We start from the raw sequence: 243,793 nt of genomic DNA on the forward strand, positions 1-243,793 counted from the left end.
CTCCACTCCTTAGTGTTCCCATTAGTACAGTGAAGCCAGCACAGATGGGAGGCAAAAGTAACACAGTTGACACTGCTGGTTGCAAATGATCATCATGCAGGAACAAGTGGAAAGCAGGGAAGGGATCTTAGCATCTGTAAAACACAGGCCCTCTCTGATTGATTTATGCACCATGCTTAGAAGTCTGAACCCACAATCTAACCCACAGGGTCTTCCCTACACAGCCAAGCACCTTTCTATACCTTGCCCTGCTCCTTCTCCAAACTGTTGTGGTGAAGAAGGCAACACCTCTTGTCTGTGCACGCTCTCAATATAATACGAGCGCTCAATATAATACGAGTTCCACCATCCTTGCTCATAGGGAGGGTACTTTACTCTGTGAGTAGTGCCATTGCAATCAGTGGATGTTCGCCTGGGTAAGGTAAGTCTCCAGATGTGTTAAGCATGTAAAACCAGGCCTGAATCAGTACTGGGATTTTAGCTAGTGCCTTTCAAATTTTACAGAAGAGGAGACAAAGGAGTGAGGGACAGGGACCCTGGGCCACAGAAAAAGCAGGCATCAGCGCTGTTGGCTCTGGGGAGCTCAAGCTCCCCTTTAAAACAGGAAGTGACCAACTTAGCATCTGTCTACACCACTTCCCCAGCACTCCAAGAAGGGATGGTGCCAAGCATGTCCTACCCACTTATTCCTGCTCCCCACCACTCCCTGCCCATTCCCTGCCCAGAAATGCAGCAACCTCCAGATGCTGCTTTCAAGACTTCTGTCTCCTTTGAAAGCAGCCATCAGGGATGCACCCTGGGAGGTTTCACTGCTGTATTTCACAGTTGGCCACATGCAAGGCAAAGCAAGAGAACTAGGTATATGATGCAGACACATTCCTGATGTCAGATCTCCTCTCTATTGCTCTAATTTTGACTTTTGGTTTCACTCAGCTGCAAAGTCAGCAGCTCAGCTCTTCCTTCCCCGCTCATTCCAATCAGTAGCATCTTCCGTTCTGGCCCCCATGTCTTTTCAGACTTCATCCTTCCTTTTTGATCTTGGCCTTCCTCTGTCCCTCTCCCTTTGGCTTTCACCTCCATCATTCACTCATCAAATTTTCTCCTTCACTCTGCAAGACATGCCCTACCCATACCAGCCTGGACTGTGGCTCTTTTGGCAGCACTCCTCGCAACCAGTGTCACTCTCTCCAGGGCTCACTCTCAGTGGAATATTCTTAGCATCTTCATCCCTGCATGCTCAGATACTTCTCACTGCCTGTGATTCAAGTCCATCTAGCAGAGACTTTTGACGACCGGGGCGTGTCTACACATGTAGTTGCATGCGCCTAAACTTAATGCATCTTTGTTCAAGGTGAATTAAGGCAATTTAGGTGCATGCCTACATGTAGACACATTAATGCACACTAAATTTAGGCTCACATAGCTAAGTCTTGTTAGCCCATGCATAGCCACAGTAATCTAAATTAACGCAGTGTGCAGCCATTGATGCACCCCACATTAAGGCACATTCAGCATCTACGCGTGGACTAATGTGACTCAGCTAATCGCATCTAAATTTGGTACAAGTATCAAATTTAGGTAGGATTAACCTGAAATGGCAATTTTTAAGGCACATTAAGGGTGCATACTTGTGGACATGTGCCCTTGATGGACCTTAAAAATGGCCATTTTAGGCTAAACCCACATAAAAGAGCCAAGTGCAGACAAGCCCACTCGCCCACAACAAAAAGATGAAAGAGTGCTTCTGACAATGACTGCCCAAAAAGGTCCTTGGTTATCATTTACCAAAGATCCAAAAACATAACATGGCCCATTTTAAGTTTGTTCCTGCCTCAGTTATTCTGATCTCATAGTGCTTGCCAGCCCACAGTCCACACCATGAAGAGCTAAAGGAATATTGTAGCTAGGATTTTGGGGTATGCCTGCAAAGAAAGATCAAGAAAGATGCTCACAGGGTGCTGATTGTCATCAGCTATTGAAATCTTTCACATTGATTGGTCCCAAATATCACCGATTTCAAGACGACAAGAAACCACGCAACCATCTATTCCCATAGAATTTCATGCAGTTTTCCTACATTGAACCCAGTAACTCGGGTTGGCTAGCATAAAAGCCTGGTCTTGACAAGAAGACATGAAGAATCCAAACTCTTCAAGGCCCTCCAAGGTGTGGCAGAAGGCCACCTCTGTTTCTCCCCAAAAACTCTGCTCTGTGACAATTTGGTTAAGATGGGCCCTGCAGAGGGTACACACCTTACCCTATCTCTTTAGGTAACCTGAGCTGAATACATTCCTGAGGGAGGGGGGAAACCTGCTCCCTCTGCCTACGTGACTGGCATCACCTACCTGGGTGAGGGGCTTGGGCTCCCTGGGGAGCTAGGAACTGCCAGTCTGCCCAGCAACTAGTGATGCATTTCAAATTGGTTGGCTCACAGCCAACAGGTGCTGGCCTCCATTGGGCCAAGTAAATGAGGTCTATATAAGTTAAGGACTGCCCAGGAGGAGGGGGCAGCAGCCATGAGGAAGACTCAGAGAGAGAGAAGAGCTGGACCATCTGAAACTTGTTCTCTGTCTCAAAACTCATGATCGAGGAATGGTCTGCCTCCAGAGGGAATCTCCACCTGCCTCTGGATGATACTTGTGAGTAAGCTACCCGAGATCTAACTAGATATATAGCTTGCAGTAACTCAGACGCGTGATCAAAGGCTACCCAGCCATGCCAGTTTGCTCTATGGGATTTCTCTGATATTGCTCTACACTGTACCCTATTCCAACCCTAACCCTGGTAACCAATAAAGTTCTTCTTTGTACGTGGGAGACTTACTGGGAATGGGTCTAGATTATGCCTTTGGATCCCCTTGGATCGGCTGACTAAGGGAGACTACTACTTGTGCTTCCAAATGAGGGAAGCATTCCAAGTTCTTGAAGTGAATCAAATACCTTCAAGGGCTACTAGGCCCGTGTTTCCCAGGGGGTGTAGAATCAAGCCCATCCCTGGGTGGCGGCAGTTTTACCCCCAGGCTAGTGGGTGTGCTCCAGGAAGGGGGTTGGCCAGACATGAGGCGCCCCCAGAGAGGTACTTGGAGCCTGGAAGGTGGTCAGGTGCAGTGAGGTGGGTGGCTTAACACAGGAGCACCCCCTACTGGCCTGCCACACAAGGTATACAGATAACTAACCCCAATTAGTTTCAGTGAGAGAGAGTCACCTAAGTAAAAGTTAGGCATTTCTAGGTACCTGGACTTGAGTAACTAAGTAATACTGCACATCTTCTCATGATACAATCCAGATAAGCCTGAAGAGAATGGTCCGCTCAACATTGGATCCAATATGCCCTGTCTTCTGAAAATTAAGGCATAAAGTTCATTCAAGGGGCTGAGGCTGTGTGTGGCCACCTCTAATATTTGGAGCAAAACCATCATCCGGAAGAGAGATTCCTTTGTAAAGGATCCCCCTGATTAAATGTTAACAGCAGCAGCACTAGATGGGGTTGTTGTGTGACAGGTCAGAGCACAGCAGCGAACAGAATTTTTTTTTAAGTAGATGCATTTTTCTAAAACTCTTTGGAGAAACATAACCTCCCCCCCCAAAAAAAACTCCCACAAAACAAAACACTTAGAAGCAATTTTAGTTAGAGCTAGCAGGGGATTTTTTCACTGAAAAATGCTAACCTCATTGTCACGGAGTCACAGAGGTGCTCCGTGATGGAGAGGGTGATTGGCAGAGCTGTCAATCACCCAGGCAGCTCAGGTGCCTGGTTGCCAGGACAACCAGGTGGTCACATGGCCGGAAGAGGGCAGGGCCTGGCCTTTATAACTAGCTGAGGCCAGAGCTGGAAACACAGTTCCCTTCTGGCTGCCGCAGGAGCAGGAGCTCTGCGGCTGAGCTGAGTGGCCTGAGTTAGTGCTTGCAGCTTTACCACACTAACCGGCTACAATGATGCAGGGAACAAGATCACCCTGACTGGAGGTAGGATTGAAAGCCCTGGTGGGGCTTGGAGTTGTTAGGCGTGTGGAGCCTCTGTATTTATGTTATAGCCAGATGGCTGCAGTATTACGTTACAGTTTACACCGGAGGACCGGGTAAGGCTGTAGGGGAGCGAGGAGGCCTCAGGGGAGCTCCCCAACAGCTTGGGGGTTCCCAGTGCCCAGTTGAGGCACAGTGCCAGGGGCACTAGTGTCGGTGCTGCTGGGCATTATAGTGCGCCAGGGAGGCGCGGTGTGCGGGGTTACAGACCCCGGCCCATAAGGGCAGTGTTTAGCCCCAGAGCGGGGCAGGGACAGAGCACAAGAGGCGCGGAGTCAGCCCTAGAGAGGGCAAGGCCCCGGAGCGGGGCAAAGGCAGGGCGCGTGGCGTGTTGGCCCCAGAGTGGGAAGCCCACAGGGGCGATGCGCAGGGAGCGCGGTAGAGGCCCCTGGGGGGGGGCGAGGCCCCAGAGAGGGGCCGAATAGCCAGGCCTAGCTAGCCACCCAAGGGCGCCGAGACTAGGGCGGTGATAGCGCCGGCCCAAGGACGCCGAGACTAGGGTGGCGATAGAGCTAAGGCTGGCGCAGTGAGAGCAGCCGAGCTAGCCACCCGAGGGCGCCGAGACTAGGACGGCGATAGAGCCGGCCCGAGGGCGCCGAGACTAAGGTGGTGATAGAGCTCAGGCTAGAACCCGGCCCGAGGGCGCCGAGACTAGGGCGGCGGGAGTGAGCCGGCCCGAGGGCGCCGAGACTAGGGCGGCGGGAGAGCCGAGATCCGGGCAGAGGGAGCGTGCCGGCCCAAGGGCGCCAAGGCTAGGGCGGCGAGAGCGCTCCAGACTTAAGACAGAGCCGGCGATTAGCCAGGCGCTGGCTAGGACCCGGCCCAGGGGGCGCCGGTAGTGAGCGGCGCTGGCGAGCCGACCCAGGAGGCGCCAGCAAGTAGCTGGGCGCCAGCGTGACAGGCCCAGGGCGCGGGGAACGGGCGAGAGATTGGGGCCCGACCCAAGGAGGCGCCAGGTGGGCGAAGAGCCCCGGTGCCCGGGAGTGAGAACAAGGGCACCCGAGGGGCGAGGGACCATACAAGCGTCCCCCGGAACAGCTGCGAGGCTTGGGGCGTGCTGAGGGGGAGGCTTGGAGGCACACGTTGCCCTTAAGGCAGGAAGCGCATAGATACCCCGTCTGGAATAGGGATGACTAACAAGACCGTCCATTAGGGAAACTGGCAGCCTCCACATTTATATATGTTACCATCAAAGTCGTGGCGGGCGAGGTTCTGAGGGTGCTATGTCACCCTAACGTGACGGTAGGCGGCGCTAGGGAGCTCACGGCCGCCCCTAGTCGCCACTCCCTCACAAGTGGTGCATTGGCCGGGAAACACCGGCCGTGCACGGGGTAGAACCCGTCAATCCAGGCGGGGAGAAGCGAACCCAGCCGATTAGGGCAATAGACATTGTTGGGGCATGGAAGCCCAGTACTCAGCGTATGGTGCCGAGATAGTTGGGCACATGCGCAAGACAGGGGAAGTAACGGCCCTAGAGGGGCTTGGACACTGTTGGGACATGGAGGCCCATTACTCCGCGTATGGTGCCGAGAAAGCAGGGCACATACGTGGGACAGGTGAAGGCCAGTCCCTAGCGGGGCTGGAAGAGCAAATGGAAGACCTCAGGAGCAGACTGAGGTGTGAGGAGCTGGAGGAACAAGTGCTCCAGCTCAGACAGGAACTAGAGGCAGCCAACATCTGGCGGGAAAGTGCAGAGGCTAGAGCAGCCGCCCTGGAGCGACAATGGTCGCCGGGCAAAAAGAGCGGGGCTGCTAAGGAGATCCGACGCTTCCTAACGGAGGAGGCGGCGAAGGCACGGAAGGTAGACCAGCGAATGGTGCTCGAAAGGGAGAGGAGCCAAGAGCAGGAACACCAGCTCGGCATTATGCAGGCAGAAGTGGGGCGCTGGAGGGATCAGGCCCTTGAGGCCAGCGAAACCCCGGCAAAGGTAAAGCAGAGGTTAGAAGTGTCTAAGGACCTGATTAAGACCTTACGGGGAGAGATCCAGGCTCGTGAGGAGCAGATCCAAGTCCTTCAGGAGGACTTGGAGACTTGGCGGGAGAGGGGCCTGAAAGCCGAAAGGGCGATGGATCAGTACCAAGAGGAGCTCACTCAGAACCGTGGTCAACTCGAGGAGTCTAGGAAGCTGTGGGAGGCGCAGTATGACAAAGTGAAGGCTCTTGTGGAAAAGAGTGAGAAAAAGAGCCTGGTAGAACAGGGAGTGCAAACCGGGGAGAGCTCAGGCAGCCTGCAAAAAGAGCTGGAGGCTGTAGAGGAGCGGCTACAGGGCTACCTAAGGGGTGTCCGGGAGGAACTCCAAGAGAGGGAGGCCCTTATCAAGGCCTTGAGGCAAACCGGACCTCAAGTAGAGAACTTTCAGCGCCAACGAGCGCAGTGGCTGAGGGAAGTTAAAGACCAGCGGGCTCTAGAAGCCCAGAGGATCCAGCAGGCTGAGGAGCTAGGAGAACAAGTGCAGGGTCTGCTGATAGAAAGAGACCAGCTCAAGGAGCAGACAACAGCACTCGAAACGCTCCTAAGGGAGAGCCAGGTCAAGGAAACATCTCTGATGGCCGAGAGAGGGCAGCTGCTACAAGAAGTGCGAACCCTGAAGGAGAGGCTGCAAGGATTACAGCCAGACCCGGGGGACCAACGGCAGTCATCTGTGGTAGGCAGCCAAACGAACGGGGAACTTGTACAGGTCCAGCAAAGGGAGGAGATAAAAGGAAAAGACCTGATGGATCGGGGGGTGCAGACCCCCAGGAGATCGGGTAGCCGCGAGGAAGAGCTTGAGGCGATGAAAGGGCAGTTGCAGGAAAAGGAAGCCCTCAGTGAGGTCTTGAAACGAAGTAGAGCACAAGGTGAGGAGCTCCAGTCAGCACAGACCCAGGGGTCAGTGAAGGGGAAGTCTCCCAGAAAGAAAAATCAGGACTACTCTGGGGACGACAGTAAACCCGGACCGTCCGGAGGGCTGGTCCAGGAGGGAGACCCCTTAGACAGGGGAATAGCCGCTGCGCACAAGAAGTTCCAGATGGACCTCATTGAATGTTGGGTTTCAAAGTGGGCCAAGTGGCAAGAACTCCATCTGCAGGGCCTAGCCCAGTTAAAGCGGCAATTAGGAAAACTGGTCAGAGGGCCAGACACGCCCTGTGCCTGAGGGGACCCTCTTAAACAACAAGGTGAGCGTAAGACCAGAGTTAGAGCCAAAGGAGCCAGGTTGCCCCAAAAGGAAAAAGGAGCACAAGTACAGGAAGGGAAGAGTAATAGACACCCCGCAGGGTGTAGACCAGGGCTGGAGAAGAGGCCCTACTTGTATATGGCCGGGATACCCCGACAGGTTACATGGCAGACGCTCAGGCACCTCATAGAAAGTAAAGTGGGGAAAGTGGCCTGGGTCCAAATTTATAAGGGCCCAGGAGGAAGATCCACCGGCCGAGGTAAGGTCGAATTCTGGAGAAAGGAGGAAGCCCAGAGGGCACAAAGGTGCCAATGGGAGATTTGGGGAGCACTCCAGGATACCCAGGCACAGCAGGAGAGCCGACCGTCCCGACAAAACATCAGGCCGGAGGAAAACCGAAAGGGGACCACCGAGTGGAAATCCCGGAAGGCGATCCAAAGAGCAGCGAACGAGGTAGGGAATATACCGAGGGCTGCTAGTGTGGGGGGGCTACCTGTGGCGGGTAAACCCCAGGAAATCCCACATGGTGCACCCCCGGGTAAAAGGCGAGTTGGGGGCGCCTTAAAACCTCTGCCACCCAAATTAGACACTGCCGGTGACCCCGTGAGAACATTCCCAACGATGGGATAGATCGTGGAGAGGCTGAAGAACCCCTCCCCGATGAGTTGGGAACTTAAGGGGGGGGGTATGTCACGGAGTCACAGAGGTGCTCCGTGATGGAGAGGGTGATTGGCAGAGCTGTCAATCACCCAGGCAGCTCAGGTGCCTGGTTGCCAGGACAACCAGGTGGTCACATGGCCGGAAGAGGGCAGGGCCTGGCCTTTATAACTAGCTGAGGCCAGAGCTGGAAACACAGTTCCCTTCTGGCTGCCGCAGGAGCAGGAGCTCTGCGGCTGAGCTGAGTGGCCTGAGTTAGTGCTTGCAGCTTTACCACACTAACCGGCTACAATGATGCAGGGAACAAGATCACCCTGACTGGAGGTAGGATTGAAAGCCCTGGTGGGGCTTGGAGTTGTTAGGCGTGTGGAGCCTCTGTATTTATGTTATAGCCAGATGGCTGCAGTATTACGTTACAGTTTACACCGGAGGACCGGGTAAGGCTGTAGGGGAGCGAGGAGGCCTCAGGGGAGCTCCCCAACAGCTTGGGGGTTCCCAGTGCCCAGTTGAGGCACAGTGCCAGGGGCACTAGTGTCGGTGCTGCTGGGCATTATAGTGCGCCAGGGAGGCGCGGTGTGCGGGATTACAGACCCTGGCCCATAAGGGCAGTGTTTAGCCCCGGAGCGGGGCAGCGACAGAGCGCAAGAGGCGCGGAGTCAGCCCTAGAGAGGGCAAGGCCCCGGAGCGGGGCAAAGGCAGGGCGCGTGGCGTGTTGGCCCCAGAGTGGGAAGCCCACAGGGGCGAAGCGCAGGGAGCGCGGTAGAGGCCCCTGGGGGGGGGCGAGGCCCCAGAGAGGGGCCGAATAGCCAGGCCTAGCTAGCCACCCAAGGGCGCCAAGACTAGGGCGGTGATAGCGCCGGCCCAAGGGCGCCGAGACTAGGGTGGCGATAGAGCTAAGGCTGGCGCAGTGAGAGCAGCCGAGCTAGCCACCCGAGGGCGCCGAGACTAGGACGGCGATAGAGCCGGCCCGAGGGCGCCGAGACTAAGGCGGTGATAAAGCTCAGGCTAGAACCCGGCCCGAGGGCGCCGAGACTAGGGCGGCGGGAGTGAGCCGGCCCGAGGGCGCCGAGACTAGGGCGGCGGGAGTGAGCCGGCCCGAGGGCGCCGAGACTAGGGCGGCGGGAGTGAGCCGGCCCGAGGGCGCCGAGACTAGGGCGGTGATAGAGCCGAGATCCGGGCAGAGGGAGCGTGCCGGCCCAAGGGCGCCGAGGCTAGGGCGGCGAGAGTGCTCCAGACTTAAGACAGAGCCGGCGATTAGCCAGGCGCCGGCTAGGACCCGGCCCAGGGGGCGCCGGTAGTGAGCGGCGCTGGCGAGCCGACCCAGGAGGCGCCAGCAAGTAGCTGGGCGCCAGCGTGACAGGCCCAGGGCGCGGGGAACGGGCGAGAGATTGGGGCCCGACCCAAGGAGGCGCCAGGTGGGCGAAGAGCCCCGGTGCCTGGGAGTGAGAACAAGGGCACCCGAGGGGCGAGGGACCATACAAGCGTCCCCCGGAACAGCTGCGAGGCTTGGGGCGTGCTGAGGGGGAGGCTTGGAGGCACACGTTGCCCTTAAGGCAGGAAGCGCATAGATACCCAGTCTGGAATAGGGACGACTAACAAGACCGTCCATTAGGGAAACTGGCAGCCTCCACATTTATATATAAGTTACCATCAAAGTCGTGGCGGGCGAGGTTCTGAGGGTGCTATGTCACCCTAACGTGACGGTAGGCGGCGCTAGGGAGCTCACGGCCGCCCCTAGTCGCCACTCCCTCACACTCATGTAGCAGCCTTACCTTTTCAGAGCTTGGGTTGAATCCCAGGATCAAGGGTCTGCTGTTTGATTGGTGGAGTTCACCCAACAATCTGGAGGCAGCACAAGAGAAGCAATGCCCCGCCCTTTTCCAAAGGGCAGGGGCAAGGAGCAGCTGGTCCTGAATCGGAACTGCGCCAGCCAGGTCCAGGGAACTTTGATGGCGGAGCCCCTGAAGAGTATAGAAAGGGAGCATGCTCAGCAGCTGGAGAGATGACAAGGGACGGCGAAGAGAGAGGAGCTCCAGAGACGGCCGTCCTCAGGGCCCTGCCTGAGCTTCAGTGGTGAACAAATTGGTGCATGGGGATCATGCTGTAGGAGCCGCTCGAGGCAGCTTGAGCCTGTGAATCCAGCAAGCGGCTGGACAGTCAGAGAGCTGGCCCTGGGAGCAGCTTGCGGCTGCTTGGGCCTCATCCGGCACGCAGGTCGGCACACAGAGAACTGCCTTGGAAGCAGCTCACGGCTGCTCACCTTAGCCCTGGCCCTAGGCCAAGTGACTGCAGCCCCACAGCATGACTCAACTTTTAGCTAAAAGAGCCCCGGTGCCCAGAGCAGGGCCCAGGAAAGGGGAGAACCCCCGGTGTGAGACCAGGGAGTCGGAGCCTGCAAGGGCTTGGCTCCCGAGAGAGAGAGAGAGCCCTGGATGCCCAGTGCAGGGCACTGGACTGTCAAGGAAAGCCGAAGGCACCACTGGGGAGAGGCTCTTGCAGGACTGGCCACCGGGGACAAGCTTTGACTTCTCCAGAGAGGAAGCATTGCTGGGGAAATGGGACCCCACAGGGGAGGCTGACATGGGTGAGGAGGGTCTGCCGCCCCCACCATCCACTGAGGGAGGGGCATGTCCAAGTCCCAGGGCCCTAAAGGGGAGGGGCTTCAGGGAAACCCCTTGGGGAGGTGCTGAGTGCACTCCCTATTTTGAGTTAGTCATGTTAAGGACTATACAGCTAGGGGTAGTCTTTAAGGGGGTTTATATTGTTTATGTGTTTTAATGTCTCAATATGTATATTGGTATTGTTATTCATGAAGGCTTAAAGAAATATTATTGTTAATTTACTTAGGTTTTATAGGTTAATATCCCTATATGTAAATTGTGTTGTATAGGTTGTAAGTTATTTGGTATTATATGTGAATTGTGGAATATTATATATGGTTATATGTTAAGCCTTGTAAATAGTCTGTTTTATATTAAGTGTCTGTATTTATTCTTGTAATAAATTGTACATAGTTAAGTTCTTGGCCTAGCTCTATAGAGAGGGGAGGAAGCCGCTCTAGTAGCTGACCCCTTCCTCAGCACCCTGCCTGACCACCACCACTGTCATCAGAGGACAGGGCACACCCCCTGGGTTTACCCAGGCTACACTCATGAAATAGGAGGGTTTCCCCAAATCTTCCCCTTTAAAAAAAAAAAAAATTAAAGTTTTTGAAAATGTCAAAATGGCCTATTTTTACATTTTTGAACCAGAAATGTTTGGCTTTGCAAGTCAAAATGACTTCATTTGGAAACATTAGTCAGTTTAAACTACCAAAAAAAAGCGGGGGGGGTTGAAAGCAGAGATAGGTTGAGATCAGAAGGAAATCTTTGGAAGTGATAGAATCAAAACAGTTGAGGGGGACTCAAAATAAAGGTTTTTTTAAGAGTTTTGATGAGTGACAATTGGTTGATGAGAGGAAAAATGGTTCAATAGCTGAAAATTTACTTCATCACATGAGCAAAAAAGAAATCATTCACCTCAAATTAGAATCTCAAAGCAAAGTTTTGGTTCTCTCTTCCTTCATAACAGGAACTTGATTGCAGTACAAGGAGCAGCCAGCCTGGGGACTACCTTTTTGTGAGGGCAGGATTTCCTTTCCCCAGTTGTACTTCGCCCAATGGTGCACTGATGCACAATAGTCGCACACCCTCTCACAACACCATCATGCATTCTGACATCCCCATGCCCAGATACTTGAAATAAATCCAGGGCTCCCAACTGGCCCCTCTTGCAGGACAAACTACGCAATCTGCAAGTGGCAAATGTAAGGATGGGTGGTCATTCCTATTATGCCTGCACTGAAAGAGGAGTTCCTTAATTCTTTACTTTTGTTGCAGGTGCATTAGCCACCTCTGACAATGTTTTCAGCATTCATTCCTTCATTGCATTGGGACATGTGATGCAAACCTAGCAGCAAACTTCCAGAGGTCCCAGCATGCTTGTTAATGGACTAGAGGGTGAGTTAATGGCCTAAGGCCTGAGGGTGGCTTAATGACCTGAGCTCTCAGAAACCCCAGCACTTTGAAACTGCATCTCAGTGCTCAGGATGGGAGACCATGCAGGGTTTTGAATCAGCACGCTAAACAGCCAAACTCTGAATTCTGCCATCGAGGGTCCTGTTTTGGTTCCCCTGGAAGTTGACGGCAAAACTTCCCATCAAACCTCGGTGCTGGCAATCTCATAAGGTGCAGCTGTCATGTGATTTCTGACATCTCCTGTTTCTAAACAGGACTCGGCAGAATATTCAATGGTCTCTAGTGATGATTTTGCATTCATTGCTTCTTTTGGAAGGCTCCTCTAAAGCCTCCCTGCTCTGCTGGATAGAAACACACGTTTCCTTTCCAGACTGAAGTTCATTAAACACCAGGCTATTTCAGAAATCTGACTGATAGTGTCACATGGGGAGCTGTCGAGTGAAAATCTGCCTTATCTGTGGGTGCTGAGAGCTTGAAAAGCACAACCTGATTTTTGAAAATCTTCCTCCAAATCTCACCAAAACCATTGGCTCTAGCATCCCACAGATAATGGGTAGACTTGGTACCAGGTTCACACTTTGCAAGCAGCGTTTTTTAGTCTATAAGGAACATCTCCAGCCTCCTGCCTTTCTTTACCGGGTGGTTACGTCTCTCCCACAAGGAGCACACTGTTGAAGAACAGATCCAGGAGGTGGCACTCTCCACACTGTGTCAAAACGAGAGCCATGAAACTTTTACTACTGGAGAAAAATAGGCTGACCTCAGAGCCCTAAATCACCTGAATTCCCATCCTCACATGCGGCCTTTGACGGCCCAGCCAAGCAGCAAATGACAAGCAAAAGCAACACGAAACTGCAAAAATGACACTGAGGACATAGTGAAAATGTGCACTAAACTTCAGCGGGAAAACAATTAGCAAATCATCGTACAGCTACAAGAAAGCACATCTAGCTCTAGTTTGTGGCCATGTTGATCTAAGGACATAGGCAGACAAGGTTCTTTGAGTAAAGGCAATATCTTTTATCAGATATTAGCTATAGATATATTTATTAAAAAAATATATTTTATTTGAGTTGGTCTAATAAAAGATATTGGCTTTACCCAAAGAATCTCATCTGCATCTAGCTGTATACACTTGCCCTATCTTATCTCAGGTCCATCCTTTGCTGCGCTGCCGCAGAAAGCACCTGTGTCACCCGCAGATCTGCGATGACATCCAATTCCTCCTCAAATTCTCACCTCGGCTTCCCTGCATCTGTGTCCTTCATGAACCTGCCCAGTCTCCCGTCAGCTGCCAGGTACCTCTCTGCTGCCAAAACTCCCTCTGCCTGGGCCATGTCACTATTATTACTTCTTATGACACCACACAGATGCCCTGACATACTAGGGGGGGCTCAAATGCATAGTGACAGGCCCGTTCCACCCCGAATAGCTCCCAGGAAAAGGCACTGAAGTTGTGGCAGGGAGAAAGGACTCCTCCAAAGTGACACAACAAATCAGCAGCAAAGCAAAGAATGAGATCCAGATCCAAAATTCCCCTGCCCACAAAATCACACTGCCTCTTGGCTACTTGTTCTCTTTCATTTCTTCCTTTCCACCCTTCCCAAACCCAGCCGATTTCCTTCGTACTCTCTTCTCCCGTGCCTGACTCTCCCCAGTAGTTGCTTCCTTTTTAAAGAAGAAAGTGGACAAGCACCTGGCTGGGGTCGTCTGACTCCAGCACTCTTGCTTGCCCAGGGCAGGGGTTCAGACTCGATAACCTATTGAGGTCTCTTCCGACCCTAACATCTATGAATTTATAAAGCACTCCCTTATCCCCAGCAGCCTATAAACTAAAATCAGTAAGTGAAGTAAAATTCCAGCAATTCACGGGCTAAATCACATTGCTTTTAGCTGGTTATATCCACAAGACTGACGTTTAACTGCTGTCTGTTTAGCTCAAAGTCTGCAAAGGCTGCAGTATAGTTTTGGCAGGGGTCTGACCATAATGCCCAGATCCATTTTCATCCTGGGATGCCCAAAGGGCTTTCCAGAGAGGGTCAGAGTCATTGTCCTAGTGTGCACAGGGGAGATTAAGTCACGGAGGGGAGAAGTGACCTTCCCGAGGATCTCTCAGCGGGTCGGGGCAGGGCCAGGAGGACAACCCAAGTATCCCGAGTCACTGTGCAGTGCGCTGCCTCTTAGATTACCCGACATCCTCTCCCCGTAGCAGTGCCCAGGCCTCGCTCCATAACCCTGCAGACCAGGAGCCTGGCCTTCATAGACGTTCCCAGCTAGATGTAGGAGCAATTCCTGCTAGTAACCAAAACCAGCCCGATTATGTGTATCCCGGTGGTGTTTAAACACTGCAGACAGAGAGCAAGACCTCATCACACAGGAAATGAGAAGACAGTTTCTGTCCTGGAGAGCACAGAAATCAGACTGTCACGTGAGAGGCAAATGAGAGGTGGAGACAAGACGACAGGAGGGGGCAGGGAGAGTGATGGCAGTGGTCACAGCACCCAAGCTGCCCCACGTGATGCATAATCCCCACACTGGTCCCATTTTCGGAGGTAAATTTCTACCCCACTGAGATCTCAGGTTTGCCTTCCTTGGGAAAAGCTGCTACTAAAGCCAATGGGCTAAATCTAGCCATTCCTTCTAGATTTCCCATTGTTTTTACTCAAGCACGTTCCCACTGTTTGAGGAAGAAGATCATAACTTGGCTCATTATAAACACAACTGAGCAACTCAGTCCAAGCTACAAAATGCAGAGAGCATCTTGCTTCTGAATGGGAGCGTCTCCTTGTAGCTGAGGGGGCCAGGCATCCAAGCAGGTGTCCTATTGCCATTGGTTTCACGAAGGATGTGTTTGGTATCAAGGTGAGGACATTCCTCCGGCTTTCAGTTCCTGCCCTCCTGCACCCATCCATTGCCCCCACTGCTTCTCATCTGTTTGTTTGCTTCCCCATCTCCCAGAGAAGCAGAGAGGCCAGAAGTCAGCCTGTGCTCTCAGACCAGGCGAGCTTTGTTCCAGCTTGAAGTTAAGCAATAGTACCAGGGAGCTGCAATGTAACGCATCTGCACACACCAGCTTGCCCTGCTTCTCTCCACCCTGCAGGACTGCTGCTGGAGCTCAGCATGGCAAGCCTCCTAGCAGGGCTGCTCCACCCATTAGGCCAACTAGGCAGTCACTGAGGGCACCAAAATTTGGTGGGGTGGGGTGCCAAAATGACATGCAGAACAAAATAACAGGAGCATCATTCTAAATAACAGCCCTACCCAGCTGTTATAATTGGGTTAGGGTTAGTGTGAAACAATCGATACAAAAAAAAGTTTTTATTGTTTTATTGTGCATTTCAAAGATCAAAGAAGTACACGTAAAAGTTCATTCTAGACTTCTTATTTTCCTCTATATTGGAAGTAGTGGGGGCGCCGAGGTACGCAGTTTGCCTAGGGTGGCAATTACCCTTGGACCGGATCTGCCTCCTAGTCCCAACCAGCTCCCCAGGCCATAAATTTAGACAAAACTTCTCCGGTCACTGACACTCAGCGGTCCCCTTCCAGGACCCTCCCTCCATCTGGGGCAGAAGAGGTGTTTTGGTAGCTGCACATGCAAAATGTCAGGCCCACCACCAAGAGCTGGGATCCCAAGCACCTGCTGGAGCCCAGGAGACGGCGGCAGCGGGGAGCGGTTGTAGCAGAAATCTGCTCTTTGGCTTGTCACCATCCTAGTCCCAGAGCTTGCCAGTGTGATGAGAAAGCACCCAAGCGTGTCTAATCAGGAAGCAGCTTTTACCCTGCGTATAGTTAGCCACCGGCATGGTGGACCTTTGTGTCCATATTACAGGCATGAAGGGAACAGGGAAACTGCAGGAGCTGTGGAAGTGACACAGGGAAAGCAGATCTGCAGGAGAGATGAGGCCAAGACTCCCATTTCATGTTCAGATTTCAAAGTCCTGCTGATCAGAGAGGAGGGATGATAGGTGTCTCCGGTGGGTCTGAGTTTATGCCTAGCTCTGGGCTGGTGTCAATGACTGCCCCAGTGGTAAGCAGGCACCTGCTCATTCAGTACAGGGACATTCAAGGCAGCTGGATGTGATGCTAGCCACACCAATCTGACGTGGTGTGTGTTAATCACATGAGTTTACTGGGCCAGTAGGTTTATACAAATGGTGACCCCTCTGCTCATGACCTTCAGGCCTGAATACAGAATCCAGCTGCGATCCCATCCTGGGATTTGTCTCAGAGACAAGGAGAAGGCTCTGAGCTCTCCGTATTCAGGTCCTTTGCTGAATGTCTAGAGTTCAAAGAGGAAAAACCCCCTCTCCAGGGCCCACCCTCCACCCCTTAATTCATAGATTCATAGATAATAGAGTCAGAAGGGACCCAACGGATCATCGTGTCCGACCCCCTGCCCCTGGCAGGAAAGAGGACCGAGGGCACATGACCCCAGCCAAGGGACTGTCGAGCCTCCTCTTGAAGACCTCCAAGTTAGGTGACAGTACCACCTCTCTGGCCACCCGTATTGTAAAAAATTTCTTCCTAATGTCTAACCTAAATCTACTCTCGACTAGTTTGTGCCTATTATTCCTAGTTACGCCCTGGGGCGCTCTGGTAAACAGCTTATCCCCAATTCCCTGCTGTCCTCCCCTGATAAATTTATAGGCAGCCACAAGGTCACCCCTCAGCCATCTTTTGTATAGGCTAAAGAGATCCAGATCTCAACCTCTCCTCGTAGGGTCTTTCATGGAGACCACTCATCATGCGGGTGGCCCTCCTCTGAACCCTTTCCAGATCCTCTGTGTCCCTCTTGAAGTGCAGCACCCAAAACTGGATGCGGTACTCCAACTGAGGCCTGACTAATGCTGCACAGAGGGGGAGCATCACCTCCTTCGATCTGATGGTTAGGCATCTGCTAACACACGACAAGGTGCAATTGGCCTTGTTGATGGCCTCGTTGCACTGCTGGGTCACGTTCATCCTGTTATGTTCTGTCCAACCCTAAATAACTCTATTTACAACATCACAATACAACATTTCAAAGTATAAGGCGCAACATCGCAAAGTGTAAGGCGCAAACCTGAACAATCTTAATAACGTCTTAATAACAACCAGTTGGATGCATATGCACTGACACTACCAACTAGTATCTGCTGCCTAGATAAAGAGAGGTTACTCTTTCGGGATGGGATTGCAGCCCTCTCCAGAGAACTCAGTTCTCTTCCAGGGAACTGAATCAGCCCCAGAGCCATGACCGCGCCAGTGTAACTGAAAACACTTTTATTTCTGCCTCCACTAGATTTTGCCTCTGGGTGTTCCTGTGACTATGCTGACTCTTCAGACGTTGACCCTCTGGCGCATGCTCCTAACAGTGACCGAATGCTATTCAATAGAAATCATGCTATAGATCAGGAACTCTCCCAGAGTGGAGGTGAAGCATTCTGTTTGCAGGTCCACCATATACAGGCCCTATTTGCCAGTCTGCTGCTTTTACAGTCACAAAATGGGTGCAAGTGTAACTTGCTGTTTTCACAAGGTTATCACGTATCTAGTGCAAGGAAGAACAACCTGATGGCAAAGACTTAAGACTGAGAATGAGGGAATCTGGGGTCTTATCTTCAGCTCTGGCACAGGAGTGCTCTGTGACTTGGGGTACATCTCAGAACCTCAGTTTGCACATCTGTAAAGTAGGGACTGTAATGTGGCAGTAGAGGAGAGCTAAACCAGATTCATCCCTCGCCTGAGCACCCAGAAAGCCAAAGTAACTCCAGGAAAACTCCCGTTCATACACTCTAGGAAGAGTAGGCTGCCATATGGTCTTAGGAGAAAATTACAGAGAGGAGCCGAGCAAAGAATTGATTCAGGAGGGGGAACTGCAGAAGACACCAAAGCAGAGACCTTCAGCCTCTCAGAGACCTTTGCACAGCGTTGACTGGACCTTCTCCAACAAACTGATCTCACGGTCCCTTCACCTCTGTTTTCCCCCAGATGTTCCCCTTTTACCACCACCTCTGCTGTGGCCCCCTCCATCCTTTGCCTCAGTGTCTCGTCTCTCTTTCTATCCAGCTGGTCCCCCTAACTAAACACATAAAATCCTGTTTGGTCTCTAGCCCGTACTGTAATAAACATGATTAATAATATAAAATGGGTCCGGTTCTATTTACTCATCTCAAGCACTCTGCAGGGACTAGGTTCATTAATATTTACAAAGAGTTTTTTGATCCATCAGCTTCTAGGATGATTTGCCTTCAGCAGGCGCCAAATTATTATTCGATAGTAAAATGCACAGCAACTAAATTCTCAGTTTTGGATGCTGGTCAGTCTACATCTCCATGTCTCTGGCTTGCGTTCCCCCCTCAGCCCCGGTGTCAAAGGTTTATTTTAGCTTAGACATTCCTGGGTAATGATTTCTGGCTAGAAGACTCTTTTCATGACAAATGCAGCAATTCTGGTTCATTATAAACTGCCCTTGGCACACACAATATTAACTGCTCTTATTCAAGCGCTGACTTTGTTGCCTATATAGCTCTCCAGCATGAGCAGAATAAACCCACGGAAAGGATTTCAAGGAAGATAAATTGCATTTTGGGCCCATGTCCCATGTTGTATGTGGACATACAACCCCCATATTGCCTTCTGTAAGAGCAGGGATATTACCGTGGCCAATTCTATCGCCATATTTTGCTTAAAAATTCCCACATCAGATGCAGTTGAAAAAAAACCAACTGCTTTTTTCAGCAGTAAAAGAAGAAAAACTAAAAAACAAAACTCTACTCTTTTTCCTAAAGGTCCCTGCCCACAACAATGGAGTGCTAGCATATATTTAGCCTGATCCCAACCTATCCCTAAAGCCTCCTCCTTCTTTTGCATTACTACACAGAGCAATATATTCCCAAGAGCGGTTTTCATCAACAACTGTTTCACTAAATCTTTCCAGCAAAAAACTGCTTTTTGCTGTTGCATTAAATCTTTCCAGCAATGCTCCTGGCATGGATGCCTATGAGCGACCCTGGGAAAGCTGGTGGGTTTTAGAAATGAGCACCCTTGTCCAGCCTCCACTTTTGTGGGGTCCCAAAGTAGCTTGAGCATGGGCTTTCCCAAGGCATTTGCTTCTGAAGTCCTGCACAGGGAGGGGGGCACAGAACAGACCTAGGACAGGGAGATTGCTGTGAGGTTTGGCCAGCTCAGGGATCTAGCTACTGAGGAACCAAAGTGAACATGAAAAGCCTCTCGCTCTAAGTGGTAGTTTGTCACAACTTAGTGATCTATTAAAAGTGGACCAGCCGGTGAACCCAGCAAGTGAATTTTGCCCCCGGTACACTTGGACAGTTTACCCGCTCGGCTCTCTCCCCCTCCCCTGCTAGCTTTTCTCCTCTCTTGTTTCTCATACGCTCACTCAGCGTCACCCCCATTTATTCCCCTTGTGGGACTGCTGGAGACTGACTGGGTTCCCCACTGAATGCTATACTTCATCCCTGGTAGATCATTTCCCGGTAAGTCCTGAGGAGTGGGCTGAGGAGGAGGATGGACTTGTGTTTGTGGCATTGAATGGGGACTCAGGAGACCTGTTTTATTTACCTGGTTAGGCACAGATATTTGGTGTGATGTTGCACAAGTCCCTTCAGTTTGCACTTCCCCCTGCCTGTTAAATGGAGATGACACTGCTTTTTTGTACCACCCTTGCTTCTTCAGACAGAGAGCTTGCGGGGGCAGGAACAGTCTCTTCCTATGTGCAACCCCAGGCACCACCAGGCTCTGACTTCGGTGGGATGCTTCACTGCAGATAGTCGCCAGGAAGTTGTTTCCTCCTTGGCATTGTTGCAGATTCCCCTTTTCGTTACACGGGAGAGCAAACTTCCAGCCCCTCTGGGATCAGCCTGGTGTCAGGGGCTGCATTGCTCTAATAAGTAGCATCTCTCCAATACATACTTCATTACATGGCATGTCAGGTGAGCAGACCACATATCCTCCCAGCAAATCGACTTACTATTCCCTGAGCAGAAAATGCATTCATTTAGTAGATGGTCCGTCTCTCAGGAGGGGCACACTTCAAAAATGGTAGAATAAGACATATGATGTATTTAATCTGCTATCCTGATGCTAAGGACAACTACCATCTATTACAACAGTAAGCTATGCCTGGTAGCTCTCCTCTTCAACCATTGACCCAGTCTTGATGTCATTGATAGTTTGAGACCTGCTCGTACCACAACACAGCAGGATGGACCAGGTTGTCAAACTGTCTCAATCATAGAAAAATAAGGCTGAAAGGGACCTTGAGAGATCCATTAGTTCAACCCCCTGTTCAGAGCAGGATCAGCCGCATCTAAATCATCTTAGCCAAGTGTAGGTTTGACCTGCTTTTAATGCCCAAAGATGAACACAACCTCTCCAAGTAATTTGCTCCAATGCTCAGCTACCCTCATAATAAGAAACTTCTTCCTAACATCCAATTTATATTTCCCTCATTATTTCTTGTCCTGACCACAGCAGCCAAAGAGACTAGACTAACTTGCCATGGCATTGTGCTACTAACACACAAGATGTCATCATTTCAGACCTCACGGTACACACAGAAAAGGAGAAGGTATGGTTGCTCCCTCTCCCCCGTCCTCTTCAGCTAAACCTCACACCTCACAAAGTAGGGATGGAGTTTACTACATACTAAACTGGAATCCTAGATTAGGAGCCAGAACTGAACTTCTAGGAGTGGCCAATTCCCAGTCTCTGGTCAGTCAGAGAGAAAGCTACTGCCCACCAGGCTTTTGTGTACAGGGGTGGGGACAGGAAAGGAAGAAATAGTGAGGACTACCCCATATGTGTGATTTCTCATAACCTAGAGAGACAGCATATCCATGGTATAGATTCTGATACTGATGCAAATCTGGAGAAAGACCAGCTAAGTAAGCCTGGGATTGAGATCTGAATTTGCATCTGTAGGGGTTTTCTAAGTAAGAAGGAGACCTTATGAGATAGGAACAGATGCACAAGGCTAGGCGTGGGCATGCTCTCCTGTTCTTTACTGCTGACTCCCTCAGTCACCCTGACCCTTTCCTCACCACTGACTTTTAATATTTAATTGCAGGTTTGCTGGGGGACTTTGCCCACCTGATTCCTGTAACCAAAGGGAAAGGGAAGGAATAAGGACTCTGATATGTGGTATGGGAGAGCCGTGAGAAGCGAATGAGATGCCACACAGGCTCAGAAAAGTGCACAAGCAAGTAAGTGACTTAATGCTGAATCCTCCCCAAAACTATTGCCTTGTGACAGGGTGGGTCAGAGCTAGCTGCATGCATCCATCCTAATAAATTCCACTCACCCCAGGCAGCTGGAAGCTGCATTGCAGATTATGGGAAAGCGTTCAGGCTGTCCAAAGAGACAGAGATTAGAGCAGCACCATTCAATGGGCCTGACTGCAAGCATGTGTTTATATCATGCTGCTTTGCTGGCTGAACCAAGGACTAAATCCAAACTCATCACCACAACATGGGAGTGCACATGACCGCTCCTACATACTGTCCTGTAGAATAGCACAGTATATATGTACCCTTCCCTCCTACCCCCTGCTGACTTTGCTTAAATCAGGTGTACAGAGGTGTCATGGAAGGTAGAGTTTGTTCTTTACAGCATAAATGGTTGCATGGAGTAAGCAAATGAAGAAGATCCAATTTGCTTTGTGAACACTTCCCCCACCCAGGCATGTAGGTAATGGTTTTGTTTCTCTGTTTTGAAGGCAGCAGCCAGAGAACATGGCAAGGGCTGACAAGCTGAGGCAGCCTCCATCCTTTCATACAGCACTTGGTTCAGCACAAAGCAGGCCAGACCACAGAGCTTCACTGTCTCTAAGAAACTCTGTTTCTGTCTCCAAGCTAGTAGCCAGGTGAGCAACTAGGTTCCACAGGCCATTAACTATTTCACAGTATCCACGTATTGAGATCCGCATTGACTGCATGAAAAATCACCCATCCCACCCTCTGGGCAGTGTTGACCAACTCTTAAAAACACAATGGATGCCAAACAAACTCTCAGCAGAGATTATGACCTACACTGTCCTAAATGGCCTAAAGCCAGCCTACTTAAGGGATGTGCTCTCTCCCTGGGCCACTCTACAAGAGCTGTGGTCAGCATAAGCACCCAAGATGTGCTTCAGCTTCAAAGAAAGGGGATAGCTGGGAAGACGATGAGAATCTCTGTGAGAACTCGGAAATATCGGGAATTTGGTGACCTAAGGGCATACTGCAAAAGTCATCTGTTTGAGAGGGTATTGGTGCTTCCCACAAAGGTAGAGAGTTGCTGCAGAGAAGTGATTGCTTTAGTGCTGCTGCGATTTCATTGACCAGTAATGGTGCCTTAGGGCAGCCCGAACTTTAAGGATGCATCTTTGCATTAGGCTCAATCTATACAAATACACCGGCAAGTGAAGGCCTGGAGAACTTATCCCTCACAGCAGTCCAGGTCCAACTAAAATGGGATAACAACCCACAGAAACACCAGCAGAGCCCTGTCCATGCTTAGCATGGAGCATGGGTGCCTATTCATCACAGACAAAAATCTTATCCAGTATTAGGTAGAACTAAATCTACAAGGTTTATACAGCAGATCAGGGCCTTCTCTCTGGAGGGTCTTTCTAATCATATAGACTGAAGATTTATAGTATCAGACTCTTCCCTCGGACACTCACTTGAAACTGCCCTGAAAGGCAATGCGAGTTATAAGAACATCCCTGAGGCCAGCCTGTACCACAAAAGGTCCTCGACCTTCCTTCTCTGTAAGGCCGTGCCCACACATTTTCCTGTAAGATTTCTACATTACTCCAGAACAAAGATTTAAGATCATCTCATGCATGCATCCCTAAACTATTGCTTGCAAACTCCTTCAGAAGAAGGTGCTCATTATCCTGGTGCTAGTTCCCACGTACCCTCTTCTCGTTCCCCATTTCCAACATGGGGAGACAGTACTCGCCTGGCATGTTCAGTGGCACAACATATCAATCCTAGGCATGAGATAAAACCTGAGGAGCAGCCAAAGGAAGGATGGGATGAGGCTTTCAAGCCTAAAAAGTGTGGGGAGACGGACCACAAATGAGACAGACAACGCAGACAGGGATGCAGTGAAGAACATCTATGAGCCGTGGTAGTCGCTTCAGCTCTATTATTCTACTACATACGTAAAATAACAGTCAGCTGCTAATACTTGCAGGACAATTATTCAAACAAAACAACCATTCAATTTATCTTGCTAAAAAAAAAAAGAGACCAGGAATAGATGTGGAGTATTCGAATATGTCATTTAAATATGTCAAGTGGGGATAACCAGGACCCTGAAGGCACAAAAGCTACCTAGCATACCAAAAACACAGTTAAAAAGGGACTCAATCCATCTGTAAGCCCCTCTCTGTAGAGAAGATATCTGAGGAATTTAATCTATCAGACAAAGGCATTGCGCAAACCGGGGCAGGAGAAGTGTGGAAAAGCCCAACTCGTAATTAAGCATTATTTTGAATGGCCAGAGTAACCACCCATCAGAGGAGAGTACCAAGAGCTGCAGTGAAACCTCTGTCTCTTGATGTTGTTAAATCAAAATGAAATTGTCTTTACAACTGGATCAACTGCAAGCTGCTTGGTTCAGGGGAGGATCAACAAGCTAAGGAGGATAGTTGGGGAAGCGCTGAGGACCCAGAGGGGAAGGGAATCAGATGTCGAAGGTGAGTGGTTGCTCCTTAAGGAGACGATCCTCCATGCCCAAAGGGAGGTAATCCCAACAAGGGTCAAAGGGAGCAGGAGGGCACATAAACCCCCATGGCTCACTAAGAGCATCCGGGAATGTCTCCTTGCTAAAAGGGAGGCATATACCCAATGGAGAGATGGGGTCATCGCCAAGAAGGACTATGTTATAGTCGCCCGAGGATGTAGGGGGGCAGTCAGGAGGGCCAAGGCAGAGTTGGAGATAGGACTAGCTTCCCGGATTAAGGACAATAAGAAGTCCTTCTTCAAATACATAGGGGGTAAAAAGAGGGTCCCGGGTAATGTGGGGCCCCTGCAGGACACGATGGGCAACTTAGTCATCACGCCAGATGACAAAGCTAACATATTTAACGATTTCTTTGCCTCTGTCTTCCTAAGTAGGGACCAGTTCAGCCACCTCCCTGCTGGGCCCCCTCGGGCCCCGAGAGAGACACGCCTGGGCCAAGGGTTAGCGAGGAGTTAGTTAGGGTAATTCTGGAGAGGCTGGACGTGTTCAAGTCCGCTGGTCCGGACGATCTTCACCCTAGGGTTCTACAGGAACTGGCTGAGGTCATTGCGGGACCCCTGGCGCGGCTCTATGAGCATTCGTGGTGCTCTGGCGAGGTGCCGGAGGACTGGAAGAGGGCCAATGTGGTCCCTATCTTCAAAAAGGGAAAAAAAGAGGACCCGGGAAATTACAGGCCAGTTAGTCTGACCTCAATCCCGGGTAAGCTCTTTGAAAAAATTATCCTGGCACACATCCAGGAGGGCCTTGCGGGGGAATGCATGCTCAGGGGCAACCAACATGGGTTTATCAGTGGCAGGTCTTGTCAGACCAACCTGGTGGCCTTTTACGATCAGGTCACCAAATCATTAGACGCAGGGGTTGCTGTGGATGTAGTCTTTTTGGACTTCCGGAAGGCTTTCGACACTGTCTCTCACCCTGTCCTCATCAAAAAGCTGGGAGACTGTGGTGTCGATGCCCACACGGTCAAATGGGTCGCCAACTGGTTGGAGGGCCGCACCCAGAGGGTGGTAGTGGATGGGTTCTTCTCGGCCTGGAAGGACGTGGGCAGTGGGGTTCCCCAGGGCTCGGTCCTCGGGCCCGCACTGTTCAACATCTTCATCAGTGACTTGGATGAGGGGGTAGAAAGCACCCTGTTCAAGTTTGCTGATGATACTAAGATGTGGGGGGATGTGGGTGCACTAGAAGGGTGCAATAGGCTACAAGCTGACCTTGACAGGTTGCAACGGTGGGCGGATGAGAATAGGATGGGGTTTAACACTGATAAGTGCAAGGTGTTGCACATGGGGAGGAAGAACCGGCACCACACTTACAGGTTGGGGAACTCCCCTCTTGCCAGCACGGAGACGGAAAAGGATCTTGGAGTCGTCATTGACTCCACGATGAAACTATGAAACTATCCCCGGGGAAAATCTACAGCCTTACTTTAGGCAGGAAGTCAGACCGAACGACCATCCCTTGTGGGCTTTAAATCAAGAGACTGGCATTTCCGACACACTTCAAGAATAAAAATCTCTGTTTGGCCAAATTCAGATCTATCCCCACGTCCAAAATTTAGATCCAAATCAGAATTCGAGTTTTACTGAAACCAAAGGATTCAAAAGGCCCCCAAGAGCTTTGCGAAACATCTGGGCTGCTTCTTTAGGTAAAAAAATATTGTAATTCTTGAATGCACTGTCTGGAAAGGGGGGTAAAGCATCATCTTCTGTCTCTCGTGTAGATATCAAAACATCCTGGATCGTGAAAGTGGCACATCAACGCAAGAGGATCACAAGGTGAGTCCAAATTGACTTATGCAAGATGGACGGACACATGACAGAGAAGCTGACACCCTTTGTCATCTTCATCCCTGGTGAGGAAACCAAGCCATGTGTAGCAATCAGCAAGTGGTCTGAAGAGGACTCAGGGCAGGGCAGGTATCATTGTCCAGCGCATCAAGTGTGAACCGAACTGAGAATCAGAGCAAAGACACGAAGCACGCCCCAGAGCATTCGGCTCGTGTATGCTGAGCCACTCGGGGCTGTTTTCAAGCCCTTTATTCTGCTTAATTGCCGGACTCTGGTAATCCAGAGCAGGAGCCAGGAGAGCAATCATTTTGGAGAGAGCAGTCCTAGAGTCAAGAGCATAGCTGCCAAGTATGTGAGGGCCTGTGAGCTCTGCCCTCCCCCCCCCCCGCCCCGAACCACCTGTCTCTAAGTGGGCAGGACAGGCCTGAAATGGGAACATCAGATCCCGGTCCCAGGCTGCATGACTCCAGGCCAGCATTTGTCCCAGTATTGTGCAGGAATCCAGGTTTTCTGTTCACTGCGGAAAAAAGTGGGAAATGGCAGGTTTCCCCTTGCAGGCTGGCAGCGCTGCAGACTACAAGGGGCTGCGGCAGCGGGACACCGGGGACACCGCGTGTATGTGTGCGTGCGCACACATGCATGTGGCCAGGAAAGCAGCCCCAGGCAGCGGTGGAGAGCAGCTCCCCCAGCTGCCTGCAGGTACGTCAATGCGGGGGGCAGGGTAGATTGAGACCGCCACGGTGAGGAAGGGAGTGGGGCAGGGATGCTGCCCAGGCAGGGCAGTGCATGAGGACCAGGGCCAAGGCGGGGAGCAAGACAGAGCCCAGAGGGTGGGACAGAGGGGCTGGCTCCCTACTGAGGAGCGGTGCATGGGACCCATGTGCCCCCCAGATTTGCGCGCAGGGCAGGGGTGGATGCAGGCTGCCTGCTGCCTGATGCTCCCTCTGGGAGCTGTGCACTGGTTGCTGGCAGCCCACATCCACCCCCGCCTCCCCTCCACCGCAGGCTCTGCTCAGCTGTGCTCCAGCCTTGTCATGGAGAGAAGGCGGGGGTATCATCTTAGGACCCCCCACCCCAGCAAAAAAAAGGTCGGCTCCTGTGGTCAGGAGGAAGGCTGCGCAGACAAGCCCTTCCAAGTCTAGGAGGCAACATGAGTACTGTCATGAAACAGAGAGGGAGAAAGGGGGTGAGCTTGGGGGCCGTGTTTCACAGTTGCAGTGGGTTCCCTGCAGACAGTAGAGAATAAACGTCTTGATGGATCTCTTTTAGAGGATGGCGAGAAACCGTCTATGGCCCAACGAACAGGAGCCTTTGGGGGCAAAAGCTGCCGTACCTCGAGGCCCCACCAGCAATGTCTCCGGGAGCAGGTCCAGCGCCACCCACCACGCCAGTCCCACTCCAGGGAACACCAGCTCTGATGCCAGCAGAGTCACTGCTGGTCCCCAACTTCTGCCTGTCTCTTCTGACCCCCTCCTCACAACCTCTTCCGGTGGCAGGTTTAGGAAAAGCAAATCCGAGCCCGACACACAGACAACCCTCCAGCCTTTGGCCAAGGGGGCTAAACGCTGGGCAGAGCTGCCCTTCTCTTCGCCCCACAGCAGCAGGAGGAGACAGCAGAGGAGTCCTGCCACGTCCGCAGCAGGGGCTTCAGCCACCAAGGTTGGTGAGCTCTCTTCTCGCATGCCCCAAAACCTGTTTGCTTTTGGAATTAGGGCCACAGCTTGGTGCTGGTGAACTCAGCAGTGGAAAGCCCAGTGATTTCAATGGGGTGAGGGTGGGAATGGCCAGGAGAGTGGAGAAGAGGGCACCACTTCTGGTGGATGTGTATTGCTGGCAGACCGGAGGCTCCCTGGGTTTGGCTTAGAGGCAAACAGTTGATCTTGAAGCAGGCTGCGGTGGGCTCCCGAAAACCTGGTTCTCACCACTCACCTGCTAATGACACAGACGCAGCACCGGCTTCCCAGCATGCACTGGGCTTCCATTGGGCCAAAGTCTGCCACCTGCACACACCAGCTCCATCAGTGCACTCAGTGAAGCTACCCCAGCACAGCATACTAATTAATGTGAGTAATTATTAATATGGCAGCATCTGGCCCTCTATTAGTAACCGATGGGTCACGAAGCGGGCAAATTGTCTGGATGTTAGTGCCAATACATACAACCAGTTCACACCACGGACTGGAATCAGGGAACATCCACTTGTGAGAAGTCTCACCGAACTGGTGGCCTAAGCTAGACTTAAGCCCGTCTCTCCAGAGTGTACAAAACCAGCCTGTGCAAGAGACTCCTCCTTCCTAATCTAGGCCCCTGCCTTTCCTTGCTCTCAAACGCACTTCTGCTTGAAGCCAATAGTGATTTAAAACCAGGAATGATCAAGAGCAAGGGTGTGAGCCCCAGCTTCTATGAATTGTATTGCTAATTGTCCAGGAAACACAACGAAGGGAATGTCCTCAGTGGGCCCCCATGACAGGCAGTGAATTGAAGTTGCAAAGGGTTTGTTTGTGCACAGCACCATGCAAAAATGGCCCCGTGTGAGCTGGTCTCAGCTCCGCAGTGCTTATCAGAGCACAGGATACACGAAAGAAATGTAAATTGAAGGGGCTGATAGGAATAGACGTCTCTAGAGGAGAAGAGGTAGGACTGCTCCACCCTGTGAGCTATACAGAGCAGACAAACACAGTGCGGTGCCTAGGTCATTACCATTGGGGGTAGACTATTGACCAGGGGACTGCTGGAAAAAGCCCTTTTTTGACTGCACTTAGACAAGTAGGCAACCCAAGGGCAGGGTATAATTCTCCTGATTGCTGTCCCACAGGGAGGATATGATTACCTGGCTAAGGAAGCAGCCAAGGGCCACACAGTTTGTATCAGAAATATGAGCTCTGAAAGTTATGGGGACAGACTGAAGAAAAATGAACAGGTTAGCCTAAGTCAGAAAGAAGACACTTAAGGCAACCCTAAAATTTAGCAAAATTATGAGAAGGGTGGAAGGCAGATAGGAAAATCCAACTACTCATTGCAAATGGCCTAAACAAGAAGAGATGCAATCTCAGGACTTGTCAACACTGCTGCAGCTGTGGGTCCTGATACCATGAGGACTAGACCTCATCCTGCATACGTCCCTACCTGAGCCTACAGGCATGGCTCCAAACCCCAAAATACATGAGTGAGGCTGCTGCAGGCTCATCCTTCCACGCCTGCTCCAGTTCAGAGCATGCTCTGGGTAAGGCACAGCCAGGTTCCCCCACCACAGAGCTAGACCCCACTACTGCACTGCTGCAGACAAGCCCTCAAAGGACTGGTTTTGGAGAGCTTTACTCCCATGGAATTGTACCTTGGTCTCAAACCCTCTAGGGCTGAGGTGGCAAACCCATATATGGCAGAGGCAGCCCGTGTGTGTGGCATATGGCACATCAGGGAAGGGGCAGGGAATACAGCAGCACTTAGGGTAGGGAGCAGAAAGCAGAACAACAGATCAGACAGGGAGCAGAAAACTGGGAACAGGAAGCAGAGCAGTAGAACAGGAAGTAGAAGGGGATCAGAGTAGCCCTCAAGAAGTGCTACTCCTGCCAAAAAGGGATCTAGCAGGCACCTTACTCACTAAATGAATTAAACGTCTCCTAGAGCAAGGCACTGCTCATAAGAGTAAGAGGGACATAGTCAAAACCAGGATCAGAGGTAAATAGCGGACTTGTGAGACAGCTGAAATTTAGAGGGCTCCGGGGTTTTCTTTAGCGAAGCCTCAGTGGGTGCCTGTACACACCACAGGTTTTAATCCTCATTAAATTAAATAGGTTTATAAAATTTAAAGTTGTTTGTTTTGGAGCATTGCATCTGTGTTTCTGCGCACTAGGTTTTCGGACAAATTAAGCCTTGGAACGTTGCATTTGTATTTGCACGCACTAGGTTTTCGAATTAAGCTGGGTCCTTGGCCAGCAGGAGAGCAGGATGGTCCAGCGCTGCCCCCCTGGCCCGGGGTCCTCCACCCACCCCATGTCTATGCCCTACCACGCAGCTCTGGAAGCAGGGAAACTGCAAACCACACAAGGAAAAAAAAATGAAGGAATTAGAAAGCAATTCAAAGGGGTGAAGTACAAAAAGTCACAGCACCATCTGGTGGACAAAGAGGCCCATTACATGTCTTTGCGTGCCTTTGTGTTTGCACGCAACAAGTCCATGGATGGGACACTTTAATTCCCGGCAAGCCAAACTAAACTACACCCAAAGGCTTTTAGTTCAATGCACCAGAAAGACTTTTAAAGAGGCTGGAAAACCCACTCGTGCAAATAGTCATGTAGTTGCATCGTAAGAAAGGGCAAAAAACGTGGCACGTACAAAGGCCCAATAATGGCAATAGTTTAGCGTCCAGCCCATAGCACTGGAGCATTGCCTGAAGTCAGGGGGTTGTCACAGCTTTCTGGAAGACATGCAGTCTCCATAGTATAAAGCAACGCAGACAGGAATAAGACAGACCAAACCTAATAGATAGAGGGACTATCAGGGCCACAGCCACATGGAGGGGGGATGAGACGCTCCTTGGTCCTATTGCCTTCTGTCCAACAGCATTCCCTTCATCTCTTTATGGATATACAACTGTTTGACCAGCAGCTCACAGACTTTCTCATTCCCACACAGGAAGGGAAGCTTTCCCAGAAGACAGAGTCGATGACCCTCACCGTGCCAGACCCGGCTTCTGACTCAGCCCCGCTCAGGAGCTGTGAGTCTCTGATTTATTCTGGTGACTGAGTGATTACTCCTCCTCTGCCTCAAATTGCAGCTAACACAAAAGCAGGGCCATCTCCAGGGACTGGGCAAACCTGATGATGCCATTGAAAGCAATAGGATCGCTTGAGGGTACCCAAAAGCAGAGTTCAATCAGGGTCACTTTTGCCAGCACTGCTGGCAGCTTGCATAGTGAGAGGATGTAGTGAGATGGTACTGTCTTTCCCTACAGGGAGAGGGACCAGGCAGATACCTCTACTGAAAAAGACAAAAGAAAAGGAAAAATGTATTTAGCAAATGAGATTTGGTGCGGATTATCCCCACGCCCATAAATCAGCTATAAATCTGTTGTTTAAGTGACCTGTCATAGACCCAGGCAAGTTTTTAGCCTCTTACAACTACACAACTACCCCCTCAGTTTAGAATAGAGGACATTGAGGTACGGTTACTCTTACGGGCATAGCTCGTGATCAGCAGGGATGGGAAGTCAAAGGAGCTGGCTCCTGTGTCGGTCCCAAGGCTGGTAGAGTGCACTGACCTTCCCAGTCCTGCTGGCCTAATGCTTAAAAATAACTGGTCTCAAATGTGATGGCAGCATGTCCATGTTTAGCTTGGCTAGATTTGCACTGCATTGGAGATGAGTAATTTCTTCATGCTACACAGCTCGCTGGGAGGTTTATTTTGCACATAAATAATGCTTGGGTTACAGCACTCTTGGCTCAAATCTTGCATGGAGGATGAATCAGACTCGGTCATGACTGGCTTTAGATAATCTGCGTGTGCGTTCTTAGCGAGATGATATCGGTAGAACGAGAGCTGCTTGGGAATTTTTCAGTGAACCAGGTATTCAGCAGAAAAGGCCACTGCATCAAAACCAAACTTTTCTCAGCAAATAGTGGATTTCAACAAAATGATTGTTGAAAAGGTTTCCTGGGTCCAGGAGAGAGTATAAGGGAGAAGAAGAGACTCTCCCAGCACTGGAGAGCCAATAGTGTGCTAATTATGGTACTTTCTTAGGGAGACCTTAGCTTGAGTCTCTGCTCTGCCAGTTTTGGAAGGCAACGTGCACCTGAGATCTCTCACATTTAGGCAAATGCCCTCAGCAGCCAATGACTGGGTACTTGAGGTTGGTGCCTATTCCCTCCTCTCCCCACCTCAGAAAAAATGAAAGGGTAATTGTCTAAGAGCGCTATTTTGAAAGCTGGAAGAAATCATTATCACATCTTGCAAAGGAAAGGCCAAAGTCTTGGGACACAGTACTAGCTTACCCTTAATTTTTCAATGGCAGATAGAGGAGCAAAGCTCATCATCATCTGGCTGACGAATGGTGATATACTACCAGTCTTAATGTTAAATAGCCAAGTACCTTCCATGCAGAAGTCACAGCAAAAGTAAAATCCCTGTTGGATCCAATGAATGCCATTAGGTCTCTGGCACTTCTTCCTTTAGGGGCTCAGACCTTTGTTTGGGAAAAGGGGTTTTTGGGGGTGCTCTGTTGGGCAGGGTTTGGACTGCAAGCATCACACATGGTAGAAAGTATATCTAGAACATGTCCGATGTCTCCTCAGGATGGTCAGACTCCAGGTTCCCTTGATCGCTCTGTGGGGAGATAGCACCATAACTGGATGCCCTCATCCAAGACTGTTTTGCCCCAGGTCCTGCACCTTAAGCTGTGTGTCCTGCACTGTCCCAGAAAAGCACACCGATATCACTGCCTCACTCTACAGTAGTAGCACCATTGCACACCGTGAGTGACAAATCCCATATCAGCTTTCCACACTCACATATGTCGCACTAGGTTGGAGATGCCCACGTGTGGCCGGGCCGGTAGGTAGGCCCCAACAAGGACGCGGCTTGAGTTATACCAAACTTTTATTTTCTACTTAACAAAATGCACAAAATACTTTGCTACTACTACTTCCCACGCTAATCTCAACAACTTACATATATAAACAATGAAAACAATGACAAACAGTTAACAACGGGGAATTGTGTCTGTTGGGTCACGAGGTGGTTCAGGCCGAGGCCCCTTGCGTTCAAAACCACGCGTGCTCTTGGTGCGGCTGGCCAGGGCCCTAGTCTCAGACCTGGTCAGCGGCTCATAGCTTTCAAGAGGCTATTTAACAGTTAGGCTTGCAAGCTTACCACAAAGGCAAACAGGAGCAGCTTCATGGCTGGGCAATGCTAGTCACTTCACGGAGGCCTCAAAAAATGACCCGAGACGGACTAGGGGAGGGGCGGCCCTGGCGGGTGATCAGGCCGCAGGCCCTTTGAAGTTTCGTTCCAAACTTCCCCCGTCAGGGCTTTTCCTGCGACTGCGTTTGTACTGTTAGGCTGTAGCGTTTTATTTCCAGCGACCAATCAGTCGTCTTTTCCCTCAGCAATTTGTTCCCGGTGACCAATTGTGCGCCATATCAAAACTTTTGGCTGCAGCATTTTGTTTCGACTCACGCCAGCTACTACCTTGCTTTTGTCAGGCAGTTTCGAGGCGGGGCATCTTCTGCTACGTGAGGGTAGCAGACGCCACTCGTCCAGAGACCTTTGCATCGAGGCCTAGCACACTGCCGACTTATAACCCGGCCTGGCCACTCATTTGAGTGTGCCCGCAACAACATAGACCACTTCAAATATTACCAGCAGGCTGTATTGAAGGAACACAGAAACTGGTGATGCAACAGTTATCACTGTTAGTAATGGAAAAATGGGGAAGTGGAGTATGCCGGATGGTTTGGAGTAGCGTGGAGTGAGGCCAGGCCAGATCTTTAGTACAGTTTTTACTCATTCAGGAGAACTACTCTACATACCTCCATTAGGGGCACACCAACACTGGAGGTTTCTGCTGATAGGCATTTCACTTTCAGATACACTCACACCAGTGTGCCCATCCATCGGATGCACATGTGGCATCATAGTACCTGTTGTTTCAGTACTCTACAAACCTACAACACATCTACACTGCCCCAGGACTAGCATGGCAGTGCCTGCAAGAAGGGCACCCTGCCCACACACTCCCACTCTGTCCACACCAAAGTCTAGATATGAGGAAGTGTAGCCAGTTTAGCACAGCCCTGAGCATATGCCCAGAGTCACACTCAGGCTCTCTGCCTAAAGAAAGCTTACAGTCCTAGTATGGCTGGAGGGGACCTCAGGAGGTCATCTGTAGTCCAACCCTCTGCTCAAGGCAGGATCATCTCAGCTTCTTGGTGTCTGCCTAGGGCCAGGCTATACCATCTACACTGCTTTGTTTCCAAGGTTTGGCAGGAACGAGTGACTAAGCTAGCAGTGTGGCTATATCCTTAGGTTCCAGCCCATTTCTTGGCCTCACTCAGAAAGAGAAATCTGGATAGAAAATAGCAAGCCTCAGTTTTACAAGATGACTAGACCATCACTAGTCAGTTGATGCAAGGTCTCTTTGGACCAAAGACTTACTGTAGTTGGCAGGGGCATTTTCAAGCAGGCTGTTCTGCTCCACACGTACTACCCCCAATTGACAGCATATAGCCACGTCCGTGTGGCACCAGGGGTGGGTGAATTAGAAGCGCTGAGGAAAGGAAGCAAATGCAGAGGGGCAGAGGTGTCATTTGGGTTGGTCCAAGGGAGTGCAAATTAAACAAAGGTCTTGGTTGCACCACATATCCACACCAATCCACAACATTAGTGTGAAAAAGTGCACACGTGACATATAGCTCTACTCTAATGTAACTGATTTGAATCTGGTGTAAAAATCAACACAGGAAAAAGCAAAAATACAACTACAGCAGTCTAAGTTACCCCAGTGTAAGTGACGTGTATCCAGGGGTACCATCCTGGGGTAGATGTTTGCTCATGGCAATCAGGATGTCTATTCCCCCAATGTCCAGTGTCAAGGTACTCTAATAGTACCTACTGCATGCTGCCATCCTGAGAGAGCTGGTCATTTGTCCACTCCAGACTTGGGGATAATTTACATTGGTGTCAGTGGCAGCAGCAGTCCCTTGGTCCGAGGTTGACAGTCTTCCAGTAGACAGGGAAGTCATCAGTGAGTCCAGAGATGGCTGAAGACGCCAATCTGAGATCTATATATTTGACTGCAAATACTGTAAACAGTTTCAGCAGGAGGGAGTGGATCCTGGTGATATCAGGTCACAGCCTTTTTCCCTTTTTTCTCTCTCTCACTTGTCTGCCTCCGTAGTGAGCAAGTTTGCTCAAAATGGTCTATGCCTTGTCATATTTGATTTTGGAGATGTCCAAAGGCTGCACTGGCAGATTTATCCAGTGCTGACTTTCATCATTCATCTATGTTTACTTTTTGGGAAAGGCGACTACGCAGGTGGGAAAATCCTTAACGCTCTCCGAAGGCTGCGTCTCATTGCAATGTGTGGGGGAGCAGCTGGCTGGTTCGGGGTAGGCTGGTAAAGTGTCATGAGGCTGACAGTGAGTCCAAGTATTTCATACACTTCACAGAAGCAGGTGAGAGAAACCTGGAGCTCTTCAGTTGAGTGGGAGCACACAACACAATTCTCAGGATACTAAAGCTCTATAACGGAGGTGCTGGTTATCTTGGGTATGGGTATCTTGGAACGTAACTGGCTGATGTTAAAGAGATTCCTGTCCTTGACTTGAGATGGAAGTCTATCAGAAATTAGATGTGGAATAGCCGTGATATAAGTGGAAAAAGTGTTGGTGCAATGATGCATCCTTGCTGGACTCCAGCTTGAATGGAGAAGGGGTCTGTTTCCAAGTCATTGCTTAGGATGATTGCTGTCATGTCATCACAAAAAAGTCTGATGAGAGTAGCAAATTTTGGCAGGCATACAAATGTCATCAGGATTTTTCACAGGGGCTCTTCAAAGGCCGTAGTCAGGTCAGTGAAGGCCATGTAAAGATTTCTGTGTTTCTCATGGGGCATCTTCTGTAAAGAGCATGCCTAGTGTACCTCTGAATGATCTGAAACCACATTGGGGATCAAGTAAAACATAGTGAGAAGAATGAGTCTTTTGAAGAGAACGCAGGCAAAAATCTTACCAGCTATACTCAAATGATGTAAATTATAGCAGCATAAACCTGTTGTGTGTGTAGGAGTAAAGGAAGATTTAGACTAACCATAGCCAGAGAGTTGGTCAGCCACTTTAGGCTAAAGTCAGGCAGAAGGCAGGACAGAGTGGCACCTTAAAGGCTGACTGGGTCAGAGCAGCATGGACTTTTGCAAACAACAACCTCCTTTGTCGGATGCTGTGAATGGTACGAATGTTTGTGCATTAGTAACATTGACAACAGAGGTTGCTGCCTACAAAAGCTCATGCCTCTCTGAGCCAATTAGTCCCTAAGGTGCCACTCTGCACTGCCTTCTGCCTGACTAATGATAAGGAACACTTTCAAAACAGTGAAGCCTGTGAGATCCTGAAATACTTTCCCAAAGGAAATGGTGGGAAGCCACTTGTTCAAGTCATTTAAAATTAGACTGGAAAATACACTGGGGAATAGTCTGCAGGTGCAGACACTTGGTTTAAGGAGATATAGAAACCTTGCATTTACTCCTGCCTGAAACCTTGACAACGTGAGAGAAGATGGATAGCAGACAGGAAAGCAAAGAGGCTAGCAAGGCACTGGCATGTGTGTGCAAGAGAGAGAGACCCCTAACAGACCACAAAAGTACACAAAGGCACACAGAAACACACAATTATTTCCACTGTTCACCATTGTAGCTGAAGAGAAAATACCCCCGTGTAGTACGAAGATTAAACTGGTGTGTGACACGACTACACATTACAGCTCATTCAGCTAAACTCTCAAATACTTTTCACGTCTTTCTTCCTCATTTGGCTTCAATTTACAAATGTGCCTATGGGAAATTTTCAAAACTCAGAGAACAGAGAGAGTCCATGCAGATAATAGAGATAAATTAGATATTTCTTTCCCTATCATAAGGTTCACAAATCCTTAGCCCAGTAATACGGGGGAGGGATGTATCATATTAAAAACCCAGCAATCGTCTTTTTTTTACATATATATTTGCCACTTTAAAGCATGATTATTCAAGCAGCCAGATTGTGTCTTCTCCCAAGGTAGTAGTTACGATGTGACCGGAAGATAGTAGGTTTGGTGTGACCCACAGAATGGCACTCTGTGCCCATAAATTTGTCCAACTATACAGTTGGCCCAACAAGAGATATCACCAAAAAAAAAAAGCTCTTGCTTCTTCTGCAGAGCTGGCAGTTTACTCTGTGAGGTGTGCCAGTGCCATCTAGCGGTAACTTGGCTTTTCCCTTCAATCCAACCCCTGGGGTTGCAGGTTTTAAACTTGTACAAAACAACTGTTGCATGGAGAATTAGCTCGGTCTCAAGGGGAGGGAGCCCCGTGTCCCTCTCCAGCAGGTGAAGGTGCAGCACGGCTGGGCTGGGAGGATGTATCTCAGTCATCTTTAGCATGGTGGGAGGGAAAGGGGACTGGGACTGAGACTCCAAAATGTGGAGAGATGAAAAATGAGAAACCTTTCCAAACCGCCACCAGGGACACAGTCCGCACTTAACTCCAGCCCCACTGAGAAACATTCGGGGAGGGTTCAGTGTAGTGATGAGAAAAATTATGTGCGTGAACTCCTCAGCTGGCATAAAGCAGCACAGAGCCAATGAAGATGGTGGAACAACATTGTTTCATACCAGCAATAGGTCTGGCCCATGTACATTTAAAAATGTTTTTAAAAAACCCTGTACTTGTATTATAAGCAGCTCTTTACACTGAATATAGCTCTGACACTGGCAATAATGCAGACTATTACAATGGAAATGATCCAGAAAAATTCACTGCAGTTTCTTCAGCTCCTTTGTATAAATGTGACAAGAGAAAATTGAATGTGAAAGCTCCTCTAACGAGTCCGTATGTCTAACTTTCAGGGCTCTACAGTCAGGCAGGTCTATTTTTAAGTCTGGGATCCAGGTGCCCATTGAGGACATACCGCTCTGTCCTGTGAAAAGTTTAATAGAGGCTCCCAAACCCCAGCATGAGACCCAGCCTGACCTTCAGGTTCCTGGTCCTCATCCATAAGCCAGAAGAAGCTCCCAGTAAGCATGTCACTGAGGGTACTGGCAGATGAACTAGGTACCGCAAGGTCAAAGGTTGTGGGGGGAAGATTGCTCTTACTCATGGAAGATGTAAGCTAGGCCATGGTAGCCCAGCCTGTAATAAAAAAAGGTGTAAGCTATTGCAGGTTAGCTTTCACCTACCATAAGGTAACAGCAGGCACATAGGCAGTCTCCACAGGAGGTACTGTCATGGTGGAAATCCTCATCCCCTGCCATCATAATGTAACTAGTTTGAGTGCCCCCGTCCTGAAGCTCCCACTAGGGTAAGTATGTCATCCAGTGCTCTTAAATATGAATCAACCTTGATCTAGAGAGGTAAAGCAGGCCCTGTTGCCTGACCCGCTCTGGCAGGTACCCCAGCCTGGCCCTCTCCCACCCCAGGCTCTCTTGGATGCAGGTTTCCCCAAGGAATCTTCCTTGAAAAAGCAGCTTGCTGGTCTTGCTGGGAGGCACCTAACTAGTCACATGCACTGCCCTATTCAGAAAGATGAATATCCTCAGTCCTGCAGGGCCAGATTCTGCTTCACCTATTACTGGTGTTATCCCTCGGCCCCTTTAGCTCCTCCTCTCTTAGCTGGGGAATTGAAGTAATCAGAAATAGGTGGGACAGGAGGTGGTGAAGAATCTGGCCTTCCCTTGCAGGGATGCTAGTTGCAATCAGAGTAACTCTGATCAGAGTTACGCTCAGAGTACCCGGCTGCTGCCTACTGCTGCCATGAGAAGCCCATTGCCCTCTATGCATCTGTACACACACATGCATGTGAACACACACCTCACACACAGTTACTGACTGCCAGTGATGGGCTCCATCCTTGATCTCCTATCCTTCCTGTGTTGACTGGCTTTCCATCAGCTCCGCATACCCGCTAAATGAATAAGAGACTGCTCCGTGCCCTTGATGCTCCCAAGTCAGCCTGTCGCTCCATTTACTGACTCTTGCTTTTTACAAAGTCTGTGAATAATCCAGTTAGCTGAGCCGCTAAACATATGACAACCCCTGCTGTCTCCACTTCCATGACTCAGACCCTGGCTGGTAATCAATGAAGTGCACATTCCATGCTTAATCACATCCCTTTGCCCTTATCTTCTGGATATTTGAGTTACTCGGTGTGCAAGTATTTGATAAGTCCCTGGTCCTGCTTAATGCTGTCTTGCTCAGGGACCACCTCTGGCCTAGCACAATGTCCTCTTGACACGGCAGACGAATGGCTGTGGTCTTTGTACTATACTTTGTCTGGGGCTCTCTATGCAGGTAGCTGGATCTCAGCCCAATCTGAGCTAACTTTCTTCCCCAATTCTAATTGTTTGAAGGAATCATTAAACAGCTCATCGGGAGGGGCTGTGCTGTTTTGAAGCACAGGTTTGAACCAAAGTCCTGGCTCTCAGCAAGTGCTGGTAGTGTGATGCTTACGTACGTATTTAAAGCACTGCCCCAAATTGTTGAAGGAGAGTATCCGAGGAATTTCACAAAGCATAGCATGGGAGGAGAAACACACAGGAGTCTTAGCACAGTAGCAGATTGTGAGCAGCTCAGGGAGAAAAAGCAAGTTCTGCAAGTGATTTGGCCCTTGGAACAGAAAAGACAGAGTGTCAATCAATCAGAGACACAAATCTGCCATCACACACTCAATACAATGAACCTACAAGCTCTGCTTCCCATCTATGATATTATAGTGCCAACAGGCTCCAGCAGAGATGTAGGCCTGTACAAATACAGAACAAAGAGATAGCCATTGCTCCAAAATGTTTATGCTCCAAGTAGTTAATAGCAAAGTGCTATTGTGTCCATTTTATGGGCGAGGAACTGAGACCCAAAGAGATGACAAGACTTGTCCAGCATCAAAGAGGAAATCCATAGCACATCTGGGCACTGAGCAGAGAGTACTTAAATTGTAACCAAAGCTTTCATCACAAGAGCTTGGGACGTCCACCTCCTCCAAGCTGCTTCCTCCTGCTCATCCTTTAGCTCTCACTGATGCTGGGTTTCTTCCCTGCACTTCTAGTAGCACCAGGCAATGAGTAGGCCTACCTCTTCTTACATTTCCTCAGCCACGAAGTTCTTCCAACTGAGACTTCCTTCAGACGCCCGCAGAACGGACGTGGAGCAAAGGGAGTCTAGGCAAGTGCAAAGAGTCTCACAATACAAGATCTATGGGTCCCAAAGTTAAACTAGTAGGTAGTAAGTTCAAAACTAACAAAGAAAGCCCTTTTTCACACGGCGTGTCATTAAAGTGTGCAACTCATTGCTACCAGATGTTGTGGATGCTGATAGCTCAGCTAGATTGAAAAAGGGATTGGACACGTTTTTGGAGGAAAGGAGCATCAGTAGCTATTGAGCATGAGAATGAGGGATTCAGCCTCTGAATCAGAACTTCCTAGACCCTAAATGCTGGAGGCTGCAAGTGAGAGAGGAACTGCGGGGAAAAAACCCTGGTCATACCCAGGTCACTCTCCCTTTCAGCATCCACCCTCCTCCGCCTATGTGTGACACAGGAGACTGGGCAAGATGGACCTATGGTCTAACGCCCTTTAGCTCCTACTCTCTTAGCTGGGAAATTCAGAGTAATCAGGACTGCATAGGATTAGAGTCATCATCATTACCATCTCTGGCCAAGGCATCAAAAGCACTCACACAGAGCACCTCCCTGGGGTGTACCATGGCAGTGGAAGGGTAGGAATTTCTTCCTGGCCTCAGCTAGGGATCATCCTGCTCTAGGCACATAGTTTGTCGGCTCTCTTGTTTCTATCCCAGCCAGGGTAACAACACAGTTATCACTATTGCTATTTACACAAATAGCCCTTTCCTGCAGCCTCTGAAGAACAGAGCAAAATTATAGGGCAAAAAATCTACAGTCATTAAAAGCAATGTTGTTTTTTTCTTAATCCGTGGAACTCACTATCACATGATATTACTCAATGGAGAAGACAGCCCAGTTACTCTTCTCTGGATCATTCCTTAGCCTGTTTTCTTCTCTCTCATCTCCTCGTGCTTTTCTCTCTTCCAAACCTAAGATGGTCTAGAAAAAAAAAAATGTGCATTGCGATCAGAGCTCTGATTATTTTAGTGAATATCCGTCACCTTTCCTTACTTCCAACATAGCAAAAACCTCATGGCTGCAGAATAAGACGCGGGTGGTCAGAGCCTAAGGATGAGAGGATGACTCAGGAAAATGCCCTTTCCCCGCTGCACGGTGTTTGGAAGGCATACAGCTCCCCGTACTGAATTACCACGGGGATGTCCCGAATGAATAAACCCATCAGCATTGCAAAGTCCGATACCCAGCTAAGGCCTGAGACCTCCCCCCGACCCATCCCCCAGCCCATAGTTGCAGGAACTCATGATTGACTCAGCCTGATGGAATAGCTACTAACATGGACCCTAAATATAGACCATTTGGTTCATCCTCTTAACATAGCTCGGCGTGCTGTGATAAAATCAGCTGTCAGAGCCTGGGTTGAGGCAGAGCAAGGATCAAGGGAGACACAGTGGAGCAGGCCTCCTTCCCGGGATACTGTAAGGGCTACTGGGTTGTGAAGTCCAACGCCGACACATTTCCTCTGGGACTTTCTGCAGGAAAGACACAAGTCAGGAACACCTGGTAAGTCCTCTTTGGCTGGATAGCTTGGTTAGATTTGAATGATGATTTGCATGTCTCTGAATGATATACTACCAGGAAGGGCCTGAACTCAAAACCCATCAGCCGATGGGTACTCAGCCTCTCCTGGGCTGATGCTCAAGGAGTTTGCTGCCATCCAAGAAATGAAACTTGCCAGCCTGAGCCCCTTTCCCTAGGGCAGGCTGAGTCTTGCTGCACCATCCCATTGTCTTTTCTGTCTAGTTCAGCAGAATTTGGGCTTAAGCATCTGGGGAGGCTACTGGAAATGAAGAGAGGGCTTTATACGTGGGTGACAAAAAGCATCCTTGCACCCCCTATGATCAAACCACCAAGGCTGTCAGGCTGTACCTTTGAGAAAGCCATTTTAAATTCACTGAGACACACCCTTGGCTATAGTTACTTCCCCAGAGCTGGGCCGATTTCCAGAAGGTGAAAGTTTGGCCCGTTGTAGCAGTTGAAGCAGGTATAGCATTCACATACAGTACCAGCTGGCCAGATGTGTGGTGGAGAGGGCCATGGGGATAGCACCTTAGCACCTAGAAGAGATGGGGGAGCCGGAGTGGTCGCAACACGAGTCAGTGACTTCTTTTTTTCATGTTCACGTGGCATTTGCAGACTGGGAAGGATGAGGTGGGTCTTGCAGCAACTGATGTCCTTCAGGAAGAAGAGTCAGACTAGGGCTTGCTAAACATGGAAACTGCCCCCCCACCCCCACCACCTTGTTACCTCTAGACTTACGCAAATAATGAAGGAAGTGTTTGTGTGCCCATGCATCATTCATGGGGCTTCCTCTGGGGAGGTGCACAGCACCTATCTGAAACCATGGGGAACAGTGGTTGCCCAGCACCCTTCAGGATCAAGCCAATAGTTTAGGACTTTGAGAAATCCTTTTAGCAGTGCTGTTTAGTTTTCCAGCCCAGGAAGGGCCTATAGAAAGGCCCAGAGACCTTTCCAGCCCTTAGCAGTAATAGTCTACATCCTGGCTCTGCTGACTCTATTGCATTTTATGTACTCTGACTCATTTGCACCAGAGATATGGACATTTTATCTAATAGATGGGGCAGGGCACTGAGTTGGGAGTTTTAGGGTCCACTTTCAATTGTGTTACTGAACAAGTGGGTGACCTTGAGCAAATCACTTAAAGGTTTTTGCTCTCAGCCAGCATAAACCAGCATAACTCCATGGATTTCCATCAGCTGAAGAGTTTGTCTCTTTGTCGCCCTAAGGGAGGTTAAAATGCTGCTAAAACTGCAGGCAAGTAGTCTGAAACCCAGAGGTGGAAAGCACTGGTGAAATGCAAAGCATGTGCTCATTCATTTATTCTTGGGTTGTTCCTATTGTTTCCTTCTGGATACAGCCAGTGAGCTCCAGCGATCACCTTGGAGGACAGCAGAGCTGTCTTTTCCTTTCCAGCCATTGCCCTAAAAACTCTTATTAAACAGCTTCAGGCTCCTTTTCAATAGAAAAAGCAAAACTAGGGAGAGTCCATGTGTTGGAAATGCCAGTTAAAAAAGGGAAAAACAAAGTTAGAGAACTTTCTCTCTCTAAAGCATCTACTACTCACCGCTGTCAGACATCAGACACGGAGCTGCATGGCCCTATGTCTGACCCAGTAAGGCACTTCTTATGCCCTTCAGAGAAAAGGCTACCAGGGCCAGCACAAAGTAGTGGGCAATCCTTTACCCTAACTAAATAAGATCAAAAGAAATGATAGGGCCTGTGTGTACATGCCTATTCATGCCTGTAAATGACTTGGACTATTAATTATATCCAAGAAAATGAAACAAAATAATCTTGAGGTGATAATACAGTAGTAAAAAGGTTTGTCTACACATAAAAGCCGCACCGATGTAAGTGTACTGCTTTAGTTAACCCCTGGTTAGAGGATTATATTCCTTACTCAACTTGCTTGTTCCTGTATGAGAGGAGGAATAAGATGAAGTAGTACTACCTACCTTCAGACCACTACAAATGCAACCATACAGAAGGTGCATAGGCATAATTACATTGGCAAATAGCTGGGCATAATTAATTATACCAGTACAAAATGTGTGTGGGTCAAGCCACAGGGGATGCAGGTATCTGGCAGGGGGGTTGGCAATGCCGTTTTCACTCCACCGGCATTGTCCTCTTTAGCTCACCCTCTCTCAGTGAAGGAAGGGAATGCCCTTCAAGTCCAAGGAAATGCTCCAAGCAGATACCCCATAGCTCCAGCTACTAACTGGGACCTCAGTCGCTGATGATTCCCTCCGTACCATTGCCTCATTCTTGGTCTCAATTGCTTTTTACCTGGCATGAAACAGGGTCTCTTTCTTTCTTCACTCGGAGCTGGGTCTCACAGATGTTTCTTAGTGTTTTTCCAGCCAGGTGCTCTCAAAACTACATTGAGAGCAGCTGGCTTTTAAAAAGGGCAAATCCATTCTGGATAGGTAGCAGCTGAGCAGTGTGTATGCACCTTTAGTCTCAACCACTTTCTGCAACTGATGTAAGGCATCAGCCTTCTCATAATGCAGAATACCCTTGATACTGATTCTTGTTGAGCTGGAAATCATGTCTTCCATGTACAGCACCTAGTGAAATGAATAATGTTGGGTGCAGGAATCATCCTCATCAGGTTTCAGCATGTGCGCTGGAAATGTTGCAATAAAAATAACTGTTGTCCAAAGCTGCATGCTAACACTTCCTCTGAATGGCAGAACAGCTCAGGGTCTGGACCCTGAAATGACAGCTTGTGTCTTGGGCTTTTACACTCTTGACAGAAAAACATAGTATTTTTCCTTCTTCTCTTTAAAAGTCAACCCTTCTTTTCCCCACCTCTGTGATCCATTCACTCTGTTTGAAGGTGCTAACACTTCTTCAAATTGAATGGGAAATGCTAGTGGTTGTGGTTGCTTTTTTAGGAGGTCACTGGGCTTTTTCTTCCAACAGGGGTTTCCAAAGAAGAAGTAAGATCTCTTAGCCTTGATTCATTAAGAGCTTTACATAATCTATGTTAGAATTTACCACCACCCTGTTAATAGGAAGCAAGAGGAAGCCATGAAACAATTGGTTGTGAATTCCCTGGTTGGTGATGGTCACCCATAGCATGGCAGAACTCCCCCCTCAGCTAAATTATATGGTCAACAGCATCAAAGCAAACATATGTATGGAGAGGTGTTGACTGGATGACTTTATGTCCTCTATTGTTCTCTTCAAGAAAAAAATAGAGGACCTAAAGGCATCCACTTTTGTATCAACAGAGGACAGAGGACAACTGAACTGTCCTCTATGCTGGCCACCCTAAAGGAGACACGGGCAGCATTCACCCTTCTAGAGACATTCCCAGGGGGCTGCATCCCGGGGATGAGACTGGACCCCATCAAGGGGTGACGCTGGTGGCTGGATCAGTGCTGCCATTACTTGTGGTGTTGTCAGAAGCAAAGCTGTTGCTCCAGCCCTGTCAGCAGTAGTTTGATGGATGCATGGAGGAAATCAGGTCTTTGCTCAGCTTGAGTTCACCAAGGCACCAAAAAGGCACCATCCAAGGGAAAGCTATGAATGCAGTAGGATGAAAGTCCCTTCTAAACAAAGCTCATTCCCCACAGCCAGACTGATCCCGTGGGTGAGGACCTGAATTGAGCATGAACTGGTTTCAGCTGCCTGCCCTGTCACAGACTGCCTGTTTGACCTTGGGGTAATCACTTAATCAATCTGCCCCTCAGTTCCCCTTCTTGACCATGGGGATAATATCCCTTTCCCTCGCCATCTGCCTCATCTACTGAGATGGTGAGTCCTATGGGCAGGGATTGAATCTCTTCATATGTGTGTACAGCCCCTGGCGCAACAAAGCTTTGATTTTTCCTAAGGAGGGAAGCGCGAGACTAACAGTTAGTGAGTTAGGCATTGCAGTGACAAATAAGGCAGGAAAACACAGAGCAAAAGGGACCCTTTGAATGACTTCCATATGGCTCACTCGCAATCACGCTGTAGATTACAATTCCATTTATAAAGCCTGAATGAAGAGCCATTGCACAAGTGCTACAAACTGAGCCATACAAGTGAGGAAGGGTTATAAAGCGATCGGAAGAAAGTGGTAGAGGTAAGACCAGGCCACGGTTATAAGCAGCCTGTCAAACTCTCTAATAACTTCTTAGCCCTCTGGGAGAATATCGGTGAACCATTATTAAGCCTTTCTATAAGGAGAAGCTGAGTATAAAGTGGGACCTGACTGTGAGTCTGCAGCTAAATCAGCATCCTGCTTAGCCCAGCCCAGTAATACGGTGAAATGCTTGGGAGGTTTCCCTGGGGGTGTTCACAGTCTCTTCTACCACCCTTTACAGGAAGGCTTCTCCTCTACCCGGCAGTGCCACCAACAGCTGTTGCTTGGGGAACCTTCCTTGCATTTTTGCACCAAAATAGAGTCTGCACATTCCACCCAGCCTGTCTTTTTGCAAAGACTAAAAATAACAGCCCAGTGCCTCGGAGTGGCCCTGGTATCTGTTCAAGCACTGTCTGCAGTGGTATTAAATTGTGAGGTGTCACCTGCAGAGGACTATCGGATTAAAGGTAAACAGCCAAGATATTTCACAACTGGCTCGTGATGCCTGGTGATTCAATGCAGGGGCACCCAACCTGAGACATCTTACGGGGTCCTAATCATCTTACGGGGTCCTAATTTTCACAAGTCGAACCTTCATCATGTCCCTTTGAAAATCTTGGCCCTAGACATATACTTGTTTCACAAGTAAGTAACTAAAAATTAGGAGTATTTTAAAACTGAATTTCCTTTTAACATTGCTGCTCTTTATTGGCTGGGTGGGCATTTCACTCCGTTCTTGCACTTTAAAGTCAGAGTCACGTTCCACATTTCAGGTGTTAGCCCTGTGCTTCAATGTGGTTCTCACGGCTGCCACATCTGCTGGGCAAACACCTCCAGACAAGACGAGCAGATTTAAGCCTGGCATTCAGTTGTTTGTATGTATGATTGAGCTTAGTTAGCCCAAACTGAGATTGGGCACATGCCGTACAAACACATCAAGGCGACTGTCCTAAACTGTATGCATTTGCAAGCTGAAAACAGTGTTACCAATCCACACTAAATGATTACTAAAGATTTCCTTTAAAGTCCCATTTATAGCAGTCATGCAAGTTTCTGGCTGGTCCTGCTTTGAGCAGGGGGGTGGACTAGATGTGACCTCCTGAGGTCCCTCCCAACCCTCATTTTCTATGACTCTATGATAAAGGCACATTTCTAAATGGGTGCATTTCTAGCCTGTTTTGTTGTAAAACAAAAGCATGAAACTATGACTTGACTGCATTCCAAAGGGCCGAAAACCCAGAAAGCAAATTAGAAAACACGGCATGGGTTTTTTTGTCTTTAAATCCCATGATTTTAAGCCACTGTTACGATTTTCTGAAACTGGGGTCATCATTTTTTAATGTCTGGGGCTGACAGCACTGAACTATCCCATGAGGCTGGCTGATCCTTAGAAAGAAGGGAGCTTGAAAAGCAGATCCCAACCACACTTCGTAGCACTGAATGCTAGGAAAAATGATGGCTTTAGTAAGTGAAGCAAAAATATGATCCAGGAACAAGATAAACTAGTTGAAAAGCCTCCCAGCATCACTGTTCTGGATCTTTTTTTGGCCACAGCTTCACTAGAAGCAGACCTTTCTTCCCCACCAACACATCCACCCTTTTTTCCTCATGCTGGAAAACTCAGCCCCGAGCCCTGTAATGTTTTTCACCCTGTGCCCTGGTTGCAAGCAGGCAGGCAAAGCCGAAATAGCTGAAAGTGCACTTTTTTAGCCACGGAGAGGGATGAACAAAAGCTGCCTGTACTCGTCCCAGCTATGGGCAGTCTGCCTTTCGCAACACTGGAAGCTGGACCGCGTTCCCCACTCATCCCAAAGGGACAAACTTTCAACCCAGCCTGCTCAGGAAAGGAGAACGATTCAGTCTGTCTAGCTGGCCTCTGACCTTCTTCCTAACCCACCCGTCTGCCTTCCACATATTTCCTAGCCACCGCAGGGACAAAAGGTCTCCAAGGAGCAGCTGTGAAGGTGCTGGACCTGGACAGACTGCCAAGAATGCCGCCCGGGCTTGGGGCTGGACGTAGCCCTGTTGACCTCTGCTAGAACAGATGGGATCAAGGCAGTGACGGCAGCACAATGGCCCATCGGAGCACAGGACAGGGGAAGAGATTTGAACATGTCACCATTGAGTTAGCAAGGCCAATGAGTGCCTGGGCCCCGGATTAAGCTGCCACCCCGGTTTCCTCTCCGGCTATTATTAGTGCTTACCCAGCTATGCGCATTCCACACGAGCAGCCACACGAGTGGCGCCAGCCGTTCACGGGCCTTTTGTCAGGGGGCTGATGAGCTCTCCATGAAGCAGGGAGGAGGGGAGGAGGCCAGCGCGATTCAGTACAAGGGACTTTAATTTCTAGTGGCAGACGCATGATCCATGATAGCGAGGAGGGGTTGAGGGAGGGAGCAGAGCAAGCTGTGACACCAAGGCACCCATAGGAGTGCTTGTGTTGCAGCTCGGAAGTGACTCTATCCGCCGTAGGTTGAGGGTGAGTTTCCACCATTCACTCACTCCCAGGGCCAATGTATAGCAGGGGATAAGGCAAGACGCCTAGACGTGCAGGTGAGAGAGGGAAAGGATGTGGCAGGATGCCCGTCTGTGCTACAAACATAGACACACTGATGGGGATCTGAGCCAGCAATTAAACTTACTGCAGCCTGCAGAGAATCCCATAGTTTATAGAGAAGGGATACGAGGGATTCCTGGTAGCAAATCCAGCCAGCCTAGGACACCGAGACACTATCCTGCCTCTTCCGTGACATTTCGATTACCCGGTCACTCCAGCCGTTTAAAGACAAAGTGCTAGGAAATACAGCAGGGACAGCGGTCCTCCCTCAGCAGGCAGATAAAAGCCAGCTCTTTTCCCTCTGACAGAGGAAATACCATGATCACCACGGTGGTTTTCCCAGGGACAGGGAATAACTGCTTTTCTGGCACGGGGTAGTATCTGTGGAGGTAATACATAGTTAACCTCCCACTTTCATTTCCAATGGGAAGATCTTGGCTTGACGCCCACTTTAGGGAAATGGGAGACTCCTCCCTAGCTGGCTCCTGAGGCCGTACGGCTGAGGGCAAGTGAAACCCGGGGGCATCCAAACCCCAAGCTCCGGGCTTGGGCCTGCATATAGGATGCCGCCAAATGATTTGGAAACAGCTGAAGCCCCATGTGGGGGTGGATGATGTTTGCCGGTAGTAGGGCCATGTATGGGTCTTAAATGACTCACGGATTTGGAATTGATTTGGCTAATTTGATTTTCCTTAGAAAAAAAACAACAACTCTGGTTTCCATGCTCCTGTGAAAGGGCAAGACAGATCCCTTTGCTTTGAGTAATCCCTCTCCTATCCAGCTGAGAAAGGTACAATTTGTGTCCACACCTGACGCACGGTGCTGGGGCAGCTGGCACAACCAGGGGACAGAATAGCCCACCTGTGAGAGTAGCCATCTGCTGCAACAAATCTACATAAGGGAGCTGCTTGGCATCAGTGGGATCTGCCTTCCTTCCCAAGTGTCTCACAGTTCAAAATAGTGGATTTATTCTTGTTAGAAACAGATTGAGAGTGAGCTATCTAATGGCACCCTCACTTCGCAGCGCACATCAGATCCTATAGCCAGCCTACATACAGCCACTGCTATCAGCATGGCTAGCAGGGGCTTCACAGGATGACACAAAGGGCTTTTTGCTTAGCAGCTGTGTTTGTTCAGTGCAGATGATTTCAGGAGCAAAGTGATGACATGCTGCTGGCCAGCCACCCCAGAGAGACAGGGTGCTGAGCCTGCAGCTTCTTTTTTAAATAGATGATTCAGTCATTCGGTAGCTCACTGGGGATGGCGGTCTAGCAAAAGTACCAGCAAGAGAGGTGATGGACTCCAACAGGTGGGTGGCATTGTTTCCTACTGGACATAATGGTTTAAATAGAATGCAAAGCGAATCCACGGGGCTGCCGTCTTTATAAGACGAGCTTTTTTTTTCTCAGAGGCTAAAAGAAGGTTATGCTTTCTCTTCGCTTGGGTTTTGGCTGCTGGATCTAACCCAGCTATTCTCACTCAGACTGTTCTTAGGACAAAGAGGGAGGACGGGCAGAGCCCTTCTCATTCAGAGTTATGCTGTGCTTACCTTTTCCCTCTGCACCTCTGATGAGTCTAGGGTCACGCGCTAGTGGGATCTTCCTGAGAAAACGGTGTAGTCTCCTCCAGGAGGCTAGTTGTAGGTCAGAGGCATGGTGCAAAGTGGTTGGATTCTGGAATGAGGTTTCAAGATGTTGGTAAGGTTTCAGTAAGGCTGGCCAAAACTTGGACTGGGCTCCCAAGGGAGGTGGTGCTCTCCCCTACCTCGGGGGTCTGTAAGAGGAGGCTGGATAGGCATCTGGCTGGGGTCATCTGACCCCAGAGCTCCTTCCTGCCCAGGCAGGGGGTCGGATTCGATGATCTGTTGAGGTCCCTTCTGACCCGAACATCTGTGAATCTATGAGATATCGTTTCTGTGCCTTCTGCACCTGAATGGCATTGAAAACTTTACCAGGGAATACAAAGGATTGTAAGTTTTTACCCAGCAGGTAAAAACACAGCTTTCTCAAGTTTGGTGTTTGGCGGACGTCTGGGTTCCTGCTAATAAGGTGAGATTTTTGCAGAGCAAGAACTACACTCAGCTTGACCTTAACTACAGAGTTGACCATTCAAGTACAGCATGAGCCAACGCCACCACCAGTGTCCTTTACCTGACTGCAGGGGAGTGAGGCAAGGGACAAATTTTGGTTCTTTCTTCTGAACCTTTCCAGCTTGCTGCTTCTGGTAATCAAGACAAGCTTCACAAACTGGAACCTGTCTGTGTTAACTGCCACCGGATGAGGTCCTGGCACCCTAGGAGAGGCTTTGGTTTTGGTTTCAATGTGCAGATCAGGTTTGCATTTGTGAAGATGATCGGGTAAATTACTGGCTGCTGGGCAGAGTGGGCGCTGCGCAGGTCCCTGCAAATCCGCTTCACGGGCACCGCTCAGCCCTGCCGTACAGTCCACTGCCAGGGCATCAGGGACCTTTCCTCAGGACTGCGCCAGCCTGCGGCCCCTGTGCTATTTCAATGCCAGACCTCTATTGAACTGAGGCTACCAGCCATGCTGGAGATGCTATCAAGGCAGGGAATAGCCAAGGGACTATTCACGTGTCCGTGCTAGATCTTAAAATTTCAGCTTCGTGGATTCAGTCTTAAAATACTTAACCAAATCCAGGCACCCCTGGGAGTCCAGATGGCTGGCTTGACTCTCCTCCTGCATTTTTTTTCTTAAGCAAAATTCCCAGTGGCAGTTCTCCTAGTTGGGGCCGTAGGATGCAGCCTTTTTCTAAATTAGCCCGTGAAGATGCCTTCATGATCAGGGTATCGGGTTTAAAATCCCTAGACTGTCTGGGGCCAGGAACAATTGTATGGTCACGTTTGTGTTGGTGGGAATCAGATAATACCAGGCGGGATGAGCATCAAGGCCATTGTAATAAATAAAATACATTCCAGCAGGGTCTGTCAGGTTTTTCATCTCTCAAAGGGAGAAAAATTGCACAAACTTTGCCGAGCCTTTTCAGATCAGACATTAACAGTCAGTCTCATGTGCTTTGGGGCATACAGTGTGTAATATCTATAAGTTTTGGCCCAGCAGCCTCAGCTAAAATATTCCCTGATGCCAAAGAGGTGGCCACATTTCAATATTACGATGTGTGTACTGTTTGCAAAGGGCTCTGGAGCTGTCTAAATGTCAAATATTACATGCCCTATCCAGTGCTGTTTAAGAATTGCAAAATCACCGCAGCCCATCTTTCTAGTCACTGGAATGAACTCTTGTTCCTTAAGTATATGGGTTCTTATCTATAATTAGCAATTTACGGGGTAACTGCTAAGCATTTTGTCACGCAAAGCTCTGCGTAATTGCATACTTTCCGTGCTTTCAGAGCACACAGTTCACGCTGCTGTTTTTAACTCCCTCTATTGAAGGCCTGCTATTTTGTGAAAAGTGATAAGCAAACATCAGCCTTGCAAATACCATGTGCTGTAACATTAAAAAAAGAGAGACAGTAAATGAGTAAATGATAGGGCGGGACTTCACTGAAAGGCCATATCTAATTATACCTATTAAACGAGCAGCCCACCAGGCTTCCCTTTTAGCGGATAGAAATGCTTTGAGACACGTTTGGGTTCAGAAAGTTTGCCGTGTGCTATCGATGGGAATAAATCATTTGTGCTGTGCAAACTATGTAATCTATTGTAAATCGCAACCAAGCTGTAGCAATAATGTTATCTATGTAAACCCTCTCCCTTTGGGGTCTCCTTTTTGTGCTGGTTTGCTCGGCCTCTAAGACAATGGGGTTCAGATCCAGGACTGGAGCGCTGAGATGCTCCCACAAAACAAACAGCACATTATGTCAGGGCACCTAGCACAAACCCAGGGTAACTAATGGGCGTGCAGTGCAGACAGACCATCTGTTGCCTGGCTTCAAGTTTCCATCCACACCTTTTCCCAGCCTGCTTGAATTTAGCATTTGTATCCATAATCCTGATTCAGTCCGTGCCTCCTAGGACAACTGGCTGCCTTAAACGATTGGCAGTGAAACAGTTCGCAGTCTTGCCGTTCCTGTTGTTGTCGGGAGCCCCATTGTCCATGCCCCAAGGAGATGCCTGTGGAGCGTTTACATCCTTGAGAGCAACTTTTCTAAGCCATGCACTAAGCAACACACAGATAGCATTGCAGTAAACTGAGGCATAGTGGAGAGGTTACCTTTGCAACCAGAAGGGCTAGAAGCTTGCTGGAAAAAAATGTTTCCCTAATCAAGAAGTTGCGAGAGCCATCAGGGTATTGCTGGCTTGTTATATCAACCAGCTGCTGCTCAATCAGCCTCCTGTTCCTACCACTTGATCCATTTATTCTGGGACTCTCAAAGCCACTTTGAAATTTAGTGGGATTTGATCACCTCATTCCATACAACTGAGGCACCCTTCTTGGTATTCAGGTCCAGCTCCCCGCAATCACAACCCGATCATATAACCCCGCTCACAATGCTCCTGTTGAAAGGTTGTTCCAGAAGCTCACGCTGTGACGGTTACAAACCTCCTTCTAATTCACAGTCTAAGTGTATCCCCTGGGGCTCTGAAAGAGATTCCAGCCTTCCTAGGTATCGCAATGACAAGCAGAACAAGTCGGATGAAACTGGGATTTCCTATTGGCCAATAAGTGTTTTTTATGAGATAACTTCCTGCAGTTAATCCAGTGCTTGTCGATGCTCCTTTCTTATATGATATGACTATAACAAAGAAGTGCTCAGCATACCAGGGCACCCATTGTATTTCATTTGACAAGTGCCAGAAGCCAAATCCTTTGTCCCAAGGGTAGTCCGTGGCCATCACTTGTAAGTCAATACCGGACAACTGAAAATATATGCCATAGCTCAAGCCATGGGAAGTCACAGGGGGTGTTAACAGCCATCCTAGTGCTCTCTTCTGCCCTTAAAAATCTATGAAACTCAGTGCCTTCTTCACACTGCCTTACCCATCTCACCGTGCCCACATGCTGCATGTGCTTACATGGAAAAGCAGTACCGAGAAAGCACTTTAAGTGTGCTCTTAAATCCTCTCTTCCTCCCATATCCCTGTGACTCCTGGCAAACCCAGGTAGGCTGAGTCCTCATTTCTGGCTGCTTTCCCAGGCATCCCAATTCCTTTTTTGCACTGACAATCCAGGGCATCTGTAGAAGCAGCTGGCACCAAGGACAATAAAGCACCTGACGTGGCATCTCTCAGTAGAGCATCCACAAGCATCTGGAATGATCATGGTCTGAGACCCACGCTGCTTTTGTGTGGTGGTGGGGGGTGTTGTCACCATTTTATAGCCCCACACAGCACATGCTGTTGGGTGTTTTCCGGAAAGCTGCAGTGGCCGGAGCTGCATCAGGACATGAAGATCTCAGTTTTTACAGTTTTCAAAAAACTCTCACAAAATGTTATAGCTCTCACAGTGTTAAAGACAAGCTTGAAATGAACACTTAAAGGTTCAAAACTCAGGCAAACTAAAAAAACCAAACCACCCCAATATTTATCATCTGCAAAAAAACGCATGATTTTAAGCCAAGCTCATGTTTTTTCAAGGCCTGTCTCAGTGCTTCTGGTTGGCCCCTCTACCTAATGAATAAAGAGTATTCATATCTGTGCAGCCCTTAAATATGGCATTTGCCTCTACAAACCAAATCAACATTTACTGCACTGCAGTAGTTGGATTTATGGGGATATTTCCTTTATGCCAGTTCAAGCAGAAACCATTGCAACTACTGCAGTAAATTCATTAAATACATGTAAATACTACTGCAGATATGGTGGGGTATGAGCAGAGAAGCCAATAAATAAAACAAGAACTTGGGCACTTTGCTGTGGATCTGTCCTGCTTTTTCAGCATTGACAGAAGAAATAAAATCCGTATGTGAACATTTATCAGTATGTATATGTAGACAGGCAATGTAAAGGGTGGGAAGTAATGGATTTCAATGTCCTGATTGGCCATCTGGAGTATTATTATAAGTACTACTGCTAGTACCCATATTATATACTACAACAACTACTACTAGTAGTCCTGCTACTAATAATGATGTCCCATCCTACCCAGAAAGGCACTGGCCACATTAAAGACAGGCACTTCAAGGTCCACGCTTGTTGGCATACAGAGGGGGTATCTCAAACAGCACCTGGTTGGCTTTGCCATTGCCAGCTGGGATCTCCCCTTTCTCTTCGGTGACAGGCTCAGCATCAATCTGCAATAGGCCAGACCTTGCTTCACGGCCCAGTTCCCTCGGCCACCATGCACCTGGGGGCCCAGCCACAGAGGGACTTGGTCCTGGTCCAGGAACTGGGGGGAGCATTGGCCCATCCTTTGCCTTGCTTGTGCTTCAGGCCGGTTGCCTGCTGTCCCGTGGCACACTGGCATGGATCTCAACACACGCGTCTGTCTCTGTTTCAGATGAGAGGACCTGGACATTTCTAGACAGGTCAGACAACTCCAGCCACATACCTCCCCAAGGGCAAGGGAGAGTGAAGGAGCTGACGGCTCGCTATCTGTCTCGGACAGCTGCCCCCGCTGCTCACAGAGGCCTCGCGCAGCCTGTAAGTAGCTCATGCTTTGCATTCCTCGCCTGCCTATGAGTCACCAAAAACATCCAAGCAATGTCCTCTCAGCAAAGGGCTGCAGCAGGGGCAGAGGGAATGTGTGAGTTTGATGGGAATATGGAGGAAGATGGGATCAACCCTTCTACAAATCACCCGGTTTCTCCTGCCGAAGAGCAGCCAAGCCAATTAATTCCTCATATACATGTGTGTAAATCCACTTATATATTATATATGCATGCACCCCAAGATTATATAGGTATGTATAGCATACATCTACACAATCACGTGCTTGTGCACACACACACAAGCTGTATATTCATATATATTACATATACACATGCACTTCATTCTAGATGGGGGGGGTTCTTTTTTTAAGTCCAGCATCTGCATTTCCCTTGCATTTTCACCTGCACATCATATATCTGGTTCTGGTCCATGAACAGTTGTGCCCTCTTGCTGCATACAATGAAGTTACTGCCATGCTCCACCCCAGATGTGATGACCGCCTTTCAGTGTCAAACAAGGTGCCACCCTGCCCTGCTTTTTGCCTAGCCCAGAGTGATCCTTGGACCCTGCTGTCCGATGCTGCTCAGTTTAATCCATAGCAAAACTCCAGCAGACCTCAAAGGAGGCAGGAGCTCAAGGCAGTGTCATATAAATATGGTTGATTGTGCTGGGCACTGAGGCTTGTAAAAGGTGGCAACCAAAGGTCAGATCCTAAGGGATCTGTTCCCATTGACTTCCGTGGGAGTTGTGCCCTAAACTGGGAATAAATCAGTTCCAGGATAGAAGGGAAAGAGAGTCTGTGACATTTAATGGGACTCTTTTTCCATCAAAACTTTATCAAGACGTGATCAAGCGATACAGCGAGGCCTGTACAGTGAGCACAGCAGCGCGCACAAACCCTTGCCGTCCGTAAGAGCAGGGCGAGGGGAACCTACACATGCAGACAAGCAGGGTTTGGTCTCAGATGGAGGCCTCTGAAGCCCTCAGCTTGTCCAGTCCCTTTCTCATGAGCATTCAAGGCAACAAATAGGGTCACGCTGTGGGTAAAAAGATGAGTGTGTCAAAGACAATAATGGCTGGAGTGCTGGTCTCTTAATACTAACAAGGCATTTAACTCCCTGTTCTGCTCCTGGGCCTCACTCTTGCTACTACCCCGGCATGTCGTGGTGACTTCACCCGGTCACCTCAATAAAGCATGTTCAGGCTCCCCTGAAGCTCTGTGCTTGTATATGGGATATCACACCTATCCAGCAAATAAGCTGGGAAACTTCCAAAAATGTTTCACATATTAGACACTCCTTTTCGTTTGTAGTGCCAGCATTTGGACTTTTCAATCACACAGCACCATTTTAAAATGTATTCTTAGTTTGTGTTTTTAACAATAAAGCTCTGCTAAAAACCCTCAAAACATCCTATTGCCGGGGGGTGGTATTTAATTCAAGCTGAAACACCTTTTATTTTTTTCCCAACACTTGTGAAACATTTCCATTTTAGGTCAACCTGAAAATGAATCATTTTTCCATTTTAGAGGCATCCCAATGAACCAGAAGGATAAGCTATTTTCAGTGATCAACTTGTCCTCAGCAAAATCTTTGGGTTTTAATTTTAATGGCTTCTTTCAGGTTTTCTGTCTGAAAAAGTAACTCTAAAATAAGACACCCAAAATAAGACCACACAGGACATATGTTAGTATATATTATTATGTTTAATTGCCGTTTGTGCCTTTTTTCAGCATACCACAAAGGCTAGCATCATTCGTTCTCCTGACAGCCAGAAAGCAAGCAAGGTATGAAATGCTAAAAACTTGTGTGGTCACCTAACCAAATATTTGTGTACTTGCACACAGTGTGATTTAACACCTAGCACATGGCAATGAGTAATGGTGTCATGCTGAATATGGAGGTCTGACTCCCCAGTGATCTAATTTCCAAGTTGTTTGCTGTGTTTGAAATAACCTTGCATTAAAATGGTCCGGTTACTTAAAAATACGTTGCTTCACATGAAGCTGCACCCTTTCTGCAATTTGCTGTGAAATGTAATGGCCGCGGGGTTTCTTTTGTTGCTTTATTACTAATGTTCAGCCCAGGTTTGGTTTTAAACTGCAACTATTTATGTTTAACAGAATGGAGTTATATTGCGCATAACTGACCTCAAACCAAAAAAAATAAAAAGTCTTCCAAACATAACACTAGATGCTTGCAAAGAGTCAGCAGCTCTGATTGTACTGGTTAGGACATTGCTGGGATCATCACTAGCTAGTAGGCCCCCAGTGGTTTCCACACGGCTATATACATATGTGGTCTTCATTATCACAGTGGCTGAGTGTTGCCCGGTCAGTGGGTCCTCTCCCTTTGGATTACCAGGGGACTCCACGGGCTTTCTTCTGAATTCCTGACACGGCCTTCATTCCCCAGATGCCATGCAGACGCCACCCTGCACATCTGGGAGATAACTCAGTGGGGTGTTAACTCCCTGCTTGCTGCTATTTGACATGGCCCTGTTTATATTATTCCAATGGCTGTCCTTCCTTGCTAACATTGCCCAAACTGAGTACCTCTGTTGCACTTTAGCTGAATTTAACCATGGGAATTTTAGTGTCTAAGAGCCTGGATCAAGAGACTTTGCTTGACACACGTATTGCTTTGCGAACCGATTTAACCATGTAAGCGTTTGCAGCGGTGTGATGCTTTTGAGTGTTGTGTGCTGTTGAAGCCAAGATATGGCATTAATATTCAGCAGGTGCATGGGTTTTCCCAGCTTTTTTATTTTGGTTTTTTTTTGCTGTTGTCACTACTAATGGCCACCTGGTCTGAATGGGGAGAGACGATGCTGACATTTAAACTGTTTCCCTAAAGATGGCAGAGGCTCAGAGCCAGAAGTCAGCTAAGGTGAATGGCAAGAAAACAGAAGAGGGCTTCCCTCCTCCCGCCACCCAAGACACCCTTCAGGTCTCTGCTTCCCCCATGGGGAGCCAAGATCCAAGCCCCCTACCTCCACCTCCTACGAAGGAGTCCTTATCCAAGTTTTACCAGCAGCGCCAAGTGAATGAGCTGAAGAGGTTGTACAGGCACATGCACCCTGAGCTGAGGAAGAACCTGGAGGAAGCTGTGACAGAAGACCTGGCAGAGATGCTCCACGCTGAAGATCCCAACACCCAGGCCTCGGTGAATCAGGACACAGTACCCCCTGGTGACGTCCAGTCCATGCGCTGGATCTTTGAGAACTGGACCCTGGACTCTATAGGCGATCACGAGGGCACCAAGAAGCTAGCCGACGAGGAGACAAGGAGCGGGGACGTGAAAAGTACATCCATGAGGTTTGAGAGTCAGGCACTCAATGGGGACAAGGCATGTGCATCCATCAAAGTAGCAGAGACAGGCCAGGCTAAAGGGGACGTGCGGACCGCCCGATGGCTGTTTGAAACCCAGCCACTGGACTCGTTAAACAAACTGTATACCGAAGAGGCAGACGTGCAGGAAGCAGTCCTCAAGGAGCCTGTTCAGAAAGGAGACGTGAAAGGTGCTGCGCAGCTCTTTGAAACACACTCCTTGGATGCCCTGGGACGTTGCTACTCCATGGAGGAGCAGAGTATCCTGCAGCTTAAGTCAGAAATGCAGGAGCAGAAAGGTGACGTCAAAAAAACCATCAAGCTCTTCCAAACTGAACCACTCTGCGCGATCAGGGACAAAACTGGGAACATTCACGAGATCAAGTCTGTTTGCAGAGAAGAAATCCAGAGTAATGCCGTCAGGACAGCTCGCTGGCTGTTTGAGACTCAGCCACTGGATACCATCAATAAGGACACCTCTAAAGTGCAAATTATCCGGGGGATTTCATTAGAGGAGGCAGGAAAGCCAGATGTCAGTGGAGCAAGGTGGATATTTGAAACTCAGCCTCTACATGCCATCCGCGAGCTGACGGTGGAAGAAGAGGATTTCAAAGCATCCACGGATTTTGTCCCAGGGGCGGATGTCAGTAAGCAGAGACTGCTCTTTGAGACTCAGGCCCTTGCTTCTCTCAAAGGAGAAGTCTCCGACAGTGGTCCGGCCAAAGAAGAAGTTGTTGGCGGTGACGTGAAATCAACACTCTGGCTATTTGAAACCCAGCCCATGGAAACCCTGAAAGATAATTTTGAAGTGGGGCATTTAAAGAAAGTGAACCTTTCAGAAGAGGAGAGGGGAGATGTGAAGCAGAGGAAGCACATCTTTGAGACCTGTCCCCTGGGTAGCATCTCCAAGGCATCCTCAGAAGAGGTCTCCGCCACCAATGTACAAGAGGTGGTGAAAGGAGACGTGAAATCATTCAAAACCTTGTTTGAGACTCTCCCTTTAGACAGCATTAAGCAGGCTGACGCTGAACCTGTCACCAAAGAGAAAGAGGAGATCCTGGCTGGGAATGTCAAAGCCACCCAGGTGCTGTTTGAGACAACCCCTCTGTATGCTATCAAGGACAGCTTGGGCAATTTCCACCAGATCACCTCCGTCAGCAGAGAGCAAATCATAAGCGGTGATGTCAAGAACTACAAATGGATGTTTGAAACCAGACCTCTGGACCAGTTTGATGAAAGCACCCAGAAGGTGGACATCATCAGAGGGATCACCAAGCAGGAGGTGATGGCTGGGGATGTCAAAACAGCCAAGTGGCTCTTTGAAACCCAGCCCATGGATGTCATCCACACCCAGGTGAACCAAGGAGAAGAGCACTCATCAGTGAAAAGGGAGGTGTCCCAGAAGGGCGACGTGAAGACCTGCAGGTGGCTATTTGAGACGCAGCCGATAGACACGCTGTACGAGAAAACAGAGAAGAAGCAGGAAGAAGACGGCTCTGTACCACAGGCCAATGTCAAGTCGTACACGTGGATGTTTGAGACCCAATCCCTGGACTCCCTGAAAGGCCAGGAGGAACAGTATCTGCAGGTCAGCAAAGCATACTGCCAGGATGACTTACAAGGGGTTGATGTCAAAACTGTTAGCCACCTATTTGAGACTGAGCCCCTGGTCAGCGATGCCTCCAGCGAGCATGACTCAAAGAAGCCTGTCAGGTACTCCAGCCGTGTGGAGATACAGTCTGGGGAAGTGTCCAGGGTGAAGGAGTTCTTTGAAACCAAGCCCTTGGACACAGCGGATGCACCGACTGCCGCCGTGAAAAAGAGTGATGTGCCCACAGCTGAGAACATCGAGGCTGGATCGGTGCACAAGTTCACCTGGCTCTTTGAGAACTGCCCAATGGATGCTATAAAGGACAACACCGAGGGCATCCAGGAAATCCCTCCAGAGAAGGGTATCAAGGGCGGAGATGTGGGAGGCAAGAGGTTCGTTTTTGAGACCTACTCCCTCAACCAGATCCATGACGAGGTGGACGAAACAGAGATCAAGAGGATCCAGCAGGAGACTATGAGCAAAGCGAGTGTGAAGTCCTGCACCATGCTGTTTGAGAGCCAGCCACTGTATGCCATTCAGGACAAGGATGGAGACTACCATGAAGTCACATCAGTGAAGAAGGAGGAGATCATGAAAGGTGATGTGAAAGGTGCCCGGTGGCTCTTTGAAACCAAGCCATTGAACCAGATCAAGAAGGAAGAGGAAGTGTTTGTTATCCGGGCTGTCACCCAGGAGGACATCAAGAAAGGGGACATCCAGGCTGCCCGATGGAGGTTTGAGACGGAGCCCCTTGATTCCTTCTCCCGCGGGAAGCGACCCGTGGTCAGGACAGTCGATGACGTGCAGAAAGGAGATGTCCAGTCCAACAAGCAGCTCTTTGAGTCTCAGCAAGCGAGCCAAAAGAAGTACGTGCGGATGGTCAGCGTCAGTGATGTCCAGCAAGGTGACGTGAGGACCTCCACCTGGCTCTTTGAGAACCAGCCCATCGATTCTCTGAAGGGAGAGTCTGACGGCAGCACCATCAGCACTGTGCAGAGAGAAGACAGTCAGAAAGGGGACGTCAAGCGCTGCACCTGGCTCTTCGAAACTCAGCCCATGGATAGCCTCAAAGACTCAGAAGTCTCTGCCCGCCCAGATGCCCCAGAAGCTATCCCATGTGCTGACGTGAAGAGCACAACGTGGCTATTTGAGACGACCCCCTTAGACAAAGTCAGCGCTACTATTCACGGAGCAGAAACGGAGGTGAGAGAGCGAACTGTGAGGGAAACTTTGCAAACCCTCTGCACCTGCCAAGCCATCCAGCATGGTGGGATCCTCATAGAAGCCAATGATGCAGAGAGCGTGAGGATGGCAAAGTACCAGCTCAGCAGCCCAGGCACTCCAGAGATCCAAAAAGAAGAGACTGTGAAAGGCAATTTGCAAAGGATCATCTTGCAGCTGCTGTACCAGACCAAAGTAGAGGCCCAGGGGGTGCTGGTGGAGGAGGATAAGGAGGGCAAGATCAAAGTCAGCCCACTGCAGCTACTGGATCCAAGCAAAGCCCATAAAAGCACAGAGGACTTGAGTGACGATGTGACAAAGGTTCTCCATGACCTCCCTAGCCAAGACATCTCCATCAAAAAGGGAATGGTCATCCAAGAGATGAAGACGGGGTCAAGGAAGATGACCATCTACTCCCTCCTGCACCACTCTGTTCAGCAGGAGGTTGTCAAAGGGGATGTGAAGTCAACCATCGGAAACCTGCTGGCTTCCTCACAAGAGCAGAAGACAGCAGCGACCATCAGACGGGAAGATAATGAGAAGGGAAACGTCCAGCTGTACACCAGTTGCATTGAGAAGGGAAACCTGGACTATCTAAAGACCCTGCAGCAGGAGTCAGAGTTTGAGTCTCTTGTCCCAACCCAAGCTGAACAGGAGCCAGCTGCAAGTATCCCAAGAGACACGCAGGGGGCTAAGACACACGTCTTGCAAGAAGAAGAACGAGTAGAGAAAGCGATTGCAGATGTTGTCACAGGGGATGTGAAGGGGGCTACGAAAGTGCTCATGTGTGAAGGAGTAAGTAAAGACGGCACGTTAGAGAGAGAAGCGACGGATGCAGGTGCTGCAAGCTCCACTGTGCAGTGTCTTGGGAAGCCCCTAAGCCTGCCCGCAGTGGTGGAAAAGAAAGATACTAAGCGTGGGGAACTTAAGGTGACCATCAAGTCACTTCAAAAGAGTAAGAACGGTAGCAAGAAGGTGGAGAAGGAAGAGTCAGTCATGGAGGGAGCCAAGATTGCACTGCAGGAAGAAGCCTCTGCTGAAGCGCTGGCTCAGAGAGATGAGGCGGCCAAGGCAAGCCAGTGTCTGGTGGTGGGGCAGCCCAGCCCAGCGACAGCAGACGGGCAAGAGCACGCTCTTGGAAGCGATCTTCAGGCCGCCATGCAGAGTCTGAGGCTGGCCACAGCCGAGGCAAAAAGCATTCAGCACCAGGTCCAGAGTAAGCTACACAAGAGCAGCGAGGAAGTCCACGTGGCCTCCAAGCAGCAGGCCGTCAACACGCAGAAGAAAGTGACCCTCCAGGCAACGGTACGCAAGCAGGACTGTACCGCCACCCAGCAATGCCAAGCTCGCAGTGCCACCACCACCACCACCACCAGAGTCCACAAGGCCTCCAAGTCCCAGTCAAGCGTGTCACAGAAGAGCGTGACATCCCACAAAAAGGTCAGTGCTTCGGAGGAAGTACGGGGAGGACAGCAGTTGAGCCAGGAAAGTCAAGTTATGCCTAGTGCAGATGTTAGCATTAAGGATGGCCTTTATACTGCCAAGCCAGTGAAAACCTATGTAAATCCTTTCCTTGAGTCTGATTACAAAGAGCAAGCAGTGCAAGAAGAAAGAGAGCAAGATGTTATGATCAGAGGTGATGTACAGACAGCTATCAGAGCACTGCAAAGTGCTGCGGCAGAACAGAGACCGGTAGAGAAGGAGGATGTTGTTCGAGGTAACTTAAAGGCCACGCTTCAGTCACTGGAAAAGTCTAATGTTAATGTCTCCAAAGGGGATTTTAAAGCTGCTATGATATACAGAAATGCAGGGCAGTCGTATACCACATGTAAAAAGAAAAATGAGGCTCCTGCGGTTAGTAACCAGGCAGCAGGAGTGGCTTCAGGGTCACAGCCAGATACTGACTTTCCTCCTCCTCCTCCTCCTCCAGCTGCTGTGATGAAAGCAGAGCGTTGCCCACCCTCAACCAAAGCACCAGAAGCAGCCCCTCTACCACCAGCCAACAAGGACGACGGCCTGGAAGGTCCTGCACCCACACACAGCTCTCTGCCACAGCCCCTTGCTCCCATCTCCACCAAAGCCAGTGATCAGAGCCCCCCAAGCAAGCCAGAGACTCCCCCCAAACCACAAATTACTGCCCCACCGCGGAAGAAACCAGTCCCACCTCCAAAACCCGAGCGTCTCTTGGAAGAGGCACGTTCACACCATGATAGAAACAGCAAAGGGAGGTTGGCCAAGCCAGTTCCACCCCTGCGGCCTCCTAAACCCCCAGGCCTAGGCAAGCCAAGCAGACCACCCATGGATGAGGCGAAGGGCTCATGCGATGCAGCGGTATCAGAGCAATCAGGTTGTGGGGAACATCCGACAAAACGCTGTACTCCGCAGTCACCAGTAGTCAGCACTGCCGAGGCAAAGGACCGGAGCTGTGAGACAGCAACACCTAAAGACATTGCTCAAACACCTCTTCAGATAGCAGAGGAAAGGTATAAGGCAAGCAAGGAAGAACAGGGCAAGGTGGAGTCCACACATTCGAAGACATCAGAGCCACTCAACAACGAAGCGCCCGTTTCTGAGGCAGAGCAGACAAACGAGAAAGCAGCAATCCTGAAGGGCGCTCAGGGCTGCATGGCCACTTGTAGCCCGGAGACCAGGTGCATATTCCCATCCAAACCAGGCTGTCTGGGTGGATCTCCGGCAGCTCTTGCTCGCCCCGAAGGTCAGAGTAAGCCAAATACATCTCCTAACGGTCAAGCCACCCTTCCAAGGAAAGGAGCTGCCTCACCCAAGGCAGAAAGTGCAAGCGTGCCTAATACCTACGAGTCGTGGGACGATCAGAGCCGGATCTGGAAAACCAGTCAGAAGAGCACAGAAGGGAAATCCGCCTTCGCCCATCAGCAGGTGACCGAGCAACAGCAGGCGAACAGCAGATGGCCGAGACCACGCGAAGCGGAGACGGAGCCGCGTGCAGAGGAGAAGCCGGTGGTGGTCATGCGAGGGAAGCCCGGCCGGGAAACGGAGGCCGAACGGCGCAAGCGGCTGTCCGTGCACAAGGAGGAGATCATGAAGGGCAATGTGAAGGAGGCCATGGAGATCTTTGAGAACCTGCGGCGGCAGGAGGAGCTGCAGGAGATCCTGACGCGGGTGAGGGAGTTCGAGGAGGAGACGTGCAAGGTGGACGTGAAGGCCCTGAGGAGTTTCTTTGAGGACGTCCCCGAATGGGTGGTTCGGCACAAGTCTCGCCCGCCGAAGCAGCCGCCGCAGCACAAGGCCGAGAAGGTCGAGCCGGCAGCGAAGGAGGACTCTGACAGCGTCTCCTCGGTGGAGCTGGCTTTCGAAGACCTGGAGAGAGCGAGCGCTGAGATCATCCACCTGAAGGAGCAGACGCTCGCCAGGCTGCTGGACATCGAGGAGGCCATCAGGAAAGCGCTCTACTCCGTCTCCAGTCTGAAGTCCGAATCAGACATAGCCGGGCTCTCCGGCCTCTTCAAGGAGTCCCTGGGGAACGCCCAGGGCCCCGCTACTAGCAACAACATCCGCAAGATCAGCATCGTGTCCAGCAAATCCAGGCAAGAAAAAGCAGCACAGGAGACGCAGAACGCAGCCTCGGCAGGAAGTGCAAAGGTGACAGAAAAGACCGAGGTGTCCAAGGCCGAGTTAGCGGTCCCCAGCTTGGTTCAGCCCCGTGTGAGTTCTCCCTCCTCTCCTTCCTATATCTCCATCGCATCGGCTGCCAGAAAGCCTGCAGAGTCTCTCAAGGCAGCGCACGCTGCCTGGGATGTGCCCTCTCCGGACGTCCCTGACACCCAAGACAAAAGGGACCCCTTTTCTAGCTCGTTAGTCCACAAATCAGGGGGGGCAGGCGGATGTGACCTAGCTCCAGCGGAGAACGAACAGGAGCCCATCCACATGAAGGCAGGAATGAGCTCAATAAAGCAGCACTGTCTTGGCAACCCAGAGCACCAGAGCAGTAGCACCAGTGACAGAGAAAAGTGCCCACTGGACACATCCAAAGGCAGCTGCCAGGGTGCACTCAAGGGAGGCCTTTCTGATTTCAGTCCTCAAGCTCCCCTGATTGTCTCCAGCCCACAAAACCCCAAGAGGCAGAAGAGCATCTTGGAACTGCAGACCGGGCCGAATGGATCCAAGCTCTACGGAGCCACCAGAACCGTGACGGAGCAGTACGAGGAGGTGGATCAGTTTGGAAACAAAATCATCACTTCGTCCACCACCGTCACCAAGCAAGCGGAGACCCAAACTTCCACCATGTGCGACGTGGGCTCTCCCCCCCACTACGAGGTCACTGCCTCGCCTCTGCTACGGAGGTATCTGCGCAGCCCGGGGGAAGAATTTCACTCCAACGGCAGCCTTCAGGACCCCGGAGTGGTCTTCGTCACTTTTGGTAACTCCAAACCAAAAAAATAGGCATCCTGGAATAGCGGGAGGAGCCAACTGTGTCCAACACACCCAACAAATACATCACACAGGCAGGAACTTTCCAAGTCTTATGAGCCATGCAAGGACGTTATCTTAGTGTTTGTGTATGGGAGGGGCATCTGGATTTAGCTTTTGGGACAAATGGCATCCGTCTGAGCACCCCTACAGACGCAGCATCAACCTGCAACCGAAGATCTGACACTCGGATAGAAACACGAGTGTGAAAATTAGCTAATTGTTAATGGTGGTGTGTTCCCTTCTGAACAGTATTTTCAGGAGCATCCGTGGCCTCCCTGAACACAGGTAGAAGATAGGACAATTAGAGCCAGCTAAAGGAGCCACTCATTGGAAGCAGACTAGTTTATCCCGCCGTGCCCTTGTCTTCCCGATATCAGTGATGATCTCCCAATAAGCATATGTTATTCCACATACTACACACGCATACAGGTTGAGGGTGGGTTGGATTAGTTTTCTCTTATTTGCTAAAAAAAAAAGAACATTCTCAAAGTGTTTGTGTGCTAAGCAGAAACGTATACAGGGAAAGGATTTAATGCTACCTAAAACTGTTTAAATCAGGATTTCCAGATTAATCAGTATCATTCCCCTTAAAAGGACATAAAGAACAATGCTGTGGTTAAGACTGGATTAAATATGCCAAAAGAAATAGAAGGTTTTTTGCTTTCCTTTCTTTCTTTTTTAGACTTGTAATTTATTATTCATTATATACAAAACTGTATCTTAGACTCCAAACTTTCTTAAGTGTTTAACATTTAAAAACATTTTCAAACTTTGTAAAGCATTTTTTTTTCTTTTTACAATTACTTTTGTTTTGTACAGTGTCAACTCAAGATTTTAGATATTTTGTGGCTTTTTTTTAATTTTTATTGCTGCATTCTGAAGGTAAACATTGCCTCCAAAAATACTTTGGTCTGCGTGATTTTGTTTTGCCGAGCGTTGGATTCATTTCAGAGAATTCAGAAATCGTACTTTCATGAGCCAGTTTAGCCTGTCATATTTGAGTGTCGACATTTGGATCATCTCTGGAATTGCTTCCTCTTTTGTAATGATCATTTTTGACAATTCAAAGGAAAAAAAATACTTTTCCTCTACATTTTGACCAGTTCTAAAAATATCCTTAAAAAGACAGTAAAATTAGCAAAAAGGGTGTCTAAGATTTGATGAATTAAAGAGTTTAATTAGATCTCATTTGAGATTTGTTCATATGGTACTGGAGCAATTCCTCGCAGGGCATTTCAGAGTTCTCTTGGATGGTCAGTACCCAGGTCTGAGCACCTGCCTGGGCTCAGTTGTGCCCACACTAGCGTGGCACTTACCTATGACACTTTGTGACTTTCTTACTCATTGCACTGTGAGCCACACAAATATTGATCACCTTAGTGCTAGTTTGCAATCACACCTTCAATTTAAGCAGCACATTGGTGGGGAGTGGCTACACCTTTATGGGGCAGAAGCGGGGTTATGTGGATCAAGAGATAATCCTGCCTTGGAGTGGCGTAACTTTGAGCCGCTTAATAAGTGCTTTAAGCCACTTGAAAGGTGTTAACATATGGACAGTCCAAGGATTAAGAGCTCCAGGAGCCACCCAAAATTAATGTGTAACAAGGACTTCTGGGGTATATCCCATCATTTTCTATGTTTCAATAAAATGAGCTTCTTTTCTAGTAGACTGTGGGAAGAATTGTTTGTCTTTCTGGATATATGGTGCGTGATGGCATTGGAAGATTATCAATCTGTGAACAGTTCAGGATGCATCTCAAGGCAAATTATTTGGGCTGACACCCAGGGTGTAAACAGCATTTATACTTTAGCCAGTATTCCTGGCCAAGGCAGCTAGTCGGCATGTGAAGTACCCCACATTCAGGCCAGATTGCTCTGTATGGGGACAGGAGCAGGGTCAAGGAGGTCATCCTGGCGACAGCCTGAGTTCACTTTAACAGTGAACAGAAGCCCTTAGAGATCTGGACAGGCTTTTCAGACCTTGAGTCCAGTCCAGTCATGTAGGAATAAGCAGGCTCCATATATGTGCCACTACTTATTAGACAACACAGAGCTAACTGCTGAAGGCCAGCAGCAAATTACCATATTTCCATGCACACCACTGACAGCCTGTTCCAAGTTTAGAGTGCATGTCTTCAGCAGGTAAACTGATATTTCTAACGAGAAGAACAGCCATGGCATTTTTATTCAGGCACAGGTAAAGGAATCGCTTAATTTCATGGGTCGTTAGAATCTACTTGATTTCTACTAATCGCTCTTCACTCAAAATGTGTTAACAACACCTCTCCTTTATAATGGTCATGACGTTCCTTCAATCAAAGTGGTCTTTCTTTGGCAATCTCGCTGAAGAATTTGCAATTTAGCTGCCCCTGGTCTCCCTTCTCCTATTTCACAGCCCTGCAGACTGCTTTTGGTTCTATTTTCCTCTGCCCATGGGATCCAGTCTTCAGCAGCAGCTATAGTTTCAGCTTGTGGCAGAGTAGCCAAGAGCTGCGGGCAGTTCAGCTGCAAAAGGGTTAAAACTGTGGCTTTTGCTTGAGCAGGCAAGGGAGGGTGAATGTGACGAAGATGAGGCTCCGTCTCTGCTGTATTTCTTCATTTTGGCTTCCCCAAAATAAGGTGCAGGTCTTACTTGGGGTGCTGCTATGTGAGAAAATACAGTACTTCCTCTCTCACAAAGCATGGAGGAAGCAAAAGTACTGCACCCTGAGAGGAGTATCTATGTCTCGTGGGATTATACCTGGGAAAGGGGCAGCTGATGAAGCCACCTTTAATTTAGGGTTGAGTTTAAAGTCACACTTGAGCCTCTAATCTGGAAAGGAGAAGAACAAATGAGAGTTTTTCTCCAGGTGTATGAGATCATGAAGGATCTGTTAAAAAATTAACTACTCTGTAAAACAGAAGCACCTTGATTCTGTTCCTGGCTCTGCCCCTTAGTCTTTCGGGTGACCTCGGACAAGTCACTTTACCACTCGGTGCCTCGGTTTCCCCTTCTGTAAAGTGGAAATGAGCATTCTGACCTCATTTGTAAAACACTTGGGGAGTTATTGATGAAAAGTGCTGTCTAACAGGTATGTGTTACTGCTCTCCTTTCTGCTTCGTTACCTCTGGCAGGGAGGGGTTCACCTCCACTCAGGATTAAAACCCAGCAACCTTGTGATAAATAAAAGAAAATATTTATTTCTGCAGCATGTACTTAAGCCTGTGGTACCTACTGGCTCAGGAAATCCCACTGAGTTCAAGTAGGTGTGCTTTAAAAAGTCGGGGTAGTTTTTGCTATGTGGCAACTAAGGTAAAGAGAGAAGGCTAAAATCAGCACTTATGCTGGTCAGCTGTGGGGAAGCCAGGAAAAAACTCTTGGAGCACTAAAGCCCTGGAAAGAGGCCTAACACTTTGTACATCACTCTCAAGTGACCTGCCAGAGGTCAGATGTAGAAATTAGAGGCCGTTTGTAGACGACACTTTAAAGAGAGTTTAAAGCGGGTTAAATGCCTTTTGCACCGATTTAACAGCATTGCTGTTTGCACATTCGGTGGGATAGTGCACATTAATTCCAGCTGCTGTAGCACTTTCAGCAGCGTAATGCACCTTAAATGACTTTAGGATGCAGCAAATGACTTAGGGGTGCTGCAAAGTAAAACACATCCGAGGAGTTTTAGTTTCCTACCTACAGCCGCAGAGGGAAGCACCAGCCTGTGCGTGGCTCAGGGGCTGCACTGGCAGACCATGCAGGCAGCCCGGCAACAGCCTGGGAAGGCAGGCTCCGTGGAAGGGGGGAAAAAAGCAGCAAGCCTGATCTTTCTTTTTTTCTCCCCCTGGAGCCTGCCTGCATGCCTTCCTGGGCTGCGCAGGGGCCCAGTGCTTCCCTCCATGGCTGCGGTGACCCCTGGGACTGCCCAAGCCACTGAGGGGGGGAAGGTGTTTTTAAAAAACCACTGCTTCAGTTTCATGAGAATTAAACCCTCGTGTCATCTACAAGCAGCCAGAGACAGCCTCTGACACATAAGGCAGGCCCTTTCAGAAGAAGCATGGAGTATGAACCAAGTGGAACATGTCCATCCCTCGGAAAAGATGCACACAGCAAAGAGTGACTCCACAAACTTGCAAGATACAGAATTGGGCCCTGGACCATGTTACATTTAAGCTGATGGTGAGATAGCTAGGAGACATCAGCAGCAATGTAGTCAGCACAGTGGTATCAGTTCTGGCCAGAGCCCAGAAGAGTAGGGATACACTAAAAGATAAAGCGATAGGCAAAACCACCTGACACCATGAGAGCCACTATGCACGGAGTATATCTGGCGGGGGATTAAAATAAGAGTCAAGCACGGCAGAACTTTGTTTGGTTTAGGATCAATTCCACAAGCAAGGCAATGGGGTTTGCTTCCAGTTCTGCTTTTGGGTTGGTTTGGGGTTTTTTTTTAGAATTGCCATCAAAAATATTTCCACCACTACTTTTCTAATCCCTGATTGATGCAGGTGTTCATTTGTTTCAGGTTACCCAGAATTCTTCTTTCTTTTACTTAATGTAAAAGATAAGTGCGCCGATTCTTTAGGAAACTCTATATTGGTGGTTTGAGTGGTGCATTCTGGTCCTACAGGGCTGCAAATAAGCCCAAATATCTAGCCCCGCCGGCACTTAAAATAATGATCTTCTTATTTGTATTTCTCTTTTCCAGGATGTTTAAACGCCTCAAAGATCCATTTATGAGGCTGAAATAATTTGAGATCTAATTCTTCCATGGTATTTCCATTATCCAGGAACTAAAATACCATGAGGAGACAGATGTTGTATTATTTCAGCTCCATACATGGCCTCTTAAAGCACTGAAACAAATATAAATCGAGGTATCAGTATGTGCCTTTTGCTTGTACCCCTGCAAAAACACTGGTGTTTTTTTTCTTTTTTCTCTCAAATCCCAAGTGAGCTTGTGAATTATTTGGGGACTCTGGATACAACACATTATTTGTTTATATGCCCCAGCATCCCTGCTCTCCCTTCATAGCATTTGCAACCTGAAAAGAGGTAATCATGATAAATGTCACTTTATGGCCTGCTTGCAAGTACAAAAATCAATGGGAGAATTAAAGAAGGAGATAATGTGTCAAACTTGGTATTCAGGGACCCAGAACGGGTCACTTGACTGTGTCTCTTCATATAATATTATAGCCGTGAAACAACCAAAGCCTGGTGGAAGAAAGAGGCAGGCTGAATTGCCGGGTTTTATTCCCAGAGTGGCTGTAATATATTCAGAGAACGCCATGTCACCCACTGATAAGCTATTCCTATCATCCCCAGAAACATTGGCGGACCTTCTTCTACCTGAGCTTTGAACTTCTCAAGCATTATGTCCCATTACCATCTCACTACGTCTTAGCTGGAGTTTTGTGGTCTCTGAAGTAGGTTTGGGCCAAGAAAAGAGGTTTTGAATCAAAACCTCAGATCTTTTTGCTCTGCTCTGGGTTCTGTAAGCCTTTGGAAAGCCATATGTTCACATCCGATAAGAACCAACATGCCCCAGATCATTAAGATGCTGGACCAGCTCAATGATAGAAGCCGTCTGAATGCCTCAGAAACCATGCTGAGCATCGCTTCCCACTGAATGCATTTGCTTTGGTCAAAGGGCCCGATTTGAACGTACACAGCCTATCAGCTTAACACCAGCTCTTGCTAACAGGCCGCTGGCATTTCCCATATGGTGACTGGAAGGGACCACAGTAGCAGGAAGTTAAAACAACCGCCTATGCACTGGATCCCCCCATTCAAAGGCAAGATGGTCCTTTAATAATAGAAAATACTGGCAAGCAAAATGATACCACACTTGATCTTAACCAACAGGCCAGCGCACTTGCACCCTAGCAAGCTATAAAAGCCTTGCGTAATTATATTACATGTCATTAGTTTTCTCTGTTCATTTTTCCCAGTAAATGTAATGGTGAAGAGCAGTATCTTGGCTCTGTGACTCCATGTTTTGCTCAGGCCAGTCCTTCAAACCAAAATCTCTATTATGTGTACTTTTCCTGATGTCCCGCAACCTCTTTGATCAACAATTTACTGAAAAATGACAGCTACTTGCTTTCCTTTAATCATATTTAGTCTCATTGCTCAAAAAATGGTTGAAGAGCATGAATCGTGATTATAGTACCTGAACTGCTTAGTAATGCTTTTTATCTTCCCTCCGTTTCAGTTGTATGCACAGCACACACACTTTACTAAACCTGTGCAGGGGAGGATTCACACAAGGTATAACTGGCAGGGCTCACACCCTGGGACAGCAGAGAATAGCTGCTGCTATGAACGGCAGGTGCCAGTACAGCTAGCGACTATGGGGTGACTGAGACAAATCCCAGATGTATGGACCCTCTCGTGCCCCCCTCCTGCACCTGCCACTGATTGCCATCCTAAGCAACTTAAAATGCTTCATTTGGAACTGAAGAAAAGTAACTTTAGGGAAATGAGACGGTCTCTATGCAGGGTAACCCTAATCTGTTGTGTGCTGGCTGTGCTAATACTTCTCCCACTGTGGCAGTGGTATCTCTAATTGGGAGGGGTGGGGGGAGAGGCAGTTAACAAGGGATTCCTGCCCCTGCTTCGCCAGAGCCTTGAGCCCTATTGTTTCCATTCTGGTGTCCCTATGCCACTGGATTCACAGGACACACCCAGGGTCATTAGCTACTGCATGTCACCTCAAGCCACCCATTTCCTTTGATACCTGGCTGTCTGCAACAGAAGCCGAAAAACACATGCACATGGCCGCTCCATTCTTTGGAATATCCCTTTGGCCTGAAGCAGCTGCAAACTTTTCTTCAAATAATTTATTTTTAATGCTCCTTCCCCAAAAGGACAATGTGTATTGGGCATGAGCTGAAACCAGCCGCGAATGGATGCTCTGAGTTTGGGAAGTGTCATTGTTGGAGCCCAGATGCTATAATTTTTTTTAAAAGAGCCATTGTAATTAAAGAGCATCTCGTGTATTAGCGTCCCCATGGTTAAAAATGGTGGCTGGGTCATTTTAACTAAAGCTCATTGAATGAGCTTTAGTTAAAGCACCCCCACTGCCATTTTTAAGCCCAGGGACACTGATACACAAGACGCTGGAGTCTGCTGGGGCGCAGTAATTATCACTCTCTGCCAGACTTAATTAATCAAGTCTGCTTCAACGCACTGGAATTACAGCACATCAGAGCAGCCTCACTGCTCATGTATAGGCACTCACAGAGATTAAATAGATCCCGTATTTAGCTGCATATTATATGCACCTTTCCACCATAAATAAGCACTTCAAAATTGGAGCGTACGTCTTTAGTAGGGAAGCTGATTTTTTTTTTCTTGGCTGGAAGAGAAGGATGCCACATTTCCTGGACAGTCTATGGTTCCAGTAGGACATACTCTAGGTCACACAATTAGCCTTGACTCTGAAAAAAATCTTTTTTTTCTCTACATTTTGCTTTCCAAAAGCAAAGTGTGCATCTTATTTGGGGATATTGGTAAATGTAGTACATTGGCTAACGCTCTGTGTTTCCTAGTCATAACTGATGGCTAATTTTAAACAGCTGTCCTTCACCTCTTATGGTTCTCCACTAATTATTCTTATAGCATCCCTAACGTGACAACTTTTCTGTGCTTTGTGTCTGTAGTGCACAAGCTGTGAGTTGTGGCTGAGATTCCCCTCTCTAAAAGTTGTTTTTTTCCCCATCTGACCTCTGCTAGTATTTTCAGCTATAGGTACCCGCCTCTCATCCATGCTTTTCTGAAGCCCAGGGTCCTTACTTTTCTGCTCTCCATCCTTCCTTTCCTCAGGATCCTGAACCCAATCATCTCATGGTTGCTGCTGTCCAAATTGCCATCCACTGCTACATTCCCCACCAATTCTTCCCTGTTTTTAAGCAGCAGGTCAAGAAGAGCATGGTCCCTAGTTGGCCGCTCCAGCACTTGCACTAGGAAGTTGTCCCCAACACTGTCCAAAAACTTCCTGGATTGCCTATGCATTGCTGTCTTGTCCTCCCAGAAGGTGTCAGGGTGTCTCCAGGTTCATACTGGAGCTCTGAGCAATCATATGGCTCTTTTACATAAAGTGCAACTCCTCCTCCTCCTCTTCTCCCCTGCCTATCCTTCCTGAACAGTTTGTAGCCATCCGTGACAGTGCTCCAGTCCTGTGAGCTATCCCTTTGTGTTTCATCGAGAGGCAAGGATTTCTTTGGCCCAACTGTATAGTCGGGATAGAGTTAGACAAGCTTTTGAATGCAAAACATTTTTCTTCTGGTCCCTTCAGGTGGTCTGATAAAAGATGTCACCCAAAGGAATCCTTGCCTCTCACAGTTCCCGACTATCACAGCTCAGCATCCTTCAAACACCACCACTGTATTTCATCAGCATTATCTATGTGATGGCAAGATCATCATGCTCCAGTAACTTGCTCCTAGTCATTTTTATCACACCCCTTTCTACTTGCTAAGGTCATCTTTGGAAATTGTTTAGCTCGTTGATATGGTACTGATGACAATTCTGTCCTAGCAATGTATAACAGAAAGGAATTCACTCTTGCACTGTACTGTTAGATCTTTGCCTGAAGGTGGATGCCACCCTGTGTCCCCAGACCACCACATGAACAACCAAATCTAAGGGGAACTTTCTGGGTCCTCAACTGAATCTCCTTATCTAGTGCTAAGTTAGTAAGGATCCTGAGCAGATATTATGGGTCAGTGTTGCTCTGTTTAATCCCAGTGTTAATCTGATGTTTAACTTAAGTTACCTTGCACACTATCTCCTTACAGTGCTGCCCTATCAATATCTAGCCATGGGCAATGCAAATGGGAAACATCTAATAAACACGAGGATAGTCACAAACTCACTTTTGGCTTTTAATTGAAACCATATACATATAGTGATATACCTGAGTTGATGTACCAGTTTACAAAAATTGCTATAATCTATTTCTACTCTCTGGGTGCATGTACATGTGCATTTAAGCACAACTAAATTTAATGCGCATTAAGCAATTTTTGGTAGGTGTCTACATGTGCAGCGACTTGGCACTAAAGTTAGTGCCACGTCCCTGCAGCCCTGCCACGTGCCCCTAGTGACTGGGCAGACCCAGCACTAAAGTTAGTGCCAGGTCATGTCTACATGAGCATTAATGCGTTTTAACTAATCGTGCCTAAATTCAAGACCTGCAAATGCATTTGCAGGGCATTTGCAGTTATCGAATTTAGGTGCAATTAGCCTAATTCTGCCATTCTTAATGTGCATTAAGGCCACATACATGTAGCTGTGCACCCATAATGCACAGTAAATTAGGCTAATGCACATTAATGCATCTCATGTAGACACTCCCTCTGTGAAGAACTACAGAACTAATGGGAATGTGATATCAGTGGGCATAGGCAATAGAGAATTGGCTAGGATTTTTTGTTAAATTATTCACAAATTTGTCTATTAACATCTCTGTCCCTCTGAAAGTTTCCAAATTGTAATGACAGGCTGAAGAACCTCTCAGTCCAGCTGTCCTGTGCCTGCAAGTCATCCAGCAATAAGCAAGTTTGACATTCCCTGATATTTTCAAAGTAAAATAGGGGATTTTAAAAAGTCTGGGTACCTTTAGACATCAGTTACAAATGAAAAGCACAATATTTTCCCCCTTAGCATGTCATCTCTAAAGGCATGTTGTGAGTGTAATAATGGAACAGTTCTTTAAAATGCCTGGAGCAATGGCAACATAAAAATGTGGCTGTTGACCTGTTCCAAGTAAGGGCAGAAAGTCTCTTGCAGACTCCCTAGGAAATTGTGTCCAAAGCTAAATGCAGTGGATATAGAGACTGAGTAATCAGCGGGCAACAGCAAAACACGTGGCTAAAGAAATGGAATGGCTTTCAGGAAGAAAAATCAGATTCACATTTATTTGACCAAAGTCGGTGGAGCAAACAAGCTGAATTGGTTTCCAGTGTGGTCAGGGGATGATCTCATCTCCATCACTTTGTGGGCTGTGCCCCTGGAAAATTAAACTGGCCAAGCTTACAAAAGGATTCATCAAGGTTAGATATGTAGAACTGGGTCATGATGAAAACTGGACCCAGTGATCTACCCACATTGCTGTGAGCTTTAAAGACATCCCACTTGCTTAACCATGCAAACAACTCATGGTTATTTCTGCAGCTGAGCTACAGCCTGTGCTTCTTTGCTCTCACACTCTCTCTGTCGCGCTCTCTCACTCTCACACTCTCCAGAATCAAATTGGCTAGGGCATTCATACCACAGTGATTCGCTGCAATTATTCCCATGACTCGGTATTAGCTGAATCCCATCACATTGCAAAATGTAGTCTACAAGAAAACACGCTGGATGATCAGACCAGGCAGATCACTGTAGCTAGTAGAACTTTAACATTTACAATTTTCTGCCTTTTTCTGGTGAGCTGCCCAGTTTCTGTGAGCATCTCTAGGGACATTGCTTCCAAAGACCTCCATAGCTTTGTTCATCCAATGAAGAGTTTACAGGATAGTTTTTCTGGTCTCAATTCGCCTTATTTCATGAAAGGGATAAAGGCCCAGGGCAAGTCTTCTGTTCTGCAAACCCATTCATCCATTCCTGTTTGGACCCCAGACTCTGATCCTATACATGATGGCAGATGCCTTGGATCAATCCTGAGTTTAAAGCTTTTAGAAAAGTGACATTAATATTAATTTTAAAATGACAAGGAAGTGAAACTCCTGGAGCAAGTTCAGCAAAGCTATGCTACCTATTACATTTTGGTGTGATTGACTTTGGTTTCTTCTTTGCCATTTCAGTCCATGACGAAGGAAGTATGTTCCTCCTGCCTTCGGCCTGTCTATTCTATGGAGCTGGTGGTTGTTGATCAGGCCCTTCTGCACAGCTCATGTTTCAGCTGCAAGGTCTGCGGGAAAAAGCTCAGGTAAGTAGTAGGACCTGGTGCCACTTTCTCTTCAGACAACTCAGAGTGGCTTACAGCATGAAGACCCAATGGTCCTCCTGTAGCAGTGCCAACAAGGAACATCTCTGCAGTGGGTATAAATAGGAGAACAATGTCTCGGACATGATTGCTCGCCCCATCACTAGGGCTTGAAGCCTGGCAGTTGTGAATATGTGGTGCTAGGACTCTGTGAACCAAGACTCATGGACTGGGGCTGAAGAAGCTGAGGCAGGAAGAAGCTGCATCCCTCCCAGACCCCACTCCGTATCCTAAAGGAAACCTGCATTGGACTTAGCACATTGCTGATTAATTCGAGACACTGTTCAGTATAGCCCTATAGTGAAGCAACCACAGTAAGCTTCTTGTTCCTCAAGTGGAGCCCTTCTATGAGTCAGTCTACCCACTGTTAGCATCTTCTTCTGTACTTGGCTCTAATTAGATGCAGTATAGACAGGAAACGGGGCACAGAAAGGCTGGAAGCCAGGAATGAGTTCATAGCCTGCAGCACCTGGGTAAACCCTGAGCAGGGTCCTGCAGAGGGAGGTGGAGTAAGAGACAGCTTCACCTCAGCTCCTGATGCTCAACAGAGCTTCTGGGGTCAGGCTAAAGATGCACTGGGGTTGAGCTAAAGACATATCAACATGGATGATTGGTCTGGAGCGGTTGGAAGGAGGCCCAGAGGGACAACCCTAAGTAGCAGTGTAGACATACACAGACTTTCCTCGAGACTGTCTCCCCTTAGGATGGTCCAAAAATTCATTGTAAAGGAGCTGTTTTATTATGGACTTGAATAAACTTCTGAGATGGAAACTGGCAACCAACCAGCACACAACGTACCATAAAGTGAGAGGACACGTTGACCTGGAACATCAAGGAAAAAGTCCTGGGACCCTTGACAAAAGTAACAGGACATCCATTTCTAAATGTTTCTCACACACATCCTGCAGGTTGCACCACGTTCAGTTTATTGATTTAGAGACCTCATTATTAAGAACAAGGGAGACCATTGTGATGGTGTGGCCTGACCTCATGAATGACAGTGGTCATAAGATTTTACCCAGCAATATCTTCATCAAGCCCATGACCTGTAGTTGAGCTAGAAGTTATCTTTTAGAAAGGCTCAGCTGAGTGACTTCAAGTGAGGAAGGCTCCACTTATGGGCCTTATTAAACAGCATGCAGTTTACTGTGCATAAGAGAGGCTTTAGAAATGAATGCTTTGTGGAATCGCTAAGGGTTAGAACCAGGGTGCCTAGATATTTTGTTAGCCACAAAGGTAGCCCCATCAGCTCAGAGCAAGACTCACTGAGAGTTTGCTCTGCGATTGTCCTCATTCCCAAAGGAAAATGTGTGTCAATCAGATGCAACTCCCTAACAACACAGTCAAGATGCCCAGGGCAAATTGTCCTTTGCTGCCGGGGATCACATATGTTTTTCCAGATTCTCTTTCATCCCTTGCTGTTCTTCCTACTCAGTGTTACTCAGAAGTGTTGATATGCCTTGTTCTGATGTTAGGCCACGTTCAACCCAACCCAAGATGTCTGAAGAAGATGGTACTAAGAGCAGTTTTTTCCTGCCTGCAACCTTTGCAGATGCCAAACACAGTCTTGGCAAAGACAGGAGACATCTAACCACCCCGGGGCCCTTTGACTCCCTGAAGGAGAGTCCAAATGGTGTCTTACTCTTGACCACATCTTCATCTTAGCTGGTGCTGGTGCAAGATACTTTGCAGACTCCTGATTAATTTGCACCAGGGGGAATGAGCAGTTTGTTGGAAGTCTCTTCCCTCTGTAAATCCATGCTCGCCACTTAATGACATGGTGCGTGCCAAAGGCAACCTGCATGTATTGAAATTGGGAGGTATTTTGAAGATCAAGGGGAAAGCATCTTCCTTAGCAGGGATGATCCTGTAATATCCAAATATGAGAAGAGAAAGAGAACCTAAATGTATGCGCCCCAAGAAAGCAACAGAATTGCTCCTATGCTTGAGTCAAGTCACTCGGTATAGCTCGCAATTGCAGTTTGGTCGTCCCCTATGTGAAATGAAATTCTGGACCGGGCGTCCTGTGTTCCCCTTCTCCCCTAAAGGCCAGACTCCATGATCAGATGACATCTCCCCATGCTCTCTCTTCATTGTGAAGGGACTTGGTCACAACGTGGGAGTCTCTGGAAGTAATGCATAGATCAGTGGTTCTCAACCTTTTTAGACTCAAGGCACCCCCTTGGAAAATCCCAGCTCTCAGTTTTCACTTGTTTTTTGACTATGGAGAAATAACAGAACAATTCTTCTGTTGCAAAGAACTCAGAAAGACCACAGCGGGTCAGAATGGTTTCGATATTATGGAGTCCTATTGGAAATCTTTGCAGTTATCACGTGAATCGCGTATAAATGTTTGCACGTCTTACAGCACTATTATTGTACGGCACCCTATGGTATCTTTAAAACAGGGGTGGGAAAAATTTGGCCTGTGGGCCAAGTGCAGCCCGCCAGGCCATTCTATCTGGCCCATGGGGCCCCTAAAAAAATTAGAAAATTAATATTTATCTGCCCCTGGCTGCCTGTCACGTGTCCCTCGATGCTTGCCCAAAGTCAGTAAGTGGCCCTCAACCCGAAATAATGGTCTGCCCACAGCATCCTGGGGTACTGCAGCACGTTGGTTGAAAATCACTGGCATAAAGGAAGATGGTGTCCGAGAGCAGAGCCTGGCCCAGGCGGGGAATGGGGCCATGAGAAAACTAAACTACAGCTCTCATGAGACACTTCTGTGGGTAATGGGACTGCTTTATTTTATTTTTTTAGATGTTTACTGCTTTTTAAAAAAGAAATCAAACCTTTCTAAAGTCAGCAGATGCTTTTCTGAAAGTTTTGTTTAATTGAAAATCAAAATTTTCCATCCAAAACAATGTTGATGGGGATTTTTCCATCCATGCTAATAATAGGCCTTTTCATGCCACAAAGTATTTAACTGCCCTGCTTGATGTGTGTTTTGCAGCCTGCATAATTACACTGCCCTCCACGGTGCGTTCTGCTGCAAAGGCCTTTGCAAGCTGCTTGCCAAAGCTAGAAGAGGAAATGAGAAGGAAAGATTCGTTTACAGACATAAACACCAGCCCCGGCAGGCAATGGCAATAGCCGGTCTAAGGTCAGAGCCCCAGGGCAGATATAGTAGAGCTGGAGAAGAGGCTGTGGAGAGATCATCTGAGTCACATTCAGAGCTCAGCTTGGAGCCAGCTTGCCAAATGAAAGGACCCAAGGGTGAATTTGCCTCCTTGAGAAACCAGCTCGAAACTAGCTGGCCACCCTTGGGAAAAGCAGACAGAAGCGCCCACAAACCTAGGAAGAGCGAATGGCTCTGGGAAAAGACTGCATTGAACTGGCGAAGGCTTGAGGCGCCAGAGGGAAAACCCATTGCAGATACCGCAGTGAGAAAGAAACCAAAACAGCTACCGAGCATCGCCGTTTCGGAGAAGGAAGAGCGTGGGCCCCCCTGGAGCAAAGCAGGAAAGGTGAGGGGCGGAAACAAGAAGCTGGGGTGTGTGGATGGAAACATGCCCAGACATCCCGGAGGGAAGCAAGGGAGCAGAGTATCGGAGAAGGTGGCTGTCTTCCAGCAGGGCCAAGCCAACCCAAAGGAGAGGAGTGCTCCCGCCGTTTCACCTTCAACACTGCAACCTGTGAAACCACCAGTTTACGGCTCAGCCGGCTCCCGGTCCAGGGTGCTGGGAGCCACTTCGGGCACCAGCTGGGCCTCTGCAATACCTCTCCAGGCTGGTGCTCTCTCTGCAGCAGAGCTTGCTCCTACAGGTAACAAGCTTCACGTCTCAGGGTCCAGCGAGGGGGTCTTTAATGCAGGACCTATAACTCTGAGCTGTCGGGGCACCAGACCGCTTCCCCGAGTGACAGGGAACCTGCCAGAGCAGCCACCACCCACTGTACCTACCCCACAGGACAGGCAGCACCCCCAAGAAGGGAGCAGCGGTAAGTTGGCCGCTCACGTAGCAGGAGAGGCTGAAGTAGGCAGAGTCAAAACCATGCCACCGTGCAGAGGTACCCACCACCCAAGCAGAGCTGAGGGCTCTCTTTCCTCCCATTTTGGAGCCCAGACACACGTAGCTGAGCATGATGCTGTCCAAAGTGATGAAGCTCCATGCCGCTCCGAGGAACCAGCAACACCTCACACAGAGGTCAGTTCACTCGAGCCTGAAGTTTTGGCTCAGTTGTACCAGGCAGCTGAGCAGGTCCATGAGGATTCGGAGACGGCCAACCAAGAGCTCCCTGGAGTGCTTATGCCAAGACCTTCCCAGACAAACTTGCAAGGATCTAGGAAAAATGTGTCGGCTGGAATTAAAAGCAGTGAGCCAGAGGTTGAGACCAAAACGCAGCCGGAGAACACATCAGAGTCCTACAAGATCCTGAAATATAGTCCTGGGCATAGGTCTCAGGAAAGTAAACCAGAAGAAAGAGCCATTTCTCCATGTGGACAGGCCCAGATTACAGGGGATGAGACTGCACCCTGCCTACAAGCGGCAGAATCTCAATACACGTGCGGCCCACCAGCAGACAGCCTGCAAGGGGATGCTTTGCTGGGTAATATTGCATTGTCTGCTAAGGACATTTCAGAACCACGGGACACACGTCCAAAAGCAGTCAGTGCAACAGGGGACTCGCATGACAAGACGACTGGAAAAGGAGGAACCAAGCTCAAGTTACAGGGTCCAGATGACATGCGAGGGAGCATCCTTCTTGTCTCTGAGCCACCCAGCAAGATGCTTGAACCTTTGAAATCGAAGGAATCATCAGAGAAACCTGAATATCACTTAGCTGGAAATGGTATTGTGGGTGTGAAACCTCAGTATGAAGGTGAGTCACACTTTCCTGCTAGTGCTCCCCAAACCAAAGACACCGGAAACAGAGAGCATGGGAAAGAGACACCAGCAAAAGCTTCCAGTCTGGGGAAAAATCACTTTGCTGGGCCTTTTGCTTCTGAAAATAAGAGCAGCACCCCAAGGAAAGAGCTAAAAGGGAGAAAGAAACCCACAAAGCCCCAGTCTGCCTTGGCCACATTATTTGGCTATTGCTCAGATAAAGAACAGAATCAAAAGGGAATTCTCGCCCCAAAATCCTCGCCAAATCTTTCAGAGGAAAAAAATGATCGAGAATCATGGTCACAGATCACCGACTCAACCTCATCAAGGCAAAAGGCCTCCGAGGATGAGGCTGTAGCTCCCATTGGAAGAGCAGTGGCAACTTCCAAAAATACAAAGCAAAATTCAGGGGCCCATGTGGGATCTGGGCAAAGAGAGAGTCCTCCACATTTACGCAGCACTGAGGTCTTAGAGTCCCAGGTGCTTGTGCTGATGCCTGGTGAAAGCAGTCCAGCCCGTCCTGGAAATGTTGATGAGGTCCCTGGTCTTGGAGTTGAAAGCCAACCTGATTTCAAGGCGCAGGCTCTACAACAGCATGGCGATAGCTGTCTGCCTCCAGTTCTGTCGACGGCATCTCTGAAAGGAGCTCCAGAAACCTTCAAAGGCAGAACTAGCCTTTTACAGTCTCCTCTGGCACCAATTGCCCCAGACGATGCTAGCCTAAGTCTCACCAGCGAAGAAAGTCTCCACGACACATGTCTACATGAAAAACAAAACCTAACGGGCTTGAGTGATCACAACTTGACACCGAAGGATGAAACCTTTTCTTCGTCGAACCACTTAAAGGAATCACGTGAGGAATCTGAGCTTTGCTTAGGAGGCAGGGATCTTTTAGAGCCCAATAACCTCTTGTTGCCTGTAGCAGACAGCAATTCAACAAGCATCGGCAAAAGAGTCCCTGGCATCGATGACCCAGATGCCCAGTTCCCACCTGAAAGAGCCCTGCAAAATTCACAAGGTAAGAAACAACCGTCTTTCAGTGTAAGCACCTCAGAACCGCACAAGGAAAATCCAGGGCAAAAACATGACCTAGCAGAGGAGGGTCAAATTATTCAACTTACTGGTGACATTCAGAGCTCCCAACTGCTGCAACAGCTCGATCTGCAGCCCCAACTCCAGAAGGATGCATGGGATCCCTTTGGACTGGGTGTCAATGCTGGAGAACCCATTGCTGACCCTTTCCTTTCTTGGGGAGCCAACTTCCAACCACCGTCCGCATCAACTCCCGAGCCCTTTAACGACCACACCGTGGAGATGCGGGACGCCGAGACAGCAGCAGCAGCACCCCTGCAAGCTTCAGTGACAGCAGGAAAAAGCAACCCAGCATCAGATCTCCCTTAGGACTGCGTGACGGCCTGCGCTATGGTGAATGATAGTTTCAAAAACAGAGACTTTCATATGGATGTGGACCGCTGATGAAAAACACTAGCGCGTCCAACGCAGTTTAGCTGACATAGGAAACATTCTGTTTCTTGAAATGAGATCAAAAAAATCTACCCACAAGATGCCATTAACATCAAATTAGAATTCAGTTGCACACCTGATGATTTTTGGAGGCATGGGGAGATTTCACCGTAGGACCTAAGGGTAGGTTTTTATACAACTCCTCTTCCACCACCCACCGATCACAGCCGGTACCCTTGCCAGCAGTCTCCAAAGAGACCGGCCACAGAAACCAGCCAAATTTTCTCTCACTGCACATGTGTGTGTGCGCATGCGTGTGTACACATGCATGTGTGTGTGTGTAGAAGCAGGGGAGAGGGTCTCCACACTCGAGCATACTGCCGCGTTTCCCCAGAGGAAGTCGGCTAGGTTGCTGCCTCTGCAGTTGCGGGGAAAGGTTTCCCAGGCCCAAGGAGAGCCATCCAGCAAGCTTTCATGATCAGCTAGTTCAAGCAGACACTAGAAATCGGAAGCAGAAAGGAATATCATTGTCGCTACAAAACCTTATCAAAATAGCGCCTAAGGAAATGCACAGCTGAAGGATGAAGCAAGATTTCAGATAGCTTTGCACCGTGCTTTTGTTTCGCCTGTAATAATCCAGCTCAGCTGATATCCTGCACTCCTAGCTTGCAAAGCACTTTACCCAGCAGGCCAGTGCCGTCAACCCCGTACTACAAACGGGGAAACTCGGCTGGAAAGAGGTGAAGGGACTCACCGGTGGCCACTCAGCAGGCCAGTGTCAGAGCTGTGGCCAGAGCCCAGGCTTCCCTGAGCCTACACCGATTCCCTCTGCACAATATTGCCCCATCTGCCACCTCTTATGGCTGCCACAATAGAAATGCTGAAGTAATTACCTTAAGAAGTTATATTGGCAGTGGAAATTTTGTGAAGCATAATGCCCGGCACAAAAACACACACACTCCTGTCACCAAACACCACTCGGTGCAGATCCTCGCACCTTCCTAATCAACCTCCAGAGAAAATGGCATGAAGATGTTCAAGCAAGAACAAACCAGACCACACTGAGATGAATATTGGCGCTCTCAGACCTGCTTCCTTTCCTTCCTCGTGACAAGGTATTCGGCAGCATTCACAGATGCGGTGCGATCAGGCAGGCCATACCGCGAGGCCTGCTGCTGTGGCCTCACTTGCAACCTCTGAGCTGTCAACCATGGCCCTTAGCACCCGCACCACCCCAGCCCCATCAGACCTGCCGAAGATATAAAGCTGTTTAATGAGCGTATCTGCCGTGAGCCAGCATGTCCAAGCTCTGTGCAGAGGGAATCTTAAACCAATATAGGTCAGAGGAAAAGGCAGAAGCACTGTAAAGTGATGCGACTCCACTAGGCTTAGGATGCTCCTCTGTCCTCTGGAAGTACTTTTACAGACACCATCACCCAGGTCATGATCTGCACAAGGCCTATGTGAGCACATGGGCATGCACTGGTGTGACTGGCCTCAATTTTGTATGCCAAAGTACCTTTGCACCACCCTGGCTGCACTTCCCCAGGGGCTGAAGCAGATCCCAGCGTGGTATAACCAGCCCCCACAAGCCTGGTACAGCAGCTTCCCCGAATCTCAATAGTGACAGTGCTGCAATATGCAGCTTCATCCCCAGTGAGCCCCCCGCAACAGCAGCCCCATCTCCAGCCCAACCCACCCACCCACCGGGGACACTTGGAAGACACCCTGACATCACTGAGCCTGGGAAATTCTCCCTCCACCAAATCAGGGGATTTTAGTGCACGTCTACACCCTTACTCAGGGCCACCACCGAGCCCCTCCATGCCAACCCTCTACACCAGAAATCCCTAACCTCAGCCCCCCAGGAGCAGTCCAGCCAGACCCAGCTATCCTTACATGGCAATGTGAGGATACTTATCGAGCCCCGTGCCCTGCTCCACTCAATTCACCAGCAGGACAAACCAGAACAGGGATGTGGATCAGATGCCTGCACGGGTCTGATCTTAAAGGCCTACTTCTAACCCACACCCGATATTATACAACCAGACCCAAACCTGCAACTTGCATTAGCAACAACTTCTTACCTGCAGACCGACCCAACCTGCTTTAGGCAAACCCATGACCTGACCCAAATTCTGTTCAAATACTGACAGACCCGGGGGGGAAAAAACACATGCTTTCCTGGAAGATGCAGCACGTTAGTTCGTCCCGGCTCTGCAGCGTCTGTACAGATCGGGCACTCCAATGGAGCTTTTTTGCGCTGCAAAGGTGGCACACCCTGATCTTTCTTTTGTTTGGTCTCCTTGGCAAACATGCTTCCTTCTATGTTTGATCTCATTCGTGCTGCTCCTTCCACTAAAGCACATTTTTTTTTCATAGATTTCATAGATATTAGGGCTGGAAGGGACCTCGGGAGATCATCGAGTCCAGCCCCTCCCCGCCCAAAGGGCTGGAAGTCAACTGGGGTCAAAGGATCCCAGCAAGATAAGCATCCAAGCACTTCTGAAAGGGGTCCGGAGTAGTTGCTTGCACCACCTGTCACCTTTTCACACCGGTCAGCAGCCAGTGGTGAGGTTTCCATTCCAACCTGATTGTAACCCGAAAATAAAATGTCAGATCCGCACCCAAACTGCAAAATGTGTAGTTCACATTCCCACCCAAACCCTACTCACTTTGCAGGTCACCCGTGGGTACCTGACCCAATGCAGGACTCGAGTGTGGATCTCCTCCTCCGTGACTTGCTCAAGGTAACGCAGGAAGCCAGCGCTGGAGTCAGCAGACAGCTCTGACCATAAAATGAGCTTTCCTCTCACAGAAACAGCTGCTCTAACAAACGTGGCACTAGCCCTTCAGTTTGCTTCTTTCTCCTTTCCACTTATGTTTTCCTGTTACACCAGCGTGACTCACGATTCGCCCAACTCTACCCAACCTTGATCTGCACTGAAAATCAACACACATCACTAGTTTAACAGTGACAGTGACTTTTCATCCTCAACTTCAAGATTCATGGCAAAGATCAACTAATCCAGGTTTGCAAAAGCACCAGGAATAGTTACTATCCTAAGCAACTGCGCACCTAGCGCCAGAATGATGATAGCAGTGAAGTTAAGGAAATAAATAACATACCCCTGGCAAGCAAAGATTTGCAACCTAGAGAGAGCATGGCGTCTCTGTCGCTGGAGGTTTATGCACGTCTGGGATGGTTTAGACGGGTGTGATCCTGCCTTGAGCAAGGGGGTGAGCTAGATGATCTCCTGAGGTCCTTTTCATCTCTCTTTTTCTCTGGATCTGTAATCGTTGTAATAGGCAAAGCCCAACATTAGACTCCCTGGGACAAGCAAAGACATTTGTGCCACCGCTACTTGGCCCATGCCACGTGCGCTCTGGTGTCCACGCTTGCTGGCCCTAGCAGCCTTCCCCGGGGCCCTGGGGACCTCCGGGAGCTACAGCCAGGCTCCACTTTTGGGCAGCACATCCTGCTGCCCCATGCACCACCCCAGTTTTTTTTTGCTGTGGGTCTTTTTTTACGCCAGGAGATCCCAGGGTCAAAAAACACACCCGTGCTGCAAAATAGCGGTGTAGGGAGCGCCTGCCAGTGCGGTGTGCGGCATGGCAGGCGGGTCTGCGGCGCCACATACCACACGTCTGCACTCGTCTGGATGCACCCCCTTAATCCACAGGGCATAGAAACTTTGCAAGTACCCATTAAAGGATGAAAGAGAGAAGGCAGTCACAAGAGCTACCATAAATAGAAAGCAAGCAACCGAGATGGTGAGCAATAGCTTTACTCAGCAGTAAAGGAGAGTCAGAAACAGGGCTGTGTCTGAATAAAGCATCCTCCTCATAGTTCATATCTATTACAATCAAAGCCGTTCTCTACCGTGAGAAATACTACCCTGTTCCTGGGCAGGGGAAGGAGAGGAAGATGTGGAAAGTAACAGCTTTTGGCCAACAGGGACCCCTAGAAAAGATGAAGGCACTTTTCGTGGGGCACCAGCCTATCCCTTGAGAGATGTTGGGTTAGTCCCCACCTCCACAACAGACATACTTGGTCCTGTGACAAGCTCCCATTCATTACAATGGGGCAAATAGCTCCCCTCTTGAGAAGGGAAGCTCTAAGAAATTAAATTAATCTAAGGCTGCTAGCTGCTCCGATATTCTGCGATAATAGATGTGCGCCCTTGTCTGTATAGGTGATGTTGTATTATGCTCATTCAACAAGCATGTGTCCCACCTTTTTCACCCCTTTACTAATCTTAACAAAAGTCCAGGTGTACATAGGAGATTAGGAGCCAAGCGTAGGCACTGTTTGCAGGCTTTGCACACATGCCTCTGACAGGAGACAACAGGTAAAGAAATTAATAGTTGAAACATCCTTCCTGCCCCAGTGAGATCAGCCAAGAGAGTCTTGTCAAACCGTGCAGGAAATACGAATAACAGAGGGAAAATCTGCCTTTCTAGTTTAAAAGACCAAAGCCATAAAAAAAAAAAAAAATACTTGGAAAAGCTACCCAGGGGCCAGTCCAGCCCTGTAGAAATCTATTTACTGATCCTCACTGAATGATTACACCAGCTCAGGTTAACCTAGCCTAATCGTTTCTTATCCTTCTGAAGTCTTTTACCATGCATGTGTCTTTTTTTTAGTAAGGGGTTGGCACTTAAGAGACCTAAATTCAATTGCAGTTGATCTTTCTCTCCAAAACTCTGTTGGTGTTCAGGTCGGGAATACGTGCATCAATGCTTTTACCAAGGCAGAAACCCTGAGCACCCCCAGATGTCGGGCTCATTTCTAGTCACTTTATAACAGACTGTATATAATGCTTCTCCAAGGTAGTACCAGGCACTGTTTGCTGCTCCCCTTACCACACCGAACAGTAAATCTGTAAACGCATCAGGGAGAAAGGAAAACTCAACACGTGCCAATTGCCTCTCCTGCTTTGGAAAATTCCCAGTGAACATTACTCCATAGGAAAAATTAAAAAAGACTTTGCTGTACACCCCAGGGTGGCCACAAACCTTATTTCCTTCCTCTAGACAAAGTAATCACAAACTGGAAGGGATCCAAAAGGTGTGAATGACCAACTAGAGGCCTAGAGGCACCTCAAGAGATGCTTCTCATTCAGCCCCCTGCTCAAGGGACATCCTGGCTGGGAGCCCCTGGACAGCTTCCCAGCATCAGTGCAGTGATTTCCTCCAGCTCTGAAAGAGTGAATCGCGTGCTGCCCAACTCAGCCCGCTCTCTTCCCAGTCACCCCGAGGCGCTCCAGGGCACGGAAGAGAGGGGAGCGCTCGAGTCCGCAGCGATGAGGGTAGTTTCTCCCATGGTCCTTCTGAGTCTCGGGTCGGGTCATATGATGGGGCAGTGCAGGCGAGGAATAGGGGAGGCCCCTGGACCCCCGAAGATGGATGGTGGGAGAGGTACGAACAGGCGTCTCTAGCACTTGGGAGCATCCTTCAAGGTTCAAGTGACCCTTCAGAAGGAGTCTAGCTTGGCTGTGGAAAGGCTTTGATGGTGAACCTCATGGTTGCCCCAATTTGCCAGTTTTTCCCAATCTTCATAAGCCTCCATCCTCAGAAGAAGGGGCTATGAGGACCTCAGCTCATAACCCAGCCCAGGAGTGAAAACCCGGTGGCCTGGCTAAATCAGTGCTCCCTGTAGCCTTCCTCGGTGCTGGCCAGGGCCTTTGTGGCCTGCACCTTGGCGCGGGTCCCTCAGGGAGCGTGCCCTTCTGGACTGCCAGGGTTTATCATCTCCCAGATGGCCCTACCTGAAGAGTTGCACTTTAACTGCTCAGGCTAACTGAATGGGCTCAAGTTCACATGCACACATGTGTTAGCCCTCACATGAATACCTAGGCACCAGCTGAGCTTAAGGGTCACGCAGCAACTTGGCATCACATGTAATAATTCAGCAAGGCTCCGCAGCAGAAGGCCCTTCCTCCCGGAGTACTTGCCGTGCTTCCTCCTGGAGGTGAGCTGCCCATCCCCGACACACCTCAGGCACCGCACAACCCAAACCCCCATCAGCCCTTCTAGCTAAACCTCAGCGTTTCCACCCTGTCCCCATCCTTGACTTTCTTCTTCAGCCCTGCTAAGCTCTCCCCCACAGTATGCACCCCGTGGACCTGCACACACTTGACTTCCCCCTCAGATGAGAGAGTCAGCCCCGATCGCACCCTGTGCTTCTGGAGAGAAGGATCCCAGGACAGTCCCCCACTGCCCCAGCAAACGTCTCCAGGGCCCCTGGGTGCAGCCTCGTAAGAAATGCCATCGACTCCTTTGTACCCTTGCTTACACATCCAGCCCTTTTCTACCCTCGAGCACCTAGGTGTGGTGTGTAAAACCGCAAAAGAACATCATTCCCTGGTCTTCCTGGTCCAGTCAAATCCCCAGCAAGCTGTAAAGCTCCTGGGATCCCCATCCAGATCAAACCAATAGAGACATGTGAGAGTGAGCGACTGCAGCAACCTCTGGTCCCCCTGAGGTAGTAGGATGCTGAACTGAGACTCCAACAGCAGTGTCTGCCACAGGCTTTCTGTGCGACTTTGGGCAAGTCCCTTCACCTCTCTCTCTACGTCCTTTTTTCCTATGTCTGTCTGCTCTATCCTACCTGTTTGTACAGCACCTAGCACCGGGAGGGCCTGATAACCTATAACTACTGCAGAAAAGCTCAGAAGGCTCCAAATCCTAACACGGTGCTCATGAAACATGCTCCCAATACACAACTGCTAACCCCACCCCCTGCTCCCAAATTCACAAACCCCACTAAACACGGCCCACGTGTGCAAATCTCCCCCCGAGCATGCATGTGCCAGACGTGTGCACGTATTTCTGCCATTTGCAATCCTCAGCTTGACAGTGGTAAATACTATTGATACGATGTAGAGACTGTCAGTAAGATGGAAGAACAATTGATTTTCCAACATACTCGGATAATTTTTATTTATAAAACAAGCTTAATCCAAGAAGCTGGTAGTGGGTGTCCAAAATTGTCCATAATTACTCCATGATTTCCCCTCTTCCAGGGCCCGCACACGTTCCAGTCCTTTCCCTCATTCTCTTACACAAAGGCTTGAGGGAAAAGGGGGCCCTTGAGGTCAGACAACACCTGGTATGAGAGCACTCACCCATATGTCTCCTGACCGATGGCAACACGGCATCACCCTCCACCAGTGGACCCCCTACGCTAGAGTTCACTGGCCACAAGGGATGCCTTGCAGGCCACAGTCCCAGGAAGCAGGTGAGGTTGAATCTGCACCCCCATGTTGATGTTTTTCCATCACATCTGATTCAGTTTAACCACAAAATAAGCAGAAAACTCATCACAAGGGAAAACCGCCAACAGGGGTCTCACGGGGGGTCCTGGTGAAGCCAAATTGAGGCTTCTTTGAGTTTAGGCAATGGCAGTGCGACTGGCACCGAGCTCCAGGCGGTCAAGCAAAGCGCAGGAGGGCTGCCTCTGCTCCAAGCTTCGCCCAGAGCAAGCGACTGGTCTGACCAGGCGGTCTGGGAAGGTGCAGCGTAGGGAGGGGAGCGGCTTTTCTTCACTGTGAAGATAAATCACAAGTCCATCCATAACAGTGAGGGGCATTGTACGAACAAGCAAACAGAACACAATATCCAAGCGGATCATCCCTCGGGTGGGATACGGTCTCCCCCGAGACCTCAAGTTCCAAACAGCTCATTGATTTCCTTGGAGATTCAAATTAAACTGGTCCTGATGCTGGCAGAGCTTCTTGAGCAGGAAAAAAAAATTGCAGTGTGAAGGGAAACGCTTCTTTCCAGCACCGTCCTGCATACAAGGTGTCTCCAAAAGTTTTCAGCTTAACAGCCAGATCCAGTGACATGTAAAGGAAATTCTGCTTTCCGCTAGGCCCGTCACTTGCTGCTCCTGCAACAAACCACTGGCTTGATTCTTCTTACTTGGGTGGCTCGGAGAGAGACAAAAGGGGCAGGGTTTTGATGCGCCAGTGGAGAAGAGAAGGAACGAGAGATGAAAAGACTTACTAGATGATCTAGCAACATGCATCCACCTGGTTGTTTCCTTCTACTCCATCCAGTTCAGCTAGTCATATTGCAAGCAAGGCATTGGCTTTGCAAGGCTATTCCACAACTGAATAGGTCTCATGCTTGGGAAAGGTTTCCAGAGACGGTGTAGGTGCTGATGGACGAGAGGGAAGGGAAGGGGAGACTCAAGTATTCGGCTCTAACATCTGATTTTTTTCCTGTAGGTGATTAACTTCTAATTTCTCCAGATTGGACTGTTCTGTACTCGCTGAACAAAAGGGACAAGGTGTAGTGTGTATTAGGGAACACTAGAGGGGGCTTGGAGGAGACAAATGGGGAAAAAAAGAGGTCAAGACCCAGTGAAGGAAGAAGGAAGATCCACAAGGAGTCAGGGGATTTCACACCCCGACAGCACTGGTTGGTCTTCGATTCCTCTGGATCGGACAATGGCTCGGGGCTTCCTCTAGAAGCGCGTGGTCTTTGTACCTTCCACCTCTTGGCTGTCCTCTTTTTGTTTGAGGGGTCCATTAAGACTAGCATTGTCGCTGGACCTAATGAAAAGAAATAGGGTTAGATACAGCAGACAGCCCCTTGTCTTAGAGCATATTCGAAGTACCAGCTGCCTCGCCCAGGGCTACCAAGGGCTTGTACACTTTCTCACAGTTGCTGTGCTGCTCTCCCAACCCCTTGCAACCGTGGAAGGAGACGAGGTGTGGATCAGGGGGTACACTGGTGCACTTGCACCCACCTTTGAGTCTTGCTTCCCCCAAAGTTTAACATGAACTTCCTGGCAGTGTTTCTCATCGGGCAGCAGTGAGGGAGTCACTTGACTTTGTGGCTTATGAGAATCACCCGATTTCTTCTCAACTCTTTGTTCACAGATGTTAATGACCCTGTCCCCGTGTTAATGGTCTTGATGTGGCACCAGCCAAGCTACTCTTTCTTCTGCAATTCTGCTGTCTGCTAGCTGCTCCTGGTAATGAACCTCCTACTTCCCAGCCCTGCAGTTTGCTTGCAATTCATTTCAATGAATTTATATTTGCTTTTGCTTCAATCTTAAACTGAATAATACAGCCGTAGGCCCCTCGCATATTAGTAAAACTTCTAGCTCATTTTTAACTGGAGAAAAACCCGTGTTGTTTTATACGGGACAACGAACGTGCCCCTTTTCACAATTTTAGACCCACCCATAAAGCAGCCTCGTTTTTCATCCCCAAATGTTATTACAGCCCCTTCTGCTTTCTTCCCCCTACCTGGCAAGGACTCCCCCCCTCAGCCCTACAGCCAGACAGCTCAGCTCTTCCAGCATCGATATCTTTTGAGCTGCCCCCTAGGATGCAACAGCCCCTGGCATTGTCCTCAACCTCCGCGCACTTTGTGCATCATACACTACACGTCGGGCCTTGGCGTGGCTTGAATTACACTGAAGAGGGAAGCAAGAAAGCGGTCACCATTTATCAGAAGGGCAAAGCAGGAGGGGGACAGGAGCGACTGCGGACGCACAGCAAGGACCCACCATTGGGTCTCCACGGGCTCCTCGGTGCCGTCCTGAAGCTCTTTCCCACGCGTCTCTGGAAGCAGGCAGCAGAGGATCCCCCCAATCACCGGCGTGCCTCCAAATATTGCCATGGGGATCACAGAGTTGTAGGTGCCCAAGAGACCGATCAGAGGGGAGATGATGCCACCAAGTCTGGCTGACATTGAGCACAGCCCTACCCCGGTCTGCCTGGTAAGGGAACAAGGCATGAAGGGAATGAGGAGGATGCACTAGACAGGCTGCTGATGGCTTTGTCTCCCAAGCCTTGCTCTGCTCTACAGCTTGTGGGATATTAGTGGCCAAAGGCAGGTGTTTCCCAAAATCATTAACTTTAAGAAACAGAATTAGGGAGCAGGGGGCGGGGGGGAGGACAATTTACTAACGACAAAATCCTTTGGAGCTAAATAGCCAGCTGAGTGCCCAGGCTAGCCGGAAGTGCTGCCTCTCGGACAGGAGAGGACAGAAATCATCACTCAGTCTGAGACTGCTTCAATCCAAAACCATTAATCCACCACATTAACACAGATGATCTCTCTCCATCTGGGTACATCCAAAGCCCCCATCTCCAAAGCACTTGACTACGGGGTTCAAATTCATCCACCAGATTCTAGGTTAGCATTGGATCAGTGCTCACATCGCACCAGCCGTCAATACCTGGTCCACACCAGGGAAACTAATGAGCCTCCAAGCAAACCAAATTCTGCGAGTTTTTCAAGGAACTCGGTGTCATTGCTGTTGACCACCCAGACATCATGCAATCCTACGGCTTTCGTGCCATTTGGCCTCTACTCCAAATCTTACAACTTAAGATTGAGGATTTGTTGGCTGCCAAGCAAAGCCTAATCATTGTTCTTGCTACTTGAGGACCTGCACTGAGCAGGCTATCGCATGGCTCGGCAATTACAGACACACTGACTGACCGGATCCTAGAATAAAAGTGGAGGCTGACACCTGTGCATCCTAGCAGTGGGGGAAAGATGAGACTACTGCACAGGGTCTGTGCCTGCTGAGAAGTTTTCTGATGGGGCAATGCTTTTTTCCAGAAGGGCTTCATCCAAACCTTCTGCAATCATGTCAGAATGACCTTATTTTTTGTACTTTTTGAGCCAACACGAAGTTTCCTAAAAATTGCCCTTAACAGACAAACGAAGAACATCCACCCACTGACGACAAGGACGTGAGTCTCATCCTCGCATTCAGCCCGGTCACCTGAGGGAGGGCACCAGAGCAAAGTCAAAAGATCCTCTTTTGTCTCACCTGACCACAGTGGGAAACAGCTCTGCAGAATACACATAAGAGACAGAAAAAGAGGCTGCAATGGAAAACTTCCCAATGACAGCCAGCGTCGTGGTCACCACCGGCAAATCTGGGGACAGAAAGAGATGGTGTTCAAAGAAGTGTATGGAAATAGGAGTCTCATTACCCAAACAGCAAAGTTATTTATCACAGCCCAATAAGTGTGCACCGGGAGCGCCACAAAAGCCTCACCTCCCATGGGCATCACCTTGACCCCTTTCAGAGGGCAGTCAGTTCTTCCCTGGAAAGCCACCCTCAAGACTTCATGGTCTTCCTGCTTCATTAATTTTGAGATCAAACACATTCCCAGCACAAAGGCCTTTCCTCCTAATAGCCAGTGCTACACTGTCCCTTTGGTTTGTCTGCCAAGCTGGATGCTGTCGTGTTAACCATTATAACCAGTGATTGAAGATGCCCTTGGTGACCCCCTGTGCAATGAAGGGCTTAATCTGATAGAAAGCCTGCAAGTCTGCTGGTGATGCATGAGCCGCATTAAAGTCCTGCTTCTGGCCCTCCAGCTGCCATGGGTCAAGGGAACTACCAGGAGAGAAATCTTATTGCTGACAACGAAGGCAGCAGACGCAACTTGGAAAGCAGGCAGGGAGCACATCCCTTGAGTAAGAAAGCATCTATTTTACACAGTGACCTGTCAGAGTAAAACCAGACTTGGGGAATCTCCACAGTTTCCAGCACAGTTCTACCCTGCTTCCAATTAAAGGCCAGCCTTTATTAGCTGATCAATCAGTGCTGTCCCCTGCGGGTTTTGCTCAAGATCAGTTATGATATACCCGAAGAGTGACTTGCCCAGAGGAAGCCCAGAGAGTTACATCAGCAGATGACTTCGGTGGTGTTGCAATGGAGCTGGAATTAGCTCATAAGGCTTATGACAGCGTTTTGCAAGAGGTAAAGGCAACCTGCCACCTGCTCCAATGGACTTGCAAAATAAGCTGGGTACAACACTGCCAGAGGTGACTCTGACAGTCCTGTTCACAATGCCACCTTTGCCTAATTAATGCAGGGCTTTTCAGATGTTTGAATCCACTAGTCGAAAATGTTTTCAGGTGGCAGGCTGGAACAACCCTGTTCGAGTCTGGCGTGGGCTAGCAGTGGGACTCAATGCTATTGCTGCCACACTTCTCCCCGCCACCTGACCATATCATAGATGAAGCTCCTGGCTGCCAAACACAGCCAAAGCCCCCCAGCTTCATGGGATGGATCCAATGGCTCTTCAGGCTGACCCCCTGTTCTCATCTCATCTACCTAGCCAGGGTCCAACAGGCAAGGGTCCAACAGGCAAGTCTTTATGACTGCTCCTATAGACTAGGAACAGAAGTTATACAAAGTGGTTTAAGTCATAAGAAACTGGCGTAAACCTGCAACAGAACAGAAGCTCAGTGCAGGTAAACCAGTTTCAAATGGCTGAAACTGGTTTAAGATAAACTTGGTTAAATGTAGTATCAGACTTAATTCATTTGGGTCAAACCAGTTTGGGAAGCTTCTGTCCCAGACCACTTCCTGGTTCAAATTAAAGCAGAGTCCCCCGGCATCCCAGTATGCTTTCCAGCCTTGGGCTGTTCCAGCAGAAAAGTGCTGGGGGTGGGGCAGGGACTGCCCCCCAGGAAAACCCCAGCTGGGGTCTGGGGTGAGGGAGTGGGGGTTAAACCCACCTTCCCCCAAGTACAAAGCTGCCCTGTTGCTAAACTTACTAAAAAACTTACTGTTGGCTGCAGCTGTGGACTACAAATCCCAGAGGTACCTGGAAGCAGGTTGAGGAAATGATGAGCAACCCTGGAGAGTCCTGCTGCTGTGATTCTGGACTGCAAATCCCACAGACCTTGGGGGCAGCAGGAAGAGGAAGCAAACACACAGCCCATGCTGGCTGTGTCAGAGAGGTGTGCTATAGTGCCCCCCGGCTTCTGGCCTGAGCCACTGAAGGCATGTGGCTGCATTCCCCTAATCAACAGTAAATATGCGCCCAGTTTTTTCTCAGTTTAATCTCTGTAGCTTAGATTAACCTGCAAAGACTGAATCAATTAAGCCTCAGTGTTTTGACCATCTGTACTTAGCCCTTAAGGTGCAAGTCTTGATGAAACAAACACAAGTCACTCCTACGTGCCTCCGTCTTTGGAAAAATGCTGGTCTAGAAATATATTTAAAAAGCATTTATTTTTTAATCTCTTCACCCAGACTTTCTACAGGATACTGAGCCCCCTGCCAGCACTTCAGAAAGGAGGCGGCAGACACAGCGAGGAGGGAGATGAAAAACAAAAGGGAAAGGCACAACAAAGAAGAGGATGCTGTTCAGGGGAGCCCTTCGGAAGGCCAGATGGGTTTTAAAGAGCCAGGAATGTAATTAAGAAGAAAGCAGCACTAAGGAAATTCAGTCCATCTGGAATAAAACCACTTGTCCATTTGTCCCCAGAACAGGCTGCTGACATCTGGATTAAGGGGCTGAGGGAAGTCCCCGTTCAGCTCAGCTATGGGTGGAAATGGGCTGGAACGTAAAGCCAAGCGCCCGGGGCTTGAGCATGGCACATACGAGGCAGGCAGGGTGGGAGGTCATGTGGAAGGCCCTGTACCTTTTGGGATGCCGGTGATGATCAAGCACATGATCCCACCCAGCAGCAGGCAGCCGCTCTGGGATTTCTTCCTCCCAAACCACTGCAGCAGGTAGATGCAGCTGAAGCGAGCTGGTATCTCGACAGCCCCAAACACGAGCTGCGTCAGGTAGATGTCCAGGCCAAAATTCCCTACATTGAGGCTCACGCCATAGTACACAAGGCTGTTCACAAACCTGCAAGCCAAGCAGAGCAGAGCAGGTTTATCTCCAGGAGGGCTGTTAGCTTGTTCCATGGCAATCCCTAACCACATCTGTAGCAGCAATTAATTAGCCACTGTTAATTGGCCAGCAGGCTGGGATCAGAGAGATGAGGAGGGTTAAAAACAGTCAGGAAAGGGCGCGAGGGAGGCTGCTAAGGGAAATCAGGCAGTGCCGGAGATGGTGCTGTTGGTTCACAGGCAACCGCCTGAATCGCCACCAGATCAGCCTCAAGGCACCTGTAAGAGACAGCTACTCTCCCACTTCACAGATGGGAAACTAAGGCAGAGAGAGACGAAGGCTATTTCCACAGCACAACGTAGCGCCCCGCAGGCATCATTAAGCTGCCTCTAACCAGGCTGGAGCGTGGCTCAGGTAATCCACCTCACTCAGGAGCAGGTGGAGTCCTGACAGTGATACTGCGTCCAGTCCCAACCCAGCTCAGATACCTCTGAAGAGCATATGGACATACCCGAAGTGACTTGGGTAAATGCAACATGGGGAGTTTTTGGCAGAGTTGGAAACCGAACCCGAGTTGTTTTAGCCCCCATCCAGTGCAAAAACCGTACCGCCAGCCTTCCTGGCTATTCCTTTTAAAAGACACGTGCTTTAATCATCATGTGTAGTACATTTGCTCACCAATGTCTTAGGAAGAAAGGAGAACCCAGATATTAACCACGGGAAAGGAGGGCTGGAAGACACCTCATAAAGTCATCTAATCCAGCCCCCTGCTCAAGGCAGGATCATCCCTGATTAAACCGTGCCAGCCACTACAGGAGCATAAGCACAGATGCACAATCCCCGCTTTTTTATTTTTAAGTAGTTGATATAAAATGTAGTAAGATCTGGACAACTTACCAAGCAGCTGACATAATTAAAGTGACTTTTCTCAGATGCCGCTTCCTGAAGACATCCAGAATATTTCCAGACTTGCACTCCTTTTCAGGGGTCAGCTTCAAAATTCCCAAAACAAGAAGGTCAGCGTACAGAACAGACCCCACTAGCCCAACCTCGCTCTTTAGGAAGTCAGTGGAAAAACTTCCGCTGCCCGAAGGGGCAGAATAAACTGAGCTGTTCACTGTTATGAAGTAGGAGGGTTTGGCGACTACCAGGGCTTTGAGAGCAGCTTCTGGAGCACATCACGGGAGCATTAGGTACTCTTTCACCGCTTTCTACCACGGAAAATGTTTTGTGATGTCCATCGCAATGAATAATCAGATGATCCATGCTGCAGCACAGCTTGTGTGCAGCACAAAGCATGTTTTAAACATTATTCAAGGCTGATACCTCATAGCTGAAGAGTGGGATTTAAAGGTTTGCTTTTGGGGAATTGGCTTATAGGTATAGGTGTATGTATATGCACCAGAATGGTTCAGGATGAGCAGCAGGGGTTAAGTGATGTTTAAAAGCCTGGGTCACACGCATGCAGTTTCACACAGCCTTTGAAACAGGCTAAGGCAGCAAGGCCAGCGGATATACACACCGCCTGGGAAACAGGGGCAGGAACCGCACTGTCCCCTAACATGAGATGAGGTGGCACGAGCTCGCCAGGCCAAAAAGTGGGGCCTAGGATTCCTGTTTTGGGAAGGGTGTGCCCATGATGGGCTTGGACTGTGTTGGCAACACAGGATGTGGGCAGCGTGAGGACAACACAGAGAGACCAGCCAGTGGGGAGTCATCGGGAGGGAAGGAGAACACAAAAGCAGACTTGAGAGTGACAAAGGGTCCTGCCTGGGTCCCTCCCCCAGGAGCGGTCCACAAGTGCACCGTGGACAGAGCGCACGCCACCGGCCCATCTCATCCAACCCACTGGGAGGGAGCGGGGCGGCCTCAGCAACCATTACCGCTGTGTATCAATAAATTTGCCTATTATCGAATGGAAAGGCTGTGGTCAGTCTAAGAGCGGGTCCTCGCCTGGAACAAGGCATCTGGGTCCTAAATCCAGAGCCAAAAAATGGTGCACAACATGGGGCTCAGGACTCTGACCCAGGAATGGTTAACCCCCGAGTGCCCGTTACCTCATCAAGCAGTTCTGGTGGGATGGTACGTTTATTCATAACTGCTGCCTTTTGAAACAGTTTTTTCGCGTCCTTTATCTTCCCTTTTGCCATGAGCCATCGAGCAGATTCAGGGAAGACCCTAGGAGGCATATGAGATCTTGATTCTTGGTTATTAGCCTTCTTATTACACACTCGACTTCATCTATTTGATATCTTCCATGCTAGTGCAGGACCTCTGATGGCATATATGTGTGAATGGAGACCACGAGAGGTCAGGGGAGTTGTGGTCCAACCAGGAAGCCTGGTCTCAACCCGCACGGGCTCGTGGTCATCAACCCTCTTGTAACACACTTGACTTCATCAATTTGATGTCGTCCATGCTACTATCGGAGCTCTGATGTTGAGCGTGTGAGACTGGAGATATGCATAGCTTGGTGGGTATTTGTGGGTTGCTCTGGTTCAAGAGAAGTGTTAATACAGTAACAAGGGACAAAATTTAGGCTCCAACATCCACATTTAAGTACCCAAATAAAAGTCTTTCCAGATACTGAGGACCTTGAGCACCCAGAAGCTTCCCTCAACTATGCAGAAGCTTTAACACTGCCAGGTTGGGAAACTCAATTCTTTCACAAGGGGATGAACCTACTCTGGAGCACGCATATAGCCCCTTCCCACGCATGGCACTGCTGTGCCCAGAAGGAGCACCATCACATACACACTTACCATATGTAGAAGAAAAGAGCAAACACGGGAGCAGACCCAGCAATCTGCAGCATCCTCCAGTTGCGAATGCCATAAGCCAAGCCAGCCAAAGTCATCTGTCCAAAGGCAAACCAGCAGTGGGAAATGATCACCGCATGTGGCCGATAGGAGATGCCAACCCATTCAGTGGCTAGAAATGTTAATACAGATTCAGTCAGGACTGCTGAAAAGACTTCTCTGCTATTCTGAGTGAGGTCGGCGGTCTTGCGGGAGAAACACGGAATTAGCAGTCAGGAATCTGGGGTTCGAGCTGTCAGGTCACAGGAAAGCAGGGCTGCAAGAGACATCACAAGGCCCCTTGCTCAAGGCAGGATCATCCCTGACTAAACCATCCCAGCCAAGTGTCGGTTCAACCTGCTTAAAAATTTCCAGGAATGGAGATTTCGCAACTTCTCCATGTAGTCTGTTGCAGTGCCTGACCACCCTCACACTCAGCAAGTCCTTCCTAATCGCCAGCCTCAATTTCCCCTGCTGCAGTTTGGGGCCTTCGTTCCTAGTCCTGTCCCTTATGGACCTTCTCCATCCTCTCTACAATCTTTATATCACCTATATAAAGTATTTGAGGACTGTTAACAAATCCACCCTCAGTCTCCTCTTTTCCAGACTGAATACCCCTAGGGCTTTTGGCCTTTCCTCAAAAGTGATGCTTCCCAGTCCTCTAATCAATTTTGTTGCATCAACTGGCCAAGCCAAGTCACACGGTCTGAGGCTTTCAAAATGAGCCTGCGGTCTGGGGCATTCAGATGCTCAGCTGGAGGCACCTTGAAAGGCTCTGATTTTCATCGGATGAGTGCCCAGCGCTTCCTAGAAAATCCAGTCCCATTGTACAGCACCAAAGATCCCTCGTTGTCTTTGAAGATCTCAGCCTCAACTCACTCATCTGTAAAGTGGGTGTAATAATCCCCTACTTTTCCCTCTCACCACAAGGCTTGGTTAAATAGCCTTTGTGGGCCACCAGTAAGGGACACCACACAGATGAAAAATCACAGGGCTTTTCCAGGGAAAAGGAACATAAAGACCATTTTACTCTGAGACATTCAGTCAATAGGAAATAATGGCATTGAATTTTTCTCCAATGAGCCTCTTCCATTGCTTTCCATAAGGCCATGTATTGCGGGGAGCTAAACCTCCTAAGAGCGAAGGGATCTTACCTAAGGCGAGAGTGCCGATGGCAACTCCTGACACAGCAGCGCCGATAGCCCATCTCAAGGCCACATAGACATAGAAATTTGGCACGAAGGCTGTTCCGATGCCAAACACTCCTTGTATGAGCAAGCAAACCAGTGTTGTGGGACGACGACCAATGCTGGGGGTAGAAAGAAAGAGGTCAAACTCTGGGGCCACGGCAGTTTGCTCCAGGGGCTAATTTTTATCGTGTGAAGTGATCCACAAGCAATAAATAATAACAACATCATTAAGCTTCACAGCTTCGTATTAATACACAACAAAGGGCCAAAGCAGCATGGGCCATTACCCAGGGCTTTCCCTACTATTGTTGTAGCCTACAGGAGCTCCTGCCATGATCTAGGGACCCTGGGTCAGCACAACACAGAGACAGCCCCTTCTCCAAAGATTATACACTCTAAATACAAGACAAGACAGCAGGCAGATGCCTAAGCACCAACACATTTTGGCCCAAACCAGAAATTCTGGATATACTTCATTATTGCCTTCCAGAGGTTATAATCCGCTGTTGTTTTCTGCCCAAGCTGCCCAGCCACAGGGCGTTTCACCTCCTCAACGGTGGGTCAAGGGAGATGTGGTCCAACCAGGGAGCCTGGCCTCAAAAAGCAAAGAGGCAGCACGGGGCCCTCCAGCTGCAGCTGCCATGAGGGATCATGGCAGCATTATTAAATCCAGGCGCTTACATTTCCATCTGAAATCTTTCCAGATTGCCATCCCATCACCCTTCTCCCCACCATATAAAACATTTCCTTGGAAATTTTCTTTTCACCGTCAACGCTCTCCACAGACATATCTCCACCGCCACATCTGACCTGGTTTCATTATGAGCAGCCACGCAGAGGTCCGAGTCAGATGCCCAAGTTTACACCGCACTTCACCTGGGGCTCCGGCGTCCCGAGGATGCTGCCCGCTGCCTCCGTCCTGCGACCATCCCAGCCCCCGTACAGCGCTCCCCAAGCAGGCTTATGCCGTTGGCCTTGCACAAGTCCATCGTCCCATGTTCCTTACCTGTCACTTAATGAACCAAAGATGAAAGCCCCAATGAGAAGTCCCAGCATGAAAATGGATTGGGAGATGTCCGTTTGCTCTTTTCTGTCGCACACCAGGTCAAACTGAAGGAAAGAAACACATTTCAAAGAGCGTTTTATCGATGGCTGAATTCACAACCTGCCGGCAGCACAAATATTCCTGGAGAGAAAGGGCAAGCTAGGTCAACTGGCCTCCACATCCAAACCACCTGGCGTTGGTGGCTGCCAGTAGACAAGGGTTACTCCAATCTCAAAAGTGTTTGTAGACAGTACTGGTCAGAGGTCTTCCTCCCAGGGCAGGGAGGAAGCCTGTCTTCCTCCAAGGGCAGACCCCATATATCCCATGAAACCACCCCGCTGTCTAAAGGAGTTCACTGTCAGGAGGCTTTTCCTGATACTGAGGCTCCAAAAATTTATCCCGATACCCTGACGCTGCGTGTCCTTATTGACTGGTCCTCTCCCTTCTCAAAATTAGACCTCTTCAGGCCAATGTGGAATGAGTCACTCTTTGTAGCTTGTCATATTTTGCTTTTTTATTCTTTCCTTCATACATCACATACCCAAGTACATCTATGACATCTAAGTAGCCTCACTGTGACCCATAACCCATGGCCACTCTCACTCTCAAATGACTTTCAACTCTTTTTCCCAGTAGTCTAGGAGTAATGAACATGTATCCATATTTCTTACTAGCTGGGGCTAAGAGGGCTTAATTATATCATTATTTATAGAATCATGAGCCCATCAATTGAGCCGGTGGGTGCACTTGCATCTGTAACAACATCCTTAAACATAAGAGATATCATAGCATACGGTCTACATTGACAACAAGCGACAAGACTTTTCAGACAGAAATCTCAATAAAAGGATGCAGAAGGAGACAAAACCTAACACACTCCATGGCTAATGAAAGCCTTTGTATACAAAGACCTCTAAGAAAAGGAATGGCCCCACTCATAATAGACTACAGGCAACCCCCACTTGGCGCTCTTAATGGGCTCCCGAAAAACAGAGCGTTAAGTGGAAATAATGGCAAGCAAAACCAAAAGTTTTTGAAAAACCAAGAGGGCGACCGCGAGTGTTATAACGAAACTTGCCGCGCGCCACGAGGAATTGGGTATCGAGGTAAAACAAGCAAAACAGCGCTAAGTGGGAGTTGCCTGTACTTCAAGCCAGAGATGTGTGATCCCAATCCTGTGACTTCCTAACGGAGGTGGGTGAATCTTCATTCTTTGAAAACCTCTTATAATGAAAAGCTGAATTAGAGCAGGAATGGGGGTTCCTAGAGATCTGGATTCGTGTAGGTGGCCATTTAGAGGTACCTAGAAGAGTATGTCGGTAGCAATTCACACGGGGCTCCGGAGGGCTTTGCGGAGTCCAGTTCAGAATCCATAATCCTGAGTTGCAATTCACAGAGAACAAAACCGGTGGCACTCTCTACAGAGGACCACGATGGGCCCAACAACTGCACTTTATCAAAAAGTCTGAAGTCAGGAAAAAGGCAGGGACTAATGGAGAGGCATGAGCTTTTATAGGCACCAGTCTACTTCATCAGATGCCATAAATGGACCGGAAGAAAAAGAAGATTTTACACAGAAGGAATCAAGGACAACGTTTCAGATTGGTCCCTGCCCTGAGGAGCATCACAAAGGGGAAGGCAAGCTGGACTTTGCTGTCATCAGTCAGTGCTAGAAGGCATAACAGCATGGAGAAGGTCATCGTTAGACACAAGGGGCACATCAACTTGTGCTATTAAATGTGCCTGAATAAACTCCAGCACAGTTCATGGCAGGGAGGCTGGGGGCCAGCCTGCCAACCCGGAGCTGCTCTACCCCAGCTCAGTGTGCTGCAGAGGGGCTGGTTAGGGCACAAGGGGTATTTCTACACATGCAAGCACTGCAGCGCTGGGCACTTCAAAAGCACCCAGTGCTGCGACGCATGCAGTTGTATAAGCTCTGAAACGCATGTCAGCGCTGAGAAAATGGTGGTGGCGCACTTTTGAACTAAAACATCTCAGAGGTACTTCAGTTCAAAATCACGCTGTGGCTATTACCTGCACGCTGATACAACTGCGCGCGGCACAGCACCGTTCCCCTCAGCTCACGTGTGGAGCAGACTCGATTAATCAAGGCTGCTCCGAAGCGGCAGATCTCCGGCGCGTCACGGGGGGAAAAAAAAGCGTATAAATGCCCAAAGGTCTACAAATGCAGGGGTTGCCTGCCAGCTAGCCCAGCATTGTAGCGCCTCATGCCGCACTCAGCCCCGGTCGCTGTCTACACGTGCGTTTGAGCGCATGTAAGTACTCTGCTGTAGGATAGTACTTGCGTCAGGCAGTGCTATCCTAGGGTAGCGTTAATTAGTTTACTGAGGTCTAATAGCACCTTATGCGTAGACATACCTTATACATAGACCTTATGCGTAGAGTGATGCTCTACCGTGGAGCTAATTAATCAACTCTGCAGTAAAGCACACATGTAGATGCACCCAAGTAGGCTCATCCACATCCCCAGACTTAGTCAAAACCTTCCTCGTCATCGACTTCAATGGGTGTGCAGTCAGAACCAGAATTCCTTGTGCTGGGCACTTCCTCGACCAGTCACCGGTGGAGACCTTTGTTAATGAGACATGTCTTCCATGGCAAACCCTCACCAGTTAGTCCAGAAAATTTGCAGTTGTGATAAGAAGCATGAGTGAAAAAGAGAAGCTTGTTTGCAGACGGGCTAATGAATCAACAGGGTTTTAATTCTTTTGCACATGCCTCTTTCCAACAAAATATGGCCTCCCCCCACCTCCTGAAATTGGACTTCCTGCCAAATTATCAAGTGTTTTGCACAAAGCAGCTGTTTCTTATGCAACACAACACTTTGAATAAACTGACATTTGCAAAGCCAATGGACTTAGAATGGTATTGGAGAAAATACTAAAGAGACTGGGAACCATTTCCAGCTCTGCAAAATGGAAATACTTCAACACTGTTCACAAAACCATTTTCTAGCCTGCTTTATTAGTTGGTAATAAGTGTGAGGATGGGAAGCTTTCCATTAATTTCAGTCACACTGGAATGAGGGAGCTTTCAGTATTTAACCCTGTATGTAATTGTAGTTTCTGGTTTAGGTCAAAAATAGGTACCAAAACATCCCAAGACAAGCAGTTCTCAGGGTATTTTTGCCTGCTTTCTACATCCAAGAGTCTCAGATAAGCATGAGAGATACAATAAGAGTCAGAACAAGACTCCCCCCAACTGGATGCTTCTCCCAAATGATATTTTCATTCTTCAACCATCTTTAAAGGCTGCTTGTTTGCCAACAAGGCAAATTCCAGATTTTAATTAGAAAAGGGTGTGGGGGGGAACCACAATAAACAGTTTTCTAACTATTATTACATGCATTTCCTGTTAGAAAAGTGCTGTAGATCTACTATGGGCATCACGAGCGTACAAGAAAGCATATAAATGATGACAAAAGCCATAAAAAAAATATTGGGACAATTTTCAGAAAGGCTGTGGCTCATGTCTCTTGTTTTGTTAAAGCCCATTGTACCTCCCTCACTGATGTGGTTTGAGAAATCTCCTTTCATTTCTAAACACATCCCTGCACGGAGACAAGGAGCAACAAAACCCTTGACTGTTTATGAAAAGCCTTAGAAGACACAGGCTTTGTCACAGAAATCATGGGCATGTGAACACACAACCTTATTCCTCACTGTGCTTGGACAAGGTCAGGAGGCAGGCTGGAAAACTGGAACTGGCTCCTTTCCACCTCTCCGAGGTATTTATAAAGCCTCTCTTACCAGAAGCAGCTGAGCGCTTCACAGGCAGTAATGTAGTTATCTTCACACCACAGCTATAGGGTAGGACAGAGCTGTTTTACCTATTTTACAGGTGGGAAAATGAAGAACAGAGAAGATAAATGCCTCACCCAAGGGCAAGAGAAGAGCTGTGATATAGAAGAATATAGACTCATCTCTCCCCCAACCTAAGACTGAGCTCAAACTCTTGGTACAACCTTGCATGTCTCTACCTGGCTGCTCTTACTCTGCAAGCAGAGGGCTGGCCCAGACATAATGTGCGAAGGAGACACCCGAGGCTGTCCTCTCTCACCCCTCCCTTCTCCTGCCCCAACCCCAAACCGCCTGGGCTCAGCACAAGGCCATGTGCAAGAGCAGCAGCAAGCAGCAGCCAGGCAATGGATGTCACAAAGTGCAAGTTGTTCTGGGAACTGTAGTTTTCTAGGGCAGCAGTGGTGTTTGGTAGCCAAAAAAAAAACATGGGGTGAAAGTCTCCCCCTGCAGCAGTAAAGTCCGTGCTGGGAGGGCAAAAGAAAAGTGTTGATGTTGGCAGGAAAAAATGGGGTTGAGTCTGCCCCCAGCAGCAGCAAACTCCACTGCCACTCTACAAAAGTGCGATTCGCGGACTGCCTTGTACTCTGTGACACATTGTCTGCTCCCTGCAGCCGGAAAGTGCAAGTGGAGAGAGGGACAGGAGGGCAAGGCACCTCTTTTCCTGTCCTTCTAGTGCTCCCCCACAACCCTTAAGAGGTTGTGCCTGGGGCACGTGCTCCACTTAACATTACACTACTGGCCTGGTCTATCCCCAGCTACTTGCATCAGGTCAACTAAAATTGGAAATAAACCACTGAATGAAGCTAAATCAAAGGCAAGAAGTTAGCATTGCTGTAAAATGATTTACAAGGCAGTAGAACTTGCCCAGGTAGACAACCCCCAGCGCACACCCTCTTCATATCAGAGAGCGATCCTTCTCAGCGGTAAAGGTAGACTCCAAATTCGGTTCCACACCTCCGTCTGCAGGGCTGGATTTTGTTCTGCAGGATAAATCCAGCCACCTCAGCACTTCTCCGTAGCATTCAGCCCATATTCTAGGATGGAGTCAACATCTCAGTCCATGGGCATGACCATCCCTAGGGAGAGTCTGCTCTGCTTGTATCAGGGTTGGGTTGGATCTAGCTCATGTTACAGTGATGAGGCACATTTATCACCGTGGACACTTGGCAAAAGACGGGGAATGTCATTAAAAAAGTTAGGAGGCAGAAGAGCAGCACCAGCCATTTTTTTAAATCACCCTAAATCTCTGATAGCTTTTAAAAACTCTGAATAGTCTGCCATGGTGGTTTTCCCTTGAGCCTGGCTGCACTATGGCATATGGCTGTGTTGGTCACATGGTGTAAAATTAATATTAAAGTGCAAGGATTGCTCAGAAAAATAATCAGCTAAGGGAAGAAGAAAAATTTCAGGGGGTGTTCTCCTGTCAACCTCATCAGCAGCACATTTTAGTCTGCAAGGAAGTACTTTGTAACCTGCCTAAGTACTTTCCAAAGTCCCTACCTGCATTCATCCATAAAGGTTCTGCAATGTCCCCACAGACAATAATGCCAGGCAACGAGTGTTTACCTTATCCTGATTTCAGAAGTCTTTTAAGGGCAAAACAGATGCCTGTCAGGGAGCACTGGTTGATAATGATGAAGTAAGAGCGACTTAACCACTCATCTAGGGGACTTGGGAGACACAGGTTTAAGCCCAGACCCTCATATTTGAGTCCCTATCATTAATTGCTTTAGAAGTTAGGTCTAAATACTTTTAAACATCAGACCCTTCAACTCTTAGGGTCTCAGTTCCCATCTTCAGAACAGAGAGAACTATCCTACTTCTCAGGTGTTGGGAGGCCAAACCATGAAAGGTCATGAAGTGATCAGATGCTGTGGTCATGAGTCCACCCTGTCTGGTAGATAACCTGAGCTCTGAGAGACAGGTAAGAGATGAGTCTTGGGTAGATCTGAATAGAAAACAGTGCTAAAGCCCCAGAGCAGCTATGAAAATCTCTTTCTGAAGAAGGAGGGGAAGGGTATAAAGGATTTTATTTGCACAAATTAAAACACTTTCCGATCATTATCCAGCCAGGGGAGGTCTTTATTTCTGGGTCTTCTGCTGGGGACGAGCCTAAGAGGGCAAGTGAGGGCATGCGCTGAAAAATGACTAAGGGCATGTCTACATGAGATGCGTTAATACTCATTAACCTAAGCTAATGCTCATTACAGATGCACATCCACATGTGTGTGCCCTTAATGCACATTAACTTAGGCTAATTGCCCCTAAATTTGATAGCTGCAAATACAGGTAGTTAAAGTGCATTAGCACACATGTAGATGTGGCCCAACACTAACTTTAGTGCTTGGTCTGTTCAGCCTGAGCCCAACCCCAGAGCTTCTGCCTGGCTGTCGCACATGGCTTCAATTTAGGACTAAAGTTAGCCCCAAGTGCTGGCAGCCATGTGGCTGGAGGCTGGAGCTCCCCCCCCCGATGGCCACAAGGGCATGTGGCAGGACTGGAAGGACTTGGAACTAACTTTATTTCCAAGTCCTTGCACGTGTAGACACCTGCCAAAAATCGCTTAATGCACATTAAATTTAGTCACACTTCTTTGCACATGTAAATGTGCCCTAAGTGTGGCACTGAGCTCTATAAAGCCTCTTTGCAAGTAAAAATGATTCAGTTTCTTTCCCCCACCCCTCCGTCTCAGCCCTGCATCACACACCAGCTGAGTTTCTTCAGCCACGTGCAATACCTCCAGCTAGAGGGACTCTACTCTCCCACTCCTACTGCATTAACTGCCTTTTAGCAATACATTGCTGGTGGGGGTTTAGGATCTTGTCTGCTCACTTCAGTGTCCACAAAGGGGAGGGAAACCACAGGCCAAGTGATTTTACCGCAAACAGCTCACCACTGCTTCCCAAGAAATTAAGCCTAAGAGTTACTGGTAAGGGTAAGAGATACCTCAGCTGTCCTGAAGCACAGGAAAAGAACACGAAAGAATGACAAACTCCAGATGACAGTGTACAGGGGACCTCAGAGGTATTACATACCACCTCTCCCATTGAAGCTGCAGCAAGTGGTTTACTTGCAAGGTTAAACATGGACCCTGCCCCTTGGAAAATGAGTGTCAAAGCCTGGATGTAGTGAATGTTTTACAGCCTTGCACTTTTCCTCCTTCTATAAGCCCTCCTCAGTAACCCCCATCCTTCTTTCTACCCTCCTCCATGCTAGGGAGAAGAAAGGAGAAGGAAAAACCTACCAAGTTGTGAAGAAAAAGATTAAAAAAATGGACCTTTACATTTCATAAGCCCTAGCACACCCTCTCTCTACTGCTGGGTGACCCTGAACAGCTGAGCTCAACATTAGCTGCCAGAGAAAATACTACAGGTTGCAGCCAACATGAGAATGATGAACGTGGCTCGGCACCAAGTTGCTTGTTGAAAAGTTCAAGGTTCAGCTGATTGGGTTGAAATGATGCAAGCAAGAGAAGCACATTACAAGCAAAACCTCCCATGTAGCTTAGCTTACGACCACAGGGTGCACTGAGAACACGCTCAGGCCCTGGTTGGACTATGACCCACCACCAAAGCGCTGTCCTCTTTGGCTGCCAGGACTCATGGCAAGAGGTGACAAGTCACTGTCACAGTGCATGCCCTGCCAACAGCCACTGAGTCTCTTCACAGTAGCACGGGAGACTGACTGCTGCTGGATGCTGCCACTGCCCCATGCCTGTGGGCCAGATCAAATAGGTCCATGGGCTGGATCTAGCCTGCAGGCTGGAGGTTGGCAATCCCCAAGCTATACCATCATCCATCAGCTACAAGTATATACTTGATCCTGTCTCCAAGGATGCTAGACTAGATGACTATATTATGCTTGTTATGCAAGGCCCCATGCATTGCATAAAGATATAGTTCTTAGGAGCACTACGTTACACCGCATCCACCTTAGCTCCAGTCCCATTTAACAACTCCTAACTTGCTCTATCCACAGAAGCTGGTGGACTTCAGTCAACATTAGTGCTACTGTACTGAAGCAGTCAGGTTTTAGGAGTGACAAAAGAAGGTTGCAAACCTTAGTTATGAGCGTTTCTTCAGAGGAAACATACACCCAGCCATCTCGGCACTTCTCCGTGGAATTCAGCCCGTAGCGCCGGATGGAGTCGAGATCCCAGTCCACTGGAGTATACATGTAACATTCCTCATACGAGCCTTGCGTGTTGCGAGGAATAGTTAAATTCAACTGCTCCTCCTTGGTCAGGTTTGGATTAATTTCCAGGATCCAACTTGTATCACAGTGATGAGGCACACGCTGAACCATGAAAATCTGGCTAAACAGGTGGAAAGAAAGGCTAGGGCATGCAAGAGAAATCAGCACCACTAACCATATCTGAAACCGCCCACAGTCACCAGCAGCTTTCAAAACTTCTGCAGTGTCTGTCATCTTGAGCTTGGTCTGCGGCTAGACTGTCCTGCAATCCCCTTTCCTACGGGTGGGAATTAATGTTTAAACACAAAGCACACTCCACAGAAGTACATGGGAGTGGCAAGAAGATAATTTTTCATCGGGACCTGTGCTGTTCAACCCTTCTGCATGATTGTTTTATGCTTCAGACACAGTGTGTAATGTATTAATTACCTTTTACCTGAAAAAAAATTGGCAGAGGACATTGCCTTTGCACGGCAGCATCAGAGATTGCATGCACTCTTGCTCAGAAGAGAAGACCTGGTGACGACACTGCTACATGACCCGGGCTTGCATCCATAGATGCTTCTCGAGCAAATCCCAGGACGTCATTCTCCCCTTGTACTCGGCCTTGGTGAGGCCGCAGCTGGAGTACTGCGTCCAGTTTTGGGCTCCACAATTCAAAAAGGATGTGGAGAAGCTTGAGAGAGTCCAGAGGAGAGCCACGCGCATGATCAGAGGTCAGGAAAACAGATCTTACGATGACAGGCTGAGAGCCACGGGACTCTTTAGCCTGGAAAAGCGCAGGCTCAGGGGTGACCTCATGGCCACCTATAAGTTTATCAGGGGTGACCACCAGGATCTGGGGGAACGTCTGTTCACCAGAGCGCCCCAAGGGATGACGAGGTCGAACGGTCACAAACTCCCGCAAGACCACTTTAGGCTGGACATAAGGAAGAATTTCTTTACTGTCCGAGCCCCCAAGGTCTGGAACAGCCTGCCATCGGAGGTGGTTCAAGCACCTACATTGAACACCTTCAAGAGCAAATTGGATGCTTATCTTGCTGGGATCCTATGACCCCAGCTGACTTCCTGCCCTTTGGGCAGGGGGCTGGACTCGATGATCTCCCGAGGTCCCTTCTAGCCCTAATGTCTATGAAATCTATAAGATGCTGAGGACAATTTTCAAAACAACCTCCAGTTTGGGGTACCCAAGTGCTGATGCCCAAGTTTCTAAGGTGAGGACTCAGACACCCCACGACACATTATCAAGAATGTTGAATCAACCTGGTTTCGGTGAAGTCAGGCCCAGACCGAGTAGGGTGGGCAAAGAGAAAAGAAGCTAGTGACCATGCTTCTAAAACCCTAGTTCAAAACCCTGCTCTGCAAGATCTTGACCAAGTCTGATGCCAGCAGTGCCCTGCCTCATGGGATACTACAAGTTCCAGATACTGGAAGATTGCGGCCTACGTAGATTCATAGACGTTAGGGTGGGAAGGGACCTCAATAGATCATCGAGTCCAACCCCCTGCATAGGCAGGAAAGTGTGCTGGGTTCAGATGACCCCAGCCATGAAAAAGACTAAATACCAGAGTGGTGGATCCAGACCCTGTGAGTCTCAAATATGAGCATCCACAATGTAGAACCAGTTTAGTAAATGTGGGGCTTCAGCTATTGGTGTCCACCTCAGTAAAGCATGTATCCAGCCTGGCAAGCTGCAACCAAACGGGGCAGGATAAAATTGTCAAGACTAAGGAACTCCTGTGATACAAGGAGCGCCATTTTCCTCAAGGACTTGGGCATCTTTTGAGGATTTTACTAGCTAGTAAATGCAAAGCGTATTATTAGGCCTAGGAAATACCTTGTTTCCTTCCTCTATGGCCTCTAAAAACAGTGAATCTTCCAACAGTTTGAAACTTGGCTGGAATGGATGCATCTCTGGTGCATTGCTTTATACAGGAGAAAGTTATTTTTAAATTAACAATGGGGGAATATAGTTTGGCATGGACTCAGATGGCAACTAGATTTGGAGAAGCAAAATGGAAATGATTATTTTGAAACTAAGTCTTCCTCGACTTTTTAGTTTCAACAGTAGAGTAGTGGCTTGTTCTAACTGGCTTAAAGCTGTTCACTGAAGTAACATTTGTAATCTTCCAGGTGGAGTACATTATCATGGAGGCTCTCCAAGCATGAAGAGGTACCCGCAGTGTCCCAATAAGAAAAGAGGTGCAGTCTTCTGCAGAAATCCTTCCCCCTACCCAACACAGTGCAGCCTGTCAAGCGGAGCGGTTCTCATAACCTGACCAGTCAGACCAGTCCAAATGACCAGGGCAAGGCAATGGGAGAACAGACACATGTCCTAGGACCCGCCAAACAGGCCATATGTTGTAACGCTGGTCTTTGGATGCGAATAAATGCAATTTTACATGCATGTCTGGGCTAGGGACAGACATTACACATAAACCGGTTTAAGTGATCAGAAACTGGTTTAAACCTGTAGCAGAACTTAAGTTCAGTGCACATAAAGCAGTTTCAAAAGGGCCCAAACCGGTTTGAGATAAACTAGCTTGAATGTAGTATCAGACTTAACTGATTGAGCTCAAACCAGTTTATGCAATTTATCCTAGACCCCTTCCTGGTTTCAGTTAAACCAAAGTCCCCCAGCATCCCAGCATGCTCTCTGGGCTGGGCTCTCAGCTTCACCAAAGCAGGGCTGGCCCCACCCCTCCACTCCCCAGCCACAGCAGGGACACACGGGGCAGGCAGGGGTGGGGGTCTGGCCAGACGCTGGCTTTGGAAGGGAGCAGGGAAGAAGTTTATTCCCTGCCTCCCTCCCCTGTCCCACCAGCACAGACCTGCACTTCTCTGCTGGCTGCCCCAGTAGTGGGGGCATGGCCAGCCCCAGCAGTAGCCTGGGCTGAACTGGCCAGGAAGAGGTTTAATTCCCTTCTCCCTGTCCCACCGACAGCGACCCAAGGTAGGGTCCACCAGGAACTCCCCCGTCGCTGCTGCAGCGACAGAGCCAGGCATGGCCAGACACCAGTTGGCATGGCTCCTAAGGCAGAGGGGGCAGGGAGGGGGATTCCCCTCCTACCCCGGGGGACCACAGCCAGGATCTGCCTGCCCTGACTGCTGTCACTACTTGCTCCCTGCTTGGGGCTTGAAATAAGTCGAAACAGCTTTGAAATGAAACACCCAGTGAAATTTTGCACAGCCCTAGCGCCAGCCTGGCTACATTGCACCCTGCTTCCAGCAAGCACCACTCAAGGCAATCCTTCCCATTACAACTCTGTGGCTGTAATTCAAGCTCAGTACCTGCACCCTCATGGGATGCACGTGCATACCTTAAGCCACCCTACAATCGCCTTAAGGTTTCAAAGTATACCTTGGCCTCATAACTAGTTAAGAAAACTTACCTGTACTAGGCAATTAGTTTTTGCTGGCCTTGCACGTGACAGCAGAGAGAACCCTGCAGAAGGGGCTCCGGTTATTCAATGCCAGTCTAAGTTGTCACACCCTGACACTTGAAGTTAATGGCTACCAGAGCTGGAAGGCTCAACAGCAGACTAAGATGTGCTGCCTTATGCACTTTATGATACAGCAAGCTTGGTCCAAACCTGGGTGCGGTGCAAGTGGAAGTCATGTTTCAACACACAGTAGCAGTTTAAGGTACATTTATGCCCTGGGTGTACCACGGCTGGTGTCATCCAGCTATATGCAACAGCAGACAGAGACGAGGGGGAGAGCAGTTTGCCCTGGAAGCACGTGCAGGCTGGAGATTTGAGGACACAATAACTACGGCTCAGATGCCTCCTCCAGGTGGGAACGCTGACACGAGAGCCGCTCCAAGTTTGGGCTTAGGGCACCAAGTGGAAGGAGCGTAGTTACAGCTCCCCACAAGCGCTGGCATGACCAGCTCTGCCTGGGCCTAGACCCCATGGAGGAACAGAAGTGGCTGATGCACACTAGCCATACTGTTGTGCAGAGAGAGAAGACCCATGGGACCCGGTACAAATCCAGGCTGAAGAGCTCATGAGGAAGCTACAGCCAACAGCCCTACCCCCTGGCTGAGATGATCTGCTTTGCACGGCGGGGCTGGACTAGATGAGGTCTCGTCCAACCCTAATTTTCTGATCCCATTCACCTAGGTTAGCACTTTCTTAACCAAGTGAGAGATTGTAAGTGCACCTGTTACCCACCTGGTGGGGTGAGAGGGGGGTTTCCTGACCTGGTACATTTTCATGCCACCTCAAGCTCTGGTGTTGCGAGAATTGCAAGGTGGCAGCGTCCCCGTCACCAGAGCAGCTTGAGGAACCAGACCCAGGCATGGACCAGCCCGCTTGCCTGGAGTTGAGCAGTCACCTCTTTGTCGCTTCCCTTCCCTCTTGGTCTATTTAGCCAGCACGCTGCTTGAAGCACCGATATTATTTCTTCCCATGGATCTGTACAGTGCCCGACGCCATGGGGCGAGGGTGAGAAACGGTACAAGGCAGATGTAGAGATGAGAGCATCCAAATGAAAAATGACCCCAGCGGACAAGACAGCGCAGCTGGAAGGTTGCTCAAGCCAATGTCACAGGGAGCTCGGTATACTGGAGCAAAGCCTCAGGGTCTGATAAAACAAATGTGAATGAGCTCCTCACAGATAAGGAAAGCTAAAAGGAACACCCTCTTTTCCCCAAGGGCTTCATACCTCCATTTTATAACACCACTTTCAAACAGAGCTAGTTAATTTAACCCTCTTCCTTCCCAACCTGCTAGAACCAACTCCCCACCGGATTTTAGCACAGCCCAATAGCATATACTGCACCTTCATCAAAACCAAGCATAAGATGTTCCTCAGAAATGCTAAGAGCCAAATTCTGCAGTGCACGGCTCAAGGCCCCTTGGACCTGGGAGTCAAGCCATTTGAAAAGGCCATGGAGGGGATTCTCTTTTGTTTTCGTTGTAATCATACTTGGAAAAATTTCTGATGATTTTCCAAACTTCCTCAAGGAACAAAAACAAACAAGCAAGCCACCCCCCGCCTCCATATCGCTTCATCTCAGGGTAGAGATGTTCAAGGAATTGGATTCTAGTTGGAGCCCCAGGGTTTGCAAAGCCAGACTAACGCTAGGAAGTCAACTGCTATCTCTGCTCCAAGTAATATTCCTATTATTCAAGCCTTCATTTTCTGCCCACTAGGTATTTAAGGCAGGAGGGTGATGACATGAGGTTTATTTATCCATAGACAAGTACAACAGGGCACTGTTAAAAATTGACTGGTTATGCACAAAGCTGCCCAGGCGCTCTGTTTAGCCAGTGTCCAGTCACCGTGTAAACTATGACACAATACTAGTTATGGATGACAATGGCTGTGGTTCAACACCTGATAATCGTAAGAACTTTAAACTACTACAATAAGATTTTTATGGACTGGCTGTCAAGATTTCCACCTTCCTGGCAATCTTGCATTCAAACAAGACCTTTCACAGCAGACATCTACCGCTTTTGCAGTTGATCACGCTGGAACAATTGTTAGCAGAGACCCCTGCCATTAGGGGCTAAAGCGGATGGATTACATGATTAAACGTAGCTGTACGCAGGATGCTACGAACAGCCTGGCTGCTGCATGCCTCACAGTGGGAGGATTTTACAGAGAGGAAAGGCCGAGGGAACTGGGCTTCTTTAGTCTGCAACAGAGAAGACAGAGGGGGGATTGAATAGCAGCCTTTAACTACCTGAAGGGAAGCTGCAAAGAGGATGGAGCTGGGCTGTTCTCAGTACTGGCAAATGACAGGAGCAAGTTGCAGCAAGGGACGTTTAGGCTGGATAGTAGGAAAAACTCTCACTAGGAGGGTGGTGAAGCACAGAAACAGGTCTGCTAGAAAACTGGCAGAATCTCCATCCTTGGAGGTGTTTAAGGCCCAGCTGGGATGGGATGATGTAGCTGGAGATGGTCCTGCTTTGAGCAGCAGGTTGGACTAGTTCGCCTCCTGGGGACCCTTCCAGCCCTCATTTTCTGATTCTATGATTTCAGAGAAGTCTTGGCTTTGCCTAAATTTTAAAGGGAAGCCCTCATACTTTCCTCAGTCAGATCTCTTACCATGGAGGGGGCCAAACAGTATTTTAAAGCAGAAACAGAACAGAGATGGCTCATGAAAGTACCCTGCAGGCTTCTAATAGCATGAACATGGAGAACATACTTTAAATCCCAACTTGCAGCGTCCTTGATTGAGGGAGGGAGATGAGAGACGTGCACAACATAGCACTTAACACGGAGCTAACTGTTATGGCTAGGACTGGACACCTCCAGGTAGCCTGCATTGCAGACGTGAAGCCTTCATGCAAGGATACATCCTTCCCCAGCCACCTCCAGTGAAGGCTCAGGAAGGAGAAAGCATGCTCCGATGCAAACTGAAGTGCAGCTGTGCAGTACAATCCCATTACCCGAGACCGCCCCGCTCCGAGACCAATGCCCAATCCAACTTCTCTGGAGACAAAATGGCACCTCGCTCACGGCAATGGACAATTTGTTCTTTATTGATTAAAAATTAGAGATACATGCAGTAAAATACAAAGTCAAATCAAGAAAAAAAAAGGCGGAATATTTTACATCTTTCATTATAATCTACAATACACCAAAGTTGTGAAGAGGAACCTGTTTCATTAATAGAACATTATCCTTAGAGTATCAACTAAATTAAAAAAAAAAAAAAATATTGCCTGCTTCTAGGTTTGGAATTTAGTAAAAAAAACTTAAATCCATCTGTGACGTTAGGAAAAACAATCTTTTTAAATGAACAGCATTGGCACTTACTTTAATCACCTCAGAAACCAAAATAATCTAGCACTGTAGCATCCCAAGCAAAATGTTGGATCACTACCAAGAAAAAGGTCTAGAGATCTAATATCAAATACACTAGAGTTGCTTTTTTCATTTATTTAGAAAGAAGGGGGGGGGGAAGGAGACCGAGGGGTCAGTGTGAATTCGTGCTCTGTACTAGTCTTAGATCAAGGTGGGGCAGGATTCATTTAATAAATAGATACTGCATTGTTTCATTTGAGCAGTTTGACTCCTACATCTCTCAGCACCAGTGCGCAAATGAACAATGAGGTATGCATGGCATGCAGGCATAAGTAAAGTAATACTGTACCAAGACTATTGGGTCTCCATAGTCCAAGTAGCTCTTGCCCACTGGGCTTCACGGAAGTGTAGTCTGCAGCCTGCTCTTCCAAAGCCAACAAGTACTTACAAGAGAAGCCACTCGGGTGCTGTGTGTCACACAAAAGGCGGCAAAAGTGCCAGGACTTGTAACACGCACACACACGCACGCGCACACTCGATCCCCAAACTAGCTACCTGTTATTCTGTGGAAATCTGTGCCGTGCGCTTTCCACTCGGGTGATAGGTCTCAAGCTCAGAATCTGGAGGCTGACGGGGGAGGAAGCAAGGGGTCTCTCACCCTCTTCCCCTCGCCCCATGCCAATGCCCTCCCCTTTGCACTGAGCAAGTAACAGGGTTGTGCTTATCTGGCAGTGCCAGCTGGGAGATCTCTGATTTTAAACTACAGGTTAAAGAAACAAGTGCAGTATAAAAAACACCATGCAAAATTTAAGAGAAGCTTCCATAGCTGCTCATAGAGGAAATATATAAATATATATTGTTCAGTAGAAGACTTGGAAATAAAAAAAGTCCTAATTGAACCCAGTTGTCCCATTTTTAACACTTCATTTCTGTATGGTTTGCAATGGATGGAAAGAGAAAGACATTTCCATAGCTCTGTGTTAAATTACAGGCTTACAATTTAAATGTATAAAACACTTTGAAGCCAAGAGCAGATACAAAGGCCAAATGTGAAACAGTAGGAAGGGGGTGGAAAAAAAAGATCAACACCATTTATTATTCACATATTGCATTACAAGTGTCTTTTTAAACTCAAAGTATAATTTATATTATTTATGTAGAAATTCAAATTCAAAACACCACATACAAAGAAAAACCTAAATACGAGTTAACGTGGTTTCAGCAACATCTTGATCAAAACTTGGCCGCTTGGACTGAGAAGTGATCTGAAAACCCAAGCAATTAGTGCAGGAGGGACGCAAGGTCCAGAGATTGCTTGCCTAGTACTTTTCTACTGGCAGTTTTTATTGCTGTAAAAACCAGAACAAGGATGGTTCCACATGTACCTGTTTGCAAAGAACATGGAAGTGCATGGAGGATTCTCATCATCAAGCAAAAGGTATTATGTTTTAAAGAATAAAATTCAACACATATGCTTTCCAAATGCTGAGTGGTATGGATTTTCTTTTCCCCTGTCATGTTTTGGTATTATTGATCACCTGCAAGAACAGCCTGTGGAGAGCGCTGCCTCGCAGCTCTGCTTTAAGAAGGATTCTACAGCCTCATATGTAGTCCAAGGACACCCTCTGAGCGAGAACCAGCATGTGAGAAATGAAGATGATCTGCCCCATGCCATAGGTGACGCCAACGTGGAACAAAGCAAAGAAAGAAAGAAAAATTAAGGCTATCAGCAGTTTACAAAGGGGCAGAAGAACTGATGTTTGCTCCTAGGACACTGATTTCAAGGAACCTCTCAACAGTGAGATTAAAAAAAAGGAAATATGTTAGCCCTCTTACGGTTAAGGCTCGGCTCACTTTCTTAGGCACCAGCATTCAAACCAGCTGGGCTGCAACAACACAGCTGGCCAGAAGCCAGATTTCTAGCATCCCAAGTGATCAACCAACATTTACACTGGTATTTCAAATGCAAAGAGAAGCAGGTCTAACAGCAACATTTAAAGTCCCTTCAGTGTTAAGCGTGTGCAAAGATAGCAAAGGACACACATGAAACTGCATGTCAGCAAACATGGAGGCTAGCTAATTAGAGCAGTGGAACCCCTGTTTCGTACTCAGTAGTATTTTCTTTTTCTTTCCTTTAAAGTAAGGCAATAATAAAATGAACACGCAGGCAATGAAGTGTTGGATCTGCACGTCTGAGATGAAGGAGATTCAAACACGGACAAGAGTGGTTTACAAAAGCTGTAAACGGCATTGGTAATTTCAGGAAGGTTTGCAATCCTGTTTAGGAAAACTGTTAAAGCTCCTAGAAAGGGGGCTGCAGTTCAATTCTTTGGCAGTAGTGGTTTGTTTGTTTTTTCAGGCCAACAGAAGCATTAGAAATATGCACATGTGGATTCTCAGTGGGGAAACTGCCTGGCGCTGTAGTTTAGCTGATGCTGAGCTGTGCAAATCCTATAAGTTTGCCATCATCAGGAATATCGGAGCCTTCGACGCCAGATGCCTGGAGCACAATGGGGGAGAAAATTGAAGAGTATTATGTTATGCATTATTTATAGCACGATGAGGCATGGCAGAGTCTGGGGAGGGAGCAAGGACAGGGAAGCCCTAGGTTGTATTCAGCAGATGGCAGTATTTACATTTAAATATGTGCATCTTCTGGTGCTGAAGAGCTGGGACTGAGTTTTGCCAGGGCTCACTCACTACACAGCTAATGTTTTAATTGGGATGAAACATGCACCCAGTACTCCTAAGAATCTCCTGTATTTACAGTGGCTCACCTTCACTCTCATCAATACCCTTTCTTCCCCACCCCCAACATTAGCCATTCTGGATTTCACCACCTCTTTGCAAGAATCCTTCGCTGTTGCCTTCATAGGAAAATCAAGGGCTTTCCTAAACCCCCACACACCCCTTTACTCGGCTTTTCTTACTCTCTCTTCTGTCTCAAAACGAAATAGCCAGGAACCTGCCCATCTCCTGTACAGAAGGAGTCCACAGCAGCTCTAAATCCACCTCCTTGGCCAAAACCTTTCTGATCTGCCTGGACACGTGGTTTTTTCCAGAGCAGATAACACCAACATAATATTTCAATGCTCCTAGTCACTAGGATGAGGGAAGTTTGCCATTAAATGTTTACACATGTAAACAACAATTTGCTTAATAAGGGAGCAGGAATAAATACCAGTCTGAAAGTGACGGATCTGTTTGCCTGGGGCTCTTCCACGATTTTCTGCAAATTAGCTGCAACTGAAAGCACACACAACCACAGGCAGGCATTAGGACAGTCAAGGTTACAAACAACCCTCATTCTTATCCCAATAGACCAGGGGTTTCAAACATACAGCCCACAAACCAGTGCTACCTGGTCCACAGGGCTTTTGGATGGGTCAAGATTTCAGCGGCAGCGTTAGTAGGGGTGGGGGCTGCTGCTGAAAATCGGAGGTACACAGCCCCGCTGGGGATGCGTGTCAACAGCAGAGGGCAAGTGATGGCTGCATTAACCTCCACAGCTCCCTGACCCCACTCAGAGCAGGGTCCAGATCTGGCTCAGGGGTGGTGATCTGGATCCAGCATCGGGGGGCCAACCAATGACACCACTGCACTGAACCCTTGTTTCTTCAACCTTACTCATACTAAGCAAGCTTTAAAGATACAAGGGCTGGTGTATGAAATAGAGTCCCATAACTAGGCCAAGGACATTTTGCCTCATTTACATCTTTCATTTGTGCAACTGTTGTGGCTCAACTCTGAAAAGCAGTGTCCTTCCGAGGGGGCGGTTTTGTGCCCATTTTGGGTATTGAGTCGTCTGAACTGCACCTGTAACTTGGGCTAATGTCTCACTGGCAGTATTTCTGGGGCTGGTGGTTCAGAACTAAACAGTGGACTGATAATATTCACCAACAACCATTAGGGGTTAAGTGAAGCCACTGTTTCCTCACTAGTGACACTTGCAACTGTTCTGAGCTCAGGTTCCTATAAACACAGTGTCCAAACCCCAGTGCAGCCATTACACTGACTATATCCCAGCTTATTTCCATCTGTCCTGAAGTTAAAATACAAAGACCATTTTCTCCAATATTTTGTCTGAACAGTTTATGGGCTTTGAGAGCCATGGAGCTCAAATCTGCCCAGTGGCAAAATTCCTTTGGAAGTAATACTGAGCACAGTATAGGGAACAGAACAATTCCAAGAGAAGCTTTCCCTAGCCTCTCTCTTCTCCACATGCAAAGATGGCCCAAGACAGAAATATTACAGGAACACTTGTAATCACCTATGACTAGATCTCTGCCATCCACAAGACCAGCCGAGATGAGTTCCTGGGACACACCGTCAGCAGTATCTGTCGGGGCAAAGATAAGAAACATTCAGTTCACTGTACAGCAGGTCTTGAACACCATATACCGAGTCAGACAAGAGGGGTATAGCTACATCACTAAAAACAAGTTTCTCACTAAGCCATATGGAGTAGGAGGCAAACATCTGGAAAGAAGCTATGGTCTCTAGCTAAAGGGATGGCAAATATTACAGTCTATGCAAGACAGACATGATGAACATAAGTTATGTGAAGACTGTTTCACCAAGTTACGTTCTCTAGGTTGCTAATGAAAGCTTTGTAATTTAAAAATCTTAAAACGTGCATGTCAGAAGAGAAATTTGTGGCATCAGAGAATCTAGAAGTCACTATCTGGTCATATTATGAAACAACAGCAGTGAGTCTGGCTCCATTTCTAACCTAAGCATGGAACAGGTTAAGACACACGAAGCAGGCTCGACTGTCAGCCAGGCGACTGGCTGACATGTGTAGCAGTTGACGAGTCCTGCAAGCCCCGAGGCCGAGAGCTTTCCTTTTCCCAGACATGGTCTGCAGCTGCAAATGTTTAACAGGTCTCCTGCACAGCACAGATACGAATAACTGCATCTACCCCAGTTCCAATTAACAAGGAACAAGCCTTCATACAGTGCAGAACAGCTAGCAAAGCAGAGTACATCTTGCTTAGAGAGGTGAGAACAGCTAAGCCAGGCTGTTCAGCACAAATTAGCTGTGATTTGGAACACACAGTGCTTTTAATGTAGAAATCAACTGTATTTGGCAAATAAAGTTTCACCATTAAATTGCTGCCCAAATTACCCACAGGTAACACTGTAATGGTAGATATTCAGGCAAGTTCAAGGTCATTGCAAGAGTTCAGTCAATGTGCCCCTTGCCTCTGCCCCTCAATCCTAGGAGACAGATAGGTATTATTTTACCCCATTTTAATTATCCCAGGGTCTTATGGGAACACCCAGAACTTTCAAGCTTGGGGAGGTAGCCTCGCAGCCTGCAAAGTAAGTATTGAGGCACAAGAAACCCCAATGGCTTGTGTTATAGTGGTTTTATCTGCAATATGGAGGCAACTATCCTGCAAAACACCAGTGCTAGGACATTTCAGGGGTGTGGGTTGTAGCAGTGTTGGCCTAAGGACATAGGTAGACAAGGTTCTTTGAGTAAACCTTTTATTAGACCAACTCAAATAGTTGGAAAAAATTCTTCTTTGCAAGCTTTCGGGTATAATTACCCTTTGTCAGGCTAAGGATGCATCTGCAGTTGGTCTGTGTTCTTTCTGGATGGACTGAATAGTAAAGCAGCCAGAGGCTGGTATTCATTCCACCTTGATCCAAGCAGGCCGCCTGCTTGTGACAACTTATCTCTAGCTGCCCAATGACCACACTGTCAAACTCTGAGCTGGGTTTTTATTGATGGTCAAATTTTCATAGTTTCACAAGAAGGGATTTATTTTAAAAGCGTGCTCCATGCCCGTATCATGGATGTCTAGATATAAAGTACGCTTTTAACAAAGGTGGGCTCCACCCTCCCATCTACTCACCTCTCCCTGGGGTAAACTCAAACCGAATGTCGTTGAGTTCTTTCTTTGAATTTCTATGGAAAGAACAGAGCATTACAAGAATTTAAAGACATGGAAGCAGGTGTTAGGCAGAGCTCATTCCAGACTGCTGAGGGGCTCTGAAGTCCAGTTAAAAGGCTTCTTTCAAAATTCAGCTTTTAAAAAGTGGTAAATGGATGTTTTCATTTCAAAAGATGCCAGCTACCTTTATCCAGAACTTTGAAGCACACAGTCCCTGCAGAGGGTGGGGTGGTCATCTCCTCCTCCATGAGCCCTGCCAAGCTCTGACACAGCCAGAGCTTCTCTCCTGTATCTGAACCTACTCATGTTGGCAAGGGAATCATCCTTGGAGTCTGCCCTTGTGAGGTAAGGAAGTACCCCCATTTTGTAGGAAAGGAAGTGAAGCACAGAGATTAAACCATCTGCTTGATGCTGTCACCAAATTTGTGCCAGAGTTAGATCGCAAGACCACATTTCTCCCAGCAGCCAAAGCAAAAGCCTCTTGGGAGGCAAAGGCGGTTCTTTACTGATATTGTTAATATTGCCAATTTATCTTGTGTTTTAAGTAGGTCTTTTATGTTCCCAGAGCTCTAGAGGGGCTCTGTCTACATTAGGGAAGGAAGCTATAAATAAGGTGATATTGTCATCTGCTGAACTGGAGAAAGGTTTTGTTTTTCAGGCTTACCACAATTACATAGTCATGCTTGGATAAGCCAAACAGAGCTGTTTAATTACTCCATGTCAGGTCTCTTGAGCAAACTGCTGGCAGCTACTCACGCGAGTCCCAGCAGGGCAACAGAGCATTCCAGCACAGCTGAGACCCTCCCCGTGAGCCGAGGTGCCATATGCCATCCTCTTTAACGAGGCACATAGGATCCCAGGACTCCCTGAATCCCAGAATTCAGTCTTACCTGATCCACACACAATTTGGAAAGGACCATACAAATACCAGGGTACCTTTCAGGCTCTAGGATTCACAAAGCTTATAGGAGGGAACGTTAGTATGGAGAAATTTGGCCCTCCCAGCTGGGGGTCAAATGATGCTTTTCTGAGTCCCAGTGAGGGAGAGGGAATAAACTCCAAGGTAGCAAGCAACATATGGCACCAGCCACTGCAATCAGGGGAGAGGCAGATAGCCTGACCTCCTACAAAAATCAATGACACTGTAGAGCACTTTGTCAACACTCCAGTTTCACTGCACCCAGATGAGTAGGTAGGCACACTCATCCCCGTTCTACAAATGGGGTTCCCTGGAGAGTCATTTAATCAGCTTCCCCATTTTAGTGATCAAGCCAAGATTAAAACCCAGGGATTGTCTAGCTTTGCAGCTCATGCCCCATCCACTGGTTTACAAAGCCTGCTTTTCTATCAGTTCCCCCAATTCATAGCAGTGGGCTTACCTTAACCTTAGTACAAGACTGATTGGGACTTTTATATCCTCTTGTGCTGGGGCTGGAGCAGGTGGTACCTACAATAGGATTGAATCATTTTTACCGCATTTTACACACACACACACACACACACACGTACGTACTGGATACCATACAACCCCGGAGTACTGACAGCACAATGAAAACCAGAACATGGTGGGAGCTAGAGGACAGGTGAACTGTATCGGAGTAATGTTTAGAATAAATGGCCTTATCTGAACTGTTTCCAGGCAAAATCTATAGTACAGCATTTATTTTCCTGTTAGATATACCGGACAGACTAGAGGCTTCTGGAGTGGTTTCCAATGCTTTTCCTGCATCAGTTTGAGATAATTTTTAAGGCAAGGTTACAGATTTAAGATTTTTGAACTCATGACGGATTCCCCATCCCCCGGTTCAAATTCTCTGGCAGGTTTTCTTTAAAGATACAGGGCAAAGTTTTACAAAGTGTCCAGATGACTTGGAAACCCAGCTTGCAATGGAACCTCTGTGCTCCTAAACCAGATGGAGTGTTATTTTATCTACAAGCCAGATAAAACATTTCAACATTATTAGGATGATGGCTTGCTTTTATTTGAACACACCATGCTGAATGTCTGATTACAGAAATCCAACTGAATGGATTTAAAAATATTCTAGAACTGGTTTGATAGCTGCCTGTTTTGTATTCTGAAAAGATTGAGTAATAATTGGTGCCTGCTGTCTGGTCATATTTCACTCAGTTTAGTCATGTGTCCAGATGTTTATAGTCCTCGTGGTCCTTTTTTTTTTTTTTTTTTTTTTTTTAAGCGAACGGATATGCTGTTTAATAATAAGTGGCTTGTTCTTTCATTGTCAAAGTCTTGGTCTGCATTTCACATGCTGAGCAAGAGGCTTTAACTTGCACCGGGTGACAATTTTAAGCACAGAAAATTTCCCGAAGTCCTTTTCATACCTCAACCACACTCCCTCTTCTGCATAACATGAAAATTAGGTCTTGGCTGAGAAGTGGGGAGTTACACCGAGCTCTATCACTGACATATGCAATGAATTAAATGAAATTAGTTAAAACTAAACTAAGATGAAATTAGATGGTTTTACTGCAGTCAGTCAAGAGCTGTTCCTTTAGACTATGGGCTGCGCTCACAATGAACCATGGTGTTTCCACCAGCCCTCAACACTCCTGAAAAACCAGAGTCTAAATGCCCTCTTGAGGTGTCCATGGCTCTGATTCAAGCACCAGAGCTGTAGGGCAAGGCAGCCAAGTAAACACCAACTCTGAACTCCACTATTTTTATTGAAGAGTAACAGGCTATCAGTAATGGGTTGTAATAAAATGAAGATGGGTTGAGTGAGAAAGAGTCTCTAGGAAAGAGAAGCCCAGAGTGCTAGTTTAATGACCAACTACCAAACCTCTTCCCCATGGGTTGGCCCACAGATCATGCCAGATTTGCTCTCTCCAACATTAAACGCCTCTTTCCAACTGCAAGCACAAACATTACCGTCTTTTATATGGATGTACCATTGCCATTCAGTAGTCTGGCAAGCTCAGCTGCACTGCAAGCCAGGCAACCACAAGACAAGTTCCAAATATCCCAGGAATGGTTGGTTTTGGCAGGTCCTCCTCCTCGATCTAAGAAGTCAATTTACTTCTTTACCTCCTAGACACATTCTCTTGACTGGGCCTTGCGCTGAAGCCTCTTACCTCCCCTCAAGGCTCTGATGCTACTAAGAGGTCTGCTTGGCTCAGAGCCCTGTCAATGTTCCTCTTTAACCACCAGAAACAAGGCAGTTTTTCCTCTGCCATCTGTTATTATCTTATTCCTTCCTCAGAGTCTAGCAAAACAGGGTCACTGCATGACCCTAGAAGAGAAGGAGCTCCAAGGAAGAGCAAGTCCCCGCTGCACTCCCCCAAAGCCACCAAGATGAATTATTTAGCCCATAAGCAACAAAAGATGCTATTCACCATAAGCTGCTTTCATGACATTAGCAAGCTCTTCAGGTGACTGACTTCACACAGGTGGTCTACTACTAAACTGCATGCTGGGATGAAAGGTTTCCAGCCTTACCTGCCCCGCTGCTGGAGCTGCTGCGGGAGCCTGAGTAGGTGGAGGGGCAGCAACTTGAGAAGGTTGCGCAGGTGCTTGTCCTGCTGGCTGAGGTAGTTGAGCAGGGGTCTGTGCTGGAACGTGGAGTAACGGGCCGGTGGGCTCGGCTGATGGGAACAGCTACAAGGAGAAAGGGGTTTAAAATTAGAAAGAACTGCATGGGGAGCAGGCAGCTGTGCAGGGACTGCACGAACGCCCCACTTGCTGAACTATTACACAGTTTATATCCAAAGGGACTTCCATGCCTTCAAGGCATAAAGGAGCCACCTGGACGGGAGATAAGGAGCTCTCTGAATCTCCGCATTCTGGGAGAGGATTAACCCTCTCCACCCTGAAATGTTTGGCCTCTGTACTAGTGACGTTAGACAAGAAAGTTGTCCTATAGCCACTTTGTGCAGCACCCTGTGACACAACCAGTCATCATTCCTGAAAGACAGAGCCACATCCTAGAGGCTCAGTTTTCTGGGAACGCAAGCAACATTGCCGTTTCCCAATTGCCAAGCCATCAGGTCAGCTTAGCCTGCAACCCTATGAAAACTGGTTTGAAATTCCTCTCAAAGGGAACGCACATGCAACAAAGCAAATTTAAATATTTGTAGATCATTATCTGCTTCCAAACAAACATGACTTGAGTATTTACCGAGATGTAAGAGTCAGGTACTCAATGGAGAAGTAATTCAAACCAAGGACTCTTTTAAAAGTACAGCATCACTGGGACTGGAGGTATATTTAACATTTTAGTCTCTAGTTGATTGAAAAGGAAATGGCAAAAACCTGAATCAATTCTCCAGGGGAGAATGGTAAATGCAACATGAATTACTGTAGCTAAAAGCTTTTTGAGAAGCTCATGGGATTTCTTCACAATCGATTAAAGTTCTTGGCTACAACCGGAGTTAGAACAGGAGCATCTAATCCTAGATAGCCTGGTGTGTGTTGCAGAACTATCACCCTGTATGCCTAGAAAGGAAATCAGTAGTACTAGGAGAGGAAAGTCAGCCAGAAAGCTCTTTTGCTACTAGATCAGAGGTCCTGGTAACATTTATGCACAGCTCCAGCTCCATTCCCTCCTGGACACAAGACACATGGACGCTCCATGCTCAGCCACGCAGCAGCATCCCAGGACTGGAGCTGCGGCTACGGCCGCGGCATGGCTGGTCAGGAGCCAGAGCTAAGAGCATACCCTGGAGGGAAGAGAGCCAGAGCTAAGAGCACCTACAGCCCTGCTGCTTTCCCTGCTGCAGCAGTAGGAGGAACGAATTTAAGACAACCCTTCAATAATTAGATTCTATGCATGGAAAATTATAACAAACTAGCCAACTGCCCGTCATGAATGACACCATTTCAGGGAGGCCTTACACGCCCCCACCACTTGCACTTTGAGGTCAGCCACGTAAATCAGGGGAGGCAATTATTTCAGGCAGAGGGCCACTTACCAAGTTTTGGCAAGCTGTCAAAGGCTGCATGGGTAGCTCTGCCCCTTGGCAGGTGCCCCACCCCTTGGTCACCATCTTGTGACCGGAAAGTCCCCACCCCCTAGCCCCTGACCTTGGCCACCAGAAGTTCCCCCCCTTGCCCCCAGAAGTACTCCTTTCAGCAAGGGGTTGTGCCATCTCGAAACCAGCAAAACACCAAATTATATTCTAAAAGGGAAACATCTAAAGCATTCACTAATTTGATTTCAAAAAATATTTTTGTCCCGATTTACACGCGTTTGTGTAATGTCCATAGAGGTTTCATAGACATTATAGACTTCATAGACATTAGGGCTGGAAGGGACCTCGGGAGATCGAGTCCAGCCCCCTGCCCAAAGGGCAGGAAGTCAGCCGGGGTCATAGGATCCCAGCAAGAGAAGCATCCAGTTTACTCCTGAAGGTGTTCAATGTAGGTGCTTGAACCACCTCTGCTGGCAGGCTGTTCCAGACCTTGGGGGCTCGGTCAGTAAAGAAATTCTTCCTTATGTCCAGCCTGAAGCGGTCTTGCAGGAGTTTGTGACCGTTCGACCTCGTCATCCCTTGGGGCGCTCTGGTGAACAAATGTTCCCCAGATCCTGGTGGTCACCCCGATAACCTTATAGGTGGCCATCAGGTCACCTGAGCCTACGCTTTTCCAGGCTGAAGAGCCCCATGGCTCTCAGCCTGTCGTCGTGAAGTCTATTTTCCTGACCTCTGATCATGCGCGTGGCTCTCCTCTGGACTCTCTCAAGCTTCTCCACATCCTTTTTGAATTGGGAGCCCAAAACTGGACGCAGTACTCCAGCTGCGGCCTCACCAAGGCCGAGTACAAGGGGAGAAGGACATCCTTGGATTTGCCTGAGAAGCATCTATGGATGCAAGCCAGCATTTTGGTCGCTTTGGTAGCCACAGCATCGCATTGCAGGCTTGTATTCACCTTGTGGTCAGTTTTGACCCCCAAGTCTTTCTTCTGTAGTGCTAGCCAGCGTAGCACTGCCGAGCCTATATGGATGCTGCGGATTTTTCCTCCCAAGGTGGAGAACCTTGCATTTTTCGGTGTCAAACACCATAAGGTTCTCATCCGCCGATTTGCTAAGCCTGTCCAGGTCAGCCTGGATCACCCTCCTCTCTTCTGGTGTGGATGCTTTGCCCCAAAGTTTGGTGTCATCGGTGAACTTGGCCAGTCCACTCCTGACTCCAATGTCCACATCATTAACAAAGATGTCGAACAGTATGGGTCCACGGACAGAGCCTTGGAGGACCCCACTGGTCACAGGACACCACGACGATTGACTTCCATCAATTACTACCCTCTGGGTCCGACCATGGAGCTAACTTCCCAGCCAGCGGACCGTGGTGGACCCAAGGCCACAACTGGCCAGTTTTGCCAAGAGGCGATCATGGGATACCAGATCAAAGGCTTTTTTGAAGTCAAGATATACAACATCAATCTCTTCTCCCTTGTCCAGTTGATAGGTCACCTGGTTGTAGAAGGAAATGAGATTGGTCAAGCAAGACCTCGATCTGCAACAAACCCGTGCTGACTATCCCTCAGGATGTTGGCGTCGGCCAGTCCAATAAGGATGGCCTCTTTAATAAGCTTTTCTAGGATCTTCCCCAGGATAGAAGTCTGGCTGATGGGCATAGTTTGCTGGATCCACTTTCCTCCCTTTCTTGAAGACAGGTACCACACTGGCCTTCTTCCAGTCTTTGGACACTACACCAGAGCGCCAGGGGTTTTCAAAGATCCGTGCCAGACGTGATCGCACAATAGCTTAACATGAAGTTTTGCTCTTGTATATTGTGGGGGGGTGGGAATAGGTATGTGGGGTGAGGGAGCATGTGAGTGAGTGTGGATAGGTGGGATGTGGGTGGGTGTGGGGTGAGGGTGCCTGAGCTGTGTGAGGGGGGTGTGCATTTGGGGGTCAGCATATATGGCAGTGCAAGGGGAGTGTGGGTGCATGTGTATGGTGGGAAGTGTGTGTGGGACTCATTCTATGAACACATGCACCTACCCCCACCCACTCTGTCCCTGGTTGCCCCCACACACCCAGCCCCTGGGTCTATAGCCAAACCCACCCACACACTGCCCCTGGCTGCAGGCACATGCACACCCAACACCAGATACACACCCACCCCCACCAGCTCCGTGCCCCTGCTCCTGCAATGCAGCCAAGCCACATGGTACCAGCAGGTAAGGAATACAATTGCTGGGGTGGGGCGGGTTGCGCTGATCAGTCCTGCTAAGGCTCCTCCTGGGTCCTATTGTCCCTGACTCCTATCAGCTTTGACAGGAGCTGGGGCAAGTCAATACACAGTTTTAAAGCATAAGGGCTCCTTCTGACTCCCTGCCTGAGGGGGCAGGGCCCGTGAAACCAACTGCCGCCCGCCCTCTCCGGGGTGCATGTGCAGTTGGCCCCCAGCGTTATGGACAGACAGAAATACTAAGCCTTTTATTATCTTAGAATTTATAAATCTTTCACATTTGGAATCTAATTTTCGGGGGGGGGAGGGGGTCATCTGAAATTTGAAGTCACCTTGTTTCAGGTAGATATGGTACTTACTGAAGACCTCTTTTAGTGTATCTGACAATTAGTCAGATCAGCTCCTAAGAAACTGTCACTTCCTCTAAAATTGTGTGGATGGGAGGAAAGAAATAATAGATTCAAACTCCAAACTGAAAATCAGTGACAATCATCTTGAAGACCTTGCTTGACTAGAAAACTTGAGAAGATACTCATGAGAGAGGTTGGACAGAGCAACTAATCCACCATCCAATACCAGATATCTCTGGGATGTGATAAGTGAAATTGAAGAAGATATTTCCCATAAAGATTCACCCAAGTTAGTGGAAAGAGACCTCTTAGAATTAAAAAAAAAAAAAAAAAAAAATTGCCAATGACTCAACATCTTGGGAAGTTTCCAAGGCTTGGTGACATTGCTTTAGAAGTCAATTTAAAAAAAAAAAAAATACATTCCTTGTAATACTACCAAAGACTAGGAAGTCCGATACAAAGAAAAACATCTTGCAATTAGAACAACTTACCTCAGAATTCTGTAATGATTCTTTCACTCTGGGGGACTATAAAAGAAAAAAAATCTGGTATTATCATCAATCGTTTGACAAAAGCCTTATTGGCTAGCCACAAGCTATCATGCATCCATGTGGACTCCACTAAATGCACATCAATGTGTCTGTGTTTTTACTTTCATCTACATAGTAAAATGCAAACCACCAATAAACACACATCATTTGTCAGCATCCTAGTTGCATTAGACTCCACAGAAACAGTCATCACTTGTTACTTAAAGAGCAGATTTCTACATGGTAACATAAATAGAAACCATGACAGTTCTTTACTGGCATATAAATCTACTATTAACAAAGACTACTCTGTTCAGATCCGGACTGAATTAAGTGCACTAGGATTAAAGTTTGCTTCAGGCAACTCCAGCTCCTAAAAAGATAAGCAAGGCAAATCAATTTGGAACTTCACTAGAAAACAAATCCCATTCTCTTCCTGATATATAAAACCTTCCCTCCCAGGAATTAGTTTGTGTAAAACCTGCCTGCTTAAACACTGCCACGTACAAGCACAAAAGGATAAAAATGTGTACATGTGCACAGGGTTGTATTTGGCAGCAAACAAAAAGAAATGCAAAAAACTCTAGAACTCTTGCTTCAGAGAACATATATTTTATAAGACCAACTAAGAAATCGCAAAAAAAAAAAAAAAAAAAAAAAAAAAGGTCTTTTTCTGAAAGTTTGCGGAAAGAGATAATTTTTTGCAATATGGTCTAATAAAAGATATCATCTCTGAAACAAGGAGTTCTGCACTTCTACATGTGTGTGCGTGCACACAAACACACACACACACACACACCCAGAGCCTTATATCCTCTCCCTAGCCTGGAGGCTCTGCATTAAGCTTTCCATGATGGCAAGGAGAAACTCTGTAATTAATATACAAATCTGGTAGCTCAAGAGCATGGACCATACTAGAACATACAGATAAAGCAGTGGTGGGCAATTCTTTTGGGCAGACATTATAGACTTCATAGACATCAGGGCTGGAAGGGACCTCAGAAGATCATCAAGTCCAGCCCCCCGCCCAAAAGGCATGAAGTCTGTTGAAGACCGCATTTCCCTCTCTGGCACAGGGAAGCAAGAACAGCCCCACAATCCCAGACTAGAAGCCTCTGCTAGGCAAGGGGCTTCTGGTTGGGAGGGGTGGAGTGGGGTGGGGTGGGGCGGTCCTTGCTGCTCGGTCCTGCTGATGGCTTTTCTTAGGTCCTACTGCCCCTGGCTCCTGTTGTCTTTGACAGGCAGCCAGAAATAAATAAATATTCATTTTATACATTTTTTAGGGGCCCCTTGGGCCGGATAGAATGGCCTGGCAGGCCAGATCCGAGCCCCAGGCCATATTTTGCCCACCCCTGAGATAAAGGCAGTAGTGTAACTAAGGGTAGGCAAGCAGGGCACCAGCCCCAGCCACCTATTTAGTGGAAATTGCATTGCTGGTGTGTGGAGAGGCCAGGTAGCAGCAGTGGCAGCAGAAGCCTTCAGAGTCTTCTGAGTCTGTGGCAAGACTCTCCCCACTATGCAAAGCCCCCTTTGCCCACCTAGGCACCAAAATTCCCAGTTATGCCTCTGGCTAAAAGGTGTCCGAGCAGAAGAGGAGCTAAGCCTTGCCCATCAATAACACTGAGGCAATACTCATTCATTAATCGCACAGAAACAATGCCGCATTAACATGTTCATCAAGATTTTAGAAGATTTAAACTACCCTAAGGCAACCGCTAAGCTGTGAAAGGTCTGAGCAACTGGCACCACCATCAAACTAAGAGGACAAATGTTCCTAGGAAAAAGCACCTCAGTGTTCTCAGCCACAGTGGAAGCAGTAGATACATTCCTTTTTTTTTTTACTCTGCTACTGGAAAATAAAACAACTTTTTTTTTTTTTGGTGCTGTTCACATTATGATTGCCCTCAAGAAAAAACTCAAGCAAATGTCTGTGTCAGGATGTCAAACTCGTCCAGGCCTATGGATCAGATGAGGGTTGCTGGATTGGGACTGACCCTCCTGTGCTGTGCGCGGCAGCGCTCACAGTGCTGGGCCCAGCTCGTGCTCCACATGCAGCACATGCCACCCCATAGCGCAGTGGCCTGGGAACTGGCTCCAGATCAGGCTCCAAGTCACCCATGCATGCCAGAACCAGCACCCAAGTCCAGTACGGTGGAATGCCAAAGGCAACCTGTGCACCAGACTCCCTGTGCTGTGTGTAGCATGGGGTGCAGCCAGGCACCAGGGGTAGAGCGAACCCTGGGACTGATGCACAAGGGGCTGGGCTGGCCACACATGCTGCACTGGGTACAGGGGACCAAGCACAAAGCACACTACACGTGGCATCCTGTCACATTAGCCCTGTTTGCAGGTTCTGACACTGCCTGATTTGACCATGCCTAGGAGGTAGCGTGCAGAGCTGGTCTGGCACAGGTGCTGCATGCAGCATGTGCCCCAAACTGACCCCATCCAATGTTGCATGAGGCATCCTGCACATGTGGGGCTAGGGACTGTCCCATGTCATATGTGGAATCAGTCCAAAGACCCACAGCCTGGATAATATGGCTCCACAGGTTGGATCCAGCCCAGGGGCCATATATTCTACATCCCTGGTTATGTGATAAACATACCAATAGGAAAGAATTGGTTAAGGATGAAATGGTGATGGGAAACTTGGGAGTAGACATACTAGAACTCATGATTCAAAGATGGATAAAGCAGGAGGTTAGCAGCATTAACACTGGATTTCAAGAGGGCGGATTTCAACCAGCTCAGAAATAATAGCCCAGATATCATGAGAGGACAAGCTGAAGGATAAATGGGGCCCACAAGGCCTGGCAGTTTCTAAACAGCACAGTACTGGAAGCTCAGCAAGAAGCTATTCCAACACAGTGGAAGCACAAGAATGGCCGGAGACCAGTGTGGCCATACAGGTTGCTTCTTGGTGCCTCAAAAATCAAAAGGAAAAACATGCAGGCAATCGGAGGAAGGGCAACAGTCACTAAGAAATCATACCAAGAAAGAGATGAATTTCCAGGAACAGAATCAGGGAGGCAAAGATACAAAAAGTGAATTATATCCAGCAAGGGGAGTTAAGGACAACAGGAAAGGGTTCTATAAATACGCTGGTCAGAAAAGAAAAACTAAGGGAAGTATGGGTCCATTGCTGTTAAGAGGGTGAGCTATTAACAGAGGATGCAAAAGGCAAAGCTACTAAACCACTATGCTGCCTCAGCCTTCACAAAAACAGCCACAAAGAGATGACTAACAAAAAATTATATAAACAAGGAAAGGGAAAGGCCAAGGGTCATGATAATGAAATGGAGCATTAGAAAACTTTTGATGCATTTGAACAAACTTAAGCCAGCAGAGCCTGAGGCACTTCATCCCACAGTTGGCAATCTAATCAACTGACCACATATTTTTTGACTGGGCAAAGATTATAACAATTTTTATGAAAAAGCTAGTAGCTTTCTTAACAGAAATAAGATTTTTGACATTTCTTAATGGAAAATTTGTGCTTTTTCTGTGTGTTATTCGGACCCATTGGGCCTTCTTTGTTTTTTGGGGTTTTTACTGGTCTCTTTTACTGAATTTTAAATACCCAACTCTATTTCATCCCAGGGTTGTAACAGAACTGGCAGAAGGGATCTCAGAGCCCCAGACAATATTTACAAAGCTGTGGAAGACGGGTGATGTTCCAGAGGACTGAAAAAGAGGTCAACATAGTGCCCGCCCCCTTTTTCTTTTTAAAGGGGAATGGGGCAAACAGGCAGATCCAGGGAATTATGGTCAAATACTTGGGAACTTACTGGAACAAATTACAGTCATCAATTTGCAAGCACCTAGAGGAGGGAAGGCTGATCATGAGCAGGCAGCATGGAATTAAGAACAAGTTATATCATAGTGTCACAGTGCTTTGGGTCAGGAGGGACCTAAACAGATCATCAGGTCCGACCCCCTGCCCCGGGCATAAACAGGTGCCAGGGTCATATCACCCCAGCCAAATATCTGTCCAGCATCCTCCTGAAGACCCCCAAGGTAGGAGACCACCACCTCCCCTGGGAGCCCGTTCCAAAGCCTGGCAGCCCTAACCACGAAGTAGTGTCTCCTGATGTCCAGCCTGAACCTTCTTGCTAACAATTTATGACCATTCTTCCTAGTGACCCCAGGTGGCGCCCGGGGGAACAGAGCCTCCCCCAATTCCCACTGGTCCCCTCTCAGCCTCCTCTTGTGGAAATACAAGTTGTGTACTTGTACTTTAGTGAGGGTTTTGATAAAATCTTACATGACCTACTCAAAAGCAAGTTGAAGAACTGTGAACTTACAATCATTACTCATCTTGTCATCTCAACCTCAAGCAAAGGGTAACTATAAATGAATCTATGTCAGAAAAGCAAATTTCAAATGGGGTCCACAGGGGTCTGTCCTGTGTCTGGTGTTATTTAACGTGTTAATTATTTTAATGCCAGGATTGAGAGTTTCTGGAACCAATTTGTAGATAACAACGGGGGGGGGGGGACTGAACACACTGGAGCAGAGGAGCAGAATTCACAGGGATCTTGACTGGTTGGAAAGCTGGGCTAGAAGCAACAGGATGAGGTTCAATGCAGACAAATGCAAGATGCCACACCTAAGGAAGAATAATTAAAAGCAAACATACGTAAGGGAAGATAACTGGATGGCGGCAAAATTGCCAAGAAGGGTCTTGGGGTTTTGATAGATCAGAGGTGGGCAATATTTTTTGGCATAGTGTCAAAACCACCCATAAATAAAGGTATAAGATGCTGGTGTGCCAGGGTGGATGGCAGAGGAGCCATAAAGGGCTTGATCCTTGTTGTGACAGCACAACACTGTTCCCCTGCCCCGAGGCTCAGGTGCCAACCAAATGCTTTCACATGCCACCCTGGCATGTGTGCGGGAGGTTGCCTACCCCTGTGGGAGATCATGAACTAAACATCAGTTAGCAATGGGATGCAGTTGCAATAAATAAATAAATAAATGCATTTTTAAAAAGTTAAAAATTAAAATATATATATATTTGCATGCTCTGGGCAGGGGTGTGCAGGCAGAGGATCATGGCTCTGAACCACACTGTCATCACTGCAAGAAGCCAGGGCAGAGTCACGACCTCCTGTCTGCACACCCCTGCCCGGAGCAGGCAGGCTGCAGATTGCAACTCTGCCCCACCTCCGGTCCATGCTGTCACTGTCACAAGATCCCAGCCCGGCCCCAGAACAGCTCCCCACCTTGCCATGTGCCCTGCCAGCGCTGCTGGGGCCAGTCTCCACAGAAACCCCAGCTCAGCATTATCACAAGGTGGCTGGTGCTGGGGTTTCCATGGAAACCGCTCCCAGTGGCATGAGCAGGGGCTTCTGGGAAGTGGAGCCCACTACCAGACAGACTTTGCCTATCCCCGCTCTATGGCGTTAAAGCACTGAACTGGGATCTAGGAGATCTGGATTTAGTTTCCAGCTTTGCCACACACTCCTTGCATTACCTTGGTGTGTTGCAAGCTCTGTGCCTCAATACAGCTTTTAAAACTTCTCTCAGACAAGGTTACCTTGTCTATTCGGATGTAAACTGTTCAAGGCAAGGCTTCTCTCTTACTAAAAACAAAGAGCACTTAATGAAACAGCTATGGCCTCAAGGGCTCCCACACTGCAAATACAAGCATCGCAAGACCTGTGTGCTCACCCTGAGCTGTGAAATTGCTGCTCTGCCTTCCTCGCTTTCTTCATCTAGTTCATCATCACTCCACTCCCAGCCGCCATCCTCAGTTTTATGAAGTCGCCCGCTGGAACCAGGGACTCGCCGGACCTGCTTGAACAAAAGACAAAGAGCTACCAGACGAAGCAGATAGTTTGAAGCATTAAATGTTGCTTGGAAAAAGCGGTCAGAATGTCCAAGGTGGTGCATAGCTTGGATAAGCTGTTTGAGGACTTGACAAAGGATGGGTAAGCATTAGACTAGACTAATTACCATGCTAACTAATAATTGGTGCAAAGATTAACCTAATGAAGCGTATGAACTGAAACATCACTGCTCAACAGAGGCAGTGAATTCCCAATGGCTCCATCTTGGTACCTTTTTGGATCGTTCAGTAATTGTTGGTGCTCTTTGCAGCATCTTTTCTTGTAGAAATTCTTTATTCTGAAAGAGAAAAATTTCAGTATCAAGTTCACTTTTTTACTGGTATAGGTCATTTATGGCTCAATAGGCATAACTGTGGCAGTAAAAACATTTTGCTAGAACCAGGAAGCATCTTGCACTGTCTGGAAGCTAACATACCTTTGTCTTAAAGTTTCCAAGGGGTAAATAAAAAAAAAAAAAATTAAAAAAGTTACTGATCCTTTTCTAGCACATTAATTTCCCTAAATTGCATGTTAATCCCAAACAATTACAACCCATACTAGAAGACCCATTTCTTAAAGAAATCTTCCCAGAACCACCCACGCTAGCCTTTAAAATAAGCACTAACCTCTCCACTCTCAAAGAAGTGAGAAGCAAACTTCCTATGGCCCAAAACACACCGAATGGACCCAGACCATGCCACGACAAGAAATGTAAAGCCTGCCAGCCAACACTTCTTCACCTCCCCCACCGTAACTACACCCCGCAACAGGACCATCACCATTCCTGGATCTTACAGCTGCACCTCCAGAAATGTAATCTCTCATCCACTGCACTAAATGCCACGATAGAAAATACAGAAGACAAACCAAACAACTGCGTACCGGAATGAACACACACCGGAAATCTATCAGAGACAAAAATACCCAATTACCTGCGGGTGCACACTTCTCACAAGGCAACCACTCTCTTTCCAACCTCTGTTCTAATCCTCAAAGGGAATTTACAAAACACCTTTTACAGACAAGCCTACGAACTTCACTTCATAAATCTACTGGGTGCAAAAAATAAATAAATAAATAAATAATCATGGACTAAATCTAGACACTGGATTTATGGCACATTACAACCTACCTGCCACCCAATAACCCCAGGTAACCTGTCTGCCAGTTATGTTCTATCAGCAGGTCAATATCCCCTTCCCTGCACCACCACCACCTGCCTGCCTCACACCTATTGTCTCCCATCCCTCTGATCCTCACTGCCACGCATTTGCATTTTCACAAACCTACATTTTGCATATTGGCTTGTATTCCATCCAGGAGAACACAAAACAACAGGAGACTCTCCCCACGTCTGAAGGGTGTTTGTGCCCAAAAAGCTTGCAAAGAACAATTTTTCCAGCTATTCAGTTGGTCTAATAAAAGATGTTCATTTACCCAAAGAACCTTGTCTGCCTGTGTCCTTAGACCAACACAGCTACAATCAACACCCCCTGTTAATCCCAAGTACCTTTTCATCAGTGACTGACAGTCCCTCCTGTAAAGTGACATGGGATTAAGAAGTGGAAAATGCCAGGTTTGTGTTCCCTAAAATTCTACTGAATTCCTGCAATACAACTTGTCCCCAGAAAAAAAAAGTTAAAAAAGTTGCAGGAAACAAGTCAGAGGTCTGCAGAATTGTATTTGGCATAGTCCATACCATCAGTTTTCAAAGGCTTTCTATTTCCTCAGCCAACACCAAAGTAAATTTAGCTTCCGCCCTCCTCCCCCCACCCATTTTCCTTTGCTGTCCCAAAGGGGTCTCTTCTAGCCAGCAGATATCAGCATCTAGGGGCAGAACAGTTCAGTCCAATTCTGACCCAGAAATTGCAACAGGAAAAAAAAAAGTTATAGAGTAGCACTGGAAACAGCACAAGCCATTTATAATGTGCTGCATACTGCTTGCAATTTGGACAAAATCTGAACTAGATTACCTCTGAACTAAAATCTGAACTAAAATACCTCTCTCTAAAAACCGCATCTACTTCACCCTCAGTATACAAAACACATGATTATAATGATTCTGATTCACCCCAACCACCACCAAAAAACACACCCTGTCAAGCTTCACATCCAATGATGCTTAAATATCTCACATACATTTAAAAAAAAAAAAATCAAATCAACATACACGTTTCACTTGAGGTTCTGGTGTGAACATTGCCCTTATGTGTGGAAACACTAATTTTCTATGACATACATTCCTTCAGAGCAATTCAATAAAAATGTGGGTGAAGGTTTTACAAGCAATAAACAGAACAATCAGTCTTAGTCAGATGTGGAAGATTTAAGAAATGCAGAACCCAACCAATGAACAGCTTCATTAGGCCTTTTCATAATTAAATGATATTGCTAGAGCTGGAATACAGGGAATGTTCGCCCTGAAATTAGAGGCATTCGTCATTTTACCACCTCCGTATACCCTCTGCCCATCAGTCCATACACCTTGGGACAATGAACCAGCCAAAAGTTGAAGTTTGAAAGCAACCAGAGAAATATTGCATCGCTTCCATCCATCTTGGGAATTCTTCCCTTTAAGTGCTGCTTCCCTCAAAAGTTATCTTTGCCCAAAGTCTAGGGCAAGAAATACATAAATATTCAACCATGACGCAGAGGCAGAATTAAAGTCTGATTTCTTGCAAGCGAATTTTCAGAGCTAGAAATGGGAGTTATGCTATTTGTATGGGAGGCACAACATTTGCTGGAAATTCTTGGGCAGTCTCAGTCCTTACATTACTTAAAGAAGGCACAGCAGGCTGGTTTTTAGAGATGTCTAAAATGTTAGTCTTATTTACTGCTTCCACAGTGGGACCTTCAGAAATGTGCCATTATAAGCAGAGAGAAAGGAAAGAAACCCAGGGACGATGTTAAATCTCTTAAGATTTTCTGCATCATAACTTTCAGGAAGGGCCAGTATGAGATATCAAGTAACAATTTTATTGTACCCATTTCCCTTAGTCAGCATACACAATCAGCCAGAAATGCAGACCTGCAAAGATTTATACCACCCAACATGCTTCTTCCTAAACAGAGCTCCCACCAATTGGAAACAGTGAGTGACAAAAGTTAGGAAGTGTTTGCCTACCTTTGCTTTCGTGAAAAATTTGTGTCTTAAAAGTTCAGCAGCTGTTGGTCTATTAATAAGAGGGAGGAAAAAAAATGGTTATAAAAGCTGCTTTTGAAGGCAACTGACTTGTGGCTTGCCCCACGATTGCAGCCTGCTTACAACAAGGAAAGCCGAGTAAAGCTCGCACCCTTACAGTAGAGTTGGCCTTTTCTTTAAAACACATTTCCAATAGCACAAGGCAAGCTGTGGCTCGGGTTTACCCTGCTTTAAAAAGATAAACTTGTCAAGAAAAAACTACTCACATTCTGATGCTGAATTCAAGTATTTCAAGGTATCTATCTTTTTTTTTTTTTTTTTTTTGAGAGATCACAAAGAAATGTCCTGCGTCAAGTGACAATGAAAGATCAGACTACCACGGGAACAGTGCAACATTGATGTTGCACCATTAAGCAAGAGCTTTTTTTCTAGTTCCATTAAAACCAAATGAGATGATCCATCTTTGCCAAATGGAAAAGGTCAAAAATCAGGAGGGAAAGAAATAAAGTTAAGCATATTAAGTGCTTGAGACGTGGGAAAGCAAAGATGTAGTCAAGGGTTCACAGGGGTTTTCAAAAGCTGCAAACCTCTGTGAAAGGATAATTTACACTGCTGAAAGAAATATAAGCAATTGTGTTTAATAGTGACACGCTGAAGTTAGATCCTTACTAGCATTTTATTAACTATAGTATTACAATTTATAATATGCTAAAAGAGAGCTGAATTGGGAAGCTCCTGTTCCTAATTAAAACAGTGTTACAAAACACTCCTCTCCTGTTCACTCGGGGTATACCAGGCTTCTACAGCTGCAATAAACTCTGCAGTGGGGGTGTAAATCTGTACTGGTACTATCTTTGCCATACAAGCCGTTTCCTGTAGGCAGACCTCTAGCTTCCCATGAGAGCAGTGGGTTTATACCTGCACAGAACAACTGGCAATATTAGAGCCTCAGTTCCTCGAGTGAACACCAAGCTGTTGATTACTGGCTGCTAACCTGCATGCTCACTTCAGACTGGTGGGTGTTTGTGGCAGGAAGGAGAGAAAAGTATGCGATGTGTGAAAAAGCGGTAATGTTTAATCCCAGTCTATGTGAGCTCTAGCTCATCATGTACATGATCATGCTGTTAAAAAAAGGAAGAAATGAGAGTCAAACCCGGAGGAACTGGTACCACCCTCTGCCTGGAATCCCATCAGGTTCATTAAGCATGTCAAGTTTAGTCAGTTATAAAAAACTATGCCATTTATATCAAGGCTGTATAGAGCCCTAAAGCGACGCTCCGCTGTACTGGGGAATCAAAGAGAGCCTTAATTATAGTGCTGTATGAAAAGCCTAATCTTCCCCAGCCATGACCTGCTGACTCCGGGGATGAAGAGGGTTTATTTTTAATCTCCATAAATGCTTATGCTTCTTTACCGTGTGGTTTATTAAAAATAACCTTCATATTTTGGAGGATAAAAAAAAGTATGATTCTGTTTGAAAAACTTCTTTCAGAGCAATTTATGGAGGATGTAAACCCAAGGGCTTCACCTCAAAGATGCATTTCAGTTCAAGCCTTCCCTTCAAGATGGGCTGTTACCAGCAGCCACTCTGCACTGAGCTAGCAACCTAGGGAAAGGTTGGGGGGCAGAGGAGGCAGGCGACCCAGAGCTGGCGATGGTTAGTGAGCATTCCTAGATTAGAGCACCGTCATAGCTTTACCTGTAGAAATGTGGCCTTGTACCAGAGAACTTGACTGAGGCTTTAAAAGTTACCACCAAACAAGCCACCAGTAATAACCTGGGAACCACAAGCTCATGTTCTGCTCCACTTCTCACAATGCAGAACAAACTTGCTTATTTGCAGTGAGTATGACTTAAAACCCAGTGCATCTGGACATTTCAAAAGGATATGTATAGAGAGAAGACCAAGGGAAATCAGCTGCCAACATTTTACCTTGCTACTCTCCATAAATAAATACTCCTCATAATTAAGCTAGTTGATCCATCCCTGTTTTTATGAATTTAAAAACAGAAGTTTATCTGAAGAGCTCCTCAGGTAAATATGCAGCAGGCAACCTGTTATTACTGAGACAGAAAAAACCCACTGCAGTTTTAACCAGATGCAAGATGGGAACTACAATGAACTCTCCAGGGGGTATGATACTGGGGAACAGTAGACTAGATGGAGCCGGTGTTACTTCACCAGGGACACGTGCATGTCTAGCCACTTGCACACAGTGCTGAATAGTTTCATAGTTTCATAGTAGCTAGAGTCGGAAGGGACCTAGGTAGATCATCTAGTCCGACCCCCTGCCTTAGCAGGAAAGAGCACCGGGGTCAGATGACCCCGGCAAGGTGCTCATCTAACTTCCTTTTAAAAATCCCCAGGCTAGGAGCCTGCACCACTTCCCCTGGAAGCTGGTTCCAGGCCCTAGCCACCCTGACTGTGAAGTAGCGCCTCCTAATATCTAATCTAAACTTACCCTCCGCCAGTTTGTGACCGTTATTCCTGGTCACTCCTGGCAGCGCACGGGGGAACAGGGACTCCCCCAATACCTGCTGATCCCCCCTGACCAGTTTGTAGCAGGCCACAAGGTCCCCCCTTAACCTTCTCTTGTGGAGGCTAAACAGGTTCAGGTCCCGTAGCCTATCCTCATAAGGCCTGCCCTGCTGACCCCTGATCATACGAGTGGCCCTCCTCTGAACTCTTTCCATATTGTCCACGTCCCTCTTGAAGTGTGGCGCCCAGAACTGGACGCAGTACTCCAGCTGCGGCCTGACCAGTGCCGCATAGAGGGACCTTTGTTAATCAAGAAGGAAAATTTACCATTACACAGCAAGCCTTCTGCATTCACCTGCAGCTCAGAGACTATAGAGGTATCTCAGGCACAACAGCTTTGAAGACCGAGATGTGCTGGGTTTTTCAGTTATGTGCGTGTGTGGAGGTAGCGATGGGGACACCCTTACCTTTTCTCTGGGTCCTTCTGCAGGCACGAGGAAATCATCTTCCTAAATGATTTCCCATACTTTTTCAGCATTTCTTTATCTTGCACTCCAGTCTCCAAAGAAGGGGGATCGTTCTGTAGTGTCAGCATTAACACCTGAAAGAATCAAGTCCACTGTAAACATCTGGGGGGACCAAAAATTCTCCTGAAGAGCCAGGTGTTAGAGACGGCACTTGTATAAACTCCCTGCAAAAAGGCAGAGTGAGGCTTTCTGCCGATGCTCATCGTGACCCCTTACACTTTAAAAAGATACAGGCTGCGGGATGAATGCCAGGTCCGGGCAAATGTCTAGGTCAGCCACACCAGCATGGTGCAGCCTCGAAGGAAGGCAGAAGGGCAACAGTTTTTCTGCCAAGCCTACTCATTTGTGCCTTGAGATGGTTCACGCAAGACCTTAGGTTCAAATGTTCTCTCCTGATCTGCCCGAAGGTGTCTCTTAGTCATAGGAGAAAGTGGGGAGCCAGTCAGAAATTGTGTTAATTATTAATTCAAACAGAAAGGCCACATGGAAGATAAGAAACTCGTGCTCTCACCACCCCATGCACCCGCCAGGTCAAACTGATTTCTTCTATTCAACTCAACGCAGCAAAGGCATTCGAAACGAAAGAAAAAAAAATTGCCCTTGCTTCCATTTTCACTTGTCATTACTGTTGTACAGACTATGCCAATTTTAGAAAGAGAACCAGCACACAATATATTTGAAGACATTTCTACAGCTGTAAAACAGCAATGGCCCATCAATTCAGACAGAATTATACAGGCTAATGAAAATGGAAGTTACATTTTCTAGTGACAATATGAAAATAGAAATTGCTGCCTAGTGACATTTATAAACAAAGTCTGAACTTGCAGTTTGAATGCAGCGAGCCCAGTCCAAAATAACTGGTGTAAAAATGTTACCAACCATCTACAGTCGAATGGGAAAGTACTACTGACAACAGCAGAAGTGGCTGATCTGAATTCATGGCTGCTTTGTTACGAACATTAACTGATCTGCAAACAGCACAGCTGTTCAAGACTTTGTCTATACATGAAAGTCGGAATAATTAAGTGTGTCTATTAAAACGAAACTGTTCTTAGGAAAATGTTTTTTTCATTAAATACCACCTGACAAAACCTGCCTAATTCAGCACTAATCCTGCCATTTTTGCAGAAATTTGACCAGCATTGTAAAGCAGCAATACAATTTCCAACCACAGATTTGACAATCTGGAGTGTATGAAGCGGAATAGGCCTGTCTTTTGTTCACCAAATGCATCTGATAAAGGGATCAGCCTGTTACTTGAACAAAGCGCCCATCACACAGAAATATTCTGAGGTCCAAAGGCTCCAAAAGCACAATCCATCATGCTGTATAGCAAGAGGCAGCTGTTACAATGCCAATGCCACAGATCAAGGATGAAGAGAAAACATTTTTCAGACAATGCAAGCAATGGGAAGCGAGAAAAGAGTTTGTACAGCAGGAACACAGGGAAGGAAGGGACCTCCTGGACTACAGTCCAAAGCCCTAGGAAACCATGTGCATCTTAAAAGGCGGTTACTTTTGTCCTCATTCCAGACCACCTCTCTCTCTCTCTTCCAACACCTTCCTTCTGCATTGCTTCATTTACTTCCATCATACCTTTCCTCAAATCAGGTTGCATGTAGAAAAGCCTTCCTGTTTTGTAAATGTGGATTTAAACAAGCAAAAAACAAAACAAACAAACAAAATAAATTAAAAAAAAAAAAAAAAAATCAAACCCACTGCTCTCTATCCAAGCTGCTCCATTACTGCACAAGAGTAGGTTTGGAGCAAACCTCCCCCAGCCTTCAGCAATCCCACCTAAAAAGATATTAAATACGCAGATCCTGGACTCCGAAGATGCTGTTCTAAGTCACCCTTCAAAATGGTATCCAGCAACAAGACCCGCCAGAACCTATAACAGGAAATGCCACCTCTCCAAGTAAATTAACCAAGTCACCCACCTTGAATACCCAAGGCTGAGACCATCAGCTCATCTTACTTGGGCTACTCAACAGACATGAGATCAACTTGCAGCCTCCAGCTAGGCTAATGCTCCAGCCAGTCACATCTACAGCATTATGAAGGGCAAAATTCAAAGTTCTGAAAACTAAGATATGAAGAAGCAGCCTTTACTCTTCCCCCCTGGGGCTGACAACAGCCTATGGGAATGGTCCGCAAGAACTCAAATGGCATCCACTCAGTTAAGATCTGGGCGTGTTGAAGTAGAGAGGGATTACTGGAAACAGTTTGGCAGAGCTGCGACTGACATTCATCTGGATGGGCCATGTCCTTCTCTGGCGGTGTGAGTCCTAAGACCTCCTTCCATGTGTGGGTACCTGGAGGAGTCCGGTATGCCTTAGCTCAGGAGTCTTCTTGCCATGCCACATCAACCGTTACGAAGAAGAAAGCATTTAACAATGGTCAGGTGAAAGACCAGTGGCATCATGTACATAAGAGTGACGGGACTGTAAAACTTCATTGTTTCCGTGGAGCAGGCTGAGAGTTTGGCTGAAAAGCAGGTGCGTATACAAGTCCTGTTCAGTACAGTTCAAAGGCAGAGTGAGCATGTGAGCTTGGGGCACTGCTCAAAGTGCAAGTGTGGCAAGAAGGTAATACACTTCCCCACCACACTCAGGTGTGGCTTGAATACCCACCCTTGAAGGCACTGCCTTTCAATTTTGCATGTCCTGGTTTTCAGAGCACAAGGAGAACGTTGCATTGCACTACTGGGGCACAGCTCGCATGAGGGGGAAGGGAGCAGGTCTTGCCCATCCTTAGAAGGACAGTCTTCCAGAGCACAGTGCATATCTGGCAGTAGGGAGTGTGGTTCAGACACTCCCAGACAAGTAGAGACCCCGTGATGCGGGTAAGGAGGGATGACCATACTGGCTCTCCTCTGATGCACAAAAATAAGGAAGAGGCCTGGAAACAATCAGAACCATGGCTCACAATGGTGGGTGGGAAAAGAGATGCAAAGAGACAGGGTCTCGGGTCCCAGCACACACTGTTCTACTCCTCCTATCTCCCCAATAACCCGCATCAACCCCTCCTTCCTTCCACTATAACCCACCCATCCCCAAATACCCACCTTCCACCCCCCTTTCCCTCAACCTTACCCAAAACTATTCTTCCTCATTCCACTGGTGCTCCATTAAGACCCCTGCACCTCCCCACACATCATTTGTTCTCTGTCCCAAAACAGTATGACTGCCCTCTCAACCTCTCATGCACTCGCATTACAATTGTCCCAAATAATAACACTTGGATTTGGGGCAGATGGCAGCAAGGAAACATCTTGCTTTCCTTCTCTCTATCTCCACTGGCCCAGTTTGTCCCAAGAACTGAACTGAACTGAAGAACTGGCTGAGCACACACCAGGTTCAACGGCCACTGCATTCCCCCCTGAACCACCCAGCTCAAAGAAAACAACCAAGCAACAAAGTCTCTTATTTCATGATGTTGGGATTGCACCTGTATGAAACATCTTCTCAAATTTCTCTCCCACAAATGCTAGCGAGGTGAAATGTCATATTTGGGGCAAAACCCAAGCCATGGCTTCATTCCCATGCCTGTGCAAAAGTAGCAGAACCTGTTTTAAGAAAAGCTGGTTTTCATAGGATCTCTCTCTCAAGAGCCACCTGCTCAAGTCTGGCCAAATTCAGAGCACATACCCCACCCTGTATGATCCTGTGACATTTTAGAGTGCTTCAGTCAGCCGATTAAACACAGGGATTTAAAATGACTTAAAAGGCCACAGAGAGGGTTTCTTCACTAACTACAGCAGCATCGGCACTCTGCTATCATCACTCCTAGGCTTGACTTCAGTGGATTCCCCTACACAATTTTATACCAAAAGGATAATCTCTGCATATATCCCATACTGATTCTGGTGACAGACACTTCAGTGCTGGTGCAGAGAAGTTACAAGCACCTTAAGAAACCTGTCTATAGCAACCGATGCCAGAGTTTATGGGGAGATGAAGGGGAGAAATGATATGATAGGGAAAGAAAAAACTTAGTGACTCCTTATCCAGATGCCTTATCAGATGCTGTTGATGCAACTGATTGTTCTCTAGTCCACCAACATCTGGTCTGCTGCTTTTATAGAAGGCAAGTGTGAGACAGCCTTCACAGCCTCTACAGAGAAAACATATGGATCTGAACAGAACTATTCACTGTTGGAAGCCCACACACAAGTAAAGCAGTTTGCTTAATTTTAGAAACCACTTCCCCATATGCCTTGAAAACTACTGTTTTCTGGCGTGTCACACGTGCAATCATGAAGGGAAGTCTAATAACTGGGCTGACAGCTTCCTTTAAAACGGCCTCAAGAAATGCTAATAATACTGCTTTGTGTCAACGTGAGTAATTGAAGATCATTGCTCACCTTCATTGGTGGGTATTTATGATACGGAGCGGCCCCCGTAGCTAGCTCGATAGCAGTGATTCCAAAACTCCAGATGTCAGCCTTGAAATCGTAACCTCTGACCTGAAAAATCACAACTGACATTACTACACACACACACACCTTACATTTTCTCCCCCCCACCACCCCAAGGCATGCAATGGAGCTTGTACATTTTTCCGGTCTCTTTTCTTTATCCTCAAGTGCTCTAGAAGACACATCTCCCATTAACTCCAGCTGGTGTTGCAACCATACCCAGAGGAAAGACATGCCTTTCTTCCTCCAAGTTCCTTACTGGCTTCACTCAGATGGTACATCAGGTAGACCACATTTGTGGCTCAAAAATGGCTCATATATCACCAAACAAACAATGGTTAGAGCCATGTGGTCCAAAGGCATGGTCTTCAACTGGGCTTTGGCTTCTGCACCAACCTGGAGAATCATTACACCGAAACAGACAGGCACTGCTAGGAAACCGGATCGCCAGCCCTGTCACGTGCCTCGCTAGCACCTTCAAGGCAACTGCTCGAGTAACTCGGCTATAACCACTTCCACTCCAAAAACTAGTCTGAAAAATGTTGCATTGTAAGTCTGTGCCAGCCTCCTGACAGATTCCTCCCTTCTGTTTAATAGAAATCATTAAAGACTTAATATTTTGCCTTCTGTTCAACTGTCTTCCACTTTAGTAGGCATTAGCACTTTCTGCACTTGAGGATGCACAGGATGGCTTTGTTCAGTAAAGCTATCTAGTATTTGCCTTATTTTATTTTATTTTTTTTTTTTAAAAAAACACAAATTTCATATGCCCTCAAAAGTCCTCACTAGAAACAGATTAGGTGTTGACATCTAACTAGCTTTCTCCACTGCAAAGAAAAAGACACTTCAGCCAGAGCTATAAAAATCCAAGCGTTTTGCCCAATTGGAATTGTTTGCTCTTCCTGCTTACTGAACAGACGAGAACAAACTGGAAAAAGCCAGTAGGCTCAAATTTCTTAGCACCAGATAAATCAATACTGTATATACCCAAATCCAAGATGACTTTGGATGTAAGCCAACACCCCAGTTCTTAGATTCTACATATGGGAAATCTATACATTTGTTAGCATTTTCCATAGTTTACAATCTAATTATTGGAAGCTCGTCTTAAATTCATCCTCCCCACCACTGCAGCGATGGACAGCAGTGGCAAGGGGACAGGCAGCCCCCACCACTTGCTCCCATTTCAGTCTGCCTCCCCTGACAGTGTCTATGCCCATACCGCCTGCCCCCTGCAGCCTCTGCCTGCCCCCCGGAGGTGCACCACTCTGGCCCCATTCCCTCCTGGACACAGAGCACATGCAAGCTCAGCAACATCCTGAGCTGAAGCGGTCACTGCCACGTGGTCAGGCAGGGACTGGAGGTTGCATGTGCCCCATGCCCAGGAGAGAATGAAGCCAGAGCTGTACCTGACAGCAAGCAAGGGAAGAGGAGCAGAGGCTGCAAGATTAGATTAGAGAAGAAAAAATTTCTTGTAAACTTCTGTGCCACAAGCTGCCTCATGCTGCATATGGAGCAATAAGGGCAGAGAATTAGATTTAAACTATCACCAAAAAGAAAACCGGGAGCAAAGTGCAGTGCTAAACTTGTAATCGTTGCACACATCCTGCAATATTTTAACCACTTGCAAGTTTCAGATGTATTATAGCAGGGGTGGCCAATCTGTAGCATGCCTGCCACAAATGAGTGGGGGTGGCCTCTGTATGTGAGGCATACTGTATGTGGCACAGACTGGCGAGGGAGCAGGAAACAGCAGCAGATAGGGCAGGGAGCAGAAAGAGGAGTAATGGACTGGGCAAGAAACGGGGATTGGAGTGGCACTCGAGGACAGTGTGGGGCTTGCTTTGTGTCATGCCTAGTATAAAGCACTGGTCCTCCACTGTACTATATAATCCCTGTGTGCAAATATAAAGCGGTTAGCAATTTTTCAGAATTCTAGAAACCTTGATTTTCACCCAAAACACAACAATAACCTTAATTTGTTTATATTTCATGAATTTAGGCCAGCAAATTTTACTCCTTATCTACAGCAAAACATGACTATACTTGGAAACTGCATATTTTGACTGACAAACAAGAAATGCTAGGGTATCACATGTCTAACTGCTATTAAAGAACATTTATGACCTCACAATAAATTTAAAAAATGGGACATGTTTTTTCTGTGCAATCAAGGATATACACTACTTTCATGTCTGCCTTTTAGCTGTAATCCCAGAAATAATGTTTCACAGTGATACCTGCTGGAAAACAGCAGGATGCTCCCAACAGCCTTTGAAAGTCCATCTCCCACTTAATGACTTGTTTGCCATTTAATTTCTTGCAACACACTTACACTAACAGCCTGCACAAGGTCTTGCAAGCCTCCAGGAGTTGTGCCCCAATAAGAACCACTAAATATTTGCAATCAAAGTCTTTTCACTTTCACTACATGACTCTCCAGGGTAAAGACCTTTGTAAAGCAACTTTATTCTTTCAGGTTTCCCCTCTTAAATCTCTTTCCATGACTCTCCACCACAGACACATGCGGGCAGAGTCAAGAGAAGCCCAACGGAGTGCTGCTACATTTTGACCTGCTATTCTACATCCACTTAGGAAAGGGCAGCTATTACTTCCAGTACCTGTTGATTGGCAATTTACAGAACAGCAGGGAGAAACTACAGGCTCCTGTTAAGGCCTCCACAGCTGTGTCAAGATATACAGATGCCAGCTAGGCCCTCGGCAGGCCTGGAGAATTTACCAGGCCAATAAGTTCCAGGTGCATGCATGTGCACATGTGCATTCTTCCTCCCACATCAAACCAGAAGCAAGGAAAACAGACTGGCACTTGTTTAAGGAGCAAATATGACCTTCCACCCTGCCCACTAACCACCATTTTAATTGAGCAGCTATATTCACTGAATCAAAACTATCACCACTGTCTGGCTGAGGAACAGCCCCGGATCTCATCAGCTGTAGGTATGAATAGGAGTGGATGCTAACTTGTACGTAAGTGGTAGGGTGGCCTGCAACCGAGAGTGCTCAAATTTGTCTGCAATGTCAAGGTGGGTCCAGGATTATACTGCACTGTAATGAAACTACCCATGCTGAACTGGCTATGGGCAGTGGCATCCTCAGAAATATTCACCATGGACATCCATGTGAAGCCAGGCTTCCTCAGCAAGAAAGCTTTTCATAAATAATGTAGATGTGTTGCCTCTTTTGCCTCTTAAAGTGTTTGATCCCTGGTAGAAATATTTACCTGTTCCATGACTTCCGGCGCCATCCAACAAGGCGTGCCCACAAAGGTTTTTCTCACTTTATTTCTGGTAATATCACCACCAGTGGCTAAGAATGCGCTAACACCAAAGTCTGAAATCACAAAGGGAAACAGGAAAATTTTTAGCAAAGAAAGCATCCTGAAGGGAGGACATATATATTCTCAGCTATGGCTTACATTCAAGATAGTAACATTTTACAAAGAGATTTCCAAAGAACTAAGAATGATCAACTGAGAGAAGTTAGCTAAAGAACAAAGTTTCATCATCCAAATGATGGAGATACATGATGACATTTACTCCAGGATAAAAGTAGAGAGGACAAACAGCATACAGCCTTTTACCAGTGTGTCACCTTACTTGGGTGTAAAGTTACTCCTCAAAAAGTGAGACGTGAATCAGTGAAATCATGCTGCATCTCAGCTGTCTATCTGCTTCTCCAGTCTATTTTTTCCACAGTAAACTAGATCCCCACTGCTTAGTGATTAGGAGCTCTAATGTCACCTAGCTTGGAAGAGCTGATCACGTGTCTGCTCTTCACTACAAAGCAAATCTAGGGCAAGTTACTGTAGTAATTGTGCCAAGTGTCCATACCAGAGATGAGACCTGTCTACTTGAGTCCATAGGGTACATAAAACTCCCTTTTTCGTTGTGGATGTGAGCCTGAGTACAGTGCGTTTTCTCACTCCGCAGCAAATCCACCAGCAACATGAATAGCAGATTCAATACACACAATGAACAAAGACAAGGTGACCCCTACACTGTAACCAAAATTCAGATATCATGCCTCCAATAACCTTCTGTTCTTCAATCCTCTTTTGTACTTGTATCAGCAAGTACAGGTATGATCCCAACTATTTTTTGCCCCTTCCCAGTCCTCCTCTGTTTCTTTTCCCTTTCTGTGTCTGCACTCATCTTCTCTCAAGTAACTCCCCACCAGCTTTCACCAGCTTCCTTGAGCTCCTAATGATATTATAAACAACACAATAAGATGAATAGGGGCAGACATGGAGCATATGCCTATTAACTTTCTTATCAAGGAATGCAACTTGCTTTAGTCCAGATGTCCCCCGTATTCTAGTTGGCATCACCGCTCTCTTTTGAGGTCAATAATTCTCTAACAATAACGAGGCATGAACTCAGACTACAAAAAGTTATTTATCCTAAAGACTTCCTGAAAAAATGTGCACCCCTCATCTTGGATCTATCCAATATCTGTGCTTCTGCAACCTCAAAGATATAGCTAGGAGCTTTATTTTGCGCAGTGTGCAGAGTCAGTAGAACAAAACAACACCGATTTGTATTCTGTCCAACTGGAATGCTCTCCTATCATCAGGACCACTAGAAAATTACATGTTCGAATAAAGGATTAGAGGTTGTAAATTCTGAAAGTATCACTGGGACCGCATGATTTCATCATGCCAACTGAATGGGCAACACTTTTCTTTTAAACGCAGTGCTCCCAAGCCAACTATATTGTTAATTACTCATCATGTCACTTTAATTAGGTACTTAGGTACCTGGAGCCAACAAGCAATTCCCAAACCAGTGATAAAAGTGATGGTGTTACTGGAATCAAACAGTATTTCCTTATAGCCATCTTGGACTGGCACAGGAAATTCTGTACTGAGAGCAAGGAAGGGCTGCTACAAACAATCCTGGCAACATAACAGTCGCTGGTCCGAAAAGATCTAGGAAATGTTCCCTGGGATGAAGGGACCACAACAGAGGCAGAGAAGAGCCTTCCTAAGCCCTTGCTCCAGGCTGTGTGTTTAGCTTTCCTGTTCTGGACCGCTTGGTAACAGAGCACACAACCACACCGAGAGAGGAAGACATACAAGAACTGCCTCAATTGGTGCATGTATACATGGAAAAAACTAGACCCAAATGAAGAAAAAGCCAGTTAATGTTCCTTTAGACTTGCCCTGTTTTTATCTACATATTTTTAAATCCATGCTCGTCTGTTTATTCCACAGAGCCTCAAAAAAGGCCAGCTCACTACACGGACAGAAGTGCTGCACCGCTAACAAGGGGGGTGGGGTGGGTCTTGCTGAAGTATTTTGGTCCGTGGTTCTACCTTTGCTACCTGGAGTTGGCAGCTCCAGAGACGATCGATGCCGTTTCGATCTCTCAATGTTGAATTGTAGTAGACAGTGGGGGCGGGGGGGGCAGGTGACAGCAGCACAGTGGCAGACGGAGCATGGAGCAAAACGCAGCGCAGCAGATCAGGCAGCAGAAGGGGATTGGCATAACTTGAAGAGGGCACAGAGCTAATCTGTGGCACATCTGCCACAAAAGGTTGGCTCCCACCGTCTTTGAGTCTGGACATATATATTTGGAGCAGTTTCCAAAAGGTACCAACAGTTGTAATTGTTACACAGACAAGCCAGGGTGGCAAATGTTTCAGAACTGTTCCCGTTTTAATACAGGTTCACCCAATATTAAAGCTGGGCCAGTTTTGCTACATTTGTATCATTCACCTCCTGTTCACACATAACAATTAGAAACCAACTGCTACTGCCTTTCTGAAGCTGCTCCAGTATGCATGTCCATAACCCTAATGAATCGCCCACTTTGCAGTCTATAACAGTGCTTCCCTTTGATATCTTCCAACCAACTATTGACCAGTTCCTGCTCCGCTTAACTTGCAAAATCTGATACGGTTCCACAACAAGATATGATAAAATTAGGTGCATTTAGTTTAAACCACAGGATTTCTAATACGATAAAATCATCTTGGTAAATCACTTGCAATGCCACATACGCAATTCAGATGTTTTTCCTTTATCAAAGGGTTCTTATGAACCTGTTGTTTTCAAATGCAGTAGCAATTTAAAATTCTAGCAATAGAGTTTTATCTTGTTTTAGAGAAGTTTTCACACACTCTGGGCACGCATTTTAAATAAAGCACATCACAATATGGTAAGATTATCTTAGCTCAAGTTTCCATGCAGTCATTTTGAGAGTAAAGGAAATGCCATTCAAGGCAGAATTGTTCTGGCTTTAAAAACACAGGCTCTTTAAAGCAGTGTGCAAGCACACACATCACTCGACACATTTCAAATCAAATACAAGACAAGTTTATAAAGCCCATCTTGAAATACTGCCTTTGCGTTTGTCCTTTGAGGTCACTAGAAAGTCTTAGTGGAATTCAATTGGATTCCATTATATGGTTGATTTATTCAATGTTTTTCCAATCAATTTTACTCATTTCCAATTGGCTGAAACAGGCCAGTGCAAAAACTGTGCGCACTATTGTTTTAAAGCCACCACCATAAGCAATCAATTTCCTGAAATGCCATCATGCTACTTTTATTCAGTTCCCGCATTTAAAGAAGAGTATGTACTTATTCAAGAAGCATCTGTAAAACATTAACTAAAATCCTACCCACGAGCTAGAATTTTATTTTCTCTCCTGAGAAAGGAGCAGCTGCATCACTGAATCTGCCTGGATTCCTGTAAAATAGACATGCGATTGGATTCATTTCACTGCCAATGTCAAACATGCACCCGGAAGGGATGAAATTGAACCTGAATAAAAGTCTATTTTCAACGCCAATGTTGTCAGGACTCAAGGGAGCCACAGGAAATTCATGGGATGCAAGATACCTGACAGACCAAGACAAAGGGCAGATAAAAAGGACAAGATATATGGTGCCAAGATTTCTTGCCTTCTTTAAAAAAAATGTAAGTAGTAGGCAATTATTGTAGGCTGATTTCTTTTCCTCTTTAAGTGCTGCTGCTTTTACACGGAAGCAGAGGAGAAAGTGCAGAGCTGGATGATGCATTCACAGTCTACATATTTAATAGTCTGCATATATAAGACCCTTCCCGCTCCTCCACTGTCCCACCTGAGCCTTCCATAAATAATCTATTAAAAAACTTTATAAGCAAGCAAGTTGAGCATCACAAAGTCCTCACATGACCCCAAAAATTTCATTTTTTTTCTGACCGTCAGACTACATGATAGAGACTGGATAGGCATCTGGCTGGGGTTACTTAACCCCAGCGCTCTTTTCTGCCTAGAGCAGGGGGTCGGACCTGATGATCTGCCAGGTCGCTTCCAACCCTAGAAATCTATGTATGACCTATCTTTTAGTTAAGAACTTTAATTATGGAGCCTTAGTGAGGGATAGAGAGACCTCCAGTGATACAACTCTATCATGCCTCTACGCCCAGCAATGCACCTATAAAAAAAATAAAATAAAATACCACACAGCATAAAAGCCTCTCATCTCAGACACTGCACAGGGAGAGTTTCAATTTGCACAGCTGTGGAGCTTTATAACAAACTAGTCTATTCTGGAAGTGAACAGCACGAGCCAACTGGGTTTCATGGAAACTAACTGCATTAGACAAGCTGCTGCATTCTGCTGAAGCCAAAATAGCGTTTAAGGGCTTCAGCAGAGTTAATCAACACTGTTCAATGGCTAGAAAGACCTGGATTACTACCGTGGACAGTAAAGGCCCAACACCTTTCCACTAACTACTTGCTAAATATCAGCAGCATCAGTTATCACAGTTGCTGTGGGGATCCATATGCAATATAAGAGCCAAAAGGACATCAGCATTTCCACACTTCTTTAGCAGTGATGCCCCTTGCATTTCTTAGTCCAAATCTCCAGGACTTCTGAAGAAGCCTAATTAACTAATCCCCTTCCTCACCATCCTTTGGCTGCTTCTGTGGAAGCAGAATTGGAGATGGCCTACTCAACTGGATCAGATCAACGATACTACCCAAAGACCCTGGCAGCAAGATAAGTTTGGATACGTTACAGAGCAAAGATATTGCTGACATGTCGCATAACTCACTAGAAGCAGCTCTGTTCATGTGGGTTTATAGACAAAATGGACAAAAAGATACTCCAGATTCTGTCTAAATTACCATAATATAACCAACGTCCTACTGTTACTCTACATCACATCTTTTTTGAGGGATTTTATATAGTCATCAATGAAAGTGTAGGCTTATGTTTGGAAAGATGCCTAGCATTCAGACACCCAATCTGTCAAAATACAAATTGCTGCGGCAGTTCTAGCAATCCATACTTTTTTTTTAATGAAATAAGAAGTCTAAGTGCTGGAGTGAACAGGAATCAGTTTAAACAATTCATCAATCCAAGTGGGAGGTGCTATGACTGACTCGCAACAGGTGCCGGTGTGTCTATAAGTGAGTCACTAACTGAAATAGATTTTGACAGCTTAAGATGCTGAGATGGTTCATTCAAGGCACAGGAATCAGCTAGTGAAAACATCTATCCCCTAAAATGCCCATTCCCAGCCGAAGTGTCATCTTAAAAAAAATACAATAAAAAATATCATGCATCTAACCTTGAAAAATGGCCACAGCTAAATTGAAACTACATCCTATAACAATAGTAATCTGCCATTGGAAAACATGGATTATGTGCTAATTATGATGAGATCTGAAGTCCAGTACCATAAAGGCCCTCATTGACTTTAACAGGCTTTGGATCAGGCCTAAAACAACATCAGATTCTACTGGAGTGTACTATCTTAAGAAACATATACTGCCTTCAAACCAAACCGAAACAAAAAGTTATTTCTAAACCTGGGTAAGGAAGATGCTATTTCCCAAGGAAACAGGCAGAGGTGCACAGCTGGAAAGACGGAGGTATAAGCATTTTGAAAGAGCCAACAGCTCAAGTGCTTCCCCTCTGCTGCCTTGCATGGTTGATGCCCAGGGACAAATAGCTCTGGTCTTATTAAATGCCTTCCTGTTACAACCTCAGAACTTTGATCGCTGGAGATTATTAAACCTGCCAAGTGCAAGAGAAAGCACAATTTACAGATGGAGAATCAAGTCTGGAATGGTAAAAGGCAAGCAGTTAGACAAAAGTTAAAATCTGTATTTTTTGGCCCATCCTGACCACTCATCTAACCGTCTTTAAAGGACAGTAAATATGTGTAGTGGGACTTGATTTACCAACATGAATTTGCTTTCCCAATATTGAAACAGGGGAAGCTGGGAACTGACAATTCTAGTTATTTCCAGAAATTGAATGTCAAGGTTAAAACACAGCTAATCACTGCTATGCACATTATTTCCAATGTGAACTGTTTTTGCAATAATCTCAAAAGTGCATCCACCAAAACCAATACCATGCCTTCACCGCCCTCCCTGCCCAAAGAAGCTTTGGACCTTCTGATTCTCAAACAAGGTCAACAGTACTTTAATAGAACGGACCTCGACATTGCACAAGTTTCAGAGAGGGCACGTGCAGCTAACAAGATCAGGTACATAATGTGCCCTGAAAGAAGCCGACTACAAAAGATTGGCTATCTTTGTAACTACAGTTATACTGCACTACATTAGACAGGCATAATGCAGGCAGATCATTAAAGATTTTCATATCAATGGCAGGAGAGTTCTGGAGGCTAAAGCAGATCACAAGCTGAGTATGAACCAACACCATATGGAGATCTATAAAGAGCAGTGTCATGAGGAAGACATACAAAAAGTGACTCTTCTGCTCTACTCAGCACTGGTTAGGCCTAAACCACAGCCCTGTGTCTATTTTTGGGTACCACACTTGGAGAAAGCTGAGATTTAGCTAGAGAGATTTCAGAAGAGAGCAACAAAAGACATCCTAGTTCTAAAAAAAACAAAAAAACCCATTAACCTGCAAGAAAGACTCAAAAATGGGTTTGTTAAATCTAGGGAACAGAAGATGGGGGGGAGGCAGCAAGTTTTCCAACGTGTCAGAAGATGACTGCCAAGAGGAAGGTCATACACCGTTCTCCACATCCACTAGAGACTGGACACGTAATAATAGTCTTCCATCACAACAAGGGAGAATTAGGATAGGCAGCAGGTAAAACTTTTGGGCTGTAGGATAACTAAACACTGGAATGACTTTCCAAGGGGGACGATGGAATCAGTCACTGGGAGTTAAGAGCAGGTGAGACAAGTCTCTCTCGGGAATGGTTTAAGTACAGTCGTTCCTGAACTGGGGGCACGCAGTTGAACTGAAGGATTTCTTTACCTCGCTTCCAGGCCTGTTTTCTATGACCTGTACATATCACAAAGCATTTCATTTTATGCTCCTCCATGGCTCTTTAAAAATGGCTTGAAGGCAACAAAGATAATAGTCTCATTTTACAAGTGGGGAAATTAAGACTCAGAAAAAAACTTAATCAAGGCCAGGGTCACATCAGCCAATGATGAATTAGGTCTTAAATCACGATGCCAGACAGTTGGCTTGGCCCACTATCACAAGAGCTCTTGCACAACTCCTTAGCTTTTCCAAGCTTCAATCTGTTAAGATATAAAAGGGGGTGGCAATGTTGAACCCCATGTGGTTCAGTGTTTGCAGACTGGTATTTTAGTGCAATGGATGATGGGCACTCAGAAACAGACTCATTGTCAGTGAGCTGGCATGAATGGATGGAAAGTTACACAAGTGTTGCCCAGCCCTCTATTTTATAAATAGAAAGCAAGAGGCTGGGCAATTTGCCCAGTATCAATTAGTGAGTCGGATGCTGCCCAGGCTGTTTGAAGGCCAAGCCTACTTTAACTACTAGGCAATGCTGCCTATCTAAGCCGAGTTTGCACAAAAGTTGCATTTTAAACTGCTTAAAACATGGCTTAGCTAAAAAGTCTCAGGGACAACAGCAGTCTTAAAATGAAGGCCTGCCAAATGGGAGAGGGAGAGAGAAACAATTCGCCTTCACCATAACATACACGGCTCTTCAACATACTTGACTCTACTACAATTCAACATTAAGAAATCGATGACAGCTTTACATGTGATAATGCAATAATGAAGAGCAAGGGGAACGATGAACTCTGAACCTGCAGCCTCTGTTGAATGTGAGCACCAGACGTGAGTTCAAGTAAAGATGTCAAACTCATTTGGCCCTGTAGGCTGGATCTGGACTATGGGGCTTCTCACAAGCTAAGACAGCCCACCTGAACGCAGGCAGCCCTCCCTGGAAGTTAACACCGCTGCTGCTTCCCCAGATGCTGCACTGAGATCCGAACAGAGATCTCAATGCAGAAATTCAGCAGTGAGGCCAGCACCCAAGTAATGCCACAACCCTGCACCCCCCCTTGAAAGAAGTGCCACAGGGCAGATGACCTACCTCCACAGGCCAGATCTAACACCCAGACCACATTTTAGACACCCATAAGTTAGAGCATTGGTAAAAGATTCGGGGCATTACTCAGGCCTACTTTTATTCTACGTTGGGAAGAGGTTTGCCACTAGTTATAGTTCTGTAGCAAGATGCTTCTGCCTGCACAGCTTATGCTGGCTCCCTGGAGTCTAAACATCAGTGCAAAGACAGCGTTCCAATAAAAATACAGTAATTACTTTGGAAAGGCTGGAATATAAAAGAACGCAGCTATCTCAATTTATACTGCAGCCATGGTCAGAAGACTGGCAAACAATGGTATCTAGGAAAGCAAAGATGTGTTCCCGTAAGTAGATTGATATCAGTCTAGTATGCAGAACTCATGCAAACCTCTATGTGTTACAACTCCCAAATACCCAATGGTTTGCCACTGGGTCCCAGACCCAAGTTAATACTTCTTCAAATAAATAAAAAGTCAAGTTTAGGCAAACTGGGCATCTTTGTGTCTGCTATCGGCAATGTTATGGCACTGCAATGGCACTGCCTGGCAGTTATGCACTTCAGAGGCAAAAAAGGGGTGGGCAGTTAAAAGATACACTTACAAGTAAAAGAGAGAGGCTTTGTAAAAGCTCCATGTTTTTGGAGGCGGCCATGTGAATGCACAGCAGTCATACTTCCAGCAAATGCATCTTGCAACTTCCAGGCTACACCTCCAATCTCCCATCCTAATTCTATTACTTCAGCTTGCACTTTAAATTCAACCCGCATTTGGCAACTTAAAATTACAAACAGAATCTGATCAATCAAGAGAGCTTTAGCTTCCTCGCAAGCTTTTTGCAGCTGCATCAGCAAAAATGTGCTTTACTTTGGATGCTGGCTGCTGATACCAGTGGTTAGAAGATGCTCCTACTAGCCAGGATACCAGATTAAAAATAATTAGATTTTGTATGAGGGTAGAGGCTCAGGGATCCAGCAAGTAGCAGGGCTCCATCGTGCCGAGTGTCCCATGCACAGAGACAGCAGCTGTTCTGCCCCACTGAATTTACTGTTTAACCTGAAATGAGATGCGACAAGCTTCCCTCCTACAGTTTGATGGGAGACAATAGGGTACCAAAGATTAGACCATACCTCCTGCACAACCAGAGATTTATTTGTGGGTTGACTGAATGTTTTTGGAGGAAAGGAAGAGGATTAATTTGTAAAGTAAATGAGATCAATTATCCCCAACTGACCATTATTATTTATTGGATGTTATTTTATGGTCTGTGAGCCAGCTCCCACAGGGGAGTTGTACAGGTTGACGCTGCCTGTACATTCTTCGGCTGCTCAACACTTTCTGAATAAAAGTAGCTTTCTGCGCAAAACTGAGGAAACTGTGCTGAACTTGAAGCACTTCACACAACAATTTAATCAAAATTGGACCCCAAAAAGTCACTGACATGCTTTTCTGTTTACTATCGTTAGTAGTAGTAAAAAAATTAGAATGATGGTTTATGGTTCTCACATTAAAAAAAATAAGTGAAATACATATGCAGCTGAAAAAGCTGTCTGATAAGGTTGTTTTGATGGCATTGAAATTATTTTTTTTAAAGATGAAAAAAACGGTTCAGAGAAATGCAGACACTTTATTCCAAGACAGGCTGGAGGGAAAACCAGGACGCTGGAATTTCCCGCAGAACTTTGTGTTTTGATCAGCTCAGCATCATTCCCGGTATTCAGTCATAAGTGAGCTTCCTTCAGACTGACATCTGCTTTCACAAAGCGGAAAGCACTCTCTGAGGATGACCTTGCACTGCTTAGCTGTTGCCGCAAGTTTATTCCATGAAAGGTCCTAAAACAGGTCCTTGCATCTCTTTATAGCTATGCCTTGTAGGCCAAGTACAGACAGTCAAAAAGCCCAAGGCTGAATCAATTTAATCTTTGCAGGTTAGTCTAAGCTGCATAGACTGAACCACTAAGCAAGTGAATGGACATTCAGTTTTGATTCTGGAAATGCAGCCATATATGTCTGCAGCGGCTCAGGCTGAAGCTGCAGGAAGCTAAAGCACGCCTCCCCGCTCAGCAGACAAGCTTGGCCAAGTCTAGTCCACCTACCCTGGGGGGGCGGGGAGAGAGAAGGTGCAAAGCATCCTGGGATGCTGGGAGACTCTTGAGTTAACTTGCATCTGGAGGGGGGATCTGGGATAGACATTCAGTAAACCAATTTAACCTAAATCATTTAAGTCTGATACTATGTCCAACCAGGTTCATCTTAAACCAGTTTTGGCGACTTTGAAAGTTGTTTATGTGCACTGAACTGCTGCTGTGTACATATTTGACCTGGTTTCTGTCACTTTTACCAGTTCACGTGTAATTTCTCCCCCTAGTCATAAAGGGTATTGCAGAGTCAAGTTTGTATAGCATATACAGAACTAAATTCTGGATTTTAGTGTGGTGAAGTTGGGCTTCTGAACACACAGATGAATCCAAAAATTATTCTATGAATATAGTTACATCCAGATGTCCCATAAAATGCATCAAACCCTATAATATCCTAGGCAAGAGATTTTAACATAAAATTAGGGCATCTGCTCAGCTTAAAAACTTCCTATTGTTCTATTGAGAACCTTCCAGCAGAGAAGAAATATATCCTTGAAGCACCTATCATCTAAGCACTTTATAAACATTAAGCCTCAACAGCCCTGTGAAGTACATAGATATTAAGCGACTTGTTGTTCCACAGGCCAGGAACAGAAGTGGCAACTCATTCCCAGAGTGCAACCACCATTGGCAGCAGCTCCCCAAATAGAGGGAACCTCACATCCTGCGCAGCAATGATCCAAACTGCTGCATCTCAGATCATTACTGAAACGTATCATAAGCTCAGATGCGAACAAGACCATACCCAGTTTACTATCAGCTGCTACATGGGATGAATTCCTTGTACTTTGTTAGAACACAATAGCAGGCATTAAAAGACCTGGGAGCATTTAAGGAAAAGCAGAGCTATGCCAGGCTTCACACAGAAGCCCTGTGTTTCAAAGCGCTACACTATTTTGGACCCAGGCTTCTCTTCTGCGCAGAAAAGCAGTGCTCTGCAATATTGCATCATACCACCTTGCAGCAGGGGCAACAGCTAAGTAACACTCTTCTAGGTGTTACTTCTAGGTGCCCAAAAACTTGGGCATATTGCAGGAAGATGCAAGCAGCTGAGGGTCTGTCAAAGAGACAATAGGTTAGAGAGGTCGTAAAGTGGGGAAAAAAGGGATATTTCCAGGTGAAAAAGGAGGGTTAAGAGTCAGCTGTGCATCTCAGAGTGCCAGATCTGCACCCTTACCCCCAAAGGTAGGTGTTAAAAAGGTTGAATAGGCATTACAGGACAGCGTGGTTCTGGAAGGACAGGGTCAGGGAGGAGCTCGCATCTGGATTAGAACATATTTTGGCTTCCTCCAAGGGGGAAAAAATAGCACACTGGAGCAAGACGAGTAAGAGCAACCACACATTCTCCAACTTTGTCCACCAAAATCAAGTTGGACTAAATTTAGACTGGCTGACCTGCTCCACCGGGCTTTAAACTAAGCCCATTGGAGGACAGGGGGACTACCGCCACTGCTGGCCTGCTGAGCAACCCTTGCAAAGCCAGCAGGCCAAGGCACTTAAGGGAGCCCACCCCTGCCCCAGGCCTGGTACAATCTGTGGGCAAGGCAAGAGCCCCCAAGGGGACACTTGCCTGCCTGTACACAAATGCCAGGAGCTTGGGGAACAAGCAGGAGGAGCTCGCCCTCCTGCTCAGTGCAAGTAATAATGATGTCATAGGGATAACAGAGACCTGGTGGGACTCCACCCATGACTGGACCACGGGTATTGAATGGCTTTACCCTGTACAGGAGGGATCATGTAGATAAAAGGGGCGGGGGTGTAGCTCTCTACGTCAAGGAAAGCTACACATCCCTGCAAGCTGATGACCCTCTGGGTTAAAATCTCTGGGGAACATGGCACAGGGGACACAACGGTGGGGGTCTACTACAGACCTCCCACTCAAAGTCCTGAGCTTGACCAGGACTTCGCCCAGGAACTGGCTGAGGCCGCATGCTCCAGGCCCATGGTTGTCATGGGTGACTTCAAATTACCCGGACAGATCGTGGGAGGATCACTCAGCAAAATCCGAGCGGTTGCAAAGCTTTCTCTTGTGCGTAGATAACCTCTACTTGACTCAAGAAGTCTATGGGCCAACGAGAGGCAAACTGCTGCTCGACCTGGTACTGGCTACTGGGGATGACCTAATCAGTGACCTAGTGATCGATGGGAAGCTGGATGACAGTGACCATGAGCTGATCACCTTCATCATCCGCCGTAAAGCTGGCAAGTCAGTCAGCAACACAGAAGTCCTTGACTTCAGGAAAGCCGACTTTGACAAGCTCAGGAGTCTCGTCAGTCAGGCCCTAAGGGACCATGACCCCAGGGGAAAGGGGGTTCAAGAAAAGTGGTTGCTCCTCAAGGGAGCGATCCTCAATGCACAAGCTAAGTCTATTCCATCTTGGAGGAAAGGCACCAAGAGGACACAGCAGCCCCCCTGGCTCTCCAGGGACCTAGCAGACCTCCTGAGGCTAAAAAGAAAGGCTTACAAAGGATGGAGGATGGGATTCACCTCCAAGGAGGATTATTCTGCACTGGTCCAGTCCTGCAGGGAGCAAACCAGGAAAGCTGCAACTGAACTTCAACTAGCTTTGAGCATCAGGGACAATAAAAAGTCCTTTTTCAGGTATGTGGGGAGCCGGAGGAAAAGCAAGGGCAACATTGGACCCCTGCTGAACCAGATGGGGCAACTGACAACTGACACCCAGGAAAAAGCCAACCTATTAAATGAGTACTTTGCATCAGTCTTTCATCAGTCCCATGGGATGCCCATGCCCACTATGGCACAGAAGTCTGGTTGAGGGAGATCCCCTGCCCTCCATTAATGCTAACCTCGTGAAGGAACACCTTGAGAGGCTGCATACCTTCAAGTCAGCCGGCCCTGACAATCTACACCTCAGAGTACTCAAGGAGCTGGCGAGCGTCATAGCCCAGCCCCTGGCACGGATCTTTGAGAACTCCTGGTGCTCTGGTGTAGTGCCTGAAGACTAGAAGAAGGCCAATGTGGAGCTATCTTCAAGAAAGGGAGGAAAGTGGATCTGGCTAACTATAGGCCTATCAGCCTGACTTCTATCCTGGGAAAGATCTTAGAAAAGCTTATTAAAGAGGCCATCCTTAACGGACTGGCCAACACCAACATCCTAAGGAAGAGCCAGCACAGGTTTCTTGCGGGTAGGTCTTGCTTGACCAATCTCATTTCCTTCTATGACCAGGTGACAAGGGAGAAGAGATTGATGTCATATATCCTGACTTCAAAAAAGCCTTCAATCTGGTGTCCCATGATCACCTCTTGACAAAACTGGCCATTTGTGGCCTTGGGTCCACCACAATCCACTGCCTGGGAAACTGGCTCTGTGGTCAGACCCAGAGGGTTGTAATTGATGGAAGCTTACTCGTTGTGGTGTCCTGTGACCAGTGGGGTCCCCCAAGGCTCTGTCCTTGGACCCATACTGTTCAATGTCCACATCATTAATGATGTTGGAGTCAGGAGCGGACTGGCCAAGTTCGCCGATGACACCAAACTTTGGGGCAAAGCATCCATGCCAGAAGACAGGAGGGTGATCCAGGCTGACCTGGACAGGCTCAGAAAATGGGTGGATGAGAACCTGATGGTGTTTAACACCAAAAAATGCAAGGTTCTCCACCTTGGAAGGAAAAACCTGTGGCATCCTTATAGGCTCGGCAGTGCTACGCTGGCTAGCACTATGGAAAAAAGACTTGGGGGTCATGATTGACCACAAGATGAACATGAGCCTGCAATGCGATGCTGTGGCTAGTAAAGTGACCAAAACACTGGCTTACATCCATAGATGCTTCTCAAGCAAATCCCGGGACGTCATTCTCCCCTTGTACTCGGCCTTGGTGAGGCCGCAGCTGGAGTACTGTGTCTAGTTTTAAGGCTCCACAATTCAAAAAGGATGTGGAGAAGCTTGAGAGTCCAGAGGAGAGCCACGCACACGATCAGAGGTCAGGAAAGCAGACCTTACAATGACAGGCTGAGAGCTATGGGGCTCTTTAGCCTGGAAAAGGACAGGCTCAGGGGCGATCTGATGGCCACCTATAAATTTATCAGGGGTGACAACCAGGATCTGGGAGAAAGTTTGTTCACCTGAGTGCCCCATGGGATGACAAGGTCAAACGGTCATAAACTCCTGCAAGACCGTTTCAGGCTGGACATAAGGAAGAATTTCTTTACTGTCCGAGCCCCCAAGGTCTGGAACAGTCTGCCATCAGAGGTGGTTTGAGCACCTGCATTGAACACCTTCAAGAGTAAACTGGATGCTTATCTTGCTGGGATCCTATGACCCCAGTTGACTTCCTGCCCTTTGGGTGGGGGGCTGAACTCGATCTTCCGAGGTCCCTTCCAGCTCCAATGTCTATGAAATCTACAAATGTCTCCCAAGAACAGTTCTGAATTTCTGGAGAAAAGCCACACTAAAAGGTTCAAGATACCTGCAACCCTTTTCTTTAAGAAATCAGCTCACCTTATCTAATAAAGGATCATGGTATTCCCCCACTAGCCTCAACCAAACCTCTTTCCACCCCTAACACTGCTGTCATGACCAGCTCACAAAGATTATGTAAAGTCACAAATTATTTTGGGCAGCTCTATCCACCAGCTAGGGAACAATTCAGCATGGTCTTATACATCAATACTGCACATCTTTTAGACCCAGTGCACAATAAACCTGTTATTTTATGACAGCCTGGGGGTTATAAGCCAATAAAGCTGCTGTTTAGTAGTTTTGTCCACCTCATGCAAAAGGCCTAAAAATCATTATCAGAGCTATCAATTTGAAAGGAATCATTTTTGTTGTACACTGAAATTATGTATTCAAATGGGCAGGGAGCATTCCTAGCACACGGACTGCACTATGAATGACAGTATGGAGATAAATATTTCTGAAGAAAAACTGCCTTGAGAACTCAGATCTAAAACATGGGACCCCAGAAATGTGGCATTTTCCACATTTTCCAATAGCTGGGTTTCCCTTTGCTATTGGAAGCCATTGCAGCCACACATCAAGCAATGCCCACATTTCCTTTGCTCAGGATGGATAAGAAAGTTACCTGCAATCTGCACCGAGCCATCTTCTCCAAGAAGAATATTTCCTGCTTTCACATCCCTGCAGGAAAACAAAGCAACAGTCAGTGCTATTTGTTCATCTTCCCTCCTGCCAGCCACAGAAGAATGCATTGATGCACTTTTACTGTTTTCCCCCTGAAGCACCAGGTTTTACCATGTTGTTTCTTCATGCTTTCAACTACGCAGACACTATATAGATTTAATAGCTATTGTCATAATGTCAGTATGTGATGCACATTCATGTTTTTATACCCTTCATTGCTAGAAAGGCTTGGGACAGAACATTATACCCCAGACAGCTTTGTGTAAAGGGTTTCCCCCTTCACCACAGAGAGATGCTAATCAGAAAGACTTGTGGTTACAGTACTCAGATTGGGAGTCTACCATCTTTGCTGCACCATTTGCTTATTCCATTGTGCCATCATTTCCCCTTATGCTAGATGGAAATGGTACTGCTTCTTCTACGTTATCTCCCTTGCCTCTTAAGAGCCAAAGCTCCTTGGGGCAAGGACTGTCACGTCAGGTATGGCCATCTAACCAAATTAGCAAAGGAAACTTGGTGCACTTCACCTACACCAGTCCATATCCCCACTCTCATCCCGTGAAAATGGAAGCTAAAATCACCACAGCTTAGCCCACAATGAAACATAAGCCGCAGTACCACGAACTATTTCTCCACCACGTTCCTAGTCGTGACACAGGATTGGAACAGGAGTTCAGGCAAGTAGGAGATGTGTTTGGTTATCTTGTCCTTCGTGGGATCCGTTAGCATTAGGTCCTCTTGACCTTCGAAAAGGTCTGAAAGTGGCTCCAGCCCATACCCAGATAACTTCCATTTGGCCACTCCTGAGTTAGTGCTTACCAGGTTTTCAAACACCAGCCTGAGAGAGCTGGTTGACCCCAGAAAAATCACGCATCAGAACATAACTAGACAAAAGAATGCCCAGGACTGCAAATACGTTTTTAGTAACAGTCGATTGGAGTAGACAGCATCCCTTTAACAAATACATGAACAAATATTTCAAACCCTGCCAGCTCCAGGCCTGTTGCTAGTAGTGCCCATCTTGAGGCATGATATTGTTCTCAACAGCGCAAGCAGCTGAGCAAAGCAAGGTTCGAGTCCAGCCCGCCTTACCCGTCAGGGCTCCAGTACGTGCACACAGACGAATTGTATTTGTAGTAACATTAAGGTCTGCCTTTTGTGCCAAGTCAATTTTATAGCCAAATACAATTTGTACCAGTTATTTAGGCATGTTACATCTGTCACCAGACACCCCCCCACCACCACCACCACAAGCTCAGTCCTAAAAGGAAGATCCATATTCTAAAAGCCACAGATATCCACATGCTCAACACCACAAGAGCTTCAAAAGTATTAAAAGCTCAGAGGAAAAAGAAAAAAGGTGTTAAAGCCCATCTTAGCCGATTACCAAAAGGTGAGGATGAGTAATGTCGGAATATTGCAGCACATAAATGGGACTTATTGAATAAGGTGCCCTCAGGAAGCAAACTAATTGCTGATCACAGATGCTGAACTGATAGCAGGCATAAATCAGTGCTCTGGTTACACCCACACCCCCCTCCCAGACTACAGCAAGGCAATGATCTCTCATGTGTGTCTACAACCTCATTTTGACGGGCTCTCTTGACTGGCATTCAGTTCTTAGTGCCAGCCATGTGCCCCCCTCTCCAATTACGGGATGAGTTTGCATGAACAGGTGGTCACTACAGGCTGGACTGAGACCACTGGCTCCCAATACACAGCCCAAAAGGCACACACAGCAATGTAAGTATATACAAATGAGTTCTCTCAAATCCAATATAAAAAAGTAAAAAAAAAGGCCCTTTCTTGTGGAGAATGGGCATTACTCATGTACTTCTCTCCCTGTAATTACATGTGCAGACAACACAGTTGAGAAAGCAGAAGCGTAGGGGTGGGAGGGCAGGGGAGGAGCACCAGCGGGGTAAGTGCCACGTTAAACATACAGCCATGTCATTTCCCTGCCAACCCCATTAATCTATTTGTAACCCTGCAATATTTGGAATGAGGATTTTATAGATTTTCCTGCTGTGTTAGAAAAACAGACAGAAGAGTGTAAGGAACGGCCCCTTTCTGCAGTCTCTCCCTGGCAAGGCTCCTCGGGGCCTATGAAGAAGGGAGTGAAGGCACCCCGCAAACGAGTACCGTCAGAAGTACCCTCCAGGCTGAACAAAAAGGGATAGTGGTTTCCTAGCCAGAGACGATGCCTTTGTACGGTGAGAAGCGTGCTGGGCCCCACACAATAAGGTCCTGAAAGTCCTTCTGGCCTTAGCGCATAAGCAGCAACTGCTGGTCAAGTTTTGTCAGGGCCAAAACAAGTCACTTGCCACAACAAGTTGTCCCTGGCCGATCCTGCCTGGCTGCTCTGGGGCACAATGGATGTGCCTACATTGAGATCCTTCCAGCACTAATCAGCAATCAAATCGTCCTCTGCCCACTGCCTCAGACTCCCCAAACCTGGAAATGCAATGAAGCAGCCACTCGGGTGGAGGGGCTGGAGGACCGTGTCCTATACAACTAGCCTCACCACTGCAGAGACGGATTGAGAGCAGCCAGGTGATACACCCACAAAGCAGCTGCACCGCTGCATTTCTGGGTTTGGGGCATGAAAGAGAAAGAAATTAGACAGGGTGTGCTTGAGAGCAGGCACTGCAAGCATTGCTGGGGACAGGGTGCAGACACACCGAGTTGCAAGAGGTTGCAGTTGTAGTATGCCAGTGCCACGACTGTACGTTAAAGGAAGGAGGGTGGTGCAAGAAAGCTAGATGTGCCTCCATGAAACGCAGCTGCAGGAACCCTCTCTCCTCTGGACCTTGACCTCACAAAGACACGTGCAAATGAAGTCCTCTAAGCTAAAAATGACTGCTAGAAGTAAGGCTGGAAAGGACCTCAAGAGACCATCTAGTCCAACCAGGAATTGAACCTGTAACCTTAGCGTTATTAGCACTGCACTTTAAACCAAGCTCAAAACCTGGCAACATGCTGAGCATTTTTCTAGCTAAGTTTGGCCCACCGCTATGCAACAGGCAAAGCTTTCTAGCATTTACCCCTTGGCCACACTGCATCAGTGCTAACTTAACCCACTCAGTAAAATCTGCTGACCGCTCAGTGAAGTGCTAGAGATAACACTTGGCTGACACCCATGAAGCGTAGCCAGCTAAAGGGAGAAACGTTGACCGTCATATGCTGCATTATTTGAAAACTAGCTAAGTTCCTGTTTACACTAACAATTGGCCAATAAACTCCATGAAGACTTCAGAGATTGCCAAACAGCCCCACCCTTGCCAGGATATGATGCACTTTAAATGCATGCAGGAGAAATAGGCAGACAAGGTTTCATTGTTTCATAGTTTCTAGGGTCGGAAGGGACCTGAGCAGATCATCTAGTCCGACCCCCTGCCATGGCAGGAAAGAGTACTGGGGTCAAATGACCCCAGCAAGGTGTATATCTAGCCTCCTCTTAAAGACCCCCAGGGTTGGAGCCAGCACCACTTCTCTTGGAAGTTGGTTCCAGATCTTAGCCGCCCTGACCGTGAAGCAGCACCTCCTGATATCTAACCTAAACCTACCCTCTGCCAGCTTGTGACCGTTATTCCTGGTCGCTCCTGGCGGTGCTTGGGGGAACAGGGACTCCCCCAATGCCTGCTGGTCCCCCCTGACTAGTTCATAACAGGCCACAAGATCCCCCCTCAGCCTTCTCTTGTGGAGGCTGAACAGGTTCAGGTCCTGTAGCCTCTCCTCATAGGGCCTGCCCTGCTGTCCCCTGATCATGCAAGTGGCCTCCTCTGGACCCTCTCCATGCTGGCCACATCCCTCCTGAAGTGTGGCGCCCAGAACTGGACGCAGTCCTCCAGCTGCGGCCTGACCAGTGCGGCATAGAGGGGGAGGGTCACCTCCTTGGACCTGCTCGAGATGCATCTGTGGATGCAGGACAAGGTGCGGTTGGCCTTCCTAGCTGCCTCCCCACACTGTCGGCCCATGTTCATCTTGGAGTCAATGATGACCCCCAGATCCCTTTCTGCCTCCGTGCTGACAAGAGGGGAGTTCCCTAACCTGTAGGTATGGTGCCAGTTGTTCCTCCCCGGGTGCATCACCTTGCACTTGTCTGTGTTGAAACCCATCCTATTCTTGTCCACCCACCCTTGTAACCTGTCTAGGTCTGTTTGTAGCCTGTTGCATCCTTCTAGTGTGCCCACGTCCCCCCACATCTTAGTGTCATCAGCAAATTTGAACAGGGGGCTTTTTACCCCCTCATCCAAATAGCTGATGAAGATGTTGAACAGCGCGGGCCTGAGGACTGAGCCCTGGGGGACCCCGCTGCCCACATCCCTCCAGGTCGAGAATGACCCATCCACTACCACCCTCTGGGTGCAGCCCTCCAACCAGTTGGCAACACATTTGACTGTGTGGGTGTCCACACCACAGCCCCCCAGTTTCTTAATTAGAACGGGGTGAGAGACAGTGTCGAAAGCCTTCCCGAAGTCCAGGAAGACTATGTCCACTGCTACCCCTGCATCTAATGATCTGGTGATCTGATCGTAAAAAGGCCACCAGGTTGGTCTGACAGGACCTGCCACTGATGAACCCGTGTTGGCTGCCCCTAAGCATGCAGTCCCTGCTGGCCCCTCCTGGATGTGTGCCAGAATAATTTTCTCGAACAGCTTGCCTAGGATCAAGGTAAGACTAACTAGCCTATAGTTTCCCGGGTCCTCCTTCCTGCCTTTTTTGAAGATGGGAACCACGTTGGCCCTCTTCCAGTCCTCCGGCACCACTCCAGAGCACCATGAGTGCTCATAAAGCCATGCCAGGGGTCCTGCAGTGACCTTGGCCAATTCCTTTAGAACTCTAGGGTGGAGATCGCCCGGACCGGCATATCTGAATACGTCCAGCCCCTCCAGAAGCTCTCTAACTAAATCCTCGCTAACCCTTGGCCCAGGTGTGCCTCCCCCGGGGCCCAAAGGGGGCCCAGCAGGGAGGTGGCTGTTCTGGCCCTACTTAGGAAGACAGAGGCAAAGAAATCATTAAGCATGTTAGCTCTGTCATCTGGTGTGACGACCAGATCTCCCAGGTTCTTCGGGTGAATCTGATATCTTTTATTAGACTAACTTAAATAGTTGGAAAAAAAATTTTTAGCAAGCTTTCGGGTTCAAAAACCCTTTGCCAGTCTGAGGAAGTCTCTGCAGTTGGTGTGTGCTCTTCCTGGATGTCAGCATAAAAATCTCACTACTCCTTGAATCCTCTGTCAAGGCGAATCTTTGTTTCCGAATTCGTCTTGTCAAGGTTAGGACAGATGCTTATTAAAACATCCATTAAAAAGTTAATACTATCTTACACAAGATTAACACAGAATTTATGTCTACAATTAAAAAAATACCCACCGGACAAACTATAAGCACCGCTGAAAATGCAAATCAAATCTGAGAATTAAAAATCACAGCTTGACATGGCATTTCTTCCCCATGACAAATGTTATAAGAAGGCTATTACTCATCCCAGTGGGGTATACTCCACCCTGATAGCTGCAAACATGGCTCAGAGGCAAGCTATTCTTGACCCTTGCTTCCGTTGCGATTTTACTGTACTACAGAAGTCGTCACCCATCTTTGTATCTTCATTGCTATATGGCAGGGCAAGTTCATTGAAACATCCTCAGAGCCGTCTTCTGCCTGACTTTAGATCTACATGACTAAACTACCTCTCAGAACTATTATACCACCACATTCCTGAAGCATCAGAGCTCTCTGAATTAGCGCAGCAATTCACTTAAGTGGGGATTATAATTATTTTCAAATCAGACCTTTAATTTTAAAGGCAAACCAGCAGAATGAGAAATAATCACTCCAGGGTCCTCCTGTGTACACGCAGCTCCTGAGCTGGACGAGTGCAGGCGCTGACTGCCGAGGACTTCAGTGCTCCGCGATATGGCTATTGCCAAGTATAATAATTGAAAGGCACTTCCTATTAACACACTAATAGCCATACCCTGCACTAATAAATTCTTCACTGTTTATCCAGTCCAGGGTACAGCTAGTACCTTGGAAACAGGTAGTGCCTCCAAGTTATAATGAGATCAGTAATTATTCACATTGTAAATACAAAACACAGAGCTCAAAGCAAACAATTTACTTGTCAATTGAGGTAAAAGAAGCTGACGGTCCCTTCTCCACCAGCCCCCATCTCACTCCCTCCCTGGCATCCAAGAGCTCATTTCCAAAAATAAAGGGCGATATTTTTCTTTGCATTGTGTTTTGTGTCGTAATCAGGAGGAGAGCCTGGGTCCTCTCCAGGTTTTCTTCCCTGTTATGCTTCAGAAGCTTTTCCAAGGGAGAACAGAAGGGTAGGCAGTGTCCCCTGCATTAATCACAGCTGATATGATGAGGTAAGTAAGGAGAAAGCTAAGGCTTTGTCCACACTACCTGCCCTGCACTTTCAGGTTGAGGGTCACCTCTCCTGGTCCTGCCCATCTAGTCCAACTTGCATGAGCCAAACTAGGGAACAAAATGGAGAAGAAGTGACACCAGGGGCACTGTGGGGACAGAGGGAGCCGAGAGCAGCAGCGGAGATGCGCCAGAGAAGCCTTCCTGCCTTCTTTCTAGGTTTGACATGTGCACAGGAAAGCAGAAGAGCAGGTGTGTAAGACAGGAATCCTCCCCAAGGAGCCCTGGGGTATAGTGTAGACAAATTGCAGCAAGGGAAGTTTAGGTTAGATGTTAGGAAGTACTTTTTCACTAGGAGGGGAGTAAAACACTGGAACAGGTTATCCAGAGAGGTGGTGGAAGCTCTATCCTTGGAGGTTTTTAAGTCCTCGGTAGACAAAGCCTTGGCTGGGATGATCTAGATGGGGACTGTCCTCCTTTAAGCAGGGGACTGGGCTAGATATGACCTCAAGAGATCCCTTCCAGCCCTCATTTTATATGATTCTATGCCCTTAAATACAAAGCAGTAGCCAGCTAGTCCCACAAAGCACGGAGTTGCTTCAAAGTAAACAGAGTCCCAGGTGACCTGAGCACAGGGTGTGCAGGAACTTGCCTCCTGCATTCCCCACAGGTTTGCCTTCCCAGGGTCACTCAGTCCTACACAGTTATGTGTATTATTGCAATGCCTGCAGGCCACAATACGCTAGGTGCTGTACAAAGAGAGGACCTCTGGCACCACAGCCCAAGTCAGCGGCTCTCAACCTTTTTATAGACCCCAGCCCCACGCCACTCCATTTCACAACCTAATTTATTACAGTGCTTTTCTCTCTGCACAGGAACTCAGTGAGCACTTACCTCCGCGCATCCTGGGGCACCCTTAAAAGGATCTCATGGATTCCTAAGGCAGCGGGGTACCCAGCTGGTGATCACTGGTCTAAGCATAAGACAACAGCAGACAGAGGCCTCATGAGAGACCACTGAGACAACGCTGTTTGGCTGTGACCTCTGTGCTGCACAAGTGCTTGAATTTTGCTAGGCAAAATCCCACTTCTCGATACAGGTTCCCCTCCAACCCCCTTCCCCCCCCCAATGTTATCATAAAGGATCAGTCACAAACAGCTTATGCTTCCTCTGCTGCAAAGCAGGCTTTGCTCCACCTTAACTCCCTAGTGAAACGTCTTTCAGATAAAGCTGGAATGCTCCCTGCTGGTTTATTGCTTCCAGAAAACTGGCCAGGATCATGGGCTGAGAGTGCTTAAGAGCGATGAAGTTCCTACTCACCCTCCTTGCCCAGCAACAGCATGTTCCCAGACCAGAGGACACCAGGCCACCAACAGCTCCTAAAAATCAAGGATCATGCTGCAAAAGCCCCATTTGCCTGTAACCTGAAACATGAAAGTCTACGGGCGAGGCATTAGCAAGAAATGTAAAACAGTATAACAAACAAACAAACAAACAAACAAAGTAGTTTAAACATACTCAGCTCTTAGTTAAGGAGCAATTGTCTTTGGGAACTAAAAAGAATTAATCTTGCCTGTATTTGGGTGGGTCGGGAGCAAGAATTTGGGCAGGCATGACCTGGAAATCCTGAGCTAAGTCCACTAAAAATGCAGTATAAACAAGCAACCTGGATAGACAGAAGCTTATCCACAGAGGAGAATTTGTTCCTCAGTCTTCCAGGTGCATCTCAAGCAACATCCCAAGGCTTTTGTAATCTACCATGGAGGTAACACAAACTCAGTTTGCTTCCTTCGAATCGCGGGAACTCTAGTTGCGTGCTGCCCGTCTGCCCAAAATGCTCTCTAAGCCTTTAGGATGCAGGACCGGCCATCAACACAGCCTTGAGCCAACTGGCCCACGAAGCATGATTTACATCAGCTGTAACAATCATTTTTCCCTGGCTGACCTCTCGGGTGCATAATTTGGCATGGGGAAGGCACAGTTAACCCTGCCAAGTTTTATTTTTTAAAAAGGTGCAATAAGATACAAGGAGTATTATTTTCTTCTAATGGTAATAAATACCTTCAAAAAACACTTGCATTGAATAAAACCAACTGCGGTAGTTAACACTATTCCAAGCAATTCACCAACTGCTGCCAGTACAACATTTCTATCCGCAGTTAATTAAAAGTATGCAAAGCAATTTGCCTGTGTTGCACAACAGAACAAGTTATTCTCTGTCCCTGCTACCACGCAAACATTCATCTTGTTCCAATATTATGTTTTCCCCTGTATTACCTCTTTTGCCTTTAGCCTCAAAAGCCAAGAGAGAGAGTCTGGTTATAGGCAGCAAGGGTCCAGTGTTTGAGATGCAACTACTGTTTGCAAAGTAGGCTTATGCTGTACAAACCATACAGAGGAATACGGTTTGGCCATAGGAAGGGACTTGGATTAGTACATTGTGAGTTCATATTAGGGGTGCACCGATAAAGATTTTCTTGGCATTTTCTTGAGGCAGGGGCTATGGACACTGCCCCCACAAGGCTAGTGCATGGTACCTGGAGCTGGGGCAGGGAGCGGGACAGAGCCATGGGCAGCTTGTCTGGGGATCAGCAAACCGGCGCTTAAAAATGGCAGTAGGCACACTTGAACTAAAATTCATTAAATGAGTTTTAGTTCAAGTGTCACCACCACCATTTTTAAGTGCAGGGATGCTTTTAAGTGGACCAGAGCCGAGCAGGGGCAAGGGTGGACATAGACTGCCTGCTATGGGCTCAGGGCTCTCCACTCTGCTGCTTTTGCCCCAGGAGCCATGCACTAGCCGTGCAGCCCCTGCCCACCTGGTAGTGGGAGGCACAACTTGCCACCCAGACTCCTACTGGGCAGGAGGGGGGCTCCTGGGGCAAAGGCAACAGAGCGGAGAGGCCCAAGGCCACAGCAGGCAGCCCGCATCTACCCATTGCACAAATTGGCGGAGAGGGGGCACATGCCCCCCATGCCTCCCCAGGGAGTGTGCACAGTGGCAGGAACTCCCCCCAACGCCCCCTGGACAAGCTGCCCATGGCTCGGTCCCATGCACGGCCCTGGCTGGCCCCAGCCGCTACCCCACTCCCTCCATCACCATGGGGACCATAATCTGATTTTCTGAACATTAGTCATATGATTGCAATGAAACGCTTAAAAAAAAGAAAAAAGAAAAACAAGGCCCATGCACAACCCAAGGGGTTAAAATTCAGAAAACAGAAAACACTCCAGATGGATCATGAAGGAGCACCATGGTCAGTCGTCTTGTGGCTCAGTGGGTTGGTTGCCAAGTTAGTTAATAGGCAGGTTGTGAGCCCAAAACTGGGTGCAAGCCTCAGTTTCAGTCTGAAAGTGCAGCTTCAGTGGGCTCCAGAAACTTCACTCAAGTCGCAGAAAGAGAAGTTTAGATTAAGGAAAAAACCTCACAAGAAGGGCACTGGAACAAACTACCCAGAGAGGTGGTAGACTCTCTATCCTTGGAGCTGTTTAAGACCTGGCTAGGCAAAGCCTTGGCTGGGATGATCTAGTTGGGGCTGGTCCTGCTTTCAGGAGGCGGTTGGACTAGATGCAACCTCCTGAGGTCTCTTCCAACCTTCATTTTCTATGATTTTCTGAACATTAGAAACTGCTTAGAGAAGCAAATTCTTTTCAAATCTGCTGAACATCCTCCTAAAACAAGCAGTTAGGGAGAACTAGTTAAAGTAAATCTCAGACAGGCAAGGTTGCAGAAGACTGGGAAAAGGACAGACATTATGCCTTAGAAAAGGGAGAAAAGGAAGAAGTAGGGAACAGCACCTCAGTCAGGCTGCCCTCAGTTCCTGGAAAGATACTGAGCAATCTTGGAAAATGATGCAGTAGTAAATTATAGCCAACAGATCTGTCAATGACAAGAAATATCAAATCAATTTAATTTCCTTCTATGACAGGCAACAAGCTTCAGGGATAGAAATGAAATGAAACCATAGATGCGATGTGTCTGAATATTGGTAAAGTTGCTGATGCTCTCTCCCATGACGTTCTGGTAAGCAAATTAGCAAAATGCAGTCTGGAGAAAACCACTGGAAAAAGGAATACACAACCAACTGGAAAACCACACTCAAAAAGTAATTATTAATGTTTCCCCCCTCAGATGTATCAATGATGTTCCACATTTGTCCTGATCCTGTAGTAATCAATATGCTCATTAATGGACTTGACCAATATAATCAAGAGCACACTTATTCAATTTGCAGATATCACATTTCCCTGAATCCAAGACAACCCTGCATTTAGGATGACCCCCCAATAATTAGATTCTAGGCATGGATAAATTCATAAATTTGTTATAAGTTTATCCATGCCTAGCATTTAATTATTGGAGGCTCATTTTAAATCTGTCCCCCTCACTGCTGCAGCAGGGAAGACAGTAATGAGGCGGTAGGCAGTAACAAGGGAGCAGGCACTAGGATCAAGAAGCTTGATTCTTACCCCTTGCTCCCCTGCCCCTTGCTTCCTGTCACCTGCCTTCCAACTTACCCCCTCCTGCTGCCCGTTCCCCTACAATCTTCTTTCCTCCCATCTCCCCCAGTGTAGTTGGGGCTGGAGCTGTCATGCCCTTGCTTCCAAGACAAGGGGCTTCTCCCCCGTTCCCAGTGTTATAGGCAGGGGGGAACTTTCTCTGGGAATTGAGTAAGTACAGTAATACCACTGGGGAGGGGTTAGGTTATAAAGTACTTTGGAGGACAGGATTAGAAATCAAAATGGATCTCGACAAATGGGTGAAGTGGTCTGAAAGAGCATGAAATACTTTATTACAAAAAGAGCAAAGTACTACATCATGCTTCAAGAAACATGAGCCAAATGGAGACAAAGCCCAGAGAAAAAGCAACAAAAACATTCAAAGACCTAGTAAACCTTTCCTTAAGGATAAGGAAAGGCGAAAAACATTGGGCTGTTTAGTCTAAAGAAGGAGACTAAGGGGAGACATAACAGGCATCTAAAATGTCAAAGGTTACTACAAGGAGTAATGTTCTAAACTGTTCTCTATACGCTCTGGGGATAGGGCAAGAAATAAAGGGCTGCAACAAGGAAGATTAGAGTTGTAAGTAAGGGAAAAAAGGCTTGTTAACAATTAAGCACTGAAACAGATTATCTAGGGATGTTGGGGAATCTCCAACATTGTTTAAAAGCAGGTTAGACTAGTATCTGTCAGGAACGGTTTAGGCATAGTTGATCCTACCTGGGGGATACAGGGATAGACTACACCTCTCAAGATCCCATTCAGCCCTTTTTCCTACTAGTTTCAGTCTGTTACACAAGCACATAAGAGTAGGGTTTGAATTACGCTTTGACTCATGGAGGGGGCCTGCAAAAAATAAAATAAAATAAAAAAAAAATTTAAACAGTTCACTGGAAGGAGCAATCTGACTGGAGACTCCCCTACTCCCCGTTACAATGTTTAAATCTTACAATGGGGCTCTTGTCTCTTATGGGGGGGCTTATCCCCCCAAAGCTCCCCTGTAATTCGCACCCTGTATAAGAGTCTAAACATACCGGAAAGACTTTTCAACTTGCAACAAAGCAGGCCCTGTAAACAAACAAAACATTTTTCTTCCTCCCACCCCAGATCACAGTAGGTACGGAGAGAAGAGACTTGTCAGAGGCCATTCTCAAGCCTACCCTCCCTGCAAAGGCAGGCTCTAATCCCAGAAAGAGGGAACACAAGAAATTAAATCTGTTATTATGGTTTATTTTAGCTGAAATACAAAGCCTCCTTCAGTGGATCCATGCTGGGTTATGCAACTGTTTTCGCTCTCATACTTTACCAAGAGTTTGGATACTATCACAGTCAACTCTATTAAGTGCACAATTTCAGTACAGGAGGCTTTTCAGTCTACCAGACTGCTGAGAATAATGGACAGATGTTATAGAAATCTGAAAAAGCAAAAGAAGATTGGAAAGTGGCTGTTGGTTATTATATCTAAAATGATACAAGAGTCTCAAGTCACAATTTCTTTGCTTATTAAAAAAAAAAAAAGGAAAGAAAGAACCACCAAGCAAAAATCCTGACGCCATACCAAAAATACATCCCAAAATGTATAATAATACTACCACCTCAGGATTATTCAATTCACTCCAAGGGATAAAGATTTCCAGACTAATCTAGTAAAGGTGGTAGACACTGGACAATAATTCAAAGAGCGAATGCGTCTCCTGGCTGATATGCCAAAGGGATGCACCCAATGGCATACTGCATGAACAGTGCAAAGTGTATCAGCAACTCCAGTGCAAAGTGACTGCATGGGCTCGAGGGATAGGTCAGGGCAACAGGAAGGAGGAGGAAGACCACCACCACAATTCCACCACTCGCATTCAGGGACTTCCTGCAAAATCTAAATTCTTCCCTTTTTTATCCCCAGCTCCGATACCAACAGTTTGTGAGCTCAGAGCAAGGTGCTCCAACCCTTGACACCCCAGTTTCTCCATAAAACCGGTTACGGTATTCTCACCAAGGGCACCCAAGACATACTTGGTTGAAAAGCAGTGCTCTGTATCAGTACACAGCTGCCACTGAGATGCAGGGAGGGGAGAGGAAAGGGGGACGAACATCAGATGTTTTCATCGTTAACAGCCCACTGGAATAATCAGGCTATTTAAAATAATACGGTGTTCCCCTGGAGAGGAGAAATTTCACATCCACATACAGATGCCAGAAACAGACTGGGGATTTTCTCTGGTGTGTTCAACCATTGAATTCTTCATTTCCTGATCTCGCTTCCTCTATCATAATTTCAAAGGAGATTGAGCACAAAGCTCCTTTAACAGCTGTTACATAAATCAACAAGCAGTGCATACGGTGGAGTTGCAAGGTCTGCTCCTCACCTCCAGAGGCCCAAATATCTTTGCAAAGCGCAGCCTCAGACAGTCCGTCATAATGGATGAGAGAATCCAGGCTTGAACTTGGTCTCACTCGGCTGCTTCATGTCATCATTATTTAAGCTATGTACGTGGTCCTTCCTTCCTTCCACCTCATGTCCTTGTCCTCGTGACAAGGTATTTAGCAGAATTCACAGATATCTGACAGGACAGGATTGGCACTGTGAGCGCTTCTGCTGCGGCCTCGAACTTGCAACCCCCGGGCTGTCAACTGTGCACCTTAGTACCCCCCCCCCCAAGTATACGGTAGGATAGCTGGGATGTAGCAATAACGATGACACATTCTGCATCACTGCACTCTTATACCCTCATTTAAAAGGCTTTCCTGATGTACATGCATGTCAGATCATGCAACAGATTAGGAAGAGGAAGTAACAGGAAAAAAACCAATGAATACACAAGAAAGTCACTTCTTGGCCAAACAAAGAGAAACATCAAAATGGGAGGTGTCACAAATATGACAGAAGGAAAGTGCAAAACAGCCAGGGAAGAGATTAAAAACCAGGTGCATGAGAATAGGCAACACAAGTTCATTTTAAGAGTGATAAAATGCAGGAACAAACCACAGAGATGCGGGAGACGGAGCTGAGCAGCTGGCCCCGTTGTGTTTAAATAGGCTTGCTTCAGTTTCTTCATGTATTAAATTGCACAAAGAAAAAAATGTTATTTTTCATGTAACCAAGTAACATATGCCGCAGGAACGGGATGGAGTCAGAACTGGTAGAAGGAAATCCGGCAACCAAAGAATAACATTAGGAACAGAAACCATCCAGAATACGCAGGATCTCCTGGGACTACAGTGCCCCGATTTTGAAGACACATGTGCAATGCCATGAACCTCAGTCTCAGAGGAAGAATCAAGTAGACACCGAGCAAGTTACTTCCCTCACCTGGAAGGAGTATCGGCACTTTTCCCCCATCATTTCAGAAACCACACAGCATGTCAGACCATCAAAGCTCCTGGCTGAGATTTTTGGAAGTGCCTACTAATACAGGGCTCAGTCTGAGTTGGCTGAAGGAAATGCTCAGTCCCTGCCTTCCAAAAAAGAAACCCAGGCCTGTTTACAGCCTTGGGGGGCATCCCAGACATAATATCACCTATTGCCATTCTGTCACTTCTTGGCCACTCATGTTTTCAATACACTGCAGAGAAGAGCTGCAATATGCAGGAAAGATGGGATCGGGGGGAGAAGTAGCAGCCCTTCCAGGTCAACTTCCTTCCCCCAAAGTTAAAAGTAGATAGCACTTGGCCTAGCCAGACAGCTCAGATAGGAAGCAAGTTCTGACTTTTTATAAAACTTTGCTGTGGCCGCCTGTAAAGAGACCTGTAAAAGGGTGGTTCAAAAGATGACTGCATCCAATCTTATCCCAGGGCCAACTTCCAGGTTTCCACTGCCTGTTAAATTCCTCCCTCTGGCACAAGGACCAGGGGCTCATGAGCTGCAAAGTGTCCTTTTCTTAAATGTTTATCGAATGTCTATTTTTAAGTGATGGCAGGATATAGCAGGGGCTATTATACATTTACACCTCCCCTCTAAAGCTGCTTTTGCTGCAAAGGTTAAAGCATATTTAATAAAAGTTGCTAAATAAGTAGGGTAAAGTGAGGCAAGGCCACTTTTTCCTACTTAGAAACAAATTATGCCACAGACAGAATAAATACAAATGCCATTTTTTCCCCTGCACTGGAAACACTACAGCCCAGTAAACAGATGCCGCAGAGAATACTGGCCAAAATAGCTCAGGAACTTGAGATGCCTTTGGGTTTTAGGGCTCTCCAATTAAGTAATTACAAGATACAGTAAGGCTAGAACAATCTTTTTTTTTTTTGACTAGACAAAGGCATTATTCACCTAAAACTTTTGCATTCACTTTTTAGACTTTCTGCACTGAAGAGGAGCATGGAAATAACCCACTGATTGAGTTGGAAACTTCTGTAAGAATTGTGGAAGGACTCCTACGTAGTAGGGATAAATTGAGATGTGCCTTAAATAGGGTAGGTATGAATTACAGAAGCCAAGACCTTCAGTTTATTCAAAATCAAGAACTGGAAGGCATTTCTTCTCATTAACTAACTAACTAATAGTGGCTCTGATTTGGGAGGTGAAGAGAGAAGGTCATTTTAAGGCAACTTTCAACACCAAATAAATTTAGCAATACCCCAGCAGTACCTGAAGCCACCACTAATTTTACACAAAATTGTGCGCTCTACCTACAGAGCCACCAACTGCCAGCAGACAGCCAGGGCTGTACGTACATAGCAGCTTTGAAAGTTGCCCTCATTACTATTTCCCCCCACAACTCCCAACTATAAAGGAAACTAAACTAAATTTATTTGCTTTTAAAATTTCCGTGCAATGGCACTAGCAAAGACCACGCATGCGCCCAAGATGAACACAACTTTCATACTGCTGCAAGCACAGCTCTCAGAACAAAATGGGTAATAAATGTCCGAAACAAAGAACAAGATACATAAGTGAGGCATCCGAGGGGCCCCTCTACACATGCAGGTAAAGGTGTAATGGAATCTAATGCATGAGCCACACGATCGCACCTCCCGTCTTGCCGCACATGGATTGCGCCTTAGACGCAATCTAATGTATGATTAAATTGTATGCACTGGCCCCTTATTGCCACCGCAGGGGAAGACCGATCCCAGGCTCACCTGCATCTCTCTACACCGCACAGCAGGCACCCTCTGCACTCCCACTGCACTGTGCCTGTATCCCACGCTGCCCCACATGGGGCCACAGTGCAAGGCAAGTGACTCCCTGCATTACCCTTTTCCGCATCTCATGGCAGGTCCACGCAGCCCACCTCACCATGGGCTCCCTGAGCTCCTTGGGCCATGCTGCTCCTCTCCTGCAATGGTAGGGAACAGTGCCTAGACACCCACAGGCTAACCTCTCTGGGGCTGCCAGTTGAACAGCCCTGATTTAAAGTAAATGCCTAGAGGAGATAGCACAAGATGCAGCCACCAGGTCAGACCACTCATTTACCATCAATATGACCCAACTCCTGCACAAAGCAATCAGATACACCTTCAAGATGCAGGAGTGGTCCAGGGCTTTCAGGCTGCTGATCAGCACTTGCTGGTCAGCAAGTGAATTATTCCACTGAACATTTTGTTGCTTAGGAATGTTCTTCCCACTCCCAATGCCTATGGCTTAAAGTAAATATCCTGATCATTTTGGTTGTGAAGTTTGCAGATAAACTGACCTCAGCTCCCTATACAGCGCTAACCAAAAAGGATCTCTCCACCCCCCATTCTTGCTGCAAAACTATTCAGCCTTAGGAGGGGATGGACTTAACTTGGGCTCCTTTCTGTGAATGTAAAGGCCCTTGAAAAATTCCTGATCAATCCCCAGTGCTCTCCATGGTCCACTTGTCCACAGAGCCATCCCCCCACACATCATCCAGCAGTATACTTCAACACAGACCTAGAGCAACTGGTACTACAATTTCCAAACTCTCATGTCTCTCTCTCGAATGACTGTAGACGTGCCAGTTGTAGCAGCTTTTCATACAGGACCACTTGCCCACCAGAATCTGGAGTTTGAAGGACACCGGCTCATTTTATGTAGTTACAGAATGGGTAGCTTGCAATCACGAGTGGCTTGGCCTACATTCAAACTGGCGATTAGAAATGAAAGGCTCCATATCCCATTACCCATCCCTTTAGCTGTCCAATTCCCAGTGGCTTGCTCTTTTTTCCCCCAAAATACTCCTCACGACAAATTTGTAGCATGGGGGGGGGGGGGGAGCACCATTACAATGCAGTTACTAAAACAAAAGAATTACAGTACTTGACAGTCTCCATAGCAATCGTAAGCACACTGGAATCCAGTCTTATTGCAACATCTGTCCAAAAAACTACATGCACTAGTTTGCTACATGGAAACTGAGCCTGAATCTTAAAGAACAGCTGTATTCTATCCAAAAACTTCCAGGTCCATCATCATGTTAATCCATAAGCCCTTCACCAAGAAAGTTTATTGTCAACAATTAAAATATTTGCCCTGTTTATTGGGCAGCTGCAGTCCACTGAAGGCGGCAACGTTATCTAGCCACCACTCTCAAATGGGGCCAGTTCAGCAGTGATTTATTTCCATTACTGTAATATGGAGGAGGTTGTTGAAAGGCGTTTTAAATCCAGTGTCTCTTCAAAGCTCTCCAGAGCATGTATACTTTTCACAACCTCCACCCCAAATTCTCCCATCCAGCCAGAAAGGAAGTTTTTTGGATTTTCTAGGATAGAAATAATTGCTCTGTTTGACAGCACAAGCAGCTCAAGGAGAAAAAGGTATTGCCTCCACTGCCCACAGGTAGCCAACAAGAGACTCCCTAAATATACCACTACCTGGCTCCAGTGCAAGGCTGATATTATTAAAGAATTTTGCATATTAAGAAAACATGATTTGATCAGAAAATGCTTCCCTCTGATTTGGGAATTCCAGCGAGCTTTTTCTACATGTGATACGTATGAGCATTTAGCAATTTATCATTTACTTTGGAGAAACTGAAATATTCAGTTATGCAGCAGCTAACCATGAACAGAAAATAGACTCAGAGATAAAAAACAGGGAGGGGGAAGAGGAGAGGGAGAGACCTAGTAGCAGTTTAAAAGCATGATTCATTTGTGGGACTGCCATGAAAAACACCACCTGACAAAGCTTTACACTTCACTTCGACGAAGTCACTGTAAGTTCAGTCGCATCAAAAACTATTGGGTTACTTTTGCTTTAGTTACACGTTGCACAGAGTAATTCATCAGCCTCCTGGACACCTAATAATCCCTGATCAACTATACAAAGGAATCAGAGTCCAAAGCCGGAGAGCTGAAAAGTATTTTACATGTTATTCAGCTGCAGTCACTTGTAAGAGCATTATCTGGGAGCAGCCTCATTCAGAGTCATAAAATGGGCTGATCTTGCTGCTTTGACTTCAGGGGGAAGTTTTGTGGGGTGTCATCCTGCAGGACTCCCCACAAAGACTTCAGGATTTGGCCTCCAATCCTTAGCACAAGGGCTGGTTCCAAGGACTTCCCAGCTCCCACTCTGCACCCTGGTCAGATTGCTTGGGTTACTCGTGGCCATGGGGATCTCCGAGCTAGGAAGGACGGGGTGCAGAGCCAAGTGGAAATAGCACTGGTAGGACAGCCAGCCAGGAGACATGGCCAACTACAGATGGATGGGTTATGTGCAAGGCGCAGAGGTACTGAGGGTGGGGCCTCCAAGCACGAGTCTGATCAAATCAAGAGGCAACTGGAGAGTCTGCATCTAAAACGTGGTTTATTAAAATCTAGCTGTGGCACTGCCAGACATGCACAGTAACAGCAGAGCCAGGAGAGGTAGGCACAGCCTTTGGCACTAACATGACTAAGCCCCTCACTGGGTTTAATGTACTTATCCTCATGGCATCCCAGAAAGGCAGGAAATGCCATTTCCCACATTAAAAAAAAAAAAGAGCAGGACTAAAGCACAGAGCCACAAAAGGTCCTCCATGGTCACTGGTGGATTTTGGTCATTTAAGCTGGGTCTCCAAAGCCACAGGTTAGCACCCTACCCACTAAGGACACAGTTGCTGGAGGAAAATACCTTGGATAAATATCAAACTTTTTCCAATAGAGAAGCCTGGGCATACCTTGGGCCAATAAGAAACAGAATATAAAACGCATGGAAACAGCACTGAAACCATCACTGCATTTTTGGCTGTCCCCCACCCCAAAAAGCGCTGTCCAAGGAGCCTCCCCGAACAAAGCAGACATGCTCTATAACATGAAGCAAGGGGCCAGCACCTCAGCTGGATGCAACGCCAACTCCCTGACCAGTGTCTGCAGGGCAAAAAGAGTCAGCAGCAGGATTTCACTATGCAGGGTTTCCAGGTGGTACCTTGCTTCCCCCACTCGGGCAGCAAGGTACATTATTCGGTGTGGCATCAAACAAGAACAGCCAGAGGTGCTGCCACTGGACGTAAGCCCGTGTCCTTACTGCAGACCTACAGCAGGGCCTTCTTACTTCTCAGGTCCCAAGTCCCCATAAAAAAAAAATCAATCCGAGTTTAAGAGCCCTCCAGGCTCTACCAAAAGCCTAATGTGCAACTCAGACATGCAAAATGCATTTATTCTACCCACACTACATTTCTAAATTGTACCTGGACAGTTTTCTTTCAAGGTGCGAGGTACGAGTATTGCTCTTTGGTTCTGGTGCTGATTTGACCAAAAGAGTAGTTTGCAGAGATAGTTTGGTGGGGTGGAATAAGTTACCATTTTGTACTTCTTTGATACAAGCGATATTTCTGATAAACTCTTTGCCACCAGCTGACATAAAAAGAAAGGACAATATCATGCCACAAAAGCAGTAACACCATGACCCTATGCACTTTCCAACATAGATGGCTTGCTAAAGTTGGAGCATCGCTGCTGCTGCTAACTTCATATACTATTTTCAGTGCGCATTGAAGATAACAGTTTCATTGCCTTCAAATGCAAGTTACACTTGCTTAATGCTCTCCTGGTTCCGTTTCTAAAGAAAATGGAAGCCTAAACCAAGAGAGGGTAAGATGTTTGCTGACCCAACTATGACCCAGGAGCAGCCCTGAAGCCCAGACAGAGCTGCACTGGACCATCATAAAAAAAAAAGGGAGTGTAGAGGCCACAAGGAGCTTTCCTGTAATCCTTTCTTTACAGAAAGAGAGAAAGTTACCTTGTACTTCTTTAATCATTTCTATGCATACTACAAAATAAGATTGAAATGCATCAAAGTTGCAACTATTTTTTTTACTTGGAGGTAGGGCAGACAATGGTGCTTGTAAACACTGCTCAACGTCTATATTAAGTTCCTATTTTCCACTGCTAACATTTTAACCATTTTGGTGGAAGCCTGCCATGGCAGGGTTTCTGTCTCAAGCTGAATGTTTTTCCCCTACCAAAAAAAAAAAAAAATATTTTTGCCAAAACAGCTCATTCTTGGAAACAGCTAAGACTAGGAGGATTTACGTTTCACTGCAGTGAAACGAAATTTCTGGCTTTGAAAAGCTGAGGTGTCCAAAGGCATACAGGAGAGAGACAGAGAGAGAGAAAAAAAGTCAGCCCAAATTTGACCACATTCAGCCTTACAAAAAATTAAAAATCCCTCATTATTTCCACATGCTCAGTAGACAGCCTGCTAGACTTTAACAGCTAAAATCTCTGAAGATATTATCTGCACTGGTCTTGTATGATGATACCTATGTACAAAGGGAGGTAATTCAGATTCTACAACCAACCTTAATGCATTTCTTAACTTGAGTATTCAATGTTTCCAACTTAAGAGGTTTCCGTGCTCAAATGTTCCACACCATTCCTCCTTGTCCCTCAAACTAGACTATGGAAATGCTATTTCAACAATACCCTTTTGCCTTGGCACGCTGGATTTTTTCCATCTCCCTACTTTCTGCCAAGCCCTTTATACGTTTTTACAACCAGTTAAGTTGCACGTCAAACACCCTTGCCACGTAACTCCAGATGTGGGCACTTTCACAGTAGTAGAAACGACTTGTGCAAACAGAAAGGAAAAAGGTACCTATGGATTTGTCCGTTCTTATGCAGGTATTCCAGCCCCTCCAGCACTTCCCTAAGGATCGTAGCGATACAGGGTTCATCCAGGACTCCATTCTTGTGCTCTCCTTTTGCCACAATGTGCTTTATAATATCCAAGACAGACCCTAGAAAGAAGACAAAAAGTTGACTGAGTTCTTTAGCTTAAACACTAGAAGGGATTATTCTACACAATTAAGCACTAATATATGGTCCTCTTGTACAGAAATCAAAAGCAGCTTGGGGTGAGGGGATCAGCATGAGTTTCCAAACCCACAGACAATAAAAATCTTTACCTCTCCACTCTGAAGGGGAAGCACTGGAATTACCCAAAACTTTTCAGCAAAACTTGAAAGACCTCATTTTTACCTGACTGAGGTCATGGGGAGTGTCCTACAGATCCTCAACCACTAACTTGGCTTAGAAAACCCAATCCAAGGCAGATACATGGACAGGAATAGTCTGCTGTTGGTTTGTATGAATACTAAAAAACACCGGTGTTAAGAAGGCAGATGTCTCAGCATGGAATTCATTTAAGAGAAAGGGAAGAAGAGGAAATGGAAATGCAGATGCTGACAACTTGATAGAACCTCATTTTATTTTTCAGTTGCTAAAGGCATGGTAGATAGGAACATTAAATGTTATAATAGTTAACAACCAACATTCCTTTATAAGAGGGAGAAAGGGAAGGGATAAAAACAAAAAGGGAGTTAACTTTTCAGTAATAAATTACTTCCTTGCTATTTACAAAATTGGAATGGAGCTCAAATTCTTCTCCAGATGTGTCCAGCGCAGGCCTGCTCCCAACAGGGGTGCAAATTACATCATCTTGGATGATGGACCATGCTCTGGAGATCAAGTCTGTTCTCCAGATTGTGCCCAGGAACAAATGTGGACTTGGTGAAGAGATACAGACAGCATCATGCAACATCCTGAACAGCTGACAGGCTTCTGCAAACAGTCTCTATATCTGCAACTAGGGACTAGGAGGAAGAACACTCAGAGACCCTGAATGTTAACCACTGGCTGCAGCAAACATGACCTGCAAGCCTATTCTCTTGGACTAGGTTGCGTTTAGCTAGTAATATGGAAAGCCGATTGCTTCCAACACTGGCTTTGTATTCTTTAACCCTGCAATACAATGCAACTGTTGGGTCTTTTAGTGATAGAAGTGAAAGAAATCAAATGTCAGCAATGATTAGAAAGTTTTAGAAAGAAACAGAAAACCAGGCATAATTGCAAAGCATGTCAAATTCTGGTCCTAAGCCACTTTGTTCATGAGTAGTAAGCTTAGAGACAAAAAATCTTTAAATACCAAATCAGCTCGTTTTGAACAGTCAAGACTTCATTTGGCCTAACACATGATTACAATCACAAAAAAAATGAACATGTTCTGACTTGTTAAAGACCAGTAAAAAGTCCTGAACTTGTTTAGGGTTTAAAACAGGCAGTCTTAAATAAAGCCTCAGGCTTAGCTGCATGAACTCTGATTGGTAATGGAGTTTCAAGCATGTGCCTGTTAATACCTGCAAGAAATGGAAAACAAAAGAATACCTTGGTTTTTGTTTGTCCCCCCCGCCACATCCACCTGCCCCCAAAATGTCCATCTATTGTTGTTAGCACCCAGGGTCACTTAATGGTAACAAAAGTTAATTTATTTTTCATTATGTCTTGTTCTTTCTAAGCGTAAATGACAATGCAGATTTGTTTCCCTCTCAGGTTCTTATCCATTAACAAGTATGGTGCAATATTTTGGTAACGCCACTAGGGAATTTCATGCTCGTTTGCATGAAATTAAAGTTTCACTGAAAGCACTTATGTGGATCCATGGTTTACGGTAAGGTGGTTTCTATCACTTAGCAGTGGAAAGCATACAAGATGCAGGTACCAGGAAAAAAGCGAGCATAATGGATGCCTGAAACAAGGGTTGAACTGGGGCATTCATATTTCCCCTAAACACTTTTCTTCCCAGTCCTCTTAACTCTGGTGCCCAAAATTTTTAGGATAGTCTACCTCTTTTGTACACCTCTATACAGCTGGGCATCTCCTCCACCCTTTCCTCCTACCCAGAGAGGTTGGAGCTGGGCCACATTTACTTCATCCCACTGGGGCAGGATCATGGCCCCCCTCCCGCCAGGGCCAGGTTGGAGCCAAGCCCAGCCCCCTACTCCGTCGTGGCTGGATCAGGGCTGGGCTGCCCCATTTCCCCTCTGTGCAGCTAGATGGGTCCAGATCCAGCCAGTGGACCCAATCTGGTGCCCTGCTGAGCCTACCCTGGGCACCAGATTGGGTCCACTGGGTTGATCTGGTCCATGAAGGGAACAAGCCCTGCCCATCCAGTTCGTTGAACAAAAAAAGGCTGAGCACCACTGCACTAGACAAGAAATGCTCAGCCAGCATGCCTTGGGGTCGTTTCAAGGGTGTCACAAGGTGCCACACAATATTTAGCACTGTTAGGTGTGCAACCATGCACACACACGATAAACCCACAGATTTCAGTAAGAATCCACAGTGTTAAAACATTCTGACCTGATATTGCAAAGGCAGCAGGGGCTAACAGGGCTTAGCCCCCACCCCCGCCGCAAACTAATTTCATGGCAGGCAACAGCAGCAGCAGCACCACGGCACTGCCGTCCCACGGCACCCACCGCCACTCCACAAGTAGCCAAGCTAGTGCCACACACACGCTCAGCTCCACTACTCCAGTGCCACCGACGCACCCTGTCCCCGCAACGCCGCACCCAGTGCCCCCACCGCACATTCCTTCAGCCCCCCAAATAATATTTTCTCCCAGCACCTATGCTCAGAGCCTGCAACTTGCTCCATTTTTTTTGTTATACTACAAAAAATGAGGAACAAACTAAGCCACAGCATTTTCTGAGGGGTGCTCTGAGTCACTTTAGGGGTGCCTTAGGCCTAAGGATGAGAGCCAGTGCACAGGACAGAAAACAGACAACTTTTGGAAGCGTTCATCTGGAAGGAAGTACCCTATGTGTTCACATACAGGACAAGCCCCATTTTAGGGAACAGCAAGTCGCTAATGGTGGCCACAGTCACCAATTACATCTCCCTCCTCAAATGGTTCTGCGGACAGGGGTGGAAAAGCTAAACTGAAAAAAAACAATAAAATACAGCAGAATCCATATACCCTGCAGGGTTAGGTCCTTTGCAACCCAAAAAAGATGTGGGTTAGCAAAGTAGCTGGGCATCTATGCAGCTGCAGCCAACAGCTGCAGAGGATCCTCAACAAGCTCCAGCTGAGCACACAAGTAGTCCCCTTTGAAAGGGAAGATGCAGCAAACAGCTGAGTGCTTCATTCTTAACTCAGCAATTTGTTGCAGATTAAAGATCTGGTTTCCACTGTACCATGTCCTCTGCATGTTAGCTCCATCCTCATGCCACTCTGTCCAAAGACTTTCCAAGAGGGCTTCCCAGCTCTGCAAAAGGAAAGCATGGGAGAGGCCAGAACACAGAGTTAAAATAAATAAATAAATAAATAAATAAATAAATAAATAAAAGTGCATTTTTGACCATCAAGAAAGTTGAGGTAAGTACAAATGCAGAATAAACTGAAGTTTTCCGTGCAGCCAACACAGACTCCGTGTGCACTGGGTACTAGGCCTGCACGAATAGGGAAGTAATCCATTCAGATCACTGTCCTGAATTGGATTTGTCCAAATCAGCTACAGAAGATTCACCATCGATTCGGAGATTTGGTGGTTTGGATCGGCCAGGGAGAGGCAGGCACAGCCGAGCGGCTGCAGGTTCCCCCGTGGCTCCTCTGGCTGTGCCTGCTTCTTCCCGGGAAGGGATGGGGGGCCATGGCTGCCCTGCCCAACCCCAGCACTATATGGGTTTGTTTGGTTGGGGTTTTTTTTTTGTTTTTTTTAACTCACCTGCTGCAGAAGCAGATACTGGGGCCTCTGGACACTCCTGGCAGAGCCCCTCCGCACAGCACCGGGCAGTGGGGGGCACCAGGGATCGTCCCCAGCACCCGCACATCAGCTGCCCCATGGCAGAAGTGCAGCGTTGCTTGGCAGGGTGCTGCATGCTACCTGGGAGCTGGGGTGGCTGGGGCCGAGCGCTGCTAGGGTCTGGCTGACTGCTGGAGCCACCCCAGCTCCGAGACAGCGTGTGGTGCCCTGCCAAGGCGTGCTGCACCCATGCAATGCAACAGCTGCCATGCGGGTGCTAGGCAGGGGAACACCCACTGCCTTGCGGGGCTCTGCCATAAGCCCTCAGAGGCCCCAATCACCGCTGCCAGAGCCAGTGAGTATGGGGCTTTTAAAAAACAAAGTGCCAGGAGGTTGGGCCAGGCAAGGCATGGGGCCAGGCAGGGCAGCCATGGGGGCTTCTCCCACAGCTGTGCCTGCCTCTGCCCCAGCGGGTGGAGCTGCAGGGGTTATGCCCTGTTGCCAATTGCCCAGCCAGCACGGGGTGGGGGGGGTGCGATGCAGGCGCGGTTCACTACAGGCAGCAGCAGGACATAGCCCCCGCTCCCAGTGCTGCTGCACCTACATCAATGCTGGGAGCAGGGGCTCTGTCCTGCCACCGCTTGCCAGCTGGCACAGGATGTGGGAGTGGCAGCGCTGGGAGCAGGGACTCTGCCCTGCCACTGCTTGCCAGCTGGCACAAGGGGCACAGTATGCAGGCATGGCAGCGCTGGGAGCAGGGGCTATGCCCTGTTGCCTTTTGCCCCCTTCTGCCTGGAGCAAGCCGTGCCTGCATCCTGCCCCTAACTCAGGCAACCAGCAGCAGGGCAGAGCCCCCACACCCAGCACTGCCGCACCCCCCGCCTGCCGCCCTGAGTAACATGCCTCCCGCCCCAGCTGGGCAACTTGTACCAGCTCCAATCCCTCTCTCCCCCATGTCCCTTCCCTCCCCCAACCCCAACAGGTTTACCAGCTGGAGGCAGCTGTGAGCTGCCCGTTTAGTCTACGGCCGAATCTCTGAATCAGCCGAATCAATTTGGATGCTTTGAATATATTCAGTGTTTTTACTTGGTCTCCCAATTCGATTCAGAGATTTGGTCCCCAGATCGGGCCGAATTTCCTCTGAATCGAATCAGCTACCAAAGCTTTGCACAACCCTATTGGGTACCAATGCAGCCTCCTGTTTCATGTGCACTAGTATATATTTTTGGACACTACTCTCAGATTACCCATTTAGAGCAAATATGCTCAACCCCCAGCCCACAGACTAAAAACAGGGTTATGGAGCCATGGCATCTGGCCCATGTGGCCCCCCACAGGTCAGGAAATTTGATGGTGGGGGAACGGTGGCAATCAACACACTGCCATTGCTCCCCTACTGCCAAATTTCCAAGCTCTGTGCAGCCAGATTGGGCCCTCATTGCAGGCTGCTGCTAGACCCACGGGCTGGATCCAGCCCTCAAAGCAACCCAGCTTTGGCGTTCTGGCCCACTGGGCAGAAAGGTTGAGCATCACTGGTTCAGAGCAATGCAGGATCTTGCAAGAGATCTAAACAAAGAACACACAAAGGTTAAAGACAGGGAAACACCTCTCCCTGAATGCTGAAGACAGCTGACAGTAGATAAGCAACTAAAAACCCACCTTCTTACTGAGCAAAGTGAGTCATCCCCATCTAATCTGCTGACAGAAACATGTTTTTACTACTGTCACCACAGCAGAGCAAAAATCATATTTATTCTACTTCGTGCATCAGCAAAATTGCTACTTATGCTCCAACTCTGCACTCTGGATTGCAACTACATGAGACAACACTGTGGGGTACGGAGAATGAAATGGAGCTGCATCCCCACAGGCGGTTCCACTTGAAGTGGGAAATCTTTCTTCTGACGTGGTGGTTAAGCGAGTTTGAGATGAATGCTATTCTGTTTGGGGTAGCTCAGGAACACCAAACCCAGCATCTGTGCAGAGAATTGGGCTAGGCAACCACTGGGGCTCATTCCAACCCCATGAGCTGGACTATAGCAACTAAGAAATAAAAAAGGATTCCAGAACAGAGGGAAATCTAAAAGTTTTGAAACTAACGGTCAAAGGGATTTCATTAGTTGGGCAAATGTTTCCCATTAGAGGTTAGATCATATTTTGGCACTAACCTGGTAAGTTCAGAGCAAAGCCATTCCTGAGCAACCAGAGCCAAGTATGATGCTCTTTCTTGGCCAAGGTCTTCACTGACAAATGCTGAGCGTTGTACGTTACAAAGCATTTTTGCCCTTACCCCAAAGAGCTTCCCCTATGGAGCATTCTCCTGTTAAGTGGACTCCATCTGTTTTTACCCATCCGAAATAATTGAACGCACCCAATTTATTTGATCCAAATTAGCCTTTTGTGGGATGCAGAATCTGCTCTATAGATTGGGTGCACTGATTTTTTTTAATAAAACATAGTCTGACAGTTTCTTTGCATGCCAGTGCATCCCTGTACCAAAGGACTCTCAGTCTAGAGGTGCAAGTGAGGATAGTGAAGCACATTGAGTCTTATCTGGTCATAGTTAGAGAGGGCGCCACTGTTAGGCTTTAGGCATCTGAGTTTTGTTCTGCCGGTTAATAACCAGCAGACAAAGCTATAACACGATCCAATGGCTAGAAGTTACAACTAGACAAATTCAGACTAACACAAGGGACAAGTGTTCAAGAATAAAGGGAAATTAAGAACTAGAACAACTTACTCAGGATTATGGAAGACTTTCCATCACTGGCAAACCTCCTTTTAAACTAAGGATGGATGTTTTCTAAGACACACACTCTAGTTCGACCAAAACACAATTTAGGGAAGACTGTGGGCTATACTATCCATAAGGTGGAATTTGATAATCTCACCATGTTTTTTCTGGCCTTAAAACCTATGACCAATTTATAATTAAAGCTGATGGTTCATAGCACTGGTTTGTTTTAGAAGGTCTTTGGAAGAAAGGAACAAGATGGCTAAATGTCAAATGAAAGGTTCTTCCATGTGCTCAAAGTAGCATGAAAGGCTCTACAACAGACTTGTCCAACATGTGGCCCACGGGCCACAAATGCGGCCCGCTAAGCCATTTTATCTGGCCCAAGGTCCCTCGCTCGAGACAGGCAAGGAGTCCTGCCGCCTGCTCCACGCTCCACGGTGGTGGCGGTGCAGCAGTGAGACGAGGCGGGCAGGCCCAGCCCCAGCTGGCAGCGAGGGGAGGGGGGCTGCTTACCTCCGCGGGGCCAGGCTCATCGTATGAGCTGGGTCCTGCTGCCACTGCCCCGAGGGTGAGCTGGGGATAGTGCCTGCAATTTCTCCTCTGGCACCGCCCCTTGCCCTGCCACACGGCCGGGGGAGCCACAGCATGGCCTGCACCCTGCCTGCACGCGGGGCGGACGGAGGCACCAGGTAAGCTCCCACGCAGAGCTGAGGGCACCTCAGGGCCGGGCCAGGGCTGCGGGGCATGCGGTTGCCGGAGCTGGGCTGTGCGGGAGGCAGAAGAAGGACAGCTCAGAGGCGATCTATGTCCAGCCGCCTCCTGTAGGCTGCATTGTCTGAGGATGGGGGTCTGCATCTAGTTGCTGGCAGGGAGGATGTGCGCCTGTGAGCACCCGTGCTCCTGTCCCGACACAAGCCCATGCCTGTGTCCTGCACTGCTGCAGCAGCCCCGCACAGGAAGCCAAGCAGTGTCTGCCTCCTCACCCGCCCGCTGCCCTGCCCTGCCCCACAGCAAAGCGGCGCCTGCTCCCCCAGCCAGTCTCCCCCCTGGGCACTGCAGCTCTCCGGGCCCAGCCGCCCGTGCAAGAGGCCCCAAGGGGGCCGCTTCTTATGTGCTGCTAGGGACGGGAGGAGCCCAGCCGGGTCTGCACAGGCCAGCGGAAGCCACGGCGGGGCCGTGTGCTGCTTGGGACAGGACGAGTCAGTCCCGGGCGGCACACTGCTCTGCCACCGCTTCTGCTGGCCGGTGCAGACCTTGCCAGGCTCGTCCCGTCCCCAGCAGCACACGAGAAGCTGGCTTCAGCTGCATGCTGCTTTTCCTGGCCTGTGCCAACGTGGTTCTGCCCAGGCAGTCCTGCAGCACCATGTCAACCCAGGCATGGCACCGGCAGGCCCCAGGTCAACTCCGGCCTGGCCCCGCAGCTTCTCCAGCACCAGGTAAACCCCACTGTAGCCAAGCAGCTCCTGCAGTACCATGTCAACCCAGGCACGCATGCCATGTCAACCAGCACCATGTCAATCCCTGCAACTTCACTGGTGTCAAAGGTCACATGACATCACTTCCTGATGTGATACCACTTCCTGTGAGGTCTTTGAATATGGTGCGCCGGCCCACTGGGCAATAAAAAATTCGTGATCTGGCCCCACATTCAAAAAGGCTAGACACCCCTGCTCTACAAAATCAGAGGGGAAAGAGCCTGGCTAGCAATACAGTCTAAACTTTGAATTCAAGTAACAGTCTTGCACCATAAAGATAAGTAAAGAAGGTTGGATGGAGAGCCCTGGAGGGATACAAGTTAAAGACTCCAGCAATGCAAGGCAAAAAGGAGACAACGTGCTGTTCAAAAGAATTTTATGCAAAACTTATTATGAACAAGCCTGCAGTTACAAAGGAGTGTTTAAAGTGTATTAAATGCAAACAAAGCAGGATGAAGTTGCATGCAAGATACCATGCACTGTAACTTAAAAAAACAAAACAAAAACAAAAACAAAAACCCTGCTCAGCATTTTTTGTTTTTCCTCTCGATTTCGAGGTCCTTGCTATCATCAAGGCCAATTGCAGTCCATCAGTAATTATATTAGATCTATTTAGCAAAGTACAATCCCATAGTGGAAATTGTGCTATAATAGAAAGTTAAGTGGTTTTCTGATCAAACTTGCATACTCTGTAATCAGCTTTGAAAGCTGCTAATGCAATAGTTTGCAATACTCCCAAATGATAGCAGGAGTCTCTAAGGGAACCTTTGTAGGATACAGATTTTCCCTCTGCAGATAGTTCCCCACTCCTAACCACTATAAGCCAAATGCAGCACAAGCAAAGCAAATGAGTTTTAGGGGCCACACACCTCAAGTCAGTCCTACAACCAGCTAGCTGGCTTGACCTCTCTCCAGCTGCATGACCAAAAGGAAAGAGTATTAATTTCCCTCCTTACTGTGCTGTAAGAGGGAAGAGAAGGAAGCACATGGCTTCATTTCTCCCTGTAATGAGTTTGTGGTATAAAGGGAAAACTCCAGGAGCTGGAGTTCTTCAAAACACGTTGTCCGCAGGCCCATTCTCACTTGTGGGTGCATCTCATGCCCAAGAATGAAGACTTCTCTGCCCCAGCAGTGCCACAGAGTACCCTAACCTCGTCTCTCCTTGCAGCCCCACAGCAAGGGGATAACGGTCTCCTTGGTCTCCTCTCAGCTGCGGAGCACTATGCTAAGTTGACTCCAAGGAGCAAGGGGAGAATGGGACTCAAATTAGCATATGGAAAGAACCAGAGTCACTGGCAAGCAACTCTGTTTTCCGATTTTCATGATTACCCTTATATACATCCACACTGGTGGGTGACTTCAAAACAGTGCCCAGTAGATCTGTGTGAAGTGGCTAGGACTTGCTTTGGATTCAGCTGATTTGGGGGGGACAATGATTCTATTCGGTGATTCGAATCACTGTCCCAAATGAATTCGGCCGCCGCCAAATTGGGTGAATCTCTGAATCAAACAGGCCCCAAACTCCGTCCACTCTCCCAGCCCCATCAATGGCTGCCCTGCCCGGCACCAGCGTCCTGGCTCTTTTTTTTTTTTCCCCCAAAAGAGCCCCACATGCACCAGCTGCTGCCAGGAGGGCAATCACCACTGCCCCACGCTGCATGGGGGACTCCGTCACAAGCCCCCAGAAGCCCCCATGCCCACTACTGCAACTGGTGAGTGCGGGGCTTTTTAAAAAAGAACCAGGAGCTAGGGCTGGGCAGCACAGCCATGGGGGGCGGGGGTCAGGGGATGGGCCTGGCAGGGGTCCCTCCATAGTTTCTCCCCCCTGCCCCCACCTTACTGGCACGGACCTTTTTATTGGTGTCCCGACTGAATTGGGATTCGGAGATTTGGCCACCAAATCTGGCCAAATCTCCAAATCAAATCACTACCCAAAGCTTCACACAGCCCTAGTGCCCATATGCCTGGAGAGAGGTCCAAGTCCCTTGGGGAAAACAGCAATTGGAGGACTGCTCTGCTAATGGCAGCATCTTCCCTAGAGCCTTCTGCAACAACAAAACGCATTGCAAAAGAGTGGATGGAGCCTCAGGGCTTTGCCCTAGAGATGTCACTTGGGAACATTACAAAGGGATGCTGTGGAAGTAGCCAGGGTTCTGGTGGAACAGGCCCTTATCCCCCCCGAGAGGTCTCAAAGCACAGTTTTACACAGCCTGAGACGTGACTATACAACCCTTCTACCAATAACACTATGCTTTTGGAGCCCTCTGTCATCAATACAAAAAATGATAGAGTGAGCAGCATGGTCCTACACTAAGAATCAATTCCATATGGACTTAAAAGCATACCAAAATTTGTGCATGTGATGTATGGGGCTTTAGAAAATACACCAATAAGTCCATGTGTTGCCCCCAGTGAAAGTTAGAGACAAGCCTAAGCAGGAACTTTGGGTAAGTATTTAAAAGCACAGTTGGCAGGATCCTGGAAAGGGGAACACCAACCTTCTTGCTCTAGCTGAAAGAACCATCCAGTGTTCACACTGTAAGATGGAGGAAGCAGTGATCTAGGAGGATTTTCCCCCTAGAAACCCAGGGTTTATAGGTTTGGAACCAATAGCGGCATCCTGGGATCTCCAATGAGGAAGAATAAGGCAGCTTAGTGCCAAAGCTACTCCTGGCCACATAAGCTCCTACTCCCCTACAGACAAGCCATTAAGGTAGATATGAAATGCACAGAATCACAGATGGGAGAACCAGAACTGAGCTTCCTTCTGGAGCAAGTAAGGCATTTCCCTGTTGGGCTGGTTTGAAAATAGGCCTATGGGAGTATGAGATGCACCCACACACGAGAACATGTAATGCAGACAACCACTGGAGAACCTACAATTTAGCCTGCCCTACCTGCATAACACTGCAAAGTTGTCTCTCATTCCAGAATCTCCCCATAGGTATTTACACCTCACCCAAAGTAGCATCTGCACAGCTGAACGTGCAAGCTTGAGGAAAGAGCCTTCCATGACTTACATCTACGCCAATGATTTCTAACCAGGATGCCGCAGCACCCTAGGCTGCCTTGAGAGCCTTTCAAGAGTGCTGTGGAGTGACACAGCGTTAGCACCATTCAGTGTGCAAACACAATTCACACAATAAACCTAGGGACTTCAAACAGAAATCCATAGCATTAAAAACACTCTAACCGGCTGTAGTTTTTCCGAGTTCTCTGCAACAGAAGAACTGCTCTATTTTGTTGTAGTCCAAAAAAGTGAACATGAAGACTGGCATTTTGAGGGGTGCCTGAAGTCCAAAAAGGTTGAGAACCACTGATCTAGGCAGATTGAGTCAAGTAGCTTTTATACATAACCTTTGCTAGGACTGTAGTCTACAGTGAACATCTCTTCAAAGAAGGAGGAACCAATATCTAAATATAGGACATGCACATGTGATAGCCCTGCCGCTGTGACACATCAATACGAATTCAAATCAACAGCAGTCAGCATTGTAAAACATGCATTTTCATGAGCTAAAGGAGCAACTCTAATAGTTGCTCAGGGCTCCTACTCTCCTGCAGATAGCACTGTTGAGGTGGGCATGAGACGTAATCACAGGATACAGGTTTCTTTGGTTCCACCTTCTTCGAAGAAACACTCATTGTAGACTACAGTGCTAGTGAAGGTTATGAATAAAAACGCATTTGACTCAGTCTGCCTCAACCTTTTTTGACTCGAGATACCATTCCCTCAATAAACTTGATGTGGCCCTCAGAAAATGCCAGCTCTTAGGGATCACTTGTTCAGGGTTTTTTTTGTGTGCGTGTGTGTGTTTTTTTTGTTGTTGTTGGCTTGGTTGCTTTTTTTTTTTGTCTTGTTTTTTGTTTTTTTACTGCCAGAAAATAAATAGAGCAATTCTTCTATTAATGGGGTGGGGGGTGGAATTCACCTTGTATTCGAATAAACGAGTTTCGGCAGTCAAGCAATAGGTGAGTTAGGAGCTGCCTTTGAGGGATTTTGAGAGGTGAGAGATGCCTTGAGTCCAAAACGGCCGAGAGCTACTGCCCTAGACACATTACTAAAGTACCAGAAAGAGGGTCCTACCCCACAGCAAGCACTCCAATTACGAGACTTTAGCATGCTTCAACCGTGCCACATATTTGGGCTGTGGATCAAACCTGAGCACGTACCAAACTATTAAATCCACAAGAGTTTGTCATCATGCAATGAGCCTGTGCTGCTGTATCTTTCCTGCCACAGGTCTACCAGGATTGCCCCCAAGGAGAAAGGATGGATGTGTGATCAGGAGTGGTATCTTCTACTAGCATAGCTATATGCTCTGCTGAAAAACACCCTCCTGTTCATTCAGCTGCATCTACACCAGGGGTTTTGCCAATATAGTTGTCAGTTAAGGCAAGGGACACTTTCACACAGCTATATGATATAGTTGCCAGCAAAAGATTACAACAGTCCTGCTCTTAGCTAGTTTAAGAAAAGGCCAAATTTTAAGAGATGTTGGGTTCCTACAGCTCATATCAACACCACCAGCAACCTTTCAAAACAAATCAGGCAACTAATTTAACTGTCTTAAGGCACCAAAGTTGAAGAGATCAGGCAAATTCTTTAAGTAAAAATGGGCCCCTGGCATATATGCACACATCAATGTTTCTCCACATTGCACTGCCTCTTACTGCTTCAAAGAGGTGGAGGTTTCATTGCTTTCCATAGATGTAGAGACAACGCAAGGCAACGAGTCACTAGTGGATTCGCTCTTTCCACTTTGCTCCTTCCAAATGGGAGTATGTAGTTGTTAAAGCTGCAGATTTAGAGGATGCACACTGTGCCACCTATCTAAAAGCTGGAGACAGAGCACCAGACCCCAAGAGGTATAAAAGCAATCTTTACCTGTATCACACGTTCTATAGTATGGGTGGCAAATCCATGGCTTGTGGCCTGCTAGCACCTTTCAGGCAATTTAAATGCAGTTCCTGAAACTGGGGTGCTCTGTACAGACTACTGACTCTAGGACACATACATCTCAAAAAGCTGCAGGTCCCGAGGCTCTAGGCCATGTCAAGATTTTGGTCTAAGCCTAGACAGATTAAGTCTAGCCATCTCTTGTTATGGAGAGTTTTGTAACACGTAGATCTACTGCAGGCAAGCACATTCAACTAAAAGCAACCACAAGGGTCAAACTTCCTGCTCAAAGAGACATATATGCCTTGTATTCAGATCTCCCCTGCATGCAGCATGTTACACAGGAAATTTGCATGCGATGTTTCTCCTTTGAGAGAGAGGGAGAGAGAAGAACCAAGTGACAGTAAATTGGTCACATGGTTTAATGCAGAAGTGGCCAGCTTGTCGTACATGTCCCAAGTGGCATGGGCAGCCTCTATACGTGGCACACAACAGGCCAAGGAAGGCACAGGCTGCACAGCAGCAGGTTGGGCAGGAAGCAGAAAGCAGAGCAGCAGATCAGGCAGGGGAAAGGGATCAGAGTGGCACTCAAGGAAAGCTAATTTGTGATGTGCCTGCCTAAAAAGTTGGCCACCCCTAGTTTAACACATTAAGGGCATGCGCCCAAAAATAATGGGCACTGTGCAGGAACCTGAAGAGACTGAAGAGGATAGGTAAAGAGAAATACAAAAAGCTAGAGCATGGTGCTCGCAGCAGCCAACTCAGTTACACACTTCACACCGCACCCTACGCTACTGAACAGGAATGTCCAAGAGCATTACACATGCCCGGGACATTAGACTCAAGAGAAAGACTCCCTCCGAATTACCTCAAATTAACATTAAAAAAAATCCTCCCCAAGTCACCACATTAGCATGGACAGCCTGCAGTAATAAATCGACTGCTGTCAGTCAGGCAGAGGTTTGGCACAAGTGAGCCAGGCAAGCTGCTGTTATATTATGTGGACAGCGCTCTGATTTTTGCAGGACCAGAAAGGCCTGAATAAAAGCTATTCTATGTGTTGGCTTAGGATCTTCAGAGTCTGCTGCAACAGAGTATTTTGCTGCATCAGGCCCTCACAGTTTCCAACTTGGAGGATCCTTAAATGTTCACATCTCAAAAACAAAGAATAGAGTTTCACAACCACCTCCAAGACATACATCCCTGTTCCGTTAGCCTCTGACCAGATAAGAAGCCTCCACATTTCTCCGATTTATAATATCCAAAGCCCTAATCCAGCAGGATAGGGAATAAATAGAGACACCGAGCAAGCTTCCAGATAAGGAATGCATTATACACGGCATGGGGTGGGGGAAAAATAACAAACCACACACTCACACTCACTCCTGAATAAATGCTGTGCTTCATGAGTTTGAAATGCATTCCCAATATAAGTTAAGCCACATCAGAGCCAGAACAGTCATAGCAGAATTCATGTTGGATGCTTCCTTCTCTTGTCCCTTCCCCCCTGGGATATGCAACATCTGTGGAAAGGTGTAAAACAAAGCAAAATTAAGGCTAGCAGAAGGGGGATGTGGTACAGTGGAGAAGGTTACAGATAGTGGAGTATATAGCATCAGGGTTTTCAGATAAATCCTACTTTGACTTCTAACTTCCTTTTCCCCCAAATGGCTACACTAAGTGAACTGGTTAATCCATTGATCTCAACCTTTTACATTTACCTTTTTTTAAATGTAGTTACCAACATACAAACACGCCTCACTCGTACAGCCACAGAGATCTTATCAGACACCTCATCCCATCCTTATGGGAAACTCCACCTTATTACAGAGCAATTGCTATAAGGCATCTGTAGGCCCACAGCTATTATTGTTTAACAGATCTTTACCTTGGAGACTGACTAACCTTGTGCTCTCTTGGATCCTATTTCTGATAACAGAAGAATTCAAAAAGTTAAACAAGAAGCTTTGCCCAAGCTGTGACCTTAATTCGCTGCTTGGCATTAGGGAAGCCTTAGGAGTGATTAGATCAGCGACTAACAAGGAAAGAGAACAAGATCCCTCCCCTTGTTGGAGACTTAAAAAAGGCACCTACACATGAGTGCGGAGGCACGGAAAGTTTGAACGAGCTTTAGTTCAAGCGCCCGCACCGCCATTTGCAAAGTGCAGAGACACGATGCACAAGATGCAGCAGTGCTTCAGAGCGGCTCTTGGCGCCAATCTAATTAAAGTGCCACCCCCAGAGCATGTGTAACAGCACCCAAGGATTCTTTCTACCCCTTCCATTTTGCTCCCCTTTCCTAAACTACTAGCCAAGAACTTCGGAGGATAATTAAGGAAAAGGACGAGGCAAGAAGTTGATTAGGTAGGAACTTCTGGAAAAAAGAAAATCGCATATGAATAACTGTTTCAAAATGCTGATCTCCTACACAGATTCAATTATGTGCCTCGAAGAAGACAGAGAGGCACTGAGTGCATGATCAGCTGGCAGGGCTTCAACCTCTGAAAGGCTTGCACCGTTTAAAAAAGCATGGAGGCTTCCCAGGCTGCAGGCTGGGATGGTAAAACCTACTCTGTGCCATAAAGAGGCGTTTTCAACAAGCAAGCGTTTTGCAGACTTACCCCTGGCTTTGCATTGCAGGGTTACGACATGAATTCTGCTAGAGCCAGGAGTGCACTGGAGGAGTAGAGGGTTGCAGTCTGAGAAGGCATGCAGGCAGGGGTAGTGGCTGCTCATCCTAATTAAAAATAAATGAGCAAGCCACGTGTTTTATGCAGTGAGACCACGTACAAGGGTTGCATGGTAGCAGAGAAAGAAAATGGCACTTCAGTCAGAAGGTTAGAAAGCCCCCTGCCACCCCAGGAGGTGGCTCTGCAAAGTGTGGAAAAACAGAAGTTCAATCTGATTTCTGAAACAGAAGAGGAACAAAAAAAATCCAGGGAAAAGCTTGCCTTCCGAGCTACCTCCTCCTTGCTACTGCTGTGTAATACCAGACAAACCAAACATTTACAGCCGACTCAGGAGAGCACAAATGTCTCTTGTACCCCTTAAATACAAGCCACCTGGACTCATCATGTGCTGGCCCTCATTTTTCATAACAACGCTTCCCCTCCAGTCTGCCTGGATTTTGGCTCAAGCCCAAATTAAAAGGTGATAAATACTTTAAGACTCACTTAAATCAGAGTTCAGACAAAAATCTTCTCATTTTGGCCTCACATAGTCCATCCCTTTCATTCAGCAATGTGATTGCACAACAAGGCAGTTAAAAAATCTCCAGGATGAATCCATTCAATCTTCACAAGTTAGCCTAAACTGAGTCAGTTGAACTGATAAGCAAATGAACAGATTTTCACTTTTGATTTCTGAAATGCAACCACATGCCTGAAGCGCGTGGCCCAGGTCAGAAGCTGGGGGACGCTACAGCACGCTTCCCTGCTAAGACGGGGCAGACAGCTTGGGCCAAGGCTAGCCTGCCCACCTGGAGGAGGGTGGGGTTGTGGGGGAGGTACAAAGTATCCTAGGATGCTGGGCGGCTGTGAGTGAACTTGAATCTGGAGGGGACCTGGCACAGAAGTTCAATAAACTGATTTAACCTGAATCAGTTAAAGTCTGATGCTATGTCCATCCAGGTTTACCTTAAACTGGTTTAAACCGCTTCTAAAATGGATGATATGCACTGAACTTCTGTTGTGTTACAGATCTGAACCAGTTTCTAATCACTTATACCAGTTTATCTGTAATTTCTATCTCTAGCCTAGAAGACCAGGTACAAAAGTTTTTATGAAAACAGGCCTCAACTTCTGAAGTACAACGTTGGGATTTGATGTACAGCACAATGTTGGTGATCGATTTCTATAATGTTGCAACAACTCAAAGAATATTCATAAACATTAGTCTTTTGTTCTCCGTGCTACCAGGGTAAAGTCAGGACACAGAGCAAGCAACAAAGACTGATCTTCTCCTCATTTCAATCTGTAATATAGATGGGAAAGAGGTGTAAAAGCAGAAGTGAGTGTGCCAGACAAAGTTCTGGCTGGCTGGTGCAGCACTCAAATGTTTGTAGCTGTTACTGGACAACAAGCATTAAGAGTAATTCTTAAATCTTCCTCCAGAATCGAGGGTAACAGTAAAATACACACACAAGTACGTACAAGCTTCTCCACCACTGTTCTTTGAATCTAAACCCACCTCCTAGTCTGAATCGTCCACAAGTCCTAATCTAGTGGGATCAAGTGTACTGTGGTTTGTGCAATGTAAGCATTTAACCACAACCAACTGTACAACTTGCCACCAGTGAGCTAGCTGCACTTAGTGGGCAAGTGACAGAAGAAGGAAAAAGTTCCCTAGTTTCTCACCAATTCCCAGAGGCATCTACTCGCACTTTCAGTCTAGCAAGGTCCGTGCTCTACAGTACATTGTCAGTTTGTGTTCAAGGTACATAAGCCCTGCTTCTTATGTATGTGGTATGAATCCTGAATGGTAAGCCAATGGGGAATGCTTACCCACACTGTAGTCTGAAAAGAAGAGGGTGAGAAAAAGGCATTTAAACCCAGCCACTCGCTTAATAAGGGGGAGGAAAAATTAGCAGATTTTTAAACTCATTTAAATTCGCAACATTAGCCCTGCATAACACTCGGTTCCTGAAAAGCGCTGTGATGATTTTCTACAGCAACTTTTATCAGGGACACACACCAAGTGGCTGTTGTGAAGCTCCTGTGGAAAACCAAGTTTGGCCAGATTTTTCCATATAGTCAAGTGATGCAGCAGGACGCTCTCCTGGTGATAGCGTTACAGATTTAATTATTGCCTTATTGAAAAAGTAAAGCAGAGGCCTCTGATAGCATGATGATTTAATAAAAGTGCACTCCTCTATCACATCAGATCGCCATCTGGACTCAGAATTGCCTTCCAAACCCAAGAAGATGGCATTTGGGCAGGGTAGGAGCCTAGGCCATAGCAACTAATTCTAACAGAGAGATTCTAGTCCAAAAGTGTAGTTGCTCGACACACGGATGCTTGATATTAGAACAATGGAGGTGCAGAAATGTCCCCTTTTACTGAGACCAATAGGAAGATGATTAGAAGCACATCCAGTATTGCCCGAGGACAAAAACAGCTAAAAGAACCCAGCTTTTCATGGTGGAAGACAAGCCAGATCAAGCATCCATCCGCCCAGAAGCTTGCTGCATGGCCATACCACAAGCCTCCTTCCACCTAGAATCAAACACCTGCATTGTGCAAGAGCTGTTCTATTGATCACAGAGATTTGGGTTCTTAAGCAGGGAGGCCAACAGATAAAGAGAGTCAAATCAATGTATCGGCCAGTTAACAACAGCTTATCACCAACAAGCAGCAGGCTTGTTGAGAGACAAGAGGAGAAGGTGAAACTATTGACTAGGAAAAAGTCAAGCTTCTCCAGGGGATGAGGCTTACTTACTGATGGAAACAATAGCACTTTTTGCATCAACATTCAGGAAGACCTGGGAGGCAGTCACCTTTAAACTGAATCCATTTCCAAAAGCTTCACCTGGTAACTGGAACTATACCCACCACTAAATTTCTGTCAGTTTTTATGATTTAATGCACATTTTCCACTTCTCAAATGTTTGGAGTGAGTCTTCTGCACAGCAAAAGGGGAGAGAAACAGAAAAAAAGTGACTATGCAGGGGAAAGTAAGCCTGCTTTCTAGATGAAGCACTATAAAAATAAATTGTTTTCCATTTATTTGAAACTCCAACCTTTCAGTTACTATCATCTTGGGTATTACTGGCAACAGACAGCACTTCAGTTTGAACTCTTGATATTTTCATGTTGATTGTATCCCTTTAACTTTGAGAAAATTCAAAGGGAACTCTTTGAACCGTTATTTCAGAGTCTTCAGATTTGGGCAAGGGGAAACAATGGGAGAGGAGGGTACAGTACAGCAGAGAAAGAAGGCTGTTTATGCCGGCCGCTTCCCATACTCTTCAGGGCATCTGACCTTAGGACCACTCACCTCCACTAAGTAACTTCATCACCAGCCAGAGCTCATCTTTCACCACAAACGATGTGTAGTAAGATACAATATTCGGGTGATGGCACTGGCTCATGGCTTGAATTTCTTTCTGTGGAAAGAAGAAAAGTGTTAGTTTTTATATGCCATTGCCTCCCTAGTCTTTATATGCCATTCTTCTCCCTGCCACTATCTGCCTCAAGTCAGAGTACTGATGAGGGGAAGAAAAGGACTAATTACAAGTAATGATGAAAATCCTGAATTGTAATAACCATGCCAACCTGACCTGCTCAAGTTAGACCATGAAATTGTCTAGATACAGGACTAGTCAACCTACTTTTGGGTAGTAAGCAGAAAAGGTGGGAGGTCAGACAGTTGCAGAAGGCCAACTACAGTACAGAGGAGAAGAATCATGCTAGAGATTTTTGCTATACTGCTGCCCTTAAAATTTCCATGTTGGCTTTCTCTTAGATCAGCCTTTACTAATTGGTCCTTGAGGAGTTTGAAGCCATCTATAACACCAAGAACTTTACTACCACCACCACCCACCCCACCCCTTCTCCCATCCCAGGAGTTTCCTTGCTGTTTGTAAGGATGGCTGGGATGGGAATAAAATGGACTTTAAATCTGTACCCCGCTCCCAGCCTCGGTTCCCCCAGGCTTAGGCAGGCAGCTGAGGAAAGAGAGGAGATGCAGAGGCAGCAATATGGAAACAGACTCACTGCTTCCCTACAGGCTTTTAAATAGCAGCTGCAAAGCTGACCAGGCTTGATCACTGCACCATGTCGGGGCATGGCAAAGCTACCAGCCCTGGGTCTGCATCTGCAGAATTAAAGGAACTACAGAGTCAAATTGGCACATGGAGTCTGCACAACAAAAACCCTGAAGTTTCTGGAGCGCATGAGTTTCCCCTGCTCTAAACAGAAATAGAACACAAAAGTTTGGGGGGTTTTTTCCATTGCAGAATTAAGAATCAACTGAAATTAATTCTATAGCTCAGGTAAGTGCTGTTTTAACAATATATGCATATTTAGAGCTTCCTTAAAATAGAAAAAAGAAAAGCTGGTTTCACTTTGCCCATGATGCAAGCACAGTTAGAACAGATCCTTACATAAGTATCGATAAACCACTTCATGTCTGGACCTGGTCCAAAGGAAAAAATTGGTCTTCCAGATTATATCTTGAGAGAGATGTGGACTGGAAAGCTGGTGTTAGCCAAGAAACTTCGATAGACCTTAATAATCAGAGCACCCACAGTAACTGGCTCTCCTCAATGCTCTAGGAGTCTTTGCACCCCCTTAAATATTTGCTTCACTTTCCAGAACAGGGAACAAGGTTGCTACTTAGTCCCATCAGTGCTTCTGAGAGGTAAAAGAGATGATTAAATGGCTTACTCAAGGACACATGCAGTCTGTGTCCAGTCCAAGATTAGACCTCAGGAGGAGTTCTGGGTCCTAGCCCCAACATCAGACCCTTTCTCTGGATACAAGAAGAACTACCCCATCCATAACTTCCCATTAGCAAAACAGTCCTTTAAAGGAAGTGCACATGGTACAATTTGATAACCAAACCCACATTTCAGTTGCTTACAAAGGACTCATTTTAAATTGATACCAAATTCCACTTAGCGCTCAGCAAGTTTCATTATAGCGCTTGCGGTTGCCATATTCGGTCGTCAAATACTTTGTTTTGCTTAACAATGATTTTGCTTGCTGCTCAGTTTTTTGGGAACCAATTAAGAGCACTAAGCGGGGGTTGCCTGTACATCATGCCAGATGCAACTATATTGATGGGCAGAAGAATTATCAGGAGCAGCTTGACAGAGCCAGGATAGCAGTGGCCCTTTCTTTCTATGTTGGGGAAGGGGTGCCTGTTGTCCAACCTCAATTTGTAGGAACAAAGGAAAGTGATGCCAGCGTATTCTGAGAGATCCACCATGTTTCATTTCAGTACTGCAATGCCTAGGCTGCAACAGCACTGAGGACCAGGGTCACCTTGCTGTGGCAACTGTCAACAGTTAAACAGAGAAGTAAGGATGGTTGATAGATTAACAATGGGCAGGAAAAAAAGATACACAAGTAGATGGCACTATACACGTAAGAGCGAACAGCTGTACAATTTAGCAAAAGCCACGTTCTTCTGTTGGGCAGGCTGAGTGTTCGACTGCAGGGTGGGTATAGGTAGTACAAAGGAGGGCATATCTATATGTGCATTAATGCACAATGGTTACTGTGCATTTAGTTTAGTACCTGCAATAACAGGTACTATTTAAGTGCACAATAACCGGCATTACTGTGCAATAGCACTGGCACGTGCATTTTAAGTGATGCTAATGTGCAGTAGACTAATTCTACTGTGCATTAGCACAGTTTTTGCCTGCCATGCTAATGCGCAGTAGAATTAGTCCACTGCACATTTGGCACTTCATGTAGATATGCCCAGGCAGAACTAAACTATGTGTATTAGAGCATACAGCTGCATTCATCGATCGTGGAGGGCAGAGCTAAGGTTTAAGCTACCTGCCAGTGTACTCTTCACTTCCTAGACGTTCAAATAGACAAAACTCACTCTGGAAGAGAACAACACGTTACCAGGCAAACGTCCTAGGTCAGGGGTGGCCAACCCATGGCATGTATGCCAAAAGTGACAAGGCAGATGTGGGAAGAAACACAGGAAAAGATAGGGCAGGGAACAAAGCAGAGCAAAGATCAGGCACGGGAACGGGATTGGAGTGGCACATCTCTCAAAAACGATGGCCCCACTGTCCTATGTTTTTGAAAAGAGAGATGTGATCTTTGTAGGAGTTAGCAATCAGAGTTCAGCTCTGGGTTCCTTTCAGGCCCCCCTGCCCTACTCCTGACGCACAAGTTGTTGCACAGTACCCACAGATCCCTGCACTTACTGGGTCCCTCCCAAAGAGACAGGAGCCTGCGGATGCCGAGCACCTGAATATAGACTTAATTCTTCATTCAACACTGGTCTCAACCTTGCTTCCACTTGCTTGAGGCAGTGGATGTCATGCACCAGCAGGGGTAAAAGTCAAGTAACTGAGCCACCTTCAGGTCTAACCAAATTTGGTTCGATTCCCCAAGTCTACACAAGAACACCATGGGAGAATCTGACAACTTTAAATACCCCGCTCCCTGCCTGGATCTCAGGACCATAAGCTCAAGTGACCCCAACTCTGGACCTGCTGTTCTGCTCCTCCCAGACGCAACACATTGCACAGGAAATTCAAGCAAGTGCCTGGGTTTTAGAGCACTTAAGAGTTGACTTTTAAGCAGAAGAGTGTTGGGGGGAAAGTGTGAAGTGGCCTATTCAACTCACCGCAATGGTGTGAGCTGAACTAACCCCTACCCTTTCCCCCCCATAAATAAATACAGATAAAAAGGCAGCAATTCTGAAAGCTGTGAACGGCTGTATTCATCCCTTGGGGGCAGGAGTCCTTACCCCAGCTCTGCTGCCAGGCCTTGATCTCCAATGGTCTGCACCCAAGCATGCACTACTGTACTCATGCCAGGCTCAGTCCTCAGCCCTGTGGAGGCTGCCAGCATGCCTACCCCAGCTCGCTCCACAGAGGCAGACATCCTCGTACCCTAGTGTCAGAGATGCACCCCAGGGAATTATGCGCAGAAAAATTCAAAGATATACGAAATTACATTTTTTTTTGCACATATTAAACTAAACATAACACTATTCAAACCTTCTCTAGAAATATTTGCAAGTACCTGTGGGAGGGATGGGGGGGCAGGAGTGGGAAGGAGTAAAGTCCACTGTCACACATTCCTCATCCCCCACGCACAGCCCGCACTGCCACACCTATGCACTGCCCCCACCACCAGCAGGCCCTAGGGCGCTCCTGCCCACAGCAGGCAGCACCCGTGGCAACACACAGCTCCAATAAATCCCGGGGCCTGCACACAGCAGCACAGAGCTGGCCCAGTTCAGCCCACTGGTGGGAGCTTTCAGGCCAAACCGGGCTGGCTCCGTGCCAGCACATGGGGCTTACTGCACCACGGGCAGGACCCACATGCAGCTCCGGGCACTCGGCTGCTGTCACATGCTGCCAGGGGCTCTGCCTGCTCCAGCCAGTATCACCCCACAGGCACTACTGATGGCAGAGGCTGTGCACCAGAAAGCGGGGGGGCGTGTGGCAGGGGAGCCCACACCCACCCCCCTCTCCTGCAAGCAGGAGCTTCCTTTCCCACTCTCCACCTACAGCCCCGGGAATTATGCAATTATCCAGTCATAGGTTTTTTAGGCAGGTGCATAATTGCATAATTCCCTGGGGTGTGCATAGGGGCAACTCCTGCCTTCCTAGAGGGATAAAGTCTGCCATACCTCATCTCACACAAAGATCAGGAAAACAGGCTCAGACACACCCAGAAGGGCAGAGACCCACCAGATCTTGGCTCACATGAGGGGGAAAGGAAGGGGCTCTGAAACGCACACAGGGGATGCCAGAGGGAGAGGCAGCTCTAGAAGAAAAGGGTCCCCCAGAACCTGGCACACACCCAGAAGAGGGACATGTGACGTTAACAAGAGCCCATACTCATAATGCCCCACTTTTCCTGCCATACTTACCCCACCCCTACAACCCAAGACCCCAAACCCCTGTCCCTTCCCTTAGTTAATGACCTCACCATAACCCCCCTTCACTCAATCAATATACCCAAGTCCCCTCTTAATCCCCAACCCCTCCAAGCAAGCATTTGCATGAGTAATTTATTCTCTTTTGGAGAATTTGCATGCCTCCTGGATTTTTGGCCAGACCGAGATCACAATGCCCTCAACACAAAAAGCTCTTTGACAGAGGCAGATCCAAGCAAAATGCTCTCCCTTTCTCTCCAGCTCCCAATTGCTGCCAGGGGTCAGATTCCAACCAACACTTGCGGGTGTAGGTCCAAGTTCAATGGCTGTTGCCCATTCCTTTAAATCACGCAGTTCATATGAAAACTGGCAGGCTCGAAAGCCTTTTGGCTACTCTGTCCGTGCCCACCAAGTGTCATTCATTCAATTTATAAGCATCAAGCTTGTTCAGAAGCATTAACACTTGACTTGAAAACTGAACTTGTACTTTCTTTTAAATGCTTGGTTTCAATTTTTTTCCCCCAAAGCAGGAGCGGGTGCCAGGCACCAACTGGGGGGGAAAAAGTCAAGCAAATGAGTTGGTTCTGGACATGATCAGAGTTGTAGTTTGATCCCCAGTTGTGTCATCCCCAGAATGTCACTGACAGAATACAGGAGCCCTGAAAAAAGATAGGGTAATTACATGTGTGCAGGGGAGGAGAAAGAAGAGGGACCATCTCTTGCGAACATTTTGGTCCAATGACCACAAGCCACAAACCCTCCCATGAAATGCCCCAAGCTTCAGGATACTATGAGTAAGCATGTGGATTTTAGAGCATTTAGAAGTCGACTTTTAAAACAGAAAAGAGCAGTTAATCTTCACGGCAGAACAACTATTTGAATATAACTAAAGGAAGAAATATCAAATTTCATGTGGACAGCCATCTGTACACTTAAAACTCCTCTTTCTGGGAAAAGCTGTAGATAGGAAAACATCTGTGATGTGAACGGAGCCAAGCAAGAAAGGGGAGAGAAAGGAGCCACTACCTGGAGATGTATTTAACCTGCAGTCAGCTTGCCCTTTCCTATCCCTCCGGCTCTTACCAATAATAAAGCTAGAGATCTTCAATAATAGGTTACAGCCTTCAGCTGGGCTACAGTGCCATTGTGAATTGTGCAGACCAAACACAGGAAAGTGTTTCAAAAGATGCATGAAAGAGGGGAGTCTGCGGAGAATACCATTTCCAGATGCCAGGCTGGGTTGCACAGGTAAACAGAGATTTTAAAAGTGTCACTTGCACATAGAGGAAGGGGGGGGGGGAATCATGTGCCCAATCTACATAATCATACAACTACCCATCAGCCAGTTGACTGGTAACGGGAGCAGACTAAGCCATCCCTCATGTGGTGCACTGAGGCAATGAATAATTAACAGCATCACAGCTCATTATTTCCAGTGCACTTGCCATTATTAGAGAGGAAGGGGGGGGGGGGGCCGACTTAACAAAAGCAGAGCTTCCCTTCCCCTCCTCCCGTTCCTAGTCTAATCTCACAGTGGCTACATAACGGTTTCTCCTCCCCTCGTGCCCACAAAGGATGCCCATATCCTTGGAGGTTTGCTGACACACAATTGTTTTAATTGATCATCACAACAGACATTGTGGTTAAAATGCTTCCCCCCTTATAACTGGAACCAAACAAACTCTCATCCACGCAACAGCCCACACTAGCAATACCAATATAGCGCGAAGGCACTTCCACCAGGACCCCTGTCTGATAGCTACCAGAGGAACTCTATTTAAAAGCATATGGGGGAGGAAGGTGGACAAATCAATTCAAGGGCTAGCCTCGTAACCCACAGTGTTTCCTGAATACACAGCAGCTTTCCAGGGGACTTTGACAACAATAGTAAAACAGAAAGGCAATTTCAGTGTGGAAGTGATAGGGAGAGGCAGTAAGAGATTTCAAATTTTGCTGTCTGATCTTGCTGGGAGGGGTGCTTGTACACGTGATGGGGGTTTAGTCCTCAGGGTTTTAATATATGCCCCCTAAACTGAAAGAGTGGGGCACAGAATAAAACCCTGAGGACTAAATAATTTCAATTTTTCCGTCACGTTACACAAGGGGCCTGAACCTTTTTGTTTTATTTCCTCAGAGCTGGAACCTGCTCGTGGCCAGGAATCAAGCTGCTGGTGGGCCAAGCAGCCCCCACCCCCAGCTCAGAGGCAGCACTCGGCCTGATCCAACTATTCCCCAAGTCCAGCCACTGGAAGCCCACCGGGTGCTGCTCCCCAGGGGGGCTCACGGAAGAGTTGGATTTCTGGTCACCAGAAAACCGAGCCACCTTCCTGCTGCCTTCCTGCACTGTCCCAGGGGCAAGCCAGCCCATTCCCAGGTGGCCCAAGGCATCCTGCCAGCTGCAGGAGCTTGCTGAAAGCAGAAGTGGCAAGGGGGCCTGATCCTTTTTTTTCCTGCATAGCCTGCCCACCTCTCCTGCAACTCGGAGTGAGCTCAGAGCTGCATCGTTGCAATTTGCAAAGTTGCAAACTACATTACATCTGGGTGTCGTCTAGTTTGCACTACGCAAACTCACCTAAGCCCCCCCAAACTGGTGCATGTGTAATACGTGACGCCATTAAGCCACACAAATAACATTTTCGTCGTATGTACACGTGATGGTCATCACTATGTGCAAGTGCCTCTGGACTCGTCACACAGTGGAGAAGCAGCAAGTGAACAGTATATGTCATAGATCTTCTCTTTTCATTTTGAAGAAGTCTGATGTAGCAGCTGGTCTGGGCAGTTCCCCCCAGTGGGGCCACACATCCATTTCCCTACAATCTGCCTTTGAGTGCTTTGCTCCAGGAAGAAGCCTATGCCAGACAGGTGCATCTGGGGCAGTCCTTACTGAAGCCCTGTGTAGGTAAAGAGGGTATCTGAAGCAGTCCCAAACAGATGCCTTATTTCCAATTCACAACCCAGGAAGCAGCATTCAAAGTGTTGCCTTTTAGCTACCAGTGATGCATTACTGATAAAACAACCCACATTCGGCAATGGACAATCCTTTGCAGGGGACTGCATGCTTACCCTGAGCTGCATATGAAAACAGACCCCTCAGATTCCAGGAGCTTGCAGCCAGACTTCTGTTTTAATGGCTCTTATGTCCTCCCCGTAAGTGTCATGACAAATGTCTTTGCCACTTCCAAGACAGTAAATTAAGCACTTTAGAGCTTTCGAAACACCCGTAAAACTGCTACAAACCATTATTTTGAATCAAAAGATATCGAATGGCCCCTTTGTGGAAGTGTCACAAACACTTTGATGGAAAGCAGCATATTGCATCTCATTCTGAAAGCATGTCCATTTACTCATTGATACATGACTCAAAGTTGAGAATTAATTGGAGAGGGGATGTGAGGCTACCAGCCAACAGCTGACCTACCAGTTAAACCTGAGTGCAGGTACATGCATGCATGCAAAGCCAGTCCACTCCTGAAGCATGTCTAAAGGGCTCTTGCGCTGCAACCACTCAAAGCAGAAGCCAGGTAAATTTGATTTTAGTCCTTGCATACTGAAGCTAACTCAGTGGAGGAGGTGCTTACACAAACACCTGTGCTTTCAAAGGAATTCAGAGTGCTGTTTAGTTATGCGCAAAGCCAATACAGTGATTCAGATGTGTTCTGCACTATTATTTGGGAAGCTCAAATTAAATGAGCTAAGCTAAAAGCAGGTCAGATATGGCCTACTAACACTGCCCCCTGACCTGCAGATGTTCTGAGTACTGATAGGACAATCCTTCTCCCTTGGCTGAAATCCAGATGCAAACTTCTGAGGTTTTGCTCCATGAAGCATTATACAGGATTGCATCACAAGAAGTTGCCAAGTTCTGCTCTTTGTGTCATCCTAACGTTTTAGTTAAGAAGCTATAAAACGAGAACAGCAATTCATTTCCTTTCAGAGAGCAGCCATAAGTCAATTTTTCTTCATCCTAATCAATCTAAAGCCTGGCTTCAAAAAATAAAAGGAAGCATAAAAACTGGGAAGTGGGAACTCTGTTTTAGCCACAGAATGTCAAAATTAGCCTGTGGAACTCATTAGCACAAGACACGATTAAGGCAAGCTGCTTGGCAGGCTTTAAAAAAAAAAAAAGGGAGGGATTAGACAAGAACATCCAGAACTTCATTAAACAACATTAAGAAGTTTGGGAAAGACATGAGCCTTCACTCTACAGGGCAAGGGTCTCATCTGAGATTGGGAGGAACACGTCCCTGGGGCAAGATGTTCCATCTACTGTTATTCTTGGCATTTCTTGAACCTTCCTTAGAAGTCGCTGGTCCTGCAAGCTGGACTGGCACACCACCAGGCTGAATCGAGACGGCCGTGCATACACTCAGATTTTTTACTTCTCATTCACTGCATGACCATGGGCACCTCACTCAACATGTTGCCATTCTCCGCAGCTCCAAAATGCGGATTGTACTTCCCCGGTACTGTCAAGATCAAGGTCTGTAAAATCCTCTGCAGATATCTGTGTTGGGACATGTCTCACTAGGCCTTACCTGCCCTCCATCCCCCACAATCATCTGCTAGCCAACCAACCAGCCTGTCCCTCCAGCATTACAAGCCACATTGGCAAACTAGTGAGAGTCGACATGGTCTCGCTAAAACACCTCAAATATATAGGTGATTGCTTGTTATTAGTTATGGTCTGGGGCTGGTTTGTTTTAATTCTTCACTGGCACCATCATTTCATCTAGATCAAAACAACAGGAGAAAAGTAGATCACTGTTTTCTTTTAGCCACCAGACTTTCACATTCCCCTTGTACTGACGTCCAACCTGAACTATAATAAGATATGACATCAATCAGTAAAGTCATTAAGACTGCTCTGCTTCGCCTCAGCTGCTCATGTATTGAGGAATTAGATGGCAGAGCACCATGCCAGCTTGCAGTGACCACAGCCTTCAGGCTTGCTATTACTTGAGGTCCCATGATACAAGGAGTGTGAGTTAACCCTGTGCCAACTGTGGGCACCTGGTATGTCAAGTTGTATACCGCACTGCAAAAACTGGAAAGTTGGCAGATTTGGGATTTTTTACACATTTCCACCCACTCAGTCTATCAAAGCCTTTAGGCACTGGAAGAAAAGAAACACCCCTTTGAGAAAACAGCCAGATAAGACATCCAGGATGAAGGCATCTGGGATGCTTCTACTCAACCAGCTTGCTGCTTTTATACCATCAGACATATGACAGAGGTAGCCCACCCATGGCAAGTGTCCCGCTGGAGCACAGCAGAAGTTCAGGCAGCTTGGCATTGCCAGTGATTACCCGATGCCAGGCTAGTCAAAAGAAAACACAAGAAACACAGTAACAAGCTGTTACGGACTAAACTCTCCATACGGGAAACTTTGATTAAGCCTGGACAGTTGTTTTTTGTCTTACAGCATGAGTTTGGACTTTTATTTTCTTATCTTAATTTAACCCTGAATAGTTTCATCCATAGATCTAATTCTGGGGGAGGGAGGATTTAATCACACAAAACTCTTGGCCCTCCTGGTTTCTGGTAGCAAATACCCAAGGCGAGTTCTGTGCAAGGCAAAATGTATTTTGTCTTATCAGGTTAAAAACCTTCTTACCCTTCCATTTCTCTGGCTCCCATTTTGCTTCAAAATTAGAAGTAGAAAACGGGAGAGTCCAATATACTTTTTTTCCCCTCTACAATTCATTTTTGCATATGCCTCCATCATGGCCAGGCTAACCAATTATCTTCCTAAATGAGACTGTCCTGGACACTACAAGATCTTCATCCCACACCTCCAGTCATCTCACCTGTTCCTAAACCTACTCCATGTTTATGATCAAAGATCACAACGTACTGAATCACTCCAAGTCACTCTGAGGACTGCTCCCGCTTGCCAAGAGCCCGAGTCCAAAGTCCTACAGGACCCGAGGACTTCCTCACCGCTGTCCAATATCTCTTCTAACTGGTGATTCACACCACCTAGCTACCTGTGCCGACAGAAAACAAACCAACCCACCCACCCCACCCCGGATGACGGACATGGCTCAAAATTTAGCAATCTGAAGACAGAGCCAAGGGCAGGCAGGCAGGAGAAGGATCCAAGGCTTTTCAGACCATTCTGACTGGAACATGTTCTTCTGACATCTACACCAGCCCCGAGTCCTGGTGGGTACTAGCACAAGTATGGTTTACACAGTCCAGGACCTTTTCCCTCCATTATACATCATGTTAATCTGTCAGGTACTTGCTAAGAGAGTCACCCAGCTCAGCTCTACTCCGATACCACTGAATCATAGAAAATGAGAGTTGGAAGGGACCTCAGGAGATCACTTCTAGTCCAACCCCCTGCTCAAAGCAGGACCATCCCCAACTAGATCATCCCAGCCAGGTCATGGTCTAGACGGGTCTTAAAAACCTCCAAGCATGGAGCTTTTACCACCTCTCTGGGTAACCTGTTCCAGTGTTTTACTACCCTCCTAGTGAGAGTTTTTCCTAATATCCAACCTAAACTTCCCTTGCTGTAACTTGAGCTCATTGCTCCCTGTTCTGTCGTCTGCCACTGCTGAGAACAGTCCAGCCCCATCCTCTTTTGAACCTCCCTGCAGGGAGTTGAAGGCTGCTATTAAATCCCCCCTCAGTCTCCTCCAGAGTAAATAAGCCCAGTTCCCTCAGCCTCTCCTTAGTCCCAGCCCCCAAACCATTTTTGTTTCCCTCTGCTAGACCCTCTCCAATGTGTCCACATCCTTTCTGTAGTGCAGGGCCCAAAACTGAAGACAGTACTCCAGATGTGGCCTCACCAGTGCTGGAGAGCACTTCTCTCAACCTGCTGGCAACACACCTACCAATTCAGCCCAGTATGCCTTTAGCCATCTTGGCAACAAAGATACACTGTTGGCTCATATTCAACTTATTGTCCACGGCAACCCCCAGGTCCTTTTCTGCAGAGCTGCTGCCCAGCCAGTCAGCCCCAGCCTGTACTGGTGCGTGGGATTGCTCTGTCCCAAGTGCAGGACTTTGCACTTGTCCTTGTTGAACCTCAAGGGATTCCTTTTGGCCCAATCCTCCGATTCATCTAGGTCACTCTGAGTCCTAGCCCTACCCTCCAGTGTATCTGCTACCCCCCCCCCCAACCCCACTTGATCTCACCTGCAAACTTGCTGAGGGTGCACTCTGTGCCATCTTCCAGGTCACTGATGAAGGCACTGAACAGAACTGGGTCCAGGACTGACCCCTGGGGCGCTCCACTTGATACTAGCTGCCAACTAGACAATGAGCCATTGATTACTACCCCCTGAGCCCAATGCTCCAGCCAGTTTTTTGTTCACCTAACAGTCCATTCATCCAGCCAATACATCCTTCATTTGGCTGCAAAAATGTTGTGGGAGACCGTACCAAAAGCCTTGCTAAAAATGAAGGTAAGCCACGTCCACCAGTCTCCCCACATCCACAGAGCCATCAGATAGGTCAGGCATGCCTTGCCCTTGGTGAATCCATGCTGACTGTTCCTAATCACCTTCTCCTCCTCCAAGGGGCACAAGACAGATTCCTTGAGGATCTGCTCCATGATTTTTCCAAAGTCTGAGGTGAGGCTGACTGGTCTGTGGATCCCTAGATCCTCCTTCTTCCCTTTCTTAAATATGGGCACTATGTTTGCTCTTTTCCAATAACCCAGGACCTCTTCTAATCACCATGAGTTTCCAAAGATGACGGATAGTAGCGCTGCAATCTCATTAGACAAATCCCTCAGGTGCATCCCATCGAGCCCCACTGACTTCTATATGTCCAGCTTTAAGTAGTCCCAAGCTTGTCCTTTCGGCGCTGTTGGCTGCTCACCTCCTCCCCAAACCGTGCTGCCTGGTGCAGTGATCTGGGAGCTGACCTTGTCTGTGAAGACTGAAGCGAAGAAGGCATTTAGCAATTCAGTCTTTTCTGCATCCTCTGACACAAGGCTGCCTCCCCCATTTAGTAGGGACCCACGCTTTCCCTGATCCTCCTCTTGCTACCAATACACTTGTAGAAACCCTTCTTGTTGCCATTCACATTCCCTGCAAGCTGAAACTCCAATTGTACTTTGGCCTTCCTGACTTCATCCCTGCATGTTTGAGCAATAATCTTATACTCCTCCTTATTTATTTGCCCAAGTTTCCACTTTTTATACACTTCCTTTTTGTGATTTAGTTTACTGAAGAGTTCCCTGCTAAGCCAAGCTGGTGTTCTACCATACTTGCTGGTCTTCTTGTGCTTTGGGATGCTCTGTTCAGATACTCTTGGTAAAGCTCCTTTGAAGTACAGCCAGCTCTCCTGGACTCCTCTTCCCCTCAGTCTGGCTTCCCAGGGGATCCCGTTTACCAGTTCCTGAGCGAGTCCAAGTCTGCTTTTCTGAAGTCCACGGTCCTTACTTGGCTGCTCTCCTTCCTTCCCTCAGGATCCTGAGCTCAAATCATCTCACGGTCACTGCTGCCCAAGTTGCCATCCACTACTACATTCTTGACCCACTGCTCACAAACAGGGAACAACTGGAGGAGAAGAGCACGGCCCCCAGCTGGCTGCTCCAGCACTTGCACCAGAAAGTTGTCTCCAACACTCTTCAGAAAAGCTTCCTGGATTGCCTGCGCACTGCTGTATTGCCCTCCCAGCAGATGTGGGCCTGATTGCATCCATCTCAAAAATAGCAAGAACAGTCCCTTTCTGAGGACAATGACTTGGTCACAGTGTGCTCCACCTCTGCTATTTGGAGGCAGATCATGTCACTTCAGCACTGGTCCAGAGGCACTGGAGCTGGCACAATGCCCTGGGATGATGTTTTCAGTGACCCCAGCCATGAAACTCTCTGCAGGCAGTGGCAGAGACACTGGGGAGAAGTCCCTGAAGATGACCTAGAAATCTTCATCCCACTGACTCCAAGCAATGTTTAGGATCCCAAGAGCCCATGTCACTTTTGACAATAAGCAACAAGGGGCAACATTTTCCGCACAGACAAGGCAGTGTTCTCCCCCCGACATAACCACATCCCAGACAGTGGGGAAAGCTGGCTGGAAAAATCATTAGAGTACTCTGCCTTTAACATGTGTATTGCCAGAGAATTTCAAAAGGTTAACAACCCTCCAGTGGAAAAGGAAGTAAAAAGGAGGAGGTTGAAAAACGGGGAGGTACAGATCTGGCCAGCGACTTCCAAAACCATGGAAGGAGGACGGCCAGAAATAAACTTCACCTGTCTAAGCTGTTTGCTCTCCATGTTAACCCCCACTTCTTAATCATATCCCTGCTTGCAGACTTCCTCTACAGCAATCAGCACTTCTTCTGCCAAACAGCTATAGTATCTTGGATTTATTTTGCTCTTTTTTCTGTACCGATTCTTGAGGCGGCAAGGCTGGTATTCTATCATTAAAATGGCTGTAACACGCAGAAACACCACTCCACAGCTCTAGAGCAGCGGTTCTCAACCTTTTGCACCTTATGTCCCACGAACCATTTTGTCAAAAAACCCTGGTCCCACCACGATAAAAACAAAACCCCACAATACTGCACGGTTCAAGATATCTGCTGATTCATCTATTCGAAGTGCAAACTACTGACCTTTTTTTTCCTTCAATAAGGCAATAAACTGAAGTCCCACCTACATGACCTTCAAGTAGTTGAGAAACACTGCTCTAGAGGAGTGCTGTGTTACTGCTGAGAGAGCCTCCAACCACCGCGGGTAAGGTGCAGGTACTACACACCCAGACACTCGCATGGCCCGTGTATATTTTGAGATCTAAGGATCAGGAGCCTCAACCAGCCAAATCCTATCGCTACCCCTGCTTACTCATACCTCTCCATAAAGATCTTCCCTGGGTCCTCTCTTGGACTCCCCTTCTTTCAATCCCTTTTCAAAGCTCTGTATTACAACACAGCTGGAGTAAAACGCCTCGATTCAGCTGATACTGTAAAAAACAACCTTCACTTCTTCTGTTCCCCCTCACTTTCAGCAAACTTGTCACCAAATATTAGTTCTGCAAAAATCCCAACTCTCTACTGGGCCAGAGGAAAAAAAAAAAAAATGCTTGTTCGTACAGGAAACCACACAAAACAGCAGCATGGTTCCTCTGATCTATGCTGTTGTGCCCACTTTGCCAGGCAGATTCTGGGAATAAGCATCTCCCCTTCCCACTCCCAGTGAAGTCTAACAGTCCAGAGTGCTCTACAAAATTAGAGTCTGAAACCTATATTCCCTTCCTGCCCCAGCTCACAGAGCAGGCAGTACTTTCCAACACAAAACCATGGATTTTGCTGCCTGAGGACAGACTGGAATGCTTGCTGTAAGCTGGCTTTTGTGCTCAGATCCCCTCACTGGTGCAGCAGAAGGATAATGGAGCTAGTAAAACACCAGACTGTTGATGCTGCTGTGAACTAGGGGTATAGGGTAGGGCAGGAAAGATTTTTTGCATTTCTTTTCACTGTATTTATGCCTCGAGTCCATTTCAGCCTGCCAAAACTTCAGCTGTCGTGCTAAAGAAACCCTACAAATACAAATGTTGACACTGCATAACTAAAGTTGTTCAAGCAAGAGCTACTAGAGACTTCTAAAGGGGATAGAAATAACTTATCTGAAAGACTGAAAACGCTGGGATTACTAACATTGGAGAAGAAAAACAAAAAGGACACACAAGATAAAAAAGCAACAAATGATACAAGAAGAGTGATGGGAGGATCTCTTCTCCCCGTCTCAGTCACAACACACAAACAATGGGACATTTAAGGCCATAAATTCAAAGCTTACAAGTAAAAAATCCTTCTTTACAGAGTGGGACTATGGAATTTGCTGGCACTCAAGATCACTAGAGCCAGGAACTTAAATGGACAAAAGGGATGGGACATTTATAAAGACAGCAATACTCTGAATGATCAGAATAAAACTGAAATATTTTGTAAGGAGACCTTTTGGGAAGTGCATGTTACCCCAGATTTGTCTATCCCTTGGTAGGCCCTTGCTCTAGAGACCTTAGAAAGCCTAAAAATACCACATGAAGGACAGGGAACGGATGAACCCATAAGGGAGGAAGAGAAGGCAGCCTATATTTTCAGCAATAAGGGAGATTTTAAAAGGGGTTCAGCTTTTAGAGAAAACTGAGAAGTCAACTTGGGGGGGGGGGGGTCATACCCTTTTAGGAGTCTCTACTTAACCATAAACCTCCAGGGTCCTTCAGGATTGTGGAGGACCACCTTCTCCCACTGCCATGGGACACAGCACTCTCCACCTTACTTGACATCTCCTGTAATGAGCAAGGAGTGCTGAACAACATCTTTTTCTGAATTTAACACTTTAAGAGATTTACTGTTCCCACCAGGGAAGAAATGTTTCTTTTGTTATCTACGGCTGTCTTTGTTCTCACCCAGGGACATAACTGCATTCAAGCAACACAACATTATGCCTAAATAAGTCTACCCTCATTCACAACATACAAATTACTGTCCTCCAGATCCATTTTGATGCCTGTTTTCTTGAATACATGTAGCTGCTAACTGACCTTTTAAAGTCCGTTTTTTCAGTTTACAGGTGCAGAAAAAGGTCCTTTCATTCCTGTTTTTACTCAAACTATCCATCTAATTCATCACTACATTTTATTTTAAAATGACTGAGGTTTAGAGACATCTTGAAGCATGAATTTTCATCTTCACAGCAGTCCTGCAAACAAGTCTGCAAAAGGACTGGCACTAAATCAGGTCACATAATTAGAACCCTATGAGAGAAGAAAACAGCAATTCATTGCAATCCTATTCATTATAAGATAAAAACAGAGGTATTTTGAGGAATGGGTCAACTGGAGATTAAGATAAGTAATTAGAAGACATTTTATCTAAAATTGTATGCCAAGTCTCCAATGCAGAGCTTTCGAACATGACCCTTTTAGCTGAAATTTGCAATTACTCAAACATTAATAATCTCACTGTCCAGTTTGTGACAAAGGGACTTGGGAAGACTTACAAGGACTGGAAGAAAGGGACCACCAACTGCACAGAAGCTGTTAACATGAAGAAAGGATATGGTCCCAAGATCATGGCTGTAGAAGGAGAAGAGAGTCAAGGACCCCTACACTAACAAAAGCCATAGTAAGGTTTGTTTGCAGCTGGTCACAGGCAGGGGCCAAGAAGCTTTACAGATAAATTGAAAGCGTCTTTCCTTGTAGAGACAAAAAATGCTGTTGTACAAAGATGAATCAACAAAACTTGCAAGCATTTATCAATTTTACCTTGATATTGGGAGCACAGAATCCAAAATGAGTTGCCCAAGTTCACGCAGCAAAAGCTACAAAAAGACCCCAGGAATCCGTGCCCTAATCACTGCACCCCACTGCCTAAAACAGAGAACAATCATCATTCACCATGAAGAGAACTGGGAGCTGGTGATTAAGGCTACCATTACTAGCTACCAAGACCTGGGGTTGGTGGGATGGTGAGGGAAAGGGAGAGAAGAAAGGCCAGCCAGATTTTAAGTTAACTGAGGGGAAGCCCACTAAGGTCTTAAGGACAGGGGATGTAAGGTCCTTGGGAAGAAGGGAAAGAATATGAAATCACTTAGCCTCAATGGGCTTGGCTAAGTGTTAAGATTATATGTATGCAGTGCAAAACTGGGAGGGAAATCACTAGTATGTGTGGAGACAACAAAATGAGGGCACTGAGCCCACCAATATATCCCAGACAGTAGAGAAAGACTAAGTATGAATTACAACAGTAGTCCAGTGATCTCTTCCGATTTTAAAGTCTTAAGGGGTCCTGGTCAATTAGAGCACAACGGGGCAAACACGACACACCCACTGCTGCTCTGTAACAATCCACACTCTTAGGAAAACTTCTTCAGTCAGGGTGTCCAGACCATGGAATAAACTCCCTCCAGAGGTGGTGCCATCACCTACCCTGGAAGTCTTCAAGAGGAAACTAGACGGCCACCTCGCTGGGATCACCTGACCCCCAGTTGTCTTTCCTGCCTGGTGCAGGGGGATGGACCCGATGATCCTCCAAGATCCCTTCTGGCCTTACAATCTATGAATCTCTGCTTGAACAGAGTCAGTGATACAATCTGCCATACTGTTAAGTTGTTTCTAAGCTGCAAACCATGGCACCCTCTAGATATATCTAACAAGGCTCTAAACAAGCTGGCAATCTTGTTGCAGCATCCCAGATCTCAGCGCAGACTCATTTACCCTTCCCCTCAGATAAAGAATTGAGGGAGAGAGATTATAAAGATGATAGGGACAAGGAGTAAGCTATCCAGATTACAGGAACAAACGCCTCAATATTTTTAAGTTTTCTATATGACCTATTTTGCATCCCTCATATTTTAGGTCAGATTGTGGAGCTCTCACCTTGTACTGTTGTCCAATTAGCTCCACTCCAACCACGGACACTACTTAAATAACTGTTCAGTGCAAGGCCAATGATCCGATTCCTTTCAAACTTAAGGATAGAGTAGGGGGGAGCCTACTGCTTGGGAGCAAGCATTAGCTGAACTGATGCAACACGGGGAAACAAGACAGACAAGAGTCAGAGCGGCACAGCAAACAAGTACTGTGACTATAAAGAGCACTAGGCTTTTGGTCCATCTACAGCCTCTTGGTACTTTGTCAACTATCATGTGCAACATTTGGGGTTTTACTGGGAGGAGGTCTGAATATGGGACAGCACAGTACTTTGGGCCCCTTCTGGAAAGTTAAAAGCAACCCAGGGCCAAGCAGTGGATTAGGCCAACTGGATCATTGCTTTCCCAAACCCATTCACATCACTGTTTACCAGAAGCTCATCCATGCTGGTCTGACATTTCTCAAGGTTGATTCGTTTAATTGCCACCTTCTCCTTTTTCGGGATACAATAGGCAGCTTGCACCACAGCAGTTGCTCCGCTCCCTGGGGAAGAGAGAAATGCACACAATCAACACCTGTTCCCATACACCCATTGCAGGACGGCAAAGTCAGAGATGCCAAAATTACAAACTCTGACCACTGCTAATTAAAGATGAAGACCAGATGAATTCAGCCCCTTGGAAAGAAGTTCCATGGTGTTAAGCTCTGCATAAAATCAGGATGAATATAACAGAAGTGCTGGGTTAGCAAAACAGAAATAATGCAGAAATTTAAAATCGTTAGAACAGCATAGACAAAATAAGAGAGAAATCTTGCCTTTACTCACCCAAGTAGTCCAACTCTAGGAGTGAGAAGGGCAAGACTGAGCCCTTAGACTGGGAGCAAATATTGTCACTGGATCTCTTTAACCTAATATGTCCCACCTTATATTTTAGAAGCAATCTTTATTTATTTTTACTACCAACACTGCAATTAGAGACTTTGCAAATATTTATAAGTTTCTTTTCACAGCTCCTCCTATTTCGGGCAATGAAGACAATACTAGATTGTTTCATTACAGCCTATTCATTCATTCATTCAGCTCCAATTGTCTGATACCAGCACAAAGCCTTAGGGTCTGGGTTGCAACACCACAGGAGAACATTGAAATTCAAATTAAAAAAAAAAGCTGTTTACAGCCATTTAGTGTAAAATTTGTTTAAATTCAGTTAAATAGGGTGATTTAAATTCTGTCTAAGCTATTAAACAGCATCCTTTTGGTATAAGAGAGACAGATGGTGTTAATAAGCTCTAGACAGATTTATAAGAGAACCGTAATAAGACAGGAGTTATCTGCTGGTTCCCAGGACTCGCTGAAATAACAGGGTTCTTCCATTAACAGGGCCTGGACTATTTTACTTTCAACCCAACTCTTGGCTGCCTCCATTGGCATAACAATCCAAATTCATGGGAAGAGTAGGAAAAAAAAAGTCCCAAGATCTTCCCATTTTGTACAAAATGTATTTTGTACAAACTTTGCACACAAAATAAAACCATAATTCCAGCTGTAAAAAAAAACAGTTTGTTTCATTTGACTAGTTCATTTTGTTCACAGCACTTGAATGCTTTGGGGCTAGAGGAAAAGTCTTGATAGTTACATGGACAACCAAAACCATTTCAATTAACCCCAAAAGAGCAGCCAAACACGCATCTGCCCAGAGCTTTGGACACAAAGGAGACAGCCCTCTTCTTTTTCCACAGACGTGGATACAAAGCGTACCAGGAAAACATCCTAGGAAGAGATACCAGGAGACCGTAGCATTCATTAACCTCTCAGTCACACCACGCCTCCATGTACCGACCCTCCTCATATACCCTCTCGCCTTAAAATTAGCCTCATGTTTTCTCTCTCAGCTGCTCGCCCCTTTCCTCTCCCCAGCAAAGGTCCCAGGAGAGGAGGACCATAGGGATGGGAAGGCAGAGTGCTCTCACTGAGATGCACACTCTCACTGCACACACACTCTGCAAGCAATAAATACAGTTCATGAGAGATGCAGCCAGCAATCGCAGCTGCTGGCAGCTCAGTGGTGGGAAAGAGCTGCCTCGTAGGAGACGGAGGCCATGATGTTACAGCCTTCAGCTGCATCAGCTGTGCACGAGAGCCAACTGCAAGGGACAGTCAGTAATTTCAGATTAAAAACGAATATCCAGGAAGCACAGTCGAGGTTTATTTCATCCATGATTCTGTTTGCACCTCCCCTCTCCAAACCAAGCATGCTCGGTGCTTATAGCTCTCCTCCTAAAAGCTTGCTCCCAGATGCACATTTCCACCCCCCACACAAACCAAATTGTGCTGCTCATCTCTTGATCTTTGCCATTTCCATCACATCCAAAGCAGGATGATACTGCAGTGTTCAAGGCAGAGGTGTGCACAGAACCCGACCACTTGTTATAGCAGCCTTGCCATTTGCAAGAGCCATTTTGAGGGCCAGCCCCAGTAAGAAATTGAATGAAACTGGTCAGTTTGGAGGGGGGAAAAAAATTAATGCTATAGCAGGATTTTCAGTTTGGTGGCTGCTTTATTGCATCCAGAAGCTTCCTTCCCCCCCCCCCCCCCAAATCCACCCCCTTGTTCTGTGACACCATCCAAACACAGACAGCTTTGCCTCCCTTTTTTCTCCCCATTTATTTTAATTAATGCACAGGAAGAAACAACAACCTAGAGCAAGCCTGAGTCTGATTGTTAAACAAAGGCCGTTGAAGTCCTCCACAGTTACAGCTAGCAATAGCTTCCTTGAAGCAAATCTTACAAAAGATAAACCTGAGCACTGGGTGCAAGAGGAGGAATTAACCAAAAAAAACCCAAAAAACCAAAAAAAACCCCCCAAAAAACAAAAAAACCAACTTAACCCTGGGGGACTGAGCAGGACGGCCACAATCAAAGTTTCGTGGAAATGCAACATCAGTGGCACAACCCGTGGAGCTCACTGTTCTGGCCCTTGCCAGAGGTCGAGAGCATGGGGAGATGCACTTTCTGGGTTGCCACTTCATATAACAGGTGTATTTTGCCAGCTGAGCCCTAAGCCCAAGAGTTTACTGTCTAAAGCTGCCAGGAGGTAGGAGGCCAAGCAGAGAACGGAGAAGTCACCAGCTGGGCTGTTTTGTAGAGCAGCTGGCTTCGGAGAAGTTTAAGGAAGAGGTTATTTATTACTTGCAGGCATTCATTAATCCATACTGTTCCCTAGCCCAGAGGGCAAGATCAAAAGCTGCCAGAGATGCTTAGGTGGAACAGGGGGTAGAGGGCATAAGAGAAGGGTAACATCAGCAGGACTCTTCCTTCAGTGCTTTGAAAGTGAATCTGGAGCAACATGCACAGGGAGCAGTGGGAAAGAGGAGGGGAGGGAAAGAGACAGTGCAGACAATGAAAAATAAAGGATGTAGAAGACGAAGAGCAGCCAAAACACAGCTGCAGGGACAAGAGGGTGAAGGGATGTGAAGAGGAGAACATTAATTGCATGGCAGGCTTGTAAAAGACAGCCCCTGCCATCCAGGCCTGGCACTCAGTCATTCCACATGGATACAACCTGCCTTGGATGCCCTTTCACCCTGCTGGCTTGGCCCTGCAGTGCTTTGGGCAGGCTTACAGGTTGATTTTGGATATGGTACAGCTGCATGTTTCAAGCCTCTTCTTCTCCAAAAGAAAGCTGAAAGCATGCAACCAGCAAGTTCAAGAGCAAGGGACAAACCCTGGAGAAAGCAATGAAGTCAAGGGGGAAAAGTGCACTAACATGCAGGTCCTGCTACTCCTGTTCTCCCCAGAGGACCACCCTCTTGGGGGCGAGCAAACATCCGTGCCCTCACCTGGCCCTTGAGAAAGTGTCTCCAATTCTGGGAGAGATTTGCCTGCTAGCTTCTAACACATTAGAAATCAGAGGGTCTGGCCTTTGCTGGACGATTTGAAATATATCCCGGCTGAAGGTCAAAACACACAAGTTGGACCGACTCCGCCAAAGTAAGACTGGACATTGTGCTGCCTGTCCTACAAGGGCTAACACAATCCCTGCCTCACTCTCTCGCTACCTCTCCAGGTAGAAAAAGATATTGCCTTTGGGCCACCATAAAAGCCAAGCAAACAGATGTCCATACCCCTTGTTGCACCACAACTGCCAAAAACGTGTGGGCATAAAGGATGCTAGTAGTTTCTGCCACTTTCTTGTGGCCGACATCTGTTTTATGGCGCGAAACACGGCAGCACTCTGTTACCCGTTGATGCTCTGGTGTGGTCCTGTGGCTGGGACCATCAGCCTCAGCCCTGGGGCTACACCACTTAGAGATGCACTCCAGAAATTTCCCTGGTTGCATCTCTGCAAGGGGAGGAACGGGCTGTCCCACAGGATCGATGGGCAGGACAACAGACAACATCCATTTTGCCCAGTGATGTGGATGCAGGACACATCTGATCTGCTTCACTTGGCAATATCTATTTAGGGCATCTGTGACAGACCTGCTCACGTGGCCCTGTTGGCTAAGGACCATGCTCCTGACTGATACAGCTCAGGAAGCAGAAACCTATGGTCCTCTGACTTTTTGGCACAGCTGAAGTCACACCAGCAAAACTGCACTTTTACCACCATAGACTGTTGCACTCGTAGGTCGTCTTGCTGCAGGTGCTCTCACCTCCAAAGGAAACATAGCTTGCCAATGTTTCTATACTGCACAAACACCCTTGGCCTGGCAAGCTTTACTTGTGGCTTACAAAGGTGCAGCTTAAGTTTGCACCTTAGGTTTGAGAATGTGATATTATAAGATGGCCATGGCCTCCAGCAATAAGAGCCCAGGAACTAAAAATGCAAAGTAAAAAAAAAAATAATAATTACTGGGCTTTGCATTTCTCCTTTATAGACAGAGCAGCCACAGGCATCATTTTTATTATGTCTCTTCTGCACACCCCAAACCCACCCAGGCCTGGGACTTTACGTTCTTCAGGGCCAGTGGCTGTCTCTCTGGGCTTGTCTACACTACAGCCACAAGATCACCAAAGTCTCTGTCACTACGTGCTGCATCTTCACCAGGAAGGGGGTTTCTGCCAACACAACCACAAACCCTCCTGAAACAGAAGTGAATCCAGCAAAAACCCTTTTCTGTCCACACAGATGCACCTGCACCAGGGGTGTTGCTGCTGGAGTTTCTTCAGCAAAGGAGTGGGATCTTTGCACACCTCTAGTCTACACAGCTGCTGCTACACCCATGTAGCACAGAGCTTGCTTCTATGGCTACATCAAGATGGCCTTGGCTGAGAAATAAATCCCACCCATTTGTAGCCTCACCTCGTGTACCCAAGCCTGCAAATTAGGTGGTATAACCTACACCTCAACAGTCCTGAGCACGTGCTCCACCGTGCACCCCAGACAGAGACAACCAGAAGATGTGCTCAGGGCTGCTCTGGCCCCCCCCGGAGTCGTCTCTGCTACCTAATATGCAAGCAGCAGTTGTGCACAGGTGAGACTGATCTCTGTGATGCTCCTGAAGCTACATACTTAGCCTGTGTATTTAAAGGGTGCCTGGAACAGAGATGTGACGTCTATGGGGACTGCCTGGCATTCTTGGAACAGTATACTCCAAATCCCAAAATGAAAACCTTCTTGGGGCAAGAGAGGGAAATCACCCAGACTGAGCCCTCAACCCCAGCAGCTCTCCTTACAGCAGCCACCACCTGCTCGCCCACCACCCCACTCGCTTCTCTTCCCGGCTCCTTCCATCACAGTTAATTACAGAGAAACAATGAGATCTCAGAAGCGTATCAAGCAAGGATTAAACCGAGCTGCAGAGGGATGCGCCACAAGCAGAGCTGCCCTTTGATAGCAGCAGCAGTCTGCCATGCGTTAGGCACTGAACAAAGACAGGTTTCCAGGATTCTCTGGAGAGTAGTGAAAACATAGCAACATCGCCACTTAAGGAATCGGCGCGATGTGATTTATTTGTGAAATTCCTCGGGGGTGGGGAAGAGCCAGACAAGAACCTAAATGCTGTGGATCAAGGTTAATGCATACAGTAGGTGAGGGAAGGGGGGGGAGCAGAGAATAAGATGTTGCCTAGGAGGGAAAGCTATTGAAGGCTTAGAGGCAGGGAACAAAAAGTTTTGAGAGAGAAGAAAAATTCCCTGGCAGGCCATTATAAATCCCAGACTAATGAACCCTCCAGTCCCTCTTGATAGCGTGTCACATGGCAGTCCAGTCCCACTCCCAACGTGTGACCCATGTATCGTGAAAGGACCCAACCACCGACTCCCATAAGCTCCTGGAGAGTGACGGATCAGTGTTTCTAGCTTCAGCTCCGGGATGCACACCCACAGCGGGACCTGTTTCGAGCAGCAACGTTGTGCAAGGTGGGATGGCTAGATGCTAGAACCAGTCCTTCATCCGCTCAGTTTCCCAGTCACTTGCATGTTGCTCCCCCCAGAGCCCAGCGGTCTCTGGGAGGGCTGGCTCCTCATTCACCCCATCAGCAAGCATGGTGGTAACACACACTGGGAACAGGAAAAAATATTAACTGAAGACATGTCTTAAGCATAATGTACTCTGAACTAGAGTAAGAAATTGTACATCTGTAGAAAAAAATCCTGAATGCAATCCCCTCGCGTGACTGCATCCCTATTCTTGATTCTCTGGGCTTGGTCCAGGTCTTGGGGGGGGTGACATTGTGTTCGCTGTCCCACCCATTTCCCCCTCTCTGTTTTATCGTCCAATCTTAAGGGAAAAAGAACAAGCCTCATTTTATAAGACAGCCTCTGTCACTGCGGAGAGGTGAAGAAAATGCAGCTCCCCCAGACGCACGCACAGAAGGAGGGAGGATGTCCACTGCCTCCCTTCTCCCCAGACAAGTTTCTATGAAAAAGTCATAGGACTGGAGGGAGCCTTTCACTGCTGATTATCATCCCAGATGGCCTCTCCCCTTACAGACTGCAAGCGTCTAGTCCAGATCACTACTTCAAACCCTCGCATGCAACCACAAGGAACAATATCCAAAATGCCACAACACCCTATATAGCATGCTACCGGTCAAAAAGCAGTGAAGCCAAGGGTACCACTACTGCAGTGGCATAGAAGTAGTTTGTTAATATAGGCGTAGCAGTTTCCAAGAGGACAATGCCCCAAGACAAAAGGGGGGCACACCCCATAACCTGTGACAACCTGACAGGAGAGAACTTCCTTCCTGACCCCAAATTTAGCGAGTCACAACCCAAACTTGGCAATCAGAGTGAGCAACTAGCTTCAACAGCGGGGGAGAAGGGAAGGTTGTGCTGATGTTTCCTTCAACATGGATCACTTCCATATCAATACTGACTTGGCATTACAGTCTTCCTATATGGAAAGCATGCTCTTTCCTGGTTTGATTAACAACAAAACAAAAAATAAATCCACATGAGTCAGGATACATTTCCAACCCCTGTATTTCATTCTGTAATATCCTCATAACTAAACCAACACGCACGATGCATAAAACATCACAGCGTGCTTCCCAACCCCGTCATATCACCCCTTCCCATGCATGTACCTGGCTAGTATGGTGGGAAGGCATCACATGCCTTCATTCCCCTTCAACCTCCGGATCTAAATCATGCTCTTAAGCACTTTGGGTGAAAGCACTGAACAATCAACATGCTAGCAACAAAAACAATGAGATATCTGGAAAACATGACGTATGGAAAGAAAGGCTGGAAGAACCAGGATGATTTAGTCTAGGGAAGAGAAGATCGGGGGAGGACTGCCTACAAATGCACTAGGTTAGTATAAACAGGACGGCGATTCTCTGGATCCGCACATGAAAATAGTAGTCATAGGCTTAGATCTCAACAAGTGAGACTTAGGTTAGATATTAGGAAAACCGGGCTAGCTATAAGAGGGGTTAAACACAAGAACAGATTCCCTAGAGAGGTTGCAGAACCTCCACTACAGGTTAAACAAATATTTGAGCAAAATGGTTTTCACAGGGATGTTCTTGCTTTGGGCAGGGGGGTGGACTAATGACCTCCCAAGATCCCTGCCAGCCCTGCTTCGCCACAATTCTAGCTTTGCGACCCTCACACACCCGCCCCCCCCAAATGCAGACCCCTAATGCACTTTAAGAAGCGAGCCCAATTACCTACAACTTAGAACGGGTACTCCCACCTCCCCCCAGAGGCCAGTTAGCTGCAGGAACATTGATAAACCCCTTCAAGGGCAATGTAACAGTAAAAACCAGGAGCACCAAAGCCAGGAAAAGAGTTTCCTAAACATGCTCTAGTATATGGTAGAAGGGAGAGATGAAGAGCTTGTTCTCTACAGATACAAAAAAAATCAAGTCCTTCAGTGCAAACGTCATTCCTTTTGCAAGTGCCTGTCATTGGTCCAGGTCTGTATGGGAAGCAAAGTTCCTTCCTGTCCATCACCTAGTGATGAAGTATCTTCCCTTCTGAGGGAAAAAAGGAAGTGCTATCGCCTCTGCAGTCAGCTGAAGACACTGCAGCTCTCCATACCACATGCTTGCATGGGAAGAGGTTATGCCAGCCTTTCCCCTCATCACCAAATGGGTTCCTGTGCAAAAGAGAAGTCAGAGACCCACCTGACAAGCGCCCAAGCAGCAGTCGCATGCTGCTGACATCCCTTGAACGCTGGCAGGACTTCCGGACAACTTGCTACAAGAATGGATGATCGAATCCACAGTGACAGTTACGCAGGGCATTCATCAAACTACAGGAGATTCCCCACAGAGCATGTCACAGGGTGGCTGAAAAATGCACTTATCCTTGGAAAGGAGGAAGCTTTCCTAGGCCAGGGCCATCACCTCTGCCATTTTAGCTCTCGTCTGTCAAGCAACAAGTGCCCAGCACTGAAGCAGAGCCTTCCAAACACGGCCAGCATCGCTTGCCATGACACAGTCCTGGCCAGCAAATGGATTGCTCCAGCGGTTCTGCCGCCGCTCAGGTCTCACCCAAACAGCAAGAAGATCAAAACAGATCAGGCGTGGCTGCTTTTGGGGACACCTCGAGCAGAACGAAGCCAGCAAGAAAGAATCAGGACAACCACTTGCAGCCAGCTGAAAAAGCTATGGGGAGGAGGAAAGGCCCAGGAGCCATCCAGCTGGGCAGCGGGGAGGGAGGAAACGGCAGGACAACACAAAAAATAATAGGGGCTAGAAAAAGCAATTGAACAGCAGAGTCCACTACCACCTTCCATGCAACTGGGAGGCTGCTATGTGGGGAATTACTATGAATACCTACTACCATTAACCCAAAGGGGGGGAGGGTCCTAAAGCTACAGCTAGTGACAGGACCCAGACTGAAATCCCAATATTCTCCCATTTTCTAGCAGCAGGGAGGGGATAGAGAAAGTGTGGCTTTAATCTGTGCATTACTTCTACATTGTTGCTCTCTAGCCACGTAGTGTCCCATATACAGATTAGGAAAAGAAAGGGAAAAGGGGGCAGGGGAGAAAAGAGAGAGAAAATGCATGTTTATAAGCACAATGCAAAAAGGAGATACTACACATTACAAAGTAGCATGAAATGAAGCCAGAAAAAAAAAAAATGCAGAGTAACTAGAAGGAAGAAGATGGGAAGTACTTAGGGGAAAAAAAACTGGAACACAGACAATACTATAGTATATCCAAATCCCATATGTACCTCTTGTATTCCCTTAAGTTACATGAGTCTCTGTAGCCACCTGCTGACACACATTTCTCATTCTGCAAGTTGGGCTGGGCCCCCCAGTTGCTTAACATCTGGTAAATTCATCAAGCCCCAAGTAATATGGCACCGTTTCCAACTCTGCATAAGCGGTAGAGCAGTCTGAAGACTGACTGGAACAAAGACAAGAGGGAGGCTGAGGCCGGACCTGGTTTTGCTGTCAGAATTCACATTTTGCCAAAAAAATCTGAAAGTGTCTCTGCACTCGGGACTCCCCAACCATGACAAAGCCTCTTCTACCTGCCAGCAGAGTAACGTGACCTATCCAAAGGGAAGACTGCTTGTCGCCACCCAACAGGAGACCTGTGTGGACATGTCCAAACCCTCCGCGGGCTGCTGCAGTCCTTGAAGGGGGCTGGTACCTTCCCCAAGGTGGGCTTCACCTCTGACCATACAATGCTGTAGCTGAGCTGCCTGGATCAGCCAGAAACCAACACAGATGCAAACTCTCTGTGGCAGGTTCCCCATGGCAGCTATCCAGCAGCAGAAGCAACCTTCTGTAGACAAGGCCTGACACTATTAGGATTAATTTACAAATTCCTGGTTGTTCTAAAACTCAAGATCTGCTTCTCATCTGTTAGTATCTGTAGCATCCAATGCATTCAGCCAATGCCTCAGTATCAACTGAGCAGGTTCAAAGAGGCAACCTATATGCACGATTCACAAACTCAACTGTATAATAGATGAGCTGTACCTGAAATATCTGAACTGCCTATAAACGTGCTGACAGCGTATTACCCAGGACCTCAGTAAGAGCTCTCCCATTTATCATGCTGTTCAACACCCAGCATCATGGGGTAGAGGATGGATGTTTCTGCCCAAAGAAGAATGTTTTTATTCAAGATACTTTATGCTCAGCTGACCCAAAGGGAAGTGCCCATAGGACAGTGAAACGATTCAACCCATGCTCTCTCCAGTGTAGTATCAAATAGAGCTTGACACAAATTATTTGTCAAATTAAATAGCTGGGCAGCAACTCTTTCAGATGTAAGAGCGAACGTAGAAGTCACCTGGCATTTTCCTCCGAGTCATTGCCTACTCATAGGCAATAGCTCAGTTTTGGTACTTTTCCCCCTAAAGTATTCGACACTATCAAAGGGACACTGTCCCCGAGCTATTGGGAAGTTAAGCTGGAGTACTCAACTCACTGCAGACACAGAAAGGTCTTCAATGAGGAAAGGGTATTGGGGGTTGTTGGTTGTAGCCCATTGATCTAAGGACATAGGCAGGCAAGGTTCTTTGGGTAGATGTGATGTCTTTTATTAGACCAACTAAATCACCAGAAAAATTGTTCTTTGCAAACTTTCAGGCACAAACACTGTTCCAAAGAACAATTTTTCCAATGGGACCACCCCACTAGGAAAGAATGAAACCTTACTAGTGCTGTCCTATAAAATCAGTGTTGGTTGGGCTGACTTAAGGGGAGGAAGCTGGGCCTGGATCACCCACTATTGATGGGAATCAGCCTCCCCTTGTCATATAGGTTCACAGCTTTGGCATGCTCCTGGATCTTCAGGTGGCAGCTGTGGCTAAGAGCCCCTTTCACCACTCCATCTGGCGAGATGGCTGTGACTTTTTCAGATTTGGATCTGGCCATTATCATCCATGCCTTTGTCACTTCAAGGCTAGACAAATACAATGCACTCTAGACAGGACTGCTCTTGAAAAGCATCTGGAAGCTGTAGCTGGTGCAGAATGCAACAGCCTGCCTACAGGGGTGGGTCATGACAAGCACCCAACTCCAGTCCTCCAGCATCTGCACTGGCTCTCAGTAGCTTTCCAGGTATAACTGAAGGTGCTAGCTTTGACCTATACAGCCATGAATGATCTGGATCCTACGTACCTAAGGGACTGCCTTCTCCACCCCAACACAATCCCTAAGATCAGCTAAGAGCAACCTCCTTCAAGTACCATCAAGTCTGCTTGGCAAAAAAAATCACAGGGGAGGTTGTTCTTGGCAATTGCTCCTCAGCTCTGGAACTTCTTCCCCCTCTTAAGGCTCAGCAGAGTCCAAGCCTAAACATTTTCAGAAGTGCTGCAAGACCCTCCTCTTTGGGCAGCTTTTTATGAAACAAGCCTTGGCCAAGATCCTGTTTAGTGGATCTGTCATATGTTAATATTATAGTTCCCCTTGTAAGTTGGTCTGTTCTCTTTCTGTCAGCCTGAGCCTTGTTGGGAAGGGCAGCATATAATTGCAGACAGCCAGGATTTCCCCGAATTAGTTCTTGTTCGACGTGGCACACAAAACCAGCTAAATATACCTCGGGTTCATTCCTTATTCTGAGAAAGACCTCAGGTTCATTCCTTTCTCCAACCCAGGAAGATCAGAGGAGCACTCTGCTGAAGGGAGAAGGGATTTTGTAGGAGGAAAGTACTTGGGATTACTAGAATAATAGGAGTCACTAGAGTATGCAAGGACTTTCCAGTTGCTCCAGCACCTGGGAGTACTTACAGAAGGTTGGTCAACCTGCAGCACATGTGCCACAAACGGCAAGTGCGACAGATCAGGGAGGGAACAAGCAGCACAGTGGCAGATAAGGCAGGAAATGGTAGAAAGAGCAGCAGATCAGGCAAACAGCAGAAGGCAGAGCTGCAAGTTGGGCAGGGGAAGGAGATAAGAGTGGCACTTGCGAAGGGTACAGGCTAATCTGTGGCATGCCTGACAAAAAAGCTGGCTCCCATTGACTTAGAGAGTGGCCTTAGGGAAAGGTTTTCCTTCTGTTAGGAACTGGTAAGCCCCAAAGCCTAGTTATGCAAGCCTTTTGTGATCTGAAGATGCTATTAACATGCCCAAATTAGATTTGCAGTTTGAAACCAATTATATTTATTTTCTTTCTTGCCTGCCTCCCTGACTAATTTAAAGGGCACTGGAGCTATGCAGTGTTAATTCTTCAGGATGGAAACCAGGCTCAGATGTCTCGTTTCCAAAAATGCAGCACCACAATCAGAGAAAGTTCACCCGTTGCTTTTAATCACTGTCAGCTGTCTTTAGGGTATAGTCTGCAACAAATGCCATGCTCACTGTGGTCAATCCTCCTATTACTGAGGCTCCAAACACAGCACTGGTACAAGATCTAAGCCAGTATCCCTCCTTCTAACCCATCTCTTACTGTTCCAGGCCCAGTTCATTTTCAGCTATAGGAGGATATTTTGTTTAGCTGGTCTTCCCCTAAACCAAAAGGGACCATTTGTAGGCAGCGTAGTTGCTTGCTAGTAATATACAGTGATTATTTTTGGTAAATCAGCTTTCAAGTGCCAGACAATCAAGTACCCAATGCACTGTCTAGTGGAGAGCATCGTCCTTTCATTGCACAAGACAGGCCTAACCCAAATAGAGAGAGAAAAGACCTATTAGCATGGTGTGCAAGATTTTAGCTGAATGGTTAGAAACAACATTCCCCAAGCAGAAAGAGAGAAGAGTTATTCTGGATCCTATACATAGGATGAATAATTTTATATCCCAGTCTGTTGTGCCCTCACAACTGTTCAAATAAAGGCCTAGACTGAACAGTTATACAAAGGTAAAAGGTCAAACTAAAGACTTTTTTCCCCACTCAAATGCAGTGCACTGGATGCTAATGCCAAGGCAAGAGCTTGCATGCTCTACTCCTGGTATCATTTTAAGACAGACCTCAGCTGCTATCTTCTGAGCAGAGATATCAGGATATTTGGAAAACATGAATGTGTCAACAGCAAGCCGTTATCACCTCTTCTCCTGCAGCTTCAGAATAAAAAGAAAATGTTCCATAGGTGCTGCTAACTTTTTTAAAAGAATCTAGCTGTCCTTTTGCTATCCAGATGCTCCAAGTGTCATGCAGATCTTCCAGCAAGCTAGGTCAGGGCCTGCAGATCAAGCGCTGCACGCTGTGTACAAGCAGCAGTAGAGAAGTTAAAGAAACAACAGTGCCATCTCTGTATGCTGGAGAGAGATATATGCTTTTTCTTAGTGCAGCTTACCTGCAAGTCTCCTATCAAAAATTAGCAGAATAAGCAATAAAGAGAAAAGATGTATGGATTACTCAGTCAGGGTCATACAAGCAAGAAGCGCAGGGACACCCAATTGTTTAACAGGACGCATGCATGCAACACACGTGCATAACTTGGGGGGCGGAAAAAGATGCAGTGCACGGACTGGTCAACGCTGTTTAATGTAGGTCCTTTGGGAAGATTATGATGTGGTACTGGGAATAGCATGGGACTGGACTCAGGAGATCCCCCTTCCAGTACGACATTCCTGCGAAATCAAGTCCACAGACAGCCTTCAATAATAGCTCCAACGTTTGAATTGCCACACCTGTCTCCACCAGCCCAACACTGCAGCCTAGAGACAACTGTCAACACTGTTGACCATCTCACTGCTGATTGATTATTGTAGTGGAGGCATCCAGTTAATGTTCTTGTGTTGCAATCTCTCACTTCTCAGGCCCAAAAATATTATGCTAATCCTTATGCGTTTATCAAAAGCTTCCTGTTCCTTTATCTAGGATCAGCACTACAAGAATGCATGGCTTACTGAAAAAAACACTACAATGCCTCCAGTTTAACATGGAAAAAAAAAAGGGGTGGGGGGGATGGCCCAATTGCATTCTTAAAGAACTTTTAAAAAGAAAAATCTGAAGCCATTACACTTCTACCCTTTGTCACACCTGGGTTCACTAGGGCTACTCAAGGCCACTGGGACTTGAGACTAGTTGACAGCTCTGTGGATGGACAAACAGGAAATACGTGTACTATAGTTAGCATTTAGGGTTAAAAGAATAGCAGCACATTCATAAGGAAGCAGCAACTTTGAATGAGCATAGCAGGGGATGTGTTGCAGCTGAGGTTCCAGTCTGTCCTAGTCTAACATCTTCCAGTTGCTCACAACTTCCTGAACCTCTCCTCAAGGGAGATAAGCTATCCAGACTTGTGCTCCCCTTCAAGTGGAATTTACCCGGGGGGGGGGAATTGGTAAAACCAATTTAGTCCTCCTAGCGTGAAACAATACAGTTTAGCCAGTAAAGAATTGTATATTGTCCCCTTTGCTACCAGCTCTTCAGCCAAAATGCATGGGTCAGAAAACTGAAGTCTGGCAAGAAATTAGGACCTCATTGAAAAGAGCCGGTGTGTGTTCTAACAACAACTCAATTTAATTTGACCAACTTATGAGCCTTTAAAAGCTTCACTTCATACACAGCCAGTACAATTACTGTGAGTTTTCAGTGGCACTTGGAGCGAAGGTCAGCAATGCTGAGAAGCTTGTGGTTAACAGTGTACAGCAAAAAAAAAGTGCAGAGAGCACCCAGAGTTCTTACCTCATTCACTGATCTAATCTGAGTGGCTTTTAAGGTATGTAGGAGACAGCTGTCTCCTCCAAACTTCCTCGAGTGCAGAGCAAAAGAGCTCTCAGGAAGCCTTGTAAGGTGTGTGCAATTCAGCACTTGGTGGCAGTGCGGTACAGAGCCAAATCTTTCCTTATTATAGGACTTCTTTTAATTACAATTAAAGCTACACTCAGCCAACACACGTTGCTCTGAATTGGAACTTGGGAAGTCACAAAAGTTTAAAGACTTTCAAAACACACATATACAGGAGTTTGATTTTTAAAAGTGGTCTCTTGGTAAAAGCCTGGTAGGACTCCAACTGGAAGAGAAGAAAGCCTTCTGGGTCCCTACTGCACTAGAAAGTGCTTCTGCCCTATGAGCAATTCATACAACACAGAGGAAAAAGGTGTTTTAAAAGGAAAGCAAGTGTCATGTTAAAAGCCACAAGAGCTGGCAGTGTCCCAGAGAGGTTTTAGTATCCAGAACGCTTTCAACTACCTACATGTCAGTTGGAGAGTATGCCCTCATGGCTGTATACCCAATACTATCTCCACTTCCTTCCACATATAAATGATGGTATAGTATTGGTACATAGTATTTTTCAAGCAATGAAATACAGGTTGTATCCAAGATCCATAGCACTTTGTTTTCCATGCAGGTAGAGTGGCAATACTTGACACAGTAGTCTGTCTAGCTGCATTCACTCGGACTTGGTTTTTAAATACAACACTCTCTTTGCTAATATATCAATGTCCACGTATTTTGTGAGTGGTCATACCCCATACCTTCTTTTCAGGCACAAGCCCAGCCATCTTCAAGAGCAATTCAACCAAAAGAAAGGCAACCCTGTGGCGCACATATTGGGCTGGCTGTCAAGAGAGCTGGGATTTAGTCCCAGCCCTGTCAGACAAGCACAGGGCAGAGATCCTCCAGCTGAAATAAAAAGGGGCTGCAGCAAGACCAAGAAGTAGGCTCTCCACCTCTGTGCATCGGCTTCTCAGCTATAAGAGAAGGGCAGGATTCGAGAGGTCACTGTTCTGACCTGACTTGTCAAGTCTTTGCAAAACAAGAAACGCGGGACTGGCCAAATGCCAGTCGAGGATTATTCAGAAAGTTTCTTCTACGATTGCAATGTTCACAACCTTGGCCCTAACTAAATCTAACAGTGGCAATGCTCCTAGCCAGTCTGTAAGCAGACTTCAAAATATTTTTACTATGCAAACAAAACAAATACAAGTTTTTAACCAGATGCTGTTGGGTATTGCTATTTCTGTTCCAGGGCACTGGAACTGTTGTTACCACGCGCTGTTTTAAAGGTTGAGGTTTACATTCCCCGAAAGCACACATCAACACCCAGAGACTTCAATGGGGCAGCCTCTGCATCTCAGCCTCCCAGTTTCTGCAATAAGAGAGCCGCTGCTGACTTGAAGCAGATGGCATGACTTCCGAGGAGAGGCTGAGGGAACTGGATTTATTTAGTCTGGAGAAGAGAAGGCAGAGGGGATTTAATAGCAGTCTTCAACTACCTGAAGGTAGGTTTGAAAGAGGATGGAGCTGGGCTGTTCTCAGTGGTGGCAGATGACAGAACAAGGAGCAATGGGCTCAAGCTGCAGCAAGGAAAGTTTAGGTTGGATATTAGGAAAAACTCACTAGGAGGGTGGTAAAGTACTAGAATAGGTTACCCAAAGAGGTGGTGGCATCTCCATCTCACCTGGGATGATCTAGTTGGGGCTGGTCCTGCTTTGAGCAGGGTGTTGCACTAGACGTGACCTCCTGAGGTCCCTTCCAACCCTATTTTTCTATAGAAAGTCCAGGGAAGAAATACAACTGTCTAAGTCTCAGAATCAGAAGTAATAATGCTCCAGAATATGCTACTGCCAGCCCCTATAGCACCCTTCAGGTGGGCTGCAAAGCAAGGAACTTCTAAATATTTCCTGCACATCCAAACATTTTAATGCTGACGGAGAGTGTATTATAGTGCTCAAATAGAAGCACACTACTCCTTGCTGTGGTTAGTTCCCAGGTGGCAGCTTGTTTCAATGAAACTAGGTTCTTGGACAAGCCAATACCTAAATAGTTACCAAGATTTTTTTTTCCCCTCCTACAGACACCTTTGTATCCCTGGCCATACCCCAAAATATGGGAAAGGAAGAGGAGTGGAGCGTCTGCTGTGCCTGCAGACCAACAGGAGAGGCAGCCGTGCTAATCCAATAACGAGATGTTCTTGCCAGCTCTCCCCTTTGGATGGGAAGCACCCACTCGGCTCGACCTCGACTTTAGTGCCCTTGGTTCATTTCCTCCTTCCTCCTCACCCGAGGGAGCGAGAACGGGCAACAAACTGAAACCGCATTTAAAGAGATACCTGTTTTCTTTTATTTCTCAAATGAACGATCGAAAGCCAAATCTGCTAAGCGACTGCAGCATAGCTTACACTGCTGGTCAGATGAACAGGCAGGCGCAACAGGGCCTGGAGGTTAGTTTTCAGCCCGTGCACTTGGATTCAATGGGGGGCACCAACATGGAGATGGTGGAGAAATCCAGATACAATGGTGGCAAGAATCAGGTGTGTAAGTACCTACACATTCAGAGGTACATCGGGCTACAAGTTGTCCATGATTTAAGAAAAGCGGGGGGGTTTGAAGGAATCATCTGCTCAAAGCAGGTTTGGGACAAGCCAAAAGTTTCCATTTAAAAAAAAAAAACATAAAAAAAAAAAACCTGCACGTAGAAAGTTTGATTCCCCTCTTAGAGAGGCTCATCTATACAGCAGATGCAGCCTGAACAGAGAACCTGAAATGGAAATGGACTCAGCTCAGCCAAGGGTGAGGGAGGAATCAATGAAGAAGTGTTTAAAGGCAAGCCTGCAACACGAGAACTGAAAGCTAAATTGAAGTTTTAGAATTTTAAGTCATCAATAATTTATGTCATAAGATAAATTAACTGGTTTAAAATATTTAGGCATGTGCAACTGCCTGCAATTACAGGTCTACAATTATTATATAAAGGGCACAGGTTATGGGGAAAAAAGAAAACAAACAAACAAAAAAAATCAATTTAGCTCTCCCTGTCACCCTCAAAAAGAAAAGAATCCATAAAGCTTATCTAAACCTGATTCTAAAAATCTAACTCCCCAGTTGTCAAAAGCATTCCCTAAAGCAGCTCTGAGAACAGGCACAACTCAAGTCACTTTCTACTCTGTTGCAGACTGGGCAGCAGCTAGGGAGCCATCTTCCTGCAGACTTCATGAATAAATGCAGCACAGTGGATTGATTTTACATGCAATTCACATTTGGAAGGTTATCACCACAGCCATGGGGGGGGGAGGGGGGACAAACTACTTTTTTAAAATGAAGTCACATTTCTACCACAAGACCTTTCTGCCCAATGGACAGATTCCACAGACACATTCCCACTTCAGCATGGACGGACTTCCCAAACCCACCCCCTTTAAAAGAAAAGTCAAGTTCTGATCCTGAACAAAAATGTTTTGCAGCATTATAGCGAATACAGGAACCCATGTCTCAGAAACTACTCAGCTGTTAGTCACTAATGTTAACCCCTCATAATATATATAAGCATTAATCTATACCTTGATAATGGCTTAAGTCACAGTCAGTGCTGAGTAATAGGCGTTTAGTTATGGCTGGAAGGGATAAAGCAGAAGGGAACTTCTTTCCCACTTCTTTTTGTGTTCTCGTAACTGTTAGATCAAGATGGCATGCTGCCTGATCGAGCAAGACATGACTCCTGCATGGATATTTCCAGGCAAAAGAATCAGCTTGAGGAAATCAAGGAAGCAGGGAGTCAGAAACAGATTTTCCTTCAATCAGGTACCAAAAATAGCAGAGCTTGCTTGTATGCAACCTATGGCTGAAAACTTGGAGAACAGCATTTGCCATCGCTGGTGAAGTAAGACAGCGTCAAAGCATTTCTGCAAAGTTTAGCAAACCCAGGCTGGATTCCCCCTCCACTCCCTTATCACTTTCTGCGCATAGACAGATGCGGGCTAGCTTTCAGCTCCCAGATGGAGTCGCAGGGACCCAGTGGACCCCTGAAGAGGGGGACAGGATACACAAGAGCAGGAGGGAGAGCAAATCCAGCTGCAGAGGCAACCCGGTGACATTTTGTCCCACAAATTAGATGAGCTACGCAACTCATCCTAGTGCTTAAAATGAGCGAAAGTGCTACGGGGAGAATCACGCACGTTTCTGAACAGGCACATTTTGCCGTGCGTTACCGAATCCCGGCGAGATCTTTCAACCAGGAACTCGGCCCCTGGACTGCAGTTTGGGGGAGGAAAGGGAAAAAAAAAAAAAGAGAGAGAGGAATGGAAGATCCTTTTCCTGTTTAGTCCCCAGGCTCAGTAGGTTACAATAGGGCCCCCATATAGCCATGTCCTCCTTGCAAAACTGCTCCGCTAGAGGACTAGAGAAATCAGCGATTTCCCGTGGAAGCGGCTGCAGGGAATAAGTCTCCCTTTAGGAGACGGTAAAATTTTCGTTTCCCCTCCGCCTGCCCTCGCAGCAACGCGGACACGGATCGCCGTGCGCCGGGGCAGAGCCGCGAGCAACTTCGCAGACGTCCCCAGGAGCCGAGGCGGTCCGCAAAGCCCTTCGCCCGGGACCAGCCCCAGTTTTAGCCCAGAGGCTTCCCCGGACCTGGCAAGTCGGCCCCTGGGCGCCCCTTTCTCCGGGACCCACGGGGCACCAGGGACACCCAGGATTTCCCTCCTTTATCCCTCCTCCGAAACACCACCCAGCATCGCCTCGCTCTCAACGCCGCGTCCCCAAAGAAAGACGGCGATGGCGCGTCCCCCCGGAGACCCACCTGCCCCTCGCCCGCGCCGCGAGCACGAGGAGACGCGCGCGCGGAGGAGAGGGCGGCAGCTCGTGCCCCTGGGGGGGGCACCCCTAAAAACGGGGGGCACAATTTGGAGGCAGCAGCCCAAAGGGGCCGGGGACCTGCCACCTCACGCACCCCCCCCGCTCCCACGCACCGATGACCTCCTGCAGCTCGTAGTCATCCTTGTCGATGGACCAGGGCAGCGCGCTGGGGTCCTCGGCCATGGCAGCGGCGGCGGCGAGAGAGCAGCGCAGCGGTCGGCCCTGCCCCGCGGCAGCGGCGGCCTCCCCCGCGCACGCCCGCCCGCCCTCCGCCCACTAGCAGGGGCTCGGCGCGGCGCGGCCTCCTCCACCTGCTCGCGTCATCACGGCGCGCCGCACCCGCCCGACGCCATCTTGCTCGGCGACGCGCCCCGCCGGCCATCTTGAGCGTGGCCCGGCTGGTGTTACGCGCGGGTGGGGAGGCGGGGGAGAGGAAGGCTTAGTGCCACACACAACATGACAGACACAAAGTGCTCCGCCGCGCCGAGGAGGACACGCCTCCTATTGAAGACTTGCGGCCGGGATTGGCCGGCGGTTGTGGCTTCCGCCGCCGCCATTGGCTGACGGGCTGTCAATAGCGTAAAGGCCCGCCTCATGAATGGAGGGCCACGTGTGCTCTAACAGGACCCTGGAGGGGCTCGTCCGGATTGCCGAGGGTCTCACCTTGGGCCTAGGGGTGCTTGGCCCAGTCCCTGCAGCAGGGAGGAAGCTTTCCAGGAGGAGATCAAAGGAGCCCCAAGAGCCAGGGCAGAGACAACATCAGCCCTCACCATTTGCACCAGCCATCAGAAAGTCTCTGTCAGGGACAGGGCGAAAAGCAAGGACGCCACCCGCCAAGGCCTGGCCCCAGAAAATAGAGTGGTGTTTCAACCCCGTGTGGTCTGGGGCAGATGTGTCATAAACCGGTTTGACCCAAATCAGTTACGTCTGATACGACATTCAGTCGGGTTTATCTTAAACCGGTTTTGGCCACCTTGAAACTGTGCACGGTGCTTCTGTTCTGTTACAGGTTTAAACCAGGTTCTGATCGCTTGAAACTGGTTTATGCGTAACTTTTGTCCCTGGCCTGTACGGCTAGCCAAGAGGTTGAAACATCACTGTTAGCACCCGCAAAATTTAACTGGCTGTTTCGTTTCGACACTTTTGACCAATTTCGAGGTCGAAACAGCAAAATTGAAATAAAACAAAAGCCCTCGAAATAGCCTCGGAACAAAACAAGGCTGGCTGAAATGTTTTGAAAGTCGAAACGTTTTAACCATCTGCTGGGGATGGGAAGTCAGTCCAGCTGGGCCGACTTCCCATCCCCAGTGCAAGATCCAGTAGCGGGCAGCGAGGCAGCCCAGCTGGTCTGACTTTCCATCCCCAGCTAAACTTGAAATAGCCTTTCTGTTTCAATGGAACGGAACAGCTGTTTCAACTCAAAATGAAATTTGAGATGAAACACTGTTCCCTCGAACCTCAAGGCGAAAGGGAACAGTGCCGTTTTGCACAGCCCTAGTACGCGTTATGTCCAGCCCTTGCAGCCACTGCTGCTCCAACATCCATGTTTCACAGCAACAATTCAATGAACAGGTGTAATCGTCTAGCGCAGATGATCCACGGGGCTCTACATTCCTCTTTTAAAAATAGGGAGAAGGGTTATGGTGGGTATGAAGGGATCATGAAAAGGGGGAGGGACCCTTTCCTCTCTCTGTCTCCCTCTCCCAAAGGCCAGCACTCCCAAGCTTCCCAACTGAAAAGTTTTGCTATCCCTTCCCTCATCAAAAAATGTTAGCGATATATCCAGTGGTACATCCAGGGATTTCGTTATTACGTCCAGGGTAATCAGGGATACATCCAGGGCTTTCTAATTCAGATACCAGATCAAACCTGTCAGCAGCCATTATAATCCCTGCATGATCTC

At 47.3% G+C, this 243,793-nt stretch overlaps 4 protein-coding genes across 4 annotated transcripts; 2 read left to right on the forward strand and 2 right to left on the reverse strand.

The window, feature by feature from the left end:
- Window positions 1–19,216: 19,216 nt before the first annotated feature.
- LOC149865110 (uncharacterized) lies at window positions 19,217–30,112 on the forward strand. Its single transcript, XM_090049820.1, has 6 exons — window positions 19,217–19,324; window positions 20,917–21,052; window positions 21,565–21,711; window positions 25,300–25,354; window positions 26,636–27,025; window positions 30,002–30,112. Exons 2-6 carry the CDS (start codon window positions 21,015–21,017, stop codon window positions 30,110–30,112), a joined length of 741 nt encoding a protein of 246 aa, XP_089905946.1. The 5' UTR covers window positions 19,217–19,324; window positions 20,917–21,014.
- Window positions 30,113–40,590: 10,478 nt separating this feature from the next.
- On the forward strand, window positions 40,591–66,229 carry XIRP1 (xin actin binding repeat containing 1). Its single transcript, XM_090047782.1, has 4 exons — window positions 40,591–40,749; window positions 53,819–53,961; window positions 55,703–55,756; window positions 56,826–66,229. Exon 4 carries the CDS (start codon window positions 56,826–56,828, stop codon window positions 64,530–64,532), a length of 7,707 nt encoding a protein of 2,568 aa, XP_089903908.1. The 5' UTR covers window positions 40,591–40,749; window positions 53,819–53,961; window positions 55,703–55,756; the 3' UTR covers window positions 64,533–66,229.
- Window positions 66,230–88,771: 22,542 nt separating this feature from the next.
- LOC149865112 (solute carrier family 22 member 13-like) lies at window positions 88,772–108,724 on the reverse strand. Its single transcript, XM_090047783.1, has 10 exons — window positions 108,355–108,724; window positions 100,436–100,539; window positions 99,394–99,548; window positions 98,204–98,372; window positions 97,499–97,619; window positions 96,339–96,433; window positions 95,242–95,456; window positions 92,624–92,732; window positions 91,346–91,555; window positions 88,772–90,380 (listed from the first exon to the last, which is right to left on the reverse strand). The coding sequence occupies exons 1-10, from the start codon at window positions 108,721–108,723 to the stop codon at window positions 90,293–90,295; spliced, it is 1,635 nt and encodes a 544-aa protein (XP_089903909.1). The 5' UTR covers window position 108,724; the 3' UTR covers window positions 88,772–90,292.
- Window positions 108,725–114,966: 6,242 nt separating this feature from the next.
- On the reverse strand, window positions 114,967–242,186 carry OXSR1 (oxidative stress responsive kinase 1). Its single transcript, XM_090047785.1, has 18 exons — window positions 242,004–242,186; window positions 222,433–222,545; window positions 204,076–204,184; window positions 185,041–185,182; window positions 164,131–164,186; window positions 148,833–148,942; window positions 145,538–145,639; window positions 141,109–141,242; window positions 138,145–138,193; window positions 135,253–135,318; window positions 134,863–134,985; window positions 129,148–129,183; window positions 124,612–124,770; window positions 122,534–122,601; window positions 121,116–121,168; window positions 119,522–119,590; window positions 118,433–118,497; window positions 114,967–117,751 (listed from the first exon to the last, which is right to left on the reverse strand). Exons 1-18 carry the CDS (start codon window positions 242,071–242,073, stop codon window positions 117,677–117,679), a joined length of 1,599 nt encoding a protein of 532 aa, XP_089903911.1. The 5' UTR covers window positions 242,074–242,186; the 3' UTR covers window positions 114,967–117,676.
- Between the last annotated feature and the right edge of the window lie 1,607 nt (window positions 242,187–243,793).

The sequence above is a fragment of the Crocodylus siamensis genome, chromosome 5, assembly GCF_052110815.1.
Source record: "Crocodylus siamensis isolate JL-2025a chromosome 5, ASM5211081v1, whole genome shotgun sequence".
Classification (NCBI taxonomy): Eukaryota; Metazoa; Chordata; order Crocodylia; family Crocodylidae; genus Crocodylus; species Crocodylus siamensis.

Coding starts and splice junctions, on each gene's coding strand:
- LOC149865110 (XM_090049820.1), top strand. CDS start 21,015: ATGAGATGCCACACAGGCTCAGAAAAGTGCACAAGCAA. Junction 21,053..21,564: donor TCAGAAAAGTGCACAAGCAA/GTAAGTGACTTA, acceptor TCTGTTTTGAAG/GCAGCAGCCAGAGAACATGG. Junction 21,712..25,299: donor GTCTCCAAGCTAGTAGCCAG/GTGAGCAACTAG, acceptor TCTCTCGTGTAG/ATATCAAAACATCCTGGATC.
- XIRP1 (XM_090047782.1), top strand. CDS start 56,826: ATGGCAGAGGCTCAGAGCCAGAAGTCAGCTAAGGTGAATGGCAAGAAA.
- LOC149865112 (XM_090047783.1), bottom strand. CDS start 108,723: ATGACAGACACTGCAGAAGTTTTGAAAGCTGCTGGTGACTGTGGGCGG. Junction 92,733..95,241: donor CATCACCGGCATCCCAAAAG/GTACAGGGCCTT, acceptor TTCTGTCCCCAG/ATTTGCCGGTGGTGACCACG. Junction 91,556..92,623: donor CTGTTTCCCACTGTGGTCAG/GTGAGACAAAAG, acceptor TTCCCTTACCAG/GCAGACCGGGGTAGGGCTGT.
- OXSR1 (XM_090047785.1), bottom strand. CDS start 242,073: ATGGCCGAGGACCCCAGCGCGCTGCCCTGGTCCATCGACAAGGATGAC. Junction 148,943..164,130: donor TGGCTCGGTGCAGATTGCAG/GTAACTTTCTTA, acceptor TTGTGATTTCAG/ACTTTGGTGTTAGCGCATTC. Junction 121,169..122,533: donor AGTCTTGTACTAAGGTTAAG/GTAAGCCCACTG, acceptor TTCTTTCCATAG/AAATTCAAAGAAAGAACTCA.